The following is a 263,828-nucleotide window of genomic DNA, read 5'->3' as shown; positions in this document are numbered from 1 at the left end:
ATAAATTGATATTCAAGGAGAAAGCTGCATTAAAAACAAGAGGGTGATGCATTCACACGGCCAAAAAGAAATTTCCAAAAGTGTGATGAGGCAGGGACCATTTGGAAATTGGCACTATAACTGTACGGAGTGTTCAAATATATATATTTTTTAATCCTCCAGGTCTCTGGAAGTGTGGTTCCGCTTTTTCTATTTCTTCATCTTTTTTCTTTATTATGGGCGGGTCTTTTTCTTGGCAAAGAGCTGGGGAATGGGGGTGCAGAGGGGACAAAGAGACCCTTAGTTCAGCCAGCGGGAAGTAGAAACAAAACCTCCCCCCTTCCCTGGAAGAAGAATTCGACCTTGAGTGACTGTGATCATGGGGGTTCAGGCCCTCATGGGGGTTCAGGTCCCCCATTGTGGCCTGCGGCCTTCAGGTGCTTTGGGGGCCCCTCCACCTTGGGAGGCTGGGCAGTGGGCAGCGGCCACATCACTGAGGGCCTGTGGGCCCCTGTCCAAGCTGGAGGGCCTGGAGGGTAGGCCAGGCTGTGTGCAGCTCTGGGACCCTTCAGCACCCCACCCTACCCTACTCCTTGTTCAGAACTCTCTGCCTAGCCCAGGGCACTACTGTCTACCTGAGGTTGGCCAGAGCCTGAGAGGCCCCTTGCTCCAAAATCAGTCTGCTTTCTCTCTTTCCACCCAGCCTCCTCCTTCCGCCTCACCTCTGCCCCACAGGGGTCCCTGAGGCTCTCCAGGTCAAGCCTGAGCTACTAGCTGGACCCTCCTCCAGGCACTGACTCCAGCCTCTCCTCCCTGCCTGCCCCCTTCGGACCACAGACCCTGCAGCCAGCCCACCAGCCCTGCCTCTGCCCATCTGCCCCTCAGCTGTTCCCCACTCCCTCTTGTCCAGTCAGCACTCTCCAGCAGCCCTTCCAGACTCACGGTTCACGTGGTCTGGGGACCCTCTGGGGCCTGCACATGTAGCCAGTCCTGGACCCTGCTTCCTGTCCCCCAGGCTCACCTGCTGTCCCAGAGCCCACTGCTTCCCAAGAGTGGCATCACATGCTCGAGGGTGGGCATTGTGTCTGTGGTGCTTGGAGTGCACCTGTGCCCAGATGGAAAGTCAGGGAATGCTTGAATGAAAGAGGGATGAGAGGAGGGCCCAGAGGTCACTCGGCAGCTGAGGGTGGAGCAAGATTGGAACCCAGTGCCGTGGCCTCAGTGCTAACCAGGACCAACACAGGCAGGGGCCGGGAAAGGACGTGGCTTCCAGGCCTCTCTCGTGCCCCTCATTCTCAGGATGCCCCGGGGAGCACACTCCTGAAAGGTGGGAGACTGGGGCTGCCACGGTCACCAGTCCAGCTCAGTACCCCTCCCTCGTACCTCTGAGCCCACCATGGGGTGAGGGCCCAGCGTGGTATCTGAGGTGACTGTCACAGCCTGAGCCATCCTGAGCCACTGGTGTCCATTTGTTCCCCAGCTGCCAGGTGGGTCCCATGATTCCAGAGCTCAGTCCGCCATGGGCTGGCATGGGGGTGAGGGTACTGTGTCCCAGCAGAGCCAAAGCCCATGTCTAACGGCCTGTCCTCCTGGCTTGCTCAGGTGTCTTGGCTGCTATACGGGTAGCCCCTGAGCTAGGCCAGCAATGCATCTACCAGGTGCCATTACCAAGGAGATACCCAGCTACTGCTGCCTGGAAACGGGCCCAGCGGCCCCTCTAAGCACATGGGGCTGCAGGTGGCCTCCCCAGGCTGTGGGTAGGGTCTTCAGATTCCAACCTGGCCAGACCCCTGCCTAGGCCGGATTGCCCCTGGCACTGGGCGCCTCACTCCCAGCCCATGCCTATTCTTGCCTGAGCATCCTCCACTGTCACCCAGACTCAAGTGCCACTGAGGCTGCTTGCTGGTCACCCACAGTGGGATGCCCAGCCCCTTCCCCCCAGCCACACCAGACAGTGGCACCCCCTAGCAAAGCCCCCAGATCAGAAAGCTAGAGAAGGGGCCTTTCCAAATGAGTATTTTCATTAAATTCACAGTACCTCCTCTATTTAAAGATCTGGAAGTTGGGGTCCAACATTACACACATTGTTACTACTGTACTAATATTAGTAAGACTACTCATAATTACCAATTAGTAATGATAGTGTTGGAACCCTGATGGTACAGTAGTTAAGAGCTTGGCTGCAAACCAAAAGGTTTACAGTTTGAATCCACCAGTGGCTCCTTGGAAACCCTATGGGGCAGTTCTACTCCGCCATGTAGGACCGCTAGGAGTTGGAGTCGACCTGATGGCAACGGGTTTTTGCATTTAGTAATAGTGTTTGTGAATGGCCTGGGCTCGTTTTCCAGAAGTCCCAACAGAATCAACCTGGCCCACTGCTCTGCCTCCAAGCGTTTCCAAGATGACCACCCGTGTCCGTTGCCCCCAACCCCACCCCAGCTGGGTTCTCACAGGCCATCAGGGCATCAGGGAAGGGAGAGTGTCCCTGCCTCGTCCACAAGTCTCCAGCTGTAGAATGGGCCCTATCCACTCACGGGGACCTTGGGGTGGGAGGGCCAGATATAGCAGACAAAACAGCGAATCAGTGTTAGTATAAGTATGTTCCATGCAATAAATGGGACATACTTATACTGAAAAAAAAGTCACCCTTGTGCCACAGTGGTAAAGAGCTCAGCTGCTAACTAAAAGGACAGCAATTCTAATCCACCAGCCACTCCCTGGAAACCCTGTGGGACAGTTCTACTGTCTTACAGTGTCGCTATGAGTCAGAATCGACTGGAGGCAACAGGTTGGGTTTGTTTTTATCTGAAATTCAAATTTAACAGGGTGTCCTGTATTTTTATTTGCTAAATCTGGTCCCCCTTGCTCAGGGGGCAGGAATTGAGGTATGTGTGTGAGGGTCTGGGAGTTGGGTGAAGTGTGGAAGTTCAGCCGATGGCCCCTGCAAAGCTTCAGGGACACAGAGCACCAGCAGAACCAGTGGCCAATGAGCCCTGGGGATGCTTGGCTCCTGCCAATGCCTGGTTTGGGGGCTGCTCAGCCCAGAGGTCAGTGCATGTTGAAATGGCAGGAGCCTGGGGAGGGCGTGTTGGCCAGGGAGAGTAAGGAGGTGGCCCCCAGTATGTACATCTCTTGGGTCAGCATGGGGCAAGCTGCCCCTTGCCAGGCCACAGCCTCCCCCACTCTGCCCACCTGCAGTAGACTGGAGGGTGTTCAGTCCCGAGCCCCAGACCCAGCACTCAGGCCACCTGGGTCACTGTGTAGCAAGGCTTGGCAGAGCCCCTGTGAGCCCCAGGCCCCAGACTCTTAAAAGCAGAAGGCTCCTTGAGGCACTGGAAGCTGCTAGACCTTCATTGTGCGACAGTGTTGATCCCATCAGACTTTGGACCATAGGTCCCCAAGGGAGGGAGTAGGGTGTCTCCTTTCCTCACTGAGATCAGTGCCTGGCACACAGCAGGCACTAAATAAAGACTTGCTGAGGGGATTCTGAAGGGGTGGCAGTTGGGCTTACATTTGAAGGAATTTGGGGATCCATGAATCCCCAAGCTGTGCTGAGAGGGGTATGGCGACCACATCATCCTGGGGCATGGATGGATACCCCTCCTCAACTCACGGAAGGGGGACAATGTCCCCTTCCCAGGGGCCTGGAGCTTTAACTCAGCAATAACAATTTTAAAAGCTTCCATGCTAGATGAGGACCTGTCACAGTGTTGCGTGCAGAGCTGTGCTGTTTGAAGACAGCTGGGTTGAAAACACCTTCTCTGTGGTGTCTAGACGTTTCCACGATGGCGTTACTTGCAGCCTGCCCTTTTCATGCCCTTCTGATCCACCCTCACTGTCACCTGAGCAGGCAGGGCTCCAGAGGATGCAGGGAGGGATCCTGCCCCAAGGGTGCCTTCCCCTGCCCAGGACATGCTTCTGGAGGGGGACACAGGCTGATGCACTGGGGGAGGGGAAGTAGGCCCCCCACCACTGAGGGTTCTGGAACATTCCCCAGCACCAACTGGATGCCAGGGTGAACTGAGCTCAGGGGCGAGGCAGGAGCTGGCTTAAGAAGTGGTTTAGTGGGGAAGGGGTTTCATGAGGAGGTACACTCAGACATTGCCCAGCTTCCCCGTCCTCAGTTTCTCCTCTGTGAATGACCCCCCTGAGGTTGCTGAGAGGCAACCTGGAGAGTGCTTTGGGGAGCGTGGGCCTAGGCACCGTGACTCCAGCAGGTGGCAGAGGACGGAGGCGGGGCCCTGTGTAGGACTCTGGGTTCGAGTTCCGGCTCCACCACTTCTTGTCTGTGTAGACATGCGTCTTGGCCTCCCTGAGCCCTAGCTGTCCTCCTCTGAGAAGTAAAAGCTGCACAGGCAGTGTGTGAGGGCGAAACACAATCGTGAAGGCTCAGATGGCACTGGGCTTCATGAATAATCATAACCCATTGCCATTGAGTCATTTCCGACTCATAGCACCCTATAGGACAGGGTGGAACTGCCCCATAGGGTTTTCAAGGAGCAGCTGATGAATTCAAACTGCCTACCTTTTGGTTAGCAGCCGAGTTCTTAACCACTGTGCCACCAGGGGTCCTGAATGCTCATAGCAGTTGGCAAAAAACCCCAGAGACAGCCTGGGGGGGCCTGGCCCTTGGGGACCTCAGGGACTTGGGGAGAGGTGTTCTGGGTGGGAGGTGGACACATGGGGATCCAGGCACCTGGACTGACAGCCAAGGCTGCCTCCTGGGTGTTTGAGGCAGAACCCCAAGCCTGGACTCAGGGGCAGGTGTTGCCATCGCAGCCTTGAAGGGGAGGAGCGCAGCCCCCCTTGGTGCTTAGCAGTGTGAGGTGCAGGCCTGAGCTGCTGAACCCTAGAACACTCTGGGAGGGGGAGGTGAGGAGGGCTAAGCTGGGATGAGGAACTGGGGGAACACAGATCCAGGTGTTTCTAGAAGGGACGGACAGGGTCGGGGAAGGGGAGAACGTGGGAGGCGGAAGCAGAAGTCAGCCCCTTCCCTATGTCCTTATAGCCCCTCCATTCCACCTAGGCCTCTGTCTTCAGGAGGGGCTGAGCTGGCTCAGTCACTCACAGCCTCCAAGGCCCAGCCTGATGGGGTCCTTTTGCAGAGAGGGACCCCCAAACAGCCCACAGGCCCCAGTCTGCCAAGGAGCCTCCCCCTGGGCCCCACCCAGGTCCCTAGCAATGGTGACTTCCTGGGGAGGGTCTTGGCCATCTTGAGCTCCAGGCCCTGCTGAGCCCAGGAAAGGGGACTCCTGCCCTATTGGGACACTTCCCGGATAGGTCTGCATGCACCACATTCCCCAGACCCTTCAATGCTCACCTGCCAGGCTGGAGCTCAGGGTTCTGCCAGGCAGAGACCCTCAGACCCACAGAGAACACAGCGATGTGAAACCACATCGCTGGGACCAGTGCTTGGTCTGGGAGTGAGGGGCCCAGAGAGTGGAGGGGCTCTGTCTGGGGCACCCATCCAGGTGGGCTGCTTGGCAGAGGTGACACAGCCACCCAGTGTCATCTGAGAGTCAAGCCAGCTAGACCCAAGGGAGAGTGTGAGGGGACAGCCTGTGCAAAGTCTTGGAGGGATTGTTGGGGAGGCCCACAGCTTCCGCTCTGTGCATGGATGGGGGTTGGCCCTCCACTTTACAACTTGTTTTTGTTTGCAAAGAACTGAACAGGGGTACCAGTCTAGGGGAGGGTCACGGGGCAGACACAGAGCATAGGGGCAGGGCCGCCTCCCCCGACACCTGCCCCCTTTTATACGTCCACCCAGGTTATTACTCCTTATCTTCATGGTTAACTGGGTTAAGTTGTCAACTGCCAAACATTTGAACAGCCCTCCTGAGACAGGCATACCCCCCCAGGCTTTGACAAATGTCACACGTTGCCCCCTCTCCATCTGTAGCATCAGAGACAGCGGTTGTTCCCGCTGCCCTGCACAGCAGCAGATGCGGTGCACCTATCCTCCTGCCCACCAGGGCCGAGTGGTCTGCTCAAGTGGCAGAATGGCTCTGGGGGCTGCCAGCCGCTCCTGCTCACAGCTCTGGCAGCTTTTCTGTAACTTACTGTACCCTGTTCATGCTTTGTTTAATGCTCCATTGATTCCACTTAAGCATGCTGGGGACATCACAGGCCTGTCTGAGCTTTGGGGAAGGGGAATGCTACCCAAAAGTTAGGGTTACCCCCCAGAGCCATGGGGCTACACAGGTGGCCTCCCACTTGTCAGCTGCCTGGGGCCCACGGTCTCCTGGGCCCCTGGCACCACTGCTCAAGGACACCACCTTTCCTGGAGAACACAGACTAAAAGACACAAGAATTCCAGACCCCACCACCCGGAACACTGACTTCTAACCCCTGGAAGGGGCCATCTGGTCTGCAGCCCCAGAGCCTTCTCCCAGCCCAGGTTCATCATGACATATGGTCTCCCTGACCCCTTCTCCGGCACCCAGAACACACAGAGGCACACAGTGTGTCCACCACCTAGCCAGAGACAGCTGAGAGGTGGCTCTCAGATGGGAGGCCATAGCGCGTTGAGTTGGGAAAACAAAAGAATTTGCCAGAAAAACTATTATTTCCATGCCTGCCCAGAGGGAGGGACGCTACCCTATGGAGCAAGCCTCCAGGCCCCCGAGGAACAGCCTGACTCCGCCAAAGCTGGAAGCGTCCCTGGATGGCTGGAGGCAGATGCCCCAGCCCTAGGAATCTCCAGGGGCCCAGCAAAGAGGCCTCCAACCCCTACAGCCAACGTGTTCCCAATTGTGTCCTTGAATTGCCGCAAGCCTGTTGGTGGGTGGGTGGGGGGCCAGGCTGCCAGAGGAATCAGACTCTAAATGGGGACCTCAGGGCCTTGGTGCATCCTGCCTCAGCTCCACTTCTTGGCCACATCTGTGGACCCATCCCTGGTGGGTTCGCTGGGGGTCCTGGAGGCTGCTAGGGCAGAGATGGCAGCTCCAGGCAGGAAAGGAGCTAGGCGGAGCACTTGGGATGGGCCAGGGGGTCCTTCCAGCTGAGCCTCCTCCCCCAGCCCAGTCACCCATTGTCCCTAGTGCCACAGCCCTCTCCACACTTCCAGGTGGCTGGGGGAGTGGGGAGCAGGGGGCTGGGGGCTCGAGCACGTGCCGCTCCAGGAGGACAAGTGGTGGTCAAGGCCCAGCTTCCTGCTTCCTGAACATGGCCTGCCCTGGCCATGTTACCTGTCCATTACCTGAGCATCTACTACCTGCCAGGAGTGACTATGCTTGGCACTCGGCGGCGCTGAGTCTGAATGTGCCGCCTAAAGCCATTATGCTTTACTCCGTATCCCTTCCTGGCTCCTAGGGGCTGTGGTCAGGCCCTTCCTCCCCCAGCACAGACTGGCACCTGCAGAGGTCAGCTGGGAGTTCCAGGAGCCAAGGCATCCCCTTCCCTCTGTGAGCAGCACCCAGGGGAGGGGGTGGGAACGATACCCAGGGGTGTCGAGTACTCCTCCTGCCCTGTTCCCCCGCTCCCCCAGCTCCAATGGAGAGTGTGGCTCAAAGCTTCAGTCTGTCAATCACAGCGATTGTTTCCCCTTCTCCTGGGCTTCAGACAGGCAGGAGAGGACTAAGGCATTTCCCCCTCCTCTTTTTTTTTTTAAAATAAATCAGCTCCTAATAGTAAACATGCTGCTGTCTGTGAAGGTAAGGATGAAGAAAGCGTCATCTTCCAATGCTGTCACAAGTGTCTTCCTGGGAGCGGCCGCGATAAGGTGAGGAACATCTGTCAACACTGGCAGGGCACTACCTGTGCTCTGCAAGCCTGCCACCACCTGGGGTTCATGGACCCCCTCATTCATCTTGCCCACATCTCTGCCGGATGCTGAGCTCCCCTGCTAAATTAATCAAACTTGGCCACCACACCGCAGCTGTGGGGGACCCATGGGTATTTCGTACTTACCTGGAGGATGGGCCCCATGCTGAGACAGTGAAGTGTGTGGGGGTGAAGGAGCCCCACCTCCCCACATGACCTCTCTCCCTGCGCCATGCTTCGAGTTTCCCCATTAACGTGGAGTTCCTTTGCGTTCAGCATTGCCTCCCCGGACCTCCTTTTCAAAGGTTGCAGGACCTTAGGTGGCACAAATGGTTCAGGCTCGATGGTGGCACACCAGCTAAAGCACTCAGCTGCTAACCGAAAGGTTGACTGTTTGAACCCACTCAGTGGCTCCACAGGAGAAGCGACTTGGTGATCTGCTCCTGTGAAGATTACAGCCTGGGAAACCCTATGAGGCAGTTCTACTCTGCACACATGGGATTAATATGAGTTGGCATCGACTTCACTGACAATGAGGGGTGATCTTTCTGGGAGGGGCTGTGTATCGAGCTCTATCAGCCATTGACATCTTAGCGTGAATTAGTTTCCCAAGTCCTTTCTCCGTTAACAGAGGGTTTCAATGAAGGCGTTGGGAAAGGGCAGCACGTTTTGCTAAGGCTGAGAGTAGAGCTATAGGCTTGTTCTTGCAGGTGTTGGCAGCCCCCAGCCCCAGCCTCAGACTCAGGCTGGGGAGGACTCCCTGAGCTTAGCGGCTGTGCCATTTTGGAGGCCTGTATCCTGGTAGAAACTGGCAGGATCAAGGCTAAAGGGGGTGTTTCTGGGGGATGAGGACTTGGGGGGCAGCAGGGATGGATCGAGGGTCAGTTGGGGCCTCTCTAGGGGCCTTGCATAGTTATATGGGGGCTCCTCTGAGCCAACAGCAGCTCACTACCCAGGTCTTAGAGAGGGAAGGGCGCATCTCTAACAGTGCTTGCTCTTGGCACAGCTGTGGGGTTGGGTCTGGGGCTGAGCTTAGGGGGCACGCTGGACATCACTCCCTCAACATCCTTCTTGGGTCCCTAAGACTCTTGTGAAAGAACTTCTCCCACCACAGGCACCTCAAGGAGAGTCAGAGGTCCTCAGAGCAGCAGTACAGGAGGGGCTGGCATGGGACCTGGGGACAGGGATGGGGTGGCCTCTCCCAGTGTCCCCCTGGTGGCTGGGACCTGGGGCAGACCCTCCCCTGAGCCCACCCTGACCCAGGAGATGATGAAGCTTTAATTTCCTGGATTTATTACCTCTTCTTCGGCTTTATGACTGAGATAATGATGCCGGGTGGAATCTCATCCCTGGCAGGGGGGCTTGGGGAGTAATTGCTCTCAGATACACACAGATGTCTCTAACCCCTGCACAGGCATGGGGCCTCCCTTCTGATACACATGAATGTCTCTTATCCCTGCACAGGCATGGGGTCTCCCTTCTGATACACACAGATGCCTCTTATTCCTGTGTAGGTGTGGGGCATCCCTTCTGAGAGGCTGGAGGCAGCTACAGGCTTCAGAGCTGGGGACAGGGCCTGCTGGTCACTCTGACAAGTCACCTGCTACCTGGGCCCAGGTGGCCCACTAGGGAGCCTCCTCCCCAGGGAGTCCTCCAGGGCAAATGGGCAGGCAATCCATCCAGCCACCCTGGGCCCTACAGAGCCTCATGTGTCCATCTCCACAAGCTGGGCTTGCCCACAAGTGGATGCTCCTCAGACCTGCAAACTCACTCCCCACGTCCCTCTGCAGCCCACCGGGCTGAGCTGGGCCGGCGGGGGTGGGGGTCGACTGTTCTGTGCGCCAAGAGTTCAGATCCAAATTCAAGATCTGACTTGTGCCCAGAAACCACGGGACCAGGGACAAGGTGCCAATGGCTCCTGTGAGCCTCGGTTTCCCCTGTGAGATGGGAAGAACTGCTGTTTCCACCCCATGGGATTGTTTGAACGTGGCACAAACTCTGACTGCACTCGTATTTAAAGTGATCCAGGTCTTAGGGCTCACTGGGCCCCAGATGGTGAAAACCGTTAGCTCTGACTGCTCATGGAAAGGCTGGAGGGTCAAGTCCACCCAGGGGTGATCTACTTCCCAAAACTCAGCCATCAAAAACCTGGTGGAGCACGTTCTACTCTGTTACACATGGGGTTGCTGTGAGTCGGACTTAACTTGGCGACAGCTTGTTTTCTTTTTTCGTTAGTGCTCATCAAGGTGGCCTCTGAGCAGCAGTTTGCATGAGTTTGCTGTGGTTGCTGTAACAAATGACCACAAACTTGGTGCCTTCAAACAACAAGAATTTATTCTCTCTCAGTTCCGGAAGCCAGAAGTATAAAATCTAAGTGTCAGCAGGGCCATGCTCCCTCTGAAGGCTCTAGGGGAGGGTCCTTCTTTGTTTCTCCCAGCTCTGGTGGCTCCCAGTTTTCCTGGGCTTGTGGCTACATCACTCCAGACTCTGCCTCCATCATCACACGGCCCTCTCCTCACATGTTTTCCTCTCCTGTCTCTTATAAGGATACTTGTCATTGGATTTAGGGTCCACCCAGATAATCCAGGATAAGCTCATCTCAAGATCCTTAACTCAGTTACACTTGCAAAGATCCTATTTCCAAATGAGATTGCTGTCTGAGTCTCCTAGAGTTGCTGTAACAGAAATACCACAAGCAGGTGGCTTTACAGAACAGAAATTTATTTTCTCACAGTTCCGGAGGCCATCTCCAAATTCAGGGCACCAGCTCTAGGGCAAGGCTGTCTGTCTCTGCTGGCTCTGGGGGAAGGTCCTTGACTCTTTCAGCTTCTGTAGCCTTAGCGATGCTCAGTTCCTTGACAATCTTCACATGGTATCTGTCTTCCCTTGTTTGTGCTTTTGTGTCTAAACTGCTCTTTTGATAACTCAGAAGTGATTAGGTTTAGGACCAACCCTTCACTGATATGGCCTCAGTTGCACAACAAAGAAAAGCCTGTTCCCAAATGGGATTACTTCCACACATTTATTTCAACACATAATTTGAGGGAACCACAATTCAACCCATAAGAGTCACACTCATGGGCTCCCGGGGTTCGAATGTGGATGTATTCAACCTACCATTCAAACCACAGCTCAGCCCCAGGCCGGAGGCAGACAGCAGGATTCTTACTGAGTTCCTTTTGCCATGACAGGTCATCTCCCCAACAGCTGAGAGCTAACTCTCTGGGTCCAGCCTCTGATTCCTCCTCCTTTTTCAGCCTTTCCTTTGCTGGGTCATCCATGGGGAATTGGCCCCATTCAGTCTCACTCACAAAGGCTGTCTCAGGTGTCCGGGGACGTGCCCTCTGCTTGATACATAGCTCTCTTTGTGGTCATGCTTTGCAGTTTCAATGGAGCAGGGCTGCAGCTGCCTGGAGGGTGACCTCCATGTGTTGCTGGACTGGTGTGTCCTCTCTTGCTTTTATTCTGGCTTTGCCGAAAGGTAGACAGTGGTCTCATCAGTGTTTAACACTTTCACTAGGGCAAAGCACAAAGCTCGCTGATTCTCCAAGCACACACCTGATCACTGGGGTGCCTGGCTGACTTGAAAGCTGTGGACTCCTCTTCCCTGTTAGATCTGACCAAGGGCCCCGGACCAGGGCTTGGGCTTTGCAGGGAGAGATGAGGATGTACGGGGCCCCTAGGTGGTACAAACTCTGTACGCGCTCAGCTGCTAACTGAAAGGATGGAGGTTTGTGCCCACCCAGAGGGGCCTCCAAAGAAAGGCCTGCCAATCTACTTCCAAAAATCCAGCCATTGAAGACCCTATGGAGCACAGTTCTACTCTGACTCAGGTGGAGTGGCCCTGAGTTGAATCAACTGTTTTTTTTTTGTTTTTGACGAGGGTGTGCATGGGAGTCCCCAGGGCAGCTGCAATAGGGAAGAAAGATTAACCTGAAAATCCCCTATCAATACCTCCTGGAAATGCCAGATAAAATGTGACAAACATGATTTTCAGTGCGTAGCTAGTTGCTCACCAGAAAAAAAAAAAAAGAAAGAAAATCTTCAACAAAGTCAATAGTAGTTCAAAGTTATAAAAGAAGAGCTCTCGGCTGCTAACCAAAATGCTGACAGTTCAAATCCACCCAGCTGCTCCAAGAGAGAAAGACCTGGTGATTCGCCCTTGTAAAGGTTATACCCTAGAAAACCCTATGGGCAGTTCGACTCTGTCACAGGGGTTTGCTGTGAGTCAGAATCGACATGACAGCACCCAACAACAACAACATGATATACATGTGTGAGAAGACTTGATATTGTAAAGGTGACAGTTCCCCCCAAAATAACCGATAAACTCAAGGCAGTTTCCATCAAACCCCCAACAGATGTTTCTTGGATCTTGACAAATTGACACTAAACGTTCTCTGGATGAATCAATGGCCTACCTGCAGCCAGCCCACATCTCAAATGTGAAAGCCAGTTAGCTCTCAGGCCCCCTTGCCTTGCGGTGACATTTTCACCCATTTCTGGTGTGAAATGGGGAAGAGAGAAACACCGAAGGGGCTCAGAGGATCCTCTGTGCCCTGTGTTCCTGGCCATCAAATGTGTTGTGAGCACAAGGGGACGCAGAGCAGGGTGCCTGGCCCCACCTGCCTTCTGCTTAGCCCTGTGTGTCCCGGGCAGCTTGCTGGGGGAGGGGAGCCCCAGGCAAGGGGCCTTTAAGGGACTCCGCATGCAGTCCCCTCTCCCCACATCCAGGCCAGCTAACCCTCTGCGGTGAGCTGTGGTGGGCCAACATCCAGGGGGACAAGGGAGAGAGGGGACAGAAGGCCAGCTCTGCCTGCACAGCCGTGTCTGAGAATTGATCTGACAGTAATTGGGACTTGAAAAAAGTTTAATATTTAACAGGATTAAATATTTAAACAGGCCAGGTTGACGGGGATCAACAACGGTGCCGAGAGCCAGCAGGCACTGGTCCTGAGATGGGGAGAAGGTCCAGCCCCACCCTGGGAGGGAAGGGATCAGACCCCATCCAGGAGCTGCAGCTGCCCAGGCCCTGCCATCCAAGTTTAAAAAGCAATTTGGTTCCAACTGAACATTCTAGGCCAACAGAGTCCCAGGGTTTGGGAGCACCCATGACTCCTTCAGCCCCCTGCCCTGTTCTTTGAGCTCCGACTACGTGCCAATTGGTTCTGTGAGGCTGGGAAGTGCTCCCTCCTCCAGGAAGGCTGCCCAGACCAGCCAGTTCCCCATTATATACACATCACCCCCCAACACGGTTGCCCTTCAGGCTCTGCCCCTCCAGTGCAACGGCCGTAGCTGTCTGGTTGAGGCCAGCCCCTGTGTGTAGCCTGTGTTCAATGCATGCTACTGACCATTGGCTACCAGGGGCCAGGCTCACAGCTGGGTGAGAGTGGGTGGAGGGACAGCTGCAGGGACCAGGCATGGAGTGTCCTGGGGTGGCTGTAACAAAGGACTTAAAACAATGACATTTCTTCTTTCAGGGCTCTGGAGGCCAGAAGTCTGAATTCAGGGTGTTGTAAAGGCCAAGCCCCCTCCAAAGCTCTAGGGGAGTCTCCTTCCTTGTCTCCCCCAGCTTCAGCTTCTGAAGGCCCCGGGCACTCCTGGGCTTGTAGCCGCATCACTCCACTCTCTGCCTGCATCCTCACATGGCTGTCTTCCCTCTGGTCTGTCTGTCTGTATCTCCGCTTCTTTAAGGACACCAGTCATTGGATTAAGGCCACCCCGTGCCAGCATGGCCTCGTGTGAACTTAACTGATAACATCTGCAGAGACCCTATTTCCAAACAAGGTCACAGTCACAGGTACTGGGTGTTAGGACTTGGACAAATCATTTTGGGGGCACGATTTAACCCACTACCCAGGAGTTACCTCCACTGAAGTGGGAGCGACAGAGGGGAGGGCTCCAGGGAAGTCAGGACCCCAGGCAGGACATGGGCTGTGGGGCTGTGCTGCTAACGGGCTGTGTGACCCTGGGTTCTGCTGCTAATGGGCCCTGTGGCTCTGGGAAAGACATCAGCTGTGGTATACATCTCTGTCTGAGTTGTAGACGGGACTGACCCACATGGCCTGGTGTCCTTTGGGTCCTGAGTACCCTCTATGCCTGTGGCCACGCCAGTGGCTGCATCCTAGGTGGGCAGTGACTGTGGGGCTGTGGCTCTGCTCCGGCAGCCTGCTTCCTTTTGCTGCCCTGGGGATAGCTTTCCGACGTACCCCCCACGTGTCTGCTGAACCTAGTTCTGTGGAATGTTAGCTGGGGCGAGGGGAAAAAAGCTCTCCGGCTGACCTGCTGATGACTTACAGACCTGGGACAGGGGACGGGGTCCATGCCCCAGACCCAGGATGGGGGGAGGGGGACATGGGGACCACACCTCAGACCCAGGATGGGGGATAGGGTCCATACCCCGGGCCCAGGAGAAGGGACAGGGGACCACACCCCAGGCCTGGAATGGGGGTGGGGTCCATACCCCAGACCAGGGACCGGGGACAGGGTTCACATTCCAGGCCCGGGACAGGGGACACTGGGTCTACACCTCAGAACTGAGACAGGGATGGAGGCAGGAGGTGAGGGGAAGGACCCACCCCCCATGCCAGGCCTGTGGATGGCTGCATGTAAGGTGGACCCTATGCCCTCCCACTCAGGGCTTCCTGAGGCTGCCCATCCTGGGGCTCCCTGGGGACTGGAGGTCATGGCAGGGAAGGAGGAGAAAATGGAGGTGAGGCCAGGACGGAGGTTTCACTCCGGAGCAGCTAAACACACCCAGGGGTATGTCCACACTTCACTTGGCCTTCCTGGGCCCCTCAGGAACAGACAAGGGGTTCTGGTCAGACAGACCTGGGACTCGACCTAGCTCCCACTTCCTCCCCACTCCCGGGCAGGTTACTTCACCTCCCTGAGCCTCAATTTCCTCACCTGTAGGATGTGCTTAATCCCTGTGCCTGCTGCACTTGGGTGGGATCACAGTGGCACCTTCCATATCCTCACTAGGGTCTTCTGCCAGAAGGAGGGATGGACAGACAGACAGACAAAGGAAGCACTATGGAACCAGGGAGGGGCAGGGCTTGGTGTTGGGCAGAGCTTCTGTGGCCTTCCAGCCACTAGGAAGGCAGTGGGGCCATGACCCAGATTCCTTGTCTGCTGGTCTTGGGCACAGACTATGGGTCCACTCACCTCCTTCCTCCCTTGCCCCATCACTCAGCTCCTCTGTACCTGGTCTGCACTGTGAATGGGGAGGGTCCTCAGTCCCCTCTGACCTCCTGCAGGCCCCCGCCCTGGAGTCTTGCCCAGGGCTCTCTGAGACAGGGAGAGAGGGCATCAGGTGCTGGGCTCAGATGCAGGAGGTGCACCCCCTGGCTTGGCAGTGGAGAGAGGGAGGCCAGGAGGAGAGACATGTGCCTAGGGTTAATTTGCCCTGCTAGTCCATGGTCCCTTGTGCATCCCCCTCCCAGGAGGTGGCCCTGCCCTACCCAGTCTCCACCCAGCTGGTGGCAAGGATGGGCCAAGGCACCCAGGGAGCTTAGGGAAGGGGCTCCAGGCCCAGCCATTCAGGCTGCAGTTGATGGGGAACTGAGGCAGAGCTCCTCACACCAGGCCAACGCTGCCGGCAAGGGTGAGCTGTGCTGTGGATTGAACCAGGACTTCCCCAGTGACAGGGCTAGGCTGCATGTGCTCTGCCTACTCTGCTGGACACAGGGGAGCCATCCCCTGGCTGTTTAGGTCACCTCACTGGTGATGCATTTAGACTCCCAGGCAAGGGTCCAGCAGGGCCCCCTCAGCGAGCTGAAGCAGCCCTATCATTCCCTACCCCAGGGAAGGCCTGGGTACTCGCATCAGCAGGGACAGATGTCCCAGGGCCTGGGGTCTGACAAGAGGGTGTGTGGGAGAGGCCTTATGAGTGGGAGGTGACATGGGGGTCTCTCATCTCTGCCGGATGGATGAACACAGGCTGAGGGGCACGGGACCAGAAGGCGTCTGGAGTCTGCTGCTTGGACTGCCTCCTGTGTTGGCGAAGGACTGCTTGGCTGGAGGGGCCTAGTGGGGCTCCTGGGCCCAGCGTCCCTGGACTTGCCTCACCTGGGGAGGGTGTCCTGCTCCTAGCTGAGCCGCTGGACCCTGAGGGCACCACACCTCCCCCAGCACAAGGTCTTAGCACCAGAATGCGGTAGAAGGTGTGAACCTCGTGTGGACCACTGCGTGGTGTACATGAGCATCGGGTCCTGCCTGTGTGTGTGCCTGGGACCCCATGGCCCACCTGCCACCCTCCCTGGGTCTCCTCTGCCCACCCCTGTGCAGCATCTCCAGCCCCCAGAGGATCCCGGAAGAGGCAATTCCTAATGAGATGTTTGATCAGACTCAGGGAACTGCTCCTGGGATCAGGCAGAAGGCTCAGGATGTGGGGCTCTGCTGTCATGGCCACCCCTGCTCCTGCCGGCTCCTCCCCCTCCTTCTAGCCATGGGGCGGGGGAGGCAAGGAGGAAGGGATCTCCAGAGACTGAGTGGGGCTACTTGTCTTAGTCATCTAGTGCTGCCATAACAGAAATACCACAAGTGAATGGCTTTAACGAAATTTATTCTCACAATCTAGTAGGTTACAAGTCCAAATTCACGGTGTCACCTCCAGGGGAAGGCTTTCTCTCTCTGTCCATGTCCTCAGTCTTCCCATAGTCAAGGAGCTTCTCAGGCGCAGGACACGCTCTGCTCCTGGTGCTGCTTTCTTGGTGATATGAGGTCCCCCTTTCATCTCTTGAGAAATAAAAGATGGTGCAGGCCACACCCCAGGGAAACTCCTTTTACGTTAGATCAGGGAGGTGACCTGGGTAAGGGTGGTGTTACAATCCCACCCTAATCCTTTTAACCACAGGCAAAGATTATGATTTATAACATATAGGGAAATCACAAAATGGAGGACAACCACACATGGCTTAACCAAGCTGATACATTTTTGGGGAGACATAATTCAACGCATGACACTGCTTCTGCTGCGGTCTCCAGGTGGGACCCTGTGAGTGTTCATGGGGGGCAGGGGTTAGTGTATATTCTGATGGGACAGAAAGGAACTACAGGCCACTGGGGGTGGACATTTCTGCAGGGTCCCTCTGGCCACTGCAGGGTGGACCATGTGGGGTAAGACTTGGAGGAGGCTGATGCTTCCCGGAGCTGCCAGAATCCTTCAGGTGTGAGATGAGGGGTCAGACCAGGGTGGGGTGGGGGCCGGGGAGCCCCTCAATGCCCACCCCATTTGGAGTGAGACCAACTCACACAGAAGCCCCCATTGGGCCTTCCCAGAGGTGAGTTTGAACTAGACACCTGCAGAAATCTCCTGATTGGGGGCAGAGTCAGGTGACCGAATAGTACAGTGGTAGGAGGCCACTGGCCCGGCTATCTAGTCATGTCTGAAACATCCCACAATTAACACTGTGTCATGTCCCTCACAGCACTGACAATGGGTGATCATACAAAACCTTTGTTCACCATCTCTTGCTCCCTCACCATTCACACAAGCAGACTGACCTGCTGGCCATTCATTCTAGCAAGAAAATCCCTCCTGGTTGTGCCCACCAGCTCGAGTTCCCAGTCAGTCCTCAAAACGCCACGAGATCTGTGCCCTTAGAGCCTGAGCCTTTTACTATGTGCAATTATTCCTCAATAAAGGTAAAGACCTGGGAGAAACACTGAGGGAGAAAGTACCCTCTCCCTCTCGGGGGCTGAGAGTGGACATCGAGGGTCTCCAGGAGGAGGAAATCTGTTGGGTTGACCCACCCAATAGAGGAGGGGGAGGAAAAGTTTCGTTGTTGCAGAGGTGAACACAGCCCAGGGAGTCCTGCTTTCCTGCTTTGGCCACTGCTCCTGAGAGTACTTGGCTGACCACGGACAGATGAGGTGTCAGGCAGCTCAGCCTGTGTCTGAGTGCCTGCAAAAGCTGTGCTGCTATAACAGAAATACCGCAAGTGGTTGGCTTTAACAAAGTGAAGTTTATTCTCTCACAGGCCAGTAGGCTAGAAGTCCAAATTCAGGGAACTGGCTTCAGGAGAAGGCTCTCTCTGTCAGCTCTGGAGGAAGGTCCTTTGTCATCAGTCTTCCACTGGTCTGAGAGCATCTCAGCGCAGGAACCTCAGGTCCAAAGGATGAACTCTGCTCCCAGCGCTGCTTTCTTGGTGGTATGAAGTTTCCATCTCTGTTAGCTTCTCTTTTTTATATCTCTAAAGAGGTTGGCTTAAGGCACTATCTAATCTTGTAGACCTCATCAGTATAACCGCCACTAATCCATTTTATTACATCATAGTGATAAGATTTACAACACATAGGGACCTCAGAGGATAAAATGGTAGACAATCATACAATCATATAAGGGAATCATGACCTAGACAAGTTGACAGACATTTTGGCGGACACAATTCAATCCATGACAAGATGGAACAGCCACAGTGAGCCTCTGACTGCCCCCCACTCTCCCCCAAAAGGCCTTGATTCTCCCATCTTGGCTGTTCTGGGGGCAGAGCCTAGTGGCTGGGTGGGGGTGGTCTCCACAGAAACAGCCATGGCGATCAGCTCGTGGTGGCTTTTGGAGAGGGCCTCGTGACTCTGGCCTGAGGTGGCCAGCTGGCCAGAGAGGTGGGCCAAGGTCCTCGGGCTGGAGGATGGGCTGAGTGGACTGGGGATGAGGGGGCAGGTAGTCTCAGGCTCCCTTTGAGCAAAGCCCAGGGATCCTCCGGGAGGAGTCTACCCACCCACCCAATATCAGCCTGGTGGTCCCACGTTCCTGGGTGTCCCATTCACAGCGCAGGGGCTCCTGAGGGCTGCAATGGCTACGTGACCAGGCAGCTCACAGGAAGGAGCCCCTGTGCAGAGCTGGGCAGCCTCCTGGTGGGGAGTGGCTGCTCCTGCCCAGTTCTGTCTGAATGTGGGGGTGGGCCACCACAGTATTTTATAAACTGCTAAGGTATGACGTGCTGTCTTGGTCACCTAGTGCTGCTATAACAGAAATACCACAAGTGAATGGCTTTAACAAAGAAAAGTTTATTCTCTCACAGTCGAATAGGGTACAAGTCCAAATTCAGGGCTTCAGCTCCAGGGGAAGGCCTTCTGTCTCTGTCAGCTCTGGAGGAAGGTCCTTGTGATACATCAGTCTTCTCTTGGTCTGGGAGCATCTCAGCACAGAAACCTCAGGTCGACAGGAAGCACTCTGCTCCCAACAGTTGTTTCTTTGTGGTATGAGGTCCTCCTGTCTCTCTGCTAGCTTCTCTCTTTTATATTTCAAAGAGATTGTCTTAAGACACTGTATAATCTTGTATAGCTCATCAATATAACTGCCACTAATCTATCTCATTTCTTCATAGTGATAGCATTTACAACACACAAAGAAATCACATAAAATGGTGGACAATCACATAATGCTGGGATTCATGGCCCAACTAAGTTGACAGATATTTTGAGGGGGCACAATTCAATCCATGACACTTGCCTTCAGGAAATCTCGCACATCGTGCACCTGGCTGGCTGAATCGTCACAGTCCAAACGTCCTCAGCTCCCAGCACAAGAGTCAGGGTATTTCCAGCTCAGGAGATCCCTGAGCCCCTTCCACACCTGCCCTGTGCTGGGATGAATAGTGTCCCCCCAAAATTCACATCCACAGGAACCTCAGAATGTGGCCTTATTTGCAAATAGTACCTTTGCAGGGATGATTAAGTGAAGGACATGGAGATGAAGTCTGGTTTACCTGGTGGCCCTTAATCAATGACAGGTGTCCTGATGAGAGGCCCACAGAAGGGAAGCTGGGGGAGGGGGAGGCATGTGACGACAAGGCAGAGACCGGGTGATGTGCCACTAGCCAGTAAAGCTGGGGCCAGGAACCTGGAGATGCAAGGATGGCCCCTTCCCTGGATCCTGTGGGGAGCGCAGCCTGAAACCTTGTGGGGGTCAGCTGTCTGAGGACTGCGCTAAGCCTGCCCAAGCCTTTGCCACGCTGTGCCCTCTGCCTGCTAATCCCTCTGATCCTTCTGGGCTCATCCCCATGTCCCCTCCCCCTGAGAGGCCCTGTCATCTAGACCCCAGCAGGAAGCAGGCCTACTCCCCTGGACCCCACAGGGGCAGCACGTAAGGCACCTGTTGGCAGAGGAGGGCCCCTGTCTTAGTCATCCAGTGCTGCTATAACAGAAATACCACAAATGGATGGCTTTAGCAAAGAGAAATTTATTTTCTCAGAGTCCAGTAGGCTTGAAGTCCGAATTCAGGGTGCTGGCTCCAGGGAAAGGCTTTCTCTCTGTTGGCTCTGGAGGAAGGTCTCTGTGATGCATCAGTCTTCCCTTGGCCTGGGAGTATCTCAGAGCAGGAACCTCAGGTCCAAAGGACAAGCTCTGCTCCCGGCATTGCTTTCTCGGTGGTATGAGGTCCTCCTGTCTGCTCACTTCCCTTTCCTTTTTATCTCTTGAGATAAAAAAGTGGTGCAGGCGAACAGATATATGCACACCCATGTTTATCGCAGCATTGTTTACAATAGCAAAAAGCTGGAAGCAACCAAGGTGTCCATCAACAGATGAATGGATAAATAAATTACGGTATATTCACACAATGGAATACTACGCATCGATAAAGAACAGTGATGAATCTGTGACACATTTCATAACATGGAGGAACCTGGAAGGCATTATGCTGAGTGAAATTAGTCAGATGCAAAAGGACAAATATTGCATAAGACCACTATTATAAGATCTTGAGAAATAGTTTAAGCTGAGAAGAACACATTCTTTTGTGGTTACGAGAGCGGGGCGGGGGGGGGGAGGGTTATTTACTGATTAGATAGTAGATAAGAGCTACAATAAATAAGAACTACTTTAGGCGAAGGGAAAGACAATACTCAATACAGGGAAGGTCATCTCAACTGGACTAGCCCAAAAGCAAAGAAGTTTCCTGGATAAACTGAATGCTTCGAAGGTCAGCGGAGCAAGGGCGAGGGTTTGGGGACTATGGCTACAGGGGGCATCTAAGTCAATTGGCAAAATAAATTCTATTAAGAAAACTCCTGCATCCCACTTTGAAGTGTGGCGTCTGGGGTCTTAAATGCTAACAAGTGGCCATCTAAGATGCATCAATTGGTCTCAACCCACCTGGATCAAAGGAGAATGAAGAACACCAAGGTCACAAGATAATTATGAGCCCAAGAGACAGAAAGGGCCACATGAACTAGAGACTTACATCATCCTGAGACCAGAAAAACTAGATGGTGCCCGGCCACAACAGATGACTGCCCTGACAGGGAGCACAACAGAGAACCCCTGAGGGAGCAGGAGAACAGTGGAATGCAGACCCCAAATTCTCAAAAAGATCAGACTTAATGGTCTGACCGAGACTAGAAGAATCCCGGCGGTCATGGTCCCCAAACCTTCTGTTGGCCCAGGACAAGGAACCATTCCCGAAGACAACTCATCAGACATGGAATGGACTGGACAATGGGTTGGAGAGAGATGCTGATGAGGAGTGAGCTACTTGTATCAGGTGGACACTTGAGACTGTGTTGGCATCTCCTGTCTGGAGGGAGATGGGAGGGTAGAGAGGTTTAGAAACCAGCAAAACGGTCACGAAAGGAGAGACTGGAAGGAGGGAGCGGGCTGACTCATTAGGGGGAGAGTAAATGGGAGTATGTAGTAAGGTGTATATAAGTTTATATGTGACAGACTGACTTGACTTGAAAACTTTCACTTAAAAAAAAAAAAGCACAATAAAAATTATTAAAAAAAAAAAAAAAAAGTGGTGCAGGCCACACCCCAGGGAACCTCCCTTTACATTGGATCAGGGATGTGACCAGGGTAAGGGTGTTACAATCCTACCCTAATCCTCTTTAACATAAAATTACAATCACAAAATGGAGGACAACCACACAATACTGGGAATCATGGCCCAGCCAAAATGATACACACATATTTCGAGGGACATAATTCAATCCATGACAGCCCCCAACTCCCTGCGGCTCCTGCACTTACACTCAGCACTGGCCTGGGGGCTGCTCTGAGCAACTGCCCTCAGCTTCCTCAGGCCCCATGGTTCACTCTGTAACACCTCTCTCATAACAAGGCCCCAGGCTGACAGGTGGGGGCCTGGGCTGGGGCAGACCCTGTAGCCATGACCCACAGCAGTGGGGAGGTCCACAGACCAGTGTGTGCCCCTGAACGCAGTCATGTTCCTGCGAGAAATGACCTTCTCTCCTCAGAACTGGGGAGCCCTGGTAGAGCAGTGGTTAAGGGCTAGGGCTGCTAACCAAAAGGCTGGCAGCTCGAATCCACCAGCTTCTCCTTGGGAACCCTATGAGCTAGTTCTCCTCTGTCTTATAAGGGTCGCAATGAGTCAGAATCAACTTGACGGCAACGGGTTTGGTTTCAGCTTTGGTACTCAGCATTGGGGCTTCAAAGAAGTGCCAAAGGGTGCCACTGGGAGAGGCTGCTGGCTCCGTGTCGAGAGGAGACTCCTCTGTCCCCAGAGTCTCTGCAGTGGCAGAAGTGGGGGATAGAAGCATGTCGACGTGAGTTGGGTTCCAACACTGCTCCAGCCCCGGTGTGAGCGCAGGTGAGCCCCGGCACCTGGGAGCCCCAACCCAGGTGTGACCGTGGGGGTGGCTGGCTTGCCTCTGGAACTGGGGTGTGAGTGCGCGTGCTCACGCCTCTTTGCGTAGACGAAGTCACCATCTTTAATTGGGAGCGTCACACCCCCAGTTCAGCTGTGATCACAGCATGTGGTTGGGAGGGCTGGCAGGTCTATAACTGATCTTGGCTTCTTAATCCAGACAATGACCTTCAGGGGCTGGCCTGAACTTGGACTAGTCTCAAGCTCATGTGTCTCGGTTTCCTCTAATGAGGGGTCATGGGGAGTCTAGATGAGGCTGCGGTGCTCCTGCGGGGTGGGGTCTCCCATTCCTATCCATCTTTCTGGGGTCAGGCACCCTGGGCACTGAATGGTGGCCCCACCCAACCAGGCACACTCCCCTTCCCCCCTTCCCACCCCCACCAACAGCAGAGGTGGGGTGGGGACAGGGCTGCCTGGAGGTCTAAAGTGGTCCAGCCCCGGTGGAGGCCCCAGGGGGACCAGAGGGGACCCTGGGAGGGTGTTCTCCCCTTGTCTGCCTGATGAACAGAGGGTGTTGAGCCTGCGTGGGCACCCAGCATCTTGTCACCAGGCAACCACCACACATCTCTGTGGGATAAGCCTTAGGTTTCAATATTGATGCTTCTTTGCTATTGTAAGGTGGCTTTTGGCTCTAGAGGCAGGAGAGGAGGCTCTGCCACAGGCACTGGGGCTGCAGGGGGCTGTAAGGGCTGCAGGGGGCTGTAGGGGGCTATAGGGGCTGTAGGGGGTTGCTGCCCTTTTTGACCTCCCCAAGCCCCCTGAGTTCTGCTTTCAAGTGGGTGCTGATGGAGCATTCAGCACTGAGGGGCTAAGGCCTTGAGAGGACCCAGGCATGGGCAGCCCTCCTGCTGCACCCAGAATGACATGAGGGAGCTCTCTACTGCCCACCCCTCCTGAGCCTAGGCCTAGGAGGACCTGTGTGGGGTCCAGGAATGAAGGTGTTGGGCCCAGAGCTGGGGGTAAGCCAGGGCCAGAGACAGTGTGACCCAGTGCTGCCCCAGGCCCTGCCCAACTCCCTGTGACTCCTGAACTTGAATTCAGCACTGAAGGGGGAAGGGGCTCCTCTAAGCAGCTACCCTCAGCTTCCTCAGGCCCCATAGTCCACTCTGCAGCACCCTACTCATACCAGGACCCCAGGCCCATGGGCAGGCAGGGGGAGGGAGAGCTTATCAGGGAGGCTGGGCCTGTGGGTTGAGGGGCAAGTTTTCACAAGTGGGCAGGGACACTCTCAGGGAACTTCTCAAAGAAAATGTTGAAGGACATCCTGTCTTATGGGCCACTCTTTCTTCCAACAAGCTGCCTCTAGGGCCTACAGGGGGGTCTCAGAGTCACAGGGACCCTTGATGATCATCCTGGCCCTGAGGGTGTCCTGCAGTGGGGGTGGGGAAAGGGTCAGCCCATTTCCCCCTTCAAGGGGCTTCAGAGCATCTGGGAATTGGGGCACCCCGAAACCCTTGCCCTTGTTCTCCCCCAAAACCCACAGCTGAGGCTCCCTGTGTGGGGTCTTGGTGTTTCCCATGGACAGGCACTTGTAGACTTCTTGGGTAGCCCTGAGCCAACGGATGGCAGGTGGACTGACTAGCTGCTCACAGCGTTAGGACTGAAAGCAGCGGCAAACACACAGACTTACACACAGAAGGCAGACAGTCCAGGGATTTTCAAACTCAGACAGCAGATTTCTCAAGTGCAGAATGTACGTGTAAGACAGTCCCAAGTGCCAACAGCTAGTAATACCCTTCAGAACTCAGGGAGGGGGGGCGGTCTGTGAAGGGGAGGCCTTAGCCCCCAGACGCCCACCACCCAGGCTCCCTGCCTGCAACCTGCTCCATGCAGCAGAAGCTGAGCGGCCCCCTTCCCTGGCTGCCCTCCAAGCCCATGTCTGGGACAGGGAGCTGCTCTGCGCACCCCTGCCATGACAAGCAGCCCACCTCTGCCTCACGCAGCACTCCAGTCATCTGCCTGCCCAGGCCATAGGGCAAGGTCAAGGGGCTCACCCCCACTGTCTCTCCACTTTAAATGCCAGGCTGCCGATTGTCTGCCGTTCATTCATTCAGCAAACATTTACCGAGCATGAGCCAGGCACATCTGAGGCTCGAAAACAGGGCACCAGGGCAGGCCCAGTGCCAGAGAGCCTTGTCCGAGGCCAGGAAGAGCCTTGGAGGGGACCCTGAGCCCAGGCAGGGAGCATGGCCTCTCTGAGCTGCATTCAAGGAAGTCAAGATCAGTGGCCATGAGCATGGGCAGGACTTGGTCAGGGCAGAGGAGGCATTCTGGGTGGATGGGCAGAACAAGGGGCAAAGGTGAGAGGTAGGGGTGTACCTGGTGCGCTCCAGCGCCTTGGAGGAGCCTGGTTGAGCAGGAGGAGGCTTCACAGGGGGCACTGAGGCTTTGGGGGGACCAGAACTGAGATGTCTGCAAAGGGCCAGAATGCAGCTGGGGTTGGGAAAAGGGAAGCCATAGATGGTCTTTGAACAAAGCCATTGTCTGTTACCTAGGGCAGCCATAACAAAAACACCACAGTGGGCCACTTTAGAGAACAGAAATTCTTTTCTTGTAGTTTTGGAGACTTGAAATCCAAATTCAGGGCATCTGCTCTCGGGGAAGCTCCTGCTTTGTCTCTTTCAGCTTCTAGTAGCTGCGGCCATCTTTGAAGTTTCTGGGCTTGTAGGTGCGTCTGCCCCGTCTTCCCATGACATCTCCCCGTGTGTCTGTCTCTCCCGCTTTTTTTATAAGACACCACTCAGAAAGGAGTAGATGTAGGACCCACCCCACTCCAGTATGACCTCTGTAACATAGCAAAGAAAACCCCTATTTCTAAACAGGGTCATATTCGCAGGTACTGGGGTTAGGGCATCCACATAACTTTTTTGGGGGCACAATTCAATCTGTAATAGCCATCCAGTGCTGGTTTAGAGGCAGGCTGAGGGCACATGTGAGTACAGAGAGCAAGCATCCTGGAACCAGTGTGTCCTGGCCCAGCTCGGGCTCCCCCTCCCTGTCTCTCCAGCTGGCCCTGGCTGTCTGTTATGGATTGAATTTGTCCCCCAAAGAAATGTGTTGTAGGTCCTGACCCCCACATCTGTGGTCATAAACCCATTTGGGAATGAGTTTTCTTTGCTATGTTAATGAGGCAGTATTAGTGTAGGGTATGTCTTAAGTCAATCTCTTTTGAGATATAAAATTGAAGATTAAGCAAAGATGGGGAAGGTAGATCCCACATTACATGAAGATTGTCAAGGAGGCAAGGGACAGAAGCTGAAAAAGAGACAAGGACCTTCCTTCAGAGCTGACAAAGTGAGAAAGTCTTCCCCTAGAGCTGGCTCCCTGAATTCAGACTTCTGGCCTCCTAAATTGTAACAACCTGTGTTATGCATATGACACAACCTTGCTTGCTGAAAGTGAAGAGGACTTGAAGCACTTACTGATGAAAATGAAAGACCACAGCCTTCAGTATGGATTATACCTCAACATAAAGAAAACAAAAAAATCCTCACAACTGGACCAATAAGCAACAGCATGATAAACGGAGAAAAGATCGAAGTTTTTAAAGATTTCATTTTACTTGGATCTGCAAACAACACCCATGGAAACAACAGTCAAGAAATCAAACTATGCATTGCATTGGGCAAATCTGCTGCAAAACACCTCTTCAAAGTTTAAAAAGCAAAGATGTCACCTTGAAGACACAGATGCGCCTGACCCAAGGCATGGTGTTTTAGATCACCTCATATGCATGCGAAAGCTAGACAATGAACAAGGAAGACCGAAGACGAATGGATGCCTTTGAATTACAGTGCTGGTGAAGAATATTGAATATACTATACACTGCCAGAAGAAAGAACAGATCTGTCTTGGAAGAAGTACAGACAGAATGCTCCTTAGAAGCAAGGATGGCGAGATATGTCTCACGTACTTGGGACATGTTATCAGGAGGGACCAGTCCCTAGAGAAGGACATCGTACTTGGTAAAGTAGAGGGTCAGTGAAAAAGAAGAAGACCCTCAAGGAGATGGGTTAACACAGTGGCTGCAACGATGGGCTCAAGCATAACAACAATTGTGAGAATGGCATAGGACCGGGCAGTGTTTTGTTCTGTTGTACATAGGGTCACTATGAGTTGGAACCAACTACATGGCACCTGACAACGACAAATTGTGAGAAAATAAATTTCTGTTTGTTAAAAGCCACCTGCTTGTGGTATCTCTGTTATAACAGCACTAGGTAACTAAGACACTGTCCCAGGACCCCATGTCCCCTAGCACCCATGACTTTTCCTATCCAGCGCCTCTCCACAGGACTCCCATATGAGCAGGTGCCATGGTGGCAGCCCCCAGGGTTGGTCTGGAGCCCGACCCCGAGCTAGTCCCAGGCTGCTGCCCCACATCTGGTAACTCGCAGCCCCCCAGCACCCCCAGCCCTCATGGGGACTCTGAGACACAGCCAAGCCCTCCTTGGGCCTGTCTGCTCCAGACCTCGGCAACCATGCTCTTCTGGAACACTGCAGAGTATGCAGATACTGGGGTTCACAAGAGCAGCCCGGAGGCAAACCCACTGAACTTTGGCTCTCTCTATTGATCTGGGGACAATTACAGACAGTGATCCCCGTTACCGCCCTCACAGTCCATTAAGAGTTTAAAAATAACAATTTATCACCAATTCCAAGGGCCAAAGGTCAGGGCAGGAAGCTGTGATTAAGATTCAGTGGTTATGTAGAGGCGCCGCCTATGATAGAGGGCTGGGGGTGTTGTGAACGTCATCTCTGTTATGGGCGAACTGTGTCTCCTCAAAAAACATGTTCGACATTCTGCATCCCACTTTGGAGAGTTGCGTCTGGAGTCTTAAACACTAGCAAGCAGCCATCTACAATGCATCAATTGGTCTCAACTCACCTGGAGCAAAGGAGACTGAAGAACACCAAAGACATAAGGTAATTATGAGCCCAAGAGACAGAAAGGACCACATAAACCAGAGACTCCATCAGCCTGAGACTAGAAGAACTAGATGGTGCCCTGCTATAACCAATGACTGCCCTGACAGGGAACACAACAGAGAACCCCTGAGGGAGCAGGAGAACAGTGGGATGCAGACCTCAAATTCTCGTAAAAAGACCAGACTTAATGGTCTGACAGAGAGTAGAAGGACCCCAGAGGTCATGGTCTCCAAGCCTTCTGTTAGCTCAAGACAGGAACCATTCCCAAAGCCAACTCTTCAGACAGGAATTATTTTTATGGGATAGAAGGAAACCCTGGTGGTGTAGTGGTTAAGTGCTACGGCTGCTAACCAAAGCATCGGCAGTTCAAATTTGCCAGGCGCTCCTTGGAAACTCTATGGGGCAATTCTACTCTGTCCTATAGGGTCGCTATGAGTTGGAATTGACTCGACGGCACTGGGTTTCGTTTTTTGGTTTATGGGATAGAAAATTATACTGGTGAAGAGTGAGCTTCTTGGACCAAGTAGACACATAGACTATGTGGGCAGCTCCCGTCTGGATGGGAGATGAGATGGCAGAGGGAGTCAGAAGCTGGCTAAATGGACACAAAAATAGAGGGTGGAGAGAAGGAGTGTGCTGTCTCATTAGAGGGAGAGCAACTACGAGTATATATCAAGGTGTATATAAATTTTTTATGAGAGACTGACTTGATTTATAATCTTTCACTTAAAGCACAATGAAAATTAAAAAAAAAGTTCAAGTCCTAACCGCAATACCTGTGACTGTGACTTGTTTGGAAGTAGGGTCTTTGCAGATGAAATTAGTTAAATTGGCAGGAGGTCACACTTAAGTGTTGTTTTTATGTGCCACTGAGTCGGTTCTGACTCACAGCTACCCGATGTACAACAGAACGAAACATTGCCTGGTCCTGCGCCATCCTCACAATCGTTGCTATGCTTGAGCCCATCGTTGCAGCTACGGTGTCAATCCGTCTCATCAAGAGTCTTCCTCTCTTTTACTGACCCCCTACTTTACCAAGCACGATGTCCTTCTCTAGGGACTGGTCCCTCCTGATAACATATCCTGGCTTCTTTTCTGGATGTACTTCTTCTAAGACAGATTTGTTTATTCTTCTGGTAATGTATGGTATATTCAATATTCTTCAGCAACACCATAATGCAAAGGTGTCAATTCTTCTTAAGTCTTCCTTGTTCATTGTCTAGCTTTTGCATGTATCTGAGGTGACTGAAAACACCATGGCTTGGGTCACGCACACCTTAATCCTCAAAGTGTCACCTTGCTTTTTAGGACCTTAGAGAGGTTTTTCCGCAGCAGATTTGCCTAGTGCAATGAGTAATTTGACTTCTTGACTGGTGCTTCCACGGGTGTTGATTACGGATCCAAATAAAATGGAATCGTTAGCAACTTCAATCCTTTCTCCATTTATCATGATGTTGCTTATTGGTCCGGTTGTAAGGATTTTTGTTTCTTTATGTTGAGGTGTAATCCATACGTAAGGCTATAGTCTTTGATCTTCGTTAGTAAGTACTTCAAGTCCTCTTCACTTTCAGCAAGCAAGCTTGTGTCATCTGCATAATGCAGGTTGTTAATGAGTCTCCCTCTAATCCCGATGCCACGTTCTTCTTCATGTAGTTCGGCTTCTTGGATTATTTGCTCAGCATAGAGATTGAATAAGTGTGGTGAAAGGATACAACCCTGAGACACAACTTTCCTGATTTTAAACCACACGGTACCCCTGTTCTGTTTGAACGACTGCTTTTGATCCAATATGATGTAACTGCTTACAGGAAGAGTGGTAGAAACTCAAAAAGAAGATGCCACGTGACATGAGGCAGAGACTGGAGTGATGCAGCCACAAGCCCAGGAACACATGGGGCCACCAGAAGCTGGAAGAGACAAGGAAGTGTCCTCCCCTAGAGCCTCTGGAGTGTGGCCCTGCCAACACCCTGCATTTAGACTGCTAGCTCTCAGAACTGGGATAGAATAAATTTCTGTTGATTTAAACAACCTAAAAACCAGTTAAAAAAAAAAATTTTTTTTTTTTTTAAAAACCAGTTGCTGTTGAGTCAATTCTGGTCCCGACTCGTGGTGACGCCCTGTGTGCCTGATTACCAAGCCTTTCTTCTAAGCCACCTCTGGGTGGACTGAAACCTCTGACCTTTCAGTTAGTAGCTGAGCCCATTCGCCGTTTTTACCATCCAGGGACTCCTTAAACCACCCAGTTGTTGGTAACTGATTAAGACAGTCACAGAAAACCAGCACCCCCCGCCCAGGGAGGGGCATTTTACCCCCTGGGGAGCTGGGGTGTGGCAGGCTCATCCCCTTGGGCTCCAGCAGCCCAAGAGACCCCAGGAGGATCTGCTTTTGCTGCCCCTGGATGTGTGGAGGGCCCCCCGACCCCCCCCATGTCTGTTCTTTAGTGAACTCAATGCCCACCCTCCAGGGCCTCAGCTTCCTCAGCTCATGGTGTGGGGGTGGGGGGGACAGACACAACAAGTCCATGAATGGGCAGTAAAGGAGCTTCCTGAGGCCAGGGGCACTGAGCTGAGACTCAGACGAGGGGCTGGCCTTGCAAGGAGCCCCTGACCTATCCCTGCATGTGGATGGGTGGAGAGGGCAGAGAGAGGAGGCAGGAGAGTGTGAGCAGGCACCCAGCTCACAGCCTAGGGCATGTGGAAGCCCTTGACCCCTGCTCAGGTGGAGGGAGGAGGTTGGTTCCATTAGTCCCTCCTGCTCGCCTCTCAGGAAGATCCTGTCGCCATGGAAACAAACCATGTTGAAGACAGCCATCTGGTTCCCTCTCCGGCCAGGGCCTGGTGTGGTTGAAGCTGGGCAACCCCTCCTCCCCGGATGTTTGTTAACGGCAACTTCAGATTCTTCGGGACCCCAGCTGCCACTCAAATCCACCTCTCACACCCCTTCAAGGCCACCCTGGCCAGCAGCTTCCTTGGCCAGTGAGCAGGCCAGGTCTGAGCTCCTTTGGCCCTAGAATGGGGGATGGGCCCCTTGCTGTTCCCTCTGCCTGGGCCCTCAAAAGCCTGGCTCCCTCTGAAATGATGGAGCGCAGGGTCGTCCTGCCTTGAGCACCCACCTCCTCCTCTTCCACCAGATAGTGGCCCTCTGCTCCCTCTTTTCTGGTCTGTCTCCTCGTAAGTACAAGCTGTGCTGGCTCGCTTAGGCCTAGCTGGCACCGGTGGGCCCTGGAGAAACACTTGTTGAGCCCAGCCTACCTGGAAGCCCCTGCCCTCCCACCCTCTCTCCTCCTTCAGATCCTGGCTAAGCCACCCACTTCCTCTGACACAGAGACCATGGAAAACCCGAGATGCAGCCCTCACCCTCAAACTTCAGACTCTCCAAAGTAACCCTAAGTCACAACCACCATCACCTTTAACAGGGACAGCCAATGTCTTGGGTAAAAAGGGAGCAAATGGGTCTTTAGATAGTTTGCCACTCTTACTGATTTGTAATGCACAGAGGAAAAGCTGTGTCCTGGAGACAAGCCCCCCTTACTGCCAACCAGCCAGCCTCCCTCCCACCCCCTCACCCAGGGAACTTTGCCAGCCCCCACTATGTCCCCAAGCAGTGGGTGATGTCCCCGGCCTCAGGTCACCCTCACGCAGGAGGACTGCACTATCCCAGTCCCGACATGCCCACTGCCCAGCCATTCCAGGGCTATCCCTTCATTTTGGTGGCTCTCCAGGGCTCTGGCCGTGGCCAGAGTGAGCCTTCGGGGAGGGATGCTAACCCACCCTGCAGTGGGGACCACAGCCCCTCAGCCTCCTCTGCAGGCCAGTCTGAGGCTCGACTGGGCCTCAGGTCCACTGGCCATCCAGGGAAGCAGCAGGGGCTCAGGAGGAAGGTAGGGGACAGGGAGTCTGGGCTGGGTCCTGGTGAGGAGGAGAGGCCAAGGAAGAAGGGAGTGACCAAGGCTCCAGCACCAGGGATCAGCCTGGCCGGCAAGGAGGGCCTGGTGGAGATGAGGGAGATGAGGGGCAGTGGGGAGTGGGCTGGAGAGAGCTGGAGCAGTTGGAGGGGGCACACACTGCAGCGGGTAGCTTGGCCCCCCAGGAGAGAATTTCCTGTAAATCTGGGGCAAGCAGTGTTTGTTTGAAGGAGAAGCGTGCCCATAACACCCTTTCTTTTTTCTCAGGAAGGGCACATCCAGAGTTGTGCAAAGTGCATGGGGTGGTGGTGGGGGGGGGAGGAGCCATCACGAGGCGCAGTGGTGGCATCATGTCACAAGGGCTAGCGCCTGCTACCCACCCTCCCTGCGGGAGTGTGCCTGTCAGCTTCCTGAGCCCAAGGGGGTGCTATGGTCTTAACCCCTGGTGATCCACTCAGAGTCTCAGGCGCAGGGGGTAAGCTTCCTCCCTGAAAGGCCCTCCATATGCATCTGTCCAGGGAGGGCCTAGGAGCCGGGGCATCAACAAGCGGACCACCGTGCCCACACACCGACAGGTGGGAGGAGAGGGCGGAGGGAGCTTCAGTCTAGGGTCTCCTCCCAGCCACCCTAGCCTGGTTCCATGGGCCAGGCATCAAGGAGAAGAACAAGGTCCAGCTGGTGGGCAGGCGGAGGTGCAAACCCGGTCCCCACCACCCTGCTCTCCTGTCTGGGTTCCCCCAGCTGTGGGATGATGATGGTGGTCGTGCTGAGCTGAGTGGGGCTGGATGGGGCAGGGCTGTGGGGGTCCAGGGAGCAAGAAGGACCGCACCTGAGCCCTCGCTGCAGAGGGAGAGGGTGGAGGCTCTTAGGGGCATGAGGGTAACCCTGACCGTCATGGGCCAGGGGCCCAGGAGGGCTCCCTGGAGGCTGAGGGCCTGAGTGAGGGCAAGGGGAGAGGGGAGGGGGCAGAGGTGGGCAGGGGCCCTGCACTGCTCCTGGCCACCCTGAGGCCAGCAGATACCTTGCCTCCCTCAAACACTTAGCAGCTGTTTTGCTCCAATCTGAGCGCTCCTGCCAGCTCTAAGTGACTGAGCTGCATTCCCGCCACCACTTTCCCATGTATTTTAAGGGCTCTCTGACAGAGTGCTGGGGGGAGCTGCCCTCAGCATCTGAGCGCTCTGCGGAACGGGCATGTGGGGACCCTTCCTCCTCCCGTGCCCTCTTGGTGGACTTGGGGTGCCAGGTGGGGCCCTGGTTTCAGGGAACACTGTTTCCCTTTCCCACTGGCTAAGCGTAGTCTCAAGGAAAATTTCAGTCCTCGAAACCCCTTCCCCTCCAATCTCCAGCATAAAGGCAGTGCGGTCTCCCAGGGCAGGGTCTCCCCTTGGCCCCGGGACATGCAGCCCGACCACTCTGTGGGCGTTCTGGGCACTGGAGGGTGTTGACCAGCATCCCCAGCCCCCGCCCACATGCTGTCAGGAACGTCCACTCCCTCCCCATCATGACGACCAAAAATGTCCCCGGACATCGTCAATGTATGCTGGTGGGCAAAGTTGCACCCGTGTGGGAGCCCCTGCCGTGGGGAAGGAATGAGGTGGACCATGGTCCCACAGGGATTGGGGTAATCCTAGGAAGGTAACGTGGGGGTGGCCCCAAGGCTGGGGACCTGAGGACCACCCCAGTCGCTCAGGGGCCATTGGTGAAACCCAGACTTCCTCACTCCTTGTCCCGAGTGGGTCCTGGGGGTCATGGCAGAGGAAAGGAGCCACAGCCAGGCCCGTGCTGGACATGCCACCACTGAACACCCCACAGCTAGGACACAGCACTGGCTGTGGGTGCAGACAAGGTGCAGGGGCTGGGGAATTTTCCAGAAATCATACAGTGCTCACAGGTGGCATGGCTGGGCGGGGGGGGGGGGGCGGGCAGCCTTGTCCCTGAGGAGCTGCCCGGGGCAGGACAAGGAGGAACAGGCTACCGTCCAAAAGACCTTATCTCGTCTACGCCCCCTCATCCCCAGCAGAAGCATCTCCACATGAGAGGGCGCTGAGCTCTGAAGGGACAGATCAAGGTCTCCAGGCCACATACTTACATGGGGGTGCCAGAGTACAGGGGCAAGGGTGTGGGCACCCCCGGGGCTGAATGAGGTGCCAGGTGGGGGAGGCTGGGATGTGGGGCGGAGGTGCCCCCTCTGTGTATCCCCCCCTTGGTAATGGCAGCACACACTATCGGCACTCAGTGATGGTCAGTGCACGCGGTCAGTGCTCAGTGACTAAGGGACCTCAGCAGCCTGAATGCCCAGGAGTCAGGTGGGCTAAGGGCTACAGGGGCCCACTGGGCTTGGCAAACGGGACCCGTTTCCCTGAGCAGCATAGGGAGAGGACCCCTCCTCTGGACGAGGCTGTACTGAGGCTGGCCCACCTCTTGGGTTGGGAGTGATGCTCTGGAAGCAGCCTCACACTGAGGGGTGCAGCACTCCAGCCTCCCTACTGGGGAGTGCACTCCTGGCTGGGCTCCCTGCCAGTGCCTCTCTGGTGCTGTGAACAGTCTGGTGGGGGGGGAGCGGGGGGAGGCTCCTCTCAGACCACACCTTTCCTGCCCCGCCTGCGGGGCTCTGTGGAACACCCCCGCACCCCCCCAACCCCTCACTCTCCCACTCCCACCCCGCCCAGCCACCATGACGTGTCAGCACTAATGCTGGGGCTCCAGCCACTGTCAGCCAGGCTCAGAGTGGCTCAGGAAGGGGATGAGGCAGGGGACTGAGGCAGAGATGGAGCCTGACTGCCCCACGAGCTCCTCTAGTTGGGGCCCTGCCTGCTTGCTGGCTCAGGCCCATGTCTGCCAAGGGGAGGCTGATGACCTCAGGGTCTGGGGGAGCTGACAGCGCACCCCTCCCAGAGCTGGAGTGATCCAAGTTACAGGGCAATTTGAGCAGAGGGTCTGGGATGTATACAGACAAGGCCTGTGAGGGCTGGGCAGGGCCCAGCACATTCCAGGAGACACAACCTCTGGGTGACCTCCTCGCTTCCCCCAGGCCTGGACTCTGGTGCTAGAGAAGGAGGGAGCCCGAGCCTGTGACAGAAGTTTCTGGGTCCTGGGGAGATAGGGCAGGGTGGCCCAGATTCAGCTTTCAGGCTTCACTGTGGCATCATCGCTAAGTGCAACTTGGGGCACTGTCAGCGGGGAGGGGCACTGAGCCGGATGGACCAGCAGCCAGCCCAACACTGAGGTGTTCCAGCCCTGGTGGACTCCTGCCTGCCCAGGAAGCTCAGTGCCCTAAGTGGACGCACCACCCAGGTCCAATGCCATTGTGGCGAGTGCCCATGCTGCTCTGGGTAGCGTCCATCCTGTGAACCATCTTTTTGGATTTGTTGGCTGGCAGGCCCAGTGACCCTCCACCCAAGGGCCAGCAGGGCCTCCAGTGTCTGCTGGGTGGCTCTTTGAACCAGGTGAGAGCAGAGTTAATTGGCTCAGAATGGCTACTCAGGGAAGTGTCTAACACTGTCTGTCCACTCAGCCTTGGCTGGCTGGATTTTTCCTCCATGTGCATGACCCTCTCACTGCAGAAAGCTTCTGAAGAGGTTGTCAAAGGCCTCACCAGCCTCTGTAGCCCCAGAATGTTTGGCCAGGCTGTTGGGGGGTGCCACCCTCTCCCCAGTACCTGCCCAGCCTCAGGGTCCCATGCTAGACCAGCCTGCTTCAGGAGGTGGGCAGGGCCACCTACAGCAGGCCCAGGGCCCAGAAGGTAGCATTGGCAGAGCTGCTGATGGGACCCTCTGCCTGGGCCTTTGGCGTCTGCCTGTGAGAGCGAGCAGCAGGGAGTTGACCCCCAGGCCAGTGCTCAGGGGCACTTTGAGGCACACGGAGGGCAGCTACTGTCACTGCTGCCATCTCTCAAGCCCCAACTGTCAGTGCCCAAGCCAGGCTGGTGGGGGTGACCCAGCCTCACCCCACCTGCACCCCAGAGCCTGGGACCTGAGGAGTAAGCTGTGCTTGGATGCTGCCCCTGCTGGGCTGTTTGGGGCCCCTAACACTCAGTGAGGGGTGCGGAGACACTGCACCAGCCCCTCACTCCTAGGGCCAGAGTACATTTCTGGCCCAGAGAGCAAGAAGAGCCCCTTGGCACCACCGGGTGGACTACGTCTACAAGGCTGACCTAGAGCTGGCCTGGGGGACACAGTGGCTAGCGTGTGTGTAGGGTGTAGAGTGTGGAACTTGGGGCGGGGGGGTGTGGTTGCTGAGGCCCAGGGCACATCATTTCTGCTCCAGCCAGAGCCCTTTGCAAGGTAATGACCTCTGTGAGCCTCACTTTCTCCATCTGTGAAATGTGCTGTTGGCAGGTGGACAAAAGCCAGGCCTGCAGTGTGCTCTGCCTATCTTTCCAGCAATGGCATGGCTGCTCCACATCTCCATACGGAAGGCCCAAGCAGAGGGAGCTCTATGGGGCCATCCTTAGGCCCACAGTGGTGGCTGGGAAGCAGAGGTTGTGAGTCATACCTGGCTCTTAAAGGATTTGCTCAGAAACAACACCTCTCGCTTCCCCCAACCGTGGCCCAGTCACATGATCTTGCCTGACCTCCATCCTACTGTGTGTGAGGTGAGAAGGGAGACACGGCAAGGGAGGGTGTGACCACTGCTGGGCCTGGTGAGGGCTGGGCGGGCACCCTCTGCCCACCCTCCTGTCTGCCCTCCTGCCTGCCCTCCTGCTCACCCTCTGCCCACCCTTCTGCTCACCCTCCTGCCAGCCGTCTGTCTGCCCTCTGCCCACCCTCTTCCTACCTTCCTGCCCACCCTCCTGCTCGCCCTCCTGCCTGCCCTCTGCCCACCCTCCTGCCTGCCCTCTGCTCATCCTCTGTCTGCCCTCTGCCCACCCTCCTGACCACCCTCCTGCCCTTGGCCCTGGTGTCATCACTCCAGCAGCCGCAAAATCTCTGCTAAATCCTGTCTTTAATTTTGTTCTCTGGGAAGTTGTAGGAGGTTTTGGAGATAAAGCTGAGCTTACGAGCTGGGGATTTAACAGTTCTCACAGGAACTCCTCCACAGGAGGTGGGGGCAGACCCAAGAAGCCTCGAGTTTGTGGCCTGGCTCAAGAGCCCTGGGCCCCATGACATGGCCAGCCCCTCCAGCAGGCCTGAGGGGGCATCTGCCACGAGTCAGGGCAGCAAGCACCAGCCTTCCTTGGCTCCCCAGGGAGACAGACGTGAAAGGCATGAGAGTGCATGTGGCTCACACATGGGGGACTCAGACCCCTGAGGGACACCCAGCCATGGCTTGGTGCTGGGGGGTCTGGATGGCGTGGGAGTCTGTGAATGCTCAAGAATCCCTCCTAGAGGCTGGACCACCCCAGGCATTTCCCTGGGGGTGTGGTACCTTCCCTGCCTCTCCTAGCTGCTCTGCCGTCGGTGGGCCTCACTTAACCAACACCCCACCTTCTGCAGTCCCCTGAGAAGACGTACCCAGCTTCCCACTTTAGCGACGACGAAAGGACAGGGGGTACCCTGGAGAGGCCCAGATGGGGTCAAACTCACGTCCTTAGACCACAGGGGACGGCAAGGGGCCCTCAAGTCATCTGTGAGCCTGTATCAGCCTCTTGAACTTTGCTTTCTGGAGAGAGCGTTATTTTTAAATCTAGTTAGAAATTCCTAACATGAATGTTCTCTTAAAATTGCCCTTGGAGACAGGACTGAGGTGGCTCTCAGCTCCACTCCACCCCCCCACCCCACCCTAGCTGAGTGGCAGTTCGATGTGGAAGCCCCCGAGGAGGGAGATGATGGAACTGGCTGAGCAGGGGCTGCCCCGGCCCCCCAGCCTCTCTGCTTCTGAACAGCTGCTGCCTAACCCCTGCCCCCCAAGTGAGGGAAGGGCTTTGGGCAAGGAATTAACAGGAGGTCTGGGGCTGGCCCACCCACCACAGCTGTGCTGGGAAGGTCCCAGCCTCAGCCCCCGCAGCCATCTGGAAGGTAGTGTCATGGAAGGCTCTGGAATCTTCTGACTGATTGGCATTCAAATCCCTGTTTCTCCTGCTTGTGCCTCAGTTTCCTCATCTGTGAAATGGGTACACAGAGCACCTGACTCACGTGAGTGATGTAAGGACGAGGGGGGTGGACTACAGAAAGGCCTCGCCCCCCGCCCCGCCTGAGTGACACACAGAAGGGGCACAGGGCCAAGGCTGGGGTGCTGAGTAGGGCACATGGCTCTAGGCCCCACAGGCTCCACAGTGGTCCTGAACATCCCCCTGCTCAGTGACCTTGGAGAGACATCCATCCCTGTCCACGGTGGCAGGCCGGACCTTGGCTGGCAGAGCAGTGGGTCAGGCCGGGCTGTGCATGATGGGCAGTCACTGGCTGGGATATGGGCTCGGGGTCAGTGATCAGACTTCTCCCAGACTGATGGATGGATGGATGGACAGGTAGGGGATCACCCTAGGCCATCCTCAACGAGGAGATGCCACGGGAGGCTTGGAGGAGCTGGCAGAGGCACACCTTCCAACTGGGGGGAGAGAACTTGGCAGGGCTGAGGAGAAGCAGCCACCTGGACTGAACTTCTGAGACACAGTCTGACCCTCACCACAGGTGTGGGGCAGGGGGTGTGGGGGCCACTTGGACATGTCCCTGTGTGTGGGTGGCACATCCAGCCCAAGGTGTCTAGCTCAGATGACCCCTCCCTGCCTCTACACACGGGGACTGGCCCGAAAACTTTCCCCAGTAGTCACCCAGAGTCTAAATAGAGCACAGCAGCTGTGGTTCGGCTGAGAACAGTAGCCACCCCCCCCCCACCCCGCCCCAAGCTCTCTCCTCTGTCGTCTGCTCTGAGCTTCCCCAGAAGCAGCTGTGGGAAGCAAGGTGCTGAGTGTGTGAGCAAGGATGAGTGTTAGAGACGGGCTGCTGCAGGCCAAACTGCTGAGATGGGTTGCTGAGGGCCGAGTGGCTGAGATGGGCTGCCGAGGGTCTCGCGTTAAAAGACGGGCTGCCAAGGACTTGTCAGAGACAGGCTGCTAGGGGCATGTTAGAGACGGGCTGCTGAGTGGAGGCACCTGTAGGGAGACTGGCTGTGGGGAGTGCGCATGGCTCCAGAACTTTCCTCACGACCCCTCCGCTAGGGACAGATGGGGAAACTGAGGCCAGGAGAGCAGAGCCAGCAGCATGAACACTGTGGCGTCCCCAGGGCTGTGCCTGTCCAGGCTCCTGCCGGGTGACCCCAGTGGGGAAACTGAGTGGGGGCTGCTGGCCATAGACACCCTGGCCCAGCCCAGCTTCCCTTCTTCGCCACTCTACCCTCCTGCCTCTGGGGGTGGGACTTTGGGTACATGGCCCCCTAGAGACCCAGAAATGAAGCTCCCAGCCCCAGAGGCACTTCCCAGCCCTGGGAGACACAGCCACTCCTCCCAAGCCACAGGCCAGCGAATAAGAGCTGGGGCTGGTGTCCCACCACCAAGGCCTCAAGGGGCCCCTCATCACCTGCTCCCCCCAAAGCAGGCCCCCATCTGTGAACTGTCATAGTTCTACTTCCCCTAACTGGACATTTGGCCTCCTCCTACTTTATTCTGATTATAACATTCACCGACTTCTTGTTGGGTACAAATAGCTTTTCCTTTCCTTTTAAATGTTTTTCCTTCTTTCTGCACTCATCACCCAGGGCTGTACTCACAGGGTGGAATGCCAGGCCAAGGCCCAGAACGGCCATACATTTCTCCATGCCACCTACCAAACTGCATTCCAGAAAATACGACCTGGTGGACAAGACCCGCGGGATGAAGCATAGTGGCTTCTCCACAGCCACCCCAAGTCTGGATGTCAGTGCTTTCAGGGTTCCCTGGTTTGATGGGTGTGTGGTGGAGCAGGCAGTGTGGTTCAGATTGTTACGACTACATTTAAGATGCCAGGAAGGGGGAGCTTAGAAAGCCCTAACCCACATTCTCATGTTTTGGAAATCACGGTCTTTGAAACTTTCCAGGTGGGGTCTGGGTGATAAAAGTGATGACATCTCCAAAGACTCGATAGCGAGGACTTATACACCAGTGTCCACTGCAGCACCATGACAAAGACTTACACACCAGTGTCCCCTGCAGCACCATGACAAGGACTTACACACCAGTGTCCCCTGCAGCACCATGACAAGGACTTACACACCAGTGTCCCCTGCAGCACCATGACAAGGACTTACACACCAGTGTCCCCTGCAGCACCATGACAAGGACTTACACACCAGTGTCCCCTGCAGCACCATGACAAGGACTTACACACCAGTGTCCCCTGCAGCACCATGACAAGGACTTACACACCAGTGTCCCCTGCAGCACCATGACAAGGACTTACACACCAGTGTCCCCTGCAGCACCATGACAAGGACTTACACACCAGTGTCCCCTGCAGCACCATGACAAGGACTTACACACCAGTGTCCACTGCAGCACCATGACAAGGACTTACACACCAGTGTCCACTGCAGCACCATGACAAGGACTTACACACCAGTGTCCACTGCAGCACCATGACAAGGACTTACACATCAGTGTCCCCTTCAGCACCATGACAAGGACTTACACACCAGTGTCCCCTGCAGCACCATGACAAGGACTTATACACCAGTGTCCCCTGCAGCACCATGACAAGGACTTACACACCAGTGTCCCCTGCAGCACCATGACAAGGACTTACACACCAGTGTCCATTGCAGCACCATGACAAGGACTTACACACCAGTGTCCATTGCAGCACCATGACAAGGACTTACACACCAGTGTCCCCTGCAGCACCATGACAAGGACTTACACACCAGTGTCCCCTAAAGCACCATGACAAGGACTTACACACCAGTGTCCACTGCAGCACCATGACAAGAGCTTACACACCAGTGTCCACTGCAGCACCATGACAAGGACTTACACACCAGTGTCCCCTGCAGCACCATGACAAGGACTTACACACCAGTGTCCCCTGCAGCACCATGACAAGGACTTACACACCAGTGTCCCCTGCAGCACCATGACAAGGACTTACACACCAGTGTCCCCTGCAGCACCATGACAAGGACTTACACACCAGTGTCGCCTGCAGCACCATGACAAGGACTTACACACCAGTGTCCACTGCAGCACCATGACAAGAGCTTACACACCAGTGTCCCCTGCAGCACCATGACAAGGACTTACACACCAGTGTCCCCTGCAGCACCATGACGAGGACTTACACACCAGTGTCCCCTGCAGCACCATGACGAGGACTTACACACCAGTGTCCGCTGCAGCACCATGACAGCTTACACACCAGTGTCCACTGCAGCACCATGCACAACACCCAAAAGGTGGGAACAACCCAAACGTCCATCAGCAGACGATGATGAACGAAATGTGGTCTGTCCACACAATGGAATATTGTTCGACCATAAAAGGAATGAAGTCCTGATGGGTGCTACAACACGGATGAACCTTGAAAACACCGTGCCCAGTGAAATAAGTCAGATAAAAAATACCTCCTATTGTATGATTCTGTTTATGTGACAGAAAGCAGACTAGTGGTTGCCTAGGGGCTGGGGGGGGGGCACAAATAGCTCACTCAGCCACTAGCTGAAAGGTCAGCAGTTTGAGTCCACCCATAGGTGCCTCAGAAGAAAGGCCTCGTGATCAGCTTCTGAGAATCAGCCAGTGAAAACCCTGTGGAACACAGCTCTACTCTGACACACTTGGGGTCGCCTTGAGTTAACTCGACAGCAACTGATTTTTTTAGGGGCTGGGGAAGGGGAAGCAGGGAGTGACTGCTAATGGGTACAGGGTTTCCACTTGAGGTGACGAAAAGGTTTTGGAATTAGACAGCGGTGATGGTTGCATAATATGATGAACAATACCACTGAATTGTACATTTTAAAATGGTGAAAACAATAAATTCTATGTTGTGTGTTTTACTACAGTTAAAAACAGTAACAACAAACACCTCTACAGGACCTCCTAGGGGCCAGACTCCTAGTTATACATCTGTCTTAGCTCACAAGGACACTTTTGTCATTGCCGTGGGTAGCTGGAGGGGCCAGGCACAGGAGGCCAGTACCCAAGGTCACAGCTGGCAGCGCTGAGCCCGCTGCTCTGCGAAGCGGCTGGCCGCTGGCATTTCTCTGGTCCTTTCTGGGTCCCCCTCCCTCATGCGCCCTTTTGTCTCTGTCCTGTTCCATCTCACCAGGCTGAAGTCCCTTTCTGAAACCATTTTTGAACTTGCAAGCCCATCGTCTTGCGTCTGACCCTTCCTCCTGTCCTTCCACCATGAGGTGTTTATTTGCCTCCTGCAGTGGGGATCCGCGAGTGGTTTCATTTTATTCTGGAGTTTTATAGCTTCTTAAAAACCATTTAGCTCAGATGTGTCTGGAGCTGGCTCTGCAGGGCAGGGCCAAGGGTTTGGTGAAGGTCAGGGGGACGGGGCTGGCTCCTAGCCCTGCTACTCATAATAGTCACCCCCTCTTCGCCTGCGTTCTCTGAGTGGGGGCCCGCCCAGGGTCTGCCTGAGTGCCCACCCCACCTCAGACCCTCCCGGCCACCCCCTCTGACCTGCAGCAGGCTCTCTCCACTCTGGCGCCCAGGACGGATTCTCATTCTGGGTGCTGATGCAGACTGAGGCGCCCTCCGGGTGGGAGCGAGGCGAGAGGGGTCAGGCAGCTCAGACGGGAAGTGCGGCCATGTAGGAGCTTTGCTGAGAGCTATGCGCACACCCAGCCTCTACTAGTGCTCCCCAAGGGAGGGCGTGGCCTCACCTCCGTTCCCCAAGCACAGAGGAGTCACATGACGGCTCCACACCCTCAGCTTTTGGATCCAGACCTGCCACCCACTCAGGCCACGCAGGTGTGAACATCCTGGGTGACACTGACCACTGCTGAGCCCTGGAGGTGGACACAGCTGCCAGATGGCCTCACACGGCTGCCTACCTTCTGGCAGGTAAACTGAGGCACCATGCCCTGCCCAGAGCCCCACTGTCCGAGCCCTGGCTCCTTGGGAGAGGGTGCGTGGGCAGCATCCTCAGTCCAGAGTCCTCACATTCCACCCACTGCCCAGGAGGACAGGACAGGGACTGAGTGGTGGGTGCCGTCACCTCTGTCAGCTGCCCTCCACTGGGCTGCCAAGTTGAGAGATGTGGAACCATGCATACCTCGGTTGGTCTGCTTGGAAGCTCTCCTCTCTTCGTCCCTCCAGCTACTTCCTCCCCAGAAAAGGGGCTGGGTTTCTACAGGACACCCCTACCCCTCCCGACCTCGGCATGTGCCCCAGTCCCCACTGCCCATCCCTCACGGCTGGGCAGGGGACCCTTCCTCCAGGAAGCCCTCCTGGGTCATCCTCCTGTGGCCCATGCTCCAGTGGTTGCCTGCCTCATCTTTCCCTTCCGCCCCCGCCCCCGCTGGCCCCCATCCAGTGTGCAGGGGTGTGGGGGCTCCTGGGGGGCAGGGGAAGGACAGCTCATCACCACCCCAACCTGGATGTTTCTCGGGCATCGGCTGTGGCTTGCCCCAGGTCAGGTTCAGGGCTGCAGGTTGCTTCTTGTCCTCTCATTATTAAAACGTTCCTGGGGAGAGAAGCAGGAACAAGCTACCCGCTAGGCACCTGGCAGAAAATTGGCTCTGAGCCTCCTTTAATTGTTATTCCTGGGGAGTAGGTGGTGGGGCAGAATTGCAACCCTGGGGGACAGGGAAGCCAGGTGGCCGTGTCTCCACCCTCCAGACCCCAGCTGTGTGACCTTGGACTGGTCACACCACCTACCTGGACCCCCTGTGCAGCTGAGCTGAGGTGACAGGCTCCCTTCTTCCCATCTGGTGACATCCTGGCACCAGAGATGGAGGAGGGGGCCGCAGGCCTCTAAGGGGCTGGGCCAGCCCCAGCAGGGACCTGATGTGGAGCCCCTCCTGCCTGGGTGGGGCCCAGGGGGATTTTGACGTAGCGTGAGCCACTGCCGTCCCGCAGTGACCCCTGTACCCCAGCCCCTCATGAGGTTGGAAGGTCTGGGCCCTCCACTTCTGGAGGGTGCGCTCTAGGCCCCATGACCTGAGGGCTGGGTCATGGTCACTGGGGAGCCAGTGGGGAGTCAGGAAAGAAGGCTGAGATCAGCAAGCATGGTCAGTGTCCAGGTGTCCTTGGCGGAGCTGGGATAGATCTCTGCAGCTGTCCCTGGGCTGGCCCAGGGCCAGGGTCCTGTGGGATAGGGACTTGGAGCCAAGGTAGGGGGCCTGGGCTGCAGGCCCAGGACAGGACAGGACCCTCCCAGGCCAAGAAGCCCACAAGAGGGGCCTACTCTCCAGACCCAGAGGGAGGGCCACACTGGGGGAGGGAAAGCATGACTCAGGGTTGTATTAGGGTGAACTGTGTCCCCACAAAAAGCCATGTTTGGTCATAACGTGTGAACGTGGCCTGGGTTGGAAATAGGGTCTTTGCAGGTGGCATCAAGTTAAGACGAGACCACTAGGACAGGCCTAAGCTCAGTGATCACTGTCCCTACAAAAAAAGGGGAGATACAGACACAGAGTGAAAATGCCACGTGACCATAGAGCAGAGATGGGGGCCATGCAGCCACGAGCCCAGGAACGCCTGGGCCACCAGAAGCTGGAGAGACAAGGAACAGTTCCGCCCCTCCAGCCTCTGGAAGGAACACAGCCTACGGACACGTGATTTCAGCGTTCTGGCCTCCAGGACCAGGAGAGGATGGGTTTCTGTGGCTGTAAGCCCCAGTCAGTGGCACTTGGTTACAGTGGCCCCAGGACTCACACAGGGGAGAGTGCAGAGCTTTCCTGGTGGAAGGACGCCTGTCCCTGGGAACATGCAAACACTTTTCGGGGGGAGTGTCCAGGGTGACCCCTTCCCACCATAGGTTCTGGACCTCTGAGCCCGCTGGAGAGAAAGGTGTGGGGAGAGGAACCTTTCTGCAGTGGTGAGGCTCAATTTCCTGTCGCAAATGCAATTTGTATACAAATAAATCCAATAAGCCTTGTGTGCCTGCTGCAGCCGTCTGCTCTGGCACAGCACCCTCCTGCCACGCACTCTCCTCAGCCCTGCTGCAACCTGAGACGGTGGGAAGAGGGTTGTGTGGGGCCAGGAAGGGGTCACCATTCACTCCCAGTCCTGTGCCACGGGCTCACGGCAAACTACGTGGTGACTGGTGTTATCCCCGATGCACATGGGAAAACTGAGGTGCAGAGTGGGGGCCTCCCCAGCCACAAGGTCGACAAGGGACAGAGATTCTCACCTTGGGGCTCCTCCTGGGCGTCTGCACACCGTTGGCCCAGGAAGCCTGTGGGTGTTGAGGTGGGAGGGCCCAGCCCCAGGCCCTTGACTAGCCTCTGCCTTTGCCACAGTGCGAGTCCATGTTGGGCCTCCGCCTCCTCCCAGTTAGAGAAATCCATGCTGGCAGAACCCAGCTTCTAGCCCACCCTACCATGCACCCCAGCACCCCAGAATATCAGCTCCCCAGCCCCTCTGTACCCCATCACTAACACCAGAACCCCAGTACCCCATTACCCTGGCACCCCACCACAAACCCCAGCACCCCAGCATATCACCACCCTGGCACCCTAGCACCCCAGAACATCAGCACCCCAACACCTCAGTACCCCACCATGAACACTAGAACCCCTGTAGTCCAGCACCTCGGTACCCCACCACAAAACCCAGCACCCCAGAACATCAGCACCTCAGCACCCCATCACCCCAGCATCCACAGGGCAGACACAGACTGAGGCTGCAAGGTCATAGTTGCCCAAGGTTGCCAAGCTTGAACCCGGTCAAGGCCCCCAGCGTCTTCCTCGGCCCCTGTGTTCCAGCAGGTTCCTGAGTCTGGGGTTCCCAGGGTAGGGACCAGGCTTGGTGTCTGAGGAGGAGCTTGGGGCTAGTGTGGCTGGAGCAGGGTTAGGGACAGTGGCAGGATAGGAGGTGGAGGGGTGGGCCGAGGGACTTGTGCTGGGAGTTCGTATTTCCTTCTGAGGATTGTGGGTGGGGCCGGCTGGGAGGAGCCCCAGGACACGAGGCGGGCGGGGCCTTGTACAGCCAGACCAGCCGTCCATCCAGAAGTAGAGTGCGGAGGGAATTCCAGGAGCAGATGCCTCAGGCATTTTGAGGTCAATGGTGCCCTCTTCTGGCTCAGTTGGGCATTGCCCCTGGCACTCAGGGTTCTACTGACCCCCAGGATGCATGGGCTTCAAGGGGTACCCCGGGACTGGATGTACCTCTTTCCATCGGCCTGAACTTCACAGCCCGGCAATAAGTGGCCTCGGGTCACCGTCCCCAGGACAGGACCTGACTCCCGTGTGAGGCAGATTTGGGGTCTGACTCCGGACAACCCTGAGACCGATTTTAACTTTCCATTGAAAGAGCACGTCCTCGCTGCTGTGCCTGGGGACCTGCCACTTGGGCATGGAAGGAGAAGCATGAGATGTCAGCGACCTAGGAGCCTCATGGGAAGCCTCCGGATGAGGCTGGCAGGGTAGAGGCAGAAGAAGCACGGGGGCTCTGGGGTGTTGGGTGGGGCAGCCACAGCTGAGGGAGGCCCTGTCCCTCCCAGCCAGGTGCTGGCGCGTCAGCTCTGGCTCGTCACCGGCCTTCCCTTCTCCTCCCCAGAGTGGGCACCAGCAAGGACAGAGCGATGGCCTGGCTGTTGCCTCAGGATCGCAGTGTGATGACAGGGCTGGCGTTGGAGAGACGCAGGGTGGAGAGACGGTCCACGTCTAGGGCTGCTGTTCTAGGAATAACGTCGTCACCGCCAGGGCCCACCCGGATGGGCTGTGGGGGGAGTGCCTGCATCTCTCCTGCCCACGGCTGAGCCAGAGCCAAGAGCAGGACTAGGCCAGGAGAACAAGCCCAGGAATGAATGAATGGGTGAACGAATGAATGAAGGAGAGAGGGCGGCAGGCAGAAGGACAACCCCAACCCCCATCCCATGTCCCCGGGTGTTTCCACTGAAGACACAGAGGGCGGCCCCGGGGAATGGCCCCGCCTGGCCCGAGGGTCCTCCAGGGGGCGTGACCCCTTGGCTCAGGTTCCTGAGGCCCGGGCGGGTCTGGGAGCCTGGCCCTTTAAGAAGGCCGTTCTGGGGGCGGGGCATCCCCGTTGACTATTAACCGGAAAGCTCCCTGTGTGCGGCGTTGCCGGGGCGACCGGGAGCCGCGTCTTGCTCTGGGCCGAGTGGGACGCTCTGCCTGGCCGACAGCCCGGGTCCCCTCGCTCCCTCGCTGCCCGGCTGAGCCCGGGGGACCGGCGGCCGCACCATGGCGCAGTCGGATGTGCTCCTAACCCAGAAGCCGGCGCCGCAGACCGTGCAAGTGTGCGAGCTGCCGCGGAAGGTGTACGACGTGGCGCGCAACACTGGCGCCTACACGTCTGCGGGCCTGGCTACTGCCAGCTTCCGCACCTCCAAGTACCTGGTGGACGAGTGGTTCCAGAACTGCTATGCACGCTACCACCAGGCCTTCGCCGACCGCGACCAATCTGAGCGGCAGATCCACGAAAGCCAGCAGCTGGCCGCTGAGACGGAGGCGCTGGCGCAGCGCACGCAGGAGGACAGCACGCGCAGGGTGGGCGAGCGGTTGCAGGACACCCACGGCTGGAAGTCTGAGCTGCAGCGCCAGATCGAGGAGCTGCTGGCGGAGACCGACCTGCTGCTGGCGCAGAAGCTGAGGCTGGAGCGCGCCCTCGACGCCACGGCCCTGCCCTACTCCATTGCCATCGACAACCTGCAGTGCCGTGAGCGCCGCCAACACCCCGACCTCGTTCGCGACTATGTGGAGATGGAGCTGCTGAAGGTGCTGCGCACGCAGACCCCGGGATGCAGGCACCTGCGGTGGCAGGGGGGCAGAGGGGGGCATGTCGTCCCCTTCAGTGCCACCAGCTTGAGCCGGGCACCCTCGCGGTGACTTCAGGCTCCGCATATTCCTCTGCCTGGACCTCCAGGCCCCACTCCAGCCCACACTCCACCCACCGCCAACCAGTAATTAAAACTGTACGCATGATGCAAGACCTGAAGCCAGACCCACAAAGAGGCAAAGTAGAGCTAGACCACACGCAACTGGTGCCTAGCACATAACAAGGAGAAACTTCACATCACCAGAGTGGAGGGTCCAACACGGAAAACAAACTATCAATGTGCCAGAAAGAAACATGGGTTTCCCCTCAGATTCTTGGGGCGGCAAAGCCTTTCCTGGCAAGGAGCCCTGAGGGTCCGGCACAGGGAGACATCTAGTTCCCAGGGGTCGGGGGCCAATGGGAGGGCAGGTGGCCTTCAGCTCAGTGGACAAACCACAGTGAGGACCACCAGAGCCATGGAGGGGGTGCTGAGTCCCGGGCACATGGGAACCACCTCTGGGTGGACCATCTCAGCAGCGCCTAGAAGAAGCCTTTGGAAAAAACGACCCTCTTACAGTGCATTAGTAATCATTTTAAAAGCCCAGAATTAATGAGAAAGAGACAGGCCTATATCCCCATTTTCCAGGAAAAAGGACAAGGTGGATACCTGGCCCACCCCATCCCATGTGCCCCCAGCACACCCTGTTGCCCCAGTGTTTGAGGAGCTGACCATGGGCAGCAAAATGATTGACGAGGGCCACACCAGCTCTGCCACCATGGGTTCTCAGGCCCGGCCCTCCCACCCCCAGGAAGGCTGCTAAGCCAATGTCGGCAGGGCCTGGAGCTCAGGTGGGTCTTCTCCAACCCCCCCCCCCCCACAGGAGGCTGAGCTCATCCGGAACATTCAGGAGCTCCTGAAAAGGACTATCATGCAAGCTGTGAACCAGATCCAGTGGGTGCCCACCCACGTCCAGGCTCCCCTCAGGATAACCCCTGGCCCCCTGGATGGCCCTGGGGCTCAGAGAGGGCAGGGGAGTTGCCCCAGGCCACACAGCCAGGAGCACAGGGCTGGGAGGGGAGGGCAACAAGCAGGCTGGTGGTAGGTTCCAGCCAGGCCTATGAGGCCTGAGTGTCCAGGGGCCAGGCTTGGCACACCCCAGAGGCTGCTGACCAGGTGTGGGCCCCACAGGCTGTGGGTCCTGAACTGGGCAACAGAAACTGTGCTCTAAGCCACCCTGAAGCTGAGAACTGGGGCCAGGCCTGCAACCTCAAGGGTCCCAGTGGCCCTGGGATGGGGTGCCCAGTAGTCCCGGGATGCAGTGCCCTGCATCCCAAGATGGGAAGTGCTCAGTGGTCCTGGGATGGGGTGCCCAGTGGTCCCAGAATGAGGATGCCCAGTAGCCCTGGACTGGGGTGCCTGTCCCCGCACGGCACAAAGTCCCGCCTCCACCCTCCAGGCTGAACCGGAAGCACAAAGAGACTTGTGAGATGGACTGGTCTGACAAGGTGGAGGCCTACAACATCGACGAGACTTGCTCCCGCTACCACAACCAGAGCACCGACGTGCAGTTCCACCTGCACTCGGCCCGGCTGGAAGAGAGGTAGGCCCGGGCCCGCGGCGGGAAGGGGACCTGCGCTCACCTGGACATGGGCTCCCTGGCTCAGCCATGCCTGGCCGGGAACGCGGTCTGCCCGCTCCCCCTGCGTGGGCGGGGTGTGCTCTCTAGGCCGTCCTCCCGCAGCCCCTCTGGCCCCAAGGCCCTCACCAACCAGGTCCCTTGTACAGCCCTTACCGCCCAGGTACCTTGTACAGCTCTGGGGACGCGGAAGGGAACAGGACCCCCTGCCCAAGGGAGGGAGCACCGTTCAGGACGCAGGACTGGCTGGGGATGCAGTTCCGGAAGCAGCCGGCAGAGGGCGCGCGGTCCCCGCCCACCGCGGCGGCCCTGGGCAGGCGCTTGGTCGGGCTCTAGGGGGGCGTCTGCGGGGGGTGCATTGGGGCGTGGCGTATGCGGGGTACATGGGGGCGCCTGCAAAGGGAGCCTGTGGGGAGCTGCAGGGGAGGCGATTCGTGCGTGGGTTGGGGCACGGGGACTGCCTGGGGCAGTGTGTACTGGGGTGTGCGCAGGGGCGGTACTCGGGGCACAGGGTAGCGAGAGAGGCGGTTTGTACGGGGGCTCGCGGGGGTCACAGAAGCGCGACGGGCCACGGGGAACGCAGAGTGTGCATAGGGGCACGGGTTCGCCAGGGCGCCGGGTTTCCTGGAAGCGCGGCGCGGGGGCCTTGGGTTCGTGGGGGTCCGAGTGCGCGGCGGTACAGGGTCGCCGAGGCTGGAGGAGCTCTGGGGAGGGCCTGGGGGAGCCTGGAGCCGTTGGTGGGCGTGTGCCACCGACCGCGGAGCCTGCCGTCCCCTTCCCGGCAGCGACTCCACGCCCGAGACGTGGGCCAAGTTCAGCTGGGACAACCTGTACCACGCTGAGCGTGAGCGCCTGGCCTCAGCCAACCTGCGGCAGCTCATCGACTGCATCCTGCGGGACATGTCCGAGGACCTGCGGCTGCAGTGCGACGCTGTGAACCTGGCCTTTGGGCGTCGCTGCGAGGAGCTGGAGGACGCAAGCCACAAGCTGGAACACCACCTGTGCAAGGTGGGGCCGCCCCGCCCGACCTGCCCAGGCCACGCCCAGGTCACGACAAACCCCGCCCGTCCACGACCAGGCCACACCCACATCACCCAAACCAAGCCTAGGCCCTCCAGGGTGTGGGGCCTGATAGACAGTGGCCGCAGAGACCAGGCTTCTTGCTCCCTGGCTGCAGCCCTGGCCACTCTTCTCGTAGTCATGATCTAGCTCCGCCCCCATACCTCCCTGATGCTCCTTAAGCTAGTGCAAAACTTCAGGGACATTTGGTGTGGTTTGCTGTTACTGCCACTGGTAGATGTGACTAACCAGCAGGAGCCTGGTGACCACCAGGGTTGGGGCTCTTGGGCAGAGCTGCTGGACAGCAGGCTCCGCTGGCCCTGGGAGCCCTCTGGGACCTGAGATGACCATGCCACTCTTCCTTCCACTATGCCTTGCTTGGGCCAGTAGGCAGGCTGACTGCTGGACACAGTCCCAGGGCTCAGGGTCTTCCAGCCTGGGAAGGAGGGAGGGTCTGCCCACATATCCCAATGCTGGGGCACAGGTGGGGAGACGCCAGTCCCCACCCAGCCCTGTCCTGGGCTGCAGGGCTCACAGGCTCGGTCCTGACCCAGACGCTTCGGGAGATCACAGACCAGGAGCACAACATTGCGGCCCTGAAGCAGGCCATCAAGGACAAGGAGGTGCCCCTGAAGGTGGCTCAGACTCGCCTTTACCAGCGCTCACACCGGCCCAACGTGGAGCTGTGCCGTGATGCTGCCCAGTTCAGGTGCCCTGACCATTGCAGCCACTGCCTCCCGACAGTCCAGGGGCAGGCACATCTCACCAGCAAGGCCCCATCCTTGCCTCCCTGGCCTCCGTCACTCTCTGGAGCTCCCATGAACTCCCTGACACACCGCACACTGCAGACATTTAGAGAAAAAACAGTGGTACCGCCACACATGCACGCCTCATACACACATAAGCACAAACACGCTCCCACCCCCACGCAGCCAAACACTGTGCATGGGGGGTGGAGTGGGGGAGAGCTAAGAGTATCAGGGCCCCAATTGCCGGGGACACGATGGCACAACACACATGTTCTCACTCCACCTCATGGGGCCTAACCCAGGAGGAGCCCCCATCTTCCCAGTGAGGGGTTCAGAGGCACAGCTGCCTGAGCAGAGAGGCCAGGGCGGGGCCATTCTGTCCAACCCCTGCCTCGCTGGATACCATTCACATGTCTAATGTGATGGGTGTGACCCGGCTTGAGGCATAGATGGGATCCTGCCTTTTATTTTTCTAATTTATCGAGTGCCCAATTGCCCTTCTAAACAGAAGTATTTCCCTCTTGAGTACTCCTCCATCCCAGCCCCTCAGTTTGTTCAAGAAACTGGGGGCCTCACTTGGTTCAAAGGAGTCAGTCAGCCCTGTTTCCCAATTTTAGAACTGAAAGGCTGGTCAGCACACCACTGCCATTACTATTCATGGCCACAAGGTGACACTGTTGAACATGGCTCCCATATAGACGTGTAGACACAGGCTCACCGTCTTTGCTCAGGCTCCAGAAATATGACCCTCTTAATTGATGTCCTGTCCTAAGGGGTTCCACCACACTAGCATGTGCCTTTGGGCTGAGTGTGGCACCATGGCCTCAGCCTAGTTTCCCTGGTGCTTCTAGTGGGCTTCCCTTTGGGGCTCTTGGAGTATTTTTTTGCTGAGCATTTTGGCCAGGGCCACCCCATCTGGGTTCCCAACATTTGAACCTTGGGTCTCACCCCTCCCAGCCCAGAAGGTCAGGCATCCTGGTACCCATTGTCCCCCTCCTGAACCCCAGCTCACACCTCCCCTCTTCTACCACTGCAGGCTGGTAAGTGAGGTGGAGGAGCTGAACATGTCCCTCACAGTACTCAAGGAGAAGCTTCTGGAAGCAGAGCAGTCGCTGAGCAACCTGGAGGACACACGCATGAGCCTGGAGAAGGACATCGCCATCAAGACCAACAGCCTCTTCATCGACCGCCAGAAGTGCATGGCCCGCCGTGCCCACTACCCCACTGTGCTCCGGCTGGCCGGCTACCAGTGACCAGCTGGGGAGGGGTGCAAGGACGAGCATTCATCCCCTCTACCCTGAATAAAGAGCACATTAGCTTTTACACATGGAGGCTAGCTCAGGGTGGAGTCTCTGGACACCTTCTACCTGGGCAGGTGTTCAGCCCCTGTGCAGCCAAGATCTCCAGCTTTGCCTGTGGACCCCATTGTCCCCCCCGTGGGAGGCCAGGTGTCCTTGTGCCTCAGAGCACATGATGAGCCCAAGTGAGGACAGGCACTCCCCCCATAGCACAGCCCCACCTGTGGCCACTCACGGGGTGTCCAGCCCAGAGCCGGGGGTACCTGCGAGTGCTGGCTCCTCTATGTCCTCCCCCAGCACTCTCAGGGCCTCAGGAAGTCCTTCAGGATCCCCGCGTCATCCCCCTCCTTCCTCCACTGCACTCCTAAGCTTGCCCATCTCTCAGGACAGGGCACTCACTCCACCCCAAATCCCTTCTGTTCTGAGGAAGTCTGACAGAAGGGGATTGTTTGGGCTGGGCCTCCAACAGCAGTCCCCTCCCTTGGGCCACACAGAAAGCAATGCCCCCCATGACAGCACCCCATCTCTGTTCCCCAGGGTGGGTGCCCCTCCCCAGCTCAGTTAGCTCTCAATGCCAGAGACATGGATGCCCAGGCTCCCCACAGCTCAGACAGGCATATCAGCTGGGGGTACATGCTGTTTTCCTCAGATCCCCAACATGGGACCCAGGAAGACAGTTTGATCATGCCCCAGGGAGTGGGTGGGTGGGGAGCCATTTCTGGAGACCCAGGCCCAGGGGACTTCTTGTCCTGGCCTTGTCTCCCCTACCCAACATCATGCTGCCCCCATGGTAGCCAAGTAGGGAGGGTAGAGAGGTGCAAGGCCCAGGCCCAGCCGCTCTCACCCACCCACGCATATGGGCCACACACAAACCCCATACCCTGGGGTGGGCAGCTGTGCTGAGTGGCTCAGGGCCAGCGAGGGGGCTGTGGAGTGGGTGCTGAGCAGAAATTGCTGCCGATGGGGGAAGGTCAGGGGAGAGGCACCTCCCAGTCGGTGCCCATTTGGGCCTAGCTGGACATGCTGGATGGAGTCAGATGGAGAGGGCCACCCCACCTTTGACCAATTGCCCCAGCTGCCTCCAGTACCTTGGCCTCTCCCAAGGGCTGACTCCTAGCCCCACCTCTCCAGCGTGGACGCCTGGCCTCTCACCTTATTGCCACAGCCAAGCCCCTCTGCTCGCTGGACTCCTGGGACTGTCGGATGTATCCACCAGGTGGCCCCTCTCTCCTGGCAGGAGGAGGGGGAGGGGAGAGGGACGGAGAAGGGGACAAGCCTTTTGTCCCCAGCCCCAGTGACCACCCAGGTGGGGCAGCTTAGATCTAGAGGCCCCAAGGGAGCTGCTCCCCATGAGCACACAGGCTAGCCCCTGCCTACCCCAGCACTGCCCCCCACACCCTTCTCTTGGCCCAGGGCTCCCTGAGCTGCTGCACCTTGGGGCTGACACCCCAGGACAGGGCTTCGGCCCTTTCTGTGCCAGCACATGTGACAGGAGTGGCAGAGCCTGCACTTGCCGTGTCATTAAAATTTTACTTGAGGCTGGTGCTCTCCTTTGTTAAAGAGAGGTGACAGGGAGCTGGTGACAAGGGGCAGAGAGGTTTCAACACACAGAACTGCGGCCGAGCCTCCCTCCTGGCGGGATCAGGACCCCCAGGGGCTTTGGGCCAGTTACTGTCACATCTGTGATGGCCTCAAGGACACCAGGACCAGGGGCACAGGACCCACTCGGGATATGGTCCATACCCATTTCCCTGCCCTCCTATCCCAGACCTCTGTCACCACAGGCAGCCAGGTTCCTCGTCCAGGTCCCTGCCCTTTACAAATCCTCTCCCCTTGCACCCATCCCCCTCCATCCAAGGGGTGAGTCATGGGGTGGGGTGGGGGGTGGAGGCCCCAGCTTTCACCCCCACCTCTTGCCCTCTCCACAGCTCAGCAGCAGTGTGCCATCCGCCCCAACATCAGGCACGGCAGAGGGGAATGGAGGAGGGCTAGACATGGCCTGGAAGGGGGCGGCAGTGAGGTCCCCTGCTGTGCCCGCCCCCACTCTGGTGAGCTCCCAGGACCACTGGCCCTCTCTGCAGCAGCAGCTCATCAACAGGACTCTTTTAGGAAAGCGTCCATTAAAAGCTTGGAGGTAATCACTCCTTCATGCCTCTGCCACTCAACCCCCGCCATTATCACCATGGCAGAGCACACAGCCTCCTGTCTGCACCCAAGCCTCCCAGCCCAAGGGCAGTGGGCTGATGGGCTAAGTGCTCAGGCAGGGGCTCTGGTACAGTCCCCAGCGATGGGCGCAGATGTTTATAACCATCCTACATTCCCTGGGGGCTGGGAATACCACCCCCTTATACTAGACCCTGAGAGGGAAGGGTGTGCCCAGGTGGCTCCATGGCAGGGGCTTCCCAGGGAGATTTGCCCCCAGGCCTAGTGGATTCTCTGAGGCAGCCTCTCCCTGGGGCGTTAGCTGCCTAGGGGCTGGGCAGGGGGTCAGGACAGTGAAGCAGCACCCCAACTCCAGCTGGCTGGCTATGCCCCCTTATTCTGCCCCACCAGAGGCCGAACCTGGCTCCAGGCTTCCCAGGTCTCAGCTGGGCGTCGCTTGAGCACCTGGCATATTTTACCTCTTTTGGGCTTCTGTCCGTTACAGCAACGAGGCCTTCCCTCCCAGCCACTCTCAAGGGGTCCGTAAATGCCCTTTCACAGGAGGGAAACGAAGGCTCAGAGCCAGGTGGTGGGAGAACCTTGGTGTTCATCTCTCTGACTCTGTGAGCCCCAGGAGTCCATCTGGCCCTCCTTAAGCTGCTGCAAAACCTTGGGGGACATTTGAAGGTGGTATGGTGTTACTGCCACTGAGAGATGTGACTAACCATCCGGGCCTGGTAACCACAAGGGTTAGGGGCTCTTGGGCAGAGCTGCTGGACAGCAGATTCTGCTGGCCCCTGGAGCCCTCTGAGGGCCTGAGGTGGGCATGCCAGTTTCCCTCCATGCCTCGCCACAGACCCCAGAGGCAATCGCGGGGTCACAGAGCACCTCTGTCCTCCACCCCTGCCCTGGTCCTGGAGCTGTAGGGGCACTGAGCAGTGGCAGCCAGGGCCATCTCCCGAGCAGGCAGCAGGCACTAAGTGGCACTTGGCTGGAATCTGTGCCGAGATGGCTACAGGCAGTGCAGCGGCCATGGCCCTGGTGTGTGCTGCCATCGCCTGGTGGCAAGGAGTTGTCTGGCTCTGGCCTGCACAGTCCCCCCGCAGCACTGACTGGCAGGGCTACCTCTGGTCCTCTGCTCCCACACTTGACCCTACTTTGTCTTCCACATGGAGGGGCGAGGCCACGCTGGACTGAGGAGCTGGACCCGGAGAGGAGAGGACCTTCTGTTCACCAGGTGGGTGAGGCGCCAAGCTGGCACAGGCATGTGGCCCTGGTCTGCCCCAGCCCCCATCCTTGGACCTTGGTCTCTAGCTCCCTCCCCTAAGGCTTCCACCTCCCCAGCTTTCCTGAGTTGCCACACCCCAAACTGGGCAGCAGGCTCGGTTTCCACTGACTAGGAGGAGAGCTACCAGGTGTCAGTGCCATCCCTAGCCCTGCCTGTCCCAGAGATGCCCTAGGGCCCCAAACTCATGCTCTGGGCACAGAGGTCTGGGCCTGAGGCAGCCCCTGGGCATTGGGGAGGGACCCTGGGCCCTGGGCAGAGCCGGGCAGACCCCACCAGCAGGCGTCAGAGAGCAGGCAGGGCACCCACGGGGCCTGCAGATGCTGCCTAGTCCCTGAGCTCTGCGAGGCTGGCCCCATCTGTTGGTCTTGGATGGCCTGCGGGAAGCCTCGAGCACTGGGTGGCATGAAAGGGCTTTTTCAGGGGTTCTGGGCAGAGGAGGGGAGATGGCCAGCCGTGGCAGCACCGCCCTGGGAGGACGGTAATGGGTGGAAGGGGTCTCCGCAGCCACCCTGGGCAGGCTGGGCTTGGGGATCTCTGCTCTACCAGACCCTACAGGGTGAGAGGCAGCAAAGCTGCAGGCAGGGCGGGGCCTTGGGCCTAGACCACCATGGCCCCTTAAGGGCACAGGCCACGCATACCCAGACGGGGCTCACTAGTCCCTTCTGTCTCCCCAGACCAGGCAGGGCACAGCCTGGGGCTGCGCAGGCTGGGTGCTGCAGGAGGGCATCTCATTCTCAGACCCCTCCCTTCCCTCCTCCTCCCTCCTTTTTTCCCATCCCTTACCTTCCTTTTTTTTTTTTTTACCTTCTACCTCTTCTCTCCTCCCCCATGCCTCCTCCCTCACCTTCCCCATTCTACCCCTCCCCCCTCTCTCTCCTTTCTACCCTCCCTCTTCCCCCTCCTCTACCCCCCCTCAGGCTCCTCCTGAGATGGCAGCCCCTGTCCTTGTGCTCCTGGTGCTGGCACTGCCCTTGGGGGCCTGGCCAGGTCTGGGGCTGCACAGGAGGCCATGTGTCCAATGTTGACTCCACTCCTGGCTCCCAGCCACCTACCCTGGCCTGTATGCCCTAAGGAGAGGGGCTGACGAGCGGGGGCAGCTACCCCATGTGTGGCCCACCATCCACATCACCATCCTCAAAGGTGGGTGTGCATGGGGGGCTGTGGCCCCGCCCTGCCGAGGAGGCGACAGGGCTGGGGGTGTGGAGGGCAGGGTGAAGCAGCTCTAGGGGCCCCACACCTGGGGGCCCTGATTTGGGCTGGGCTTGGCTGGGAAGTGGAGCCCTGGTGGCGCAGTGGTTAAGAGCTATAGCCCTGGTAGTGCCCCTTTACTCTGGAGCAGCTGGAGTAAAGGCAGTCAGCCCCCCATCACTACCGCCTCTGCCCAGCAGGGACCAAGGTGGCCTGGGAGAGGCTGCTGTCTATCCCAACTGGCCTGAATGGCCCCTTGGCCACTCCACCCAAGGGTCGGGGGGCCCAGGGGCCCTGAGATCCCCAAAGCAGCATCCTTCTTGGGAGAAGGCTGGAAAGGATAGCAGGTAGCACTTAGGTTAGACCTGGGTAAGAACTTCCCAACCCTCTGATCCTTCATCTTTCAGTGCCCTACTTTCTGCTGTCCTGCCCTCCCTACAGGCCTCAGAATGGCCAGTGTCGGGGACAGGGGCGCAGGAGAGAAAGTACCTTGGGGAGTGACTTCTTACTGCCCGTGGGAGGGGGATTAGCACCACCATCTCCCAGGTGAGAACACTGAAGTTTGGAGAGGCAAGGTCTCAGGCAGGGCCCCAGGGTCAGTGAGTCTGACCGTGAGCGCTTGCCCCTGGCCCAGTGGTGCCTGGAGAGGCTCGGGGACCCCAGGAGGCCCAGAGCAGCCCTGACCCATGGCTTCCACTGCAGGTGAGAAAGGTGAGCTCAGTACCAGAGGCTGCTCTGAGCTGAGTGGGAAGGAGGGCCCCCTGGATGTCTGAGGCCTCCGGGGCTGAAAGGGCCAGAAGGTGCAGGCAGGGCCACCGGGCAGCCCATGCCAGCGTGCCTACACAGCCTTCTCGGTGGGCTGCTGAGGGAGGCTACACAGTGCCAATGGCATGCAGGTCATGCCCTTCGACATGGAGCTAGTGAACCTGGACAATGCCTTCAACCTGTCTGCTGGCCGCTTCCTATGCACCAAGCCGGGCATTTACTTCTTGAGCCTCACCGTGCGCACCTGGAACCACAAGGAGACCTAACCTATACATAAGGTGGAACCCGGCAGCCTGTGGCTGTGCTGTATGCGCAGCCCAGTGATCGCAGCCTCATGCAGGGCCAGAGCCTGCTGCTGCCGCTGGCCACCTCTGACGCCATCTGGGTTTGTCTGTTCCAGCATGACCACGACAGTGCCATCTACGGAGAACCCGAGGACTTCTACATCACCTTCCTCAGCCAACTGGTCAAGCCAGACACTGAGCTCTAGCCGCTGCCAGGCAGAGCCCCTGCCACCCCTACCCCAAAGGCATCACCCCTAGGCCCCCTGGCAGCCAGACATCATTCAGTGAAGGATTTGTGCTGGCATTTATGAAGCACCAACTCTGTGTCAGGCCGGGAGGAAGACAGATGGGGCCTGCCCTTATGCAGACAGAACAGAGAGCTAAATATGGGATGGGACGGGCAGGCGAGACGGGGGAGCCAGGCTGTGGGGCAGTTGGGGCACTGGCCCCGGAGTGTGGCCTGTGATGGAGCCAGAGGTTTTGCTTATAAAGGGCTGAGTCAGGCACCACTTGGGTCCAGGCGTTTTTGCACTGAGAGTTAATTGCAAAGCACCTACCGCATGTCGGGCTGGCCCCATGGGTGCAGCGGGACCAGGACCATACGCTGGCCCATGGAGCCCCAGCCAGCACGGGAAACGGGATGATTTGCAGGGGTGTCAGGAGGTGGCAAATGCCACGGAGACAGGGTGATGAGGGCAGGGTGGGGGCCTAGCCAGGTGAGGTGAAGGGCTCGTTCGTCCTCAGGTCAACACTGAACATCTAGGGTGCATGGGGGGCCACATCCGTTGGTATCCGCTGGGAGGATGGAGGAAGAGCCTGGGGGAGCCCCAGACCCCCATAGCATAGCCCTGTAGTTGGATGTGGCTGAAAGTCCAGGTCCATGTGGCCTCAGGGTGACAGGAACCATATCTGTGGAGCAAAGTAGGGTCCACTGTGCAGGGTGGGTGGCCACACTCCAGGGTGCCTCCAGGTGGGAGGTGTTTATGGAGGGTGGGCGGGCTCAGGCAGTGGGAAGCCTTCATCTACCCTCACCCACCAAGGCTGCCCCCCAACCCAACTCTATGTTCCTTTTCCTGCAGCGCCCCCACCGACACTCCAGAACCCACCCAAACAGGCTGGGCCTTCCCACCCCCCTTCCTGCCACCTTAGCCCCATCACCTGCTGCTTCCTCCCTGGACCCTGCCTGCCCTCACATTCAGTACCCCTGATCAAGTGTCCAGAGACCCTAGAGCCTGGATGAGCTAGCCAACACCCCAGGCCCTGTGCCTGAGTTGAAGTGGCCGGAGCTGCTACCTGGCCAGGGGGACAGGGCTGAGGACGTCAGAGCCACAGCCCAGCTCACAGAGGGATTGGGGGTCCTCTGAATGCACCAGGAGCTGCCCTGACACAGGTGGCCTGGGGCCCCCTGGTCTTGTCCACCTAGGGCCCCTCGGCCCCCGTTTCCCCACACAGAACCTGCGCCCAGCCTTGTCCTGATGCCAGGTTCACCTCAGGGGGAGGTGTCGGGGCTGGGGCTTCTTGGGACTATGGTCAGCCGATGGGGGTGGGGGGAAGGAAGGGGTTGTAGAATCTCAGCAAGGAGTAGGGTCTGCATGCACCAGACACTCTCCACGCTGTCATCCCCACGTTGGGTGGGCAGATACCACTGAGGACATGGGAACCCCCATTTCCATGGAGCCTCAGTCCCTGAGGATAGGGGCTCAGTTCTCACTGTCCGAGGGGCTTGGAAGATCCGACATGTTGGCCACGGCCTCAGGTGAGGCCCCCTGCCCTGCTCAGCTGTGGAGGGAGAGCAGGGTTCTGGGGTCAAAGGGTTGCTCCGAGCACAAGACCCTCGTGCTAGCGCAGTCATGATAGTTTCTCCCTCCCCTCCTGGCCAGCCCCCAGAGGGTAGGTTCCTGTGCGCGGACTGGGGGAGACCTGACCCCAGCTCCCCCCAGGCCCTGAGCTGGGACCTGGGGTCAGTGGAGACTAGGACTCTGCCTGGAAGGGGCCCAGACAGGTGGATTTGGAGAGGCAGGGGGCTGTGCCCTGCGACACAAAACAAAGGGCTCAAGCCACATGAACCAGCGACTACATTATCCTGAGACCAAAAGAATTAGATGATGCCTGGCTACAACCGATGACTGTCCTGACAGGGAACACAACAGAGAACCCCTGAGGGAGCAGGAGAACAGTGGGATGCAGACCCCAAATTCTCATAAGATCAGACTTAATGGTCTGACTGAGACTAGAAGGACCCCGGTGGTCATGGCCCCCAGACCTTCTGTTGGCCCAGGACAGGAACCATTCCTGAAGCCAACTCTTCAGACATGGATTGGACTGGACAATGAGTTGGAGAAGGATGCTGATGAGGAGTGAGCTTCTTGGCTCAGGTGGACACTTGAGACTATGTTGGCATCTCCTGCCTGGAGGGGACATGAGAGGGTGGAGGGCATTAGAAGCTGGCAAAATGACCACGAAAAGAGAGAGTGGAGGGAGAGAGCCAGCTGTCTCATTAGGGGGAGAGAAATTGGGAGTGTGTAGCAAGGTGTATATGGGTTTTTGTGTGAAAGACTGACTTGATTTGTAAACTTTCACTTAAAGCACAATAAAAATTATTAAAAAAAAAAAAGGGCTCAAAGGGAAACCTCTGTCCCCCAAACAAACCCCCAGAGCCTGGCTAGGCCCAGACAGGGGACTCCTGGGCACATGCAACACAAAGCCAATACAGCAGAGGATATGGGGGAGTTTAGGGGGCAGGGGGGCAAAGTGTCACCCTGATAAAGGTAGGAGGGAGCACTGGGCTGGGACTGGCGGTGGGGGGAGCCCAAGGCCCAGTGGGAGGCAGGCTCTCAGGCCCCGGTCCCCCTATGCCTATGCCCCCCTCCGAGGGACCCTGCCACACCCAGGCTGCCCTTTGCCCTGCCGGCCTGGCTCCTTTTATGGCTGGAATAGCTGAGCCAGCCCTGGATGCCCAGCAACAGGCAGGTGGGCTGGGAGCCACTTCCCGGAGCTAATGGGGGCCTCTGTGGCAAAGGGTTCCGGCCAGGAGATAACGGTGCCCAAACAGGAAGGAAGAGAGGCCCACGGATGGGGTGGGGAGATCCCTGTGCCTCCGAGGTCCTGGACTGCCCCCCATCCACCCCACCATGCCCACGTGCTGAGGGCCAGCCCAGCTGGGAGGGGCAGGATATCATCCCCAGCCTGGCCCTTGCTGTGTGTCCTTGGGTACCTTACTCAACTTCTCTGAAAACATTGGTGAGAAGTGGTGGGGTACCCCACTGTGTGCCAAGTGCAGATTAAGTTCAGGGACCCAGAGTGTACAGGTGTCCAGGAGAGAGGCCAGAAGATGCCACCCTTGGCTCCACAGACCCAGGCTGCCCAGAAAATGCCCAGCACCAAGCTGGGGAGGTGGCCGGTGGGTGAGGGCCAGATGGGGTGAGGGCCAGGCCCCAGCCAGGCTGCCCCTCCCAGGAGGTTGAAGCTGGGCATCACTAAGAATAACTGTCACCACTCGTGCTTGCGATGGCATGTGCTGGCATGAATATGGCCCTCTACATGGAAGATCCAGGGAGGGGCACCTGGCTCCTTCGTGTCTGATAAACTCCAACTGACACTCACGACCCAGCTCTTGGAGAATCAGGGCAGGGCCCTCCCTGGCCAGGGCCAGGACACCCATTATTGAGCCATGGGTATTCCAGAAGACCCACCAGGGGTGCTGTTGAGGGTTCAGGACAAAGCAGCGGTCCCCACTCCCACCCCCGGCTTCTTGTTGTTAGATACCATCCAGGCGGTTCTGACTCTTGAGACCCAATGTACAACAGAACCAAGCACTGCCTGGTCCTGCATTATCCTCACAACTGCTATTATGTTTGAGCCCATTGTTGCAGCCACTGTGTCAATACGTCTCGCTTAAGGACTTCCTCTCTTTTGCTGACCCTCTACCTTACCAAGCATGATGTCCTTCTCCAGGGACTGGTCCCTCCTGATAACATGTCCAAAGTCTGTGAGTTGAAGTCTGACCATCCAGGCTTCTTTAATTATTTAAAAAACAAACCAACTGAGAACTAGGGGAGGGAAGATGTTAAGTCCTGACTCTGCAAAGTGACCATCTGCCTAGGAGCCAATAGACCCCCACAAGCTCCTGTCAGGAGTGATAAGGGTCCCCCAGTGAACAGCTGTACACATGGAAACCAATGGGCTCTGCTGCAGCCCTACTAGGAGATAAGCGGGTGACCCCATCAAAGCAGCAACCTCAAACCATCAACTGTTTGCACTTGGATTTAGTCGGGAATACATAAGCACTGTAAAGAGTGGGAAAAACAGTTGCTGTGGCGTGACTCCAACTGCTAGTGACCCCGTGTGTGTCAGTGTAGAACTGGGCTCCAGAGGGTTTTCAGTGGCTGATTTTTTCTGAAGTAGATCTCCAGGCCTTTCTTCTGAGATGCCTTTCAGTTAGCAGCCGAGTGAATTTACTGATGACGTCACCCACCTAGGGACTTCCTGCAAGACGAGCACTAGGGAAGAGATGCATGGACGCTTGGACAGACATGATATTCTGGGTGAGAAGACTGAATCTTGTGGAGGAGTCAATTCATCCCATATTCGTTTATGGGTTTGGTGGAATCCCAGTAAAAACATTCCCTTTTTTAATTGAGGTGCAATTCATAGAATGTAAACTGGCCACTGCACACCACACAGCTCAGTGGACCTGGTGCCTTCACAAGATCGTGTAGCTAACATCTCCATCTCAGGACAGCACGGGCACTAAGTGGAGAGAATGGGCCAGGGTTCCCAGTGGGTGGGTGAGGGTAGCGGCACTGGAGGAGCATCCCAGTAGGAGCTGGGGTCCTGCTCAGAGCCTGGTCAGCTGGTAGATGCAGCATGGAGGTCCCAAGCACAGAGCCCTCTGTAGGGGGCTCTCAGTGTCTTTACCGCAGAGTGGGGACTGTGGGGGGCTGTGGTTGACAAGAACATCTATAGGACATGCCCAGAGCTGTTCACACCATTTGCAGGGCCATGTCCCCCAGACACGTGACCCCAGATATTCCCCCCACCCTCACCCCACCACCTGGCCTCCATCCTGGGACAGCTGAGGGAAGAACAGCAGGCAGGTGGGGAGGGCACCCCACATTGCTCCAAACGACGGGGACGGGGGCTGAGAGAAGAACCTCCAGTCTGAGCTGTGAACACAGCCACCCTCAGCAGCAATGACATCCCGGCCTCAGTTTCCTCATTGTGGGGATGACAACACCCCACCGCAATCACCTACCGACCAGGTCAACAGACACCTCCTCCCTCCCTCCCAGATTTCCCATGCAATGTCACTGTGGGGGACTATCAGAGGCCATATCGGCCATTAAAACCCATCAGTCTGAGGCTGAGGCCACAAAGCAGGCCATCGCCGCTGCCACAACCCCCATAAGGATGTTTGTTCTGCTTGCTCCCCCAGACCCTGCAGCTTGGAGCCAACTCAGGCCCTGCAGGTATCATCATCAGCACTAGCCCCCCACAACCTCCACCCTGTTCAAGGACACTGAGGGCTCCCCCCAGAGGGCTTGGTGCTGGGAGGGAGCAGGCCATGTCCTGAGGATCCCTGAGCCATGTCCATCAGCTGTCCACACTCTGAGCAGGACCCCAACTCTTATCCAGGACATTCTCCTGGGTCCTGTCCCCTCCCACTTCCTGCCCTATCCTCAACGTCGGTGTCTTTGGGGACCATCCACACTGATGACAGCAGATCCCCAGCTCCCACCCAGACCAAGGGCTACCAGGAGGCTCTGAAAATTCCGCAGTCTCCTTCAGCACATCGGCCCGGCATTTCCGTCCTCTACATCCCTGATCTGGGCCCAGGTTATTGCTAGTGCTCCCTCAACCCCCAGGGCCCACTCTGAAGCCCCTTTGGGCCCCTTCCCCACTCCCCACCCAGGGCCAGGCCATCGTGCCTCACCCGCCTCTGTGCTGCCTCCCTGTGTCCAGCCTCTTCCTTTCTCTGATCCATCTGCTTCCCTTGAGCTGGGAGACCCATAGGCCTGGGGAGAAGCCACCTCCTTGCAGGGCTGGGGTCCTGGGTCTTCATCTGAGCCTCTCTTCTGCCCACCTGTCCATCACCCCACCCCACAGACAGGTTGGCACCATGCCTTTTTGTCTCCAAGTCTGTTCCCTCTGCCTGGAACACTCTTCCAATCCTACTCTGGGTCCCTATGACCCAGCCTGTGCTGGGCACACAGTAGGGGCAGCGTACCATCTACTCACCAGGGGGTCTGCCAGGCAGCAGGAATGGGAGTGTGGGCAGCAGGATGTGGCCCAGCCCATGGGGATGCTGCTTGGGCTCACTGTCGGGATGAGGTCAGTGAGAGTGGGAGTCACCAGGAGCATGGAGGGGAGTGCAGACAGTGGGGAATGGGTGGGGCTGGGAGGCTGGGGTGTGGAGGGGCTGGAAAGGGGCTCTGGGGGCTTCGGGCAGGTATGGCAGAGGGAACAGCTGCCTTGGGGCCCAGAAGGCAATTAAGTGTTATCTCCTGGGAGGCAAGGGGCCTGGTGAGGAACAGAGGCTCCCTGCGTCCCCCGAAGTCTGAGAATGATAGAAACGTGCTGAGGAAAAATCTTTTTACGGAAAAATCCCTGCCTACAAGGCTGTGTGCAGTGGTGGGCCAACTGCTTTGGGGAAGAGAGACCCTTGCCTGATCCTGGGGGCCCTCTCCTGGGGGTCTTGTTGCCCCACTCCTCATGGTGCCCCCACTAGTACAAGCGCCTGGGCCCCAGCAGGACCCAGGGAGCCCACTCCCCTCTCCCGGCCACCCCAGGTCCACAGACTACTGGCGAGCCCTGTGGGGGTAGGAGCTGGCTGCCCACAGCAAAGGGGGCCCATCGGTGGCTTCTGTTCACTCCCTTAGGGCACTCCTGTAGCCTCTGGGAGCTGGCCCAGCAGAACAGTTTCTGAGACTCCTGGGTGAGGTCTCCCTGGGTGTCATAGGAGCAGCCTGAGGGGAGGAGGAAGGAGAGAAAGAGGTGGGAGCAGCCAGGTGGGTGGAGAGGGCCAGGCAGGGGTATGTCCCAGCAGATTCCAGGAGGAGGATGACCAAAGGGGCACCCTGCACATGGCCAGTTACGGGCAGGCAGCCACTTCCTGGACTGTCCTGAGACTGCTGGAGTGTGGTTCAGATGGTCTACATCTGTCTCTTCTGATGGTTCTGGAAGCTTCTAGGAGGACCGAGGTGTTCACCGAGGAGCATGTTCAAGCTAAGCCACTAAGCCACACCACACACCCTTGGGGGCCTGCCTTAGGCTACCCTCGTGAAGGGAGCCTCACCTGCGTCGCTGTGGGTAGGCTGCCACTCAGGCACACACATGCTCATACATGCTCATTATCTACACATCCACATGCACATGAATCCACACTCACACGCTCACACACACTTGGGCACAGGAGCCAGCTGGCTTGGCTGGTGTCTGTCCTCCCCTCGAGGGAACAGTGGCCGGCACCACCCTGGGGAGGAAACTGGTGATGTCGAATCAATTGGGAGGAATTGATCGGGAGAGATTTCCAAGCCATCTGCTGGCTCTCCAGTTATTCCACATGGCTGCACTTTGTATCTAAATCTGGGGCAGGGGCATGATGGGGTGGAGGGCATGGCAGGGTGGACTTGAATAGCACCAAGCACCCTCCTGGGGCGCTGGCAGTTGCAGGTGGGTGCGTACCCAGCTTCCGGGGTGCAAATGTGGGCCCAGGACCCTAGCTGAGCCAGGAACACAGACCCTCCATCGGGTGTAGGGGAGTGAGGCCACCACACACAGTGACCAGAGGCAGGCCCCCAAATGAGTCTTCCCCTCCCCACACCCCACCTGGGTGGTGGAATGAGCAAAGTCTCCCTGCATTCTCCAGGTCCCCACCCAGGCCCAGGGACCACAGATCAGCCCCCAGGAAGAAAGATCATGACCCTGCAGATAGATGCCGTCCTGCCTTTTCAACCCCATCCCCAATTTCACTTCACTATTCATAACCATGCAACCCATTCCAGCCAGGCCTGGCCAAAGGAGAAGGCCACATCCTGCTTCTTGGCTTTTGGCACCCCATCCCAGGGCCAGGAGTGGGGGGTGGGAGGGTGGGCTGGGCCTCACGTCTGATGGTAGGGCTCAAAGGGCCCAGCGCAGGGGTCTGGAGGACTGGGTCCGCTCGCTGTGGTTTGCACTGGCTTTGCTGGGCTTCAAGGATGGTGTTTGCGCTGGGAATCAAACACCTCTCTAGTTTATTCAGGAGCACGTGACTGTCAAACACTGTTCCCAGCACTTGGCCTGGGTCCGGGGGTTGGTGCCCAGAGCCCGCAGCTGCCCACCCCACTTGCTGCCCCTCCACCAACGTACCCTCCCTGGGGGGCAAGCCCTGTTCTGGGCAGACAGAGGAGCCCAAAAGGAGTCAGGAAGGCCTGCCTCTGGTTGTGAAAAGAGGCTACAGGGCCTAGCAAGCCCCCTCTGGTCACCCACCAGGGACCCAGAAAGGCTCAGGTAGGGTCTTCTCTCAGATCCTGTTCCTGCCTGGCAGTAGCAGGTGGGGGCAAGGTGATAAGGCTGGGGACAGTTCCTTGGGGCCTGGCATTTGCGCACACCTCACAGGCAGCTGCTGCCGTACCCAGTGTTTGCCGTTTGCTATTTGTGTTGGGAGGTGCTTCCCCTCACTGCTCTTTGGATTTTTCTCCACTCTCCTACCCCCCACCCCCCCACCCCCACCCCCACCCCCACCCCCGCCAAGCACAAGTAATGGACCATGGGTTCCCGTGCCCTCGCCAGCCACTGGCCTCAGAGACGACTTGAGCCAGCCAGGAGCCCCTCTGCAGAAGGGCCTCTCTCCCCAGGCCCCAGAATCAATCCCAGCATCCCCAGCACAGCCCCTGGAGACTCAGGACCCTCTTCCCCCAATCTCTGTCCTTGGCTACCTCCACCTCCCCCATGGCCTGCAGCCCCCAGCCCACACTCTCTCCCCTCACTCCTGGGTCAGAAGCTTCAGCCAGGAACAGAGGTACCAAGTTGGAGGTGGGCAGCAGGCAGGAGGGTGGGAGAGCCTGGTGCGGATGGGTGGAATGTCCTGGAGTCCTGGTCCCACCTCAATGCCCCAGGGGGCTGTGTCCAGTTTGCTCATTTCACACCTGCTGACTCCTAAAGTCTGCACAATTACAGGACACTGCAGGGGAGCTGGAGTGCCTCCTGGGCCTGGGAGTGTCTATGGGCAGGTAGGTCACTGTGGCGGGGGGGGCGGGGCGGGGAGGCCTGAGCCCTTGAGGGGTCTGAGTGTATCTAGGGCTTCTTTACTGTCTCGGGAAGCAGCACGAGGAAACACACGTTTGGTGAGCGCGGGGCCACCAGCATGGTCGACAGGGTGGGGTGCACTCACTCACCTCACACTACTGGTCACTCCATTGGCTGGGGGACCAGCAGGGGCTGGGGGAGGACCAGAGGGCAGGGATGGCCCAACTGTCACGTGGCACTGCCAAGCCCCCTGCCCAGCCAATCACGTCCCACCTCCAGCATCCCCCAGGAGCTGGACCCTGCACTCCTGGCATACCCACTGCAGCAGGGAGAGAATAGTTGGCCCCTGATCCGCATCCATTAGTGGTCTTGTCCAGGACAGTCACATCATCCTCATGTCACTGGGGAGCGTTCCCACCTGCAGGTCATGTGGAGGCACTTCGGCCTGCCCCCATGTCTCAGGCAGCCTCTGCCTTATGGGAAATCCAGATGGTGCCCCCACCTCCCCCCACCGAGGCTCTCACAGTGTGCTGGTCTGCATGTGCCTGTCGGCCTGGGGGCCAGGCCTGGGCATCGATGCCTCCCGCAGCTGGCTGCTCTTGTCCAGCCTTGGCTCAGCGATGTCTGCATCCTCCACACCATAGCCCTTTCGGAGGCAAAGAACCTTCCGGAAGCTCTGCCGGAAGTTGTCAGAGAGGAATCCGTACAGGATGGGGTTGGCACAGCTGTTGGCGTAGGAGAGGATGACCACGAAGAAGTAGACACCAGCGGAGGCAGGCTCCTCAGGCAGGATGAAGGCCAGGTTGATGATGTTGACGATGAAGAAGGGCAGCCAGCAGCCCACGAACACCAACACCACCACCACCACCATGCGAGTTACCTTGCGCTCTGCCCTACGCCGCCGTGTGCAGCCTACACGCATGCCCATTGCCCTCACCTTGACCACGATGAGCAAGTAGCACAAGCAGATGACCAGCAGCGGTCCAAAGAAGCCCAGCACAGAGGTGTAGATGATGAAGACAGCACCCCAGAGCCCCACAGGCTCCGGCCAGCTGAGGTTGCAGGTGTCCCAGCCCTCCTGGATGTCAGCAAAGACCACCAGGGGCAGTGACATGAGCAGCGAGAAGGTCCAGACAGCAGCGCTGGTGAGCTTGGCCACGCGTGGCTGGCGCCACTTGGTGGAGCGTATGGGGTGTACCACGGCTAGGTAACGGTCAACGCTCATGACAGTCAGACAGAAGATGCTGGTGAACTGGTTGATGCCATCCAGTGTCATGACCACACGGCACAGCAGTGAGCCAAAGGGCCAGTAGGACACAGCATTCTGTGTGGCCAGGAAGGGCAGCCCCAGCATGAAGAGGACATCAGCCACTGCCAGGTTGAGGATGTAGATGTTGGTGACGGTCTTCATCTTGGCGTAGCGCAGCACCACATAAATGACCAGTGTGTTGCCGCCCAGACCTATGGCACACACCAGCAGGTAGAGCACAGGGACGAGGACTGCCCGGGCCCCCGGTGAGCCCAATGGCCCAGCCAGTGTTCCATTCTCAATGCCCCCAGGGGCCACCGGGGAGGCATTCCAGCTGGCCAGCCTGAAGGTGGAGGCCACCGGGAACAGAGGCTCCATCGTGGCGGCTGGCGTCTGCAGGGAAGACAGGAGGGCCATTAGTGGGGGCAGATTAGTGGTGGGGGCTCCTCCTCATTCCGGCCGTCAGCAGGGGAGGGTAAACACAATTACTCATGTTCACCTCTTCCTGAATCACATTAAGCAAATTGTTTGGAAAACAAACCAGGAGGAAGGAGCAGAGTGGCCATCACAGGGGCAGCAGGCTGGGTGGCCCCCTAAGCTGAAACGTCTGTGCATATGGTCACCAGCACAGGTCTGTCCCTGGCCGCCCCCACCCCAGGACGGCTGTCCTGCTTGGACATGGCCCTCACCATCTTGCTGAGGCGCCAAGGACCCTGGGGGGGAGAGGAATCACTACCCTGGCCTCACAAGTAAGGGGCACCTTCCCAGGACCCCACAGGGAGAGCGAGCAGGACAGAAGGAGGATAAGGATGCTGAGAAGTTGCTGGACAGAAAGTCCCTTGCAGCCCAGCTGATCCAAGCTGGAAGTGCAACTGTGCCCCCACCCCCACTCGCTTGGCCACCTCTGGAACTATGAGGAGGGCCATGGGCCTTCCTAGGGTCAAGACACCAGACCCCAGGTTCCCTAGTGAGTAGCATCCACACTAGAACCTCAGAATGTGCCCTTATTTTCAAAAACGGTGTTTGCATATGCGACTAGTTCACATGGAGGAAGGTGGATGGGTGGATTCATTTCAGATGAAATAAAAATAATAAGACTTAATAAGGATGCTTAAAAGGTGTCTAAATATGTGTAAAACCAAAAAAAAAAAAAAAAAAAAAACCCATTGCCATCAAGTCGATTCTGATTCATAGCGACCCTATAGGACAGAGTAGAACTGCCCCATAGAGTTTCCAGGGAGCACCTGGTAGATTCGAACTGCCCACCTTTTAGTTAGCAGCTGTAGCGCTTAACCACTACATCACCAGAGTTTCCTAAATATGTTTAGCATGCTCAAACGAGGCATGGATAAAAATGTGATGAAATAAATTTGACTTATGTTTAAGAAGTAAAATGAACAGTTGTCTATCTTTAAAATTACAAATCCTGGATGTGAAAAAACAGACCTTTGGACAAAACACACACAAGTTGGGATCAACCCTAGTGTGGATGCATTGAAGAGAGAGTCAGTGAATTGGAAAACGGGCGGAAGGATTCCCAGGAACATGGTGCAGAGATAAGAAGTACAACAGGCCTATGATAAAGCAAATATAAAACTGTACTCAACCTGCTTAGCTTCAAGGAAAGGAGAAAATCCCAAAGAATACTCACCAGAGAGAAAAGATAGAAAACCCACAAGAAGTGATGATTAGGACAACACGTGCCCATCAGCAAGAAGAATGCCAGGAGCCAGTGCTGTCTCAGCGCAAGCCACTGAGAGAAAATGGCTATCAACCTAGACTCTTCACCCGCAGGCACTATGCTCACCAGCCCAGTGGGGAGCAGAGACTGTGTCTTCTTTTTTGCTGAATTTGGGCCTCCCAGGCGTCAAACCCCCTTGCTGGTACGCTGTGGCCCATTGTAAGGTGTGTGGCAAAAGCCCTACTAAAAACAGGTTGAGGTGATGATTTGGGATGGTTCCTGTTTGGAGACAAAACTGGGGATCCCTCCTGTACCTCTTTGGGCTCTCCTGTCCTGACGGCCCTTCTGCGGCTGATGGACAGAGGCGGGGTTTGGCAGGAGCCCCCAACTACCAACGTGATTTGGCCAGTGTTGCACCTAGCTGGGGAAAGGGGGAGCTTAGATACACCATGGCCATCAAGTGCAGGCCCCCAGGAGGACAATGTGGGCAGGGAGTTGGCTTCTGAGCTAGGTCACAGGGCTCAGCGCAAAGGAGCCCCTCACACACTTTTAAAAGAAATGAGAGTTACAGTACTTGCTGAAGCTCTCTGGGTTGCTGGTGGAGAAGGAGCTCTGGAAGGGCAGGGTGGCTACCTGGAGACAGGTGGGCTCTGAGGGCACCCAGGTGAGGAGGGCTCACACCCAGCTTTGGGGTCCTGTGGACTAAGTAAGCCCTCTCTCCCAAAAAAATACCGAGAAAGGGCTTTCAGCCCATCCCAGGTGGGACCTAAGGGGGTCCGGGTTGGCTGGGGGACCTGGATCTGCTTCCCATGGGAGGAGGAGGGGCCAAATGGGCTCAGACCACCTCTGAGGCAGGCCCTGGGTTCCTGGGATGTGCAGCGATGAACACATGTTTGATTTTAAATCAAATCAATGCCTTTTCTTCACATGTGAAGTTCTGGGCTGCTCAGGGCTCCTCCGAGGCCGCTCCCAGCACCCCAGGACTCACAGCCAGCAGAGCCGGCCTCAGGGCCGGCAGAGCAGACTGCCAGGTCCCTGGCTCTGCCATCCCCATAAACAACCCAATTCCCAGGCTAGATCCAGCAGTGAAGAACAAAAACAGGCCATCAGTGCTGTGCCTGCCTCTCGGAACACAATTCCACAAGAACCATTATTCAGAGTGGCAATCCTCTTAGTCACAGAAATTATACACTCAGGAAAATTGCCCCTGGGCCCTTTCCCCTGGGCCAGGTGTGGGGGTGGGAGTTAGTCAATGGAGGGGGATTCGTGAAACTCACCATGCTTGACAATTGGGGTCCCCCACCAGAAGGGACTGGCCCAGCCTGTCTCTTGCCGGCCCACCACGTGGCTCAGGGAATGAAAAGGCCCCCCCCTCCCGCACACTGTCCATGTGACCTGGGTAAGTCCTTTCTCTCTGAGTTCTGGTTCTTGTAACTGATAGCCCCTCCAAGCTGCAAAGCTGCTGAGCAGATAAGTTAAGCTCTGGTGTTCAGAATGCTGCCCTGCACACAGTGAGTGCTCAGTAATGGCTCCTGTGAACCCCACAGCCTAGCTGTAGACGCAGGGCTCAGGGAGGCCCGAGTTTCTGGAGTCAGGTCTGCAGGGAAGGGGCAGCCATGGGGACAGCAGTTGGTCTCTGGTCATGCCTGACCTCCCCAGCCATAGATTCCTGACCCCGCTTCCAGCTCCCTCCTCTCCCTCTGGTTGTCAGGCCTAGGTGGGGTGGTCCCAGGAAGCGGCAAAGTAGGGAAGCCTGGTTGGCATGCAACAAATGGCAGCCCCATGCAGCCCCTGCCCACACACTCCCCTGTCCCTCAGGCAGCATGTGGCCAGGCAATGTAAATTCCCAGAAGAGGCAGCTGAGTAGAGTAGGCTGGCATGGCTCAGGGGGTAGAGAGGGAATAGCCCCCTTCAGGGTCTCAATCCAGGGCACATGCCCACTTCACTACACAGTCTCACGAAGCCTGGAGTTAATGTTAAACCACTGTCATTGGTGCAATTGACCACTTCCGCCTGGGAGGTCCCCCAGTAGCTGCCCCAGGGGCCTGAGCTCTTCTCTAGAGGCTCAGCAGCCTCTCCCTACCCCTAACAGGCTCAACTTTGTGCAGCCAGCTTTCTGGGCCTCACCAATCCCAAGGGCCCCAGGCCGCTGTCAGGTGGCACAGCAGGGCAGGCAGGTGAGCAGGTAGGGGCCACGGACACTGCACAGGTATCAATGTGGGAGGGCTATGTGCTAGGTACTGGGGAGGAGCAGGTATCCTGACCTGGTGGAGGGCTCCCAGTGACTAACTTGCAAACCTTGGAGAGGCGGTTCTTAGAGAGTGCATGGAGGGCTCCTGATCTAGGAGAGGGGACTCACCAGGATCCCTAGTCTGTGTGTGCCTGCACCTGCCCTGAGCTGGCCTGGCTCTGGGGACCCATCCTGCCTTTGAGCCTGATCACCCACGCTGGCCCTGCCACCCTTGGCCAGCTCCCCTGCTCTCTGCTCTGAAGGCCCCCTGCTAGCTCCCTGCTCTGGTTCTTGCAGCTCCCTCCACACACAGCCCTCCCCAGCCGCGCAGCGCCCCTCTCCCAGCCCCAGGGGCAAGCCTCACTGTGGCGTCCACGGAGGGGAGGCCGGGCCGAGGGGGTGGGGGTGGACTTCAGCGGGCAGAGAGGGCTGTCCCGCTGAGGTTTCTTCCCCGACTCGGAGCAAAGGGAGCCCGGGGTCCCAGAGGCCGGCGTACACCGGGGTCAAGGGGGAAGGGGTGCACCGTGAAGAGAAATGAGAGGGTCTGGAGCGGCTGAGGTTGGGGAGGGGACCGAGGGGGAGGAACACGGGGCAGCAGGTGAGCCCGCGGATGCCTAGAGGGGGTGATGGGGGAGGACGATTGGTGTCCATGCCAGCGGAGAAGAGGCGCGCGGGGTGCAGGCGGGGGAGGCCAGGAGCAGTAAGTGGGGAGGAGGGCTTACCTGGGCAGCAGCGCCCCTGTCCCCAGAGCCCTTGTCAGCGCTGCGCTCCTGGGGAGCTGGAGCTGCGCGGAGGCGGTGGCGCGGGGCTGGGCGAGTGGGGGGCGGGGCGAGTGGGGGCGGTGCGGGAACACTGAGCCCGAGGGGGCGGAGTGCGAGGGGGGCACCCAGCAGGTCCTGGTCACAAGCTGCCCACCGCAGCTGCATCCCCATAGGCGGAACCCCCTTCCCCAAGGTTGTGCCTCACGCTAGACCCCCGTCTGGGGCTCGGGGTACCCACTGCAAGGGCGGGGCACAGCAGAGGTGCAGACGAGGCTTGGAGGGGCTGAACCAGGGCCCTCCACCACTCCTGTCCAGCCTGAAGGGTCCCTGCACACTGGGAGGGGCACACGGCAGAAACCAGGCCTTCGCTTGCCTCCCCCAGGACCTGGGGCTACTTTGGGAGCAGGCCTCTGACACTCCCAGAATTTGGGTCCTGGCCACCCACCGCCCATTCCACTGTTTCTCTGCAAGAGAGTCTCACAGGGCGCTGGAGCAGAGCTGGCATCCATCTTGTGCCCGTTTTTGAGAGGTGGTGATGGGTCTTTTGGGGGGATTGTGGCTGGCCCTGGTGCAGACAAGTCCCCAGCAGGACTCAGACCTGTGCTCAGGAAGTCACCAGCCATTCCCACCCCCATCTGCCTGGTGTCCCCAGCTCCCCAAGAGCTGCACAGACCCCCCTCCCCGTGAAAACCTGCCCTGCCTGGCATGAGGCCAGACACCCAGCTCCAGGAAAAATGGAGTCAGAAAGTGTAAACACCCCTCCCCTGAGTGGAGCCCTCCTGGCCAGCCTCCCAGCTCCTCCATGGGCCTTGCAGGCCTCTGAGGGGCAGCTGTCACCTAGCCTTGCTGGCTGATACGGACACTGCTGCCCTTGAGGGGGTGATGCACTGAGGACTTTAGGGACCATTGCCAGCAGGCAGACATGCCATGCTGAGGCCCAGATGGTCCCATAAGTGGTGACAGTGGGTGGTTGTGCTGGATGAGGAGAGAAATGATGGCTGTTGCATGTCCCACTGTGTGGCCTGTTGCTGACACAGCAGGTTCCAACAGAGCTGGAGACTCACGGGGCCAGGCCTGCTCTTCATGAGAGGGATGAGGCTGTAGACAAATGAACAAGACTCTGCTTCCCTGAGCTCAGCATGTACAAAGAGAGAAAGAGATGGTAAACCAGAGACAACTTAAAATGGAGAAAACTTCAGCTTGTGGTGAAAACTGTCAAGGAAAGAATCGGGCTGATGAGGGAGCCTCTGCGCTGCGGAGGATCAGGCTAGGTGAGGCCCTGCTGGGGACACTCTGCAGAGGTCTCGCCTAGCACAACAAGGGAAGATTGCTGTCCAGGAGCCATGGCAATAGGGCTGGCCAGCTGGACCCCCCATGAACAATCCCAGACCCCTCTCGAGGGTGTCGAGTGAGCTGTGACTCCATGTGGCCCATGACCCCATTTCCAGAGGCTGAGGCCAGAGGCTGGAGGATGTGAAACCTGTGTCCCCTCCCCCGCATCACCCCCTTGCTACCCTGCCCAGAGGAGGGTTGGCCACCGTGCTCAAGCTTCCATGATTATTCAGGAGCTGGGTGAAGCTGACTCTGGCTCACCTGGAAACACCTGGGCCTCCTGTCTGTGTCCCCAAGAAGGTTCCCGGGGGGCGGACACTAGGGGGATAAGGACGGCAGGTGGCACACTCTGTCTTCCAGCCATGGAGCCTCTGCCCCAGCTGTACCCTCACCTGGTGCACCCACCCCTTCTCCCAACTCAAATGCCCCCTCCTCCAGGAAGCCCTCCTTGGCTGTCCCATACACTCAAGTTCCTTCAACCACCCTCTCCAGACCACAATGTCTGTCCTAGTTGCAGGACACGTGAATGTGGATGAGCCATCCTGCAGATGCAGCCGAGGGCTCTCTGCTTTGTCCCCAGGCCAGATGCACAGCGGGTTCCCAATAAACCCTGGTGAATGACTCGACTCCCTGGTGGGACATCTCAACTGTGGGGAGAGGAGGCCAGAGGAGAAGGCCTCCTGCTAGCAAAGCGAAGTGAGTCACCTTGACTGCCTGGCCACCATGACCCCACCCCCAGCCTCTCAGCAGGAGCAGTGAGACCACCCCACCCCTTCCTCCCAAGTGCAGCAGGTGCCCAGCGGGTAAGTGGCTGTGCCAGGGATGATGCTGGGAGAAGGCAGTGGTGGTCTTGTGCACTGTGATTCCAGCAGGGCATCTGAGTGAGGCCTAGGCAGTAGGGGGCCTCTCTGTCTGGAGCAAAGGGCAGGGCCCCTGAGCCCCGCAGACCAAGGTCCAGACAGAAGAAGTTGGCCCGTGGAAGAGGGTTGAGGACAGTGCCTCTGCAGGACCCCGAGCCCCATGGGAGATTGGGGTGACTGGCCTGACCCTTGTGCAATGGTGTCAGGCATCAGGGGGCATCAAGCCTCTGGGGGGAGGGAGATGTTAAAATGCAGCTTCCCAGGCTACCCTTGCCTGGTCACACCTCAGACTCAGTTCTAGCCAAGTCCAGTACCCCTCAGCCCTTCCTGCTGTCCAAAGGCTGGGACAGGCTGTCCTGTGTATTAGCCACCCTGAGGTGGGTCATTGCAAACCTACCACCTCCCTTGGACCCCTCCTGTCTACTCATCCAGGCCCACTGCCCTGTCTGTGGCCTGCCAGAGGGAAAGCCACATCACTCCCTGCCCCATACCTGACCCCTGCCTGTCTGCCCAGTCCCTGTCTGCCTGCCTCTCCCGGGCCCTACCTACCCAGAGCCTCCCATGCGCTCATTTGATTTGGAGGGACAAGTGAAGGAGCAACCACGAGAATTTCTAAAAGGTAAGACCAGCGAGAGTGCGTGTGGGCCACATGCTCAGTGAGGGATGTCAGAGTGGCCTGGGCCTGAGGACTGTCCCTGCTTCCTCCTAGGTGTACTGCCCCAGCACGCTCCTTAGACTTCGGTATCATTGCCCACCTGCCATGGTGTCAGACACTCGAGGTTACTGAGGGCCTTCATGCTCAGGAAATCGCCCAGGAAGGTCCAGACCAGCGCTGCAATGGCCCCTTCCTGCATCATTCATGGCGGTGCTCTGAAGCTGGAGACAAGCCAGAAACCTGATATTGTTCTGTTTAAAAGGTCTCAGGGGAATTAGAGCTCTCCTCTTTCTGCCTTTCCTCACCTCTGTAATCTGCTCAAGAAGGGCTGGGGAGCCCCACTCTCTCCCCCATGGCCCCATGCAGCAGCCCTTCTCGGCCCCCTCAGAGCTGGGGCCACCAGACCACACCCACAGAGCCAGCCCTTCCCACCCAGCAGCCATCCCCTGCCCAAGTGGGCACAGGCCAGGGCCCAAAGGTGCAGACCTTATGCACAGAAAATGGCAGTGCCCCAGGCCCCCAGGCAGGTGGGCTCAGATGGGGGCAGCTGTCAACTGAGGAGCTCGGCCCCACAGCCTGGCCAGCGGTCTTTCTCTGCAGGGCTCAGCCCCCCTGGATGCAGAGCTTCTCCCCATTCCAGGGAGTGTTTCTGAGGTCCCTGGAGCGACCCCCGCCACGTGCCCCCATGCAGCCCTGGGCAGGGCTCCCCTCTCGGAGCCCTGGTTTCCTCCACCAAAAACAGGATTAACTCTGTGGCTCTGGTCATCCCCAGACAGCCTGCCACACCTGTCCATTTGCTCGCTACCCTTGACGAGTTAATACAGTTAATACAAGGTCCATCTAGGGGGGCCCGGTACCACAATAGCCACAACACGGCCTTTAGCCCCGTGATGCCGTCCATGCCCTGCTGTCTTCCCCCCGCACCGTGCACCCCACGCGAAATGAGAGGAGTTATGGTGTCACTGCCCCACCTGTGCCCACTCCATTCATTCCTGGTGAGCTGGGGAGGGAGACACTGGGCAAGGGGTGACCATCCACCCAATGCAAGATGGCAGCTCGGCCAGGAATGAGCCTCCAGCTTGTGTTTTTGACAACCCAGAGTAGCTGCCAGGCGTCCAGAGCAAGGACCAGCTGTCCCTTCTTCCTGGGGCCTGGGTTGAGTTCATCTGTTTCACCCAGACCCCCTTGGGTGACACTAGAGTTGGTGCCCCTCTCCCAACAGCCCAGGGGTTTACTGCCCCCTACCCAAATGCCCCCAGTCCAGTGGACTTATTGAGCCCAGTGGTCAGTCTTAGTGCTACTGACTGTGCTGACTGCCAGAGAAACATTGTGGGGCCCGATGGGGCAATAGCGAGATGGAACATTCTGGAAATGAGATAAGGCTGGGGGGCATATAGCCACTGCCTTTAGGAGGGCCCACAGGGAGGTCCACCAGAATAAGAGATGGGGTACTAGGGTGGAGCCCTCTGAGAGAGGGGCCCACAGGCCTGTCCACAGCACAGCACAACTGTCTACAGATGCCTGCAGGATACCAGCCTCGTGCTCCATGGCCAGGATCCATCCCTCATCCTTTTTATTTATTTTTAATTAATAGAATTTATTTTTTAGAGTAGTTTTAGACTTACAGAAAATTTGAGCAGAAAATGCAGGGTTCCCGCATATACCCTCCTCTGCACACTGTATTTCCTCCTACTAGTCACATCTTGCATTCCTATGGTACGTTTGTTATAACTGATGAACTGATACTGATACATCGCTGTTAACTGAAGTCCATAGTTTACATTGGGGTTCATACTTTGTGTTGTTACAATTGGTGAATCAATACTAATGCATCATTTTTAACTGAAGTTCAAAGTTTACATTGGGGTTCATTCTTTGTGTTGTTACAATTGCTGTATCAATACCGACACATCATTGTTAACTGAAACTCATAGTTTACGTTGGGGTTCAGGCTTTGTGTTGTTATAATTGGCTAATCAGTATTGATACATTATTGTTAACTACAGTCCATAGTTAGCATGGAGGGGGGTGTTTACTCTTGGTGCTATTACAACTGGTGAATCAATGTGGATACATCATCATTAACTAGAGTCTGTGGTTTACATTAGGGTTCCTCTTTGTGTAGTACAGTCCCGTAGGTTTTGACAAATTCATATAATGTCATGTGTCTGCCATTACAGCATCCTGCAGAATAGTTCCACTGCCCTGAAAATGCCCTGTGCTCCCCCTACTCATCCCTTCCCCTCCCCCTAGATCCCTGGCAACCCCTAATCTGGTCACTGTTTCTAGAGTTTTTGCCTTTTCCAGAATGTCATGAAGCTGGCTCACACAGTATATAGCTTTTTCAGCTGGCTTCCCTCACTTAGCAATATGCATTCAAATTTCCTCCATGTCATTTTTGTGACTTGATAGCGCATTCCTTTTTATTTGCTGAATAACTCCCCATTGTATGGATGGACTTGGAAAAACCAAAAAACTAGAAACCAACGCTGTTGCCCATAGAGTCAATTCTGACTCATGGTGACCCCATGTGTTACAGAGTTTAACTGCTCCATGGGATTTTCTTGGCTGTGATCTTTACGGAAACAGATTACTAGGCCTTTCTTCCTTTGAGCTGCTAGTTGGGTTTGAACTGCCAACTTTTAGGTTAGCAGCCAATCATAAACCACTTGCACCACCTAGGGACCTATGGAGGGACCACAGTTGTCTATCCATCATCTGTTGAGGGACATCTTGGTTGCTTCTAGCCCCATCCTTTTAAGATACACTCCAGAACTCACTGCTCCCCACACATTTATAAGGGCTGTTCAGGGGCAGAACTGAAGTTGTAGAATGAGAGCTTCCTGAGGCTAAGGCTGGGCTCATCCCAGCAGTGCCCAGGCCTGGCATGGGGCTGGCAGGTGGCAGGGTCTTGGCTAATGTTGGATCACCAAGTGTGTCTTGCCCAAGAACACGGGCACCTGAACCCCTTTGGAGAGATAAGTCAGCTCTCAGTGGGCAGAGCCATGCCTCCCTCCTCCTTGGAGCTCTGGTGGCATCGTGGGGCTTCGAGGGTCTGGTGCACAGTAAGCCTGGTCCATGCACACTTCCGCTCCACCTCCATGCCCCTCATTTCATGTTAATCTCAACACACTTTCCAGGGACTCTGGTTTCCCTGGGAGTCCCCGCTGGTTGAGTAGATTCCAGGGTTCCAGCCTGGCAGGACTGGCTCTGCAGCTGCTGGCCCCAGGGCTCCTGGGTCCTCTGTGGCCACCAGCATCCTCTGTGGAGTGGGGCAATAAGGTGCATGTGGCACCTTCTCACCTCTCTACTCCACCCCCACCCCCAACCACCATCACATGGTGATGGCTGCTGAACCTCTGCCTGCTGCGTTTCCTCATTTAGGTGCCTTTTTGATTGACTCATTGGAGCTCATTTAATTTCCCACTAGGAGGCAAACCCAAAGGAGCACATTCTCCCTGATTGTCTCACATCAATCAAATCTTAGATGAATAAAGAGCCCATTTTGTTCATTGGCTGCAAAGGAACCCTGTCTTCTCAGTTGTGTTAGAATTCTGTGATTCACTGTGTTCCATTTTACACTGGCAAGTCCAGTGGCACTGGAGACAGGATTTGTCATTAGGTACAAAGTGATTAATAAGTCAGCAGGAACATCCAAACGAACACTTGCTTTATTTTTATATCTGTTGTCCTGATTCTTACATACTGGCAGCAAACTCAATGACAAACAGTTGATTCCTGAGACCCAAGTGGCCAGAGTCAGCCAGCCCTATGAGGTGAGACTGCCTGGGCTGCCCCTGAGGCAGACCCATCCCAATGCTCACTATATTCGTGCTGGGAGACGCCTGCTCAGACGCTGACCCTTTGGCCAGCTCTAGTTTGTAGGTCCATGCCCAGGGCCCAGGGGCTGCTATGCACACACACCCCTCCCCTGGGTGTATACACACCCTCCCCAGGATTAAATGCCCAAACTCTGGCCCTGGTCCCCACCCTCCTGGTTCTGGGGGTCCCGAGCCCTTCTATGCGGCCCAGCCAGGCCTGGGCTCAGAGAGTGCCTGCACTCCGGAGTCTGCCTGCGGCAATTTGGGCACAGCCATTCTCAGTGGGATTGGCAGACTCAGGTTGAAGCTGCAGAGACCCCTCGCCCACTTCCCCGCACAGAGGCCTTGGCTCATGTCCCCTGTGTCCTGCAGCCCCCTGCCCCATGGGGTGGGTTTCCCATCTTTGACATGCCAGCTCTGGGCCCCCTGCATGGCTCCACAGGAGAATGCTGCCTGCCGAGTGCAGACCCAGTGGCCATCGTTCCAGTGACAGTGGAATTAGCTCTGTGCCCAGTCTGTCTGAGTCACCATTCAGCCCCTCCCCCACCCCAGCTCTGGCCACAGTCTCCGAAAGGGTGACTAATGCTTGGCCTAATTCAACCTGAGCTGAGTAGTGACACGAGTCCCCATGGTGTGTCCAGGCGAGGGTGTCTAGCCACCTTGTTCCCTGCAGTGTTGGGGAATGGAGGGTGCCTGGCCAGGTGGGGACCAGGGCTGTACCACTGGTCACAATGAGGACCTGAGACACCTGTGGAGCTTCTGGACCTTGGGCACCGATCGTGATTCTCACTCACCCACCTCAACCCTGTGGCAAAGGGGCTAGACGGAGAAACTGAGGCCCCAAAGGCTACCACTGAGGGCTCATCCTAAGTCAGCAGCCCCTGAGTCCCTGGGCCAAATTCAAACCCAGGTCTGTGATGACTCTGCTTCCTCTCCAGGGCTCTGGGTGGATCCCACCAAACCCTCCATGAAGTGTCCCTGGGAAGTCCAGGAAGAGGAGGGTCCCACTGATACCTCACTGGAGACAGAGCCCAGAGGGGAGAGACTGTGCCCCCCCCCCGCACCTGCCAGGCTGCTAGGTTCCTTGGGGAACCCCTCAGAGAGGCCCCAGAATGCAGGGGGCAGTGCTGATCCCCTCCAGAAGCCAGGGCTGGAGCAGGACCTCAGCCAGCACACAAGCAGACCCAGAGCCAGGCCAGCTTTCATTTCCACTGGGTGGGCTGCAAGGGTGCCACAGTCTGCTCAGCCTCCAGGTCCCAGTGGGCACCCGGCAGCACTCCCTTCAGGCAGCTGTCAGCACCTCAGAGCCTCATAGCCAATTCATTTGCACATTACCTATGTGAACCTCTTGACTGTTTCCTGGAGCATTTAGCTCGGCCATCTCCACTTCATTAGTGAGTGGCTGGACCCAGACATGCGGAGGCCAGGTGGCTGGCTGCTGCCTTGCAATGTGGGGCCAAGAGACTTGACCGTGGACCCCACTGCCCACCCACCCTGCACCTGTCCATGGCTTTCCAGCCTCCCCCTCTTGGGCACTCAGGCTGGGAAAGGGTCCTGACCACTGAGAAGTGACCACCAATGGCACCAAGTCCCTGGGAGTTCAAGTGGGCTGCTGATCGGATGTTGTCCCCTGCCCCCGACAGGACACTAGCTGATACCACCTAGAGAGCCCCAGGCATTTTCAAACCCACCCCTGTGGGGCGGCTGTGGATGTGATCTTTTTGTTATATATTTTTTATTATGCTTTAAGTGAAAGTTTACAGTTCAAGTCAGTTTCTCATACACAAATTTATACACACATTGTTATGTGACCCTAGTTGCTCTCCCTGTAATGTGATAGCACACTCTTGCTCTCCACCCTGTATTTCCAGTGTCCATTCAACCAGCTCCTGTCCCTTTTTGCTTTCTCATTTTGCCTTTGGAGAGGAGCTGCGCATTTAGTCTCATGTATCTACATGAGCTAAGAAGCACTCTTTTCATGAGATTATTTTATGTCTTATAGTCCAGCCTAATCTTTTTCTGAAGAGTTGGCTTCGGAAATGGTTTCAGTTCTGGGCTAACAGAGAGCCTGGGGCCATGTCTTCCAGGGTCCCTGCAGTCTCAGTCAAACCATTAAGTCTTGTCTTTTTACTAGAATTTGAGTTCTGCGCCCCATTTTTCTCCTGCTCCATCAGGGACTGTCTGTTTTGTTCCCTGTCTGGGTGGTCATTAGTGGTAGCTGGGCACCATTTAGTTCTTCTGGTCTCAAGTTGATGGAGTCTCTGGTTTATGTGGCCCTTTCTGTCTCTTGGGCTGACATTTTCCCTGTGTCTTTGGTGTTCTTCATTCTACTTTGCTCTAGGTGGGTTGGGACCAATTGATGTTGTGGATGTGATCTAGACAAGAACTCATCCATTCAGTGGGGCAGAGCTGTGATCTGAGGTAAAATGATTAAAGAGATCAAAGTGATAATAAAAGTCGTTATGTTAACATGAAAAAAGAACCCACAGGAGTGAATAACACCAAATAGAACCTTTAGATATGAAAAGTGTGGCTGTTAATATCAAAACCTCAGCCGATTAGTAGATTGTTGTTGTTAGGTGCTGTCGAGTTGGTTCTGACTCATAGTGACCCCATGTACAGCAGAATGAAACACTGCCTGGTCCTGCACCATCCTCACAATCATTGCTATGTTTGAGCCCATTGTTGCAGCCACTGTGTCAATCTATCTCATTAAGGGTCTTCCTCTTTTTCACTGATCCTCTACTTTACGAAGCATGATGTCCTTTTCCAGGAACTGGTCCTTCCTGACAACATGTCCAAAGTACGTGAGACAAAGTCTCGCCATGCCCACTTCCAAGGAGCATTCTGGCTGCACTTCTTCCAAGATAGATTTGTTCATTCTTCTGGCAGTCCATGGTACACTCAAAATTCTTCGCCAACATCGTAATTCAAAGGCATCAATTCTTCTTCGGTCTTCCTATTCATTGTCTATCTTTCCCATGCATATGAGGCAATTAAAAATACTATGGCTGGGGGTCAGGTGCACCTTAGCCTTCAAACTGACATCTTTAGTTTTCAGCACTTTAAAGGTCTTTTGCCGCAGACATGCCCAGTGCAATAAGTCGCTTGATTTCCACAGGCGTTGATTGTGGATCCAAGTAAAATGAAATCCTTGACAACTTCAATATTTTCTCCATTTATCATGATGTTGTGTATTGGTCCAGTTGTGACGATTTTTGTTTTCTTTATGTTGAGGCATAATCCACATTGAAGGCCGTAGTCTTTGGTCTTCATCAGTAAATGCTTCAAGTCCTCTTCACTTTCAGCAAGTAAGGTTGTGTTATCTGTGCATTGGAGTCTTCCTCTCATCCTGATGCTGCATACTTCTTCGTATGGTCCAGCTTCTTGGATTACTTGCTCAGTTTACAGATTAAATAAGTATGGTGAAAGGATATAACGCTGACCCACACTTTTTCTGATTTTAAATCACACGATACTCCACTGTTCTGTTTTAACGACTGCCTCTTGTTCTACGTAAAAGTTTCGTATGAGCACAATTAAGTGTTCTGGAATTCCCATTCTTCAAAATGTCCATAATTTGTTATGATCCACAGAATCAAATGCCTCTGCATAGTCAATAAAACACAGGTAAATGCCTTTCTGTTATTCTCTGCTTTTAGCCAAGATCTAGATTAACCCTTTGCCAACAAGTCGATTCTGACTCATAGCGGCCCTATAGAACAGAGTAGAACTGCCCCATAGAGTTTCCAAGGAGTGGCTGGTGGGTTTAAACTGCCGACCTTTTGGTTAGCAGCCTGAGCTCTTAGCCACTGCACCAGGGCTCCAAGATCTAGATTAGGCATGGCCAAAACAGGTGAGCATGTGAATAGGAAGACAGACCTGTGAAAACTCCCAGGTGAGGCCTCACAGCAGGAAAGCAGGTAAGAGACCTCAAGGATGAGCTGCAGAAAGATCCAAGCTCTCTTACTGAAGATACCTGCCAAGCCCTGAACAGAGTGCAGTGACAGCAAATTGAGACCTAGACCTAAACAGAGGGTAGGAGACTTCTGGAAGCCACACTCATCAGCAAACTCCACCCTCAGGAAATGTATCAAGGAGACTCATGGGACCCCCTTGCTGAGTAGTTGAAGCTGTAATAATTAGGTAATTCCCCTGCAGGTATAAAGCCGCCAGCCCAGCACAGCCCCTGCACAAGTCAAACCAAAAAACCAACCCCATTGCCATCTATTTGATTCCGACTCATGTGACCCCATGTGTTACAGAGTAGAACTACTCCATAGTGTTCTCTTAGCTGTGATTTTTATGGAAGCAGATCACCAGGCTTTTTTTCCCTGGAGCCGACATGTGGGTTCAAACTGCCAACCTTTTAATGAGTAGTCGAGTGTAAACCGTTTGTACCACTCAGGGATCTCTGCACAAGTCAGGGCTCCTCAAATTCCCAGGGCCTCCTGATGGATGCAAATGGGGTGAAAAGAACCTGGGGGAGAGGACTGAGGACCCCACACCAACCCGGGCCCCCCACCCCAGACTTGGGGATGGATGGGGGGCCCAAGGGCATGGTGGGATGTCCAGAATCAGCCTCCTCCCTCAGGGGCTCTGTCCTGCCCCCCTTAACACGGGGACGTGTTGTTGGGAAGTTGAGCCCAGAGGCAGGAGCCTGGGGGCTTCGGGCTTCAGTAGGACATGTGCAAAGTCACCCTAAACCTCTCCAGGCCCCGACTATAGCATCACGGAAACATTATGATAATTGGCTGAAAAGACAAATTACAGCATCAGCCAAGGACAGACCAGAGGCTGTCAACGCTCGAGGAGGAAAGCGGTGGGGGAGGTGCCAGACCACAGCTGCAGTGGGGAAAGAGGCGCAGAGAGGTCCCCAAACAGATATGTCCACTAGAACCACCCCCCGCCACCACCACCTCTCTGGGCATTCACAGCCCCATGGCCCCTTCCTCTACCCCCTCTTCCCCACTCAGGCCCTCTTCCCGGGCACCCTGAGCCCCTATCCTCTACTCTGATCTGCCTGAACCTCAGGCTGTGAATGACACCCAGGTGTCTCCCTCCCAACTCAGGTGAAGGGCACATTGCTCCCTCCCTGCCTGGACCCTCCCCCTGGGCAGTGAAGGGGGCAGCTGTGGGGGGACAAGAATGTGTGGGAAAGGGGAGAGAAGGGACCACCTCCCACCTCCCAGGGCCTCTGGGGAAAGGAAGCAGTCCCCCCCTCCACTGTACACTTAAGGAAACTGGGGCTCCCAGATGGAAACTGACCTCCTTGCTCACACTGCCAGGGGGTCCTCAAGGCATCATCCCCAGCTCCCAGGCCCCTCAATCACCTCGCCCTCAGCCACTGGCCTATCTCTGCCTCCCCTTCCAGACAATGACCCTGGAGACACTCAAGAGAGAGGCCTGAGCTAGACATCTGGGGCAGGGAGCAGAGTTCAGCTCCCTACCCCCAGCTCATCTCACTGAACGCTAACCACAGGCTTGGTGCAGTCTGGTGGTCTCTGGCGTCACCTGGTGGACATGGTGGTCACTGCATAATGTCAGGACAGAAGGAGAAGCAGGAGGCCAAAGGAGAAGAGGCCAGTGGGCCCCTCAACTGGCCACTCCAGGGGCATATGGCCACTGTAGCCTCTAGCCACACCCCTTCCTGGACCAGGGTCCTCGTGTTTCCCACGGACCCTACACCAGTACCAAGGACCAGGGGTTCTCAGAACAGGGGTCCTCAGACCTGGGTCCCACTAGCTCCAGCTCTGTGGCAGAGTGGTGCCAGAATTACCACCCTGCCTGTCCACTGTGCTGGAAACTTTCTGGACTGCTTTGCCTGGGGTCCAAGGCTGTTCCTTCTCCGGTAACTCAGGGACCCCTTGAGTGAGGACCTCTCTTCCAGTGGCTCCCCACAGCTCTCTTGCTGCCCGACAGCCCTCCCCGGGGAGCCCTTGTCTTGGGGACCGGTGAGGGCAGTCTAAGGAATACCTTGGGCTATGGGTGTTGGAGACAGCAGGAGAGCGTCCAGGGGGCTTCCATGACCAGCTCCCCCCACTCATGCTGGCCCTTCAGGGCAGGCGGAGGTGGTCAGCTGCTGGCTGCCCTATGCAGGGGCTCATGAGCAGGGCTAAGGGGTGCTGCATCCACATTGCAGCCTAGCCCCAGAACTTCCCACCCTGACTGCCCCTTGGTCCAAGCCACACCTGGGGGCGATTCACCAGGGCAAGGCAGCTGCCTGGACACCAGCTGCTGCGGCTTAGCCTCAGAAGTCGCCTTCTGGCACTTGAGACTGCTAGTGTGTCCATGGGGGCTCACCGCAGCACTGGGGATGCCCACCTACAGATGGGTGGGCAGGGAGAGGGGCACCAGTGCCCTGGGCCAGCCCCAGCCAAAGACCATGGAGGTCACACCCCAGCTCCCATGCCCATGAGTACCTCTGAAGCAAGTCTAGCCCCATCTTCCAGCATCTCCATGGGAGCTGAGCCCAGGTGACCAGACTCCCTTTCTGGAGCTGCCTGATGACTCAGATCCCTGTCTCAATGTCTGAGGTAGGCCCCTCCTGGCCCCCTTGTCCTTCTCAGCTCCCCTAAGCCCCTCCCCACCCAGGATGCTGAGGCAGCATTCAGAATGGTCCCTCTGATCACAATTTTTGAGAGGACCACATCATGCATGCTCCCCATCCCCCAGGCCAGCCTCCACGGCAACACCCAATTGGACAGTTAGGTCACTTGCCTTTTCATGGTCAATAAACACAGGTAAACATCTTTCTGGTATCCTTTACTTTTAGCCAAGATCCAGATTAAAAAAAAAAAAAAATTAGATGTGGCCAAAACAAGTGAGCAGGTGAACGGGAAGACAGACCTGAGGAAACCCCCAGATGAGGCCCCACAGCAGAAAAACATGTAAAAAATCTGAAGGATAAGCCGCAGGAAGACCCAAGCTCTCTTATAGAAGATAACTGCCAAGCCCCCAGTAGAGTGCAGTGACAGCAAATTGAGACCTAGACTTAAACAAAGAGGGCAGGAGATGTCGGGAACACCCACCACTGTCCTGGTGGTACAGTGGTTAAGCACTTGGCTACTAACTGAAAGGTTGGCAGTTCGAACCCACCAGCAGCTCCTCAGAAGAAAGATGTGGCAGTCTGCTTCCAAAAGATTTACAGCCTTGTAACTGGAGCAGTTCTATAGTATCCTACAGGGTCGCTGGGAGTTAGCTTGGACTAGATGGCAATTTTTTGTTTGTTTGTTTTAATCACTCAGAGCCAAGCCAGTGCTTGCCGCTGAGGGGTGCCTGTGCAATGCACAAATGGTCCTGGCACATCTGGCGCTGGCCCTGCTCTGCCACTTACACCTCGTGAGCCAGGCAGAGTGTCTTGTGCTCATGCTTAATGGTTGAGTTCCCCATGTTGGGATTTGTATCCGGGTTTCTGGATGACACCCCGAGTGCAGGGCCACCTGGCCAATCTCCCTGGCAAGGCAACAGCGCTACAGAAGCCACGTATGGAGTCTCTGCTTACAGCAGGAACGGTGGTGAACCCCAGGCCCCCCTCATCTTAGAGTCCTGTTGGGGGCCTGGCGGGATTTGGGGCTGAGGAGCCGGGCACAAGCTGTGTATTTGGACTTACAGCTCCCAGGCCTGTCCGCTGCTGTCTCATGCCATCCTGGGGCTCCCCCTTTGCAGACAAGGAACTGAGTCTCAGAGAGGAGGGGGCCAGGAAGACTGCATGGCTGGTGTGGGAGAGTCAGGTGGGAGCTGCCCCAGGCCAGGGCCTCTCAGACCCTCAGCTGCCTCCAGCAGAGGGAAGACCCAGGACAGGACAGTCCTGTGGCCGGGAAGAGCCTGGGCCATGGCCCAGACCCATGGGGACTATCTACCCCCTCCTGGTTTTGCCCAGGCATCCCAGCACCAGCCTAGCAGCCTATAGCTGCAGTAGCTGGCTGGATACTTTCCTGGTCTTCATGGACGCTGCTCAGCCCTCTGGGCACACCTGCTCTGGCAGCTGGTTCTGAATCCCCAAATCCCCACAGAGGGGCTGCCTGACACTGCGTTGGCCAGGCCAGCGTGTCCTTGGCCCAGCAGGCAGCCTGTCCTTTCCTGAACTGTTGTGGGGACTGGTGTCCCACTGAGAGCCACTGGAGGGTCCCCAGACATGCTTTCCAGGGAACAGAGTTCTGAAGGTGCTTGGACAAAGTCTGATGACCAGGTGGCAGAGGACAGAGGGAGGACAGGATGGCGTTGCTCGGGCTGGTCTAGCAGCCGACAGAGGGGCCTGGTCTCATCTGTCCTCTGGGCCACCATGATGGACCCTCAGAGCTGATGCATTGACTGTAGCCTGGGCGGGGGCTGGGAGGGAAGGGGGCCCAGACACTTCACTAGCCGCCATGGCTGGTGCCCAACTTCTGGCTGTGTTTGCCATGTTGTCCCTCCTTGGGGTCACTTGGGGGCCTCTTAACTAGAAGCCCCCTACCCCAGTGGTTCCCCACAGCCTGGGGTGACTCAGGGTCTTCAGGGCCCAGGCCAGGGAGCTGGGCATCGTCTGACAGCAACCCAGCCACGGGGACCCTCCCTGTGAGCAGTGCCATGGGCACCCCAGGAGGGGACAGCCCCAGGAAGCCACAGAGGCTCCTTGATCTCATCACTGGGGGCACCAGTGATGGGAAGGGCTCAGCTTGTGTTCCCAGAGGTGGGGGTGCTGGTGAGGGGGAAGGGGGCTAGGTGCTACAGTCTGCCCACTTTTCCCTTTCTTTGTTTCCTGGATGGCCACATTTGTGGCTGCTGTAACTGATCCTTAGCCTGGCCTGGAGTGTGGGCTCTCCTGGCCCCTGAGCCTCCAGCCCAGCTGTTGCCGGAGAGGCCATGTCTGTCCTCAGAACCAACAGCTGCAGGCTCCGAAGCCACCCCAGAGCAGGTGTGCCCCCAGGGCCCAGCCCAGCTGCCAAGGACTAGCCCAGGGGTGGAGGCCCCCTACCCTAGTCTCCGGGTCCTCCAGACCTGAGGGCAGCAGACCCCCCAGGACTAGCCAGTGGGCGAAGCCGGTTCTTCTCACCATGAGCCGGCACCAGGAATGGCTGATGCAGCACAGCAACACCCCCTGACTGAGGAGACCTGGCACAGGGATGGGGCCCAAGGTCCCCAGAGAAGGGGAGGCATGCCTGCCCTTGGCTGCCAAAGCTGAAGCAGCTGGCCACCCAGGCGGCAAAGGTGCCTCCACCTCCTCACAGCGCCATGCTCCTACGCTTTCTGCCCTTCCCCGTTCAGCCCAACCCTGCCTGGCACTGACCCTGCCCCATGCTCCCCTCCCTCAAGGCCTAGCCACTGGCATAGTTCTCGCTGGACCATCCACACACCTGTCTACTCTGTGTCCCTGCAGCTGGGGGAGACACCACAGAAGGGCCAGGAACACTTGTGCTGGCCAGTAGTGAACATTGGTCAGCTGGGCTGCCCCACCCTGCAGCCCCCTGTGCCCCATTGCTGGACTAGCTCAGCACCCTTGGTCAGGGCCTGCCTCTGCCCACATGGCTGGTGCCCACAAGGTGCTCAGCAGGCCCCCTCCAGGCACTCCACCAGCCCTCAGGCCCATCCCTGCCAGCTCCATGACCCTTGCCCTGGGCACAGCCTTGGCTGCCATTCCTGACTCCCATAGGTGCTGGCCCAGCTCAGGGAACCTCATGTCCCTTGAGTTACCAGTGTCACCATGGACAGTGCTGGGCTTTACTGAGGGGCTCAGGCATTAGGATTAAATCTGAATTGTCAGCTAAACTGTCATCCTGGGGGCAGACATCCTGGCTGGGACAGCCCTGCACAGGAGTTAACCATGGGCTATGATGCCGGCAGTCGGCCCTGGCGTGTCTGCAGCTCTTGGGGGTGGACACCGCTCCACACTCTGAGGACAGGAATCCCCAAGTGGACTCACATGGCATCCCCAGGGCTCCACAGGTGTGCACACTGGGGGACCAGTTTTCAATCAGCCTCCCGGGGCACAGGGCATGGGGCAAGAGTGAATTAGGGCCACACCAAGCTCCTAAGTGGGGCCCTCAGGGGACAGAATGGACAGCCAGCATGAAAGACCACAGACAGGAGCATGGAGGGCTGGGGCCAAAGAGACAGTGCTGAGGACCTTAGGGGAGCTGGGGCAGCCATGGTCAAGATCCCTCCCTTGCAAGGTGAGAGGCTAACAAAGGAGAGATGTCGGAGCCCCCGACACCCAGCTTCCCCCACCAACACCCGGGACCCCTGAGGGGCTGTCCCTCTCCAGAAAAGGAGCTCAGAGGGATGAGGAGTCAGGCTTGCCAGGAACATGCAGCCTCTCGGGGCATGAGCTCTGGGAAGGAGGGATGACCCGGGACACCTCTCAGGGACCACAGCAGGAGGCAGAGGCTGACTGTCCACTGTGGGTGTCCTGGGCTTGGACAGGTCACCTGAGGTTGCCTGGAGAAATGGGATGCCAAGGATTGTGAAGCCAAGTCACCAAGAGTGCAGGGTTCAATTGGTGATGTCTGCCACAGGCACTGCATTGAAAAATGGTACCACATGTGTTGAGTGCAACTAGTGATGTCTGCATGGGTGCCGCATTAAGAAGTGATGTCATGTGTGTTGAATGTGGTTAGTGATACCTGCACAGGTGCTGCACTGGGAAGTGGTATCATGTGTGTCCAGCGTTTGCCATTCCTGGCCAAGAGGTAGAAGGGTGAGCCAGGCTACCTCTAAATATCACCCCACTAACTCCAGCCTATGAGGGCACGGGGACCTAAGAACAGGGTCCCAGTCTACTCAGGGAGCAATTTCTTCGAGGACAACTGTAGGCATTCAGCTCTGAGTGGGCTGCATAGCAGTTGGGTCTCCAATACCCTGGGGACCAAGGCCACCTCTCTTTTCCAGGATACCCAGAGGACTCTGTGGTCTGGCAGGCGAGAGGAGGTGGAAGCAGCCACCCCAGCTTCCGTGGCCCAGTGCTCACCTCCCCTACAGCGGGAGGCCTAGGCCAGAAGTGAAAAATCAGGGCAGACACACCCCCAGGCCCCTGAGCCTGGCCACCCCGTTACAGTCCAGTATCAGTTACTACTGTTCGCCTCAGCAGCTCCACGGACGTGGCTCATTCTTCCCGCCTGTGTCCCTGCACCAAATCCGTCAGCTGCTGCCCCCCAAGGACAGGTACCTCCTCTCACCAGGGCAGCAAGACCAGGGCCGGCAAGGTGGCTCATGGGCTTCAGCATGTGACTTATCCAGGCTTTTGTTTCTTCCCAGAATCTTCAAACACCTGATCATTTTATGACAACCGCACGGGTCTGCAAAAACCGTTTTCTTTTCCCATCTCTGGAACTGCTGTCTCCCTAAAGACCTGAGTGGGGGATGTTTGTTTTATCACTTCTCTGTGCAGGAGTTTAATAATTCAACGGCAGATTGAGTGGCTCTGTGTGGAGCCACTTGTTTCCGCATTTCTCTTTTCTTTTCCAGACCCCCACAGGTCTGTGCTGGCTGGCCACATATCAGTTTCCTTCAAAAGAAGTGGTTTTGCTATTAAGATCAGCATTATGGCTAAATTATTCTACCATCCTCATTGGTGGGCCCAGCTGCCTGGAGCCAGTGGCTGCTCCATGAGGCTTCTTGGTGCACCAGCAATCAGCCCAAAATGCTTGCCCAAATCCTCCCACCAGGGCATGTGGGGGGAGCAAGCCTGGACCATTCCATTGACCCCTTGGGCAGGTCTCACCCCCAGGTCAGCGTGTCCATCATCTCAAGGGAGTCTCTGCTAAGGTCAGGCCTGGCACCCACAGAAAGACTAAAGAAGAGTGAGCACGCATTAAGCACCTACTGTGTGCCACCCAAGACTCCCCTGGTCTCTGAGCTTGACAATCATGACTGTCCCCTTTTGGTGGGGTTGAGTCTGTGAGGGGACGTTCATTTAACAACCCCCTGGAGAGACTCCCCCACCCTGGACGCTGGTCAGAGCCGCTCGAACATGTGCTCATGTTCTCTGTGCAGTGGCCTGCAGAGCAAGTGTAATTCTCATCCCCATTGCTCAGAAGAGGAGACCAAGGCCCAGAGACTGGACACCTTGTCCCAAGGCCCATGGTGGGTGGGTGTTGACTCGCTCCTTCCAGCCCCACCTGCTCCTTCTGCAGGCCCTGGTTCCTCCAGCCCAGCATGGGGAGACCCTGCTGCCCTCCCACCCGCCCTCCCATGGAGCCCCCCGACACTGTCTCCAAGGCAGGCATCCGAGCAGAGTCTGGCCACCTCCAAGTCTGGCTCCAGGCAGGCCCTGCCCCTCCCCGGCCATGTGGCTTTGGGCTACCCCTCACCCCCGCCTCATTTCCTCCTTACAGGATGGGAAGCTGGGGGGCCCAAGTGATCATGATGTCCTGGAAGGAGGATGTGGCAGGGTAGGTGGTGCCCCCGAGTGACCCCAGTGAGGGACAATATGGCTAACACAGCCAGATGTTGGGCACCAGCCATGGTGGCTACTGGTGTTTCTGAGCCCCCTTCCCTCCCAGCCCCTGTCCACAGGGTGGGGGACAGCTTCTCTCAGGCAGGGTCTCAGCGTCTCCTCCTCTCCTGCCCGCTCAGCCCCCTCCGGACAGCACCAAGCCTGGCCTGGGACTCTCCCCCTCCCCGAGGTCCCTGAAGGCTGAGGAGATGCTCAGCAACCCCTGGTGGGGAACCACACCCAGGACCTGGCCCCACAGGGGCAGTCACGGCAGAGGCCAAGGAGAGCTGGGGTTTACTGGGTGATGTGATGGGGCTGCCCCTGACCCAGCTGCTTACTGCTCGTTAAGATCGCAGAGGCTACAGCCTATCCACCAGCACCTCCAACACCAAGCCCCATGGGGACCGATGACAGAGATAGATGGCCCAGACAGGAGCCCTCCGGGGCTTTGGAGTCTCCACCAGTAACAGGCACCTCCCCCCCGCCACCCCCGCCGCCACCCCAGCCACCTGGCCTGTATCTGGGGCCGGCTGTGGACCCTGAGGGCCCCATGCAAAATGAGAGCTCGGCTGAGACAAAGTAGATGGAGGTTACCAGGGGCTGGGAAAGGAGAGGAAGAGGGAAATAAAAATGTACAAAAACAAACTTAAATGTGGACACATACATTTTTTAAAGTTATATTTAAAAGCTGCACTACGGCTTTTGCCATTTATAACGCCCCACATATTTCAGAATGCATGTCTTAAGGAGGCCCTGGTGGTGCATATGGTGAACGTGCTCGGCCGCTAACTGAAAGGTTGGAAGTTCGAGTCCACTCAGGGTCTCCTCAGAAGAAAGTCCTGGCAATCTGGTTCCAAAAAATCAGACAGTGAGAACCGTATGTAGCACAGTTCTACTCTGACCACATGGGGTCACCACGAGTTGGTGTCAACTTGATGGCAACTGGTTGGTTTTTTGTTTTTTGTCTTAAGGCATCTGAAACGACTGGGATATCTCACGTCTCATTTGGGGCATTCATTTGGCTTACCTGAACATGGTCCCGGTTATGGCTGGATCTCTTGTGCCTGGGTGTTAAACTGGGCATAAATGTTGTGGTTGCTGCTGGCTGTCGCAGAGATGCCCTGTTTCATGGTGACCCTGTGCACAAGAGGAGGAAACACTGCCCAGTCCTGTACCCTCCCCATGATGGGTTGGGGATTCGACCATTGTAATCCATCGGGTTTTCATTGGCTGATCTTCAGAATTAGATGGCCAGGCCTCTCTTCCTAGCCTGTGTTAGTCCGGAAGGTCCGCTGAAACCTACTCAGCATCACAGCAACAAACAGGCTTCCACTGACCGATGGGTGGTGGCTGCACATGAGGTGTATTGGCCGGGAATTAAACCTGGGTCTCCTGCGTGCAAGGTGGAGAGACCTACCACTGAACCACCACTGCCCTCTAGGCATAAATAAAAAGCTAGAAAAAAAAAAAAAATACAACCATTTAAATGCTGGTGGTGAAGGGAGGGCCTGGGTGAGATACAGCCTGGCACACAAATACTGGGGATCCTGTAAGAAACAAACAACAAAACCAGGTGCCGTCAGGTTGACTCCGACTCATGGCAACCCCACGTGCGTCAGGGTAGAACTGTGCTGCACAGGGTTTTCAGTGGCTGATGTTTTGGAAGTAGGCTGCCAGACCTTTCTTCCAAGGTGCCTCTGGGTGGACTCAAACCTCCAACCTTTTGGTTAGTATTTAAGCACTCAACTGTTTGCACCACCCAGGGGCTATGGTGGTCCTGTAGGGAAAGCAGGAAAAAAAAAGAAGAGAAAATAAAAAATGAACACATGGGCCCTTGCCCAGGGATGATGGAGAATTCCAAGACAGCCACAGCAGAGCTTTGAATAAACGCAGGTCCTTGGGAGGGGGCCCTGGGTGCCTGCCTGAAGCTGGCCCCTCCTGGATCCCCTCAGAGGGCCAGGGTCTCCACCTCGGAGTGGGCACGTGTCCCCAGGTCTGTGGGGCTCCTGAGCTCCCTGCCCCATGTCTCCTGCTGGGCTGGCTGGAGGGGAGAACCACCCTGACACGCTGCCCAACCCCAGCAGACCCCCAGGGTATAGGGCTTGGGGGCCCCCCTCTGCCCATTGCTTGGCCCACCGCCAGTGCCCACCAGCCGATTTCACTCCTAATTTCCTCCCTCATGTGTGAAGGTAGCCACACTGAGGTTCTGGAGGAAATTCTCAGCTTTGCTCTGGGTGATGGGGAGCTACCCCAGCTGCTGCTGATGGGGCCCAGGGCTGGCTTGGGCACCATATCCAGGGTGGGGTGGTAGGGCAGGGCAGCTCCCCAGGGACCCCTAGCTAGGGGAACAGCACTTCAAGTTCAAGAATTCTCTCCCCAACTGGGTCTGCATTACTGTCCTGGGGTGGGGGCCCCAGGTGAGGGGCTGTGCTGTGTCTCCTCCTAGGACCTCAGCCTGCCCCACCGCTGGGCTGGAACACCACCCCCTAATCGCTGTCACTGTCCCCAGAGTAGGGTCCAGTTCCCCTACCCCCTTACCAGGAAGTCCCCCCGACTCATTACCCCACTGTACTTGGCATCTTGCACCCGCACTAGCAGACGCACCAGGGGCTGAGGGGGGCACAGTGGGATCCTGAGCCCCAGGAAGGCTGTGGGCTTCCCTGGCTGCCCCTGGAGTGGTCTGGGGCGGGGGTGGGGGGGTGGTGGGTAGCTATGAGGACAGAGACAAAGATGGAGATCCCAAGTAGGGCCTCAGGGTCAGGTGTGGGGGCTAGTGACCAACGCAGGCTGAGGCTGGGAGGGGGTAGACGCCTGCTCAGAGCTCCCCAACAGGCTCAGTCTCCCACAGAATGAGGATGTCTTCACAGGCTGCTCTGCAGCCATGGCCCCTGCCTGTTCAGGACACACTGACTCCAGGAGCCAGATCTTGTCCCTAAGTCTTCGCTGGGGTGGGGCTGGGGGGCTGCTTGGGTGGCCCTACAGTGAGGGGAGCTCTCTGTCTGTGCCAGGCCCAGGGGGACTGCAATGCCCCTCAGTGGCAGGCGTGGGTGCTGCTGTAGAACAAAATCAGAGACATGAAGGGGAAGGGAAGAGGGCTCACCCACCATAAGCCCTGAGACCCCTGAGTACTCCATGCCCCCACCCAGGATCCACTCAAGGCCCTGAAGGCCCATGAGGCAAGTAACAGAAATACCTAAGTGAAAAACGCAATCCAGAACCTGCAGGAATAACTTCAGGCACGGCTGGATCCAGCTGCTCCCTCCTCATGTCTGGTCCACTGCTCAGCACGGTTTCTTTGTGCTTTCACTCTCCTACAGGGAGTAGCCTCCTGTATGGTTCTTCAGCTTGAGATCCTTGGGGACGAGAGATTCTGCCCCTCCTTTGTCCCTCTTTTGCCTGTGGGGTCCTATCCACATATCGTGGATACCCCTTCATGCACCCTAAGGAGCCCAGGTGGCCAGGGGAAGTGGGCCTCCTTTCCCATGCACCTTGGCATTGAAAAGCCAACCCCACAGGCTGCCAGCCACTGGCCTGGAGTCATGATATCTTGGCCAGAGCTGCCTGGGTCTTTCTGGGGTGACCACCCAGGTGTTTGCCAAGGACAGCCAGGCAGCTCCTCTACAGCCCCTCAGCACAGGGACGCCTGGCACACAGGGCCTGTATTCTGGGCTGCACAGTCCAGGCCTTCCGAGGACCCTATGTGGGGACTTTCCCAGCCCTCCCCCGACACAGTGTCCTTGGGGCAGGGGCAAGTAGGCTCCTTAGAGATCCCCCAAATGGAACGTGTCCAGGGGGCCATCCCCATCTTCTCTGAGCACCTGGGAGCAGGACAGAGCCTGGGATGGCTCTTTCATCTCCAGGGAGTGTCCTGCCATCCTGGGAACCCCAGCCCCGCGCCCCACTGTGATAGTGAGCAGGGTCTACTAGTCCTGGCTCAGGCTGCTGGAAAACCTCCCCAGGAAAGGCCAGCCCCTGCCTTGAGGCTTGTATCCTGGATAGCCACCCCCAGACAGGCAGACCACCCTTTGGCCAGAGGTGGGCAGGGGCAGAAGCCATGCAGAATGGGTGGGCACAGCAGTTCACCTCTTTGTGGCCTGGGTGGGTTCAGCTAGCCCATCCAACTCCGTGCTGCCCAGCCAGGGCAGCCGCGACACAACGGAGCTCTGAGCCCGGGAGGCAATTCCCGGCTGCCCGTCACCTGAGACAAGAGCCCCATTGTGCTCTATGGCTGTGGGCAGCAGGTGGCCAGCCGGTCCCACACGAGAGGCCCTGCTGCCAGCCATGCAAGCGGAGGAGGGTACTTCGGGCACCTCGGGGTGGGGGGCACTAGTGGGTGGGCTAGGGCACAGTCCACAGAGCCGGGCCAGGAATAAAGGCGCCTATTCTCCAGCCCGGCCCCACCTAGTTGGCCAAGATTGGGGCTGCAGCCTGGACATGTGGCCAGGGAGTGCCCTCCCCGCCACAGACCGCAGGCCAGCCTGGCCCCACCCAGAAGACAGTGTCAGTTCTGCGGGTTGGGAATGGAGGGCTGATTCTGAGCTGAGCAATCCAGGCAGACTTCCTGGAGGTGGTGAGTGGTGGGCTGGGGCAGTAGTGTGGCCCAGGAACTGGGTGGGGCTTGGAGAGCCCAGCACAGGAGGGAAGTCCCCCAGGAGCTGAGCGGGACAGCAGGTAGCTCCGAGCACTGCTTAAGGGGATGGTCACAACTGCCCTGCCGGGACATGACAGGAGGCCTTACAGCACTCCTGGAGAGCTGAGCACAGCCAGCCAGGGGAACCTTCTCCCCGACCCCCATTTTGCTGAGCACGGGCTGGCCAACAGACTGGCACTATGCTGGAGCCATAGTGAGGGTGAGGCTTGGGGTCACCTGCAGCCTGGACGGTGAATGGCCTTCTCTGAGCCTTGGTTTCCCCATCTGTAGAAATGCCCCACAGGTGGCTGAGGATGAGCTGAGCTTGCATATGGAAGGGGCCTGGCCTAGTCAGCGTCCCAGCCTCCCAGAGGTGACCCTCCCGCATGAGCTGGTCAAAGCCACCCGTCTTCTGGCAGCTGGGGGGGAGGCCATGAGGGGGACCTTGGCCTGCCCTGCCCGCCTTCCCTGGCTCCCAACATGCTCCTCTCCTGCTGGGCATAGTGCCTGCCTGTGTCTCAAGCCACCACACCTCGAGGGGAAGTGTGACGGTGGCCCTGGGCCAGGCCCCTGGGCAGACTGCTGCAGCCAAGCGGGAGACCCCCAGCAAGGGGGAACACACACAGTGACCGATGCCAAGCCTCCTTTCCTTGGACAGCTGGAGCTGGCCAGGGCACTGCTTGGCAGATGGTCGGATGGGGCTTTGGCACTGGGTTTCACCCCAGCTCACTGCTGGCCCCAGTGAGTGGAGGGTGGGCATCAGTACCCAGCGCCTGTCCCCTCTGGGCTGGGGGCTAGCAGGCCTGGCCTCTGAAGTACTCACCACAGGCCTCGGCTGCTGGTCTTGGGGCAGTTGTTCTTCAGAACAAGAGGCTTCAAGCTAAAGCCGTTGTCATGCACAGGATGTGACAGAAATGAAACACACCAACAGTTGGTCCCTGCAGCAGGGTTGGAGTCAAAATAAAACCTGGCCCAGGACTCCCTGGGGACCCTGTGGGGGAGGGTGTGTGTCCCCTTGGTGTCCTTGGCCTCCACCAAAGCCATAGAGGCCACGGGAGGGGGAGTCCCCAAAGACCAGCACTCCAAAGGCCCCAGCAGTCCCCTGCCCTATCCCTGTGGAGGCTCCACAAGGCAGCCTTGGGGGCTGAGCCCTACTGGCCCCATTTCTCCAGAGGAGAAAATCAAGGCTGATGAACAGGCCAGAGGCCTCTGAACTAGCTCTGCAGGGCCAGCACTTGGATGCCCTTCCTGGATCAGGCTCCACGGTGGCTGTCCCTCCAAGGAGACACACCTGGGGCTTCATTCTCCTGGACAGGGGCTCCCTACGCCGGTGCCCTCCAACAGTGCCTGGGGCCAGGGTCTCCGCAGCGCACTGCTTACCACCGGTGGGAAAGGTAGAGAGCACCTGGTTCTGGAAGGACAATCCCACCTGGTGCCTTTTTCTCCTGGCATCTTGGACCAGCCACAGGCCCCCTGCCTGGCCCGCCTACCCCACCAGCCGGGGCCCAAGCCTGAGGAGGTCACCCAGGTCTGCCTGCTGCTCTGAGGGCCAGGCTCCAGCATAGTGCCAGTCTGTTGGCCAGCCCGTGCTCAACAAAATGGGGGTCGGGGAGAAGGTTCCCCTGACTGGCTGCACTCAGCCAACTGTGAAATACATGCCCTGACCAGCACTCAGAGAACAGCGGTGACTGGAAACAGGAACCAGGCTGGCCAGGTGAGGGCTCCTTCCTCCCTCCTTGTAGAGCAAGCTCAGCCACCTCCTTCAGGAAGCCCTACACCCTCCTGCTGTTGTGGCTCACAGCAAAGAGCTAGACCAGGGAAGGTGGAATGAGAACTGGGGTCTGGAGCCACCCACCCCCACCTCAGCTCTTCAGGCCTGAGTGAGAAGGTCCTGACCACCCCCACATCCTGGTGTCTGAGTAACCCAAGACCAAGGTCCCCATCCTCGGGATGACCAGGGCGGGGGTCCTCATTCACAGGACAAGCACACGTGTTAGTGTGTGTGTGTGTATATTATGCATGAGTATGTGTGTATGTATGTGCATCTGTGTGTGTGTGTGTGTGTGAGTGTGTGTCTGTGTATGTCTGTGTGTCTGAATCTGTGTGTGCATGTATGTGATGAATATTGCCCCCAGGAAACCCCCATGGGACTCCTGCCTCTGGGGGTGATGTGTAACCCCCACCCCTGGCCCTGCCTTCCCAGGCCCCAGCAGGCTGGCCGGGGGGCTTGGTGGTATGGGAACAGGAGTGCGGGAGGGGTGGGATGCCTTGGAGCCAGGAGGGTCCCAGGAGGGGATGGAGGGGGTGCAGAGCCTGTGGTCGCCTAGCATCTGTTGAGGGGGTATGTGGGCACATGGCACAAATTGATTCTCCCCAATTTATTCCTGGGCCAATCTGGAGCCAGATCAGATGTGGAGTTCCACAGCTGCTGAACAAGTCAGAGTTCATGCCATGCAAGGCCCCCCCTCACCGCTTCCCCCCAGTGCCTGACCCCAGGAACCCACTTTCAGCCAGAACCTGGTTACAGCAGCCTGGTGCCACCCCATCCCAAGGGTGTGCGAGGACAGGAAGGTCTCCCCATGGAGACCCAAAGGTTAGGAGACAGCCTGATGCTGCCCCCGGAGGCTTGACATTATTAGGGTACAACAAAGCCTCCCCAAGTTCCGAGGGTATGAGGGTCAGCCTGATGGCCCCCTGAAGACCAAGGGCACCCCCTGGACCCTAGCAAGGAGACTTGGTTGCCTACTGCCCCCCTGCCCAGGAGAAGAGCTGTGGGGTTCAAGTGGCCACGTGTGGAAAGGCACAAGGAACACAGGATGGCTCAGCAACGTGGCTGCCCTTTCCACTCTGCTTGGGCTTTCTACTTCGTGGGGTCAACCGCTCCTGCACACTCCCCCCACCATCCTCTCTGCTGTATCTGCCACTCCTGCCACAGGACCTTTGCCCTTGCTCTTCCTGGGACTTCTTCATCCCAGATCTTTGAATGTGGGCTCTCTTAGCCATCACATCCAGACACAAAGGCCACCTCCTTCAAGAAGTCCTCCCTGACCAGCTACTGTGCCCACCCTGTGTTACTTTCTTCATAGCACTTGTACCTCACAGAAGTGACTTTTTCTGTGTATTCGTTTCTTTTTTGTCCCTCTCTGCCTTCTAGACCTCAAGCTGTATTCACAGTTGGTCCCCAAAGCTCAGCCCAGCACCTGACACTCAGGAAGTATCAAACACACCTGTGCCGAGTGAATCAACTAACAAACCACCATCAGAATCCCCAGCTAAAACTGAAAACAGAGATCCAGCCACTTGGTTACATGATCCCCCAACATCTGGTGCACAATTCTCCACTGAATTAGCCAGCTGTTATAGAGTCACCCATAACCAGGCTGATTAAATTCATTTTTGTAGGTTGATTTGAGTTGATGGAACAAAACAGAGTTCAGGAACAGACCCCGCCTCTACAGGAACTGAGCGTACTGAAAATCAGTGAAAAAAAAAAAAAGAATGGATTATACATTAACTGCTGTGGGACAACTGTCCATCAATTAGATGTACAGTCAGATCCCTACCTCACACCACACATAGACATAAATTCCAAATGGATTGAAGACATTAATTAAAAAAAAAATTTCTTTCTCAGTGCTCAAAGAAAATGAAAGATAACATTTTAATAAACTTGTGGAAAGGGGAATCTTTTTTTTAATCTGTATTATTTATTTATGCATTTAGTTGTCAATATAGGTACATAGTAAAAAATTCTAAGAATACTACAGGGAATAAAGTAAAAAATAAATCTCTCTCCCAGATGCCCACTTCAGGAGCAATCACTCCTGTCAGTTACTTGTATATCCCCCACAGGTATTTTATGCATTTACAAATACATATGCATGAGGATCCTGAAGGAAACAAAACAAAAGCACACTATACACACAGTTCTGCACCTTTTTTTTTCCACTGAATATATTTTGCAGCTCTAAGAAAAACCCTGGCCAACTGACTGGAAGAGATCCATATTTATGCCTATTCCCAAGAAAGGTGATCCAACCGAATGTGGAAATTATAGAACAGTATCATTAATATCACACGCAAGCAAAATTTTGCTGAAGATCATTCAAAAATGGCTGCAGCAGTATATTGATAGAGAAATGCCAGAAATTCAGGCTGGTTTCAGAAGAGGATGTGGAACCAGGGATATCATTGTTGATGTCAGATGGATCCTGGCTGAAAGCAGAGAATACCAGAAGGATGTTTACCTGTGTTTTATTGAGTATGCAAAGGGATTCGACTGTGTGGATCATAACGAATTATGGATAACGTTTCAAAGAATGCGAATTCCAGAACACTTAATTGTGCTCATGAGGAACCTTTACATAGATAGAGAGGTAGTTGTTCGGACAGAACAAGGGGATACTGATTGGTTTAAAGTCAGGAAAGGTGTGCATCAGGGTTATATCCTTTCACCATAGCTGTTCAATCTGTATGCTGAGCAAATAATCTGAGAAGCTGGAGTATATGAAGAAGAACGGGGCATCAGGATTGGAGGGAGACTCATTAACAACCTGCATTATGCAGATGACACAACCTTGCTTGCTGAAAGTGAAGAGGACTTGAAGCACTTACTAATGAAGATCAAAGACCACAGCCTTCAGTATGGATTGCACCTCAACATAAAGAAAACAAAAATCCTCACAACTGGACCAATGAGCAACATCATGATCAACCGAGAAAAGATTGAAGTTGTCAAGGGTTTCATTTTACTTGGATCCACAACCAACAGCCATGGAAGCAGCAGTCAAGAAATCAAAAGACGCATTGCATTGGGTAAATCTGCTGCAAAGGACCTCTTCAAAGTGTTGAAGAGCAAAAATGTCACCCTGAAGACTAAGGTGCGCCTGACCCAAGCCATGGTATTTTCAATCACATCATACGCGTGTGAAAGCTGGACAATGAATAAGGAAGACTGAAGAAGAGTTGATGCCTTTGAATTGTGGTGTTGGCAAAGAATATTGAATATACCATGGACTGCCAAAAGAACGAACAAGTCTGTCTTGGAAGAGGTGCAGCCAGAATGCTCCTTAGAGGCAAGGGTGGCGAGACTGCATCTTACATACTTCGGAGATGTTGTCAGGAGGGATGAGTCCCTGGAGAAGGACATCATGCTTGGCAGAGTACAGGGTCAGCGGAAAAGAGGAAGACCTTCAACGAGGTGGATTGACACAGTGGCTGCAACAATAAGCTCGAGCATAACAACGATTGTAAGGATGGCACAGGACCGGGCAGTGTTTCGTTCTGTTGTGCATAGTGTTGCTATGAGTCAGAACCGACTCGATGGCACCTAACAATGATAACAAGAAAACCAAAATCTGTTGCTGTCGAGTCAATTCCAACTCATAGCGACCGTGTAGGGCAGAGTAGAACTGTCTCATAGGGTTTCCAAGGCTGGAATCTTTACAGAAGCAGACTGTCACATCTTTCTCCCCTGGAGCGGCTGGTGGGTTCGAACCCCAGGCCTTTCGGTTAGCAGCTAAGTGCTGCTTAACCACTGCACCACCAGGGCTCATTTTTGCATCTTTTTCTTTTTTTTTTTAGTTTTTTTTGTTGTTGTGCTCTAAGTGAAAGTTTACAAATTAAATGAAAGTTTACAAATCAAGTCAGCCTCTCATACAAAAATTTATATACACCTTGCTATGTACTCCTAGTTGCCTTCTCCCTGAGACAGCACACTCTTTCTCTCCACTCTATATTTCTATGTCCATTCAGCGAGCTTCTGTCTCCCTCTGCCTTCTCATCTCCCCTCCAGACAGCAGCTGCCCACATAGTCTCATGGGTCTACTTGATCCAAGAAACTCACTCCTCACCAGTATCATTTTCTATCTTATAGTCTAGTCGAATCCCTGTCTGAAGAGTTGGCTTTGGGAATGGCTCCTGTCTTGGGCTAACAGAAGATCTGGGGACCATGACCTCTGGGGTCCTTCCAGTCTCAGTCAGATCATTAAGTCTGGTCTTTTTATGAGAAATTGAGGTCTGCATCCCACAGCTCTCGTGTTCCTTCAGGGATTCTCTGTTGTGTTCCCTGTCAGGGCAGTCATTGGTTGTAGCCGGGCACCATCTAGTTCTTCTGGTCTCAGGCTGATGTAGTCTCTGGTTTATGTGGCCCTTTGTGTCTCTTGGGCTCATAATTACCTTGTGTCTTTGGTTTTCTTCATTCTCCTTTGCTCCAGGTGGGTTGAGGCCAATTGACGCATCTTAGATGGCCACTTGCAAGCGTTTAAGACCCTAGACAACACTCACCAAAATGGGATACAGAATGTTTTCTTAATAGATTTTATTATGCCAATTGACCTAAATGTCCCCCGAAACCATGGTCCCCAAACCTTTGCCCCTGCTACGCTGGCCTTCAAAGCATTCGGTTTGTTCAGGAAACTTCTTTGCTTTTGGTTTAGTCCAGTTGTGCTGACCTTGCCTGTATTGTGTGTTGTCTTTCCCTTCACCTAAAATAGTTTTGTCTACTATCTAATTAGTGAATACTCCTCTCCTTCCCTACCTCCCCACTCTCGTAACCATCAAAGAAATTTTCTTCTCTGTTTAAACTATTTCTTGAGGTCTTGTAATAGCGGTCTCATACAATATTTGTCCTTTTGCAACTGACTAATTTCACTCAGAATAATGCCTTCCAGATTCCTCCATGTTATGAAATGTTTCACGGATTCATCATTTTCTTTATTGGTGCGTAGTATTCCATTGTGTGAATATACCATAATTTATTTATCCATTCATCCATTGATGGGCACCTTGGTTGCTTCCACCTTTTTGTTATTGTAAACAGTGCTGCGGTGAACACAGGTGGGCATATATCTGTTTGTGTAAAGGCTGTTATTTCTCTAGGATATATTTCAAGGAGTGGGATTGCTGGATCGTATGGTAGCTCTATCTCTAGCTTTTTAAGGAAGCGCCAAATTGATTTCCAAAGTAGTTGTATCATTTTACATTCCCACCAGCAGTGTATAAGTGTTCCAGTCTCTCCACAACCTCTCCAACATTTGTTATTTTGTGTTTTTTGGATTAATGCCAGCCTTGTTGGAGTGAGATGGAACCTCCAGGTAGTTTTGATTTGCATTTCACGTTTCTCTAATGGCTAATGATCGTGAGCATTTCCTCATGTATCTGTTAGCTACCTGAATGTCTTCTTTAGTGAGATGTCTGTTCATATCCTTTGCCCATTTTTTAACTGGGTTATTTGTCTTTTTGTAATTGAGTTTTTGCAGTATAGTTACATTTTAGAGATCAGACACTGATCAGAAATATCATAGCTTAAATCTTTTTCCCAGTCCGTAGGTAATCTTTTTACTCTTTTGGCAACGTCTTTGGATGAGCTTAGGTGTTTGATTTTTAGGAGCTCCCAGTTATCTAGTTTCTCTTCTGGTGTTTGTGCATTGTTAGCAATGTTTTGTATACTGTTTACATGTATTAGGGCTCCTAGCGTTGTCCCTATTTTTTCTTCCATGATCTTTATAATTTTATATTTAGGTCTTTGATCCATTTTGAGTTGGTTTTTGTGTATGGAGTGAGGTATGGGTCTTGTTTCATTTTTTTTTTGCAGATGGATATCCAGTTATGCCAGCACCATTTGTTAAAGAGACTGTATTTTTCCCATTTAATTGACTTTGGGCCTTTGTCAAATATCAGCTGCTCATATGTGGATGGATTTATGTCTGGATTCTCAAATCTGTTCCATTGGTCTATGTGTCTGTTGTTGTACCAGTACCAGGCGGTTTTGACTACTGTGGTGGTATAATAGGTTCTAAAATCAGGTAGTGTGAGGCCTGCCACTTTATTCTTCTTTTTCAGTAATGCTTTACCTATCCTGGGCCTCTTTCAAAAGGGGAATCTTTCTGAAGCATGACTCCAAGACCAGAAACCATAAAGACAAAGATGGACCTAGTTCCCATTATAAGTATATCAAATGTCTAAAACTGCTGGATGGCAAAGTGCACGAAACGAGATTGAAAATTACAAAGAGGGGTGGGGGGATATTTGCCTCACATGTGACAAAGGCATCCCAGCTCTAGAGTCCGGCCAACCCAGGGGTGAATTCCTCCTCAACCACTTCCTATTTTGAAGGACCAAATGTACCTGGCTATTAAGAGACAATTTTATTTGGGCTATTGAAATCATTACTGTCGTTAGGTGTGGTAGAGTTGGTTCAGAATCATAGCAACCCCAAGCACAACAGAGCAAAACACTGCCCTATCCTGTGCCATCCTCACCATTGTTGCTATGTTTGGTTTGAGCCCAGGGTTGCAGCCACTGTGTCAATTCATCTCCTTGAGGATCTTCCTCTTGTTCGCTGACCCTCTACTTTACCAAGCATGATGCCCTTCTCCAGGGACTTTAACTGGTCCCTCCTGATAACATGTCCAAAGTATGGGAGATGAAGTCTCACCGTCCTCGCTTCTAAGGAGCATTCTGGCTATACTTCTTCCAAGACAGATTTGTTTGTTCTTCTGGCAGTCCATGGTATAGTTAATATTCTTCGCCAACACCATAATTCAAAGGCTTCAACTCTTCTTAGGTCTTCCATATTCATTGTCCAGCTTTCGTATGCATATGAGGTAACTGAAAACACCATGGCTTGGTCAGGAGACATTATTAATGAGGAACTTCTTAAAGAAGAGTGAGGAAACCTGGGGTTTTATAAAACAAGGGAGTAGTTGGGGAGGATGGAGGTAGTCTTATCTTGGAATATGTGAGGGCGAGGTGGTCCTGAGATGCAAAATAGTGGGGGTGTTTCTTAACCATGGCTATTTTCCAAGAACACAGGGCTCGGGTCAAGTTCAACATTGTCAGCTCCCCCTTTTGTTCCAGACGAATGGTACTATTTGCCTCTGAACAACTCAGAGGTCATCACAAACCTCCTGAGTGGGTGAAGTCAGAACTGAGGAATGCCCTCTCTTGGGCTCTAATTGGTCTTGTTCCTGCAAAATCAGGAGCATCTATTGAGAGGTGGTGTCCCAGGTCAGTGGTTTTAGGATCCTTGAGATCAGGTATCTTCAAAGTGGAGTGCCGGGGAGGAAAGGAGATTCGCTGACACGAACAGCCGTGTTAAAGTGAAAAACCAGGAGGTGAATCCTGAGGTGGCCAGTGCCATGGGCTTCCAGAGATCAGTGGGAAGGCATCAGCTATGCAGCGGGCACGCTCAGTTCCTCCAAGTTCTCCATGCTCTTGGCAATTGTATGAGAGTATTGTAGCTGCTGTAACACTGTAACAAAGTAGCATAGTCTAGGAGGCTTAACCATCTGGAATTCAGTCTGTCAGGGTTCTAGAGGCAGAGGTCTGAAATCAAGGTGTGGCAGGGTTGGTCACTTCTGGAGGTTCCAGGGGAGGGGCCTTCCTTGTCTCTCCCAGCTCCTGGTGGCCCCTAGGGTTCCTTGGCTTGTGGCTGCCTCACTCCACTCTCTGCCTCCATCGTGACGTGGCCTTCTCCTCTTTATAGAAACATCAGTCACATAGGATCAGGACCCATTGTACTCCAGTACAATCCCATCTTAACTTGGTAACATCTGCAAAGACCCTATTTCCAAACAAGGTCACATTCACAGGTAGAGCAGGGGTTAGAACTTGAACATGCCCTTTGGGCGGACACAATTCAACCCACAACAGTGATGTTGTCCCCTAGTCTCTCTTGTATGAAGGCATGTGTGACCTGGGACTTCCGCCAACTGAGGTCTGCTGTGGGGACAAGCCCTACCTAGCCCTCCAGTGTCAGCTCAGGGCTTCCAGGTCCTGGCAGAAGGGTTTAGCTGGTGGCCCCAGGTGTCCCAGACATGGATTCCCAGCTGATCTCGTCCAGCCAGCTTCTCCTAAATAGGGTTTTGCCATCCCCATAGCCAAGCCCCATGTCCGTAATTACATGTTGGGAGTGTGGTGGGGCCAGCCTGGCGGCTGTATCAGGCCTGGCTGTTATTGCAGGATGAAGCTTCCAGCCCCAGGGCCCGAGGAAGCCTGAGGCCACTGCACCAGGCCCTTCCCACCAGGCACCTCTGTGCTGCCAAGGAAACTAATGGCACAGACGCTGTCCCCCTCCATGCGCAACATGTGGTGGGGCCTGCCCTGAGTCCCAGGGAGCCCCCACAGTCAGGCTTCATGGCACGGGTTGGGCTGCGTCCCCACCCCACCTGGCCTCTGAGTCAGCAGTGACCGGCTAACTGTCCCTGAGCTCAGCTGGCCAAGTCCCTCCTTCCCTGCCACAGGGGTGCCGAGTAGCACAGGCTTTTGGAGGAAAACCCAAAACTTCCCCTGCCCTTTGACAGCACTCTTGATCCCTGTCACCGACCCTACCTGAGTCCATGGACAGGCGCTCGGGGCGTGCAATACCACACCACCATCACTGTGACGGAGAAAAATAAACACCCAAATGGCTGTGAATGGGAGGGGGGCCATTGAAAGGTGGTACATCCATGTGATGAGGCAGCTCAGTGTTGCGAAGCTTCAAGGAAAGACAGCAGCCTCGACAGAGCAACTGCTGGAGCGAGTGCAGAACAGCTAGTGTTTGTCATGCACTGCCTCGTAACAACTGAGCTGCTGGAAACTCCACAAGCTTACTTTCTCACTCAGCTTCTTTTTTGTCTAATAATTTAATTTACCTTCTTTTTATTGTTGTTGAAAATATACACAGCAGAACATACACCAATTCAACAATTTCTACATGTACAATTCAGTGACACTGATTATATTCTTTAAGTTGTGAAACCATTCTCACTCTCTGTCATGGACTGGGAAACCCTGTGTCGTAGTAGTTAAGTGCTACAGCTGCTAACCGAAAGGTCAGCAGTTCAAATCTGCCAGGCACTCCTTGGAAACTCTATGGGGAGGTCTGCTCTGTCCTATAGGGTCACTATGAGTCAGAATCGACTCAACAGCAACAGGTTTGGGTTCTTTTTTTTGTTGTTGTTGTTATCATGGATTGAATTGTGCCTCCCCAAAATATGTGTCAACTTGGCAAGGCCATGATTCCCAGTATTGTGTGGTTGTCCTCCGTTTTGTGATCTGACTATCCTCCATTTTGTGATGTGTTGTAAATCCTAGACTCTATGGAAGTAGTTATGGTCCCACTGGGGAGTGAGCTGTTATGTTAATGAGGCAGGATTAGGTCATGTAAATGAGGATCAGGTTATGTGTGTTATTTAACGAGGCAGGGTTAAGGTGGGATGTGTCTTGAGTCGCCATTCTTTACCACCCCACTCTTTACCACCCCACCAGAGATGCAAGCAGGGAGATACATACTACCACCAAGAAAGAAAAGCTGGGAGAGGAACGTATTATTTGGTCCCGGGGCTCCTGTGCTGAGAAACTCCTAGATCCAGGGGAAGATTGATGAGGACTTTCCCCCAGAGCCAACAAAGACAGAAAGCCTTCCCCTAGAGCAGGTACCCTGATTTCAGACTTCAAGCCTTGTAAATTGGGAGAGAATAAATTTCTGTTTCTTAAAGCCACCCACTTGTGGTATTTCTGCTATAGCAGCACTAAATAACTAAGCCACCCTCTTTTTCTGAGTTGTTCCTCCTCCATTAACATAAACTCAGTGCCCCCTAAGCTTCCTGTATAATCTTTTGAGTTGCTGTTGTAAGTTTGATCCCATCTTAAAAGAGCGTAATGCTCAAGGCAGACATTCCTTAACAGTTAAGCTAAACTATCATTTGGTTTTAAGACTTCAGGGGATATTTTTGATTTAAGATTTAAAGATTATCTCAGGGCAACAGTTTCAGGGGTTCAGCCATCCTCACTGGCTATAGAAAGCCTGGGTTCTATAAGGATTTAAAATTCTGTTCTGCATTTTTCCCCTTTTGATCAGGATTCTTCTATAGAAACGTTGATCAAAACTTTCAGTAATGGTAGCTGGGCTCTATCCATCTGGTCTCATGCAAAGGAAGCAGTTGTTCATGGAGGCAATTAGCCACTCATTCCATTTCCTCCTCCTATTCCTGACTCTCCTTTCTTTGTTGCTGCAGGCATCACATAGCTTTTGAGGGTCTGGAATCTGTGAGCAGCTTAGCTTATGGATTTGGCTCTGAGTCTGTGGGGTCTCTCAGCTGGGGCTGCAATCATCTGAAGGCTCAGTTGGGACCAGAAGATCTTCCAAGGTGACTCACTCATGTGGCTGGGGAGTTTGTGCCAGCTGTTGGCAAGAGACCTCAGCAACTCCCCATGTGGACTCCTCCATAGGACTGCTTAAGCATGCTGGTCAGCTCTGCCAGAGCAAGGGACACAAGGAAGAGCAAGGTGCAAGCTGGAATATTTTCTAGGACCTAGCTTCAAAAGTCACACTCTCACTTCTGAATATCCTATCTGCTACACAGGTCAGCCCTACTCAGTGTGGGAGAGGACAACCCAAAAGAGGGAATACCTGGTGGTGAGAGTCACCGAGGCCATCTTGGAGGCTGGCTTCTACATAGGGGGTCACATAGAGTTGAATCAGTGTTTGCTACACAAATACATTTTTCAATAAATATAAATGAACACGTTCTACCTGCATCCCTTGGAAAATGTTCCCCAGGGTTACATTTGTGTAAATATATTTCTGCACAGCAGAAATCTTTGGTATTCTCTCTGTTGGAGTGGCCATATGATAAAGGTCTTTGTAATGAGCATGCATTATTTTGATTATAATTTTTAAAACTTTATGCAAAAGAAAAATAACATGAACAAGACCAGAGATGTTTCTGCATCTGGCCAGACAACCTTCCTGTGGCCCAACAGCCTGAGAAGGGACCAATAACAGAGTGCAGGAATCTGGGGCTCACGGCTCTGCCCAAATACAGCTTCACTGTACTCCCGACCACAAACGGTCACTGGTGAAGTCACAGATTCAGGACGTGTCTCCCTTTGTTGTTGAAGGAACAAGCACTTGTTTCTTGCTGTGAAGGCTGCTGTCATCTGGGATGCACTTACACACAGAAGAATTGACTGAGCCCTGTTCCTAGTGAAAATCATAAACAGAAGGAAGAGGGATATGCTGTCATGCCCTGAGCTCAAGCATGAGATCCCCGGCCAACTGGACATCTGTCTGCTGCTCTGCAGCAGAGCACCCACCCCAGGGGCTGTGGCCGTGATCAAGCAATGGCACCTACATACTGACCACTCCAAGTGCTTCACCGGATTAGCTCATCTGACAATGGTCAACTAACAGTGGAGACAACATCGACCATTCCACCATTAGTGCCCTTGACCTGAGTCTGACCTGGGTCGCCCTAAATGGCCAAGTCACAGGAAATGTCACTACACCCTTTACCACACCCCCATCCCTCCACAGCCCGAGAGCCTCAGTGAGCTGATTGCCAGAACACACAAGTCCAGAGACGTGACCCTTGTTGAAGGTCACCCTGCTGGTCGCCGGCTTGGCCAGAAGATGCCCCCACCCCACAGCAGACACTGCTCATTGGGCCTGAGCTGGAGTCCTGAGGGGAGGAGCAGGGACCCCCCCTCAACCCCACACTACTGGCTCAGGTGCCCCCTCTCGGGCATTGATTCCTCTTAGTCACGGGGCAGTAGTAACCAGCAATTACCGAGGAAAAACCACAAGTGCCGCAGTAATAGTCTCAAATCCCCCAGCCTGGTGCGCAAACTGCTGCAGGAAGGGCGGGGCTGCTGGCCTTGGGATCCAGAAAGACCCCATCTCTCAGCTACAGGATTGCTGAGGTCCAGACCCTCCCAGAGCCCCCCACAAGGTGGCTGAAGCAGCTCCCCGAGGCAAAGGCCTCCCCTCCTCCCAGTCTGCTCCTCCTCGGCTCCCTGCTAATTTCGGTGACCCGCATCCCTAGCCTGGAAGTCCAAGGAGCCCGAGGCTAGCCAGCCCCCTAATTACCAGCGTGTGGAGAAGTTTGGCCTTCGGAAATGGGACAATTACTTGCTTGGGGAGCTGGCCGCCATCAGATGCACAGCCTGAGATGAATTAAGCACCTAGAGCCACTCCCTACCTGTCACTTTTTATCACTGTGTTGGTTCCAGAGTCTGCTGCTCTGGCCTTGCTGCTGGATGCTGCCTGGGCTCCCCAGCCATGGGGAGATGACACCCTCATTCTGGGGGGCCGTGCCTAGGCTCTGAGTCTCATGGCAGGGGGGCATCCTAGTGGAGACCCAAGTCCGGCTCTTCACAGCCAGGTGGAGGCTATATCTGACCAGCCAGGCTGCTGGGGACCAAGAAGCCAGCTATGCCAGCCAAAGGACCAAAGGGATGAATGGAGAACAGGGCAGGCATAGCCCTAGCCACAGGTGGAGACTGAGCAGAGCCTTGGTGGAGGACTGGGCCTCAGGGACTCTCGCAGCCTTGGGGACTCTTGGGGACAGTGAGGCCCTGCTCCTGGGGTGGGTATGTGACCCTGGAAAGGCAGCAAGGAAGTTCCACCACAGTGGGTCCCCTAACTCCCAAAGGAAGGACCCCCGAGACAGAGAAAGAGGGCTCCGGGCCTCCAGGCCAGGTTCCAAAAAGGGCGGAGACCTCATAAAACCCGAGTATGTGCGTGGGGTGGGCAAGGGTAGCAAGATAGACTCCTGGGGGTGCTCTCCTTGCCCCCTCCCCAGCCTCCTCCCCAGTGGTCAATGAGTAGGACCTCCTGGGTGGTGTCGGAGCTAGGGAGGGGACTGTCATATGGGGTGGTGGGTAAGAGGAAGTCCTGGGGGGAGGTCATGGTGACTTCCACCGCATCTGAGGACAAGACTCCAGGGGTGGAGGTGCATGGGGAGAAATGGGGGGGGTGACACAGACCCCAGACCACATTCCCCCCCAAAAGTGATGCCAGGAAACCCCAGCCCAGCCACAGGCACCCTGCAGATGCTCCACAGACACTCCAGACACTCTGCAGATGCCCTAGATGCCACACAGATGCCACACAGACAGAACCCACAGATACCCCAAAGACACCCCACAGATTTGCCGCAGATACCACAGATACCCCACAGATGCCCCACAGACCCCACAGACACCCTACAGACACTCCACAGACACCCCACAGACTCCCCACAGGCACCTCACAGATGCCCTACAGACATCTTGCAGGTACCCCACACATGTACCACAGACTCCCCACAGATGCCCCAGACACCCCCGGGGGGCCAGGGCTACGACCTAGTGGCTCTGTCTACCCCCCATCACTGTGACAGGGTGGGGGCACCACCTCCAGGAGTGGACCCAGGTACCTTTCTGAGATGGCAGGTGGTCCCAGCAACCCACCCCACCCCTAGACCACTGAAGGGCTGCTGCGCACAATGGGAGCCGTGAGAACCCAAGGCGATAGGCCAGGCTCCAGTCCCATGTGGCCCTTCATGAGCCCCAGGCGGGGTCTTTACTGCCCCTCCCCCACCACAAGTCAGATGAGACAAGGCCAGAGTGCCAGGAGCAGGTTTCCCAGCATGAGGAGGCCCCCAACCCTGGACCTCAAGGGGTTAATGGGGCGGGCAGGCGAGGCCCCACCCTCCTGAACTCCCTGGTCCATTCCCCAGTGCTCACTCATTTAGGCTGAAGACAGAGCCCTCTTGTCCTAGGCAGCCCACACCAGAAGGAAAGGTCAGACCATGGGCCCTTGTCCACGGGGCCACAGGGGGAGACTGCTGCCCTGCTCTTACACCCTTGGGCCGGCGGCCGGCTCCAGTGCCCCAGTATAGGGCTCTGGCCAGGCCTGCAGCCCCCCTACTCATTGGTCTCTGTCCCCAGAGGCAGCATGGCCTCCACCCCACCTGTGTGGCCTCAGCCTCAGTTTCCCCAGTGGCACCTCCAAGGAGGCTGGGAAGGCGAGTGGGACAATGTGGGTCATAACCAGGCCACGCTCACCAAATATCCCCTCCCCCCCGTGCCCCCAGAAGCCCAAGGTCATACCCCAAACCAAGGCTCTGGACTCCATTATAGCCTGTGGCCCTGCTCCCCCATGGTCCCCTGACTGGCCCTCCAGGCAGGCTTTCCAGCACCCAGGGATCATCTCTGTGGCCAACAGCCTCAGACTATCAGACTCTCCAGGCCTGGGAACACTTGGGGAGGGGGCCTTGAGTCAGGGTTGGGCAGGCCCACCTAGCCCAGGAACTCTACCCCCTACTCCCGACTTCCTCCAGGCCTCTGCTGGCACATCCCCTTCCCTCATCCAGTCTGTCCAGAGGCTCCAAATCTCGGACTATGCCTTAAGCCGGTCCCACAAGTGCCTTCCTCATGGATGTCCACGGACCTGCCCAGCAACCTCTACCACTGAGCCGAGCCTGCCTCCAGGTGCAGGCACCACCCTCCCAGCTCCCTCCCTGCTCAGGCTGGCATGGTGCTCTCAGCCCAGGAAGCTCTGGACTGATGGGTCCTGGAGCATGGAGAGCCACCAGGACCAGCCCCCAGGCCTGGCTCAGCCACCTCCACACCTGCCGCACCTCTCTGCGCCACCCAAGCCGCCCTCTTTCCAGCTTTCTGTCCACTCCCTGGTCTGAATCAGCTTGGACCAGCAGACCCAGCAAGCTCCTTCCCAAAGGAGGGCAATTGTTGTTGTTGTTAGGTGCCATTGAGTCGGTTCCGACTCATAGCAACACTATGCACAACAGAACGAAACACTGCCCGGTCCTGTGCCATCCTTACAATCGTTGTTATGCTCGAGCTTATTGTTGCAGCCACTGTGTCAATCCACCTCGTTGAAGGTCTTCCTCTTTTCCGCTGACCCTGTACTCTGCCAAGCATGATGTCCTTCTCCAGGGACTCATCCCTCCTGACAACATCTCCGAAGTATGTAAGATGCAGTCTCGCCACCCTTGCCTCTAGGGAGCATTCTGGCTGCACCTCTTCCAAGACAGACTTGTTCGTTCTTTTGGCAGTCCATGGTATATTCAATATTCTTTGCCAACACCACAATTCAAAGGCATCAACTCTTCTTCGGTCTTCCTTATTCATTGTCCAGCTTTCACACGCATATGATGTGATTGAAAATACCATGGCTTGGGTCAGGCGCACCTTAGTCTTCAGGGTGACATTTTTGCTCTTCAACACTTTGAAGAGGTCCTCTGCAGCAGATTTACCCAATGCAATGCGTCTTTTGATTTCTTGACTGCTGCTTCCATGGCTGTTGGTTGTGGATCCAAGTAAAATGAAACCCTTGACAACTTCAATCTTTTCTCGGTTGATCATGATGTTGCTCATTGGTCCAGTTGTGAGGATTTTTGTTTTCTTTATGTTGAGGTGCAATCCATACTGAAGGCTGTGGTCTTTGATGTTCATTAGTAAGTGCTTCAAGTCCTCTTCACTTTCAGCAAGCAAGGTTGTGTCATCTGCATAATGCAGGTTGTTAATGAGTCTCCCTCCAATCCTGATGCCCCGTTCTTCTTCATATACTCCAGCTTCTCAGATTATTTGCTCAGCATACAGATTGAACAGGTATGGTGAAAGAATATAACCCTGACGCACACCTTTCCTGACTTTAAACCAATCAGTATCCCCTTGTTCTGTCCGAACAACTACCTCTCTATCTATGTAAAGGTTCCTCATGAGCACAATTAAGTGTTCTGGAATTCCCATTCTTCACAGTGGTATCCATAGTTTGTTATGATCCACACAGTCGAATGCCTTTGCATAGTCAATAAGACACATTAAGCTTCCTTCTGGTATTCTCTGCTTTCAGCCAGAATCCATCTGACATCAGCAACGATATCCCTGGCTCCACGTCCTCTTCTGAAATCGGCCTGAAGTTCTGGCAGTTCCCTGTCGATACACTGCTGCAGCCGCTTTTGAATGATCTTCAGCAAAATTTTGCTTGCGTGTGATATTAATGACATTATTCTATAATTTCCACATTCGGTTGGATCACCTTCCTTGGGAATAGGCATAAATATGGATCTCTTCCAGTCAGTTGGCCAGGAAGCTGTCTTCCATATTTCTTGGCATAGACAAGTGAGCACCTCCAGCGCTGCATCTGTTTGTTGAAACATCTCAACTGATATTCCATCGATTCCTGGAGCCTTGTTTTTCGCCAATGCCTTCAGAGCAGCTTGGACTTCTGCCTTCAGTACAATCGGTTCCTGATCGTATGCCACCTCTTGAAATGGTTGAATATCGACTGATTCTTTTTGGTATAATGACTCTGTGTATTCCTTCCAACTTCTTTTGATGCTTCCTGAATCATTTAATATTTTCCCCATGGATTCCTTCACTATTGCAACTCAAGACTTGAATTTTTTCTTCAGTTCTTTCAGCTTGAGAAACGCCGAGTGTGTTCTTCCCTTTTGGTTTTCCATCTCCAGCAATTAGCGTCTGTAAACTGGGAGCGTCTCAGCAGCAGGATGGAAGCCAGCCGGCCCAGACCCCCTGGAGCCCACAGCTACTGGCTGGGCTACCTGCCTGGTGCCTAGACGGGAGGCCGGCAGGAGACTGGGAGTTGGCTGGGGCTCACCTTTCCTCCCATTTGTCACTCACCCAAGGTCAACCAGGAGGAGGGAGGGAGGGAGGGACAGATGGTTGGATGGATGGACGGATGGACGGATGTATGGATGCATGGATAGACAGATGGTTGGGTGGTTAGATAGACAGATAGATGAATGGATGATCAGCATCCTGGGAGATGAGCACCCCCACCACTACCACTTAGATGATGCTTGGAGTATGTGGATCACAGTCAAGCTGGAGCCCTCCACACTGGGAAAGCTGCAGGGTTTTCTGTGATAATTAAAACCAGTGTCTTTTTTATTTTTAAATAAATACACAAACAGAAGGAAAATGGAAGCCCCTGGTGCCACGCCTACCAACAGGCCCCACCCCGCCTCTGTCCCTCCTGCTTGCCCCTGCATGCCTCAGCCCTCCTCAGTGGCCATCCTGGGTCTCTCGGTGCCCTCTAAGCATCTTGGTGAGGGGCTTCTCCTTGCTGGGGGTCTCTGAGCAAGGGGCATTAGTATCCATGTTGGGATCCTGCATTTGTTAAGCCACCATGGCCCAGATATGCTACCGACTCCACATCCATCTAGCTGACCCCACTGAGGCTGTGGTGGAAAGTTCAGCTCCCCTTGTCTGGCCCTGGTCAAGGCCGGTGCGCCATGAGGCCTGCACACTGCGGCCCAGGTGCCCTGGGAGGTAGGCAGGGCACCCCTCCCCCTGCCTCTTCCTTCAACAAGGGACCTTTTACTGGGGCTGGGACCTTGGACCCTGAGGGCCCCCCTTACCATGCCCACCCCTGGAAGCAGGTTCTTGCCCACAGACCCCACCTCGGCCTGGGTGTGTGAACACCCCCATGCCCTCTGAGCACACTCCCTGGGCTGTCTGGCCACCCCATCCTCTGAGGTTATTTTCCGCTGTACCACACCCACTGGAAAAGGCCACCAGAACAGCCTCTGGGCCAAAAGCTGCCGTCAGCAAGCCATAGAGGAGCACAGTAGGGAGAGGGGCTGTGGAAGGGATCGAAGGAGCCCAGCAGTTGCAATTTAAAGCAGCAGCAGGGCCGCCAAAGGGGTGAGTGGCTCAGGTCCGACCTTCCAGTGGGAGAGGCCCAGTCAGGCAGCCAGAACCCAGGCCATAAACCAGCTCTGCAGACAGCGAGGCTTTTTGCCAGGGAAGGTGTTTTGGGGTGAACTGTGTCCCCAGAAAGGCATATTGAGGTCCTAACCCCCATACCTGTGAGCGTGACCTTGTTTGGAAACAGTCTTTCCAGATGTTATCGGTTAGGTTAACTCGAGGTTACGGTGAAATTGGGTGGGTTCTAACCCTATGCAACAGATGTCCTTACAAGAAGTGGGAATTTGGGGCACGGGGAGACATGGGCAAAGTCACAAGACAACAGAGGCAGAGACTAGAGTGATGTGGCCACAAGCCAGGGTATACCTGGGGCCACCAGAAGCTGGAGGAGACAAGGAATGATCTTCCTCTAGAGACTTCAGAAGGAGCAGCACGCTGAATTTGGAGTTCCGAAGTCCAGAAAGAGAGAAAATAAATTTCTGGGTTTTAAGCCACCAGTTTGTGGCACTTTGCCCTGGCAGCTCCAGGACGCTGATATAGATCACCAGAGCGTCCACACAGACGACAAACGTGGACACAGATACAGGTGACCAGAGTGTCCACACAGATGGCTGACATGGACACAGATCGGGGGAGGGGGCTTGAATGGAGTAACCCCCATGCCCATCCCAGGAGCAGCACCCGGCCCGAACCCTCAGGACCCCGGAACCCATGGTCTCCACTCTAAAGGTACAGAAACTCGGGCACAGGGAGGGTCCCTGGCCTGGCCATGGCTGACACGGAGCCAAGCCCAGCGCCCAGGTCATGGGGGCCGGCCATGCTGGGGGGCTGGGAGAAGGACCCACACCACCACCCCAACCTGGGACTCTCACCTGCGGCTGCCTGGATGCCCCCAAGCTTGTCCACACCCCTGGCTGAGACCCACATGTTCCTCAACTCCCTGTCCCCACCCCACGTCCCCTCTAATGGGCTTTCCTTCGTGGAGTGCAGCCAAACCCTTTGAGCTCCAGAGTAACTCTCAGTGTGGAAATTCTATTTACTTGGATACTCGGAGTGTTTTATACCCCAGCAACCTCAGGGAAGCCTCAGCCAGTTTTCCCTCCCACCACCAAAACTGGCAGCATCAGAGGCAGAAGCCCCAGGGCAGCAAGTAAGACAATTGCAAAGAATAGGACCCTGGGGCATGTGTAAGTGAGCCTCTTAAGGCCCAAGGTTAGCTTGAGGGCTGTACCACCTCCCCCTACCTGCCTGCTGGTCACCTGGATACCTGGGAGCAGGCAGGGTCCCGAGAGTAGCCAGGTTTCTGGAACCTTCTGATGGGGAAGAGGAGCTGGATGTGTAGGTCCTTCCCAGCCCCTCCCAGCCCCGGTGTGGGGGTCCAGCCCCTCCTGTCCCATCTGTCTCTCTGAGCTATGGCCCCCTGCCAGGGAAAGCCCTGCCCAGCCTCACTCTCCACCGTGACCATCAATACATGGCGTGGATGGCAAGGGCCTGGAGCAGCGCCTGGGTGAAAAGGGAGGGTGGACCCAATTCTTCCTGGGTGTGAGGGGGGGCTGTGGGACCCCTCAGGGGAAGTGGGGGCTGTGGGGATCCTGTTCCGGGTCCTGGCAGTTCATGGAGAGGCCACTCGAGTGGGGGGGGTCGGCCAGGAAAGCGCCCAGCACTGGGTGGGCGGCTGCCCCAGTGTTGGGGGGCAACGTAGCCACTGTAAAAACTTCCCTCCAGGGACAGTCCCCATGGCTGCGCATGGGGGAGACGGTGCTCATCCTGCATGAAGTGGCTTCCAGCCTCCCAGACAGCACCCAGGACAGCACCCAGCGACCCCTGGAGTCTGTTTTCTGTGGGACATCTGATTACGCCCCTCCCACGCAGGGCCCAGCCCTTCCGGGTGGGGCATTTGGCACTCAGCCAGCTGCTCTGTGTCAGGGGGGTAAGACAACAACTTTGGAATTTAAGCATGGTTCCCCAATCCTCCCCATGCCCCTCAGGCATGCTCCACATCACCCCCCATGCAGTTGAGACCATACCTTCAGGAGTCCCAGGTATGCTGGTGCATGGGGCGGGGTACAACAAGATCCCCAATGAGGCACTGCCCCTTGATCTCCTGCCCCTGCACCAGCCCCACTGCCTCCGTCCCTCCCCACCCTGCCTCAGGGTCTCTCGTGGCAGGGGGGACCTTTGCACTCATGGCTGCTGGGAGAAGGCTGCCATGGTGTCCTGGAGAGGTGTCGAGTCCACCCAAGCGGGAAAGCTGCTGTCCGCCATGTGCAGGGGGAACCGGCTGTGGGCCCCCATACCTGAGACACGATGGGGGCTTTCCTCATGGGAAAGCCCGTGCGCACAACCCTTCCAGAGCTGCTGGGCTTCCAAACCCATTGGAAACTTCAACTCTTCAGCTCAGTGATTGCATAACCCAGAATTCATCCTTGGGTAAACTGGGGTCTGTACAAGCAGGGAACACCTGGGTGGTGCAAACGTGCTCAGTTCCTCACTGAAAGCTTAGAGGTTCAAATCCACTTGCTATGTCCACTGCATGACTTGGCACTCACTGGGGCACCTCATTCCACCCTCAGCAACCACTCTGCCATTTCACAGACACAGAGGCAGATGCACAGGGACAGGGTGTGCCTGAGTACACCCAGCTCAGAGGGGGGCTTAGGCACCACACTGCCTGGCCGCTGCACAAAGGGGAGGGATCCGGCTCTGGCGGGCTTCCTTGCATGTGGTAGAGAGAGTCCAAGTAAAGGACCCCGGGGACCATCAGGGCGTTGAGGCATGGGAATGCTCATTCTCAGTCACAAAGGGGGAGCCGGGACTGTGGGGACAGCGTGGTCCCCATGGCCCCAGCAACTGGCCCACCATGCTGCTCCTGAAGTTGCTCCAGCCCCTGTTCCAACCCCCAGAGGCTAGTCTACCAGGCAGAGCATCTGGAGCAGGGGCCTCACCTGAGCCGCCCCCCCACCCACGTCCACCTCAGGGTGCAACTCCAGGTGCAGCCAGGCCTCCCAGCTGCACTGCTGCTTCGCCAGGAAGGAGGAACCTTCTGGAAGTGATATTGTTGCGTTGGTGCCAGGCTCTCACCCTCCCTCAAGCTGACTAATCACTGAGTTCTGCATTCCCTCAAGGAGCTCCGGCTGTGGAACGAGGGAGGCCACCTGGGTGCTGGCCCATGAGTCACTGGGGATTCCTCTGGGCGTGGGGCAGTGTGTTTGCTCTCCTGGGAGCGGCGCAGCTGCCCTGCAAAGGTGCTCACAGCACTGCCAAGTGCATTTCAAGGGAGTTTTCAGGCAAATCAGGAAGTGAAATCAGGTTGCGGCACGGCGCTGGCTCCTTCCTTCGGCCCTGCGGCCTGTGGACGTCCCTGCTCCTCACTCCACGGGGCAGCAGATACACCGCCTCCTGTTCAGCCCCCCTACTGGATCCTCAAAAAAGGGAGCCAGGCTCTGCCTTTACTGACGCAGACCCCCAGGACTTTGACATGCCTGGCTCTGGCCTTGCCAACCCCCGTCAGGTCCCCTGTGATTCTATACTTGCCCCTGCAGCCACAGCTCAGCGAGGGGGGAAGAGGGGTACTTGAAGGCCCCAGCACCCAACGCTGACCAAGCTGGAGAGCTCAAGCCTAGGAGGAATCTCACACTCAGGGTGTCAGGGCCCCTGGAGAAGCAGGAAGAGACCCTGACTCTGTGTAATCAGCAATTTCGCAAGCTCCCGGTGGGATGGAGGACCACAGTGTGGTTTTGGCCGAGCAAGCCCATGCTGGTGCAGGTCACATTCTGTTACCCAGGACAGGAAGGTTTGGCTGTCTCATGGGGGTACTATGGGCTTTCTGCAGCCCAGCATGTGGCCAATCCAAGGCAGCCAGCTCCACACTGACCACCAGCACCCAGCACCCCTTCCACTGCTGCCCAGACTGGCTGTCTGAACTCTTCATTCCAGCCAGGAAAACCCCACCCCCCACTTTGCCAGGGAATTTGGCCCAAAGCAGAAGTTTACTCAGATAACATGAGACTCCCCGCCAGGGTCAGGGCAGGGTGATGGGCGTGTGCGCCTTCTCTCCAAGCTCTCAGTGGGCCCCTGGGGGGAAATTCTTGCCCTCCATGCAGGAGACCTAGGTTTGATTCCCCACCAATGCACCTCATGCACAGCCACCACCCAGCTGTCAGTGGAGGCTTGTGTGTTTATGATAGTGAACAGGTCTCAGTAGAACTTCCAGACTAAGAAAACTGGGAAGAAAGGCCTGACAATCTACTTCTGAAAACAAGCCAGTGAAAACCCTGTGGATCACAATGGTTCAATCTGACCCCGGTCAGGGAGATGGCACAAGACTGCTCTGCTGTGCATAAGGTCACCATGAGTCAGGTCTGACTTGACAGCAGCTGATAACGGCGACACAGCTCACATCCACGTAGGCTCTGGGGAGAGAGGCAGGGAGAGCTGAGGGGTCATAATGGTGCCCCTGGGGGAGGCCGTCTGGCTGGGGCAGCTGGCCAGGGCCAGGAACCCAGGCCGTACTTGGTGCTGCTCTGCGCTACTTTCGGCTTGGGGTCCCGTTTGGCCTTCTGAGCCCTGTTCTTCCTTGCTGGTTTGTGGGTGTGGATGACGAAAGGGCTCCATGGTGCTTTTTTCCACAGAATTTTAATTGTTTCCAAATTAATCCTGGAGCCTGTGTGAGTTCAGCACAGATAAGATGAGGCAGGAGGGGGGTCTCCCCTGCCTGGTGGTGGTATGGGGCAGCCACACCCTCGGACATGACGCCATCCCTGACTGATGCCCAGTGCCCCTTCCTGGTCCCTGGCCCCGGGAGCCCCTCTGTGTGGCTGACTTCCAGGGGATTCTCATTCTGTTTGATCTTGGCTCAACGTGCCTCCTAATCCTATTTTCACCAGTTCCTATCCAATTTAATACAGCTTCTGTAAGTCAAAATTAATTACCTTGTGTGCTTCCAGCCCCTGGGTCCCACACGGTTCCTGGGGCCTGGGGCTAGGCTAGAGAAGGGGGAGTTTGGAGGGGAGGCAGGAGGAGGTGGCTCCCCACATCGGGGGAGGGCTATGGGACCCCCCCCACACAAAGGAGCCCCTGCTAAAGGAGCAGGTCCCAACAGAGAATCATGAAGGATCAGCCTCCAGTCTGCCTGCTCCTACAGGAAGTCTACCCTGATTGTACAGCCTGTTCCCTGAGCTCCAGACTGGAGTACACCCTTCCCTCCACACATTGTTGGCACATGGCCACAACCACACTGTACCTACACCCCACCCTATTCATAGAGAATGTGGGACCTTGCAAAATGTGCTCGATTTCAGCAGATAAGAATGAGTAAAGACACCAAAAGCACAAGTGACAAAAGAGAAAATGGTACATTGGACTTCATCAAAATTTGGAACTGCACACTTGCACTCAAAGTCCACCATCAAGAAAGTGAAATGACAACCCACAGGATGGGAGAAAATATTTGCAATCACATACCTAAGACAAGACTTGTATCCAAAATATACAACCAACCCTTAAAACTCAATAATAATACTAGAAAAAACACCCATTAAAAATGGGCAAAGGACTTGAATAGACATTGCTCCAAAGAAGGTATGCAAATGGCTAATAAGCACATGAAAAGATGCTCAGTATCACTAGTAATTGGGGGAATGTAAATCAAAACTGCAGCAGGATGCCACTTCACACCCACTAGGACAGCTGTTAACAGACAACCAGACAATAACAAACGTTGGTGAGGATGTGGAGAAACTAGAACCTTCATCTACTGCTAGTAGGAATGTAAAATGGTACTGCTGCTATGGAAACAGCTCAGTGGTTCCTCAAAAAGTTAAACATAGAACTATCACAAGACCCAGCAAATCCACTCCTAGGTATATACTCAAGAGAAATTAAAAACTATGTCTCCACAAAAACTTGTACCCAAGCGTTCACAGCAGCACTGTAGATAATAGCCAAAAAGTGAAAACAACCCAAATGTCCACAAAATGTGTTCCATCCACACAACGGAATATTACTTAGCCATAAAAAGGGACGACATGCTATGAAATGGATGAAGTCTGGAAACATCATGCTGAGTGAAAGAAGCCGGACACCTTGGAAGAAAGGCCTGGCAATGCACTTCTGAAAAATCAGCAATTGCAAACCCTCTGGAGCCTAGTTCTACCCTGACCCCCATGAGTTGGGGTCAACTCAATGGCACCTGGTTGTTTTGTTTTGTTGGTAGGAGGTGGGGAATGGGGAGTGGCTGGTAATGGGCACAGGTGTTTTGGGGGTGTTGAGACTGTTCTGGAACCAGACAGAGGCAACGGTTGCACAGCCTTGTGAACATACTAACAACCACTGAATTGTTACTTTAAGAGGTGAATTGTACACTGTACCAGGTGAATTTCATTGCGTGTGGAATATCTCAATTAAAAAGGTGATTATGAAAAGAATTCATAAGAAGCACGCCTGGAACCCCTCAGGGTGGGTCGTGGCAGATTGAGGTAGGTTACACTCTCTGCTCCGAGCTTCCTCGTGGGCAAAGCAAGGATGGATACACTGACCAGAATGAAGAGGTTGGCTCACATTTTCTGGAGCCTCCACTGTGCTGGGTAAGTTCAAGGCTCTTTGTCAATCAGTTAATCTCACAAACCCCGGACAGGATGAGAAAAGAGGCAAACTAGAAGATGACGGAACCCAGGCTGGAGCTTCAGTGGTCAGGACCCAGAGCCAGTGTGCCTCTCCCTCTACTGGGTGGAATGTGCCCCAAAATTCGTGCTCACCAGAAGCCTCAGGATGTGACCTTGTTTGGAAATAGGGTCTTTGCGGATGTAATCAGTGTGTTAACACGAGGTCACAGGAGTAGAGTGGGTCCCTGATCCTATGTGATTGGTGTCCTTAGAAGAGAAGAGCCGGGGAAGACGCCACGTGATGACGGGCAGAGGTTGGAGCATGTAGCCACAAGGCCAGGAACGCCAGGGGCCACCAGGAACTGAAAGAGGTAAGGAAGGACCCCCCCTGCCTCCAGATTTTGGAGGGGGTATGTTTTTTTTTTTTTTTTTTTATGGTGTGGTGTGTTCTGGAATTCAGGACCTTTGGGTGCAGTGGGTAGCAGGCACCGGCCCCCACACACAGGCATTTCCTTGAGTGGGAACAGGCCACACAGACGCCAGCCGGCTAGACCAGTGAGCTTTTGCCACACAGAGAAGAAAGCTTTGACTTCAGAGCATTCAGGAGCTGTGGGCTGGCGTCTTGTGTTACCGACACTTCCAGAAGAGAAGCCACCATCCTGGGGAGAAAAAGCAAAGGGGCAGGGGAGAGGGCCACCCAGAGACCACAAAGGTCTGATAATGGATGACCTGCCTCCAAAGCTGGTGGCGCCTGCACATACACGCACACGTGCACAGCACGTGTGCACACCCACGCATGTGCACACATGTGCGTAGACATGCACACGTGCACACACACATACCCACACATGCACACACACACGTGCACATACCTACACACATGTACACACACACACATGCATACACACACACGTGTATTCACATGCACTGGAAAAGGCAAGGAAGGGTCTTCCCCTGAAGAACCTAGGGAGAGCACAGCCTGCCGATACCCTGAATCAGACTTCTGCCCCTGAGCCATGAGAGAGTACGTTCCTGCTATTTCAAGCCTCGTACTTTGCAGGACTTCATTACCAAGGCCCCAAGAGACTCAGACACCCTCTACTTGGCCTCGCTGTCCCACTCGCCGGGACTAGGCAATCATCTCCAGCAATGGAGGTCAGCCAGTGGGGCAGGACTGGGGTCAGCCCTGGGAGGACACTCGTGGCTTGTCACTGAAGGACACACACCAAAAAAAGGACTTTTCTGGCAACCACCATGACTCAGGTTTAGAAAGTGGTGAAAGTCAGGAAGATTTTACAGAGGCCAGGCCCCTAGAAATGAGTCTGGGAGCATGCCGTGACCAAGAAGTGAGGAGCGTCTGCGGAGGACCCTGACCCCACAGGTCATTGCCCGGTCTCCCGTGGTGTCTGGTGAGAGGGCACCAGCTTGTGCACCTGGTGCGGATGGTCCAGCTCTCCAGACGCCTCATCTCCCAAGGCCCCAGATTCTGGAGAGAGTTCTGGGCTGTGGTCTCCTTGCTAGTGTTTCCACTCCTTGCCACTTTCCCCGGGGCTGAAATCTGGGGGGCGGAGTGAGCATCATGTGACCACCATTCCCACGGCCAGCACCATCGAGAGGGAGGCCCTTCCCCAAGCTCAGGGCCCCTGCCAGAGAGGGAGGGCCTGAGGTCATTCCAGTGAATGCAGCATCCTGAGTGGTTCTGGAACCCTCCGCACCAACCCTGTCCTCTTTGGGAGCACCCAGCACTGTATGTGAGAGAGCCGGTTGCCGCTCCTGGGGAAGACAGAACGGTGACCTCCAAAGACTCCTCATCCTAACCCCTGAACCTGTGACTGTGAGACAGGACATAGCAAAGGGGGCTTAAGTTTGCAGATGGAAGTGAAGTTGCTCATCAACTGATCTTGAGATGGAAGATGATCCTGGATTATCCAGGTGGCCCCAAAGTCATCACAAAACTACTTGTTGTCGAGTCGAGTCCAACTTACAGCAACCTGTGTATGTCAGAGTAGAACTTTGGTCCATAGGGTTTTCAGTGGCTGATTTTTCAGAAATAGATCACCAGGCCTTTTTTCTGAGACACCTCTGGGTGAACTCAAACCTCCAACCTTTCAGTTAGTAGCCAAGCGTGTTAACCGTTTGCACCACCCAACCAAAAAGCAAACCTGCTGTTGTCAAGTCGATTCCGACTCATGTTGACCTCATGTGCATCAGGGTAGATACAACTGCTCCATACTGTTTTTGTGGCTATGACCTTTCTGAAGCAGACCACCAGAACTGTCTTTCACGGCACCCCTGGGTAGATTTGATCCATCAACTTTTCAGTTAGAAACTGAGTGAAAGAAGCCAGACACCAAAAGACAAGCATTGTATTTTCCCACTTACATGAGATGTTAACTGAGCACATCAGCCATTTGCACCATCCAGGGACTCCAAGAGGCACAAGAGATTGAAGCGCTTCAACACGAGGACTCACCCGCCATTGCCAGCTTTGAAGACTGTAGGCACCACAAGCCAAGGAATGTCAGGGCCTCTAGAGGCTGGAAAAGACAAGAAATTAATCCTTCCCTGGAGCCTCAGGAAGGAATGAAGCCAGGGACAGATTAAGCTGGGTATGCACAGGCTTAATAGTGCTTATTTAATAATCTGTAACCCTAAACACAATCTCTTTGAAACTGTTCACTACAGATTAGTAAGTAAATACAATTAAGCCCGTGGTTACCATGCTTACTGGTCAATCCACCCCTGAAAGTATTGCTCCCAACATCTTGACTTCAGTCCAGTGAGAACCACATCAGACTTCTGATCACCAGGCCCTCAGAGAATAAACGTGTGTTGTTTCAAGCCACCGAGTTTGTGGAGATTTGTTGGAGCAACAACAGGAATCTCATACATCCTCACCTCCCCAAAACTCATGCCTCTATGGAGCAGGACAGCTGCAAAATATTTGGATCTGGCGTTGGTGGGACCATCACTGGTGGCTGAACAGGTCCATGCACTGGATTCTCTGGGACCCCTCCAGGGATAAGGAGTCACAGCCACAGCTATCCGACAGCACCATGGTGGCACAGAGGCCTCAGGTCAGAAACATCCAGAGCCAGATGGGACCACTCAAGGGGCTGGTCACGTCTGCCCCTTCACTGTGGCACCAGCCTGGGAAGGTGACCTCAGGCATATCACACTGTGTCACATGTCACTGACAAGCCGAATTTAAACACAAGGACGTTTCTAGGAGGGCACTGCCCAGAGGATACCCTGGACCTGGGGAGCAGCAGAGGGGCTACTCCAGGCTGGGGCTTCTCCCACTTTCTCCTCCTGGCCAGGTGAGTTGGTGTTGATGGGATGTCCAGGGCTCTGTATGTGCCTGGCTGGCAGAGACCAAGGCCCGGGGGGCTGAGAGGGGCACCATGTGGACATCCCAGGCTTGGTAACCCCAGCGGGGCTGGGTGCCCCGTCTTCTGCACCTGAGGTGCTGTCCTCTGCCAACCCCAGGTGGGGTGGCTGGTTGGCACAGCTACTCCTGAGTTGACTCGGCTGGACAGTGGTGCTGCTGGGTAGTGAAAGTGGGCCTGGCCCCAACACACATAGCTCAGACCTCCTGAGGGAGTACTGGCTGCCAAGCATGCCACCTCAGCTATATACAGGTCTCATCCGTAGCTCAGAGGCATCCCAGCAAGGCGGGGATGGTAGCCCCCGGGGATGCCCTGTGTTGGCACCCCAGCCCCTCAGCCAGCATCCCTGTGCCTGCTCACCCCACTTCCCAGACATAGAGACTGAGGCTGGGGCATGAGACCCTGCCCTCCAGGCTTTGCAAACAGGTAGGCAGCTCCACCCTGTGTCCAGGGCCTGACTCCCATGACTGTGTTGAGTCTGCTGTGCGGGCGTGCAGCCTAAGACCATGACTCAGGACAACGTCCACACTATTAGGGCTGGAAAAGGCCCAGGTCCTCAACTGTTTTCGTCTGCAAGGCTGTCCCCCCCAGGAAGCAGGACCACATGGGGGTCCCCTGGCCCACCCCTCACCATCCTCCAACCTGCAGAAGGGCACGAGCTCCCGGAGGGGTCCTGGGGCCTGGGAGAACAAAGGAGGGCCTCTTGGCCATCCAGCCCTGGACATCTGTGCTGGCTGCTCAGTAATGGTGGAGGGTGTGCAGTGGGCCCAGCCTGGGCAAAGCAGGACCAGCACGGCTTGTTCTGGGGTGCGGGGGTCCAGTCACTGACCCTCCTCATGCTGGCCGCCTTCCACCTCTCTGTGCAGCCCCTGATGCCAGTCTAGCTCCGGAGGGTTTTATGCAGCTGCTTGACAATCGAATTGCCTTGGGAGTTGCAGCAGACGCCGGCACAGTGCCCGGTGACCCTTGCTTCCCAGGACACATAGCACGATTGCCCGAGGATCCATCTTCCACCTGGCAGTACAGACTCCCAGGTGCCCAACCCCCACTGCGTCATTGGGCACCCGGACTCAGAGCAGGGCCCGACGCAGACCTGGCCCCACCTGCCCATGTGGTTGGGGGTCTCCTGAGAATTACTGAGATGAGTGGCAAAGCATTGAATCCCTGGGGTCCTTGGCGTGAAGCCACGTGGATGCACAGCTGGCTGCCCCCTCTGCACACGTGGAAGCCATGTCCCTGCCCGACAGTCATGGTTTTGAGCCATTTGGTCTCACAACACTTTCCCGTCGGCCACCCCCTGCATGTGGACAGGGGGACAATTTGCAGTAAGGACCCTCTCGTCTGGCTGCAAGGCACCTCCATATTTACAGGGGGTGTCCTGCAAGGTACCTTTTATCCACCCTGTTTCACAGCAGGACACTCTGACACCTCCACCCCCACCCCCACCTGAAGCAGGGCAGGGCGGGCGGAAGTGCGGAGCCCGAGCCACAGAGCCCTTGAGGCTGCTTTGAGAACAGTGACTGGGAGCTCCTTCACAAGTTATTGAGTCCCGGAGGCCTGGGGGCGGGCCAGGGCTGCTCTCCAGCAGCTGTGTCTGTAGCAGCTGCTGACTCGGAAGCCACCAACTAGAGCCAGGGAGACCGCCAGCCAGGGCCTTTTCCCTTGCACCCCCTGTCTTTATTAAAACTGCAACCCAAAACCACCTCTCAGAACAGGGCTTGGAGCTGCCCTTCTGGCCTGGTCCATGGGGACCCCTGCCTCCCCCACCTTCCTACCTCCCAGACCCTCTATAGTCCTCTTGGCAGACATCCGCCCCAGAGGGAGTCTCCCTGCAACCCCCCTCCCCTCTAGCTCCTAGACACTCACCTCCCACCAACTCATTCCCTTCACTGTGGGGGTTGGGGAGCCGAGTTCCTCCTTCCCACAGCCTCCTGCCACCTCCCCCCCCACACACCCCTTGTGGGCCTGTTTATGCCCTTGGGGTGGACCAGGTCTGCAGGGGCTGAGAAGGGTTAGCAGCAGAACGGCAGAAAAGACTGGCCAGTCTGGGTTAAAAGTGGACCTACAACACCAGGCAGAACCCCGTGTTAGAAACTCTCATGCCTGATAAGAGTTCAATGTTGACAAGAGGGAACCAGGAGGGGTGATCAAGGTGATTGTGGCCTGAAGGGTTTGGAGTCAGCCACGGGGCAGAGGTGTGGTACAGTACTCAGCAGTGCTGACTGGGTTTCGGGTCCTGCTAAAAGTCTGGAAGTCCAGGTGGAGGATCTGGAAGACCCTTGGGGTATTAGAGACTTACAGAGACTCCGAGGAGGAACAGGAGGCTGAGTCAGCATCTTGAAGTTACCGGAACTTGGGGCGTGAAGCCAGCCAGGTTCCCACCCCAGCTTCAGGTTACCACCACAGGGTAGGTCAGAGCTGGACAGGGAGCTGTCAGCTGTCCCCCAGGCTTTGGTATCCTAAGGGGAGGCAGGTCCCCAGGCAGGGCTCCACTCACCTGGTCTGGGAGGGCAGCCTCCCCACATCTGTACGCTCCCCCTGCTGGACACCCTGGAGCTATTCCAGACAAGTGGTGGCTACTCAACGTGTCTGGCCAGACCATAGGGGTGGGGGAGGAACCACTGCCCTGGCTGCCATGCCTGGAAGCCCAACCCTGGTGATTCACACCGGTCACTGAGCTGCCAGCCTTGTGCCCAGCCCCCTGCCAGCTTCCCGAGGCTGCTCCCCAAGTCCCCCAAGTAAACGTCTTGGAGCATCTGCAACCGGCTGGGCACCAGGTCCACCTTGATGGTGGCCTGGGGATGGTCAGCATGGAGCTGGCAGGGTCCTGGCCAACCTTCTGTCCCCAGCACCAAGGTGTGCTCCGCCCGGCAGAGCCAAGTCAGACTTTGCTGATGGGGCTCAGGTTCTCGGGGGGGGGGGTCCACACCCATTTCCCTCCAGAGACCACGGCTCACACTCTAACCCCTCTTGCTCCAGGCAGGAGTCCCAGCACCCACACAATGCCCAGCGATGAAGGGTTCAAGGGCACTCTGGGGAGCCAACACCCTAGTCTGGAATCCGGGGACCATGTTGGGAGGCAGTTTCCATGTGGATGGTGAGCAGGACTGCCCAACTCAACTCTCAGGCCCGGCTCAGGATAACAGGACCAGGCTAGCAGCTCATGCCCCAGGGATGGGACCAAGACTGTTCGAGGCCCCCCATCCCTCCCAGGACCAAGCAAGGATCCTCATCAGCACCCGAGAGCCAAGCCCCTGTAGGTGCCTGGCTGGGTGGAGAATGGCAGGGGATCTGCCTTTGGAACCCAGATAGCTTCCAAATAGCAGACTCTCCATGCCACAGCGGCCTAGCCTCTTATAGGTGGGTGACACCAGGCCCACTAAAACCCCTTCATCCTATGCCCTTGCTGAGAATTAACACCCCACAGACAGACGGGGGAGGAGGCAGAGGCAATCCAGACAATCCAGCAAAGAGCTAAAGGTGACCCAGTGCCACCCATCCTCCCCACACCTTTGCTCAGGACAAGCAAACCCACACCAAATCAAGCAATGCAAAGGATTGCTGTCCTTCTCAAACAAAACTCTTTTCTGATTTATGGGTTCTATACCCACTTTCTGTAAAGGACTGGTTTTCGGCACATTTACATAGCTGACTTTGTTCATACAAAAATCTGGAAGCTGCTTTCTGCGGGCTATCCCCCTTCTCCCCCTCCCCCCGAATGTAGAAGGAGATATTTCTGGGTGACATCCATCTCGCATCGGCTGGGGCCCACTCTGAAGCACAATGAGTGCAGTAAATTCTGGGGAGGAATTTGTTTAACCTGCAACCTTAAAGCAGTAAGTGTAGCGCTAAATGTTTGGGCACACTCTGATGTATTTTTATAACGCGTGGCATGACCACGCTGGAGGCTGCAAAGCAAACCTCGGACATAGGGACTGCAGGGTGGGGCTGCTCACATGCTGGCGCCTCCTTGATGGAAAAAGTCCCGGAGCCTTGCGGGTCCCCAGCACACCCATCCATCCATTCATTCATTTATGCATTCATTCATTCACTCACTCACCAGCCACTTCCCTCTCTAGCCAGGTTAGTTGCTGGCAGACAAAACCATAAAAGGTACAGTCCTCAGTCCCGGCCCCTGGCCGCCCCCATTTGCGTGGGACAGGCAATGGTGAGGAAGGTGCTTTTGGAACACACCCAACCCTGTTTCTCCCAGGAATCAGGAGGACAGCCGAAGAAAGGAGGAGGAGTCAGAAAAGTTTTGCCATGCTCCAGGTCACCCAATGCCAGCACGGGTGCCTTCACAGGGAGTGAGCCCCCTGTTGCAAGAGGTGTGCAAGAAGCAGCCAGGAATCTGTTGGAGTCAGGCTGCCACAGAGAGGTGACTGATGACCCATCTTTCCCCTTGGAGACCGCATGTTCCCCAGGCCCTGGCAGGTGTGGGTAGAGCCTGATTTCCTTCCTGCGAATTGCGGATTGTGGAAGGAGTTGGAGGGAGGCAGTGGGCAGAGGCCAGAAGGGTGGGAATGCATCAGCCTTGGAGACTCAGCCCCAGGCTGATGGCAGGTCCAGCCTGATACTACTCCCGCATCGGCGTGCTTTGTAAGATTGATTGTCCATCCTGGGTGGCTGAGCCATCAGCTGCTGCAGAATGGGGGCTCTGGGGACCAGCAGGGGCTCAAGGATCTGGACTCATCCAAGGAACAGGGAACAGGTGGATGGTCCTCACAGGGCATCTCTCTGAGCAGGTCAGACCCACCAGACCCCCAGCCCTAGGGACTGACCATGTCACGAGGAACCACCTGTGCAGGTGGACGCTTGGGGTCTGTTCCCTCCCAGGCAGCAGCCCAGACCCGGCACACATGGGGCCCCAGAAGCCATGAGAATGTGCAGATGCCCCAATACCCACAGCTCAGTGATGCACCAGGCATCCCGCTGGGGGAAAGGGAGCCAGAGTGTGCCAAGGGGGCACCAAGAACTCCTCTGTGGGATCGGGGGCAGGACTGTGGGTTCACTGGGTTGGCAGGTCCCCAGCTGACAGAGGCAGGCTGGCCTGGCAGTCATTTCCACACATTGGGTCCTAACCCTGCTTGCACTCAAGGCCAAGCATCTTGGAAATGCCCTGCTTCTTGCCGAGCCTCAGATTCCACATCTGTGCAATGGGCTAACCGTAATAGCTAACCAAGGGATGGCACAGGCACTGATGAGGTCACCCATGAAACCTGAACTCCTAGAGATGTGGGGAGGCAGCTGCCCAGACCTGCAGCCCTCACCATGACCCTGATTCGGGGACACTGGGACTGGCTGAGGCTCTGCAGATCCCTTATGCCCCAAGGATCTCTCAGACCCTTCGCCTGGACTTCCAGAATCTTGCCAGGGACCACCAACCTGATCAGCACCACTGAGCCCTGAAGTGTCCCTTTGCCCTGTGGCTATTCCCAAGCCCCCCCCCAGCCCTCAGTCACCCAGCGCACCCCTCTTGGGGCGCAGGTGAGCTCTGACCCCCAGCTGCCCTCTCTAGTCACCATAAAGCCCTTATCCAATGAGACTGCTTAACCTAGAACCCAGACCCTTCCGCCGGAAATTGAGCCTTCATTGAGATAAGTGAGAGGAGTTCCCCCCCACTGTGGAGTTTGCCTCTGTGCCCAGGACCCCCAGCTTGTCCCAGCCACGTGGCCTCAGGGGCCTAAGGAGCCGGGCAGGTTCCTTGCGGTGGGCTGGCCCGCCGGGCACCTGGACGCTCCCTCTGATGGAGGCTTGGCTACAGCTGGGCTGGCGCCACCTTCTTGAGTCAATATTGACCCAGCCTGGGATGGGGCGAACGGCCTAGGGAGGCTTGCAGGGCCTGCTCACATGAGCTGCCGTGCCGGCCCGCCAGAGTGCTCACAAGGTCGCTTTTTTTTTTTTTTCCCTTGAAGGGCTCTCTAATGACTTCTGGAGGGAGGAAAAAAAAAAGGATTAAGCCTACCAGGAGTGAAGCTCACCGTTGTGTTGGCTGCCTGGCCCGGTGACTCAGAGCCAAAAGCGGAATGTTCTGGAGTGGCTCCTCCGTCCACAGCTTCTCTCCAGTGCCTCTGTCACTGTGGCGGTTTGCAGGGGGTTTCAAGGCCAAGGGGAGATTTGGGATGGGGGATTTATCCTCTCTCAGTTCGGGGGGCTGGGGTCCAAATCGGGGCATCAGGAAGGCCAGGCTCTCTTGGCTCCAGGGGAAGATCCTTCCTTATCTCCAGCTTCTAGAAGCCCTGGGCATTCCTTGGCTTATACCTTCACGTGGGGTCTGCCTCATCCTGTGTGTGACAGTGTGTCCATGCTTGTCTCCCTCTATGAAACACCACTCAGGAGGGAGTAGGATTAGGACCCACCCTGCTGGCCTCATGTTGATTGACAACATCTGCAAAGAAAGACCTGATTTCCAAACAAGGTCACAGGCACGGGTACAGGGGTCAGGACTTCAGCATGTCTTTCAGCGGAACACAACACACCCCACAACTGTCAGGAAACTGTGTCTTTGTTGTATTTCATACAGAGGCCAGGTCCACACAGGCTGTGACGTCCAATCACCCGCATCCCCAGGGGATGGGACGGTGAGGAGACTGAGGGGCCGGGAACTTCTTGAGCCCAAGGACTGCTGCTTTCTGCTGCCCGCCAAGACTGAGCTTTGATTTATGCGCTATTTCCTATAAGTGCCCCAGGGGCGATGACAATGATGGTCAGCCTGGGTGTCTGCTGCCTGCAGTTTGCAAATGTATGGTACTTCACTGTGACCCTGGGGGCACAGGCCTCCCCATTTCCCAGGCCTGAGAATGGCAGTGCAGCTTGCTGGAGGCTGGGGGCACTGGGGAGACACATTTGCAGCTGGGGGTCCCCATTCTCCTGCCCACAGAAACCCCAGGATTCCCATCCAGCAGGACTGTGGGGCATGGGGGGATCACTGGGAAACTGATTTCTTTTTTTCATTTAATAGATTTTTTTAAATGTATATTTTAATTTTTAGAGCAGTTTTAGGTTTACAGGAATAGCGCAAGAAGTAGGGAGTTCGGTGCACCCTCTCCCCTGTGCTCTTTCTCCTATTCCTACCATCTTGCATTGGTGTGAGACATTGTTACATGTGATGTACCTATAGTGATACATCATCATTAACTAGGGTCCATCTGTAATTACATTAGGTTCACATGCACATGTCATGTGTCCACCTTCATCACAGTATTAGGGAGAATAGTTCCACGCCCTAAAAATGCCCCAGGCTCCTCCTAGTCATTCTAACCAGATTCCCCCCACCCTCCAGGGGGTAATTGTGTGGTGTCAGGGTGGGCGTGGCACTTCTCTGAGCCTCAGTGTGCCCATCTCTAAGATGGAGGTAAAAGGGGGTACCAGAGTCCCACTAACATCATGCACGAGAGGGCTTAAGACTGAGCCAGCGCAGACTAGGTGCTTCTGAGCGGGAGCTATCATTTCTCCTGCCAAGTCACAGATCCAGAAGCCACCCACGGAGCAGACTGGCAGAGGGTTCCAGGGTTCTGGCAACAAGAGGCAGAGCACGTGTCCCCGGCTGTGCACACATGAGCATCCAACTCCATACCCTCCCCAATCCCTGCTGCACCCCAGAAAGGAGTCAGTGCTGGACCAAGCACCCAGGGCTGGCTGGGTCTCCCAGACACATCTTTCCCTATGAAGGGGCTTGCCAAGTGTGGACATCCAAGAGCCGAGGATGATGGTGGCATGTTCAGACATGGTCTGGACTTGGTCCTTCTTAGTAGCAGAGATTCCCACTGAAGCCAGGGTGCAGACTGGCCTGGCCTCCACACTCAGGGCCCCTGAGAAGACATGCCATGTGCTCTGGAAGCGGAGGATGTGGCTTTGTCTCCAGGGCAACCAAGGGGCTAAGGTGGGGTGGGGGGTGCACTTTGCAGACTCAAAAAAAGGATTCCGTGGGGCAGTCCTGGGGGCTTCATGCAATGCTGTTTTGCAACAAGTGGACGATACAACAACAAGGCAGGGAGTGGCCTGGGCGCCCAGACCTGCATCCCCCATGTCCGCCACCTCCCACGGCCTGCGGAATTAGTAGGCAAATGGAAGGAACAGGAAACAGGTGCCCAAGGGAGGGGTCTATCCGTCTGGGATCTCACAGCCAGAGAGAGAAGAGCTGGAGCCAGGCCAAGAAATGCCATCGCAAATCGAAATGCAATTTGTCTACTCTTAAAAGGAAACAAGACCGGCCTCGACTCTGCTTGGTGAGAATGTGACTTTTCCTCCAGGAGGGAGAGGGCACCTACCTCCCCATTGCTGAATCTAGTGCCAGCGGCAATCTCCACAGCAGGGTCTCCCTCCCGGGGCAGCGCCTGCGGAACCCTGACACCCTGAGCACACCTGAAACTGGAGTTCAAGGTACTGGCTTGGTGGTGGTCTGGGGCGTGGGTCTGGGACATCCACTTGGCCTGGACAGGGAGCGTGGCTGGTATTTAAAGACAGGAAACACTCCCCCCAGCCACCTCTGCTCAGGTTGTCCAGCATCCCTACGGCTCCCGCAAGGCCTGGGCAGGTGTCCTGCACCTAGACACAGCAGAGGAGGCCAGGCCGGGCTTGGTGCCCCACCCCACCCCTGCCACCCAGAGCCAGCTCTCGGGGACTCCTGCGAGGCCCTCCCTGGCTCTGTCACTTGGTGTGTTTGCAGGGCAGGATCCAAGCATCCTGTGATCCAAAGGTGCCTGCATACCTCCCCTCAGGGACCCAAGAAGGTAGGGAGAGTGGGAGAGAGAAACTTTCCTCAGCTCAGGATCATTTCTTAACTAGAACTCTCTATGAGTACTTCCTCTGTGGGCACTGCAAGGGCCATCCGGAGATGAGGGAGAGGACAGGCACCCAGTGGCCCCCCGTGTGGGCCAGCGGCCAGAGGGGCACATTCCGGGAAAAGTCTGTAGAAATAGCCCTCAACTCACTGGCCTGGCAGGGGCCTGTCCACTGCTCAGAGCAGCAGAAAGCCAGTGCAGGGCTGGCCAGACCTTGTGCATTGGGGCAGGGAGGCCCCAGAGCAGATGGTGGTGGGCGTGTAGGGTCATTGGCCTTGGCGGGTTGCTTGTTACAGCAGCAGACCTGGCCCAGCCTGGCCAGTGCTGGCTGGACCTCCACCACTGGGGCAATGGCTGCCTTTTACTTCTCTGCCAGGGCTGCGTGAAGAGCCAAGGACATTGCTAGTCACCTGGATTATCACAGGGCAAAGTGTAAGCCCCTAGAGCCCTGCGCAGATACAAGACTCAGCAGAGGCATCTCAGGGATCCTCCCCTGACATCCTGCGAAGCAGGTGGGGTCCCTACACAGGCTCCCCTGGTCCTTCGTCCTGTCTGTATCCACCTGTTCTGCTGGAATGAAGAAGATCAAGGCCAGGTCGGCCTCTGTCCAAAATGCACATGCGTGTGCATGCACATGCACACACATACATGTACGTGCACACACATGTATATGCACACATGTACGCAGGTACATCCACACATACACACACACACACACCACCATCAGATGGTGAATTACAAAGGCAATGACAATGCCCCTCGTGGTCCCCGGATGCCTTATCCCACTGCTGAGATGCTCATAACGTACCCAAAAATGGGTTTGATCTGTGCTCAGGGCAGCTCCCCTTGGGGTGGAGCCCACCTGGATCAGCCCCTCTTAGGCTCCCTTCCCAGGGGCACCAGGCTTACCCTCCCCTTGAAGGTCTCACCAGCCCAGGTGTGGCATCTAGCAGCGCCCAGGGACACAGCCCACCTACCCAGCCTGGGTTCAAGTCCTGCTCAGCAATTCTGAACAAGGTGTGTAATTTCAGTGGGCTACATGCCCCTCTGGGGCCTTCATGTGCCCAGGATGGGGGCTGGTACAGCCCCTGGTGGAGACCACTGCCCACCACAGGTGGTGTCCTAGCCTGGGTAGGGTTGTTGACTGACTGACAGATACCTCCCCCAGGGCAGGGGGGACCCCCCTTCCAATGCCACCCTCAGCCCAGCCCTGAGATGCCTGGAGGTGGAAACAGAGGTGCAGACCAGAGGTAGGAGACCAGGAACCAGGTGCTCAAGGCCAAGATTCAAATCCAGCTCCCTGGGGCCACTGGGTCACAGACACGGGACAGGCTGAGCATCTTGAGGACCCAACACCACATCCCCAGTCCACGAGCCTCTGTCTTCCCTCCCTGGGGTGGCCCTGCAATAACCCAGCCTGGACGCATCTGTTCTGACCACTTAGCAGAGGCCCCAGACCCATGAGAAGCTCCACGGACTTGGGTGGGAGGTCCAGGACCTGTGGGTGGCTTTTCCAGGTGACTCCTAAATAACCTGATGTCAGCAGCAGCTACAACTGGTGCAGCCAGTGCTGGGGAGACGGTCTCCCATGTGTCTTTCAAGGTTCTCCTCCTGTCCCCCCGCCCCCTCTCCCCTTCTCTCCTCTTGCCTCTCCTGTCTCATCCCTCTCTGATCTCCCCTTCTCTCCCCTCCTGTCCTCTCCTCTGTCCTCTTCTCTCCCCATCGTTGTCTTTCCTCTCTCCCCTCCTCTCCCCTCCTCTCCCCCTCTGCCCTCCCCTCTCCTCTCGTCCCTGTCTCCCTCCCTTCCCTTTAGCTCCCCTCTCCTCTTCTCATCTTCCCCCTTCTCTTTCCCCCCTTTCCATTCCTCCCGTCTCTCTTCTCTTTCCTCCACCTACTTCTCCTAATGTGGAGCACCCCCTGTACCCCACCGCCATCTTCCCGTAGCCAGGAAGAAAAGTTTGCTTGCCCTTGCCATGCCTAAATATTTATCCTGTGTTCTGACACAAAAATGAATAAACCCTCTGCCTGGCCAGGTTGCGTCCCCCGCTTTGCCTTGGAGAGCTCGGCCAGCCACCCCTGTCCGGTGTCCTGACTGGAATCACAATGGCCACATCCCACATCGCAGTGCCTGCCCCACAGACCCTATCCCCTCCTGGCCATTATCATTCCGGAGCAGAAATCCACCCCGGAGCGAAGCTCATCTGTCATTCAGCAACTCGTAATGACTTGTCAGTTCCTTGCCCTGCCATTTTCTGTCCAATTAATTCTTTTATTGTGCACCAGATAAAGAAAGACAAAGGCGCCCAGCAATAATGATTCATTAAGATGCAGTACCTCCTGGTGCACTTGGCCCCATGCCAGCGGACTGTGCCCTTAACCCTTTGAGGAGTCCTCGAGCCTGATGATGCTGCCACACATGGCACAGGCGCCCTGCCTGTAGGGCCTCGGCAAAGGGAGCTCGGACGGCTGTCAGGGCTGTTCCCAGGAAGAACACTGCTGACCTAGTTAGGGCACCTCAGTGGGGTGGGGGTGGGGGGCTCAAGAGGCCCCTTGCACTTTCCCAGGCCTGTGCCCTGTGGAAAACCAGCCCTCGTTTGGGACTTCTGGGTGGCCCCTGGATCAGGTAGGCTGCCCTGGGGTGACCCCCCAGCCGAGGCTGGACTGGAGGGGGGCTGAGCCAACAAGTCGCTGAGAGGCACAGGGGGATGTTGGGGAATGAAGAAGACCCCAGACTCCTGGGGACAGGATCTGCCCTGGGCATGACTGGCCCCTCAGCAGACAGGCAGGAATGTGCCCATCACATGCCACTCCTCAGCCACACCAAGCCCTCCTCAATTAATCCCTGTGGTCACAGGGTGGGGAGGGTGGGGGAATCAAGTCATAAGGAAGTCAACTAACTTGCTGGACAGTGAAGAGCATCTAATTCTGCCTGCACTGCCTTGACGTGGGGGGATCCAAGGGCTGCAGCAGGAAGGTTCCTGACAGAGGAAACTGCAGGTCTCACCTGGAGCAGGAGGGCCAGGAGAGGCCAGGCCAGTGGGCATGTGGCCCCCATCCTTTGGAAGCCCCTTGTCAACTCCCTTCTCCCTTCCCAGAGTGGACAGCTAACAGCGGATTTGCCCCTGAAAGCAGATATCACTCCAGGGCAAGAGCTCCCCTCGGCCCGAAGGGGCTTCTCCAGCTCACAGGCGTAGGGGATGGACGGGACAGCTGTTTCCCCTTTCTGTCTGAACAGTGCATTTGCTCAGTGGAGATCAGAGGCAGTGCCCTGTTCTGGGGAGGAAATGAAAATGGGGAGCACCCCCAGTCTGTTCCTGGAACGGGCCATTGGGACGCTGCTCTTGGTGAGAACCAGACCCTCAGAAGCTTAGTCAAACGCTGATGGACTTGGGGCGAGGCTTGGCCCAGGAGGGCCTTGGGAATAACGTTATTCATTGGACGTGTCTCCTGCAAAACACGCTGGGATTCAGTGGAGGACCAGGGCTGCCCTGAGGGGCCTCTCCCAGTCCCCCACTCCCAGGTGTCACTTGAGAATGCTATATTCAGGGAGGCAGAGAGACCCCAGACCCCCAGAGCCTAGCCATGTGCTCAGCCTCAATGCCGGAGGAAATTCTGAGGGGGAAGAGAGGGTGGACAGAGGGCCCTCTGGCTATGGGTCTCTTTCTCGCCCAGCCCTCTGCTTTAGCTCAGCCAGGCCCCCTGCTCAAACTGGCACGTGTCCTATTCACTTCTCCATGAACAGGAACAAGCTCAGTCCCCAAGACGCAGCGCTTCTCTTGGAAGTGGAAGGTTTTCTCTGCTCCCACGTGGGATGCCCGGCAGTGACCCCATGGCCAGGGCAGTGGAGGTTGGGAAGGGGCTGGCCGGGAAAATGTACTGCTGAGAACCCCCGCGTGCCTGACTCCTCCTGATGGCCAATTGGAGGGGACAGTGGGGCCGTCTGGGCAAGGCCTGAGGTCCCAGGCATTGAACCCTGCACTTGGCACTCACCAGCCAGAGGCTGGGTGGCATGTCTGGGCACTGATGTCGGTCATCACTTGTCCACCCCTCATGACCTGACAGTTCGACACTCAACCACTCCCAATCGGGCCCCTGTCTTCGAGACCTGCTGGGGAAGAAGGCAGCAGCCCTCAGCCAGGTCGGTCTGGAAATGCCGTGGAGGGGGGTGGGACCAAACCTCCCCTCTCACAGGAGAGGAAACTGAGGCATGAGGGGACGGGCTGGCCCAGGAAGCACACTCGGCTGTCATGGGAAAGGATGGGATGGGCTCTCTTGAGAGGGGCAGGGGCAGAGGCCGAGCCCGGGTGGGCTGTGGAAGGGCCTGGAGAAGTGGGGACAAAGCTTCTTGGTGTCCCCCAGCCTAGCCAGGGCACGGAGTCGGCGGGGGGCTGGCTGTGCCCCCTATCAAAACTTCTGGAAGTTTAAATATGAGTAGATCCACAGAGGATAGGCCAGACCCAGGGCTCGGGCTGCTCCCACCAGGGGAGCTGGGAGGATGTCCTGTGAGTGTCAGGAGCCCAGACCCCCAGGAGTTAACCTTCAGAGCCCGCCCAAGCACAGCCAGCCTGGCAGGGCCTGTGGGTCCTTGGGAACCTGGCACGGCCGCGGCAAACTCGGCACTAGAGAGGGGCAGCGAGCTGGCCTTGGCCAGCTGAGCACCGAGGGTTCAACGCCGAGGGCCATATGGGCCTAGCCAGCCCCTGGCTGGGCACAGGACAGGCTGGGAGGCTCCACGCAGGCAGCAGGCGGCCCTGCGCCCAGCTTTCAGCAGCCCTATCCCTAGACTCCGCCCCACTCATGCTTGGCACAGCCCTGCCTCACAGATGCTCATAAATCAGAGCAGCTCTTCCCAAACACTGCTCCTGGCAGCCTGGACATGGCTCCCCAAGGGGCAAGGGGCAGGGTCTGGAGGGCAGCCGCATGGGTGCCAGTAGGTGAGGAGCAGCAGGGAGGGTACCCCTCCAACTGGCCACCCCACTGCAGACCCCACTGCCTTGTGTGTTCGGATGCCTGAGGAAGCATAACCCTCTTCCCACCCCGAACTGAGAGCCCCGGGGAGCCCACATCCTCACAGCTTCCCCCACCCGGGAAGCCCCCCAAGTGTACCCCTGTGGCCTGGTGGGGGACAGGCCTGACTCTCCAGACTGTTTTCTCCCTAGAAACGCTTTCTGCCAAGCAGAAAATTCCGCCGGGTGCTTGCAGGGCTTTCAAGCAGCTCCCAGCTGGCTGCATGCCAGGGCCGAAAATGCCGCCAGCTCCCTGCACAGCACCACCACCCAGAAACCAGCTCCAGGGCCTGCCTGGGAGAAAACTCAGCCTGAGTCTGCTCCATCTGGACCCATTTGCTACTGAAGAGGCCCCCCAAGAAAGGAAGACATGTCACCCCACTTCCCAGAGCATCTGAGATGGGAATCAGTGAAAGACAGTGACGTCTGGCCACCTCCCCTTGGGCCAGGGAGCTTCCCCCACCCTTGGTGGGGACCTGGGGGGCGGGCACTCCAGTGACCACATCCTCCTGAGAATGTAGACAAGCCTTTCTATGAGTCGGATTTGGTTTTGTTTTTTCTCTAACTCAGGGGCGAGTTCAGGGTTAAGCCAGGAAGCCATCAGAAGCCCTTGGCAGGGCTTTCGCCACCCAATCCCTTCCACAAAGGACCCCGTGGCCACTCATACCCGGGTGGGAGGAGCAATGCACAAAACACACCCCGTGTAGATAAAAAGCGTTTTTTTTGTTTTTAATTTTTATCAAATCAATCTGTACGAAAGTTAGTGTTGCTTGGCCAGGAAGTAGTGAGACACAGCAGGTAAGTGACATCCAAAGTAGTTGCAAACTCACAGAAAAATAGATTGATAAAAATGAGTCTGCTGCAGTTCCCCACCCCCCAAGAAAGAAATACACAAAAACAACAAAAAAATGTCTTTTAGAAAAAGGTAAGAAAGAGTAGAAAAAGTAAAAAGAAGCAACCTCTCCAATGCATTTAAATTTACAAAGTTTTCAAGGCACAGGTGTCCATGAAGTAGGCGGTTATCATATGCTCAGCATACGGTGGAAAAAGCAGTGCAGGTAAATCAGGTGTTATTCGTCTACAACTAAGGAGCTAAAAATGTTCAGCAGAGAATGTTTCAGTTTTACCATTTGGCAGGTGACACCTGGTTCCTAAGAGCTGAATATACGCATTTCTTCAGCCACCCTTCCCAGAAAATTCCAGTCTTGTGCAGCTCAGCGTGGGTGTAGGCAGGGACCAAGGTTCGGTAATGCCCATAACTTCCAGACTCTGACCTAGCTGAGGGGCTGCAACCTGATCACAGACACAAGACAAACCCCTTCTCCTCCCTCGGGTTTCCAGCCCCAGAGAGGCAGGAGCTGCCCAGGCCTCCCCCAGCAGCCTCCACGTGCCTGGAACAAGACCGTCAACCCCACCTCCCCTTTGCTAAGCTTCTGCAACTTCGATTCTGTCTTAAAAATCTACTCTTTGCACAAATGACTTCATTAACTAAACATAAAATAATACAGAACATAAATACATTTTCAATAGCGTTCAAAATGAACCAAACACTTTTATGCTTCCAAAATAAAAAATGAGTGTTAATCACTGTCAAACCTTGCTTGGAAGAGCTCTGACTACAAGAAACGCCTCAGTGCACACGGGTTGGTTGGTCCCAAGAGATGCTCGCGTGGTGAATCCCAGGTGATCTGTAGTTGCCCTGATAACATCATCAGCCAGTCCCGGAGATCCTCCAGGCCTCCATAATGCAGCCGGCACCTGTATTCTCTGTGCTGTGAACGGCTGTCCTGCATGGACAGAGACACGAAGCCAATGTGCTGGTGTCCAGGGTCCTCTGGAACAGTGACCGGGTGGCCATCCTTCATCTTGGAGTCACCAGCCCGTCATTGCAGAGAGGGAGGGAAAAGGAAGAAATAGCTGTCTCGGTGAGACTCTGGAGATATGGAAGCAGAGGGACACCCGTAACCAAACGTGGTTTCCCCGCAGACGCCAGCGGCTGCTTCCTCCACCCTCCTGAGCACATATCTTCCGGAAGATCTCCAGGACTGTTTTTCTTTGTAGAGAAAGTGTCCTCCTCCCTCGCCAGGTCTCTCCTCCCTGTGGCCAGGAACAGGTCCCCTCAGGGCCGGGTCAGTGTGGTGTACATGGGCTGCTCCCAGTTACTGGTGGGACTGTGCGCAGCCGGCATGGACAGGCCGTTAAGCAGGGGTGAGGCATAGGGCCGACGGGATGAATGGAAGTAGGGGTACTGGTACAGGCTGGAAGGGTAGCCAGGGTACGGGCCATAGTAACCAGAGGCCTGCAGGTCGGTGTAATCGCACTGCGAGCCGGGGATGGAGCCAGAGGACACGGAGGGGGAAGCCGTGGTGATGCAGGCCTGCGCGCTGTAGGAGCTGTAGTCAGCGTGGCTGGGAGAGTTGCCGTGCAACTGGTCACTGTAGTGGCTGGGGCTCAGCTGCTCTGTCTTGATGTGGGGCCGTGGGGGGCCTGCCTCAGTGGGCGACGCTGAGGCTGACGAGGCCCCCTTATGGGCCCAAGGTGAGGACACCCCCCTGGTGGCCGCCCCTGCATGGGAGTAGGAGGCGCTCCCATAGGAGCCAGCAGCCACCTGGCCCGGCTCAGCGGTGATGGCCGAATGGCCGTTGAGGGGCAGGTACTGGTCAAACTCATGGACGTCGAAGGTGTCCATGTTGCTGATGACCTCGCTGCTCAGCTCTGAGATGTCCACATTGCTGAAGTCGATGTTCTGGCGGCTGCTGTCCACCAGGCGGCGACCTTCCAGCTTAAGCTCCTGCTTGCCGCCACCCCCACCTGGGTGGTGCAGGTCTGTTTTGGGGGTGGTGGGGGGGGTGGGTGGCCCATGGGTCTGCCCTGCGGAGACAGCATGTTCAGGAATGAATGACCCTTCTGTGGGGGGCGGGTGGGGCCAGCGAGGCCAGCGGGCTGGCGGCGTCAGGGCGGGAGGCAACCAACGGCTAAACTAACCACTGCAGGTAGGGAGCAACGGTTCTTTGTTCCTTCACGTTTTGCAGAAATTTTAGCCAAGCCAGACCCAGACCTCCCTCACTCCTTGCCCAAGAAAATCCCATGCAGCATCGTTCCATGGGAAGGCTTGAGGCTGACGAGAGCGTCATTGTGGAAACCAAGGTGTGGGGCGAGGAGCCAGCAGTCCTGGCTGGCCAGAGCTGGCATTGGGGCATGCTTCCAGATCACGGAGCCCTGTGTGCACAACGGTTCATGCACACAAAACCTTTCTCCCCATGGCCCAGCTGAGCACACTGAGGCTCACGGGATGTCACCAACTTGCCCCTGGCTGCTCTGCTAGCCGGGACACCACCTGGCCAGCCTGATTCTGAATCTGGGGCTGTTGACCACCATATGGGCGGCTTGAATTTGCAAGTGGAGATGGCATGAGGGTGAGGCTGCCGGGCACTGGGGTCAGCAGTGAGTGCTCCACAGAACCCACAGAGGTCAGGGGGAGAGAACCATCTTGGGCAGGACTGACTCTCAGAAAACCCCACATTTCAAGTCACAGGGCCCAAGCAAAGTTACCAGGCCATCAGCACTTAGAAGGGGCTATGCAGCCCCCCTTGAGTATCAGAAACATGTGAGCAGGCACTCAGGGGGCTTTTTCCGGGTACCTGGAGAAGGGCACCTACACTGGAGTGATCCCTGCTCCCCATCCACCCCTATCAATCATCATAGTCACAGCCACAATGCCTGCCTCCCTCACCCCTTGTGGGGGCTCTCAGACCCACCTGTGTTGTCGCCATGGTGGTGCATGTCACCAAGGCCCACATCGGCCTTGTACATGGCACCACTGCCCAGGTGGTGGCCCAGCTCGGCACCGGAGTCCAAGTCGCCCTGGCCGGTCTTCACGCTCTTTCTCCGGCGTGGCTGGTACTTGTAGTCAGGGTGGTCCTTCTTGTGCTGCACCCGCAGCCGCTCAGCCTCCTCCACAAAGGGGCGCTTCTCGGTCTCACTCAGCAGGCTGTAGGGCCAAGCAAGTCGTCAGAGTTGGGGTGCACCCAGCATGGGTATCCCGTGCCCCACAGTGTCCCAGCACTGGCACACATGCTACCCTGAGACTGGCCTGTGGCCCAGCTGGTGGCAGATACCGGGACCGTTGTTCAAACTCTCAGAGTGACCCAGACCAACCCCAAACCAGGAACCTGCTGCATGCACTCTTCATGCCAAGTGTTCCCCCAGCATGAGGACAGGCAGCTCAAGCTTCAGGACCACGCTGGCCCGGTCTGTGGGATTGTTATGGGCAGACAAGCAGCTGGCGCCAGGCCTGCACATCTCCCTCCCCACCTTCCTCCTTTTACTTCCCCCTCCGAGGGTGTGTCTGTCCCTCCCTTTGGGGCTTTCTACTTTTTACAGATGGACAGGGGCCGGATCCAACTGAGAATTACACCGAGACAAAAATGAGACGTCCGGGAATGGTGCCGGGGCTTGGGTGGGCAGATGAAGCCATTCCCAGACTTGCAGACACACACTGTCCCCTCAGACCCTTCCAGAAGCTGGCCTCTAACTGCCTGCAGGACAGGGCATTGTGGGGAGTGTGGGGACTGCCCGGGGCCACAGCCACTGCTTGGTCTATTGGCGGATGTGCCCCAGGCTTGAGCAGAAGGCAGGAAGGAGATATATGTGCTCTTGGAGACCGGTAAGCTCTGAGCTCTGGTTCAGAAACCAGGAGCAGAAGACAGAGAATCAGCACCCCAATCCCAGAGATCCACTTCAAACCCAGGCAGAGGCCGTCTGGCAGGGGTGGGCACTGTGAACAGCTACTGCACTGCCATGCTGATGTCCTACTTTCCCCTTCAGAGAACAAAACAAAACGGCCTCACCATGCCAATGTGCACCAAGTTGGCCTCCGCGGGAGCCCCTTCGTCTCACCCCTTCCTTTTCAAGGGGCTCTGAGGAAGCAGAGGAGATGGAGAGCTGTGGAAAGGGGCCTGCTGAGGGGGCCACTGGCTGCCTTTGGAGGAGCCAGGGAGCCCGGGAGGAGACCCTTCGCAATGAAAGGAACACCTCCAAAGGGCGGCTCCCCACTGCGCTGGGCCTTGTTTCCAGACCTCTCAGCGGGAAGGCACGAACCTCGCATCTCGCTCGCAGCACGCGGGACTTTCACAGCTTCAGTGCCCGCACTCCGCACGCCAGCAGCTCCCCTGGGCATCGGACTCCAGGCTCTGAGTACACTGGGGGCCTACTCTCCTCCTGTCTTCTGCCCGCCCAGATCCCGGCACCTGGCGCCAGTCGGCTCGCCAGGGAGTGTTTTTCCGCTTGGACCCACCCGGGACCCTCGCCGCTGTCCTCCCTTGTCTGGCCCGCCGCCCTCCCACCTGGCCCGCTTACCGCCACAGCTTGCCCAGCGTCTTGCTGAGCTCCGCGTTGTGCAAGTGCGGGTACTGGTCCGCCAGCTTGCGGCGCGCCGCCTGCGCCCATACCATGAAGGCGTTCATGGGGCGCTTCACGTGTGGCTTGGCTTTAAGCGCGCCGCCGCCGCCGCCGCGCACTGGCATGGGCACCAGGCTCCAGTCGTAGCCTTTGAGCACCTGCGACACGGCGTCGCGGATGCAGGCCGGGAAGCGCTCCTCCGCCGCAGCCTCGCCCGCGTTGCCCCGGCCGCCGCCGCTCACGCCGACCGCGCAGCCCAAACCCTCGGAGCCGGCGGGCGAAGGCGGCGCATCCGAGTCCGAGTCCTCCACGTGTGACATGGAGCTGGCAGTGCCCGACGGGCTGCAGGGCGGCTGCGCGCGCGCTTCGCTCATGTCCAGCATCGGGGCCGCGCGCGGGGCGCTCCGGGATGTGCCGCCGCCGCTGCTGCCGAAGCCGGAGCCGACGCTCCTCGCCCCGAAGTAGCCGCGCCGGCCAAGCTTCGTCCCCACCGTCCGCTTCGTCGTCGTCGTCGTCGTCGTCGCCGCCGCCGCCGCCGCCGCCGCCACTGCCGCTTGGTGCGTCTCCGCGCCCGCAACAAGTTTCTTTAAGCTGTTGCCACCAGGCCCCGCCCCGGCCCGGCCCTCATTGGTCGGAGAGCACCCCGCCCCCCGAGGCGGAGCCTGACCCCTCCGCTCCCCCCACCCTTCAAGAAGCCGCCCGGGTCCCCGCCCCACCCTGCGTGCCCCACGTGGCCTGCCCGTGCCCTGCGCGCCCCGCCGCCAGGATGAGCTGGGGCGCCTGGCTACCCCCAAGAGAGCCGAGGAGGAGAGAGGTGGCAGGGCGCCCTGGGTGCCCTGAGCCCGCCGGGACTCTCCGCAGACGGTCGTGTCTCCTGTGCTCCCCATCACCCCGGTCCTGCAGAGAAGCGACACCTCAGGGGCTTTTCACCCCCACATGTCTCGAGCCCAGACGTCTGGACCGTAGCCAGAATGAGCCGGGGACATCCCTGCCAGCCTGCGGCCCCGGGGAGACTCGACCGCGGAGCGCCAAAGCGGGTCCCCGCCCGCCGCCCGGCACGATGTGCAGGGGCCACCCAGCGCACCCAAGTCTGCAGGCCGTGCGCGGAGCCGGGTGACCCAAGGCCCCGGCCCGGCCGGAAGACAGCGTAGAAACCACTGGCTGGGGCGCTGGGCGCGGGCGAGCTGACCCCGGCTGTCGAGTCCCCGGGGCAGCCCGGCGGATGGCGTGGCCGGACGCGAGAGCCCGGGACCTTCCGGGCGTGACCCGGGTGTGGGGCGCCGAGGCTGTGCAGCCCTGGGTGGTCGGCGGAGACGGAGGCGGCTCCTCGCCTCTGCGCCCTGGGCGCGGGGAGAGGAGGAGGTGGGCGTGCCCGGGGGGAAGCGGGGGGTATGCAGCTCTGGTGGGGGCGGCAGGGCCGGAGAGGGGACGTTTCCCTTGAGACAAACGCTGAGCTGCGTCTCGGAGTCCCCGCTTGAGGCCGCCCCCGCGAGTTGGCCTCCGGCCCGGCACTCCTCTAGGGCGGCTCGGATTCTTTCCGCGAAGGCGATGAACTGGCCGCCCCAAGAACGGCACCATCCCTCCCTTTGGACGGCCGCTGGGAGCCACCAGCGTCTCCGAGCTTGCCAACGGGTGACCCTGCGCCAGCGCACCCGGTTCCCCAACCGTGCACCACCCCCAAGTCATCGCAGCCCTACTGAGTGACCGCTGCAGTCTCAGGAGAGTGACGCCCTGTCGCTGACCCGGCCAGCAGAGGGCCTGATCTGTGAACAAGAAACTCCAAACCCAAACTTGGAGGGTCGTGCTGGAACACCTTTGCCGACCCCGCACATCTTTGCCGACCCGGGAGCACTACTTCTGAGGACATGCCTCCCATGCCCATGCCAGCTGAGGAGAAGAGGCCCCTGCTAAGGTCACTGGCACCAGGTGACTTTAGCTACCCAAAGCCTCAGAGCAGCAAATTCCTTAGAAAGGAGGATGTATGTGAACGCTTGACCCCACCCTGGCCAGTCCCCCAAAAGCACCAGAGCTTCAACCCATGGGGTCCAGGGCTGCCTGCAACCCCAAAGCTGAATATTTGGTCAAGCCTGCACCAGTGCCTGGAAGCTGGGTAACACTGACCTCTGGGAGCACTGAGGGCACCGAGGGCCCCAGGGCGGAGAAGGGATTGGCATCATACCTGGGCAGCCCAGGTCTTCTACCACCTGCTGGGGTGACACCCTTGTCTTTGTACTCAGTCTGGTCCAGTGGCCCTGACCGTCAAGGAAAGTGTCATTGGCAGTGTTGCCCTTTCAGGTAACAGTGGCAGGTGGACAGTGCCCTAGAGTCACCTGTCTTCCCACTTCCCACTCGCCTCCCATTGCTCTGAGGCACTACATCCCTCACTTGCTGACATTGAGGGATCAGGTCAGGAAGGAAAGCTCCTCCCCGAGAAGGGGTATTTCTTTCCCTCAAGCCCCCTCCCCACAGCTCAGATGTGGCATTCAAGGGACTAGCCATGGAGCTGCCTGGGGACACCCATGGAACTATTAGTCCATGCAGGACCCTTGCAAATGAAAGAGGGGCACAGGGAGGACAGATGGAGGTGCCCCAAACTGTCACATCCCTCCATCCCCTGTCCCTGGGTCAGTGTTGCTGGTTGGGGGGCAGGTTGGAATGTTACTGAAGAGTAGCCTCTCTTTGCCCACCCCTCACCTGTGCAGGGCCACCACACACCCATTTCCCAGCGCCCTGGACACAGTGAGGTGACCTCATCTAGCAAAGAGGATGCTGACCTGGGAGAGAGTCCAGTGACCAAGGTCACACACAGCATGGCAGGCCTGATCCTTTCCCTGAGCCATAGTGACCCCCAGGGGACTGATGGGGCACTGATTGATGACCCTGGCATGCAAGTGCATCACACTCCCAGGAGGTGGGTGATGATGGGGGCATCACTGCAGGGTATGGCCCAGGCCGGCTGAGAATGAGTGCGGGCATGTCCCCTGAATATGATCAAGAGAGAGGGCGCAGCCCCTCCTGATCGTGGCACTTGGGATTCAGGCCCAGGAGACCAGGGCAGACAGCTAACATGTCTGGTGGCTCCCCAAAGTCCCCTCCCAGGATTGTCTTTAGGCCACTTGGAGGCCTCCATCCTTCACTAGTGCCAACTTCCTTTCATGACCTTTATGGCCAGAGGGGGCCCTCCCAGGACATAGCTTTCAGAAAGAAAGGTATCTGGAGTGGGCTTATTTGCCAAGTATTTATTAAGTGACTGCTGTGTGCCAGGGGCTTTTCTAGGTGCCAGGGCTATGGCTTGGAACGACACTGCACACACCCTGGAGATGCTGGAGATGAAGAAGAGGAGGCAGAAAGCAAACAAGTAAATAAACACATCTCAAGGGACTAGGACATGTGGTTTGGGGGAGGGGGGCTTTGAGATGGCCAGAGAAGGTTTCTTTGAGGAGTTGGCAATTCAGCGGAGACCTGAAGCTTCCAAATGTGTGAAGAGAGGTTGAAGAAAGCATTCCTGTCAGGGGAACAGCATGTGCAAAGGTCCGAGGCACCGGGAGCACAGGGTGTCTCTGGACAGAGAGGGGCCATTGTGCTTCGAAAACTTGTAGGGCAGCTATTTGAACTGCCTCTTCATCCACCTCCTGGACCACGTACTGTTGGTGCAGACCTGCTCCCCTTCCCCCTTCTCTTAGCTCTCCCTTCTTGCCTCCCCACCCCATGCATCAGCTGACATTGTGTGTCAGAGTAGAACTTTGTTCCATAGGGTTTTCAGTGGCTGATTTGTAGGAAGTAGATTGCCACACCTTTCTTCTAAGGTGCCTCTGGGTGGACTTGAACCTCCAACCTTTCGGTTAGCAGCTGAGCGCTTAACCGTGTGTGCCACCCAGGGGCTCCCTAATGTTCAGAACACCCTTTTAAAAAAAGTGCAATTGCAGCAACTTAGCTGATTAATAAAGCACCATTCACAGTCAAGTCCATTCCGACTCATGGCGACCCCGTGTGTGCCAGAGTAGAACTATGCTCCGTAAGGTTTTCAATGGCTGATTTTTCAGAAGCAGATTGCCAGGCCCTTCTTCTGAGGTGTCTCTGGGTGGACTTGAACCTCCAAGCTTTCAGTGAGCAGCCAAGTACGTTAACTGTTTGCACCACCCAAGGACCCCTTTGTTCCCACAAGCCAGCGAATTCCATTCCTAGCTCGAGCAGGTACCCTGCACCAGAATGTTTTATATGATACCAGTCCCAGCCCCATTCCAGGTCCATGCTCTCCAGGACCTCTGGGACCCAACCCTTATCCCCTGGGCCTCTGCCCCTTACCTGGCCCCAGGCCCTGCTGGGGCACCAAGCCCCTCTCTGTCCTGGGCCTTTGGCTCCTCTGAGCAGCAGCTGGGAGGGGCTTTAGCCTGAGCACAGGAGGAAAGCATGGTGCCTGCTCATCGGACTCACCGAGATCTTGTCAGAAGCCTGCACTGCCGGGAGCTGTGCCACCTTATCCTGCCCAATGTCGAGATTTAATTAGGCTCCTGGCTCAAGATGCCCATGTTCCAATCCTCCCAAAGTGGAGACCTCAAGTCGTGTTCCAAGTACAACTGGGAAGGCAAATGGGGCTTGGAATAAACATGTCAAGAAGAAAAATCCCCTTTTCTGCGTGAAGGGCCCCGGCTGGCCTCATGGGCCCTGACCTCCCCCACCATGATGGAAGATTCCAGAGACCCCTGTAAGCCCCAAAGGCAAATTAAAACACACCCTGCAAACCGATCTCTGCCTCTCCCAAGTATTTTTTTCTGACGATGGGAAGGGGAGTTTAATTAAGACTGCCCGTGGTGGGTGCTCAGGCTAATGGACGACAGCCACACAGTCCTTTCAAAGCACGAAGTGGATGGCGCAGTTTGTGAGCACGCTGGCCTCCAGAAGGCTCAGGCATGGTTCTGTGCCAAAGTTCTGCTGCCGAGGGTTCTAGTGAAGGGACAGAAGGCAGGGGTAATTATGGGTCTCCTTTTGCATTTATCCCCTTGGGGACTGGTACTGGACAGTGATGGGGGCAGGAGACAGCCACTGCCTGTCTCAGACCCCTTGCCTCCCCCACTGGGGATGGGTGGGGGCTTGGGAAGGTGGTGGGGAGAGCCACTGCCTGTCTCGGATGTCCAACTTCCCCAGCTGCAAACGCTAATGTCACCTTCCGTGGGGCCATGTCATTTGTGGAAACAGGTCCATCAGTACCTGTTCCCACAGCCCCATGACCTGAGACAGGGGGAGAAGGGTTATCTTTGTGCTCAGACTGGTGTTGTCCACCCAGTCGCCTCTGTCAGCCTGGGAAGGCAGCGGCTCCTTGGTCAGGATCAAGGAGCTCCCCTCGTCCCCACCCCCCCACTGGCTAGTCGTCAGGGAAGGTGGCTGGGTCTCGGAGGGCACCTAGAATTGGGGCGTCCTGCTGGCTGGAGGTTGGCAGTTCCCTCTGGGATTTCTGCCCGGAGGTCCAGCCTCTCATCTTGTGGAGGGATGCTGGCAGGTTTTGAAGAGGCAGGCACAGGCCTGGGCTACAGAAGATGGGGGAAGAGTAGCTCTAAAAGTTACCATTATGGGTGAAGTGTGTCCCTCAAAAGGACATGCTGAAGTCCTAGCCCTGTACCTGTGAATGTGACTTTTTTTGGAAATACGGTCTTTGATGATGCTGCCAGTTAACATGAGGTCATACTGGAATAGGTGGCCTCGATCCCACCTGAGTGGTGTCCTATAAAAGAGGTAAAGAGACACAGAGACAGACACATGGGAGAAGCCGTGAGAAGACAGAAGCAGAGATGGGAGTTATGTGGCCACAGGCCTAGGAACCCCTGGGGCCACCAGAAGCTGGGAGAGCCAAGGAAGTGTCCTCCCCTAGAGCCTTTGGAAGGAGCATGGCCCTGCTGACACCTTGATCTCGGACTTCTGGTCCCAGAACTGTGAAAGAATGAATTCCTATTGTTATAAGCCTCCTGTGTGGTACTGTGTTACAACCACCCCAGGACACTGATATAGGTGTGGAAAAGGTAGGGAGTTGGAAGACTCCAAAAAGGATTTGAGGTTCCGGAAGGGGGGTGTTTTGACCTCACAGGGGCCTGACGCTGTTGTCCATGGCTGTTTGGCTCTGGGCGTGTCACAGAGTCTCTGGTGGAGAGGGGTTGGAGTGCCTGTGAACGAGCTAGCATGGGTGGGACGTTGGCATGCAGCAGCCAGCATCCCAGCTAGCGACTTAGCAAGCTCATGGGGGAGGGGGAGAAAGAGGGCATCTGGGCTCCACTCCAAGGAGAACATGTAATAGCATGGTCACCCACTGTCCCCAGAAAGGAGCCGTCTGCTGCTTCCATTGCTGTGTGATCGCTCCAAGGAGGGTCAAACGCTGGTGCTGGAAGCTTCTGCTCAGGCCAGGCCACCCAGACCTCAGCTGACCTACCCACTGGGCACAGAGGCTCAAGGGAGCCCAGACTGGTAGAACTGCCCTGCCTACACGAAGCCTTTGGCTTTGAGGGTGTTTTTTTACACAGCTTTGAGTGGCAACCAGTAGCTGATACACTGACTGCTTTGCTCACTGGTTCAGCTGTGTGGGCAGATCCTGGATGAGGCTGTTTCTCAGCTCAGAAGAGGATTCTAAGGAAATCAACTACGCCTCCTTTTTCTCTCCTATGGCTCTACACCCAGAGAAGGTAAAGACGCTGGCATTCTCTGCTTTCTGTTCTGCCTAGAAATCGCACTTGCCAGCTTGCAGGGCAGCCTGGGCCATGTTTCCTTCTGGGTGCAGGCATAGGAGCTCGTGGCTGGGAGCTGGGGTGCTGGGAGAGGGAATGCCGAGCCAAGCAGCACAGCTGTCTGTGACTCACGGTCCCAGGACACCCAGCACATGTTACGGCACCTGCTTGGCGCCCCCTGCCTGCACCTGCTACCTCCCCCCGAGGGTTTTGGCCACTGGACAGCCAGGACTGGACCAGTCCCAACTGACCACCCCTTCAAAGAAAGTGACAGATGTTAGCATACACACATCCTGCTCCCTCCACAAACAGATTTCAAGAAATGAAAAATTGGGGTAAATGGAGGGTGCACAAATCGATGCTGGCCCATGCAGGGTTCTTCGGGGTGCAGAGACAGCTGCAGCCCACGCCAGGGACAACTGGCCCAATGGGGGGGCTGCCAGGCCAGGGTGCCCAGGGACAACTGGATGAGGTGCTGACATAGGGCTCATTCCTCAATGATGCTACCCTGCAGCTGCTGGGAGGTCTGACAGCCACAAACTCCTGTTTGCCTGGGCCCCAGGGCTGTCCTGGGGGTGGCTGCGGACCACTCCCACCTAGGGGCGGCTGGCTTATTCACTCTCCTGCTGACTGCTTCCCTCCGGGCACTGCTCCCCTTGGGGATTCTCTCATCTCTCCTCACCTCCTTTCTCCAGACCCTTTCTCCCCTCTCTGCCTACTCAGCCATACTTGGCCCTTTATCCTGGCAGCCTGGGGGCCTCCTAGGGCCAGCCTGGCAATCTGAAGCCACATCTTGGTTCGCTCGTGGCCGCCCTTCCTTGTGTTTTCCTTTCATAGAGTTCCTTGTTTGAAACTGGGCTCAGGAGCTCTCCCCAGTCCCTTGGTGTTGGTGAAAGGTGGCTCAGTGCAGACCTGGGGGATTGTGGCGAGTGGGGTACAGAGACAGCGTCTTAGTGGCCCCCTGGTTGGTGGCCCCTCCCTCAAGGCTTCCAGAGAAGTTTTGTTAGTTTTAAGCAGCACACCTTCTTAGAGCATACATACCCATTGTATGTTAAATGGCCATACGTGCCTAACAAAGATGAAGAGGGAAGTTTAATTGTAAATGACGTGCCTTATTCCACCAGGTAAAAGGAATGCCTTCTGGTGATTTCTGAGACACCAGTACTGCTGCAATGGGTGGGTGCTGAGCAAGGGCAGGCTCTCCTGGCCAAGCCCTGCTCCAGGCGGCCCACTCCCCCGCAGGTTCTAGATCCTTGATGGACGAGGCACTCTGCAGTCATTATCCCAGGAAAGCCTACCCCGGAGGAAACATGAGCTCCCCCCAGCAGACCCTCCCACTGGCTGCGCCCACCCCGGGCAGACCCAGAGAAGGAGCCTGTGCTGGAGCGGGAAGCTGGAACAAGGGGCCTTTCTGCTCTGCACAGTGTGCCATTGTGCCCTCCTCCGGGGAACAATGCAGCCCTAGTAAGGGGAAGTAGAGAACAAAAGCCCCTTTGTGAGGCCTGTCTCCACCTGAAAAGAGTGCCTAAGGTCACACCTGATGGTAGATCTGTCCTTCCTCTATCTGTGTCCCCTGAGCAGCTCAGGCATCCAGGCAGGGACCCAGGGAGGGTTGGGGCAGGCCTGTGCTGTGGGCGCTGGGCTCTCTCTGTTCTCCCCAAGCAGTTGTGCTGGCCCCACCTGGCCTGGCTCCTGGACAGCAGGGCGAGAGGTGCAGGTGGTGGGCTTGTGTGCAAACACCTGGCTTCAAGACACCACCCAGGCTAGCTGTCCCTCTGAGCCCCAGGAGCCCTCAGGCAGGCGCTGCCCTGGGCCGCAGGCTCCTAGGAATTCAGATGTCTGTGTCTACTGCAACATCACTGGCAGGCTGTGCTTTGCAGCTGGTTCCCAGGGAAAGGAAAGGAAACTTTTTTACCCCACTGTAAAATGCACAGACATGCTATTGCCCCCACCCCAGGGAGGCTGGAGGCTGGGTAGGGTTTCCAGCAGCTGTTGGCTGGTCTAGATTCGGGAATTCAGTGCCCAAGAGTCAGTCCCTGCCCTCATGGAACTCACACTACAGGTGGTGAAGACCTAATGATTAAAAAGTAATTAAATAATCAATAAAGGTGGATCACCGGAGGACACAACCATCAGTAAGTATATGTCAAAACACTAGGAATAAAATTGAGAGAATAAAAATAAGCACGTGTTTAACAAACCAGCCAACTAGGATAGACAGTTGCAATGTACACAAAAGGAGATCTTTAATATGTAAAGAGTTCTGACAAATGAATAAAAAATAACCTAACTCACACCTCTATGATTTGCCTCCAATAACCTCCTAGGGCTCTGATGCCTACCCTGAACACTCCCCTCCCTCCCTCCCTCCCTCCCTCCCTCCCTCCCTCCCTCCCTCCCTCCCTCCCTCCCTCCCTCCCTCCCTCCCTCCCTTCCTTCCTTCCTTCCTTCCTTCCTTCCTTCCTTCCTTCCTTCCTTCCTTCCTTCCTTCCTTCCTTCCTTCCTTCCTTCCTTCCTGGAGTACCTGCAATCCCCCACATTCCAGTAACCTCTCTTGGGCAGTTCCTGGCTGCCCCCAACCTCAGAATGTGGGGACGCTGGTGCCCTAGCCATGGTTTTGCTTGTGTCAGTCGGTTCTTCCCCGCTGGGGCTCCTGGATTCACCCCTTTCCCCTGGCCTGGGATCCAGTCTCAAGGACCAGCAGGAGCACTGTCTGTAACCGAGGCTTTGCTTGCCTCTCAGGGACAGGGGCAGGAGGGTGAGCTGCAGGATCTGGCTGAATTTCAGGGCACAGCCCCTGCCTCCTCTTTCCCCCAATCCACAGAGAGCAAAGACAGAAGGTGAGGGGCCTGGCTCCAGGCACACGTACCTGCTACACCCCTGTTACACACCCCACTAGGCAGCACCGCAGCCAGGGAGCGTGGAGTGAAGCATCTTGCCTCTCGGCAGGCCCATGGAGCTTTAGACGGCCTTGGCTGTCAACGGGGTGGCCCCTCCCTGGATGCTGACCAAGCGTCCCAGCAGTCTCTGTCACACTTTTGTGCTACTGTCTGTGTGTGTCTCCCTCCCCTAGAACAAGTGTTCCGTGAGGGCAGACGACACACCGATCCTGGGCCAGGAGAGGACGGGCTCTCCACCATGTTCACTGGTGGCATGAATGAACGAATTAAACGCATGCATAAGTAAGCGAGGGAGGCAACGGCGTTCATGCACAAAAGGAGTCCTGTCCCAGGTATCCACACCTTACTTCTGCAGCGCAGAGCTCAGCCTGCGGGGGGCGCGCGCGTTCTCGTGCCTTGCGCGCGCTCCTCGCACGTGGGCGGAAGCGGTGAGAATGGGCGGGGCCGGTGAGGGGATGGGCGGGGACAGTGGGAATGTGGGCGGGACTGGCGAGTTGAATGGGCGGGTGACGGGTTGGCGGGGCGGTTGAAGAGGGTGGGCAGGGCCTTCGAGCGTGCCCCGGCGCACGTCACTCCCGCGCATGCGTCCTGACGGCCCGGCAATGGCGGCACCGGTGGAGTCGCTGCGGAAGAGGAGGTGCGGGGACGTGGGGTCTGGGTCTCCCCCCGCGCCAGCGCGTGAGCCTGCGGGCTACCCGACCTGCCTCCGCGTGGGCACCTTCTGGCTGACCAGGATAGTGCTCCTGAGAGCCCTAGCTTTCGTATACTGTGAGTCCGCCACGGGCCCGAGGCTCCCTCCAGTGCGGCCGCGCGCAGACCCCCGCCCGGAGCCGCTGGTGCGCGGGGACACGCGGCACGCACGTCCCTTCCCCATGCACGCGCCCCTTTCCCGCGCTCCATCCGTGTGTGCACCCCACCCCCGACCAGTCACCGCGCCCTTTCCCCACTCACGCGCCGCCTCTCGGCCTCCGTCTGTGTGGGTGCCTTACAACTGTCCCTTTACTGCGCCCCCCGCTCAAGTGCGCATGGGTTCTTGGTAGGTGAAACCACACCTGGACCCCCTGGGCATTCCATCCTCCCACCCGGAGCCCCCAGACCTACCTGCCAAAATCGGCGCCAGTCTCGGGCTTTCCAAAGCTCGGCACAGCGCTGGCGGGTAGCGGCCCCAGGCTTCTCTCCCAGGATCACGGAATGTCTTCGTATGGCTTAGCTGGGCACCAACTAAAGTCACCAAACTCAGTAGTCAGCATTCGGAACTTGAGGCCTCCCTGCAGAGCTGAGTGGAGCCGGGCAGAAGGTGGATGTTTAGGTGCTCTGGTGAATCACCTCTACACCCTTACGTAAATGCAGATGCACTTCCTCCACCTGTACGGATGTACTCCTGCCCTTTTAAATATAAGCACCCTCTCCTCTTTAAGTGTAGAGGCCTCTTTGCCCCTGTAAATACAGGCGCATTCCCTCCCCCATAAATACATATACACATCCTGCCCCTGTAAATACAGCAGCACCCCTGCCTATATAAATGCAGGGAGATTTATAATCGTGAGAAGAAGCAGTTTTACACTTTGCTGCATCCCGTGCACCTTACAAGTCCCATGGGCTACATCCTGCGCCCCTGTGCACCCCTGCCTGCAGTTCTTCAAGAACACTAGTGGAGTCCTTCAAGTCCCCTGAAGGCTGAGCTAGAGGGGACACTGACGGCTGCTGTTGTAGCTCCTTTAATGTTTTCAGCCAAACTCGTTTGCCCTGCAACCCAGACTTTTTGGGGGAGAAGGGGCAGCTTTGATGACTTCATTTGCTCAGAGGCTAGGTTGGAATCCAGATTTGACAACTGGCTGAACACTGTTCAGGCTACAGTTGCCTGCTGACCACCGTCTAAGGAAAGCGGTCACATCTCTAAACCTCTGGATGACTGGCCTGTTCTGATGCAGCTGCTAATTCCACCTCCCTCTCACCTCCAGGCCCTAAACCACCGAACTTAGATTTGGAAGGTCCTATGAGTATGGAGGAGCCCTGGTGGTGCAATGGTTAAGTGCACAGCTGCTAACCAAAATGTCAGCAGTTCAAATCCACCAGCGGCTCTTTGGAAACCCTATAGGGCAGTTCTCCTCTGCCCTACAGGTTAACCATGAGTCAGAATCAACTCAATGGCAGCAGGTTTGGTTTTTGGTTTTGGTGAGTATAGAAGGGTGCCTGAGTGTAGCGAACAGCTTGCACTTGACTACTAGCCAAAAGGTTGGCTGTAAAATTCACCCAGAGGCTCCTCAGAAGAAAGGCCTGGCAGTCTGCTTCTAAAAGTCCACACCTTTGGTAACCCTATGGAGCAGTTCTCCTGCGCACACATGACTCGATGGGTTTCGGTTTGGTGTTTTTGTGTTTAAGGAATTGCTAATGGACCCATAAGTAAACTGTTCAACAAGCCTGACTTGTTAGTACCAACGAAAACCAAACCCTCTGAGCTTCTCAAATAAACTTGGAAGTAGGGGAGAAGACCAGGTTAGGAGCCCAGGTGGCTTGGAGCAAGTGGACAGTCATGCTTTCGGAGAGTTCTAGAGGGTGCTGGTCCAGGGTGCACCTCGGGCCTTTAACGCCTAAGAGTTTCATTTCTCCATCTACTTCCCTCCCACATGGATGAAAAGGGTAGAATGCAGAAGCTCTTTGGAAGGTTGGTCCCACAGCTGTGTAAGAAGTCCCGGTAGCATTGCAGTGCAGTTGAGAGGCCCGGTTTTATGTTTCACATGAAAACTCAGGCCACCTCCTAGGACACATTAGAAAACTTGGTCATTACTGTAAGATTTTCTGGAAGGGGCTCAGTTTACTGTGGAATTTCCTACATGGGCTTTCAACTCAGTCTTTTTTGTTTTAAGTTATTATAAAAATAGTCCTTGCTAGTGTGGCTTTATCTTCCAAAGTATTAAATAGTCATTCTGTAAGTTGGAGCTGTCACCTAGCAGAGATGAAGTCAAGATCAAGCTAATATCTTGAGACTTTAATAGACTTTTAAAAGGGGAGCCTGGAACAGTGCAAAAACTAGTGGTTTTGCTCGCGGACAGCACAGCTTTATAAAAATGGGCTCCTGGGCTCTTTCATTGAGCCAAGGCTGCCTTTGATCTCTGCAGGGAATCTCTCATCAATTCAGAAGGAGACAATTTTAAGTCACTGGGTCAAGCAGGCACTTCAAGTCTGGTGCTGAAGATAGAACGACTTGCGTTAACATAAGCATTTTTTCCCCATCTTGTGAGTAAGTGTATTTGGGGTAGAATCATTTTTGATATCTCAGTCTTCAAGTGGTGTGGTTCTCTGGCAAACGAGCGGGCCCCGTGCACTTACCTCCTTCTGTTGTTAGATGCTGTCCAGTCGGCTCTGACTCATAGTGACCCTATGTACAATAGAACGAAACACTGCTGGTCCTGCACCATACCCACAGTTGTTACACTCGAGCCCGTTGTTGCAGCTACTGTGTCAGTTCCTCTCCTTCAGGGTCTTCCTCTTTTTCACTAACTCTCTACTTTACAAGCATGTTGTCCTTCTCCAGGGACTGCTCCCTCCTGATAACGCATCCAAAGTGTGTGAGACGTAGTCTTGCCATCCTTGCTTCTAAAAAGCATTCTGGTTGTACTTCTTCCAAGACAGATTTGTTCTTTCTTTTGGCAGGCCATGGTATGTTCAATATTCTTCGCCAACACTACAATTCAAAGGCGTCCGTTTTTCTTCAGTCCTCCTTACTCATCGTTCAGCTTTCGCGTGCATATGAGGCCATTGAAAACACCACGGCTTGGGTCAGGTGCTCCATAGTTTTCAAGGTGAAGTCTTTGCTTTTCAACACTTTAAAGTGGTCTTTTGCAGCAGATTTGCCCGGTGCAATGCGTCTTTTGATTTCTTGACTGCTGCTTCCATGGGTGTTGATTGTGGATCCAAGTAAAATGAAATCCATGACAACTTGAGCCTTTTCTCCGTTTATCATGATGTTGCTCATTGGTCCAGTTGTGAGGATTTTTGTTTTCTTTATGTTGAGATGTAATCCATACTGAGGGCTGTGGTCTTTGATCTTCATTAGTAAGTGCTTCAAATCCTCTTCGCTTTCAGCAAGCAAGGTTGTGTCACCTGCATAACACAGGTTGTTAATGCATCTTCCTTCAGTTTTGATGCCCTGTTCTTCGTAGAGTCCAGCTTCTCAAATTATTTGCTCAGCATACAGATTGAATAAGGATACAACCCTGACGCACACCTTTCCTGACCTTGAGCCACACAGTATCCCCTTGTTCGGTTTGAACAACTGCTTCTTGCTCTATGTACAGGTTCCTCGTGAGCACAATTAAGTTTTCTGGAATTCCCGTTCTTCACAATGTTATCCATAATTTGTTATGATCCACACAGTCAAATGTGTTTGCATAGTTAACAAAACATAGGTAAACATCTTTCTGGTGTTCTCTGTTTTCAGCCAGGATCTGTCTGACATCAGCAATGATATCCCTGGTTCCACACCGTCTTCTGAATCCGGCTTGAATTTCTGGCAGCTCCCTATTGATAAACTGCTGCAATTGCTTTTGAATGATCTCCAGCAGAATTTTACTTGTGTGTGATATTAGTGATACTGTTCGATAATTTCTGCATTTGGCTGGATCCCGTTTCTTGGAAATAGGCATAAATATGGATCTCTTCCATTCAGTTGGCCAGGTAGCTGTCTTCCAAATTTCTTGGCATAGACAAGTGAGCACTTCCAGCGCTGCATCTGTTTGTCGAAACATCTTGATTAGCATTCCATCAATTCCTGGAGCCTTGTTTTTCACCTGTCTCCTAGGTGCCCTGGTGGTACGGTGGGAAAGTGCCCGGTTTGTCAGCAATTCGAACCCACCAGCTGCTCTGCAGAAGAAAGATGTGGCAATCTGCTTCCATAAAGATTACAGCCTTGGAAACTCTATGGGGTAGTTTTCTGTCCTGTAGGGTTGCTGTGAGTCAGAGTCTTCATAACCTGTCATCTTGATGCATGGACTTTGCTTCCCATGTTGAACATGTACTCATGCAGCACCCGCTGCACGCCAGGTGCACCTCCCCAGGCTCCTCTGGGTGCTTTCCAAGTGCACACTTGCCCCTTACTCCGTGGGACAGGACTCCCCATCCTGAGCTGTGGGTATGGTGCTGGCCACTCAGAGTTGGATGCTTATAGGTATGTGGGTATCAAGTGCCCATAAGTGCCCTGAGGTGCTGGATACCCTGTAGGTGCTGGGCACCCATAGATTTCAGCTGCCCTGTAAAATGCCCTGTGGATGTCGGTCTGTGGCTGCTATTTTCCCAAGTTGGCAGAAGTGCTGTAGCCAGGACACTGACAGGCACCTGCAGTGAGAGTGTCCTTCTGTCACGAGAGGGGAAGGAGGCCAACGAGAGCTTCAAGGAGCTCTTAATGAAGAGCCTGGTTGCCGAGTGCCAGCGGCACCTGACCAAACCCGGTGCCGCTCGTGTTGGTGGCTTTGGTTTTGTCCAGGAAAGGGAGACATTCCCTGGCCCAGCTTCATTTTAGACCCACAGGGTATGTGGGAGTCTGGACCTGGCAGCTTCTCCCCGAGTGCACACAGGGCCCTTGCTTTTCAGTTTAGATGTGCTGTGCGTGTATTTTGTGCAATGCTCAGCTGTCTTCCTTATTCACATCACAGGTAGTTGAGAGGTTTATGACTTTTTGTCCCCTGACTAATAGCTGTAGTCTGAGGGCTTTGAGGTAAATGGAAATAGTACTTTCTGAAATTGTCGTTCATATCAAGCAAATCTGCAGGGGATCTTGTTCACTCGGCTTCCTTTTCAGAGGCGGGGTAGTCAGAGCGGCAGAGGAGAATCGTGCCTGCACCACACTTGTGAAGCTCTTAGCTGTTCTCTGGGGAATTTGAGGAAAAAGCAGAACCAAAAAAATAAATAAAATCATGCCTTGTTCTAATGATGAATCTGTGAAGCATCTCATAACATGGAGTGATCTGGAGTACATTATGCTGAGTGAAATGAGTCAATCACAAAAGGACAAATATTGTATGAGACCACTACTGTAAAAACTCATGAGAAGGTTTACATACAAAAAGAAACAATCTTTGATGGTTACGAGGGAGAGGAGGGTTGGGGATGGAAAAATACTTAATAGACAATAATAAGTCCTAACTTTGGTGAAGGGTAAGACAGTACACAATACTGGAGATACAAAGATTCAAGGGAAAGATTAGTTCAAAGGACTAATGGACCACATCTACTATGGCCTCCTCCAGACTGAGTCCAGTAAAGTCAGTACAACCTGTACAAGACAAGGGCATGGTAGCTCCATAGACACATCCAAACTCCCAGAGCGACCAAATTGCTGGGCTGAGGGCTCTGGGGACTGTGGTCTTGGGGAACATCTAGCTCAATTGGCATAACATAGTTTATAATGTTCTACACTCTACTTTGGTGAGTAGCATCTGGTCTTAAAAGCCTGTGAGCAGCCATCTAGGATACTCCACTGGTCTCACCCCTTCATGAGCAAGGAAGAGTGAAGAAAACTAAAGATACAAGGGAAAGATTAGTTCAAATGACTAATGGACCACATCTACTATGGCCTCCTCCAGACTAAGTCCAGTAAAACTAGATGGTGCCTGGCTACTGCCACTGACTGCCTGGACAGGGATCACGATAGGGGTCCCGGACAGAGCTGGACAAAAGCGTAGAACAAAACACTTAAAAAGAAAGCCCAGGCTTGCTAGCCTAACAGACTGGAGAAATTCAGTATGGCCCCTGGACACCCTTTCAGCTCAGCATTAAAGTCACTCCTGAGGTTCACCCACCAGCCAAAGATTGAACAGGCCCATGGAACAAAACAAGACTAAAGGGGCGTACCAGCCCTGGGGCAGGGACTGGAAAGCAGGAGGGAACAGGAAAGCTGGTAATAGGGAACCCAGGGGTGAGAAGGGAGAGTATTGACATGTTGTGGGGTTGTTAACCAGTGTAGTAGAACAATGTGTGTACTGTTTGATGAGCAACTAGTTTGTTCTGTAAACCTTCATTTAAGGTACAATTAACAAAAAAAAAGAAAAAGATGTTAATTTAAAATATTTAGAAGGAAAAAAAAAGTCTTTTCCATGTCTTTTCCGCATTATATCTCTGGTAATGGCAAACCACAGGTGCTGGATAAATAATTTTTTTCACAGTTAAAGAAAAATTGTGCCTTGTTCTATGTTGGTTTGAGTATTCAGTGGTTCTAAAAGTTCATGGGAGGCTAGCCTTGTCTCTTCTCCAGGCCATTCCAAGTCCAGTGCATGCTTCTCTGTTAAATGCATCCAGTTTGTTTAAAAACCAAACACAGCTGCCTTGCCCCTGAGCTCACCTGTAGTACATACTTTCAAGAATGCCTGGTCCAAGACTTAACAGTGGCAGTCACTGGGAACCAAACGATCTGAGAAGATATTCGTAATTTTTTTTTTTTTTAGTAATTTTTATTGTGTTTTAAGTGAAAGTTTACAAATCAAGTCAGTCTCTCACATACAAACTTATATACATACTCCCATTTACTCTCCCCCTAATGAGTCAGCCCACTCCCTCCTTCCAGTCTCTCCTTTCGTGACCGTTTTGCCAGTTTCTAACCCTCTCTACCCTCCCATTTCCCCTCCAGACTGGAGATGCCAACACAGTCTCAAGTGTCCACCAGATAAAAGTAGCTACCTACTCTTCAGCATCTCTCTCCAACCCATTGTCTGGTCCATTCCATGTCTGATGAGTTGTCTTCGGGAATGGTTCCTATCCTGGGCCAACAGAAGGTTTGGGGACCGTGACCGCCGGGATTCTTCTAGTCTCGGTCAGACCATTAAGTCTGATCTTTTTATGAGAATTTGGGGTCTGCATCCGACTGTTCTCCTGCTCCCTTAGGGGTTCTCTGTTGTGCTCCCTGTCAGGGCAGTCATCGGTTGTGGGCGGGCACCATCTAGTTCTTCTGGTCTCAGGATGATGTAGTCTCTAGTTCATGTAGCCCTTTCTGTTTCTTTGGCTCATAATTACCTTGTGACCTTGGTGTTCTTCATTCTCCTTTGATCCAGGTGGGTTGAGACTCATGGATGCATCTTAGATGGCCGCTTGCTAGCGTTTAAGACCCCAAATGCCACACTTGAAAGTGGGATGCAGAATGTTCTCTTAATAGCTTTTATTTTGCCAATTAACGTAGATGTCCCCTGAAGCCATAGTCCCCAAACCCCTGACCCTGCTTTGCTGACCTTCGAAGCATTCAGTTTATTCAGGAAACTTCTTTGCTTTTGGTTTAGTCCAGTTGTGCTGACCTCCCCTGTATTGAGTGTTGTCCTTCCATTCACCTAAAGTAGTTCTTATCTACTATTTAATCAGTAAAAAGAACCTCTCCCACCCTTCCTCCCCCCCACCCCCAGCCACGAAAGAATATGTTCTCAGTTTAAACTATTTCTCAAGATCTTATGATAGTGGTCTTATACAATGTTTGTCCTTTTGCAACTAATTTTTTGTCTGTTTTTAATTTCACTGAGCATAATGTCTTCCAGGTTCCTCCATGTTATGAAACGTTTCACAGATTCATCGCTGTTCTTTATCGATGCGTAGTATTCCATTGTGTGAATATACCATAATTTATTTATCCATTCATCTGTTGATGGACACCTTGGTTGCTTCCATCTTTTTGCTATTATAAAGAGTGCTGCAGTACACATGGGTATGCATATATCTGTTTGCATAAAGGGTCTTGTTTCTCTGGGATATAGTCTGAAGAGTGGGATTGCTGGGTTGTATGGTAGTTCTATTTCTAGCTTTTTAAGGAAAGACCGAATTGATTTCCAAAGTGGTTATACCATCTGACATTACCACCAGCAGTATATAAGTGTTCCAATCTCTCCACAGTCTCTCCAACATTTATTATTTTGTGTTTTTTGGATTAATGCCAGCCTTGTTGGAGTGAGATAGAATCTCATTGTAGTTTCAATTTGCATTTCTCTAATGGCTAATGATCAAGAGCATTACCTCATGTATCTGTTGGCCGCCGGAATGTCTTTAGTGAAGCGCGTGTTCATATCCTTTGCCCAGTTTTTAATTGGGTTGTTTGTGTTTTTGTGGTTGAGTTTTAGCAGAATCATGTTGATTTTAGAGATCAGGCATTGGTTGGAGATGTCGTAGCTGAAAAATTTTTCCCAGTCTGTAGGTGGTCTTTTTACTCTTCTGGTGAAGTCTTTAGCTGAGCATAGGTGTTTGATTTTTAGGAGCTCCCAGTTATCTGGTTTCTCTTCGTCATTTTTAGTAATGTTTTGTATTCTGTTTACGCCTTCTATTAGGGCTCCTAATGTTGTATCTATTTTTTCTTCCATGATTTTTTATCGTTTTAGACTTTATATTTAGGTCTTTGATCCATTTGGAGTTAGTTTTTGTGCACGGTGTGAGGCATAGGTCCTATTTCATTTCTTTGCAGATGGGTATCCAGTTATGCCAGCACTATTTGTTAAAGAGACTATCTTTTCTCCCATTAACTGACACTGGGCCTTTGTCAAATATCAGCTGCTCATATGTGGATGGATTTATATCTGGGTTCTCAATTCTGTTCCATTGGTCTATGTGTCTGTTGTTGTACCAGTACCAGGCTGTTTTGACTACTGTGGCTGTATAATATGTTCTAAAATCAGGTAGAGTGAGGCCTCCCACTTCGTTCTTCTTTTTCAATAATGCTTTACTTTTCCAGGGCTTCTTTCCCTTCCAAATGAAGTTGGTGATTTGTTTCTCCATCACATTAAAAATGTGATTGGAATTTGGATCGGAAGCGCATTGTTTATATAGATGGCTTTTGGTAGCATAGACATTTTTACAGTGTGAACTCTTCCTATCCATGAGTAAGGTATGTTTTTCCACTTATGTAGGTCCCTTTTAGTTTCTTGCAGTAGTACCTTGTAGTTTTCTTTGTATAGGTCTTTTACATCTTTGGTAAGATTTATTCCTAAGTATTTTATTTTCTTGGGGGCTACTGTGAATGGTATTGATTTGGTGATTTTTCTCTTCGATGTTCTTTTTGTTAGTGTAGAGGAATCCAACTGATTTTTACGTGTTTATCTTGTAACCTGAAACTCTGCTGAACTCTTTTATTCGTTTCAGTAGTTTTCTTGAGGATTCCTTAGGGTTTTCTGTGTATAAGATCATGTCGCCTGCATATAGAGATAATTTTTCTTCTTCCTTGCCAATCCGGATGCTCTTTATTTCTTTGTCTAGCCTGATTGCTCTGACTAGGACCTCCAGCACAATGTTGAATGAGAGCGGTGATAAAGGGCATCCTTGTCTGGTTCCCATTCTCAGGGGAAATGCTTTCAGGCTCTCTCCATTTAGGATGATGTTGGCTGTTGGCTTTGTATAAATGCCCTTTATTATGTTGAGGAATTTTCCTTCTGTTCCTATTTTGCTGAGAGTTTTTATCTGAATGGGTGTTGGACTTTGTCAAATGTCTTTTCTGCATCAATTGATAAGATCAGGTGGTTTTTGTCTTTTGTTTTATTTATATGATGGATTACATTAATTGTTTTTCTAATATTGAACCAACCTTGCATGCCTGGTATAATTCCCACTTGGTTGTGGTGAATTATTTTTTTGATATGTTGTTGAATTCTATGGGCTAGAATTTTGTTGAGGATTTTTGCATCTATGTTCATGAGGGATATAGGTCTCTAATTTTTTTTTTTTTTTTGGTGTCTTTACCTGGTTTTGGTATCAGGGATATGCTGGCTTCATAGAATGAGTTAGGTAGTAGTCCATCCTTTTCTATGCTTTGAAATACCTTTAGTAGTAGTGGCATTAACTCTTCTCTGAAAGTTTGGTAGAACTCTGCAGTGAAGCCGTCGGGGCCAGGGCTTTTTTTTTGTTGGGAGTTTTTGACTTACCTTTTCAATCTCTTTTTTTGTTATGGGTCTATTTAGTTGTTCTACTTCCAATTGTGTTAGTTTAGGTAGGTAGTGTGTTTCTGGGAATTCATCCATTTCTTCTAGGTTTTTTAATTTGTTAGAGTACAATTTTTCATAGTAATCTGATATGAATCTTTTAATTTCAGTTGAGTCTGTTGTGATATGGCCCATCTCATTTCTTATTCGGGTTATTTGTTTCCTGTCCTGTATTTCTTTAGTCAGTCTGGCCAATAGTTTATCAATTTTGTTAATTTTTTCAAAGAACCAGCTTTTGGCTTTGTTAATTCTTTCAATTGTTTTTCTGTTCTCTAATTCATTTAATTCTGCTCTAATTTTTATTATTTGTTTTCTTCTGGTACCTGACGGATTCTTTTGTTGCCTGGTTTCTATTTGTTCAAGTTGTAGGGACGGTTCTCTGATTTTGGCTCTTTCTTCTTTATGTATGTGTGCATTTATCAATATAAATTGACCTCTGAGCACTGCTTTCGCTGTGTCCCAGAGGTTTTGATAGGAACTGTTTTCAGTCTTGTTGCATCCTATGAATTTCTTTATTCCCTCCTCAATGTCTTCTAAAACCCAGTCTTTTCTGAGCAGGGTATTGTTCAGTTTCCAAGTATTTGATTTCTTTTCCCTGGTTTTTCTGTTATTGACTTCTACTTTCATGGCCTTATGGTCTGAGGAGATGCTTTGTAATATTTCGATGTTTTGGATTCTGCAAAGGTTTGTCTTATGACCTAATATGTGATCTATTCGAGAGAATGTTCCATGTGCACTAGGAAAAAAAGTATACTTTGCAGCTCTTGGGTGGAGTGTACTGTATAAGTCTATGAGGTCAAGTTGGTTGATTGTAGCAATTAGATCTTCCGTGTCTCTATTGAACTTCTTACTGGAAGTCTTATCCTTCATCGAAAGTGGTGTGTTGAAGTCTTCTGTTGTAATTGTGGAGGTGTCTATCTCACCTTTCAATTCTGTTAAAGCTTGTTTTATGTATCTTGCAGCCCTGTCATTGGGTGCATAAATATTTAATATGGTTATATCTTCCTGGTCAATTGTCCCTTTAATCATTATGTAGTGTCCTTTTTCCTTTGTGGTGGATTTAATTTTAAAGTCTATTTTGTCAGAAATTAATATGGCCACTCCTGCTATTTATTGATTATTGTTTGCTTGATATATTTTTTTCCATCCTTTGAGTTTTAGTTTATTTGTGTCTCTAAGTCTGTCGACTCAACGGCAGTGGTTAGTGGGTTAAGTCTAAGGTGTGTCTCTTGTAGGAGGCATATAGACGGATTGTGTTTTCTTATTCAGTCTGAGACTCTCTGTTTCTTTATTGGTGCATTTAGTCCATTTACATTCAGCGTAATTATACATGAGTTTAGTGCTGTCATTTTGATGCCTTTTCTGTGTGTTGTTGACAGTTTCATTTTTTCACTTACTCTTTTGCGCTGAGAATTTTTTCTTTGTAAATTGTGTGTTTCTCATTTTCCTAGTAGTTGAATTTATTTTTGCTGAGTCGTTATGTTTATCTTGGTTTTTATTTTGAAGTATGGAATTGTTAGACCTCTTTGTGGTTACCTTAATATTTATCCCTATTTTTCTAAGTAAAAATCTAACTCGTATTGTCGTATATCACCTCGTTTTCCACTCCATATGGAAGATCTATGCCTCCTGTATTTAGTCCCTCTTTTTTGGATTATTGTAATCTTTTATATAATGACTTAAGTGATTCCCTGTTTTGAGCATTTTTTTCTTTTTTAAATTAATCTTATTTTGTTTTTGTGATTTCCCTATTTGAGTTGATATCAGGATGTTCTGTTCTGTGACCTTGAGTTGTGTTGGTATCTGATGTTATTGATTTTCTGACCAAAGAATTTCCTTTAGTAATTCTTGTAGCTTTGGTTTGGTTTTTGCAGATTCTCTAAGCTTGTATTTGACTGTAAATGTCTTAATTTCACCTTCATATTTGAGAGAAAGTTTTGCTGAATATATGATTCTTGGCTGGCAGTTTTTCTCCTTCAGTGCTCTATATGTGTCATCCCACTGCCTTCTTGCCTGCGTGGTTTCTGCCGAGTAGTCTGAACTTATTCTTATTGATTCTCCTTTGTACGTTTATCTCCTTTTTCGTTTATCCGTGGCTGCTTTTAAAATTTTCTCTTTATCTTTGGTTTTGGCTAGTTTGATGATAATATGTGTTGGTGATTTTCTTTTGGGATCTATGTTGTATGGGGTTCGATGAGCATCTTGGATAGATATCCTTTCATCTTTCATGATGTCAGGGAAGTTTTCTGCCAACAGATCTTCAACTATTCTCTCTGTATTTTCTTTAATCCCTCCCTGTTCTGGAACTCCAAACACACACAAGTTATTCTTCTTGATAGAGTCCCACATGATTCTTAGGGTTTCTTCATTTTTTTTCTAATTCTTTTATCTGATTTTTCTTCAGCTATATTGGTGTCAATTGCCTTATCCTCCAGCTCCCCCACTCTGCATTCCAGTTCCTCGATTCTGCTCCTCTGACTTCCTATTGAGTTGTCTAATTCTGTAATTTTATTGTTAATCTTTTGGATTTCTGAATGCTGTCTCTCTACGGATTCTTGCACCTTGTTAATTTTTTTCACTACGTTCTTGAATAATCTTTTTGATTTCTTCAACTGCTTTATCAGTGTGCTCCTTGGGTTTTTCTGTAGATTGCCTTATTTCATTTCTGAGGTCATCCCTGATGTCTTGAAGCATTCTGTATATTAGTTTTTTATATTCTACACCTGGCAATTCCAGGATTGTATCTTCATTTGGGAAAGATTTTGATTCTTTAGTTTGGGGATTTGTAGAAGCAATCACGGTCTCCTTTATGTGATTTGATATCGACTGCTGTCTCTGAGCCATCTATAAGATATTGCAATGATTTATTTTATATTTGCTAACTGAGTCTTATCTTCTTGTTTTGTTTCAGTATACCCAGATGGGCTACTAGATTGTGCTATCTTAATTGTTGTAGCCTTTGAATCACTTATGTCTTATTACCAGCTGGTTTGAGCTGTTACCAGATATATGAGCCTATGAGTCCATTCACTATTCTTGAATAGAATCAGCTTAGGTGTCCTGTGTGACACCTAGTGTGTGGTGTAGGCTGTCACCGAGTAGCGGTGATGGTTGTATGCACCAGATTCTAGTAGCAGCAGAGGGTCACACTCCAAGGAGGGTAGCATGCTGACAGTGTTTTCCCACGTGCTAGTGAGGTATGAGTGTCTCTATTCCTAGAGCACTTTGGTGGGTGGACTCTGCAGCTGTACCTTAGGCACTCAGTGCTTGTACCTCTAAAGATTGGTAGGCATCACTATCCTCAGACCCCTTTAGCAGGAGGCTAGGTGGTGTGGGTGGAGCTTCAGCCCTCAGTTCCCTGCTGTGGATCAGTGAGGGCTCTGTTTAATTGGTAGAGAGGTATCAGACCTCCAAAACTTGTCTTTCCACTGTTCCACTAAAGCAATTACAGTCAGATCTCTATCAGAATTGCCTTTGCGTTATAATAGCCGCCTGGTTCCCTGTAGGGATGAAAGGCAAAGACTGTGGACCTCTTATGCTTGGCTGGAGCTGGTTCTGTATTATTACTTCAGTTTAGGGAAGTCGGGGAAGGATCCCTCCCCATTGTTAATTGCTGCTTCTCTCAGGCCAGGAGAATGGGTTCAAAAAAAAAAAAAAAACCCACAGAGCTCTTCACTTCCTGGCCCAGGAAATTCCAGTGTTAATGAAGCCGCCTGGGTCAGGGAGGGGAGGGATCAGATAGATAGGAGAGAGTAGCACATGAGCAATATAGACAGAGTTACTTACCTTGTTTGGTGAAGACTGTTTTATCTGAGATTCCAGAGGGACGTGTACCCTGTGTGTGCTGGCTGGGTCAAGATCGCCCCGAGGGCCAGGCCTGTGTCCTGTGCTTGCGCCGTCTCAGGAGGCCGTGATCAGCTTCTCTGCTCCTAGCCCAAAGTCCAGCGCCAAGGTTTTCTGGCTGGGACGCTGCGCTCCAGGCTCCAAAACCAGGTGCTGTTTCCCCGTGGTTTCTCCTTCTCCTGTCAGCCGTGTCAGTGTGCAGCCTGCGTGCGCTGGCTGGGTTTCTGCCAAGGTTACTCCAGTGGGTTAGGGCTGTGTCCCACGCTTGCACCGTCTCAGGACACCGTGATCAGCTCCTCTGCGCTTAGTCCAAAGCCCAGCGCCAAGGTTTTCTGACTGGGATGCTGTGCTCCAGGCTCCAAAGCCAGTCGCTGTTTCCCCGTGGTTTCTCATTCTCCTGTCAGCCGCGTCAGCGTGCAGCCTGCTTGCGCTGGCTGAGTCTCTGCCGAGGTTACTCCAGGGGATTAGGGGTTAGGGCTGCGTCCCGTGCTTGCTCCATCTCAGTAAGCTGCAGTCAGCCCCACCACTCTGGCACCAGTGAACTGTGAGGGTTCAAGGCTGTGGTGCGGGGCACCAGTTCCAGAAGCAGTCGTTGCTTCAGCGTGCGGCGTTTTGCTCCCCTGTCACTCAGGTCAACTCCTTAGTTCTGTGCTTGATGGTCAGGGTTCATAGATTGTCATGTATGGGATCGATTCACTTGTTTTTCTGAGTCTTTGTTGCAAGAGGGATCAGCGGTAGCTTCTACTTAGTCAGCCATCTTGGCCCCACCTCCAGGCTGTTTCATTTTTTAGGAAATAATTTCTTAGCCTTGCAGCCCAAAATTACAAATCTAACCGCTCTTCAGTAGCCACTAACTCTTACTATTTGGTCACTCTGGTTATAGCCGATATTCCTCATTTTTGTTGTTGTTGATTTCAACTCACAGTGACACCATGTGTTAGAGTAGAACTGCCCCATAGGGTTTTCTGGGCTATAATCTTTACAGAAGCAGATTGCTAGTCTTCCATGGAGCCACTGGGTGGGTTCAAACCATCAACCTTAGCCCAGCTAGGCTCATCCATTTCTCCGAAGAACCTTAGAGCCATCTTTTCACTGGAGAATGGTGTTAGAAACCAAGATCTGAGTGCTGGGAGTGCCCATTGCTACTGGGACGTCACTGCTTCAGACCCTCTTAGCAGACAGAGCTAGGAAATATCTGTGTCTACTAAAAAAAAAAAAAACTGTGTAAAAAAAAAAAAATGTTTTTTTTTTTAGTATGTGTGCAGACATGTAGTTGTCTGCATGTCCATCTGCACATATTTTCAGGTAAACATGAGTTCACACTGGTGTCTCTGACTCTAATCCAGTGCCACAGGGCATATTCCAGCACCCCCCCCCCACCTCTCTGCCACTTCCCTCCAACAGGGAGAAATCTGCTCCCACCACCCCCACCTATTTACTTATCTGTGCACACAAAGCTGTATTTGAATTGTTAACCCAGATGCATGAGAAAAAAACAACCAGAATATTTATACAGTCTTCACCGGTTGGGGCCACCAGTACAGTATTTTCCCAGGACTTTGAGAAAGAACCAAAAGTCCTGGAATCTGTAGTTTGGATCCCAACCCCTTAGTCAAATCCTTCTGCTTTCTCTTCTCACCTAGCAGAGTCCCCGGCCCACCTAAAAAATGCTTTCTGGTCCTACAAATGCTTCTGTTTCTGTTCATGCCCCACCACTGTCTGTTTCTCACAGTCGTGGCATTCCTGGTGGCTTTTCACCAGAACAAGCAGCTGATTGGAGACCAGGGGCTGCTGCCCAGTAGGCTATACTTGAAGAGTGTCCAGCAGTACTTCAAGGGGAGGATCGCCTGGGATGCCCTGAGCTCTGCGCCCACCATCCTCTGGTTCTTGGACTGGTCACACATGGACACCAACCTGGACCTCCTGGCTCTGGCTGGCTTGGGCATCTCGTCTTTTGTCCTGATAGCTGGCTGCGCCAACATGGCCCTCATGGCTGCCCTCTGGGTCCTCTACATGTCCCTGGTCAACGTGGGACAGGTCTGGTAAGTGGGGAACCGAGGCTACATGCACTCCGCGTGTGGCAGGTGCCATGCATCACAGGACATGCCGTGGAGCATGGTCACACAGCTTCTTAGATTAATGCAGAGGATGCCATCCTTTCAGGTCGTGCAGGGACTGCTGGGATCCTGGGGGGTGCACATCGTGAACATGCTTGGCTGCTGACTGAAAGGCTGGAGGGCCCAGTCCACCTAGAGGCACCGTGGAAGAAAGGACTGGTGGTATACTTCTGAAATTCAGCCATTGAAAACCCTGTGGAGCATAGCTCTACTTCGACACACATGGAGTTGTCATGAGTTGGAATTGACTCAATGGCTACTGGTTTGGGTTTTGGTTTAGGGACTGCTAGGTGCAATCAACCAAAGTCCACGTAGCCTTCCTTCTTTGGGAATGAACACCCGATCCTGCTGGAGTGGCATGTCTCCACAGAGGCTGTGCCATCACCCCTGTGCTCCGGGGACCTGTAACATAGGATGGGATTGCTGAGCGGGCTCTGTGGGGAGTTACAGTGGTGCAGGCTTGATTTATGGGCTCATCCCTCCTGCTTCTACCCCTACCTACTCCTTCCTTTTTTGAGAGCCAGGACCTGGTTGCATTGGACTGGGCTGGGGCAGTTGGCTCTGAAAGTGTCGATCAGCAATGGTGGGAAAGCCAACAGAATGCACGAAGGTTCTGCCCGAAGTCTGTGGGCGCAGCGGGCGTGCCAGGCAACCTGGAACAATGCCATTCCCAGGGTGGGGCCAGGCAGGGCAGCATCCCTACACCAGGCTTCACAAAGGAGGCGCTGGCCTGTTGGCTGCCCTGAGACTCCCTCTGGCCTCAGGCTCACGTGTGGGGCTGTGTGTGGATCACTGCCCACGAGGCAGACGCGTGGTCAGACAGAGCTGGGTGATGCAGTTAAGGAATGTTGTGCCATTTGGTTGCAACGTGAGGTGTATAAACAGGAAATCAAGCTGCATGTTATCAGGAGAGAGAAGCCCAGTATTGGTTGCAGCCATTTACCCAACTGCAGGTAGCTATGTCTTCTATTAAATACCTGCATGGGTCACCAAGTGGCCAGAATGTCGTATGGTGCTGACCCGACCTCACACACCTGGGGTATATCCTATGTGGTTTTGGTGTGCAGTTCTCTGCGAATATCCCTGGGTTCCATCTGTGAACATTTCGTTGAGAATTTTTAAGTTCAGAAGAGATGTTGGTCTGTGGTTCTCCTTTCTCGTAATGTCTCTTTCTGGTTTGGTATCGGGGTGATGCTGGCTTCATAGAACATGTTAGGAAGTGTCTCCTCTGCCTCTGTTTCTGAAAGAGATTGAGGAACTTTGGTGTCAGGTTGGAACGGGATGAGGGTGTGGAGTTGTCTGTTCTTCCATCTGATCAGGGTTGCCGTGCACATTTTGCCACCTCCGCACCCCCTTGTTCGGCGTGCACACAGTGTCCTGCCAGCACAGCAAAGCACCCGGGAGCCATGGCCTGGGGTGTGGTCAAAAATGGGGGTTATTTATTTTGAGGGGGCTGCCACTCCAGACATTCAAGTTCATGGGGAGCCCCCGGCCAGTAGGCTCCTGGTGCTGCATTTGGGGTTCTCTGGTGTCTCCCCCAGAGTTCGCCGTGTGTCCAGGAGTGGCTGGTCCCAGACTGGCCTCTTGGGTGCCCGCTAGTCTGAGGTGGCCGCTGCTCCCTAAATGCAGCCAACAGCAGAGGTTCCTGCAGCCTCAGTCCTCTCAGCCTATGAGTCCGAACATAGCATGCAGGAAGGGTGACATTCAAGAGAGGTGGAACCAAAGCTTAATATCATGGTTGCATAAAATTCAACAAGATTTTAAAGTAGAGCCTCATGGTTGAAAACCCCAAATGTAACACCTGCTCCTCAGCTTCCTCAGTCAACACTGACCTTTCCAAATGCTAGGTTCATGGCCCTTTCATCTGCACTTTACTTTGGAGTAACCCTAAGAGGCTCCTTTGTTGCTATCAGGGATGACTATATAACCGTCCTTTTCTCTCCTTTACCTTCCTGGCCCCCCAAAAGAAGAAGAGATTATTTCTACTCTCCTTTACCTTCCCGGCCCCCCAAAAGGAGATTATCTTTAGACACTTGACCCGAATGTCAGGGAGTCTCGGGGGTCGTCCTTCCCGTGAGGAAGTGCTGTGGCCACTTCTTTCCTTCCTCCTTGGCTAGGAGGACAGTGTCAATGTCAAAGACCCACGAGCCTTTGCTGCCATCTGCACAGGTGCCGAGGGACCAGGACCACATGGGCCAGTGCTGCTGTCCACACAGACGATGAGGGACCAGGATTAGTTTGAGTGGCGTTGTATGCAGGGCTTGGGTTTGAGCATCGATGATGAAAAGCTTATTCTGGCTCAGGGACTTCAATGTAACAGTGTCCTGCAAAGGCCTGTAGTACTGGTCCCACCATCCTTCCCTACGCTGGTCTCTACCCCAGGCCAGCAAGTGGGCACAGGGCCTTCCTCCTTACGGTGGCTAGGCAGCAGTCACTGTTTGTGTTGTTGTTAGGTGCCGTCAAGTCAGCTCCAAGTCATGGTGACCCACGCACAACAGGACGAGACATTGCCTGGTCCTGTGCCATCTTCATGATTGCTGGTATGCTCAAGTCCGTTGTTGCGATCACTGTGTATTTCAAGTGCCTTCCAACCTAGGGGCCTCATCTTCCAGCACTATACCAGACAGTATTCTGTTGTGATCCATACAGATTTCGTTGGCTGATTTTAGTAAGTAGATTGCCAGGTGTTTCTTCCTAGTCTCTGTTCATCTGGAAGCTCTGCTGAAACCTGTCCACCGTAGGTATTTGAAATACCAGTGGCACAGCTTTAAGCATCACAGCAACACAGAAGCCACCTCATTGTGATACACTGACAGACTGGTGCTTTGTCTTGCTAGCGCCATGAAAAATTATAAGGTGTAGATGTATTTGATCTGTAAAAGTAGATCATGTTTTGGTTGGACAAGATTCAAGGAAGAAGCAGAGTGTTGTTTTTATGACACATTCTAAGTTAGAGGGTGGCGTGAGGAGCCCTCCTGGTCCTGGGCTTTGGCCTTTATCCCTTCCCAGATTTTCTTTCCTGGAGTTAAGAACAAGTCCCAGACATTGTGTATCTTACCCGTGAGTGGCTTTTATCTCTAATGGGTTAGGGATGACTAAAAGAATAACAGACAAGCAAAAACCCTCTGGGCTGAGTGGCATCCGGGGTCTTAAACAGTAGCAAGTGGCCATCTAAGATGCATCAATTGGTCTCAACCCACCTGGAGCAAAGGAGAATGAAGAATACCAGAGACACAAGGTAATTATGAGCCCAAGAGACAGAAAGGGCCACATGAACCAGAGACTACATCATCCTGAGACCAGAACTAGATGGCATCCAGCTACAACCAATGACTGCCTTGACAGTGAACACAACAGAGAACACCTGAGGGAGCAGAAGAGCAGTGAGATGCAGACCTCAAATTCTTATAAAAAGATCAGACTTAATGGTCTGAATGAGACTAGCATGACCCCGGAGGTCATGGTCCCCAGACCTTCTGTTAGCCCGAGACAGGAACCATTCCCAAAGCCAACTCTTCACACAGGGTTTGGACTGCCCTATGGGATAGAAAATGATACTGGTGAATAATGAGCTTCTTGGATCAAGTAGACACATGAGACTATGTGGGCCACTCCTGTCTGGAGAGGAGATGAGAGGGCAGAGGGGGTCAGAAGCTGGTTGAACGGACACAAAAATAGAGAGTGGAGGGAAGGAGTGTGCTGTCTCAGAGGGAGAGCAACTAGGGGTATATAGCAAGGTGTGTGTAAATTTTTGTATGAGAGACTAACTTGATTTATAGACTTTCACTTAAAGCACAATAAAAATTAAAAAAAAAAAAAACCCTCCAGGCCTCAGCACCCCTGACTCCGTAAAGGAACATAATTTCTTAAAATCATTTCCTCAGGCCCTACTCATCTCTCCCCATTGCCTCAAATGTCTCTCCTACTGTTGCCCACAGTGTCTCTGTTTTCAGTTTTAATTTTGGAAAATCACAAACATATTCACAAGCAGGAGCGATGACGTACCCGGTGATCGACTGTTGGCTCCCACATTCGCCAGAGGACCCCTCACTCAGGGCGGCTCCTGTTTCTCCTGCTCCCACAGCCCTGCCTCCCACCAGTGATGTTCTGTCATTTCAGTCACACACGTTCCACTAGGCAGCCGTATTTTCTTCTCAACATCTTTGTTGAGATAATTCACATACCATAACATTGACCGTTTAAAGTCAATAACTCAGTGGTTTTTTAACATGGTCACAATGTTGTGTACCCATCACCTCTATTTCCAGAACGTTCTCATCACCCCAAATAAAATCCTGGGCCCAGCAGCAGTTACTGCCCTTTCCCTCCTGCCCTTGCCCCTATCAACCACTAATCTTCCTCTCTATGGATTTGCCTGTTCTGGACGTTTTCTTATAAGTGGGATCGTACACTCTATGGCCTTTTGTGACTGGCGTCTTGTTTCCAGGTTCACCTGTGGTGTAGCGCATCAGTGCTTTCATTCCTTTTCATTGCTGAGTAACAGGCAACAATGTCCAATAAAGATGGCTGTAGGAGGTAAAGATTGCTCTAGTAGTTTCTCTTCTCCCATCCAAATCGCAGATTGGAAAGATCTCGCAGGTGGAGGCAAGAGGGAGACTGTGTCCCAGTCATGTGCAGCCTCTGCCCCCATTTAGCTCTGACACCGTAGGAATGTCTGTTTCTGTGATTGGGTCCTTCGCACATCAGGTGTTCCTGTGTGGAGTGAAGGAGGTGCCATGTGAGCCCATGTGACTCTGAGGGCCTCACTGTGCTGAGGAGATCCAGAGTAAAGACAGACTTTTCTCAGACCATTAGCGGTGGAGACAAACCCACCAAACCCTCCTACTTTAGGTCCCTTCTGTAATAACCTGAGCTAATGGTAGTGGGGTACCCTTCCAGCCTTTCAAATTCCAGGGAATAGCATTTTTCTGCGGTGTTTGATTGAAGCTATGCTGCAGGAAAACCAAGTATTAACGTTAAAAAAAAAAAACAAAAAACCTGTTGTGTTGAGTCAGTTTGGCTCATGGCAACTCCATGTGTTACTGATTAGAACTGCCCCCTCGGGGTTTTTTTTTGCTGTAATATGGAAGCAGTTCACCAGGCCTTTCTTCTGCAGTGTCCCTGTAGGGTTCAAGCCTCCAACCTTTTGGTTAGTAGTCGAGCACAAACCATTTGCACCACCCAGGAACCTAGTGTTATTTATATTCACTCAAAATATGTTTTGATTGGCCTGTTATGGGGTGGGGGACATGAGAAGGTGAATTTGCTGCAGCTCCTTTATGCAGGGGCGATCTAGCAGACATCCTGGCTACTTACTATCTACCTTAGTCCTCCAAGTCAGGTCCCCTCTCTGACGTCACCTCCCACTAGTGTTCAGGATGGCAGTCAGCTCTGCCCTGGGCAGGCACTGTCCCGGGTTCACTGGGGCAGGCTTTACAGGGTGGGTGAGTACGGCACTCTAATGTGTCAGAGTTGCTGGACAAATCAAACCAAAATTTTAATAGGTTTCCTCCTCTTGTGTTTCAGGTATGCTTTTGGTAAGTGAACATCATCTAGAAAAGAGCTCCATGAGAGTTCAACGCTGTGTGCTGGGGTATGCATCTTTATATACACATGTGCTCTCCCCCCACACGCTGAGGTATGCGTCTACATATATACGTGTGTGTGTATATATATATATATATATACACACACACGTCCCCCCCACACTGGGGTATGCATCTTTATATATATATACATGTCCCCCTTCTGCTGGGGTATGCATCTTTATATATATATGTGTCTTCCCTCCACTGGGGTATGCCTCTTTATATATATACTCGTGTCTGCCCTCCACTGGGGTATGCCTCTTTATATATATACTCGTGTCTGCCCTCCACTGGGGTATGCATCTTTATATATATACATATATATATGTATATATATACACACACACACGTGTCCCCCTTCTGCTGGGGTATGTGTCTTTATATATATATGTGTGTCTTCACTGGGGTATGCATCTTTATGTATATATACATGTCCCCCCTCTGCTGGGGTGTGCATCTTTATATATATACACACGTGTTCCCCCCTCTGTTGGGGTATACATCCTTGTATATATATATATATACATGTCCCCCCTCTGCTGGGGTATGCGTCTTTATATGTGTCTTCCCTCCACTGGGGTATGCATCTTTATGTGTATATATATATACATATATACACACACACACATATCCACCTTCTGCTGGGGTGTGCATCTTTATATATACATATATATATACACACATCCCCCCTCTGCTGGGGTGTGCATCTATATATCTATCTATATATATACACACAAGTGTTTCCCCCTCCACTGAGGTATGCATCTTTGTATATATATATATACATCCCCCCTCTGGTGGGGTGTGCCTCTGTGTGTGTGTGTATATATATGTCCCCCTCCGCCGTCGAGGTATGCATATTTTTTTATATATGTGCCCCCCGCCCCCAGCTTTTCCCAGCTTGCTATTGTTTGAGCTCTTACAATCAGCTATTCAGGAATGCACCACGTTGTTCTGATGTGATGTTTGTCATTATCCCTTGGGACTCTAACCCCAGCCAGCATCCTTGCCCGTGATCAGCTAACACACCTGTGAACTGTGAGCTTTCAGATCCACCTCATGCTTACAAAGTCCATCTCCATCTTGCTGGGAAAGAGGAGTTCTCTCAGGCATGGTGGTGACTGTCAAGTCGTATTGTAATGAGCACCTCTATAAGCGATGTTATTCACCCACCCAACCCTCTCAGGCCTGTTGATGAACATCCAGTCATATTGTAATGAGCACTTCCACAGGCAATGTTATTCATGCACTGCGCCCCCTCAGGCATGGTGATAGTCATGCAGGGGGAAAGGATCCTCCGGTCTCTCCCACCTCTCTCCCACCTCGCTAGACACCATACCAAGTCCCCCATGGGCACTTGAGCCACGTGTAAATCTCTACATAGAGGAGGAATTTTCGGCAACAGGTTTGTTTTTTTTGTCTTTGGTAACCCTGGTAGGGCCACTCTGATAGGGTACTCATTTGGGCTCTGTACGTTGAAGGGAAGACACCCTGGTGGCAGAAACTGTTAAGCGCTGGCTGCTAACCGAAAGATTGGTGGTTTGAACCCACCCAGCAGCTCCACAGGAGAAAGACCTGAAAATCTGCTCCCGTAAAGATTACAGCCTAGAAAACCATACAGTGCAGTTCTAGTCTGTCACATGGGGTCCCTGGGTTGGAATCAACTCGATGGCAATGGCATTTTTTTTTTTCTTACTTTTATGGTAGAGGTGTTTCAGGCCTTTCCCCTGGCTCATGCTCTGGGAAATGTCCAAACCCAACATAAACATGCAGAGCAGGACTTTTGATCAGATACCAAGCTGGCTGTGGGACCGTGGCTGCTGGCTTTTCCAGCTAGAGGGTCAGAGGAGGCAGCCCCCGGAAAGACAGGACAGAGGACGGGGTCAGTGTGAGGGGAGCATCACTCTCCAGTCTGCATAAAAGCCAGGGAGGCCATGGAGGGCACAGTGCAGGTGGGAGTTCACCCATCTTGAGGTCCTTGGGAAGAAGGACCCCTGTCTCGATTTCCTAGTGCTGCTCTAACAAACACCACAGGTGGGGGGCTTAAACAAACAAGTGTATTTTCTCACAGTTAGGAGGGTAGAAGTCCAAATTCAGGAGGCGCCGGCTTTAGGAGAAGGCCTTCTCTTCTCTGTCGGCTCTGGGGAAAGGTTCTTGTCTCTATCAGCTTCTGTTCCTCAGCTCTGGGGGAAGGTCCTTGTCTCTTTCAGCTTCTGTTCCTCGGGGATCTCATGTGGTGTCTATGTCTTCCCCTATCTGCACTTGCTGGCTTCTGTGCCTGATCTGTTCTTTTATATCTCAAGCGATTGGTTTAAGACACACCCTATACTGATGTGACCTCATTAACATAACAGAGAGCCTATTCACAAATGGGATCACATCCACAGTTATAAAGGGTTAGGATTTAAAACACATATTTTGGAGGGACACAGTTCAATCCATAAAACACAAACCAAACCCACTGCTGTCAAGTCGATTCCAACTCGTAGGTACCCTATAGGACAGAATAGAACTGCTCCATAGAGTTTCCAAGGAGTGGTTTGTGGATTTGAACTGCCAACCTTTTGGTTAACAGCCGTAATTCGCCATAGCTCTTAACCACTGCGCTACCGGGGCTCCTGTTCAATCCATTACACCCCCAAATTCTCTCAGACATCAGGGAGGGAATGGAAGAGGCAGGCTTTTATTATAAAGGCCTCAGTGCTCTGCGTGGCCCAGGCGATCTGAGATCTGGGCTCCCCGGCGGGAAGGAGCCGCACCCAGTCATATTCCCAGCACCTGTCTCCCACTTTTGGACTGTGTATCTCACTCTGTCTTAGGTTACAGGTGGGAAGGTGGTGGGAGGGCGAGTCGTATATCTGCTGGAGCATTGTGCCATCTCCAGTATTTGTGCCTGTGGAAGAAAGCCCTGGTGATCTGCCTCCCAAAGGTTAAAGCCTTGAAAACCCTATGGAGCAGTTATACTCTGCACACATGGGGTCACCAGGAGTCGGAATCAACGGCAACTGATAACAGGAACAAAATCCCCACAGACCCTGGGTGGCACGGATGGTTAAGCGCTTGTCTTAGGCTGGGTTCTCTAGAGAAGCAAAACCAGTAATGCGTATAAATATATAGAGAGAGATTTATGTTAAGGAAACAGCTCACACGATTGTAGGGGTTGGAACGTCCCAAGTCGTTGGATCAGGATAGAGTCCTTTCCCAATTCGTGGAGCCGCAGAAGCTGCTGAACCCAAGATGAGCAGGTTGGAGAGCAGGGATCCCACTCACTGGTTGTGATGGTTGAGGAATCTGCAAGGTCAGCAGGCAAGACCACAAGGTTTCTCCCGAGTCACTTAGCTGCAGGGGCTGAAGAACCCAAGATCGGCAGGTCGGGGAGCAGGACTCTTGCCCACAGGCTATGAAGATTGGCGAATCCCAAGATGGACAGGTAGGCTGCTAGCTCAAGTCCCAAGAACCAAAGGCCAGATAAGAGACAGCTGCTGGATCCCAAATAAGCTAACAACGTTTGCAAGGCAAGCAGGAAAGAAGTAGGCAGTGGAAGGTAGAGAGATGAAGGCTAAGGGGGCGGTCAGCTGCCATAGGCCCCACCCCTGCTGGTACCACTTAGCAGATTCCATCATGGGGGTGATCACATATCACATTTCAACAGGAAGGTGATGGCGACATTATACAACTGCCAAAACACTGAGAATCATGGCCCAGCCAAGCTGACACACAGTCCAACCATCACAGCACTCGAGTGCTAACCTGAAGGTTGGCAGCTGAAACCAATCAAGCAGTCGTGAGGCTGCCGTGAATTGGAATTGATGGAACCGTTTTGGTAAAGTCCCCAGATAGCTCCTGTGGTTTGAGTAAAAGGTATTGTAGTTAGTTGCTGTAGAGTCAGTTCTGACTCATGGCTACCGCATGTGTGTCAAAATTCTCCTCAAAGAAACCTGTATTCTCGAACATTAAGATAAACAAAGACTCTCTTCTACGAAATTTCACTTATTTATCTGAAATTGCAGCAGTGTTACTTTCCCCACGTGTCACTGCAGTCAAACCTTTGCACCCTAACCCCTTTACGTTGTAGTTGGGTGCTGTTGAGTCAGTTCTGACTCATGGAGCCCCCATGTGACACAGCAGAGCTGCGCCATAAGGTTCCCTAGGCTGTAATCTTCACAGAAGCAGATCACCAGGTCTTTTTTCCTGCGGAGCCACTGGGTAAGTTTGAACCACTAACCTTTTGTTTAGCAGCCAAGCGCTTAGCAAGGTTGTTTCACCAGATGTCCTTGTGGAGAGGCACAGGGGTTTCAGAATTGTGTTGACAGAGCTGAGTTGGGGTACAGGAGCTCAGAACACTGGTTCAGAACCAACTACAGGGCCTGTGAAAGAGCATTCACTGTGGTGACCAGAGGCCTGACTGAACACTTAAGTTTCTATGAACCTTCTATGCCTCAGAAGGTCTCTTCTCAGCTGAGGTGGCCTCAGGAATCGGTGAGGGCCTGTGCCCCAGGGCCCCCTCCTCCCCACTTGCAGATAATGTGATTGCTGAGTCAGGTGAATACAAATGGGGGCTGGATTTTCCCAGAGCCCAGGAAAACCACAGCCTTTGTTGTGACACAGCTTCCGCATCCCCAGCTCCTCTGAAGCTGAATGCATTAAAGATTGAGAGCTTTGAAGGCCACTCCATGTGGCCATGTGAACTTCAAAGCTCGAGGTTGGAAAGCGACAGACTCAGTAGCTCTGTGGGCGCTGACCACTTCCTGCCCCCAGTGGAGTGTGCTTCTGATACTTGGCGGCCAGGCAGGAATCCTGTTGCCCTTCATGCTGTCCATGTGCCGCATCTGGAAGGGACTCAGGAGCCTGGCAAGCTGGGCAGCTTGATGCCGGGTAGCTCAGCATGGCCTCCTGTGCGGCCCCCGTCCCCTCATGCTGCCCAGTGCACGAGTGTGCTCACCTGGGGCTTAGCGCCTGCACCTGGTTCTAGAAGGGAGAGGCACTCCAGGAAGGGGCTCCTGGTCAGCCCAGTACAGGGTTAGGACACTTCAAGGGTCATATAATGATACCTGGTATGTTACCTTTTCCCTCCTTATATGCTTCTACAGAATTTGCACTCAAAGGCAAGCCCTGCTGCCAGGACGGGTTGCGCAGGTCCACAGCAGCCACGGCTGTGCTGGGTGAGGGCAGGCTCAGGTGATGGGAGGCCATGCCCCATAGGACTTGGAGCAGCCTGTGGGGCACCGTGGGAGCTGGGGTTCACACCGAGAACCCTGGTGTGTGTACTGTCCCCGGCCCCCTGTTGTTGGGGCCCCTCTGCAGGCTCATCGTGCTAGGCGAGGAGGACGATGGGGTCTGCTGGGGTGTCGGCCGCTTCCTCTTGAGGCTCCTGGGGCCTTTGGAGTGTTTTCGGGCTGGAACGCACTGTTGTTTCTGTGAATTTTCTCTAGCTTAATGGACTCGGACATGTTCAGACGGCTTTAGTCTCCTAGGGCGGCCCTAACAAAGAACAACAGTGAGGGCAGCTTTAAAAAACAGAAATTTATTGCCTCTCGGTTCTGGAGGCTGGGAGTGCAAAATCGTGTGGGCAGGGCTGAGCTCCCTCCGAAGGCTGTAGGGGAGGATTCCTCCTTGTCTCCTCCAGCTCTGCGTAGCCCTGGAGAACCTTGGCTCATAGATACATGTTCATGTGGCATCTTCTTCCCCCTGAATGTGACTCTGTCTCCGCTGTTGTAAAACACCACTCAGAAGAGGTGAGGATGAAGACCACTCTATTCCCACATGACCTCATGTGACTTAACAGATCATAAAAGGAAAACTGTACCTCTAGACAAGGTCGTGCCCACAGGTGCAGGGTCAGGACTTCAGTGCGTCTTTTGAGGGGATACAGTTCACCCCACATCAGATGCTGACCTCACAGTGGTACTACAGATGAACGAGGGCTGTCCTTCCAGCCCGGCGTCTCTGCCCGCTCCCGGCACCGACTGTTCTTGCAATTGTCTCTTTATTGAGGCCTTACAACTCTCACAGCTCACTGGTACGATATGCTTCCTTAGCAAGTCTGATGTAAGACTTGGAGTTTTCTTTCAAGGATGGTGTCTCTATGTTCTCCTGGTCATCTGTGCTTTTCAGAGGTTTTGCCCTCAAGATTCGGGATGGGGATGCTGGGAGCCAGAAGTGAGAACGCTTCTGGAGAAGCAGCTGTTCAAGCTTGATGTTGGCGTCAGGAGAGTCGTGAAAAGCTTCCGGGGTCTGCAGCACTCTCTGTTTAAACAGAGCTCACAGATTGAATTGTACACAGGCCTCCAATGCAGAAAGCAGGAAAACAGGGGTCTCTTTGGTTGGAAGGGGCCACAAGGTACCTGTCCCTAGTTGCACACAGCTTGCAGCTGCAACTGGAGGAGCTGGTGTGGGGTCCTTCCTCATGTGGTGGAACTGCTGTCCATGAAGTACTGATGTATTCTTACATGGGAAAGGAGCCCTGGCCATGCAGTGGTTAAGCACTGCTAACCCAAAGGTTGGTGGTTCAGACCCACCCAGCAGCTGTGCAAAAGGAAAGACATGACGACCTGCTCCCCTAAAGATTATAGGCTGCGAAACCCTATGGGGCAGTTCTACTCTGTCACCTGGTGGTATGAGTCCGAATTGACAGCACCCAATAACAACACGTGAAAGGTGAGTTTTGGTCCCCAGGGTGGTGGCATTAGCCAACATGGCTCCCTGCGACTCCAGCCTGATCAGAGCAGCCAGGAAGTAAAGGGGGCATAGGTCCCACCTCAAATACCCTGCGCCCGTGTGGTGGGAGGGGTCCTGGTTAGGAGGTGCGGAGGACTCTCAGAGTTTAACCAGCACATACAGGCGGTGCTGGCACCTCTCAGAGTGGGCCAGGTGGTCTGTCCTAAGGGTGTGGAGATCCAGCAGCCTGCTTCCCTGTGCCCCTGGTGAGGGGCACCCACAGACTATGCTCTGAGTTCTGCCTTCTGTCGATGTGCCTAGGGGCCTTCCAGGTGAGGCTCACCTTGTTTTCCACGTGCAGCTCTAGCGGAGCGGAACCCTCCTCCAGGCTCAGCACTGTGCCAGTTGGCCGTGCAGTCACTCACCAGCTGTGGCTGTGGCGGGCATTTACGCCCGGACTCTCCAACTCCTGGACTTCTCTTGTCGCGCCTCCTGCAGCTGTTGTGAGTTAAATGCTTCTGTGACCTTGTACCCTCTCTGCTCTTAAATAAAAACAGCTTAATAAGAGGTTTACTGACCCAACTGGAGGTTTTTATTAAAACCCATTAGTGCTGGAGCGGACCCTGCCTGCAGGAATTGATTACGTGCCAGAGCCCCGCACCCCTCAATGTGGCCGCCAAACCAGTTCCAGACTCGCGCTGCCGCGGGGCCACATTTACTAGTGTTCATGTCCTCACCTGAATTTACAGGCACTTCTTTCTCCTCCCAGCCCCCGTGCTCCAGGAGCAGTTTGTTTTAATTCAATTACCACGCCAGCGCTGGCTGCCCAGGCATGGAGAGCGGCGGGCTCCCTTGGGGCTTCTTCCCATCCCAGTTGGGGTGCCTCTGGGTGCATTTGGTTGCTTACCCTGTCCACAGGGAAGACGTGTCCTCTTACAGCCTAGTTGCCAAAGTGTCAACTCAAAATGACACAGAACCTTCCTTCCTGTCCCCGGGAATGGGTGGCCATTTGGCAGTGTTGGAGTTTGGTCCCGTTGTCTGTCCCTGTCCTGTAAGGATACAATGGGTCTTTCTCAGGGAAGCCTAGCCTGGGTGACTTTAGGTCACCACATGGCATATGCTGGCAGAGAACCGTCTCAGCTACAGAGACACTCATTTCCAAGGTGAAAGGGCAATCTTCCAGCAGCTGCCTCTGCACTGTCATTGCAAGTGGGTCTTAGCTGGCTGTGATGGCCAAAGAAGGACAGGCCCCAGTGGCTCTGTGTGGAGCTCCACTTCCACCTTGCACAGTGGCACTGGAAGTGAGACACGTCCAGTTTCTAGGCCTGAGGTTTCCCCTTAGTGCAGGAAACTTTATCGAATCTCTTCTGCCGAGGCTCCTGTGCATCAGTTGTGATCCATTCTCAGCCAGGGCCATAGTTTTTCTCAACTCCCGGGATAGAATGTTTGCCTCATTCTCTCTCTGTCCCACCTCTAATTCCCCTTGCTCAGGTCACTGGTAATACCCAAGCAGATGATGCTGACCAGGGGCCATGACTTTCTGCTGATGGGAGGGGAAGAATTGAGGAGGTGAGAGACTGGGGAAATGACAGAAAAGGCCAAAGTCTGGGTCTAACTCGGCATAGTTGTCCACAGGCTCACCACAAAGAGTCCCTCGGTTGTCAAGAAGGACTGGGGATATGCAATCAGCACGCACACCAGCACACTGCAGGGGAGGGACCAGAGACAAATTGGGGTAGGAGGCATCAGGGCGCCTGGAGCCTGTGGTGGGTGCTTGTCTCTTGTATTGTGGATTCCGATTTCCTCATGCACACACACTGCAACTCTACACGCATGAGCTGTAGCTCTACATATAACACACTGTAACTATACACATAAACTGTAGCTGTACATATAACACATTGACTACACACCTGAGCTGTAATTCTACATGTAACACACTATAACTACACACATGAACTGTAGCTCTACATGTAACAGTGTAACTACGCATATGAGCTGTAGCGCTACAAGTAACAGTGCAACTGCACACATGAGCTGTAGCTCCACATATACTGTAACTACATACATGAGCTTTAGCTCTGCATATAACACACTGTAACTACACACGTGAGCTGTAGCTGCACTATAACTCTACGTGGGCAGTTTGTTTTTTTAGCATAGTCTTTTTCCATCTGATTTTTGTCACCGTCTCCACTCTCAACCCTGCCACATGAACCACCTGGTTATATACTTCCATACCTTTTACATTCTTAGATCTATGTACAGGCACAGACACACACGCTGTCAGTGTTCCTCTAGGCACTGCTTTAGCTGCATCCTGAACATTTTGATACATTATGCATCTTAGTTACCTAGTGCTATTGTAACGAAATATACCACACATGGGTGGCTTGAAAGAACAGACATTTGTCTTCTCAGAGTTTTGGAGGCTGGAAGTCCAAGTCAGGAGTCGTAGGTGTCCTGGGTTGTGAGGGCAGCCTGGAGGCCAGAGAAGGGCTTCTGGTATGATCAGACACCGTCTGTGCCCGCGGGCTGGCCTGGAATCTCCAGAGCCTGCTGTGTTCCCCTGGCATTTCTCACCTCCAGTACCCCATTGTGGGTGCAGGAGGAGCCAGCCTTGGTGAGCCTAACTTCTGCCCCTGCGAGTAACAGGGAGAGGCGTTGTTAGGATGACCTGGAGCAGTGGCTGTTGGGCAGTTTCTTTTTAAAACAGAAACCTAAAACATGGAAGCCATGCTCTGTGGCTGTTATAGTAGCTGCTTTTGCCTGTGGATTCACTGAGCACATGTACGATGCAGTTTAGTACCGTTAATGGTTACTGAGTAAAAAAAAAAATGGTTACTGAGTACACACAGCAAATCCCCTCTTGGTAACGTGTGCCCTCCCCTTACCAGGAATCCTGTGCCTCTGCATTGATTATGGGCATGTTGCCTGAGCCTTCCATCTATGTGCCTTTCACAAGGCAGAGCGCTGCTGCCTTTTCGTTTGGTTTAAAAAAACCTAAATTAACCAGTTGCCGTCAAGTCGACCCCAAGCATCAGAGTAGAACTGTGCTCCACAGGGTTTGCGGTGGCTGGTTTTCCGGAAGTGAATTGGCAGGCCTTTCTTCTGAAGTGCCTCTGGGTCAACTGGAACCTCTAACCTGCCAGTTAGTGGCCAAACATTCACCATTTCCACCACCAGGGACACTCCATCCCACTGGTGTTAGCCTTGACACATTGGAGTGTCTTTGGGCACTTGGAGGGCTGACTGCAGACAGGATGTAGCGATGTGTTTGTGAGGTATGTACCTTAACACTGAGTCCTCCTTGCTGGCCACTGGACACCTTCCCTAGGAGCCTTGTGCTTCTTTCTCCAGGTGGGACCTCCAGGCCCTTGTGTGTAATGGCTGAGCCCACCCCACAGCTCACCGGCTTCTGGGCCTGTGGGCCTGCTCCATCTTACTTGTGTGCTAGCTTGTCTGTATCTGCCCTCCTCCCTAAAATGTCAGCCCCGCGGGGCAGGGCCTTTGAGTTGTTATCTGCCATCTCCCAGTGCTAGGACGGGCAGAGCTCAGTTCCAGCACTGACCGAACCCCGCACGAGCCCGCATGGAATCAAGGATCAGGGTCCACATGTAGGTGTTTTAAGCAGAGCAGACACCTGGTGGTCACCACCGCCACCTTGAAGGAAACCCAGCCCCTCCCCCAGGTCATTTTGGAGCAGGAGTGGCACATGGTCATGAAGCACACCCCATAGCATGGATCCTGATAGGTGTTTTCCTTGATTTCAGCCTCACGTCTTGTGGGCCCAGCACTGCGAGTACAGCCTCAGTGCATGTCCTGGCTTCCCTGAGAGGTCGTGTGCTTCATCCCTGTGTGACGTCACTGGCTTCAGTGGCACCTGCAGGTCTGGGACAAGGCCCCTCTTCCCCTTAACACGGTTAGCCAGATGTGTGCAAGGAGCTGCTGCAGTGTCCCAGGTCGGTGGGTTCAACAGCAGAAACAGGACGGAGCGTAGCAGATGTGCAGGACAGTGAGGTTGCTCTCTTGGGCCCGTCGTGGGTGGTGGTGGGAGTGATGACCAGTCACAGTGGGACACCCTCAGCTGCCTGGGACTTCGAAGGCAGTGTCACCCTGGTGCAGCGGGGCTGTCACCCCCATTGTGCAGAACACACACAGCTAAGGAACCTTGTCCACAGTCACATCCTCAGGAGGCCACCTCAAAGAGCAGCAGCCAGACCTGGTCTGGGATTTTCTAAAATCTTTACTGATGTCACTGTGAATATTTATTTCACTCTGATGGATTGTAATCCAGTGCTATCATGATTTTTTTAAATGCATTTTTAAAGATTTTTATTGTGCTTTAAGTAAAAGTTTACAAATCAAGTCAGCCTCTCATACAAAAATTTTTATATACCTTGCTATATACCCCTAGGTGCTCTGCCCGTAATGAGACAGCACACTCCTTCTCTCCACCCTGTATTTCCGTGTTCATTCAGCCAGCTTCTGTACCCATCGGCCTTCACATCTCCCCTCCAGACAGGAGCTGCCCACGCAGTCTCATCTGTCTCCTTGATCCAAAAAGCTCTCTCCTCACCAATACCTTTTTCTGTTTTATAGTCCAGTCCAATCCCTTTCTAGAGAGTTGGCTTTGGGAATGGTTCCTGTCTTGGGGCTAAAGGAAGGTCTGGGGACCATGACCTCTGGGGACCTTCTAGTCTCAGTCAGACCATTAAGTCTGGCTCTTTATGAGAGTTTGAGGTCTGCATCTCACTGCTGTCTTGTTCCCTCAGGGCTTCTCTGTTGTGTTCCCTGTCAGGGCAGTCATCGGTTGCAGCTGGACACCATCTAGTTCTTCTGGTCTCAGGCTGATGTAGTCTGATTTACGTGGTCCTTTCTGTCTCTTGGGCTCATAATTACCTTGTGACTTTGGTGTTCTTCATTCTCCTTTGCTCCATGTAGGTTGAGACCAATTGATGGCATCTTAGAATGCCACATGCTAGACGCCACTCACCGAAGTGGGATGCAGAATCTTTTCGTAATAGATTTTATTATGCCAGTTGACCTAGATGTCCCCTGAAACCTTATCATGATTTATTTTGTTGCTCAGATTGCCCCAGCTTGAGCCTTTGGGAGCTCCTTCAAGTTGGCTCCTGGCTCCTTTGAGCCGCCCTGTTATTTGTTTTTGTTTTCTATCTTTTCCTCACTTTCTGGCACTACAGAATGCTCCAGTCTGTGAGTCAAGCTCTTCTCCCAGGAGTCCTGGCTCCTTTTAGTGGAAAATGGTGTTTAGAAACCAAGGTCTGGGTATGGGTGTGCTCATTGCTACTGGGGCGTCACTGCTTCTAGGCTCTCTGGAACGCTTTGCCAACATCGTTATTCAAAGGCATCAATTCTTCTTCCGTCTTCCTTATTCATTGCCCAGCTGTCACATGCATACGATGTAATCATAAATACCATCGCTTGGGTCTGGCACACCGTAATCTTCAAAGTGACATCTCTGCTTTTCAACACCCTAAAGAGGCCTTTTGCAGCAGATTGGTCCAGTGCAATACATCATTTGATTTCTTGACTGCCGCTTCCGTGGGCATTGATCATGGATCCAAGTAAAATGAAATCCTTGACAATTTCAATACTTTCTCCCTTAATCATGATGTTGCTTATTGGTCCAGTTGTAAGGATCTTTGTTTTGTTTTTTATGTTGAGGTGTAATCCATACTGGAGGCTGTAGTCTTTGATCATCAGTAAGTGCTTGAAGCCCTCTTTACTTTCTGCAAGCAAGGTTGTGTCATCTCGGCAGCACAGGTTGTTAATGAGTCTTCCTCCAATCCTGAAGCCATGTTCTTCTTCATATAGCCTGGCTTCTTGGATTGTTTGATCAGCATACAAATTTTGAATAAGTATGGTGAAAGGGTACAACCCTGACACACACTATTCCTGATTTTAAACCACTCAGTATCCCCTTGTTCTATTCGAACAACTGCCTCTTGGTCTATGTACTGGTACGGCATGAGCACAATTAAGTGTTCTGAAATTCCCATTCTTCCCAATGTTATCCATGATTTGTTGTGATCCACACAGTGGAATGCCTTTGCATAGTCAATAAACCATAGTAAACATTTTTCTGATATTCTCTGCTTTTAGCCAAGATCCATCTGTCATAAACAATGATATCCCTCATTCTGTATCCTCTTCTGAATCTGGCTTGAATTTCTGTCAGTTCCCTATCAATGTACTGCCGCAACTGTCTTTGAATTATCGCAAGCAAAATTTTGCTTGCATGTGATATTGATGATACTGTTCAATAATCCCTGCATTCTCTTGGATCATCTTTCTTTGAAATAGGCATAAATATGGATCTCTTCCAGTAAGTTGACCAGGTAGCTGTCTTCCTAATTTTTTTTTAACTTTTATTATACTTTAAGTGAAAGTTTACAAACCCAAGTCAGTCTCTCATACAAAAACTTATATGCACCTTACTGTATACTCGTAGTTGCTCTCCCCCTAGTGAGACATCACACTCCTTCTCCCCACCCAGTATTTCCGTGTCCGTTCAGCTAGCTTCTGTCCACCTCAGCCTTCGCATCTCCTCTCCAGATAGGAGCTGACCACATAGTCTCATGTGTCTACTTGATCCAAGAAGCTCACTCTTTTCCAGTATCATTTTCTACCTTATAGTCCAGTCCAAGCTCTGTCTGAAGAGTTGGCTTTGGGAGTGGTTCATGTCTTTGGCTAACAGAAGGCCTGGGGACCGTGACCTACAGGGTCCTTCAAGTCTCAGTCAGACCATTAAGTCTGGTCTTTTTATGAGAATTTGAGGTCTGCATCCTACAGTTCTGCTCCTTCAGGGGTTCTCTGTTGTGTTCCCTGTCATGGCAGTCATCAGTTGTAGCTGGGCACCATCTAGTTCTTCTAGTCTCAGGCTGATGTAGTCTCTGATTTATGTGGCCCTTTCTGTCTCTTAGGATCATAATTACCCTGTGTCTTTGGTGTTCTTCATTCTCTTTTGCTCCATGTGGGTTGAGACCAATTGATGCATCTTAGATGGCTGCTTGCCAGCAGTTAAGACCCCAGATGCCACTCTCCAAAATGGGGTGCCGAATGTTTTCTTAATAGAATTTATTATGCCAATTGACCTAGATATCCCCTGAAACCATGGTCTCCAAACCCCCACCTCTGGTATGCTGGCCTTCGAAGTGTTCAGTTTATTCCAGAAACTTCTTTGCTTTTGGTTTAGTCCAGTTGTGCTGACCTCTCGTGTATTGTGTGTTGTCTTTCCCTTCACCTAAATTAGTTCTTCTCTACTCTCTTAACTGGTGAATCCCTCTCTCCCTCCCTCCCTCCCCCGTCTTGTAACCATCAAAGAATATGTTCTTCTCTGTTTAAACTATTTCTTGAGGTCTTGTAATAGTGGTCTCATACAATATTTGCCTTTTGCAACTGATGAATTTCACTCAGCATAATGCCTTTCAGATTCCTCCATATTATGAAACGTTTCACAGATTCATCGCTGTTCTTTATCAGTGCATAGTATTCCATTGTGTGAATATACCATAATTTATCTGTTCATCCGTTGATGGGCACCTTGGTTGCTTCCATCTTTTTGCTAATATAAAGAGTGCTGCAGTGTATATGGGTGTGTATATATCTGTGTGTATAAAGGCTCTTATTTCTCTAGGATATATTCCAAGAAGTGGGATTGCTGGATTGTATGGTAGTTCTATTTCTAGTTTTTTAAGGAAGCCCCAAATTGAGTTCCAAAGTGATTGTACCATTTTACATTCCCAGCAGCAGTGTATAGGTGTTCCAGTCTCTCCACAGCCTCTCCAACATTTATTATTTTGTGTTTTTTGGATTAATGCCAGCCTTGTTGGAGTGAGATGGAATCTCATTGTAGTTTTCATTTGCATTTCTCTGATGGCTAATGATCATGAGCATTTCCTCATGTATCTGTTAGCTACCTGAATGTTTTCTTTAGTGAGGTGCCTATTCATATCCATTGCCCATTTTTTAGTTGGGTTATCTCTCTTTTTGTAGTTGAGTTTTTGCAGTATCATGTAGATTTTAGAAATCAGACGCTGATCAGAAATGTCCTAGCTAAAAACTTTTTCCCAGTCTGTAGGTAATCTTTTTACTCTTTTGGTAAAGTCTTTGGATGAGCATAGGTGTTTGATTTTTAGGAGCTCCCAGTTGTCTAATTTCTCTTCTGATGTTTGTACATTTCTACTAGTGTTTTGTATACCACTTATGCTATGTATTAGGGCTCCTAGTGTCATCCCTGTTTTTCTTCCATGATCTTTATAGTTTTAGATTTTATATTTAGGTCTTTGATCCATTTTGAATTGGTTTTTGTGTATGGTGTGAGGTATGGGTCTTGTTTCATTTTTTTTGCAAATGGATATCCAGTTATGCCAGCACTGTTTGTTAAAGAGACTGTCTTTTCCCCATTTAACAGACTTTGGGCCTTTGTCAAATATCAACTGCTCATACGTGGATGGATTTATGTCTGGATTCTCAATTCTGTTCCATTGGTATCTGTTGTTGTACCAGTACTACTGTGGTAATATAATATGGTCTAAAATCAGGTAGTTTGAGGCCTCCCACTTTGTTCTTTTTCAGTAATGCTTTGGTTATCCGAGGCCTCTTTCCCTTCCATATGAAGTTGGTGATTTGTTTCTCCATCTCATTTAAAAAATTTCACTGGTATTTGGATCGGGATTGCATTGTATCTATAGATTGCTTTGGGCATAATAGACATTTTTACAGTGTTGAATTTTCCTATCCACGAGCAAGTTATGTTTTTCCACTTATGTAGGTCTCTTTTCGTTTCTTGTTGTAGCGTCTTGTAGTTTTCTTTGTATAGGTCTTTTACGTCTCTGGTTAGATTTATTCCTAAGTATTTTATCTTCTTAGGGGCTATTGTAAGTGGTGTTGATTTGGTGATTTCCTGTTTGATGCTCTTTGTTGGTGTAGAGGAATCCAACTGATTACGTATGTTTATCTTGTATCCTAATACTCTGCTAAACTCTTGTATTAGTTTCAGTAGTTTTATTGAGGATTCTTTAGAGTTTTCTATGTGTAAGATCATGTCGTCTGCAAACAGAGATACTTTGACTTCTTTGCCAATTTGGATGTCCTTTATTTCTTTATCTAGCCTAATAGCTCTTTTTTTTTTTCTTAATAGCTCTGGCTAGGACCTCTAGCACAATGTGTAATAAAAGTGGTGATAAAGGGCATCCTTGTCTGGTTCCTATTCTCAAGGGGAATGCTTTCAGGCTCTCTCCATTTAGGGTGATGTTGGCTGTTGGCTTTGTGTAAATGCCCTTTATTATGTTGAGGAAATTTTCTTCTATTCCTATTTTGCTGAGTGTTTTTATCATGAATGGGTGTTGAACTTTGTCAAATGCCTTTTCTGCATCAGTTGATAAGATTATGTGGTTCTTGTCTTTTGTTTTATTTATGTGCTGGCTACATTGATTGTTTTTCTGATGTTGAACCATCCCTGCATACCTGGTATGAATCCCACTTGGTGAATTATTTTTTTGATATGTTGTTGAATTCTATTGGCTAGCATTTTATGAGGATTTTTCCATCTAAGTTCATGAGGGATATTGGTCTGTAATTTTCTCTTTTTGTGGAGTCTTCACCTGGTTTTAGTATCAGGGTTATGCTGGCTTCATAGCATGAGTTTGGGAGTATTCCATCCTTTCCTATGCTCTGAAATACCTTTAGTAGTAGTGGTATTAAGTCTTCTCTGAAAGTTAGGTAGAATTCTCCAGTGAAGCCATCAGGGCCAGGGCTTCTCTTTTTGGAAGTTTTTTTAAATTAATTTTTCAATCTTTTCTTTTGTTATGGGTTTATTTAGTTGTTCTGCCTCTGTTTGTGCTAGTGTAGGTAGGTAGTGTGTTTCTAGAAATTTGTCCATTTCCTCTAGTTTTTCAAATTTGTTGGAGTACAACTTTTCATAGTACTCTGTTATGATTCTTTTAAATTCAGTTCTGATATTGCCCATCTCATTTCTTCTTTGGTTTATTTGCTTCGTCCCCTGTTTTTATTTTGTCAGTCTGGCCAGTGGTTTATGGATTTTGTTAATCTTTTCAAAGAACCAGCTTTTGGTCTTTTTAACTCTTTCAATTGTTTTTCTATTCTCTATTTCATTTAATTCCTGCTCTAATTTTTATTATTTGCTTTCTTCTGGTGCCTGAAGGTTTCTTCTGTTGCCTGAAGGTTTCTTCTGTTGCTCTGTATTTGTTCAAGCTGTAGGGATAATTCTTTGATTTTGGCCCTTTCTTCTTTTTGTATGTGTGCATTTACTGATATAAATTCACCTCTGAGCACTGCTTTCACTGTGTCCCAAAGGTTCTGATAGGAAGTGTTTTCATTCTCATTGGATTCTATGAATTTCTTTATTGCGTCCTTGATATGTTCTGTAATCCAGTCGTTTTAGAGCAAAGTGTTGTTCAATTTCCATGTATTTGATTTCTTTTCCCTGATTTTTCTGTTATTGACTTCTAGTTTTATGGTTTTATGGTCAGAGAAGATGCTTTGTAATATTTTGATGTTTTGGATTCTGTTAAGGCTTGCTTTATGGCCTAATATGTGGTCTATTCTAGAGAATGTTCCATGTGCTTTGGAAAAGAAAGTATACTTGAATGCTGTTGGGTGTAGTGTTGTGTATATGTCTGTGAGGTCAAGTTGGTTAATTGTGGCATTTAGGTCTTCCGTGTCTTTAATGAGCTTCTTTCTGGATGTTCTGCCCTTCACTGAAAGTGGTGTATTGAAGTCTTCTACTAGTATTGTGGAGCTATCGGTCTCACTTTTCAGTGTTGTTAGAGTTTGTTTTATGTATCTTGAAGCCCTGTCAGTGGATGCATAAATATTTAATATGGTAATATCCTCCTGGTATATTGTCCCTTTAATCATTATATAGAGTCCTTCCTTATCCTTTGTGAAAGATGTAAGTTGGAAGTCTGTTTTGTCAGAAATTAGTATAGCCACTCCTCCTCTTTTTTAATTGCTTGATACACTTTTTTCATCCTTTGAGTTTTAGTTTGTATTTTTAAGTGTAAGGTGTGTCTCTTGTAGGCAGCATATAGACAGATCGTGTTTTATTATCCATTCTGCAACTGTCTCTTTATTGGTGCGTTTAGCCCATTTACATTCAGCGTGATTATAGATAGGTATGAGTTTAGTGCTGTCGTTTTGATGCCTTTTTTTGTGTGTTGTTGACAGTTTCATTTTTCCACTAATTTTTTTGTGCCGAGTAGTTTTTCTTTGTAAATTGTGTTCCTCTTTTTCACTGTAGTTGATTTTGTTTTTGCTGAGTCTTTATGTTTTTCTTGTTTTTTATTTTGATATGTAGGATTGTTAGTCTTTTTTGTGGTTACCTTCACATTTACCCCTATTTTTCTGAGTTTAAACCTAACTTGTATCTCCCTATATCACCTTGATTTCCTCTCCATTTGGAAGATCTATGCCTGCTTTATTTAGCCCCTCCTTATTTATTTAATGTTGTCATCTTTTACATGGTGATGTCACTGATTCTCTGTTTTGAGCTTTTTTTTTTTTAAATCTTGATTTATTTTTGTGATTTCCCTATCTGGGTTGATATCTGGGTGTTCTGTCCAGTGTTCTAGCATTGATTTTATACCTGATATTACTGATTTTCTAACCAGAGAATTCCCTTTAGTATTTTTTGTACTTTTGATTTGGTTTTTGCACATTCTGTAAGCTTCTGTTTATCTGGAAATGTCTTAATTTCGCCTTCATATTTGAGAGACAGTTTTGCTGGATATATGATTCTTGGCTGGCAGTTTTTCTCCCTCAGTGCTTTATATATATGTCATCCCATCACCTTCTTGCCTGCATGGTTTCTGCCAAACAGTCTGAACTTATTGATTCTCCTTTGTAGGTAGCTTTTCACTTATCCCTGGCCTCTCTTAAAATTTTCTGTTTATCTTTGGTTTTAGCAACTTTGATCATAGTATGTCTTGGTGACTTTCTTTTGGGATCTGCCTCGTATGAGGTTCGATGAGCATCTTGGATAGATATCCTTTCGTCTTTCACAATGCCAGGGAAGTTTTCTTCCAACACGTTGTCAAGAATTCTCTCTGTATTTTCTGTTTTCCCTCCCTGTTCTGGTATTGCAATCACTTGCCAAGTTACTCTTTTTTTTAGAGTCCCACATGATACTCAGCATTTCTTCATTTTTTAAAATTCTTTTATCTGACTTTTCTTCAAATATATTGTTGCCAAGTGTTTTATCTTCAGTCTTACTAATTCTGCCTTCCACTTCCTCAGTTCTGCTTCTCTGACTTTCTGTTGAGTTGTCTAATTCTGTAATTTTGTTGTTAATCTTCTGAATTTCTGATTCCTGTCTCTCTGTGGATTCTTGCGGCTTATTAAATTTTTCATTAGTTCTTGAATAATCTTTTTAATTTCCTCAGCTGCTTTATCTCTGTGTTCCTTGGCTTGTTCTGTATTTTCCTGATCTCTTTCCTGCTCTTGTTCCTGATGTCTTAAAGAGTCCTGTATATTAATCTTTTGTATTCCTTATCTTGTAATTCCAGGAAGGCACCTTCATCCAGAAGATCCCTTGAATCTTTGTTTTGAGAGCTTGTTGAAGTGATCATGGTATGCTATGTGTACGTTATTGTATTAGTTTACTTTATGTTTGCTTACTGTGTCCTAGCTTATTGCTTTGTTTGTTTTGATATGCCCAAATAGGCTGCTAGATTGAGCTGACTTGATTATTGGAGCCTTTGAAGCAGTAATGTCCTATTACCAGATGGCTAGAGCTGTTACCAGGTATATGAGCCTAGAAGTCCATTCGCTATTCGTGTATAGATTCAGCTCAGGGGTCCTGATAGTCGGTCACCTAATGTGTGGTATAGGCTCTCACCTACTATCTTAGAAGAGCAGTGGTGATTTTTGTATGTGCAGGTTTCTGGTAGCAGCAGGGGATCACACTCTGAGGAAGGCAAGGGGCTGAAAATCTTCCTCCAAGTGTCTGTGAGGAAGGCACATACCTGTTCTCTAGCACGTCCTGGTGGGTGGGCTCCGCAGCCACACCATAGGCACCCGGTGCTTTTACCTGTAAGGACTGGTAGGCACCGCTTATCCTTGGAGCCCTTTCGCAGATGGCTAGGTGGTGTGGTTGGAGCCTCCAGTCCTCAGGCTCCTGCTGTGGGTACGTGAAGGCCTTGTTTAATAGGCATAGCAGTATCAAACATCCAAAACCTGCCTCTCCACCACACAGCTGAAACAGTTACAGTCAGGCCTCAAACAGATTGGCCCTTGAAATATAATAGCCAGATCCTGTCTGGTGTAGTGGGAAACCCTGGTGGTGTAGTGGTTAAGTGCAATGGCTGCTAACCAAAGGGTCGGCAGTTCAAATCTGCCAGGCACTCCTTGGAAACTCTAAGGGGCAGTTCTCCTCTATCCTGTAGGGTTGCTATGAGTCAGAGTCGACTCAACGGCACTGGGTTTGGTTTTTGTATCTGGTGTAGTGGAGCCACCTGGATCCATGCAGGGGTGAAAGACAATGTCTGTGGACCGCTTGTGCCTGGACTGAAGCTGCTCCTGCTCTGAGTTTCCAGATTAGGGGAGTCAGAAGAGTATTTTCCCCTGTTTGTTAATTTCTTCCTTCTCCAAGGCCTGGAGAATGGCTCAGGGAGCGCAGCAGGACCTATCGCAGGCCCAGGGAAATCAAATGTTAATGAAGCTGGCTGGGGAAAAGGGAGGAGGGATCACGTAGGTAGGAGAGAATTCTTTGAAAAGGAGTAGCTATTAGATCCTTGCAGTAAATTAGACAAAATCGCTTATCTTGTGCTCTGTTTTATCTCTGATTCCAGAGGCATGTGTAGCCTGTTTGCGCTGGCTGGATCCCCACTGCAATTGCCCCAGGGGGTCAGGGCTGCGTCCCATACTTGCCTTCTTTCACTGAAGCTGCTGCGTCCTAAATGCCACGGCCTGCCCCAGTACAGACATGCTACAGAGTCAAGGGCCCTCAACTTTGCTTGCCTTCTTTCGCTGAAGCGACTGTGTCCCCAAAAACTACTATCAGCCCTGCCACAGGTGCGCCAAGGAATCAGGGGTGAGGTGCTGCCACGGGCTTAGCAACTCCTTGCTGCTTCTGCACCGCCTCTCCCTCCCCCATCACTCAGTCTGATTTCTTAACTTTGCCTTTGATGCTCAGGGTTCCTAGCTTGTCATATGTATAATTGATTTACTTCTTTTTTGGAGTCTAATTTTTTTGTTGTTGTTGTTGTAAGAGGGATCACCGGAAGCGTCTGACTACTCTGCCATCTTGGCCCCACCTCCTGTCTTTCTAATGTCTTGACACAGACAAGTGAGTACTTCAGTGCTTCATCCATTTGTTGAAACATCTCAATTGGTATTATTTCAATTCCTGGAGCCTTGTTTTTCTCCAGTGCCTTCAGTGCAGCTTGGACTTCTTCCTTCAATACCATCAGTTCTTGATCATATGCTACCTCCTAAAATGGTTGAACGTCAACCAATTTCTTTGGTAGAGTGATTCTCTGTATTTCTTCCATCTTCTTTCGATAATTCCTGGATCATTTAACATTTTGCCCATAGAAACCTTCAAAATTGCAGTTTGACATTTGAATTTTTTCTTCTGCTTTTTCAGCTTGAGAAATGCCTAGTGTGTTCTTTTTTTTTTTTTTTTTTGGTTTTCTAACTCCAGGTCTTTGCACATTTCATTATACTTCGTCTTCTTGAGCCACCCTTTGAAATCTTCTGTTCAATTCTTTTACTTCATCATTCCTTCCATTCACTTTAGCTACTTTATGTTCAAGAGCAAGTTTTGGAGTCTCTTCTCTTCTCCATCTTGGTCTTTTCTTTCTTTCCTGTCTTTTTAATGAGCTTTTGCTTTCTTCATGTACGATGTCCTTGATGTCATCCCATAACTCTGATCTTCAGTCATTAGTGTTCACTGCGTCAAGATCTGTTCTTCAAATGGTCTCTAAATTCAGGTGGGATATACTCAAGGTCATATATTGGTTCTCATGCGTTTGTTTTAATTTTCTTCAGCTTCACCTTAAACTGGTATATGAGCAATTGATGGTCTGTTCCACAGTTGGCCCTGGCCTTGTTCTCACTGATGATATTGAGCTTCTCCATCATCTCTTTACACGGATATTGTCAATTTTTTTTTTAATTTTTATCATGTTTTAAGTGAAAGTTTACAAACCAAGTCAGTCTCTCATACAAAAACTTAAATACACCTTGCAATATACTCCTAGTTGCTCTCCCCCTAATGAGGCAGCACACTCCTTCCTTCCACACTCTGCTTTCATGTCCATTTGGCCAGCTTCTGAACCCCTCTGCACTCTCATCTCCTCTCCAAACAGGAGCGGCCCACGTAGTCTCATGTGTCTACTTGATCCAAGAAGCCCACTCCTCACCAGTACCATTTTCTATCCCATAGTCCAGTCCAATCCCAGTCTGAAGAGTTGGCTTTCGGAATGTTTCTTGTCTTGGGCTAACAGAAGGCCTGCGGACCATGACCTCCAGGGTCATTGTAGTCTCTGTCAGACCATTAAGTCTGGTCTTTTTATAAGAATTTGAGATCTGCATCCCACTGCTCTCCTGCTGCCTCAAGGGTTCTCTGTTGAGCTCTCTGTCAGGGCAGTCATCGGTTGTAGCTGGGCACCATCTTGTCCCTCTGGTCTTGGTTTATATGGCCCTTTCTGTCTCTTGGGCTCATAATTACCTTGTGTCTTTGGTGTTCTTCATTCTCCTTTGCTGCAGGTGGGTTGAGACCAGTTGATAGATCTTAGAAGGCTGCTTGCTAGCGTTTAAGACCCCAGATGCCACTCTCCAAAGTGGGATACTGAATGTTTTCTTAATAGATTTTATTATCCCAGTTGACTTAGATGTTCCCTGAAACTATGGCCCCCAAATCCGCACCCCTGCTATGCTGGCCTTCAAAACATTCAGTTTATTCAGGAAACATCTTTGCTTTTGGTTTAGTCCAGTTGTGCTGACCTCTCTTGTATTGTGTGTTCTTTCTCTTCACATAAAATAGCTCTTACCTAATATTGAATAAGTGAAAACCCTGCTCCCTCCCTCCCTCCCCGCTCTCGTAACCGTCAAAGAATATTTTCTTCTCTGTTTAAACTATTTTTCGATTTCTTATAATAGTGGTCTCATACAATATTTGTCCTTTTGCAACTAATTTCACTCAGCATAATGCCTTCCAGATTCCTCCATGTTATGAAATGTTTCACAAATAAATCATTGTTCTTTATCAATGCACAGTATTCCCTTGTGTGAATATACCATAATTTATTTATCCATTCATCTGTTGATGGGCACTTGGTTGCTTCCATCATTTAGCTGTTGTAAACAGTGCTGTGATGAACATGGGTGTGCATGTATCTGTTCGTGTAAAGGCTTTTATTTCTCTAGGAGTGGGATTGCTGGATTATATGTTAGTTCTATTTCTAGCTTTTTAAGGAAGCGCCAAATTGATTTTCAAAGTGGTTGTACCATTTTACATTCCCACCAGCAGTGTATACGTGTTCCAGACTCTCCACAACCTCTCCAACATTTATTATTTTGTGTTTTTTGGATTAATGCCAGCCTTGTTGGAGTGAGATGGAATCTCTTTGTAGTTTTGATTTGCATTTCGCGTTTCTCTAACGGCTGATGATCGTGAGCATTTCCTCATGTATGTGTTAGCCAGCTACCTGAATGTCTTCTTTAGTGAAGTGCCTGTTCAAATCCTTTACCCATTTTTTAATTGGGTTATTTGTCTTTTTGTAGTTGAGTTTTTGCAGTATCATGTAGATTTTAGAGATCAGACGCTGATCGGAAATATCCTAGCTAAAAACTTTTTCCCAGTCTGTTTTTTTTTTTACTCTTCTGGTGAAGCCTTTGGATGAGCATAGGTGTTTGATTTTTAGGAGCTCCCGGTTATCTGGTTTTTCTTCTGCACTGTTAGTAATGTTTTGTATATGGTTTATGCCATGTATTAGTGCTCGTAGCATTGTCCCTATTTTTTTTTCCCATGGTCTTTATTGTTTTAGATTTTATATTTTGGTCTTTGATCCATTTTGAGTTGGTTTTTGTGCTTGGTGTGAGGTAGGTCTTGTTTCAGTTTTTTGCAGATGGATATCCAGTTATCTCAGCACCATTTGTTAAACAGACTGTATTTTCCCCATTTAACTGATTTGGGGACATTGTCAAATATCAACTGCTCGTATGTGGATGGATTTATATCTGGATTCTCAATTCTGTTCCATTGGTCTATGTATCTGTTGTTGTACCAGTACCAGGCTGTTTTGACTACTGTGGCAGTATAATAGGTTCTAAAATCAGGTAGAGTTAGGCCTCCCACTTTGTTCTTCTTTTTCAGTAATGCTTTACTTATCTGGGGCCTCTTTCCCTTCATGTGAAGTTGGTGATTTGTTTCTCCATCTCATTAAAAAATGTTGTTGGAATTTGGGTTGGAATTGCATTGTGTCTATAGGTGGCTTTTGGTAGAATAGACATTTTTACAATGCTAACTGCTCCTATCCATGAGCAAGGTATGTTTTTCCACTTATGTAGATCTCTTTTGGTTTCTTGAAGTAGTGTCTTGTAGTTTTCTTTGTATAGGTCTTTTTATCTCTGGTAAGATTTATTCCTAAGTATTTTATCTTCCCGGGGGCTACTGTAAATGGTATTGATTTGGTGATTTCCTCTTCGGTGTTCTTTTTGTTGGTGTAGAGGAATCCAACTGATTTTTGTATGTTTATCTTGTATCCTGATACTCTGCTGAACTCTCCTATTAGTTTCAGTAGTTTTCTTGGGGGTTCTTTAGGGTTTTCTGTGTATAAGGTCATGTTATCTGCGGAGATACTTTGACTTCTCCTTTGCCAATTTCGATGCTCTTTATTTCTTTATCTAGTCTAATTGCTCTGGCTAGGACTTTCAGCACAATGTTGAGTAAGAGTGGTGATAAAGGGGATCCTGCTCTGATTCCTGAACTCAAGGAGAATGCTTTCAGACTCTCTCCATTTAGGATGATGTTGGCTGTTGGTTTTGTATAAATGTCCTTTATTATGTTGAGGAATTTTCCTTCTGTTCCTATTTTGCTGAGAGTTCTTCTTTATCATGAATGGGTGTTCAACTTTGCCAAATGCCTTTTCTGCATCATTTGATAAGATTATGTGGTTCTGGTCTTTTTTTATTTATATAATGGATTACATTAAGTGTTTTTCTAATGTTCAACCATCTCTGCATACCTGGTGTGAATCCCATGTGGTCATGGTGAATTATTTTTTTGATATGTTGTTGAACTCTTTTGAGTAGAATTTTGTTGGGGATTTTTGCATCTAAGTTCATGAGGGTTATAGGTCTGTAATTTTTTTTTTTTTTTTTTTTTACCTGGTTTTGATATCGGGGATATGCTGACTTCACAGAATAAGTTTGGGAGTATTTCGTCCTTTTCCATGCTCTGAAATACCTTTAGTAGTAGTGGTGTTAACACTCTTCTGACAGTTTGGTAGAACTCTGCAGTGAAGTCATCCAGGTTAGGGCTTTTTTTAATTGGGAGTTTTTTTAATTACTTTTTCAATCCCATCTTTTGTTATGGGTTTATTTAGTTGTTCTACCTCTGTTTGTGTTAGTTTAGCTAGGTAGTGTGTTTCTAGAAATTCATCCATTTCTTCTAGGTTTTCAAATTTGTTAGAGTACAGTTTTTTGTAGTAATCTGACATGATTCTTTTAATTTCTGTTGGGTCTGTTGTAATATCACCCATCTCATTTCTTATTCACGTTATTTGCTTCCTCTCCTGTTTTTCTTTTGTCAGTCTGGCCAATGTTTTATCAATTTTGTTAATTTTTCAAAGAACCAGCCCTTTCAATTGTGTTCTGTTCTCTATTTCATTTAATTCTACTCTAATTTTTGTTACTTGCTTTCTTCTAGTGCCTGAGGGTTTCTTTTGTTGCTCTCTATTTGTTCAAGTTGTAGGGAAAATTCTTTGTTTTTGGCTGTTTCTTCTTTTTCTATATGTGCATTTATTGATATAAATTGACCTCTGAGCGCTGCTTTCAGTGTGTCCCAAAGGTTCAGATAGGAAGTGTTTTCATTCTCATTGGAGTCTATGAGTTTCTTGATTCTATCCTTGATGTCTTCTATAACCCAGTCGTTTTTGAGCAGGGTATTGTTCAGTTTCCATGTGCTTGATTACTTTTTCCTGCATTTTCTGTTATTGATTTCCACATTTACGGCCTTATAGTCAGAGAAGATGCTTTGTAGTATCTCATTGTTTTGGATTCAGCTAATACTTGCTTTATGACCTAATATGTGGTCTATTCTAGAGAATGTTCCATGTGTACTAGAAAAGAAAGTATACTTGGTTGTTGTTGGGTGTAGTGTTGTGTATATGTCTATGAGGTCAAGTTGGTTGATTGTGGCATTTAGATCTTCTGTGCCTTTATTGAGCTTCTTTCTGGATGTTCTGTCCTTCACCGAAAGTGATGTGTTAAAGTCTCCTACTATAATTGTGGAGGTGTCTATCTCACTTTTTAATGCTGTTAGAGTTTGTTTTATGTATCTTGCAGCCCTGTTACTGTGTGCATAAGTATTTAACATGGTTATATCCTCCTGGTATATTGTGCCTTTAATCATTATATAGTGTCCTTCCTTATCCTTTGTGGTGAATTTCACTGTAAAGTCTATTTTGTCAGAAATTACTATTGCCACTTCTGCTGTCTTTTGACTGTAATTTGCTTGATACATATTTTTTCTATCTTTTGAGTTTTAATTTCTTTGTGTCTCTAAGTCTAAGGTGTGTCTCTTGTAGGCAGCATATAGACAGATTGTGTTTTTTAATCCATTCTGCCTCTCTGTCTCTTTATTGATGCATTTAGTCCCTTTACATTCAGTGTGATTATGGATAGGTATGAGTTTAGTCCCCCATGTGTCTGTCAGTTTGTCATACTATGGGGGCTTGTGTGTTGCTGTGATGCTGGAAGCTATGCCACCGGTATTCAGATACCAGCAGCGTCACCCATGGAGGACAGGTTTCAGCTGAGTTGCAGACTAAGACAGACTAGGAAGAAGGACCCGGCAGTCTACTTCTGAAAAGCATTAGCCAGTGAAAACTTTATGAATAGCAGCAGAACATTGTCTGATATAGTGCTGGAAGATGAGTACACCAGGTTGGAAGGCGCTCAAAAGATGACTGGGGAAGAGCTGCCTCCTCAAAGTAGAGTCGATCTTAATGACGTGGATGGAGTAAAGCTTTCGGGACCTTCATTTGCTGATGTGGCATGACTCAAAATGAGAAGAAACAGCTGCAAACTTCCATTAATAATCGGAACCTGGAATGTACGAAGTATGAATCTAGGAAAATTGGAAATTGTCAAAAATGAAATGGAACGCATAAACATCGATATCCTAGGCATTAGTGAGCTGAAATGGACTGGTATTGGCCATTTTGAATCGGACAATCATATAGTCTACTATGCTGGGAATGACAGCTTGACGAGGAATGGTGGTGCATTTCTCGTCAAAAAGACCATTTCAAGATCTATCCTGAAGTACGGTGTTGTCAGTGACAGGATAATATCCGTACGCTTACAAGGAAGACCAGTTAGTTACGACTATTATTCAAATTTACGCACCAACCACTAGGCCAAAGATTTAGAAATAGAAGATTTTTATCAGCTGCTGCAGTCTGAAATTGATTGAACATGCAATCAAGATGCATTGATAATTACTGGTGATTGGAATGTGAAAGTTGAAAACAAAGAAGAAGGATCAGTAGTTGGAAAATATGGCCTTGGTGATAGAAACAATGCGGGAGATCGAATGATAGAATTTTGCAAGACCAACGACTTCTTCATTGCAAATACCTTCTTTCATCAACATAAACAGCAACCGTACACATGGACCTTGCCAGATGGGACACACAGAAATCAAATTGACTACATCTGTGGAAAGAGACGATGGAAAAGCTCGATATCATCATTCAGAACAGGGCCAGGGGCTGACTGTGGAACAGACCATCAATTGTTCATATGCGAGTTCAAGCTGAAACTGGAGAAAATCAGAGCAAGTCCACAAGAGCCAAAACATGACCTTGAGTATATCCCACCTGAATTTAGAGACCATCTGAAGAACAGATTTGACACATTGAATGCTAGTGACCAAAGACCAGACGAGTTGTGGAATGACATCAAGAATATCATCCATGAAGAAAGCAAGACATCACTGAAAAGACAGGAAAGAAAGAAAAGACCAAGATGGATGTCAGAGGAGACTCTGAATCTTGCTCTTGAGCGTTGAGCAGATAAAGCAAAAGGAAGAATTGTTGAAGTAAAAGAACTGAACAGAAGATTTCAGAGGGCCTCTCGAGAAGACCAAGTATTATAATGACATGTTCAAAGGGCTGGAGATGGAAAACCAAAAGGGAAGAACACTCTCGGCGTTTCTCAAGCTGAAAGAACTGAAGAAAAAATTCAATCCTCAAGTTGCAGTAGTGAAGGGTTCCATGGGGAAAATATTAAACGACGCAGGAAGCATCAGAAGAAGATGGAAGGAATACAGAGCCATTAAACCAAATAGAATTAGTCGATATTCAACCATTTCAAGAGGTGGCATATGATCAGGAACTGATGGTACTGAAGGAAGAAGTCCAAGCTGCTCTGAAGGCATTGGCGAAAAACAAGGCTCCAGGAATTGATGGAATATCAACTGAGATGTTTTAACAAACAGATGCAGCACTGGAGATGCTCACTTGTCTATGGCAAGAAATATGGAAGACAGCTTCCTGGCCAACTGACTGGAAGAGATCCATATTTATGCCTATTCCCAAGGAAGGTGATCCAACCGAATGTGGAAATTATAGAACAATATCATTAACATCACACGCAAGCAGAATTTTGCTGAAGATCATTCAAAAGCGGCTGCAGCAGTATATCGACAGGGAACTGCCAGAACTTCAGGCCGGTTTCAGAAGAGGACGTGGAACCAGGGATATCATTGCTGATGTCAGATGGATTCTGGCTGAAAGCAGAGAATACTAGAAGGAAGCTTACTGTGTCTTATTGACTATGCAAAGACATTCGACTGTGTGGATCATAACAAAGTACGGATAACATTTCGAAGAATGGGAATTCCAGAACACTTAATTGTGCTCATGAGGAACCTTTACATAGATCAAGAGGCAGTTGTTGGGACAGAACAAGGGGACACTGATTGTTTTAAAGTCAGGAAAGGTGTGCATCAGGGTTGTATTCTTTCACCGTACCTATTTAATCTGTATGCTGAGTAAATAATCTGAGAAGCTGGACTATATGAAGAAGAACAGGGCATCAGGATTGGAGGAAGACTCATTACCAACCTGCGTTATGCAGGTGACACAACCTTGCTTGTTGAAAGCGAAGAGGACCTGAAGCACTTACTAATGAAGATCAAAGACCACAGCCTTCAGTATGGACTGCACCTCAACATAAAGAAAACAAAAATCCTCACAACTGGACCAATGAGCAACATCAAGATAAACAGAGAAAAGATTGAAGTTGTCGAGGATTTCATTTTTCTTGGATCTACAACCAACAACCATGGAAGCAGCAGTCAAGAAATCAAAAGATGCATTGCATTGGGCAAATCTGCTGCAAAGGGCCTCTTCAAAGTGTTGAAGAGCAAAGATGTCACCCTGAAGACTAAGGTGCGCCTGACCCAAGCCATGGTATTTTCAATCACATCATATGCATGTGAAAGCTGGACAATGAATAAGGAAGACCGAAGAAGAGTTGACGCTTTTGAATTGTGGTGTTGGCGAAGAATATTGAATATACCGTGGACTGCCAAAAGAACGAACAAATCTGTCTTGGAAGAAGTGCAGCCAGAATGCTCCTTAGAGGCGAGGATGGCGAGACTGCGTCTTACATACTTCGGAGATGTTGTCAGGAGGGATGAGTCCCTGGAGAAGGACATCATGCTTGGCAGAGTACAGGGTCAGCAGAAAAGAGGAAGACCCTCAACGAGGTGGATTGACACAGTGGCTGCAACAATGAGCTCAAGCATAAGGATGATTGTAAGGATGGCACAGGACCGGGCAGTGTTTCGTTCTGTTATGCATAAGGTCGCTATGAGTTGGAACCGACTCGACGGCACCTAACAACAACAACATGAGTTTAGTGCTTTCGTTTTGATGTCTTTCTTTGTGTGTTGTTTACAGTTTCTTTTCGCACTTAATTTTTTTGCTGAATAGTTGATATATTGTCTATTCCTCTTATTCATTGTTGATTTGTTTCTGCTGTGTCTCTATTTTTTCTTGTGTTTTATTTTAATGAGTAGGATCGTTAGTCTCCTTTGTGGTTGCCTTAATATTTACCCCTATTTTTCTAAGTTTGAACCTAACTTTTATTTCTTTATATCGCCTTGTCTTCTTCTGCATATGAAAGATCTATGATTAAATTTCTTAGTCCTTCTTCATTGTTTTAATGTTGTCTTCTTTTACATAATGACAGTGCTGTTTCCCTGTTTTGAGCATTTTTTTATCTTGATTTATTTTTTGTCATTTCCCTATCTGGGTTGACATCTGGTTGCTCTGTCCAGTGTTCTAATCTTGGGTTGATATCTGAAATTATTGATTTTCTAACCAGAGGACTCCCTTTAGTATTTATTGTGGTTTTGCTTTGGTTTTTACAAATTCCCTAAAATTCTGTTTATCTGGGAATGTCCTAATTTCACCTTCATATTTAAGAGACAGTTTTGTTTGATATATGATTCTTGGCTGGCAATTTTTTTCCTTCAGTGGTTTATATAAGTCATTTCATTGCCTTCTTGCCTGCATGGTTTCAGCTGAGTAGGCCGAGCTTATTCTTATTGACTCTCCTTTGGAAGTGACTTTTCATTTATCCCTAGCTGCTCTTAAAATTCTCTCTTTATCTTTGGTTTTGGCAAGTTGGATTATAATATGTCTTAGTGACTTTCTTTTAAAATCTACCTTATGTGGAGTTTGATGAGCATCTTGGATAGATAGCTTCTCATGTTTCACCATATCAGGGAAGTTTTCTGTCAACAAATCTTCAACAATTCTCTCTTTATTTTCTGTTATCCCTCCCTGTTCTGGTACTCCAGCCACTTATAGGTTATTACTCTTGATAGAGTCCCACATGATTCTTAGGGTTTCTTCATTTTTTTTAATTCTTTTATCTGATTTTTCTTCAAATATGTTGATGCCAAGTGTTTTATCTTCAGTCTTACCAATTTTGCCTTCCATTTGCTCAGGTCTGCTCCTCTGACTTTCTATCCAGTTGTCTAATTGTGTAATTTTATTGTTAATCTTCTGAATTTCTGATGGCTGTCTCTGTATGGATTCCTGCAGCTTATGACATTTTTCATTATGTTCTTGAGTAACCTTTTTAATTTCTTCAGCTGCTTTATCTGTGTGTTCCTTGGCTTGTTCTGTGTATTGCCTAATCTCCTTCCTGATCTAGTTCTTGATGTCTTGAAGAGTTCTGTATATTAATCTTTTGTATTCTGCATCCAGTAATCCCACAAAGACACCTTCATCCAGAAGATACTTTGATTCTTTGTTTTGAGAGCTTGTTGAAGCGATCATGGTCTGCTTCTTTATGTGAATTGATATTGACTGTTGTCTCTGAGCCATCTATGTTATTGTATTTGTTTATTTTATGTTTGCTTACTATATCCTAGCTTCTTGCTTTGTTTTGATATGCCCAAATAGGTTGCATGAATGAGCTGGCTTGATTATTTTCACCTTTGAAGCTCTAACATCCTGTTACCAGATGGCTAGAGCTGCTATCAGGTATATGGGCCTAGGAGTCCATTCACTTTTCTTGTATGGATTCAGCTCAAGTGTCCAGGAAGTTGGTCATCAAGTGTGTGGTACAGGCTCTGTCCTACAGTCTTAGAGGGGCAGGGATGATTGGTGTAGGTACTGGTATCTGGTTACAGCAGGGGGTCATGCTCTGAGCAAGGCAGGGGGCTGACAACTGTCTCCCGAGTGTATGTGAGGAAATTACATCCCTGTTGCCTAGAGCACACAGGTGGGTGGGTTCTGCAGATGGACCATGGGCACCCAATGCTTTTGGTTGTAAGGACTAGGAGGTACCAGTTATCCTTGGACCCCCATCGCAAGTGGCTGGGTGACATGGGTAGGTGAGTACCCTGTTTAATAGGCAAAGTGGTGTCAAACATCAAACACCCACCTTCCACCACACAGCTGAAACAGTTGCAGTCTGCAGATATGGGCCTATTCTCCTGAGATTGGCCCACACGGGTCCGTGCAGGGGGAAAGGTATTCAAAGTCCACGGACCTTTTATGCCTCCATAGGAGCCGCTTCTTTCCTGAGCTCCCCAGTTTACTGAAGCTGGCAAAGTGTCTTTTCCCCAATTGTGAATTTATTCCTTCTCCAAGGCCGGGAGAAAGGCTCTGGACATACAGCAGGACCTATCTCAGGCCCAGGGAAATCGACAGCCACTGGAGGCAGCTTGGGGGTTGGGATGCATTAAAACATATGCAAGTACTTAGCTTTTGCTGAGAGTGCCGTTCTCTGGTTCCAGAGGTGTGAGTAGGCTGTGTGTCTGGCCGTTTCTCCCTGACGAAACTGTGGCCGAACACTACCACCAGCCCACCGCAGCCTGAGGGTTCCCAGCCATTCAGGTCTGGCAGCTCCTCTCCGCTTCTGAACTGTCTCTCCCTCCGCCTGCTGCTCAGTCCATTCTGTAATTTTGCCTTTGATGTTTCAGGCTCCTAGCTTGTCATAAGTATAATCATTTCACTTGTCTTTTGGGGGTCTTTGTTGCAAGAGGGTTCACTGGAAACATCTGACTACCCTGCCATCTTGGTCCGGCCTCCAGATGTAATCAGTTTGATTCCTGTGTGGTCCATCTGGTGAGGTCCATTTGTATAGTCGCCATTTATGTTGTTGAAAAAGGTATTTGCAATGAAGAAGTTGTTCGTCTTGGAGCATTCTGTCTTGTGATCTCTGGCATCATTTCTATCACCAAGGTCCTATTTTCCAAGTACTGTTCCTTTTTCTTTATTTCCAACTTTTGTGTTCCAATAACCAGTAATTATCAATGCATCTTGATTGCAGCTTTGATCAATTCAGACTGCAGAAGTTGGTAAAAATCTTCAATTTCTTCATCTTTGGGCTTAGTGGTTAGAGGCTATCGGTAGGAGATAATTTATGATGTGGGATCTTGATTAGGCAGGGAGGGGACTCATATTCCAAGAGGAAAAGATGGTTTTGAGGTCTGCATGAAGCTGTCTGAGAGCAGGTGGAGGAGAGGAGAGAGGGAGAGTGAGAGTCTGGTGGTACATGCAAGATAGTTTCTTTCAAGTCTCTCCTGCTGTGCTCAGAGTGCTTAGTGTGGGGCTACAGAAACAGACCAGAGTGCCTCCCATGGACCTTGGAGAGAGTTACATGATGGTCTGACACTTCTCATGGTGTTTGAACCAGGACCTCGTGATTATGGACTCGTTCCTTAGCGCCCAGTGAGTCTGTCTTCTTCTGCCGTCATGTTTGTTCTGTGTTCTTGAGTCTCGTATTTATTGATGGCAACGAACCTCCCTTCCTCTGGGCACGAGCTCTTTGATCTGCCTTAAGAAAGGGAGCAGTGTGTGGAGGATGGAAGCATTCGCACAGGAAACAGAACCCGATTGTAATGACAAAGAATCCTTGCGGCCTCTCCAGGCCTCCAGCAATCCTGAGCTCTCCATCGCTCATACAGCCCTCTTCTCCCCAAATTCTATGCCTGGCACGTAATGCCCTGGGGACTTATCTGAAGATCTTCCACCAACGTGTTGTGAGGCATTAACATGATGTCTGTGTAAGTGCTACCTCTTGTCACGCTGGGGAAGAAGGTGTCTCTGTGGCCTTCACTTCACATAAGACGATGAGGTGTCAGTGTTTCCAGATAAACACCATTATGCAATTTCTAGTGATGAGATCTTGGCCTCTCTGCTTAGTCATCTGGCTTGAGGACCCAGATTCGGCAGAGTTGGCACCACCAAAGCCATTTGGCACAGCTTCAGCAACTGGACAATCCTCTTTATTTTATTTTTTTCCTTTTGATTGTGCCAAAATCAGCAATTATAGTCATAATCCCCAGTGAAAATAACAAGTGGGAAATGTCAGGGGAAGTAAAGGTAGCCAGCGAGGGTGCGTCGGTCAACAGGAGAGAGACCCAGAGTCCGATGGCGGGGCAGGTGTGATGGGAGGAGAGCTTTGCAGATAAACATTAGGCTTTACGTGGTCTGTGAATAGAAAGCCCCAAAGGTGGATTCTTCCTCTTCCTCTAGTGAACACTGAATTCAAGCAAAACCCTACCATTTCCTTAGAGAAGTGTGACTGCTATGCACCGCAGCAGCTCCATACTTTTTTCCCCTCAGGCCCTAGATCTTGCTCTGCTTTCTGTCCCAGAAGAGCTGCCTGGGCGAGCCTCTGGGTCCCTGGGTGGTCTTTTCGGGTGGTGGTCCTGGGTGGAGGTTTGGGTTTGACAGAGCAGCAAGTCCTTTTCAGGCTGAGACTTAGGCCGGCAGACCTCAAAACTGAAACCACGTCAAAGAAGTGGTATCAGTCCCATTTTAACATCCAATTCTTAGCAAGCTTGGGGAAGCCAGTTACTCTGAAAAAATATTTTGTTTTGAATTATGGTATTGGCAAAGAATAATGAATATGCCATGGACTGCCAGAAGAACGAACAAATCTGTCTTGGAAGAAGTATAGCCAGAATGCTCCTCAGAAGCAAGAATGGTGAGACTTCATCTCATGTACTTTGGACACGTTATCAGGAGGGACCAATCCCTGGAGAAGGGCATCATGCTTGGTAAAGTAGAGGGTCAGCGAAAGAGAAGAAGACCCTCAGGTGATAGATTGACACAGTGGCTGCACAATGGGCTAAAGCATAGCAACAATTGTGAGGATGGTGCAGGACTAGGCAGTGTTTTGTTCTGTTATACACAGGGGCACTTAACGGCACCTAACAACATTTCGTTTTGTAAAGAACAATTTTTATAGTGGGTGCCAGAGTTATCCCCAAGTGCTTGGTAAGGCCCAGAGCAAACAACAGTGTTCCCAGCCCCTAGAGACAACTACTTTCAGCAGTTCTAACAGCTGCTTCTTAGATGAAATACCTAGTCTGCTCTTTAAAAACACCTTCTGTGTTCCCTGATAATGTTTGACTCTCTCCATAAAGCTTTTAAATGAATTTTTTAAAGTTATTCCCATATTCTTGACAAGTTCAGCTTCTAGAACAAATGATAATTTTTAAAAATTGTCCAGTGCGGGGCTATTTAAACTCAAATCCAAATGAAGTGACGTTAAAAAAGACACAAAGCACTGACCAGCACTTCTTTCAGATCCTGACAAGTGACTGCGGCCCGGCATGTTTTCAGGAGGCAAGACACACAGACATGGTCACACACCATGCTGGTGGCTCAGCATAGATACTCAAAATGTATTGTTGTTGTTGTTAGGTGCCATCAAATCAGTTCCGACTCGTAGAGACCCGATGTACAACAGAATGAAACACTGCCCTGTCCTGCACCATCCTCACAATCGTTGTTATGCTTGAGCCCATTGTTGTAGACACCGTGTCAATCCATCTCGTTAAGGGTCTTCTTTTTTGCTGACCCTCTACTTTACCAAGCATTATGTCCTTTTCCAGGTACTGATCCCTCCTGATAACATGTCCAAAGTATGTGAGACGAAGTCTGACCATCCTCCCTTCTAAAGAGCATTCTGGCTGTACTTCTTCCAAGACAGGTTTGTTTGTTCTTTTGCAGTCCAATATTCAATATTCTTTGCCAACACCACAATTCAAAGGCATCAGTTCTTCAGTCTTCCTTATTCATTGTCCAGCTTTTGCATGCATGAGACAATTGAAAACTATTAATCCTAAGAAACCTGTGTCACAAAGTCTAATTTCCATCAATGGGAAGCATTTTCGTGCTTATTCAAACCAGCAGGGACTGCTAAGATCACCACAGTGAAGTTTGCTTCTGGCCAGCTGGCAGCACCTGGACACGTTGAAGCAGCAAGCGACACCTGGGGCAAGGAATCCTGGCCATCACAGGCACGGAACATTCCTGAGCACCATGACAGAGTAGGCAGACAGGTCATCAGCTAGACTGGGGTCGCTTGGGTCACTTCCAGCCTCTCCCACAATGCTCAGGGACATCCTCAAAACATACACGAACCATTTGCTCAGCGCACCACAAGTGGGAGCATGCGATTTGAAGTGACTGTATTTAAAGCATGAAGCCTTTACATGGCTCTTCCAAAACCTACACTCCCATTTATGCTCCGAGCTCCTGCTGAAATTCTGCTGGCAGATGTTTGGACATTGAGAACTTGCCCCCGACGGTTGGCTTTTCCTCATCGTGATCAGTCTTTGTCTCTGCATTCTCCCAGCTAGAAAAGGGACAGGGGCCACAGGGTAGTGGCTGGGCAGTGTCAGGATGGGGCCTGGCCAGCATAGAGTGGGTCCCAGGGCTGGGCACACCTTGGCGGCTCACAGACACCTGGCCAGAGAGGTGCACTATAGTGGGGTCCAGCCTGTGGCAGGGGGTTGGCGCCTTGCCCTCAGGGATGTTGGCAGGAGCTCTGCTGTCTCTGGATATGTAAGACATCTGCTTGCTTCAGCGACCCCAGCATGGCCTCAGGTGCAAGCAGACCACAGCAAGGCCTGTTCCTTTAGGGAGGGGCTGCCTCTGCTTCATTGTTGTCCTGACTGAGCCGGGAGGAGCTAGGCCAGAATATAGGCCTGGGGAGGGCCCCGTACACAGTGCCTGTGCCCCAGGTGTTCACAGGGACGACTCCCTGCAGGGCCAAGACAGCATCAGCCCTTAAGTCAGACTTCAATCACAGAACTCCCGGGAGTCTGTCCACGGCTGGGCTGCTGTGGTAACAGTGTGTGGAGGGGAGACTTCAGATGGTGGTGAGGCAGAGTCAGCCCTAGGTCTGCAAGATGGTGGGGCTGGTGGACATGACTCTGTCCCGGTGACAAACTGACACGAGGCATGTGTTCCAGGACTGCTCGAGGGGAGTCTGTCTCTGCAGCATGTTCTCAGGAGCAGATTTGATCCCCTGACCCGTGTTGTCATACCTTATCTCATGGGCACGCTGTCTGCATAAAGTGCCTTCAGGTTGTCAGCCTGGTCAGCCTCACTGAATCCTGAGAGGTATTTGCAGCAGACCACAGGCAGCGTGGGACTGTTGGGGGAGGCCTTGGCTCCATGAGGCCTGCATTGTGGGCAGGGGGCCTATCTATGAAAAATAGTGCCTGTGGCAATTAGTTTTAAATTGCTGAGTGACCTCACAGCTGGTGATGGAAACAGCGATGGCTAATAGACACTGCTCCTCTGTGCTGCTTCCTCCAGCAGTGCCCAGGTGTGCCCTACCTGCTGTGCCTTAGTTACTCCTCTGAGTGGGTGACAGTGCCAGCAGGTGGGAGGGGTGGCTCTGGAGGGCAGCAGGCTCTGACTGGGCCCCCCCGCCACACACACACACAGCTGCAGGCTGCTCCAAGAGCCCAGCTCCAACTTCCTGGTGTCGTGGAACCCCCCCACCCCCACCCCCCGCACTCCACCTGTCCCACTGCCATGCAGTGAAAGGAAGTCTCTCGAGCCCAGGGATGACCCATGCCCCACAGGGCCAAGCTCAGGAGCTGGGTGTGAGGACAGGCGCAGGAGACACCTTTTCTTCCTTTGTCTGTGGCTGCAGAGTTGGCCAGGCATCAAGGAGCCCCCTGGTTGCTTTGGAGAGCTGCTGCCACTGGCCAGTCTCTGTGCCACTGGGGCCTCAGGGCCGGACCTTGGGGCAGCGCATCTGCATGAGGGCTCAGATGTGTTCTCCAGCACCCTGCTCAGACCAAGCTCCACCATGGATGCTGAGTGACGTTCATCAGAGCTCTTAGATGTAACAGGAAGAGTGGAATCACAGGAACTTCTCACAGGTAGACATTCAAAGGCAAGTGCCATGAGGACAGGTGGACAGCGGAATCTGCCTTCCGTGTTTTCATTCAGACACATCGATCTGCTGGGGTGCCCATGTGGAGATAAGTCCCAGTGCCATGTGGGCAGAGGTGATAGCCGTGGCAGCCTACTGCACCAGCCTTGGGGTGGCCTCGTGGGGCAGGGGTGGGGCCTCAAGGAGGACCTGCTGGGGCTACAGAGCTGGCCATCCAGGTGACAGGAGCCTCATGCCTTTAAAGGTACAAGCTGCAGGGAAGAAGCAGCACCGTAATCATCAACCTCGCCAAAGCTCCGCTAGTCACTTAGAAGAGTAATTAAGCCAGCACTCATGGAGTCATCGGAGTGACAGCTGCCATTGGGTGACGTGCAGGGAACCCATTAGCCTCGTGGCTGGGGGCGGGGGCATGGCATCCCCCGAGTCCCTGTCACTCAGCGTGGCACACAGCTGGCGGCACCGCCCTCGTCCCACAGGTGCTGATGACGGCCCTGAGGAGCACTTGCAGGCTTTTAAGAGTTTTTTTTTTTCCATTAATTTTTACAGATTATATATATTCTAGGATAGAAAGTTACAAAGCGGCATACCAAAATCCCCTTCTGCTTTGCACAGGTGGCGCTGACAAAGGGCTACAGGGCAGGGCCAGAGGGTTGTTTTAGCTTCTGGGGTAAAAAGGGTACGTTTCCCAGGACAACACCAGGGGCCCTAGTTCGCAGACACCCCCTGGGTTACAGGGCTCCTTCCTGGCGCCTGCTGAGGGGTTCCTCTGTCCACCAACACCTTGCTTTCATCATGGAGCACCACACAAGCTGGAGACGTGAAAGTGGGCGTGGAAATGCACAAAGTGGTATACCATGGAGGGGACGGGGGTCAGGACCTCAGTGTGTCCTTTAGGGGGACAGATCACCCACAGCACCCTCTGACCCTCCGTTCCTCACCCTCAGGTGGAGGCCCTATGGCTGAAAGCCAACATCTGCACTGTTTTTACAGAGGGAAGGCTTACACAGAAACAACTGCAATCTTTCTTAAACATGGAGGCGATAGCCCAGGACACAGTGGGTGTCCTGGTCTGGGAGACCTGGGCCTGGTGTGTGGACAGGAGGCCAGAGTCATGGGGCTGGGTGTGTTGGGGCACCTTTAGTCAGCACCTTTGATCTCTGGGACATTTCATTTCAAAGTTCACATTATAAAATTGGCCTCCTCAAAAGAGGTTAGTCCTGGGCTTGCCTGCACTGCTATAAACCTAAGCTAGGAGCCATCCCAGGAATTCCAGAAATAGGAACGCAGAGCTGCTTGAAGGGTGTTTGTGATCCTCCCTTTTCAGGGCATTTGCTGACAATTACCCAACATCAGGGCCAGTGTAACTGTCCTGGGGTTGGTATCTAACTAAAAACCAAAACCCGTTGCCATCCAGTCAGCTCTGACTCACAGCGACCCCATGTGTATCAGAGCAGAACCGTGCTCCACAGGGTTTTCAGTGGCTGAATTTTCAGAAGTAGATTGCCAGCTTTCTTCTGAGGTACCTCTGGGTGGACTCAAATCTCCAACCTTTTGGTTTTGGTTAGCAGCCAAGCATGTTAACCATTAGCTAGAGTTGTTAAATTGGCCTTTGTGCAGCATTGAGACTGGCCGCTATCTCTGTCTCCCTCTAGAGAGAAGGGCTTGAGTGCGGACTGCATGGACACACGAGCTTGGCAGCCACTCTCGATGATGCTCGTGCAGAGGATGGGGTTTCCTTCCTGCCTGCCTGCCTCGCACGGTGCTCCTGGCATCTTGGTGGCACTTGCCAGCCACTGGAGGCCGTATCCCTAGCAGCATGTCGATTGTTTTCTGGGGATATGTTCTCTGCCATGCCTCTTTGAGAACAACAGCTCCTTGTGCAGATGGCACAGCTGCTGAAGTGCAACAGGGTCCAGGCAGAGAAGACAGGAGCAGGTGGGGCAGTGAGACCAGTGAGTGTCAGGGGCTGGAGCCCTGCAGCCAGGGGCAGTGGGGCCGCCATGGGAAGCCCTACGACTCAGGTGTCACCTCCCATCCACCAAACAGGGTTGGAGTCCCCATGCACTCAGAGGGCCCAGCGTGTCCTGATGCAGGTGACTCGGTCCACCCGCATCTCACTTTGGTGCCATTCAGATGGCATCTTATGTGGTGTCTTGTGTGCCAAGCAGCGTGAAAGCTCAGGGGGCCTGGCACTCCAGGCACAATGCCATCATGAGGGCCCTGGTGGCAGTGTCGTGCAAAGGCCCAAATATCAAGATCTGGAGCAGCAGAAGCCAGAACCCCGTGGGCTGAGGGCACATGAAGGTCCTGGCCCCAGCTCTGGGTCCCTCACGTAGAGCTGTTCATCGTTTCCTACAGAAAGGTTACTGTTGTTAGCTGTGATGGAGTCAGCCCCAACTCATGACCGTCCCATGCACAGTAGAACAAACGCTGCTTGGTGCTGCACCATCCTGATGGTCAGTTGCCAATTGGACCGTTGTGATCTCCACAGTTTTCTTTGGCTGATCTTTGGCAGTCAATCTGCAGGCTTTTCTTTCTAGTCTGTCTTAGTCTGGAAGCTCCACTGAAACCTGTTCAGCTTCCTAGCAACATGCAGGCCTCCAATGACAGTCAGGTGGTGGCTGTGCATGAGGTGCATTGGCCAGGAATTGAACCCAGGTCTCCCACATGGGAGGCAAGAGCTCTACCACTGAGCCACCACTGCCCCCCTCGGAGATACGCGTCGAATTTTAGATTTAAGACTCACAGACACATCGCACCTCTGAGGAGCAGCTCCAGTCTTGTTTTAAGGACTGTTTGAGTTAAACTGAGTATGGTGAAATTATTTCTTATTTGGCTGTCATTTAACGTTACCTTTTGCATTTCTCTTATTGTACTCATTTTAGGATGGGAATCCCAGCTTCTGGAGACAGGATTCCTGGGAATCTTCCTGTGCCCTCTGTGGACGCTGTCCCGGCTACCCAGATACACCCCGACATCCTGGGTCGTTGTATGGGGGTTTCGGTGGCTTATTTTTAGAATCATGCTTGGAGCAGTAAGTAGAACTTTTACTTGTCTTATTTGTCAGAAGGGCAGAAATTTAACATCATACTTTGATGTCCTCTTTTAATGTACTTAGTAATTGCCCCATCCTTCTTGGATATTCTGTTCCGTTTTTTTTTTTTTTTTTTTTTCCATTCCTTTTCCCTTTGCTGTTCAGTTTAGAAAAGTTACAGTGCCTTGTCTTCAAGCTCATGGATTCTTTCCCTGGCTGTGTCTAGTCTCCTGATGAGCCCATTATAGCCACCCTCATTTCTGTTACAGTGTCTGGTTTCTAGCATTTCCTCTTGATTCTTCCTTAGAATGTCCTCCTCTCTGCCTGCATCGCCCATCTGTCCTTGCAGGCTGTCTACTTTTTCAATCAGAACCCTTTGCGTAATATTAATCACAGGCATTTTAAATTCTCAGTCAGATAATTCCAAAATCTCTGCCATGTCCCAGTCTTGTTCTGATGCTTGCTCTGTCTCTTCAGACTGTGTTTTGTCTTTTTGCCTTTTAGCATGCCTGGTAATTTTTTTGTGGAAGGCTGGACATGATTTATCGGGTAAAAGGAATTAAGGTTCTTTTGGTGTCACCCCCTAATGACGTGTGATGTTGACGTAGTGATCAGGTGTGGGGGAGGGGAAGTATTCTTTGATGATTGGATCTCAGTCTTTCAATGAGCCTGTGACCTCCAAGTGCTTCTCAGCTTTTTTTCTTCACCCCTTAAGTGAAACAGGAAGGCTAGAGGGGGCTGGAGTTGGGTATTTCCCTTCCTCCAATGTTAATTAGGCTCTGATAAAACCCATGTTGGTTTGGCCCTGGTCAAGTAGTTTCCCTTAAGAGAGCATTATTTCAAAATGTTTACTTTTCCCCCACCCCTGCTGGAAGCTTGAGGGGATTGTTCTCTGAGCTTCACACTGAGAACCTGTTGGAGCTCCTGGAGGTAAAACTCACAGAAGTGTGGGGCTTCCCAGGAGTTTCTGCCTCTCAAGGTCGTGGGTTTGGGGAGTACAGAGGGACATGTACCAGCCCAGGGTCAGCAGGCCTGGGGCCAGGGCCAGGGCCAGGGCTCAGGGCTCAGGCATGTGAGGGGCTGCAGTGGCACCAGCGAGGTGGAGGCCTGGAGGGGGTCAGAGACATGTGTGCAAGGCCCCAAAGCACACACCATTCAGAACTGGCATGCTTGGCAAGGTTTCTGGCCCAATGTAGAATTTGAGCAACTACAGACACTTGGAAATACTGTGCTGGGGTGCCCAGGTCCCACAGAAAAATATGGCAACGTATCTAGCTTCATCCTTCTATCTAGTTAGAAAGATAGGAGTCGTTTTCATGGTTCCTTTTAATGAAACACTGAACTTACTAGTTGTCACTGGTCATTACAGAGGAGTTTCTGCCTCTCAAGGTCATGGGTTTGGGGGGTACAGAGGGACACGTACCAGCCCGGGGTCAGCTTTTTTTCTGACATGCTTAGCTGTTCCTCATCTATCTAGGGCTTGATTTCAGATTCTTCCCTCAGTTGGTTTTAATGAGTATAAAAATGTATGAAATGTTTGCAAAGGACTACACACAGGATCCTGAGGAAGATGGCAGCTGTTTTAGGTAGGGCAATGTAAAGCTAATAGCTGCCAGATAAAGAGCTGTCAGGCTGTTTTTTTGTGAGGCTTGTGGCACCAAGAGATGAGCAAACCCCCACAATGCCTGACAGAATCCAGCAAATTATCAGCACCTTCGAAAGTACCCTTCATGGCATTTTGATTGACTGTTAGTGCCAGCTGGATAAAAAATTATCAGGTGCATTAAAAGGTATAATTACTTGATTTAGTCTGTATGTTGGCTGTTATCAATCTTCCTGCAAGTGAAAACCACAGAAGACAGGGTTGGCTTGATAAAAAAAGAATGATGGTAGCAAAGTGGCCGTCCATTTAGGAGGTTCAAGAAAACCATGGCAGACGCCAGTGAGTTATTAAAACCACCCAGTGGATGGTGGCTGGAGCTAGTGGGCATGGTGAGCAGGCCCTGCTGCAGGCGCTTCTGCTGCTTGGGCCAGACCAGGTACCACAAAATTAGAGGGGTGACTGTTTAGATTGTTCAGAAACCAGCCACTTATTTTTTTTGTGGTCTGGAGTATTTCATGTGCCCCTCAGAAGCAGATTGGTTCCTGTAGAGCTGAGTCTCAGAATGTCCAATGGCTATGCAGGTGAAGACATCTGGGCAGAAAGAAAGGGCAACCTCACAGCCTTTGTCGTCCACCGAAGGTCTAGTCTTTCCCACTGGGGCCTGAGAGGGACTTTCAATGCTGCTCATCCATCCTTAAGTACTTTTACATTTATCAACTCTCTTAACCCTTTTAAAAACCACATGCAGTATTTGTGGTGGAGAAGCTGATACCAGGATACCTGTTACAGTTTCACTTGTGGCTCCCAAACAGTTATATGAAAGACCTAGCCCTTGTACCTGTAAATATGACCCTGTTTGAAAATAGGGGTTTTCACCTGTTATGTTAGTGAGGCCAGGCCAAAGTAGGGCGAGTCCTAAACCTCAACACTCAGAAGTGTAATCAGGGTTAACATCGTCAGAAATAAGGCATACTAACATTATGTACCTCCTGATGTGGTGCACCAGGAAGGATACTGCACCACTTAGGTTGTGTCATTGCCAAAAATGTGTGCCTTAATCTTATCACAAGAAAACATCAGACAAACCCTAAATGAGGGACGTTCTTCAAAACTGACCAACATTTTCAGAAGTATCAGAGTCATGAGATGCAATTAAAGCCTGATTGCGCAGTTGAGATGGTGTCTGCCAGGTGGCTCCATGGCAAAATTACTCATTTCCCCCTTGGTAATTAATAAATAGCTTGGGATAGATACTTTGAGACAATGCAAATATCTTGTTTCTCCTCCTGAGAACAGTCAGATTGGGAAAGACTCAGGGGGCATGACAATTAAATACAAGCAGAATTCTGGATTGGATCCTAGTACAGGAAAAGGTCACTAGTGGAAAAACTGGTGAAATTCAAATAAGGTCAGTAGTTGAATTCATAGTATTCAGTTAATAGTGACAGGAACTTAGGGGCACTGAGCTACTTTCACAGCCTTTCTTTAAGTCTAAGATTTATTCAAAATAAAAAATTAAAGAGAAATATTGTAAGCAACTTTATGCACTTGAATTATACAGCTTGGATGAAGTGGTTAAATGCCTTCAAAGACATAGATTACCAAAACTGACAGAAGAAATGGAAAACCTGAGTAGTCCTATAAATTGAGAGCTTTCAAACAAACAAAGATACCTTCCTACTAAGAAAACTTCAGACCCAGAATGCTTTATTATGAGTTCTATAAATTAGTTATTTTAATATTTAAATTTAAAATAATTGTCTTATTTTAAACAATTTAAGGAAGAAATGATACCAATCCTATATAAACTCATTCAGAAAACAGAGTGAGAACCCTTCTAACACACTTTTATGAGGCCAGCATACCTCTGATAAAAAAAGTAATAAGGAAATGTTCAAGGAAAGAAAATAACAGAGCAACATCTTCCAAGAACTTAGACTGTGGAAATATTAGCAAATTAAATGCAGCAGTACATATAAAGCATAATGCATCAAGACCAAGTGGAATTTTTCTCAGGAATGCAAGACTAGTTTAACATTAATAAATTAATGTAATTCACCCAATTACAAGATGAAAGGAGGAAGATATAAAGCCATATGATCATCTCAATAGATGTAGAAATAGCATTAGACATAATCAAATACCCATTCATGATTAACAACAACAAAAACAAAAATTCTCAGCAAGATAGGAATAGAAGAAAACTGCCTCAACTTGATAAAAAACAAGTACATAAAACCTACAGTTGATATCATACTTAATGGTGAAGGATTGAATACATTTCCCGTAAGGTTGGGAACAAGGAGGAAAAGATGTCCACTGTCATTGCTTCTGTTTGGCAATGTAATGGAGATCCTAGCTTGTGCAGTAAAGCAAGGAAAAGAAATAAAAGGCATTAATGCAAAATTGGGAAGGAATCAGTAGAATAGCCTGTATTTGCAGATGAAATGGTCATGTATATAGATCAGAGGGACTCCTACACCTAATAAGTGAATTTATCCAAGTTGCAGGCTTCAAGGTAGATAGACAATGGTTAAGCACTTGCCTACTAACAAAAAGGTTGACGGTTCAAACTCACCCAGCAGCCTCACAGGAAAAAGACCTGGCACTCCGCTCCTGTAAAGGTTTGCTGTGTGCTGTCGAGTCAGTTCCTACTCCTAGTGACCCCATGTGACAGCAGAACTGCCCCATAGGGTTTCCTAGGCTGTAATCTGGAAAACCCTATGGGGCATGTCTTAACTATCTATTGCTGGTATAACAGAAATGCCACAAATGGATGGCTTTAACAAAGAGAAATGTATTCTCTCATAGTCTAGGAGGCTAGAAGTCCAAATTCAGGACGCCAGCTTCCAGAGGAGGCTTTCTCTCTCTCTGTTGGTTCTGGGGTAAGGTCCTTGTTATCAATCTTCCCCTAGTCTAGGAAACTTCTCAGTGCAGGGACCCCAGGTCCAAAGGATGTGCTCTACTCCCAACGCTTCTTTCTTGGTAGTATGAGGTCTTTCTCTCTGCTCTATTCTCTTTTTTATACTAAAAAGAGATTGACTCAACATACAACCTAATCCTGTAGATTGAGTCCTGCCTCATTAACATAACTATCTCTAATCCTGCCTCATTAACATCATAGAGGTAGGATTTACAACATATAGGAAAATCACATCAGATGACAAAATGGTAGACAGTCACACAATACTGGGAATCATGGCCTGAGTAGATGCACATTTTCAGGGGACACAATTTAATCCATAATGGGGCAGTTCTACCCTGTCACATGGGGTCACTAGGAGTCAGAAGCAACTTGTGACTACACAGCACATAGTAGCAACAACAACATACAAGTATCAATTGCATTTCTATGTAGTAGCAAAAACTGTTGCAAAATGAAAATTTTAAATGTAGCATTTATAATATAAAATACTAAAAACATAAAATATTTAGGAAATTCTAACAAAAGAAGTATAGCACTTGTACCCTGAAAGCTACAAAACATTGCTCAGAGAAATTTTAAAAGAATTAAATGACTAGATATACCATATTCATGAATCAAAAGTCTCATAGTTGTTAAACTCTTAATTGTCCCCAAATTGCTCTATGGATTTAATCCAACCGAAACATAATTCCAGAAGGATTTTTATTTTTTTTTAGAAATTGTCAAATTGATTCTTAGGTTTATATGGAAATGCCAAAGATCCAGAATAGCCAAAATAATTTTGAATAAGAAGAAAGTTGCAGAACTCACACTACACTATTTCAAGACTTCCTAGAAAACTATAGTAATCAAGGAAGTATGGTGCAGGCAAGAGAACAGATAACCAGATCATTGGAATGGAATACAGAGTGCAGAAATAGTCCCATGCTGAAATCACAAGTACGTTTGGGACAAAGGCACCAAGTCAAATCAGCAGAGAAAGAAAAAATTTTCGATGAATTTCTAGAAAATAAAACGTTTTTTCAAAACAAAAGCCTTTCAACACCTGCATACTCAAACCAAAATCAAGCCCATTTACTTCAAGTCGATTCTGATTCATAGCGACCCTATAGGACACAGTAGAACTGCCCCCATAGGGTCCCAGTCTGTAATCTTTATGGAAGCCAACTGCCACATCTTTCTCCCAAGGAGCAGCTCTGGTGGGTTCAAACCAGAGACCTTTCTGTTAGGAACTGAGTACTTTAACCACCACACCACCAGGGCTCCTCCTGGATACCCATATAGGGAAAAATGAGCCCCAACCCCTCCATCACACCTCCATACGCAAAAATTAATTTGAGATGGATTGCAGATCAAACATTAAAGCTGAAACTATAACGTTGCTTGAAGAGGACATAGGATATTCTTGCCATCTTGGGATAAGCAATGATTTCATAGGCACAGAAAAATTAACCATAAAGGAAAAAATTGGATAATTGTTTTTCACAAAGGAAGCTATGTGAATGGCTATGTAAGCACATGAAAAGGGGTCAGCCTCCGTGGTTACTAGGGATGCAGAGTAAATCTACACAGTGCACAAAGTACATCTTCTGCACACCCACAAGAGTGGCTAAATCACAAAGAGGAACAAAACCAAATGTTGGCAAGGATGTAAGGCAAGAAGGACTCTTCTGTGCTGCTGGTGGGCATTTAAATGGTACACCCATTTTGGAAAAACACTCGAGCAGCTTACTTATCAAGTTCACCTTGCCAGCTGCTGTCGAGTCGATTCTGACTGATGGCAACCCCATGTGTGTCAGAGTAGAACTCAATCCATAGGGTTCTCAATGGCTGTGACCTTTCAGAAGCAGATTTCCGGGCCTTCTGAAGTGCCTCTGGATGGACTTGAACTGTCAACCTTCCACTTAGTAGCCGAATACTTAACCATTTGCACCACCCAGGGCCTCCATAAAGTTAACCTTGTTGTTGTTCGGTGCCGTCGAGGCGGTTCCAACTCATAGCGACCCTAGGAAGAAGGAAACGCTGCCCGGTCCTGCGCCACGCCCACAATTGTTGTTAGGCTTGAGCGCACTGTTGCAGCCACTGTGTCAATCCATCACTGCGTCAGTACACCTGTCTTATAGCCCAGAACTTCCATTCCTGGATATTTACCCCAGAGAAATGAAAACATGTTCACAAAACAAACATTCACAGCAGCAGTATCCACAAGAGCTAAGAACTGGAAACAACCCAACGTCCACCAATAGGAGAATGGTTAAACAAGTGGTGGTCAGTACACATGGGAACGCTGCCCAGCAATGGACAGAACAAGCTACTCTGCATATAAAGCCAAGGAGACTCCTGTAAACATTGTGCCAACAAGAGAAGGCAGACATGAGAAAGGATGTTCTGTGTGACTCTTTCCTGAGGCTCTAGCAGGCAAAACCAATGCTGGCGATGGACTCAGGGTAGCAGTAACCTCTGGGCACTTGGGGAACAGGGATGGTGGGGCCGGGGCGTGGTGGAACTTTCCAGAGTGATGGAAGTGCACTGTATCTCAGCAGGGCTCAGGGCTACCCGGGTGTGCGCCTCTGTAAACACTTCTCCCACTGAACACTTCGGGGCCGTACACACGTTATTTTTCTAAACTTTCTGAACGGTCAATCAGCAGAGGCAGAGTGTGTGGGGAGGGTGGACAACTGGCCCGAAACACAGCAGGGACATCTGTCTGCATGCAGGGCTGGAGAGGCATAGATGCCCGCTGAGCCTGCCTTCCTCGGCCGAGCCCCAGACAAAAACCAGGTGCCTTTTCAGCCCTGTAAAGACAATCAGCACAGCCACATCCTACAGCTGGAGACAGGGCAACCAGGGTAGGAGGCGGGAAGGGTCCAAGGGCCAAGCCAGACCCAGTGGTGGTGATGTTCTGTGTTCCTTCTTGCAGTTACCTGTGCCGGTCAATTTTTCGGAAGTTGATTGCCAGGCCTTTCTTTCAAGGCGCCTCTGGGTGGATTTGAACTGCAGCCTTCCAGTTAGCAGAGAGGGCTTAACCATTTGCACTACCCAGGGCCTCCATCAAGGTTCATAGCTGCCAGAATTTCACCCCAGGCGCTCTTCAAACACCTGTCAACAAAGGCCTTAGTGCATTGTTTCTGCAGCCCTCTGCGTCCCCTGCAGAAACTGGTGCAGACCAGTGTGTTTTTCCTGGGGTGCTGTGGGGCCGATGCCACCTTTGACTCTTGTCCTGTGATAGACTGTGCTGTCCTGGGGTGTGTGTGTAGGCCTCTCTGTTGCTGAAGCCATGGGTGTCAAACAGTGTTCTCATTGCTGGGAATTCTCAGACGTGGACAACACCACAGGGCAGCCTGCTGGATTTTCAGTATGGGCTTTACAGAATCGGAAACCTGAAGACCCCCATCTGCTGCACCGCCCTCCCATGTGGAGGCCAGCAGCACACGTGCAGACTCTGCTGTGCGGCTCCCTCTTCCAGGAGAGCCGCCTCGAAGGGGTCATGAGGAAAAAGAGGAGCCGTGAGACAAATCTGAGAGCTGTCAGTGTAAGAGATGGGATCCACATATTCTCGTGAGTTGTTGGAGTAAGCAGAGATGACCCACTCCTTCCCGAGAGGCTACCTGTCCTGCTGCCACAGTGCTGAAACCTGCTGAAACCTCGCTGTAGATCACATGATGCTTCCTGCTTGTCCCTGATGCTCTCCTGACAGCTGTGATGCCACGGCTCCTGGTAACAAAGTAACTTCCTATCGCAGCTTTGTGCTACTAATACTTTACGTTCCAGTCAAGCGAAATACGAAATACATTGTTATGATGTGCTGTTGAAATACGTTGTTATGTGCTGTCGAGTCGATTCTGACTCATAGAGACCTGGTAGGATAGAGTAGAACTGCCCCATAGGATTTCTTTATGGAAGCAGACTGCCATATCATTCTCCCGTGGAGCAGCTGGTGGGTTTGAATTTCTGACCTTTTGGTTAACAGCTGAGCGCTTAACCACTATGTCACCAGGGCTCCTTTAAAAGGTTTAAAAAAAAAAAAAGCCATTGCCATCGAGTCAATTCCAACTCCTAATGTCCCTGGACAGAATAGGGCAGAATAGAACAGCTTCATAGGGTTTCCAGGGAGCAGCTGGTGGATTCAAACTGCCCATTTTGTTTAGCAGCTGAGCTCTTGACCACTGCACCACCAGGGCTCCTTAAAGGAGATAGAACTTACTTTTTAATGCAGCTTTGTTTAAATTGTTATTGTTAGGTGCTATCAAGTTGATTCTGTCTTAGTGACCCCATGAAAGTACAGAGTAGAACTGCCCCATAGGGTTTTCTAGGCTGTAATCTTTACAGGAGTGGATTGCCAGGTCGTTCTGCCTCGGGGCCGATGGTGGGTTTGAACCAACAATCTTTTAGTTAGCAGCTGAGCACTTAAATGTTGTCCGACCAGGGCTCCTTCAGTGAAATATACTCAGCTGAAGTTAGCAGTTTTTACTGGGATTCACAAAATTGAGAACAGGTTGGAACAGATTGTTTTTATGTAAAGTAAATGGAGGGAGCGCAATATGAGAGGAGGACAAAGAACAGAGTGAGGATTGACGAATTGAGGTTTGGGTTTTAGCTTCAGAGACCCTCAGGGCTGAGATGCAGATTAGCTTTGTCATCTCACACCTAGGCATCCCTGGGGCGATGCAAGCAGTGAACACACTGAGCTGCCAGCCAAAATGTTAGAAGTTCGAATCCACGCAGAGGCGCCTCAGAAGAAAGGCTGAGTTATCTACTTCTGAAAAATCAGCCACTGAAAATCCTGTGGAGTACAGTTCTCCTCTGACACAGGTGGGGTCGCCGTGAATCAGTGTCAGGCTTTTAATGCTCAGGGGGCAGAAGAGGAGAGCACGGGCGGTGGGCATGGGTGGGAAGAAGCGGTGAGGCATACAGAAGGCAGGACAAAGGTTCGGCTGCACTGCTTTGAGAATTTGACCCTTAAGGAGCCAAGTGGCCAGGCAGGGTTTGGAAGATCCTTAGCCACTGGCCTCCCCACCCAGCTGCATCGTGGGTGTCAAGAGTACAGTGTCCCTGCCGCCGTGTGGCACTGAGGCCAGAGCAGTGTGAGATGCGTCTTGTCACCTGGACATCTGGAAAGCCAGCAGACCCTTGAGTCAAGGTGGCTGAGACCACGCACTCAGCAGAGGGCAAGAGGGGCTTGGGGAGGTGAGGGTGGGGGGTATAGGAAGATCCTTCCAGAAGGGGAAGATGCAGAGGACAAGACTGAACAGGACCAGAGTGCGGGGCACTGAGAGCTTGCATGGTGTGAGGTGAGGAGTTGGGCGGGGAGAGCCTTGAATGCTGAATCAGCCCGCTCCCTAGGAGATGCCGCACCACCGTCCTCTGAATCCCGCTTACGGAGGCATCACCCCTTTGGCATCTCCCTGGTTTTCTCTCAGAGCTGCTGCCCAGAGCAGCTGGGGGACAGGGGAGCAGAGGGGAGAGTGGATGGGAGCCCCTTCCCATGGCTGAAGGTCACAGCTGGCCCGAAGCACCCAGCCCTGGGCCTGCAGGTCTGTCTCCTACACCAGAGCCACCTGTGAGCACCCAGGAGGATGTGGTGTCCCTCTTCACATCCAGGCCCCTCACTTTACTCCAGGATTCGGGCCTGGGTGCGCAGGCCTAGAAGGAGCCCCAGTAGCACATTGGTTAAGCGTTTGGCCGCTGTCCAAAAGGCCAGCAGTTCGAATCCACCAGCCTCCTCCTCAGGAGAAAGACCTGTCGATCTGCTCCAGTAAAAATTTACAGCCAAGGAAACTGTGGGGCAGCTCTACTCTGTCACATGGGGTCACTGTGAGTCTGAATCCACCTGACAGTGATGAGTGTTGGTCTGGGCCCAGGACCTCACATGCTGTCTGTGAAACTCCGGGACCTGCTGCAGAGGGCATGGGGGTCCCAGTGCAGCGGCCTGTGTGTCCACGCCTGTTTGCTCCAGAGCAGAGCTGTTTGTGGCCTCAGTGTCCAGGCCACACCAGAACCGATTCTCCCGAGGGGAAGAGAGCCCATGTTGGGACGAGGCACCTCGATCGCTACTTTCTCTGCTGGCTCAGCAACATCTTTTAATGGAGTGAACCAGAATTGTTCTAAAAGCCGTTGCCATGTTAACGGGCTGCGCGCTTAGCACCTTCTCAGAGACACTGGGCCGCGTGGGAAGTGTAGACGGTGGGCTGTGCTGAAAGGCTCCTGAGCAGGGTGGGAATGCAATTAGCAAGGGAGAGAGATGAGCTAAGTAACCAGGAGGAAAAAAAAAAAAGAGACTTTGAAGTCAGTGGCGTCTTTTGGAGTCCAAGTGCCTCAGTGACATCGTGTTAAGGTAATGCAGTAAGTGCTGGCACGGCAGGCCCTGGCAGGCCCAGGTCCAGCGGATGTTGCTGTCATTCCTTGGCTGGCCTGCCCTCTGCTCAGGCGTCCTGACGCCAGAATGGAGAGCCACAGTTCCAATTTGTTTTATTGCATTAGTGTGGGCAGTGAAGAAAAGGCGCTTTCTCCCGTGGCTTCATCACCCTTCCGACAAGAGGGCTCAAAAGGACAGACCAGGCTCCCCACAGGGGCGGCATGGGAATTTTTGGAAAATGATGTCTCTAATGTCTGATCCTTGGCCTCCCAGTTGCAGCCTTCTGCGCAGCGGGCGGGGGGGGGGTCCACCCTTTGACCTCCAACCTCTGCCCATAGGCCTCAGAGTAGCCCCTGGTAGAGACATGTTGCCCCTTAGCCACCTATAAAGGCCTCTCAAGCATCATGGCAATCTTCAAAGGATTGCAGGGGTTTGGGGAGAGGTGGAGGGCAAAATAAAACTACACAAAAAGCAGCATCAGTGATTTCTGCATACCTCAGCCCAAATGACTCCCTAAAACGGACCCAGCCTCACTCTCCACACACGCAGACCTTTTGTGGATCCAAGCAGCAGATTTCTATCACACATTTGTTTGCAACAGAACTGGAAGGTGAAGAAAAGTATTAATGCAGTGAAGACAGCTTCCTGAGAGGGCAGCAGCTTCTAGAAGGCAGAGCAATAGAGCATAGAGGAGCCGGCGAGGCTCAAAACAGTTATGGTCCACCTGTACTTCGAAGGCTAGAAAAGGACCTCACAGTTGGTAAAGTGGAGGGTCAGCAAAAACAAGGGACACCCCCTACGGGAGGGGTCGACATGATGGCCGCAGCAGTGGACTCAAACATGCCAACTATCATGAAGATGGTGCAGGACCGGGCAGCGTTTCGTTCTGTTGCATGTGGGGTCACTGTGAGCGGAGCCAACTCCACGGCAGCTGACAGCAGCATACGTCAGAGGCGCCAAGCTCCCAGCCGTTTTTCTTCTCATGGTTAAGCTGTAAGCCGTGACTGCTCTTGGGAGCTATGTGGTGGTGGCTGACTGGATGAGGTGTATGGAGTAGGCAGAGTGCGGAGGTGGCCAGACTGCTCTGCCCACGCAGGGGTCCTCTTGACCCCAGGGGCCCACAAAGGGGACCTCCTGGGCCAGCCCTCAGCAGCAGGGGTCCTAGCCTACAGCACTCCCGGGCTCTGCCCCCAATTATTGTGGAAAAATACCTGGCAGTGCCTCCTCCTTTGCCTCAGATCTGCAGCGTGGACTCGGGCTGTCCTCGTCTCCGGTAATCCCATCTAGAGTGGCCAGCTGTTGCATCTAGCTGGCGTTGTCTGTGCAAACAGAGCTGACCAAAGCTTGTGCAGAGTCACTTCTGACAGCAAGAAGGTCTTAGGATGTCGTCAAGCCACGTGGAATACCAGTTCCTGAGCCATTGATGGCATTTCTAGGTCAGAAGCTGTATCTCTACCACATGGGGCAGCCGCTGCCCCAGGAGCTGGTGGCACTGCCAGCGGACTGCTTTGTTGGGTCAGCTGAATTTTTCCCTCCACCCACTTGATGTCACAAAGTATTTCATGTGTTGAATTCTCTTTCTTGGTGGATCCCTGCTTCTTCCATGCAGCTAACGAGAAGGCTGTGTTGCTTCAACGTGAGCCCATCTGGGCAAACTTTCTCTTCCAGGAAGGCTGATCGGGGGCTGGGATAGGAGGTGCAGACCCCCGCACCCAGGGTGGGAGAGGAGGCAGGTGAAGCCACACCAGCTCTAGGACCCTGCACAGGAGCTGGCTGCTGATGGAGGAAGACTCCCGAGGACCCGACCCCAGTGTACTGTGCTCACCTGGGTTGAACACAGAGGAAACAGAGCATCTCAGATTCAGAGGCAGCACCTGCCTGGACATGAGGAGTCTGGGTGGTGGTCCTGTGCACCCAGCCCAGCTGCTCCAACAGAAGGGACCCAGGATGCCCAGCCCTGGCTGGCTCATGCCCTCCACACGTGCTGTGTGGTGCACCCGTGAGCCCACGCCCACCCATGTGAGCAGCTGGACCTGCCCTCCTGATGTTCGTGGGCACTAGAGGCCATGGCCCCAGCATTTCCAAAGCTCCTACCCCATTGTTCCCCTTCTGGAGAAAGGAACAGGCATGATCAATGCCCTGTGTTGTCCAGTGGCAGGAAGGAACCTACCAAGTAGAGATTCGGCAGCGAATGGACTGGAGCTTGTAGGGGAGATGCACAGCTCTGTTAATGGCTGGCGCCCAGGTCCCAGCGATTCCTTCACCACAGACCAGAGCCCTGGTACCCTGTGTGCTGCCCTGCTGGTGGCTTCTTGGGCCGGCCAGACCAGAGGCCATGGTATGCCATGTTCTGCCTGTGCTGGTGGCCTCTCCGGCCTGGCTGTGGATGTTGGCCTCTTCTGGTTTAGTGGGGAAGGGGCTTGAGCAGTGTTAGAAATGGGATATTCACAAGGAGCAGTCAGTCATTGCCTTCCTTTCTGCAGCACGAAACTGGGCCTTAGGCTTTTCTGTGTTTAAATGGAGCTAAAACAGACAGTCGCCATCAAGTCACCCCAACTTATGGCAGCCCTGTGTGCGTCAGAGTAGAACCGTGCCCCATAAGGTTTTCAGTGGCTGATTTTTTTGGAAGTATATTACCAGGCCTTTCTTCTGAGGCACCTCTAGGTAGACTACTACCCTCAACCTTTCAATTAGCAGCAAAGCACATTAGCCATTTCTACCACCCAGAAAACCCGTTGCCATCGATTCCAACTCATAATGACCCTATGTGTGTCAGAGTAGAACTGCTCCATAGAATTTTCTTGGCTGTAATCTTAATGGAAGCGGATTGCCAAACTTTTCTTCCATGGCACCTCTGGGTGGGCTTGAACCGCCAACCTTTCAGTTAGTAGTCAAGTGCAAACCATTTGTACCCCCAGGGAGCCCCTCAAATGGAGTTTAAGAACTACGTTCTCAGACACGTAAGCATCAGGAGAGAAACACATCTGCTTGTCCCACATGCCTGCCTGCTACCCACAGACCGTTAGGCCCAGAAGCTTCTTCGGCGGGGCTCAAGAATGTTCTGATACCTTGGGGCTGGCATGCTTCCTCTGTAGCCAACAACAGCAGAACCACCCAGACAGCTGTGGTCACTCGGCTCTGCTCAGGCCTGGTGGCTGTGGGCCTGTCAGCGCCATCTTTTCAGAATTAATTTTGGGCTGAAAAAGGCTCAAAGAAGGCTTTGTTCCTTTAACACTTTGGGAGAAAAAAAACCATGGAAAATCTGACATCTGCATTGTCAGGAGAAATCAATAGATGGAAGGAATATAATTACCCTCCGCTCCTGAAAGAATTTTCCAGATTTTTAAAGTGTCTCATATCAGCTTAGGATTTGAATGACATTTTAATTTTCTTCTTTTCCTTCTCCTTTGCCTGGTTTGAATCTCCAAAGAGTATGACTCCTGGGCTCTGAAAGGGTACGGGGAGTTGAGCCATGCTAACGGGGACAGTGTCACATGGAAGTGTGGCCATGTTTTCCTGCCAAGCAGAGTGGCCCTTTATGTCGGAAACCAGCCTGGTTCTGCCCACATCGATCGGTGCCTTCAGGCAGGATCATTTAAGTCTTGGACAGCAAGGAAACTTTTGACTTTCTGGAGTGTCGCTCTGATACAAAACATGAACATTCAAACGAGGAATTTCGTTATCTTAGTGGGGTGTTTTTATTGTGGTGAAAAGGTACACAGCACAACTTTCTCAATTCAACAGTTTCTCCACATACAATTCAGTCCTTTCACGACTGAGTGACTTCACTCAGAGTGTTTTCAAGGTTCATCCATGTGGTGGCATGCATCAGGACTCCATTCCTCTTCTCGGCTGCGTAATACCTCCTGTGTGATGATTGTACTGTATCTTGTTCATCCATCCATCTATTGATGGGAATTTCGGTTATCTCCGTGTTTTGGCTGTTGTGACTAGCGCTGCAATGAACACTGGTGTATAGGTTCATCTGGTGGTTTTGAGATTCAAGCAAATCAGTTTCCAGAAGGGTAGGATGCTCCGGTTTTCAAGGTAGTTTGTTTTTCAAGTCTCCAAGTAGAAGAATTCCGGGCACTTGGAATTCACATGGCTCCAGCAGCCCCCAGTGCCCAGGGAGGGCGTGTCAGAGTCCTGGGGCCACAAAGTGGGCAGCTTTAATAAGCAGAGGCTGAGAGTCTAAATCAGGGTGTTGGCTGAGTCAATTCCTTCCAAGGCTCCAAGATAGAATACCTCCAGGCCCCCGTCTCAGCTTCAGGGGGCTGTTGGCGATGGAATACCTCCAGGCCCCTCTCGCAGCTTTGGGGACGGCGGGGCGGCGGGGGGGAGGCTGCCAGTGATGGAATACCTCCAGGCCCCCCTCCCAGGTGCCAGCAATCCTTGGTGTTCCTTTGCTATTTGTAGTGTATCTCCACATGGCCCCTGGCTTCCCCTGTGTGTGATTGAGTGCCCCTTTGTAAGATCCCAGGCATTTAGGGTTAGAACCCACCCTACCCCAGTGCAACCTCATTTAACTTAACTGATAACAAAGGAAAAACCCTTTTTCCAAATACACCCCATTCGACACGGGCCACTCCCAGTCAGCAGTTTTCTCTGCACGCAGGATCACTGCTGTCTTGCCCTGTGACGTTCCCTGGCCACCGTGGTAACCAGACCTGTTCTTCCTTGGCAGGGGCTGATCAAGATTCGGGGGGACCAGTGCTGGTGGGACCTGACCTGCATGGACTACCACTATGAGGTGGGCCACGGACATGTTTAGGGGCATGGTGTTGTAGCTAGTGCTATGGCGGGGCTTGGCCACTGCCCCATCCGCCGGGGGGCTCTGTCTCTCCAGCCAAGGGGATGTGGCTACAGCTCTGTCCACTCAGGATGCCCCTCCTTCCTCTCTCAGCGTTGGGGGTCGTGAGGTGTCCACAGAGTGTCCTGCATATGGTGGGCTGCAGGAAGGGCCGTCTGCCCATAGGGCTGGGGTCTCATAACTGCCAAGCTGCGACGTGGGGTTGACGAAGCTGCCTTCCAGGACTAGTGCAGACAACATTCAGAAAGCACAGTGCCCAGGCGCCATGGTCAGCAGAGAGCCTGCCGCCGTCACTGCCCATAATGTCCGCTGCTCAGGGTCTGCATTGACCCCAACCCTGCCGGCGGTACCCGAGATGCCATGGGGGGTGCCACCTGGCACAGCACTGTCCCTCCTGCTGTGGGCCGCCCGCTGGGTGTGGGTTAGAAGGATACATGGACCCCCTCCCATGGTGGGGAGCCAGGCAGTCCTGGCCTTCAGATCCGTTGGGGCATAACTAGTGGGACCTCAGGCTCCTGAACATGATTGCAGCCTGGCAGCCTCATTCAGTTAAGCACTCAGCACGGCTCCTGGGCTCCTGTGTTTGGGGAACACCAACTGCTGCAGCCTCTGCTGCATGGGGTGGGGCTGGGCCCAGGTGGGGTAAAGCTGCGTGGCTTGTCCTGGGACCCAGCTTGAGGGGGGGTGGTTGAGAGGCGGGGGGGATGGGCTAGGGGAGTGGGCTGGGGGCCTGCAGTGGGGAGGGGTCAGCTCTTAGGACAGAGGTACCTGGCTGAAGGTGAGCAGAGAGGGGACATGGGAGGAGAACAGGAAGGGACCCGGGGCTGCAGCCACAGCAAGGGGAGAGTAGGGGTCTTCTCTGCAGTGTGAGCCTTGGAAGTTCCTTCCCCAGCGTTGGTATTGGTGACAGCACAAGCCCATCCTTTGCAGCTTGGATTTCTGCAATTTGACCCAAAAGTGTGAGCATGTGTTAGCCTGTGTCTTCAGGAGGTGGGGCCCAGTCTGGTGGAGGTCAGGTGGGTGGTTTAGGGCTGGTGCAGCACTGAGGAGACTTCGCTAAGCCCCTGGCTGTCAGGTGCCAGTGCAGGTGGGCCGGGGCAAACCAGCACCCCAGCTGGGTCCTCATCCCTACAGTTCAGTGGGGTCCGGGCAGGTGGTGGGCTCAGGAGACCTGCGCTAGGGGCCTGGTGACTTACAGTGAGAGCTTGGCCAGCGAGGCCAGGGTGCCACTCAGCCATCACTGTTGCCCTTCCTGGGACACCAGCCTGACCACAGGTCACAGTTCTGCACATCTGCGACAACAGGACATGCCCAGGACCCAGGTCCACTTCATGGCTGACTCCACACCATAGACCCTGCCCAGGGCGCCGCAGACCCCGCACAGCGTGCCACAGACCGTGCCCAGGGCACGGACAACAGCATCACCCCCTCAGGGTAACACATTGAGCAGTAAGCTCACAGGTCTGCTCAGCGTTGTTTATAAGTACAACCATTTAATAACTGTCCTCGAGAAGGGTTCACAGGGGCAACCTGGCTTGCAGACACTTAGTGAAAGGAAGAAAAATAAAAGCCGTTAACCTGCAGGCGGTTTTACGTCTGGTCTAACTAGCTTTAAAATACACCCTGTTCCACTTGGAGCAGCAAGAAAACGCTGTTAGTGGCAAACCCGCCTGCCTGTGCAAAACGCTCTGTTCTATAGGAAGGTGTCAAAATGTGACCATTTTAACCTTGCTTAACTGCATCACAAGTGTGCCTTAGCTCTCCTCCGTGTTGGACACACCACGTGCAGAAACAACCTGTACCCTACAACTCTGTAGTTAAGTCGTAACGTGGATGTGTGGATTTGGGGTTACTAGCTGTCAAAAGATATATTCTATCTCCTAATCAGAGCCCAAGAAACCCTGGTGGCACAACAGTTAAGCACTCAGCTGCTAACTAAAAGGTTGATGGTTCGAACCTCCCAGCAGCTCTGCAGGAGAAAGACCTGGTGATCTGCTCCAGTAAAGATTGTGGCCAAGAAAACCCTGTGGGGCAGTTCTGCTCTGTCACATGGAGTTGGTATGAGTTGGAATCCACTGAGTAGCACCCAACAACATCAACAGTCAGAGCACACATCACCCTGAGTCAGTTACATTTGCCACAGGGAGCATATTTTAGGTAGATTCCTGCTTGAAAGTGGTACGAATCTTCGTGTAGCCCCTCCCTCCCTCCCTTCCTTCCTTCCTTCCTTCCCTCCTCCTTCCTTCCTTGCTTTCTTCCTTCTCCTTCCCTCCCTCTCTCCTGGGGACATGCACGAATGCGTTCATACAAGTGTGTGCTGTGGTTCCGCCCCACAGTTGTGCCAAGCTGACCTTTAATCCTGGGACAGAAATCACTTCCATTCCCCCTATTTGTGAAGTCTGCAGCCTGGCCATGCACAAGGGGAGCTTTTGTGTCTGTTAGCTGAGTTTTTTTGTCAGTTTCAGACAGTAGCAAGAAAGCCAATCCACAGGTCCCCTCAAAGATTGCCCCCTCGGGGCCCCAGACGTTGGCTGCAGAACTTGAACGCCACGATTGTGACCGGGAGCCAGTAGGATCTGCAGAGTGTGTGTGTGCTGCATGGGTGCACACTCAAGACACAACCCCCCTGCTCTGCCCTATGTTCCCAGTAGGCGTGTCCACAGATGCATGTGCACCAGCATTTGCCTGGTGTCTTTCAGAGCTAACAAAAAGCTCCATCCAATCCACTGCCCTGTTTCCCTGGCTCTGTAACCAGAAAAGTAACAGGAGTGTAAGGGGAGGTTTAGCATGTCTGGTAGAAGCCTTCTCTCTCTCTCACTCAAGATCAGGACACTTTCTTGCTTCCTTTGTAGACACATGTCTTTAAATCATGGTAGAAAAGAGGTCCTTACTCATAGCAACCGACGCCCCCACCTGTCTGTCTGTTGTACTGTGATGGCTTGCATGTTGCTGTGATGTTGGAAGCTATACCACCAGTATTTGAAATACCAGCAGGGTCATCCACAGTGGACAGGTTTAGCAGAGCTTCCAGACTAAGACAGACTAGGAGGAAAGGCTTGGTGATCTACTTCCAAAAATCAGCCAATGAAAACCCTATGGATCATCACAGGATACTGTCCAATGTAGTGCTGAAGATGAGCCCCCTAGGTTGGAAGGCAACCAAAATACGCAGTGGCTGCAACAGTGGACTCGAGCATACCAACGATCATGAAGATGGCCCCTGACTGGGCAATGTTTTGTTCTGTTATCTTGGGGTCACCATGAGATGGCCCAGTCCTATGCCACACATGATCAGTTGTGGATTGGACCATTGTGATCCACAGGGTTTTCACTGGCTGATTTTTGGAAGTAGATTGCCAGTCTTTTCTTTCTAATCGGTCTTAGTCTGGAAGCTCCACTGAAACCTGTTCAACATCACACACACCTCCACTGACAGACAGATGGTGGCTCTGCATGAGGTGCATTGACAGGAAATTGAACCCAGGTCTCCCATATGGAAGACAGATTCTACCACTGAGTCACCACTGCCAGGGTGCCCCCCATAGCACACGAGAAACCAGTGGGAAGGGAGAAGCCCCCACCTCTTCTCCTTCCTTGCTAAGCCATGGCCTGAGCGGAACAAGATGTTCTGTGGCCAGGGCATTCCTGGACAGCCCCTCTGTCCCTGGGCCTGCCCATAGAGGCCTCAACAGCACCAGGGCAGAAGGACGGGGAGGCTGTGACTGAGGGCCGGAGCGCAGATAGAAACACAGCCTGGCATGAAAATGCACCCGTCAAACCCACACCTGTTCCCACATCTTCCCCACTTACTCCTGGTTGGGGAGAGTCATTTCCTTCTTTTAATGCATGAGCTATCTGACCACACATACAAAGTTGCCGAATTTGAACTTCCCATGGACGAGCAGCCTCCTCTTAGCAGCAGGGACACCATGCTCGCTGGTAGAAGATCCACCACAGGATATTCACACAGGCTTGTAAGAAGCCAGTTGTAATTGGGAAAGAGCAAGGTGTAGAAGGTGTTGATACCAGAGAAAACATCCTAAGCACGGACTCGAGTGAACCACCAGACATGTTGCCAAACAGCGATACCGTGCCTTGGAGGTTTGCACTGAGTTTTGGAGATGGGGAAATTTAATACCATCTTTGGCTTTGCAATGCGAACAGTTCTTCCCAACGGCATTCTGGGCCTAGGGGACCCCTTCCTGCTCACACAGAGGACCACACACCTGCCAGGGGCCAAGCCACACCTGGATGTCTGGGCGGAAAGTGGGCCCTGCCTCCCCCACTGGGCTTACATTCAAAGGGGCTCTAGCTGGTGCACCCACAGTGTTGCCCAGAAGCTGGGTTTGTCTGCGGAAGCGGTATTATGTGGCCAGAGCCAGAGCTGTGTCACCTGTGGCCATCCTTGGTCCTGGCAGGATGTTCGGGGCATCCAGGTCCCTCCCTGGGCCACAGCCTGTATTGCTGTCAGCACCGGGTACCCGCACCCCCAGACCGCTGACTGGCATTCTCAGCAGCAGGCACAGGGCTGCGGACAGACCTCCTCGCCTGGCTGTGGAGGCTGAGGACGGACAAACCTCCTCGCTTGGCTGTGGTGCCTGCAGACAGACAGACCTCCTCGCCCAGCTGCAGAGCCCCAAGGGTGGCTCAGGGTCAACTGGGTCGTTGTAGAGCCACATTGTCTGAGACCTGCGCCATCCCAGGAGACCTCGTCCTGGCACCATGGGCAAGAGAGCTCAGTAATTCGCATCTAGGCGCGTGGCCCCCTGCCTTTCACTCATGTGCATTTCACGGTTCAGTAGCAAGCCTGGCACTGGTCCTGGCTTGCTGGGGCACCATTTATGCTGGGAAATGAGGTCCAGAGGCATGGAGTGCGGACTGCAGGGGGACACACCCCGGCACATGCCAACTCATTCTGGGGGAACACAACTGAAGCAGTCCTTCTTGTATTCCAGAATGTTCCCCAGCCCAGGGGAGAGTTTCTCTTGTGTCCTGGGCCAGTAAATGCCACTCTTAATTACGACCATGGGCCACACACTACCAGCTGTGCCAAGCATAACTGGCTGAGGGTCATCAGGCACCCTTGGATGTATGGCCTGCTAATCTCAGCAGTTTGTTATCGAGGTTGCATTTGCCTGGGAAAGCTGTAAATTGTCATTTTATAGGTGCTGTGACTGAACAACCTGAAGTAGGGTGAGGTTGAGGCTTGTTTGCTTTGTCCACAGACAATTTTATTAATTTTGTAAAAAAAAAAAAAAAAAAAAATGTTTTATGTGTGCACTAGGGCCTGGGGCAGGAGAGCAGTGCCAGCCTGGAGGGTGTCACTCCCACAGGGAACACAACTAGGCTGGTTGACCAACCACAAGCTGGTTTGAATATGTACCTCTTACAGACTCAGTTAGCTGCCGTCCAATCAGCTCTGACCCATGGCAACCTTATGTACAACAAAATGAAACACTGCCTGGTCCTGTACCATCCTCACGATCATTGGTATGTTTGAACCCATTGTTGGAGCCACTGTGTCTTATTGAAGGTTTCGCTCATTTTCGCTGACCCTCTACTTTATCAACCATGATGCCCTTCTCTAGCGATTGGTCTTTGCTGGTGGTATGTCCAAAGTAAGGGAGCCCAAGTTTCGCCATCCTCACTTCTAAGGAACATCCTGGTTGTATTTCTTCTAAGACTGGTTTGTTCGTTCTTTTGGCAGTCCCTGGTACATTCAGTATTCCTATAGAGGGACTTTCTACATGGTGGCTGGCTTCCCAGGGAGGGGCCACATCTACCGTCTTTTAAGGACTGTGCATTCTGCCAAAGCAGCCACAGACCAGCTGCCTCCTGATGACGAGCCAGGGAGGGTGCAGAGGGGAGGGCCAGAGCCGACGGCAAACACCTTCAGGAACCCTCTGCCGTAGATGCTCCCGATGTTGCTGTCTTTACACAGTGTTTTGGTTTTCCCATCCTGTGTATGTTGTTCACCTCCATCTCTGTAACTCATCCTTCTTTCTTCTCTAGACTCAGAGGCCTGCTTGCTAGATCCAGTCACATGGATAGCACGTGGGTGGCCATTTGTAGGAGGGCACACGCCCACCAGATGGGTGCCACGAAGGCTCCCCACAGCTGGGAGCCCAGCCTTGTGGAGGGAGGCATAGCTGCCATTGTGGAAGCTTCCAGCCCCTGACGAGGTGGGGCCCTCCTGGTGCAAGATCCCGAGCCTGTGGTGCTTACCACTCTGGGCCTCAAATCCCCAAGGCCAGTGACTCCCAAGGGACTCACTGATCTGTTCCTGGGACACTTGCTGGGTTTGTTTTCTAACCTAAGACCCCCACTTGGTAAATCCAGCCACCTCTCCCTCCTTCCCCCAGTTAGAGTCTATCTCTGCCATCTTCCCGTCAGGGTGGGGCCCTGAGGAGGGAGCACACGCTGATGGCACCAATGGGCAGAGGGACCAGCAAAGGGTAAGTCCCCCACCCCCAGGGACAGGATGAGGGTCTGGGCTCTGGAGTGCAGCCTTCTCAGAGACACACGTCCCCACGCTGATTCTCAGCCAGCTGCCTTCACACATGAGCGTCCTCACTGCCCGAGCCCAGGAGCTGCTCTGGATGGCCCCCACGTGTGGGCTGGGCTGAGGGTCCCGGATGGCAGGAGAGTGGGCAACCCACTGCATGGTTTCCCGTTCAGATGGGGTGTGTGAAGGGTTTCAGAAAATCAGTCCTCAGATGACAACTAGGTATGCTCCTTCCTTGCGAAAATGGCAGCTCTAAAATGGAAGTTGATTGGAGAAGCATGTGTTTCTCCGACTCTGTCAGCGGGGAGGGGGCAAGTGGAAGGTGGGCGCAGACCAGCAGGAAGAAATGACTTCCCCAGTCTACTGCTGCTTGGCCTCACACGTCCACAGGCCCCTGGCTTCCTCTCACTCTTCTTAGTCAAAGTCGTCTCTGCTTAGAGAAGGAAATTGTACAGTTACCCCAGGTCTTGGGTGAGCCGGACCCCCTCCCCACCTTAGCCCCTCCCTGGCACATCATCATCCTCCTTGTCCTTCCCCAAACGAGTTGCCTGTGCATCAGCACCCAGCAGAGCCCCTGAGGTGTGTACTGACCTCCCAGCTTTAAGGATGCAGGCTGTAGTCGCTGCATCCCTGGCAGGGGTTTCCCTCCGGCTTTAGTGCAAACAAAATCAAACCTCGTCCCTGGTTTGCAGGAGGAGAGCAGCCGCCAGGGGAGGGGACTCCTCCTACATGCAGAGCAGGCTCCCCTCGAGCACGCCACCCCCCAGCAAGTCGTAAATCCACAGAAGCAGTGCCAGATGCCCACCAGCTCTGGGGCAAGTGTCTGCTCTCGTCCAGGAGCTGCCTCAACCAGAGGCACAGGTTTCTAAGATAGAACCTTCCAGAACCCAAATGTTTTAGGAGGTAGCTAGCATCATAAACCAAAAGAACATTCAAACCAGTTGCCATCAAATTGTCTCTGACTCATGGCACCCCATGTGTGTCACAGTAGAACTGGGTTCTGCAGGGTTTTCAGTGGCTGATTTTTCAGAAGCAGATTACCAGGCCTTTCTTCTGAGGTGCTTTCTGGTGGACTCCAACCACCAACCTTTCTATGAGCAGCTGGAGGGTTCACTATTTACACCACCCAGGCTCATCCTATGTAAACGGTGCATTTGTGTGGCTCAGTGATGTCCAGTGTGGGCCTGGCTCTGGGGCAGTACTGCCCCTCCCCTGCCAGCAGGACACGGGGCCTGTGGCCTAAAGAGCTGCCCTATCCCCTGAGTAGGTCATGGGGTCAAGACTTGGTTTTCCGTTTCCTTACTTCCCCGGCATCTGTGTGAGCTACTGACCACAGGGACACTGGACACGGAATCAGTTTGAAGTAGCTGTTCAGCTTGTTAATTTTGGGTGATGTCCTTCCTCTATTCGAAAACCTTTCATGCCCACTGCCCCCCCCCCCCCAGGAAATAAAAACACCCACTGACTCCCTAGCTGGTCCGTCAAGGCCCCCAAAGTGGGAGGATAGACCAAGGGTGAGAACGCAGCCACAGCCCAGGGCTCATGTCAGGTTTTATATGACAGGCCGTGGAACCACTCAAACACTCACCCACTTGTTTATTTCAGCTGGAAAACCCTCAAGAGGGCCTGGGCCGCTCTCTCTGACACCCCCCCTTCCCCGCGCCTCTCTGGACCTTCCCTGCGGCAGCATCATTAAGGGCTAGCCCCTCGCTATGGGCCAAGCAGGCACCATTTATTTTTCTTTTATAGAGATCAGCCAAGTATTTGGGGCACCCTTGTGGGCCGTCCCATCGAGGTGATGCCACACAAAGCCACAGACAGTGGCATTGCCACAGTGGGAACAGGATGCTTTTGCAGAAAAGTAGCCTTGGCCAGCTGCTGTCAAAGCTGGCACACCTGGGGGGACACCTCGGGGTGGGGGAGGGGACGTTCTGCAAATGGCTAGCATGGCCGACCAAAAAAACCAAGACCAAGCCCGTTGCTATCAAGTTGATGCCGAGTCAAGCGCCAACGGGCACAATGATCCCCAAGGGTCATAGCTGTCACTGTGTCGCAGCCAGGTGGTCCAGGGCCAGATCACAAGGACGGCACTCCAACGTGCCTGCTCCCTCCACCCATTCTCAAGTGTCCCGGGTAGAGGCATCTCTGCTCTGTCCTCAGGCAGCGTCCTGCTCAGGATCATGGCAGGCCGTCCTGTCGCCAGCTCATAAGTGCAGCAGGAAGCCCCCCTCCACGCACCCTCCAAATGGCTTTTTCAGAGGGTTCAGCTCGATGAGCACATCTGGCCCACGACTGTGCTTCCGCAGCCGCCTCTCCTCCCCTGGGACCCCAAGCTCAGGTCTGGGGGTGTGGTTGTGAGAGGCGGGAGCCCTGGAGTCATCCCCCCCAACCAGAGACTGCTGAGGTCCTTAGAGGGCCGGGATGGCAGGCTGCTGCTGGACTCCAAGCTGCCGGAGCTGGTGACACTGCCCACCTGCCTGGGCATTTCCCACACTTTCTTCCAGAGGCCGGAGGCCACAGAGTACTGCAGAGCCAGACCCCAAGTTCCCAGTGGGGTTCCTAGGGGGCTGCCCAGGCGCCCGGAAGAAGGGGGTCGGTGCAGGCCTGGCCGCCTGGAAGGGCCCACAAGCTGCTCCTGCCTAGGCCTGCATCCACCCCCTGTTCACCTCCCTGAGGGTACCACTGCACCCACCCTGTGTGAGGTTCAGGGTGCCCCTCCCTTCGAGAGCTGGGCCAGGCAACACCACCCTTTCCAGGAAGCCTGACTGCCAGGCAGAGAAACCGTTTTCTCTCTTCCCACGGAGCTCGTGAGTCCAGGAAGGATGATGGGAAGTGCTGGGCGCCCCCCACTGCCATGCCCACGGAGCAGAGGCATCCATGCCCACATGGCTTCCAGGCGCTGTGCCTGTGTCCATGTCTGGTTGTCATCAACGAAAGCAGTGGGGGGGGGGTGGTGTCCATGCTGAGTGCCCCTCCCTCCATGGGCCCTGGGATGTCATGGGTGGAGCAGCCCCAGCTCCATACGGTGTCAGTGCAGTGGGCCTTGACAGGGGACGAAGAAGGGGTGCCACCTCAGCCCTGCAGGACCTTTGAGGGGACAGAGCAACCATCTCAGCTGAGCCACTCGAGGCCGCTTTAGGAGCACACAGGGGCTGAGTCCTGCTGCCCCCCAGTGGCAGGCCCAAGAGTGGGGCCTTGTCGGTCACGGAACCGGCATTTGCAAGTCAGCCCAATGGTGCGGCCCTGACTGCAGGCAGAGGGAGGCAGGAGGGGCCTCACCAACACCCCCGCCCCCAGCATCCTGTCTTCCCGGCCTCCGCCGTATTTGTTCGAGGCCCCCACCACAGGCACCTCCCTCAACATTCATGCTCTTGAGTAGTCAGTGTCCTCCAGGTCCAGAGCCCCCACAACTATAACACAGTGGGGCACAGCCTGCACCCCAGGACCAATCCGGGGCTTCCTCCCAGATGCCTTGCTGCATCTGCCATGCACGGTGTTCCTGCTGGCACCCCAATCGTTCTCACATCCCCAATTCTCGGCTCCTCCTTGTTCCCCGAGACCCTGGGCACCCACCCTACTTGAAGTCCCCCCGGGCTGGGACACTCAGGGCCCCAGGTCTAGCCGTCGCTGGCCCAGCAAGTCTCGAGCTCTCCCAAGGAGGCTGTGGGCCATGCCTGTGTCCCCCTGGGGCCCACAGCGTTGACCCCTGGCCTCACTGACCTCTGGCTTCTCCACCCCTGCACTGAGCTCTAGGCTGTACCTCCGGCCAAGTCAGAGGGTGGAGGAGGAAGGAAGCAGTCCCAGGAGAGGTGTCTGATGGGTTCCAGCCCTGCCGAGCTGGATGAACACAGCCCAGCCACACCGGCCACTTAGGGATGCATGCCCCTTCAGAGCGTATGCTTTTGCCTTAAGACAATGCAGGGTTGCTTGATTTTGCCTCACACACCCCACAGGCCTGCGTCTTGCCCCAAGTGTGATCACAGGGCCAGGGGAGCAGACCCCCAGCTCATGGCCCCTCTTCCGCAGACCCAGCCTGTGCCCAACCCCGCAGCCTACTACCTGCACCGCTCCCCATGGTGGGTCCACCGCACGGAGACACTCGGCAACCACGTCATCGAGCTCCTGGTACCCTTCTTCCTCCTCCTGGGACGGCGCATGTGCATCCTGCACGGCATCCTGCAGGTGATCTTCCAGGTGAGCCCTGCCTGGCTGTCCCCATGCTGTCCTTTACTGTCCCCTTACTGTCCCCCAACTGTGCCATAATACCCTCACTGTCTCCTCACTGTCCCGATGCTGTGCCCTCTCTGTCCCCACTGTGTCCCCTTACTGTCCCCTCACTGTCTTTGTCCCCATGCTATCCCCTCACTGTCCCCCTCTGTCCCTTATCTGTCCCTCACTGTCCTCATGGTGTTCCCACTCTGTCCCCCACACTGTTCCCACTGTGTCCCCTCACCGTCCCTGCACTGTCCCCTCACCCTCACTGTCCACTCCTTGTCCCCTCACTGACCCAATTAGTCCCCCCCACTGTCCCCACACTGTTCCCACTCTGTCCCCTCACTGTCCTTGCACTGTCCCTCACTGTCCACTCATTGTCCCCATGCTATTCCCTCTCTGTCCCCACTCTGTCCCCTTGCTGTCTCCACTCTGTCCCCATATTGTCCCCTCATTGTCCCCACTCTGTCACCTCACAGCCCCCAATCTGTCCCCTCACTGTTCCCAACCTGTCCCCTCACCGTCCCCTTGCTGTTCCCAGTCTGTCCCCTCTCTCTCCCCCTGCTGTCCCTTTCTGTCCCCAAGCTGTCCCTACTCTTGACCCCTCACTGTCCCCGTGTGTCTCAGGCTCCACTCTGACGCCTCACTGTCCCCATGTGTCCAAGGCCCCGTGCTGTCCCCACACATGCAGAAGGGGCCCAGCTGGCAGGCAGGCTCGCTGCAGCCTGGTGCAGCCAGCCTGACTTTGGAAATCGCCCCCAGGCTGTAAGGGCCACATCCCAAAGTTCCTCCTAGGGTTCTGGAGGGTTCTTCCATGTAGAAGATGCTGCTCCACCCAGGATCACTGTTCCTGCACATGCCTTCAGGGGATTTTGACTGTGCTTAGGTCTTTGCTTTTCCCTGTAAATTCTAGGATCTGATTGTCAGTTTCCAAGGGAGCTCCCTCGGGGGTATAATGGATTGAATTGTGTCCCCCAAATATATGTGTTATAAATCCTAACATCTGTGCCTGTGGTTATAATCCATTTGGAAATGGATTCTTTGTTGTGTTAATAAAACAGTTAGTGTATGGCATGTCTTGAGTCAATCTCTTTTGAGATATAACAGATTAAACAAGCAAGCAGAGATGGGGGAAGATGAATGCCAAACTACATGAAGATCGCCCAGGAGCAGAAGCTGAAGAGACAAGGACCTTCCTCCAGAGTCCACAGAGAGAGTAGGCTTTCCTCTAGAGCCGGCACCCTGAATTCAGAATTCTAGCCTCCTAACTGTGAGAAAATACATCTCTGTTAAAGTCACCCACTGATGGTGTTTCCGTTACAGCAGAACTAGGTAGCTAAAATGAGGCATCCAGGAAACAGGTGTGTGGTGGAATGCTGTCCCCTGTCCCATTCTGTGTGTTTCTGGGCTCACCTCCTGGGGGGCCACGGCTACAAGCATGCTATTCCACCCTGTACACAGTGCTCAGGGCTGTGCCGGCGGCCCAGCCTCAGTTCGCTAGGAGGGGTCCATGTGGGAGTGACTGGAAGACTTTCGTCCCGGTCTCAAACGCTCCCCCGCCCCCACCCCCACAGAGAGGTTGCAAGCCCGAGGGACAGGCCGAGAGGAGCTTGCGATCACAGCTTCCTTCATGGGGCTGGAGCGGGTGGCATTTTGTTCCACTGTCACGGGGTCGCCATGAGTCTGGCCGACTCAACAGCAGCACAGCGACAGCCAGCTAGGATGTAGTAACTCCCCTGGCAGCTGCACTGTTTTGAGGCTGCGGGAGAATACCAGGAGCACACAGAACCCACCCCCTGCATTTGTGCCCATCCTTGGGTGGATGGTCCCTGGAACGATGCCAGTAGCATGTGTATGTCCTCTTCTGGCCCAGCAGGGGACTCTCAACCATCCCCTTCCTCTTCAGGGTGGCCTTATGTCGGCCCCAAACATCTGCCACAGGCCTCCTGGGCCCTGAAGTTCCGCCAGCTGAGTTCATCTTCCTCTGCCATCTCCAGGGACCTCCCGTCGGCCTGGCAGGGTGGACTCACCGCAGGCCCCGTGCAGCACAATCACAGATGGAGCCGAGTCAGTCAGTTTCCTCTGAGGATTCACTCAGCGATGATGAGAAGGATGAGGAAAATGAGGCCCTCAGGGAGCACAGGGCCGTGACCCCCACCACTTCTACACTTCTCTTGTTAGGAAAAGATCAGCCAGATGAAGGGGGATGAGCCAGAGCAGGACACAGAGGGACATGAAGGTATGGCCTGCCCTAGGCTGCCGGGCAGGGCAGTGCAAGTCCATGTTATTGGTGTGGGAGTGGCATGGCATCTCCCAGTCATCAGACCTCCTGTGGCTTCACTACAGGGAGAATTTTTCCCCAAACGATGCTCCATTGAGCCCCAGTGGGGCAGTGGCCCACCACCTCAGCCCAAGGAGAATCACCTGAGGGGCTGTTTGATAAATATGCTAGTACTGGGCCCACCCCCAATCAGTTAACTCAGAAAGTCTGATTGTGGGGCTGGTGTTGTCAGAGGCTTCCCCAGGAGGGTGATGGTGCTGGACCCTGGGTCTCCAACCAGAGAGCCTGTTATGGGCTGAACTGTGTCCCCAAACAAGACATGCTGAAACCCTAGACCCTGGTATGTGTGAGCTTTTGAGGGGCCTTTGAGATGCGGTCAGCTTACATGAGTTTGCACTGCAGTGGGGTGGCCTAATGACAGGGTCTTTACAAGAAGAGGGGACACGGGAAAGAAGCCAGAGGAAGATGAGGCAGAGCCTAGAGCAATGCGGCCACAGGCCAAGGGACACCTGAGGCCACCAGCAGCTGGGAGAGGGAAGGAAGGATCCTCCCCAGAGCCTTTGGAGGAGGCACTCTGTCAGCACCTGGATTTTGGACTTCCGGCTTCCAGAACTGCAAGAGAATAAATTCCCGCTGTTTTAAGCTCCCCCAAACCAAAAAAACCAAACCCACTGCCTTGTTGCCAGTATGTTTATTCGGAGCGTCTATGCACAAACTTGCTTGAAGAAAGGTCTCAGGTGCTAAGTACACATACACATATTTTAAACCTGTGGTTTGTGAAAGGGAGAGAAATGAATGGTAAATCTGTCCAGGGGCCACAACAAGCTTAGGTGTAGAACCAGGATGGACGGCTGCGTGGAACAGACCAGGATGAGACTTTAAAGATGCCTTGGGGAACAGAACCGGGATGGGACTTTAAAGATGGCTTCATGGAACAGAACCAGGATGAGAGGTTAAAGATGCCTCTTGGGAGAGAATCAGGATGAGACTTTAGATGCTGTGGTAGTCAGAGCTCCACATGGTGCTCTGGCCTTGCAGGTGCCTTAGTTTGTTTCTGCTCCCGGTGTGTTAGTACAAAGTTGATGCACAATGCTAGTTAAAACGTGAATATGTGCCCGATCATCTATTTCCTTCACTACCACTGCAGCTTTGCCCCTCTATGTGACTGACTCAAATTCCATTTTATGGACGTTCCACAAGTTACTTATCCACTTCCTGCTAACGGACGTTCAGGCCGGTTCCAGTTGCTGGCCCTTGTGAATAATACTTCTGTAAATGTTCACCTGTAAGTCTTTGTGTGGACGTGAGTTTTCATTTCTCTTGGGTAATTACCTAGGAGTAGGATTGCTGTTTTCAAAGGCAGGCCTAGCATTTTACATTTGTGCCAGCAACGAGTTGCTCCACGCCCCTGACAATGCCTGGTAGCATTTTAGTGATTCTAGTGGAGCCCTGGTGGCGCAGTGGCTAAAGTGATCGACTGCTCACCGAAAGGCTGGCAATTCGAAACCACCAGTGGCTCTTCAGGAGAAAGATGTGGCAGTCTGCTTCCATAGAGATTTATAGCCTTGGAAACTCTCTGAGGTCGCTCTGAGTTAGAATCGACAGTGGTGGGGGAATAAGAGTCCCTGCATGCCGTGACAGCACAGTCACCCAGAGTCATCGATGGGGCGTCCCCTTGGCCCCAGGCAGTCCTGTCCCCAGGGCGGCCTCTCCCAGTCCCTGGCCCAGCACTGTCTTCCCCCTCCCCCCACCTCCAGGTGATCCTCATCATCAGCGGGAACCTGAGTTTCCTGAACTGGCTGACCATCGTACCCAGCCTGGCCTGCTTCGACGATGCCGCCCTGGGCTTCCTGTTCTCCTCCAGGCCTGGGGGCCTCAGAGACCGTGTCCTGCAGCTGCAGGAGCGGGAGGCCCAAGGGGCCTGGCCTGTGCGGACACATGGTAGGTGACTTCGCTAGTTCTGTTGGCCCAAGGGCTGGGGACAAAGGAGGGTCTCTGAAGGCAAGCAGAGGCTGGTTGCGGGGGACTCAGCCTCAGGAGCCCGGCAGCTCACCCCATCTCTCGACAGGCTATGCGGTGCGGCAGGTCGTTCACCTTGCGCTGGTCACCCTCATCGGCTACCTAAGCATCCCGGTGATCCTCAACCTGCTCAGCTCCCAGCAAGTGATGAACGTCTCCTTCAACCCACTCAGGATCGTCAACACCTATGGGGCCTTTGGAAGGTACTGTGCCCAGGGGTCTCATCTTGCCACCCCCTTGAGCTTGGGGTGTGGCTTCTCCCTCCTCCCTGCCCTGCTCACATGGGGTCACGCCAGGGCATTCTCTGTCTAGGCGTCCTGGGAGGGGCACAGAGTCAGGTCCTAAAAGGCCCCGATGACGGGAGCGCCCGACCAGTGTGTATGTCCTGGGGCAGCTGTGACAACGGACCACAAACTGGGGGGAATCAGAACACAGAAACCATGTCTCACAGGCATCAACAAGGCCACACTTCCCCAGAGGCTTCAGGGAAGGGTCCTTCCTTGTCTCCTCCAGCTCCTGGTGACCCCAGGCATTCTCTGGCTCATGGCCGCATCACTGCAGCCTCTGCTTCCGTTGTCTCATGGTGTCCCTCTGGGTCTCTCTTTTATAGAGCACCCTCCCACTGTGACTTACTGTTAGCTGACCACACCTGCAGAGACCCCATTTCCAAGCACGGCCGCGTTCCGAGCTTCCAGGGTGAAGGCTTGGACACCCTTTCTGAAGGACAGCTCCACCTACACACTCACATGTAAAACGTGGCAAATGCAGAAAAGGAGAGGAAAGAGACAGGAACCTCCACAGCCAGCGTGGCAGCAGTAGCTGCTGAGTCTACCTGGGGCCGTCCTGTCCCATCCTGGCACTGCGGGATGTGTGACAGAATGAGGGTCCGAGGGAGCCTCTGTCCCTCAGCCTGGCCCCTGGCCCCTGCATCACCAAGGATGCTGAGGCCTTAGAACCAGGGCTTCAAACCGCTTCATTCCAGTTTGAACCCCCGCTGGGAATTTGCATTTCCACCCCCAGGTATACTGAGTCAAAATCGGCATTTTAACAAGATCCCCAGGTGTATATGTATATGTATAAAATAAATTTTGAGAATCACTGCTCTACTAGTGGTTTTCAGAATTGATCCCTAACCAGCAGCATTAGCATCTCCTGAGAACTTGTTAGAAATGCAAAGTCCCAGCAGGGGTTTAACCCAGAATGGACTGTGCAGAACCCTTGGCTCTCAGCTCTCAGCTGCCCACAGTGGTGTGGGAGGGACCAGGCAATAGGCACCACAGGCAGTAAGAGCCAGTGGGGCGCTGGGGGCTTGGGCCTGACCCTGACCTCACCCCCTTTGTAGCATCACCAAAGAGCGCACCGAAGTCATCCTCCAGGGCACGGCCAGCCCCAACGCCAGCGCCTCCGATGTCGTATGGGAAGACTACGAGTTCAGGTGCAAGCCTGGCGACCCCAGGCGGCGGCCCTGCCTCATCTCTCCCTACCACTACCGCCTGGACTGGCTCATGTGGTTCGCAGCCTTCCAGGTGCGGTGCCCGCCCTGCAGCCGTGGGGGCAGACAGAGGCGGGCCCACAACTCCAGCCTCAGATAGGCTGCCATGGGGCTACAGGGCAGGGGGCCTGGGAAGGTGCTGAGCCCAGAGCTCCTGTACTCACGAAGCCTGGCCCCAGGACAGCGCAGGGTTCCTGGTCCGGTGGAGGGCCCTCACTGAGGACAGACTGCCCCGGGGCTTGGAGCTTGCCGCCCCCACACAGGAGTGAGGGCCCCACAGACCTGGCTGGAGCCCCAGTGACCCCACCCCCATACCCCACCCTTGGGAGACCCTACCTCTGGCAGACCCCACCCTGGCCCAACTATTTGTCAGTCATGACTGCAGGGGCCCTGGGCACTCAGGCTTCCCAGGAGGCTGGTCAGAGGGAGGCGCCAGGCAATGCGGGGCTGTGGAGTGGCTGCTCCAGGCAGGACCTGCCTTACCCAGAGGGTTATTTGGTTATTCGAGAGCCCCCAGCCCTGAACTTGGCCTCGCAATGCTGCGGGCGCCCCAGTCCCCAGCCACAGCCGATGCTGGCCTGTCTTTTCCACAGACCTACGAACAGCATGAGTGGATCATCCACCTGGCCGGCAAGTTGATGGCCAACGACGCTCAGGCCCTGTCTCTGCTCTTCCACAACCCGTTCACAGGCAGGGCGCCCCCCAGGTGAGACATCCCGGGGCCCCCACCCCCTCATTGGGGCCCAGGTAACAGGAATGGAGGGCTGACTACTCAGCTCTGGGGACACGGGAGGAGGGAGGATGCAGTCCAGGGTCTGTGAGGAGGAGCAGGTGGTCGGGGTCCAGCGTCCAGCCAGTGCAGGTGAGGTATGGGAGAGATGCTGGCCCCAGAGCGTGACCACCCCAGGAAGGTGACCCACTGACACCTCCAGGGAGCGTAGGGGGCATAAGGAGAGAAGACCGGAGATCAGACGTATGGGTGCAGAGGGTGCAGGGTGGTGGGCCATCCCTGTGCGGGGGGCACTCTGGGAGAAGGGGCCTTAGCGGCCTGGGGGCACTCCAGGGCCAAGGAGGCACAGATGTCCAGGTAAAGCCTGGGGCCCTCCTTTCTTAGGTCTGGAGGGTGGAACGGTGTTTGCAGTATTGATTGATGGCCAGAGTACACCAGGGTCTGCTGTGGGAGTCAGAACTCCAGGTCCCACAGCTTGGGCTTGGGTGGCTCCAGGTGGTCAGACCCCAGGTGAGGCCACTGTGCTCTCTTGGCCCCTTGTTTTCATCCCCCCAGAGGAGAGAGGGTACGGGCATGCGTTAGGAGTGGGGCAGGTGTGGGGACAGGCCTGGGTGCACAGGGTGGGTGCTGACAATTGGAGACCCCAGGAGGCAGGCGAACCTCTTCCAGCCCTTCGGCCAGGGTGGGCACTCTGATAAACATTAGCTTCCCCACCTGGAAATGTGTGATTTATGATGGAGCAGCAAACCCCGAGACAATAAAAACAAGAGGAGAGCCTGCATGTTGGCACATTCCTCTCCCTGGCCCTGCTTCAGCCATCAGTTCTGACAGAAAACACTGTTCCTGTTTTTCCTCCAAAAAGCCTCATCTGTGAGCGAGGCAGCTGCGGTAGGGTCTGGTCACAGCTGTCAGGCTGGGAAGGGCCTGGAACTGCACTGCAGCCAGGCGGGCGCGAGGGCCTGGGGAGGCCAGCAGGCAGCTGCCCCAGGTGCGAGTACCTTCAGAGCAACACCTGGACCAGCATTTGACCACACCTGGGGCCCCTGACCCTACCAAGGTCATAAGAGTTTCCTACCAATTCTCTTTGTCTGGAGAATGCTCACCGCCACATAAAGCATACTCTGAAAAGGGCCAAGAAGAAGCAGATTGGCAAGGGACCTCAGGACCCAGGGAAGGACGGGGAGGCGAGTTCCTGGATATTCTTTGTGCTTCATGTATCCCAGACTTGGAACTGAAGAATCCGCAACTCCCAAATGCCAACAGGTACAGACAAAAAGCCCCGCCAAAAGCCTCCTGTCTCCAGCCAGAGGGCCAGAAAGGGGCAGCCCAGCAAGACAGTAACTGGCCCTGCTGCAGCCAGACACGACAAAAACACTGAAACCTGCCCCCCCACCCCACCCCTCAGCTAAGGAAGGCAAAGGCCCCGTGGGAAACATGGGGCTCCACCCTTACCAGACCGTAAGGAGGTTCCTAGACCCCCGCAGCTCTTCCACTGGGCTGATGTTGAGGGACAGCTGGGTAGGGAGCCCTATGGGGCCATTCTACTGTGTAATACATGAGGTCGCCATGACTCGACAGCAACAGGTTGTTTGTTTCATGGTATTGGTAGAGAACATGTGGGGACCTATACTTCCACATCCACCTGGCAGTGCCCTCCCATCCCACCCATTGCCAGCGTAGTGTCAGAGGAAGCCAGCTACCTAAAACAAGGTTTAACTGCAATCCAGAGTCTCACAGCATAGCACTCAAAATGTCCAGGTTTCAGCTGAAAATCACTCACCATATGAAGAACCAGGACGATCTCAAACTGAACGAAGAAGACTGTCTGTAGATGATGACATATGTTAGAACTGGTGATGAAGATTTAAAGCAGACATCATGAGAATGCCTCAACAAGTAATTACGAACATGCTTGAAACTAATGAAAAATAGTCTCCACAAAGAAGTAGGAGATATAAAGAAGAACCAAAAGGAAATTTTAAAGCTGAAAGATACAATAACTGAAATAAAAACCTCAGTGGATGGGTTCAACAGCAGAATGGAGGAATAGAGGAATCTGTGAACTTGAAGATGTTATGTGCCATCGAGTGGATTCCAACTCACGGTGACCCTATAGGACACAGTAAAACTACCCATAGGGTTCCCAAGGCTATAATCTTGATGGAAGTAGATTGCCACATCTTTCTCCCATGGAGCAGCTTGTGGGTTCAATCACCGACCTTTCAGTTAGCTACCAAGTGCTTAACCACTGTGGGCAAGCACTTAACCACCAGGGCTCCTTGAACTTGAAGGTAGAACAATAGAAATTACCCAATCTGAACAACAGGGAGAAAGTAGACTGAAAAAGAATGAACAGGCCTCAGGGACCTGTGGGACTATCACATTGGAGAATTTGCACCATTGGAGTCCCAGAAGAAGAGAAGGAAGGTGGGGCTGAAAAAGTGCTTAAAGATATAATAGCTGAAAACTTCTCAAATTTTGCAAAAAAGACAAACCTACTGAGCCAAGAAACGGAGTGAACCCCGAACAGAACAAACCCAAAGAAATCCAGACCAACCAAAGACACATTAGAGCCAAGCTGCTGAGACCTAAAGACAAAGGGGTCTTGGCGGGGGATGGTTCCTAGTTGGGGAGAAGGGACAGACCCATACCCCTTTGCTCTCCCATACAATAATGTCTTCTCTAAGACCTAAAGCCAGAGAGGGATAGAACAGTTCCTGCCATCTACGCCCACCTCCCCTCCTCATCCCCACTGAGGGGTGTGGGAACCCCATGTACCCCAGCCACCATTCCCACCCCCACTTCCCACAAGCAAAGCGTGGCATCTGAAGCGTCCTTGTCTGGGGTCTGTTTCTAAAACCTTCCCCCACAGAATGCAGCTGTTGGGTGGCCATTGACAGCCAGCGTGTATCTGCATTCGAAACTCTGGTAACAAACATTCCACACAGCCACCTGCGAAGGAGTCATCCCTGAAGATGCCGTGTGCTGAAGCAGACACGTACTTTCAGAGGAGGGCTGGGCAGTTTCACCTCAAAATCTGGTCTGTGTCCCTTTCCCAGTTCCAGCACCCAAACTTAACTACCCACGGCTCCTCCTGGCCTGCTTGGGAAGCCATCTGGGCCCTGGGGCTGGTCACCCCTGTGGGTGGTCGAGGGACCAGAGCTGCCTGAAGTGGCCGAGAAAATTCCAGCTCCTGCCAGAAAATTGGGCAGGAGGGATGGTAGAGAAGGGGGAAGAGAGGGACCTGGTCCTGCAGGCGGCTGGGATCTGGGATTTGGTTGAGGGCCAGCCAAATACCTCTGGACAATGTGGGCCAGACTAGTCATGCCCCCCAAGACTCAGGTACTGGGAGGCATCTCGAATCCACAGGGTACCCCATTAGGGCTCCACCAGTGCAAGGGACAGAGGAGACTGAACAGACGGGATGCACTGGCTTGAGCCACTGGGCCATCTGAGAATCGGGCCAGACAGAGCTTGATGGAGTGTCCCCCCAGCCACCCTTGCACTTTCCCTGTCTGAACGTCATTTTGGGAAAAGCTGGTTATTGCTGCACGCGTAGTGGGGAACAGTGGGGTGCCCCAGTGTGACTGGGGGTGTGGACTCCTCTGGGCTCCCTGGCTTTACCCTGAGATGTCTCTGTTCCTGGATGCTGGGCTCAGGAGGGCAGAGGACCCTGGAATCACCTGGCCAATCACACAGCCCCGCCCTCCTGCAGGGGGACTGAAGACCACAAGCCTGGGTCCCCTGAGATCTGCAGTTCTCTGTACCTGACTCAGAGCCTGGGCAGGCCGTGAGAGGGCTGGGGTGGGTGGGGAGGGCACAGGTGGGCAGGGGCACAGTCTGGCTGGCTCACCCCGCCTCCTCCCCACAGGTGGGTCCGCGCAGAGCTTTACCGCTACAAGTTCAGCCTTCCCGGGGGCCGGCACGCCGCAGAGGGTGAGTGGTGGGTGCGGAGGAGGATCGGCCCCTACTTCCCCCCGCTCAGCCTTCAGGGCCTGAGGGGCTACTTTGAGGCCAGGGAGTGGCCACACCCAGAGCCCACCTAGGGGGCAGTGCCGAGCCCGCAGGATTCAGGGCCCTGTGTCCAGGCTCTCCTCTCAGCTGGGGACCGCGCCCACCGGACCAACACTGCTTGGCTTCCAATAAAGCAAACGCACTGAGGGGCGTGATGCGATGTCTCCTAGCCCTCCGCCTTTGTCCTTCCTGTAAGCCTACACAGTCTGCTTAGAGACCCTGGGGGTGGTGCGGGGAGGCAGGTGGGGCCCCGAGTGGCCACCTGTGCTGTTCTTGTCTCCCACAATCACAGGGTCCCTCCAAAGTCTGGCCCATGTGCTCAGCCACCTGTCCCTATCCCCACAAGTCAGTCCCTAAGAGAGATCTCTGGAGCACAGAACCCCACACGCACACACCCATCGCCCAGGGCAGGCCCTGCCCCAGGGCCTGTCCGAGCTCCCAGCATGGCAGCCCCCACCCCCGTGCCCAGCCTAGCCCCCAGTTCTGCCTTCTCTGGCGTTGAGCGCCATCCTCAGCTGAGACACTGGAGGGGCCCGGAGCCTGGGGCTTTCCCTTTCCTGCTGACACTGTGTCACTGAGGCCAGGACTCAAGTTCCCCGTCCCCTCCCCAGCCATCTTGGAGCCCACCAAGGCAGCCATCTGGTCCCCCAGGCCCACTTACGTTGACCTGAGAGGAGGGACAGGTGGGGTCGTCAGAGCAGTCAGCCCTGGGGCAGGGCACAGGGGTCCGGGAGGTGTCAGGAGCTGGCAGCAGCCCCAGCTTCACCTTGGAAAGACCACCATGAGGCAGTGCCTCTGTCCTCAAGCTGACAGACGCTGCCTGGCAGGCCGCTCCTCCCTACCCTCCTGCTCCCCTGATGGGATAAAGATGTCCCTAACCCACTCCACCACCTGCCCAACTGACTTCAAAGGGGCCAGTGGGCAGGTGGGGGTATCCGGGGTCACTGTCCCTGGGCCCCTGGATGCGTGACCCCTTTGTCTGGGTGACCAGTTAGTCCTCACAGTGCTCGGCTGCCAGGTTGGAGGTAGCAAAACCCAGCTTATGGGCCAGCCACACTCTGAGCCACAGGGCTTCCAAGAGGCAGTGTGTCCAATGGATTGGCTGGGGTGTCGAGAAGGAAGCAGCCTTCCAAAGGGCTGGACATGCAGGCCACGTTAGGAGAGGTCTGCCGTTATGCTGTGGACCCCTAATCCTGGGGAGCTCTCCAAGGGGGCTTTTATCGGGGAGGGCACATCTGTCAGGAGGCCGGCGTGGCTCCCAGGGGCCCACAAGAGAGACGGGAGCAGGTGGGATCTGATTGGACCCCAGAGAGCCACACTGAGACCCCTGGACTTGGACCACACGTGGGCCCTTGTCCACAGGACACACAGCCACTCACCGTGGGGGAGGGGTAGTGGGTGGTCCTGAGGATGGGAAGGGGGTGTTGTCTCAATCTGCTCAGCAGGTCAACTCCGGACTCCAGCATCTGCTCACCCAGAAGAGTCACAGGTGAGCCGGTCCAGATGTGGGGTGCCTGCCTGTCCACAGCCCCCATCAGTCATGGTGCTGCCTTCTGAGCGCAGCCCAAATCCTACGTGCCTCCCTTCACAATAAAAAAAAATTTTTAACAGAAAAATTAGCTTTAAATTGTTATACATAAGATCCTACTGTGTTTGGGGGGTGTTCATTATAAAGAGCATTTTAAAAGGCCAGTTGCTGTCAAGTTGACCCCGACTTATGACGACCCCATGTGTATCAGAGTGGAACTTCGCTCCATAGGGCTTTCAGGGGCTGATTTTTCTGAAGTAGACCTCCAGGCCTTTCTTCTTACTCCATCTCAAACCTCTTGGACGCTCCAGTGAAACCTCTTCAGCATCATAGCAACACACAAGCCTCCACTGACAGATGGGTGATGGCTGCACGTGAGGTACATTGACTGGGAGTCGAACCCAGGTCTCTCACTGAGAAGGTGAGAATTCTACCACTGAGCCACCACTGCCCCCAAGCCAGTTACCATGGAGAGGACTCGTGGTGCCCCCGTGTATGTCAGAGTGGAACAGTACTCCGTAGAGTTTTCAGTGGCAGAGTTTTCACAAGTAGAGCACCAGGCCTTTTTTCTAAAATGCCTCTGGGTGGACTCAAACCGCCAACCTTTCCCTTAGCAGCCAAGCACATTAACTGTTTGCACCACCTGGGGGCTATGTGTACCTGTCAGGAAACCCTATTCCTAGGCCAGCCTTCAGGCCACAGCCAGCAAGGCAGTGAGCAGCAGAATCCACAAGACAGGTCCCCGCCTCCCCTTCCCTAAGCCACTGCCTTCATCCAGGAGTGACAATCTGTCCTCACTGAGGTCACTGTGAGCCACCTCCCCCTGGCGCTGGCGGCCAGGCCTGCCACCTGGGCCAGGGCTCTGGCGCAGCTGCAGGGCTTTGTGCCGGGAGCACATTTGCATCTCAATCGCACTGATTAATATTTAAGGGGCCAGCTGTCTGAGCCCAGGGGCTGGGAGAGGGGCTGCCTTGTTCCTTTAAAGAGTGGGTGCTCCACCCACTGGCAGCCGAGTAACCCTCATCTCCTGCACGACTCACACTCCACGATTCTTCCAAAGGAAGAAAACGTGATGCTACGAGCACCTTCTCTGGCCCACTGTGCCCCGTCAAAGCCCCACTGTCCCATTGTGGCACCGCACAGCTGCAGGGCTGGGGCTTGGCCCTCTATCTGAGTGCCTGGTCCACCACCCCTCCTACTGCCCAACAAGTGTAGCTTGGGGCACACACCACCCTCAGAGGACGAGCCTCAGCTAGTGCCCTGCCCAGCCAGGAACCCCAGGACCTGGTCATTGCTGCCCCATCCCGCCCAGTGGGTCTCCTCAGCCCCTCTCTTACCCCCGCACAGGGCCCTGGAGAACAGATGGTTCTTTAAAGTGTCCATCAGGTCAAGCCACTGTGCCGAGAGCCCTCCCCCCACTGATCTCAGCCTCCCAGCCTATGCCAGCCCCCCACTGTGGTGTGGGGCTTCTCCATCCCCCAAGTCTCAGTTCACATCCCCCATGGAAAGGCCACTCTGGCCGCCATCTGCACTGTACTTCAGCAGTTCTCTACACAGACGTGACCAGACCTATTCCCACCATCTCTGTCCCTCACTGGTGTGTTGGCTCCACCTGTGAGTCCTCCTATCCCAGAGGGACACCCAGTGGGGTGGGATGGGGTGGATGGTGTCCCCCCAAAATTCACAACCACCTGGAACCTCAGTATGTGACCTTGTTTAGAAATAGGGTCTTTGCAAATGTAATCAGTGTGTTAACATGAGGTAACAGGAGTAGGGTGGGTCCTGATCTTATGTGACTGGATGTCCTTATAAGAAAGGAGAAGAGCTGGGGGAGACACCACATGACGACGGGCAGAGGTTGGAGCATGCAGCCCCAAGGCCAGAAATGCCAGGGGCCACCAGGAACTGGAAGAGGCAGGGAAGGACACCCCCTGCTCCAGCTTTTGGAGGGTATGTGGTATGGTGTGTTCTGGAATTCAAGACCTTTGGGTACAGCGGGTAGCAGGCACCAGCCCCCACATACAGGCATTTCCTTAAGTGGAACCAGGCCACAGAGATGCCTGCAGGCTGGACCAGTGCGTGTTTGCCACATGGAGAAGAAACCTTTGACTTCAGAGCATTCAGGGCCTGTGGGCTGGCGTCTTTTGTTACCGACACTTTCAGAAGAGAAGCCACCATCCCGGGGAGAAAAAGCAAAGGGGCGGGGCAGAGGGCCACCCAGAGACCACAAAGGTCTGATAATGGATGACCTGCCTCCAAAGCTGGTGGCGCCTGCACATACATACGTGCATACACACACGTGCACACATATGCACAGCACATACCCACACGCAAACATGTACATGCATATGTGTGCACACATGCATGTGTGTGTACACAGCTCTGCACACTTGTAACATGCACACAGAACATACGTACATATGTGCACACACACGCACCATACGTGACACTTCACACTAAAAGCACAGTTTTGTTAAACTTTTTTTTTTTTTTTTTTATGTGGACAATAAGCTATCTCAGAAATAGGCACGACCTCCCAGACCGAACCCCATGGTCAGCCCGCAGCCCCAGTAAAAGCAGTTCCAGCCACAGGGGAGGTGGCCACACCCGAGCTGACCCCTGCACGCATTGCCCTGGCCTGGGATGTCCCCCAAGTTTGGGACCCTCCCTGAGATGCCTGGGAGGAAACCCGTGCCCTGGGATCAGACTCTCTTCCCAAGGGTGGCTGGTGCCCAGTGGGACAGATACATGGGGACTTGCCCTCCAGTGAACGGACAGGGGGCCCCTGGACACTCCCTGTCACTCTGCTGTGCCTTCGGCCCTCAGCTCCCCTTCAATCCTCACAGAGCCCAGCAGCATGGTGTCCGTGAGCCCGGATGGTGCCACATGGCCTGCTCTGGCTACAGGTTCCCAGACCGCCTCCAGGCCACTCTTGGTGACGCTGAGCAACCCCATTTGGCATATCCCTGCAGGCAGAGGACTGAGGCAGTGTGCAGCAGCAGCTCTGCAAGGGGGCTGAACTGGTTACTCCACAAACATCAAGAGATCCCGTAACTCCCATGCTGGGCTTAATGCCAGGGCTGGGAAACCACGCACCCCCCCCATCATCCTGAGTTCTGGGGCCGGGGGCAGGGGGTTCTAGCGAAGGGTCCCTGCCTGCCCAGAGCCGACCCGCTGAGACACACAGTGTTGGTACTTTTCTCACGCCCCAGTGCCTGGTGTCAGTGGACCACTCGGGAAGGCTCAGTGCCCCCATGGCCACTGTCCCCGTTGCCAACGGCGCCTGCAGAGGGCAGGGGCAGAGCTGCCAGAGACACACAGGTAGGGGGATGGCTGCTGCCAGCTCAACACTGTGGCCCCTGGACCCTGGGACCCGCCTTCGGTGGCTGGGGGCCTCTGACTGTGTCTTCAGGGACACAGGCCCCCGCACCCCAGGAGCAGGATCTGAATGCACTGTCTTCACCAGCCAGGCAGGCGGGGCAGTGTAGGGGGGTGCGGGTTGGCACAGGGAGCGAGCAGGCTGATGGGGCAAGGGTTAATCCTCGTGGCAGGGCTGACCCTCCTCTCTTGGAGCCTGTTGGGGACAGCTGGCCCATCACCTGTCAGGGATCAGACGCCACAGCTGTGCCTGCATGAGCCCAGGGCTGGGATCCAGGCTGCTCAGGAAACAAAGTGCCCACACTCGTGCCTGGAATCCCAGCCGAGGCCCCACTGCTGGCAAGGGCCTGGGACAGGCCCTGGGGGCTCAGGCAGCCGCACCCACCCAGGCCAGGGCACCAGGGCTCACAGGCATGTCTTCAGGCTGAGGGAGACAAAGTCCCTGGATACAGCACCGGAGGCCCCCTCTCTGTGTCCTGAATGGTGTCTGGACGGAGCTGACATGTCCCCAGGCTTCAGGAATTCCCACCAAGCCTCTGCTGTCACTGCTAATAAAGAAATAATCTTGATGACAAGGACGATGATGCACCCCAGTCCCGCAGCCCCTGCCCTTGTGCTGAGAACCAGCATCACTCCTACACCTGACTCGCTGAAACCCCAAGAACACATTCACCTTGGTGTGAGCGGCCTGAGGCTGCAGTACAAGGTACCACATGGTGGGGGTCTCGTAAGAACAGAAACAAACGTATTTTTTCACAGTTCTGGAGGCCGGGAGCCTCAATTCAGGTTGCCAGCAGGCTGGGATACCTCTGATGGCTCCGGGGGGCATCCTCCCTGGTCTCTCCCAGCTTCTGATGGCCTGGCCGTTCCTCGGCTTATGGCCAGGTCACCACTCTATCCTCACATGGCTATAGCCGTCTTCCCTCTGTGTCTCTGAGGACACCACTCAAATGGGGTTGGGACCCATCCGGCTCCAGTGTGACCCCATTTTAACCGATAAAATCTTCAAAGACCCTATTTCCAAACAAGGTCACAGTCACAGGTTAGGACTTCAACATGCCTTTTGGGGGAACACAGTTCAACCCATAACAACATCCTAACCCCTAGAACTTGTGAATGTGACCTTATTTGGAAATGGGGTCTTTGTAGGTGTCGTTAAGATGATACTGGAGATGAGACCATCCTGAATTATCCAGGTGGGCCCTAAATCCAATGACAAGTGTCCTTAGAGACAAAAAAGGAGAAAACACAGAGAAGCCTGGGCGATGATGAAGGCAGAGGCTGGAGTGATGCAGCCAGAAGCCCAGGAACTCCTGGGGCCACCAGGAGCTGGGAGGAGCACCTTTTGGCTGCTGCTGTGAACATGCACGTGTAAGTTTTATGTGCACACATACTTCCGTTTCAGTCCCATGGGAATTGAAATTGCTGGGTCACATGGTAACTCTAGGCATAACCATTTGAGGAGCTTCCAGGTTGTTTTTCAAAGCATCTCGACCATTTTATATCCCCACCAGCAATTGATAAGGGTTCTAATCTCTCCACATCCTCACCAACACTTGTTATTTTCTGGCTTTTAATTATAGCCATCCTGTCAAGTGTGAAATCAAGTCTCATTGTGAGTTTGATTTGCCTTTCCCTGATAAATAATGATGTTGAGCATCTTTTCATGTACTTGTTGACCATCTGTATATCATCTTGGATAAATGTGTAGCATACTCAGTGGTGAATGTGGTGCGATGGATCGCTTTTGTGTGGCCTTTTTCACCATGGTCTTGCGGCTCCCACTCAAGTGATTGGGTGGGACTGTGTGAGTAACGTAACTGTGGCCCACCAAGGTGACTGGTCAGTTTTGCCTTAAAAGACAGCCAATTCCAGAGCAGGGAAAGGATACCACCACCAAGGAAGAACAGCCAGGAGCAGAGAGTATGTCCTTTGAACTCGGGATCCCTGTGCCGAGAAGCTCCTGGAACCAGGAAACAGAAAGAAAGAGAGCTCTCAAGAAGCAGTGGCAGAGAAATGGCAGCAGGAGATGGCAGAAGACGGTGTGGTAGGTTTCCCAGCCCACAGAGCGAGAAAGCTGAGTGCCTTTGGGCAGGAGGCTTGATGGCAGAGTAGGGTGCCTCAGGGCACTTATCGACAGAGCTAAAAGAGCTTTTTAACACTTGCCAGAGCAGGGCAGAGGCAGAGGGCAAGAGAGGTGTGCCTGAGGCCACGGCTGGGAAGAGGCTGTCCTGATGGAAGAACTGTATCCTGATCGTTCCTAAACATGAATTGTAACCTATTCCCTAATAAGCCCCATAATCGTGAGCCTGGCCTGTGAGTTCTGTGTGGCCATTGCAATAAATTATTGAACCCCGCAGAGAAATAGAGTGCTGTGGGAGGGACAGTGGGTGTCAAAATTGGTAAAAGATAGTGGGGAAAAGGAGGCATGTCTGACCTCCACCTCACAGGAATCAGCCTTGGGCTGTTGGTCTTAATTCTCCTGTGCCTTGTGAAGTTAGAGGAGGTCAGACACTGCCCCCATGCTGTTTTTCAGTGAAAGATTGAATGCTTCCCTCCTAATATCAGTAACAAGACAAGGATGTCCACTCTCTGCTTCTATTCAACATTGTACTGGAGATTCTAGCCCAGGGCATTTAGGCAAGAAAAAGAAACAAAAGGCATCCAGATGAGAAAGGAGGAAGCAAAACTATATTTGCTGATGACATGCTTTTGCAAGTAGAAAATCCTAAAGAACCACTAAAAACTACAAGAATTAATAAGCATGCTCAGCAAAGTGGCAGGACATAAGATCAATATACAAAAATCAATTGCATCTCTATACACTAGCAATGAAAATGAAATTTAAAAATTTATTTCATTCATGACAGTATCAAAAAGTAAGTTACTTAGAATAAATTTAACAGAAAAAGTTCAAGTCTTGAACACGGACAACTATAAATTTCTGGAAGAAATTAAGGAAGAGTTAAAGCAAGGACATTCCATGTTCATGGATCAGGAGACTTGATATTGCTAAGATGATAATACTACCGAAATTGATCAATCCCTATCCAAATTTAAGCTGGCTTTTTTTGTAGAAATTGACAAACTCACCCTAAAATTCATATGGAAATTCAGGGGACCCAGAAGTCAAAACAAGCTTGAAAAAGAAGAACAAATTTGGAAGACTCATATTCCAGATTTCAAACTTACTACAAAGCTACAGTAATCAAGACAGGGTAGTACTGGCATAAGGATAGACATATAAACTAATGGAATGGAATTGAGAGTCCAGAATAAGACCCATACATTTATGGTCAATTGATTTTCAGCAATGGTGACAAGTCCATCCAACGGGGTAAGAAAAGTCTTCAACAGATGGTGCTGGGACAACTGAATATCCACCTGCAAAAGAATGAATTTGCAGCCCTGCCTCACACCATGTACAAATATTAATTCAAAATGGATCATAGACCTAAATATAAGACCTAAAACTATAAAACTCCCAGAAGAAAACATAGGATTAAAACTTCATGACCTTTGATTAGGCAATGGGTTTTTAGATTCAACAGCAAAAACAAAAGCAAGAAACGAAAAACCAGGCAAGTCGGACTTTATCAAAATTGAAACGTTTCTGCTTCAAAGGACACCATCGAGAAAGTGAAAAACAGTCAATAGAAGGGGAGAAAATATTTGCAGCACAATAATATATAGACTAAACCTAGTTTTACAAAACGAGTGGGTGAGCGGGGGTCTTCTCAGAGACCGAGGGGACCCCCAGCATTCTGAGGAACACCACGGGCCCTACCACATCTCCCGAAGACTCCTTCCAGCCCATGACTGAACACTTAAGATCTGTGCACTTTAAAGTATGTAAATTATGTGTCAATTTTTAAAAAGGGGAATGATTCTCATTAAATGAATATTTTAAGAATGTAGCTCATAAGTGCAAAGTGACACAGAAAGCCTGAATATAAATGAGCAGGTGACAAGATGTAGGTTTACCCAGAAGGCCAGAGAGATGCTGAAGGATTCAGGAAGAAGAAAACTCAAGGTGGTCAGGCTTGAGGAAGAGCAAAGGAGAATATTTTATGCCAATTAAAACTTCAAACCACCAAGAAAGACCCCGCACTTAATAACATATAAAATGCAAAAACTGTCAAAAAAAAAAGGTGAAATTGACAACTCTGTAATCACGCTAAAAGGAGCCCTGATGGTGTAATGGTTAAGTGCTCAGCTGCTAACCGAAAGATTAGAGGTTTGAACCACACTGTGGCTCCGAAGGAGAAGGACCTGGTGATCTGCTCCCGTAAAGGTTACAGCCTAGAAAACCCCATGGGGCAGTTGCGTGGGGTCTCTCTGAGTGGAAATTGACTTGATGGCACCCAGC

General features: G+C 53.0%; 5 protein-coding genes, 3 long non-coding RNA genes and 1 other non-coding gene across 16 annotated transcripts; 4 read left to right on the top strand and 5 right to left on the bottom strand.

Annotated features, from left to right (window-relative positions):
- Nucleotides 1-37,963: 37,963 nt before the first annotated feature.
- Nucleotides 37,964-44,546, bottom strand: LOC126087090 (uncharacterized). 2 transcript variants are annotated; one of them, XR_007519639.1, is made up of 3 exons: nucleotides 42,916-44,546; nucleotides 41,716-42,721; nucleotides 37,964-41,544 (listed from the first exon to the last, which is right to left on the bottom strand). It is a non-coding gene; the product is annotated as an uncharacterized LOC126087090 (long non-coding RNA). The 2 variants fall into 2 exon arrangements; XR_007519638.1 differs by having other exon boundaries at nucleotides 37,964-42,044; nucleotides 42,632-42,721.
- Nucleotides 44,547-46,276: 1,730 nt separating this feature from the next.
- TEKT4 (tektin 4) lies at nucleotides 46,277-51,695 on the top strand. Of its 2 annotated transcripts, none has more exons than XM_049904552.1 (6): nucleotides 46,277-46,940; nucleotides 47,862-47,932; nucleotides 48,438-48,581; nucleotides 49,403-49,625; nucleotides 50,231-50,385; nucleotides 51,462-51,695. In XM_049904552.1, the coding sequence occupies exons 1-6, from the start codon at nucleotides 46,407-46,409 to the stop codon at nucleotides 51,676-51,678; spliced, it is 1,344 nt and encodes a 447-aa protein (XP_049760509.1). In that variant the 5' UTR covers nucleotides 46,277-46,406; the 3' UTR covers nucleotides 51,679-51,695. The 2 variants fall into 2 exon arrangements, with proteins under 2 accessions (XP_049760509.1, XP_049760510.1); XM_049904553.1 differs by having other exon boundaries at nucleotides 46,914-47,137.
- Nucleotides 51,696-56,082: 4,387 nt separating this feature from the next.
- C1QTNF8 (C1q and TNF related 8) lies at nucleotides 56,083-58,361 on the top strand. Its single transcript, XM_049904554.1, is given in 3 exon segments — nucleotides 56,083-56,293; nucleotides 57,044-57,385; nucleotides 57,388-58,361. Coding segments are annotated over 3 exon segments (762 nt in total). The 3' UTR covers nucleotides 57,597-58,361.
- Nucleotides 58,362-67,135: 8,774 nt separating this feature from the next.
- On the bottom strand, nucleotides 67,136-72,568 carry SSTR5 (somatostatin receptor 5). The gene is made up of 2 exons (XM_049904667.1): nucleotides 72,498-72,568; nucleotides 67,136-68,257 (listed from the first exon to the last, which is right to left on the bottom strand). Exon 2 carries the CDS (start codon nucleotides 68,240-68,242, stop codon nucleotides 67,136-67,138), a length of 1,107 nt encoding a protein of 368 aa, XP_049760624.1. The 5' UTR covers nucleotides 68,243-68,257; nucleotides 72,498-72,568.
- Nucleotides 72,569-96,942: 24,374 nt separating this feature from the next.
- LOC126086845 (uncharacterized) lies at nucleotides 96,943-128,110 on the bottom strand. Its single transcript, XR_007519608.1, has 3 exons — nucleotides 127,983-128,110; nucleotides 124,677-124,831; nucleotides 96,943-97,184 (listed from the first exon to the last, which is right to left on the bottom strand). It is a non-coding gene; the product is annotated as an uncharacterized LOC126086845 (long non-coding RNA).
- A 12,082-nt stretch (nucleotides 128,111-140,192) lies between these two features.
- On the bottom strand, nucleotides 140,193-145,430 carry SOX8 (SRY-box transcription factor 8). The gene is made up of 3 exons (XM_049903261.1): nucleotides 144,831-145,430; nucleotides 143,231-143,463; nucleotides 140,193-142,343 (listed from the first exon to the last, which is right to left on the bottom strand). Exons 1-3 carry the CDS (start codon nucleotides 145,253-145,255, stop codon nucleotides 141,592-141,594), a joined length of 1,410 nt encoding a protein of 469 aa, XP_049759218.1. The 5' UTR covers nucleotides 145,256-145,430; the 3' UTR covers nucleotides 140,193-141,591.
- Nucleotides 145,431-151,403: 5,973 nt separating this feature from the next.
- On the top strand, nucleotides 151,404-256,179 carry LMF1 (lipase maturation factor 1). Of its 6 annotated transcripts, XM_049902827.1 has the most exons (12): nucleotides 151,404-151,540; nucleotides 154,656-154,814; nucleotides 170,992-171,301; nucleotides 176,903-176,913; nucleotides 217,458-217,606; nucleotides 233,175-233,240; nucleotides 243,832-243,999; nucleotides 248,056-248,239; nucleotides 248,367-248,520; nucleotides 249,660-249,843; nucleotides 250,403-250,515; nucleotides 254,411-256,177. In XM_049902827.1, exons 2-12 carry the CDS (start codon nucleotides 154,790-154,792, stop codon nucleotides 254,583-254,585), a joined length of 1,539 nt encoding a protein of 512 aa, XP_049758784.1. In that variant the 5' UTR covers nucleotides 151,404-151,540; nucleotides 154,656-154,789; the 3' UTR covers nucleotides 254,586-256,177. The 6 variants fall into 6 exon arrangements, with proteins under 6 accessions (XP_049758784.1, XP_049758785.1, XP_049758783.1 ...); XM_049902826.1 differs by lacking the exons at nucleotides 151,404-151,540; nucleotides 154,656-154,814; nucleotides 254,411-256,177 and adding exons at nucleotides 154,940-155,250; nucleotides 253,412-254,328; XM_049902825.1 differs by lacking the exons at nucleotides 151,404-151,540; nucleotides 154,656-154,814 and adding an exon at nucleotides 154,941-155,250.
- Nucleotides 196,127-198,194, top strand: LOC126086530 (uncharacterized). Its single transcript, XR_007519547.1, has 3 exons — nucleotides 196,127-196,236; nucleotides 196,330-196,410; nucleotides 197,457-198,194. It is a non-coding gene; the product is annotated as an uncharacterized LOC126086530 (long non-coding RNA).
- On the bottom strand, nucleotides 217,206-217,276 carry TRNAG-CCC (transfer RNA glycine (anticodon CCC)). The gene has a single exon. It is a non-coding gene; the product is annotated as a tRNA-Gly (tRNA).
- Nucleotides 256,180-263,828: the final 7,649 nt, after the last annotated feature.

This window comes from Elephas maximus, chromosome 12, assembly GCF_024166365.1.
Source record: "Elephas maximus indicus isolate mEleMax1 chromosome 12, mEleMax1 primary haplotype, whole genome shotgun sequence".
NCBI lineage: Eukaryota > Metazoa > Chordata > Mammalia > Proboscidea > Elephantidae > Elephas > Elephas maximus.
This window is presented reverse-complemented; position numbering and strand designations above follow the sequence as displayed.

Coding starts and splice junctions, on each gene's coding strand:
- LMF1 (XM_049902825.1), top strand. CDS start 155,064: ATGCGTCCTGACGGCCCGGCAATGGCGGCACCGGTGGAGTCGCTGCGG. Junction 244,000..248,055: donor TCCTGCAGGTGATCTTCCAG/GTGAGCCCTGCC, acceptor CCCCACCTCCAG/GTGATCCTCATCATCAGCGG. Junction 249,844..250,402: donor TGTGGTTCGCAGCCTTCCAG/GTGCGGTGCCCG, acceptor TCTTTTCCACAG/ACCTACGAACAGCATGAGTG.
- SSTR5 (XM_049904667.1), bottom strand. CDS start 68,242: ATGGAGCCTCTGTTCCCGGTGGCCTCCACCTTCAGGCTGGCCAGCTGG.
- TEKT4 (XM_049904552.1), top strand. CDS start 46,407: ATGGCGCAGTCGGATGTGCTCCTAACCCAGAAGCCGGCGCCGCAGACC. Junction 47,933..48,437: donor CAAGCTGTGAACCAGATCCA/GTGGGTGCCCAC, acceptor TCCACCCTCCAG/GCTGAACCGGAAGCACAAAG. Junction 50,386..51,461: donor CGTGATGCTGCCCAGTTCAG/GTGCCCTGACCA, acceptor CTACCACTGCAG/GCTGGTAAGTGAGGTGGAGG.
- SOX8 (XM_049903261.1), bottom strand. CDS start 145,255: ATGCTGGACATGAGCGAAGCGCGCGCGCAGCCGCCCTGCAGCCCGTCG. Junction 143,464..144,830: donor ACGCTGGGCAAGCTGTGGCG/GTAAGCGGGCCA, acceptor TTGGCCCTACAG/CCTGCTGAGTGAGACCGAGA. Junction 142,344..143,230: donor CCACCATGGCGACAACACAG/GTGGGTCTGAGA, acceptor CTGTCTCCGCAG/GGCAGACCCATGGGCCACCC.